This window comes from Plecotus auritus, assembly GCF_963455305.1.
Source record: "Plecotus auritus genome assembly, chromosome: 2".
NCBI lineage: Eukaryota > Metazoa > Chordata > Mammalia > Chiroptera > Vespertilionidae > Plecotus > Plecotus auritus.
The window spans coordinates 37,812,715-38,099,796 of NC_137771.1; the positions used below are offsets into that span (position 1 = coordinate 37,812,715).

Genomic DNA, 287,082 nt, shown 5'->3' on the forward strand with positions numbered 1-287,082 from the left:
TTAATTCTGCTTGGTTGGACACGTGTGGTCACCACACATCCTTCCCTGTCACACCCTATTGGCCCCAGAACACCTGGGACCAGGAAGAAAGGAGGGTAGGAGGGACCTGGGCCAACCAGGTGGGGTCACACTGTGGAGATGGGATCCAGAAAGAAGGGTGACCATTCCAATTACAGACTCTGCCCAATCCACGTATGGCAGGGGCGGGGAGTGGGGGAGGGGGGGCGGGCGGGGGCTGTTGTGATATACTTTTGGACAGTCTATGTCTCAACAAACCTTCAATGAGGACTGTTTTGTGTGGGAGCATGCTGGGCCCCGGTCATAGAGAAGGATCAGATATAGTCCAGCTCCTGAAAGGTTTCTAGATGGGTGGGGACAATGGCTCAGCAAACAAATAATTAAAAACCAGGTAATAATTGCTCTGAGAGGGGCCGAGTGGGCTCAGGGTAGAAGAAAGGACTAAGGAAGAGGCAAATTAGCTTTGTATAAAGAGCTCAGACCCTGGACTCAGACAGAGCTGAATTCTGATGACATCCTACCATTGTTCACTGACTTCTCTAAGTCCTGGTGACATATCTGTAAACCGGGTGATCACAGCCTTGTTCCAAGGATTGGACAGTCACATGTCTTTAGTACAATGCCCTATGGGAGGTCAGGTGGAAACCTGGATGGCTTCCTGGAGGAGGCAGTGCTGCAGGCGTCCTCAAACTACGGCCCGCGGGCCACATGAGGCCCGCTGAGGACATTTATCCGGCCAGCTGGGTGCCTCTGCCTGTCCTGCTTAGCAGCTGACTCGTCCCAGGTCCGCAGTGCGCATAGGAATTTGTTCATAGTTTTTTTTTTAAACTATAGTCCGGCCCTCCAACGGTCTGAGGGACAGTGAACTGGTCCCCTGTTTAAAAAGTTTGAAGACCCCTGGCTTAAAGGATGACTAGAAGCTGTCCAAACTACTCAGGCAGCAGGAGGGCATCTGACCATTTAGGAATGTTAACTGAAGATACTTTAGAATCAGTGCAGGCAACATGTTTTCTGAGAAGCCGGGTCCTGACCTCATGTTCTCTATAGCATGGTCCTGTCTGTCTGTCACCGCCATGAGGCTGTAAGTTGCTAGGCATCCACAGTGACTGTTGCTAATGGCACTCCGTGAGTATGTATCAGAGTAATTAAAGAATGGTTTTGCAGAGTGAGATATAGGAGAAAAGGATATAAAGAGAAGAAACAGAAGGCAACTAATATCTTAACCCCTACTTTCTGATCAGGTTTCATTCTCCCCAAAGACTGCTATGTATTTTATCCTCTCCTTTTTGCAGATAAGGAAATGAAAGCTCATAGAGGCCGAGTGACTTAGAGAGCAGGCAGCTGGAAAGTAGCAGCCCCAGGGCTCCGTGTCCCATTCATGGATCTGCAGGGCGCTTTCATCATCCTGGGCTAGCTCCAGTTGGCCTAAGGATATTTGGCTAGAGCCTCAGGACCCAAAGGGCAGCCCCTCCCCACCCATCCTCTACTCCATCCCAGCTGTGCAAACAGACTCCAGCTGGCAGGTTCCACAAAGGGCTGGGGGAGGGTCTGCAGGTCTGACAGGTCAGGGTGAGCTGGGCTTTCCTGAGAACAGCTCCCACCCCAAGGTGGCCTAGAATGCATCCTCCTACAGGCTCTGGAGAGGGGCTGAGAGCCCGGCTGGTGGACTCCAGGTGCTGTGATCTCAGCCAACAGGCTGACTTTAAAAGTCACTCCGCCCCACCTCCCTGTTCCAAAGTAACAGGGCCCCTCCCTGGTTAGCTGTGCACTGACTGGACTCAGTGCAAACCCCTGGGTCTTGCCGCAGGCCCCAGGAGTAGGTGGCATCAGAGGCCCTGTTCTTCCCATTGCATCATCACGCCACTGGGTGCCACGGGAGGGACAGAATGCTAGGGAACCCCACTGGCTGGCTCCCGCTGCCTGACTATGCCCTTTTTTTATCTATCCCCTCTCTGCCTCAGTTTTACCTTTCATGGAATCAGCTTCATCTCCCCCTTTCCTCCCACCAGAGCCCAGGCAAGGCCAGATGTTGTTATCCCAAGGGTGCTGTCACCAATGCTCAGCAATCCCAGGCAGGGAGTGAGGGCTAGAGAGAAGACCCCTGCAAAGAGCACTGTGCAGGGTGTCCACTGTCTGACACCCACATCACAACTTCTTCCTAGCCTGACACTGCAGAGTGTGAGTGCCCTTGATCTTGTTTCTGAAGGAAATCCACTTCTTGGAGGAAATGGGCATGAAGATTGATTCCTTCACACTAAGACAAACCAGGCTGCTGCACACATTCAGCTGTGGGAGGCACATGCACGTCACTCCACCCTTGGCTCTCACAAGCTGGCAGTCTTGCACACACACCCCAGAGAGTAGGGAGCCACCCTGCCCAAGGCTGACATGAGCATAAAGGGAAGCATAATCTTGTGTGTGGATCCCCACCACCCCTCCCCTGAGGGTGCCTGTAACTTCTCAATTTTAAGATCAGGCAGCTGGTGAGTCAGAGAAGCAGCATCCACAGGGGCACCTTCCTCAAGCAGCTCAAGAAACATACCTATCTCTCCTACAGGTGGAGTCCTGGGAGGCAGCCAGTCCAAGACACACCCTGGAATTCACAAAGATTTCCTCACCCACTTAATAGACATTCACCGCTCACCTTCTATGTGCTAGACCAGTGGTCGGCAAACTGTGGCTCGCGAGCCGCCGTTTGCCGCTCTGTTGACTAATGAGTTTGCCGACCACTGGGATAGAGGGTTAATCACAAGGAATTGAGAGTCTAGGTCAGTGGTCGGCAAACTCATTAGTCAACAGAGTGGCAAACCGTGGCTCGTGAGCCACAGTTTGCCAACCACTGTGCTAGACCTTTGGGATGGGGATGGGGTAGCAAAGGAACCAAAGAGTTTGGAGTCAGAAAACATTGGCCTGTTGTGTAATCTCTCATGTCAGACTAAGATGCAACAAACATTTCTTGTGTAGCATCTTGTGTTGGCCATATTCACAGAAGTGATTTTATTCAATTCAATTCTCTATATGATAGATGTAAAAATGGGAACCCAGAAAACATGAAATTTGTCCAGTGTGACAACTACTACCTCCATTTGCTCCTATGTAAAATGGGTTCATAGCAGTCCCCACCTCATAGGATTGTTATGAGGATAAATGAGTTAATTTATGTAAAGTTCTTAGAACAGTGCCTGGCATAAAGTAAGTGGTCAATAAATGTTACTCATAGTTGAAGTGCTTGCCCAAAATTCTGTCCATAGGAACAGCAGAAACTGAGTTCAAATAACTCAAACCTCATTTTTTTTCTCCTACCATACCAAGCCTCTTTTCCATTTGTTTTTTTTTTTTATAAATATCTACAACAGAGAGCTGGTGGGTATTAGCTCTATACTAAGGGCATTGATTGGGAAGTAGAGCAGCTCTGATGTGCAAAGCCCCCTGTAAACTGGCCTGCCCCCCTTCCTAGCCTCGTCTCCTCTCCTCCCTGTAGCAAAGGCTTTCCTTGGTCATGCTGAACAGTAACTACTTCTCTACAAAGCTGATCCTGGTTCTCCTGCTTACAGGTTTTTGTCTAGACTTAAGACTTTCATTCTGTTTCCAGACCACTGGAGTCCCAGGACTGCACCCAGGGGTCCTTCTGCTGAGATACATCTTCAGATCCATGTGATGTAAGAGAGATCAGCTGACTTTTAAGTCAGAGCTATGGCACCAAGTTCCAACCTGTCACTTAGGCTGTGTGACCTTGAAAAAGTTACTTAACCTCCCTGAACCCAAGTGTACTTATCTGAAAAGTGTGTGTAGTAATCCTCATATGGATTGTGTTAAATGAAAGACTGTGTAGTGAGTACTCTTCTCCTTCACGTTTTCAATTCACACAAACAAACTACAGTAAGAGGCACAGTTTTCTACATTTTCATCTTCTTTCATAAGCTTTGTTATGACCTTTTATAACCACTATAGGTGAAATTCAGTTTCAGAAGGCATAAACTTAGCACCAACCAAGATATTTTGTCATTTTGAATTTCATCTCAAAGTGGTTGATGACATGCTCAGAGTCTCAAATCCTAGAGCAATGACCCCTGAACTTTATTGAGAATTCTGCTCGATCTTGTCTTCAGCATGTAGCCACAACCCTCTCCCATCATCTTTCAAGGACCCTCTTCAAGTTGAATTACAACTGTGGTGTCATCCAGTGTGTATTGTGAGCTCTTTGGGGACAGAGTCTGATTTATCACAGAACCTAAGGAAGCATCCATTAAGTCTTGGAATGAATGGACCACCATGCATTTTGGCCATCCATCCTCCCAGCCATCCAATCATCCGCTCTGTCTTGTACAGGGAATTCTCCCTTCAAAGATGAGAGCCTCCACCTTCTTTGTCCTCTTGCATTCTTCCTTCTGGGATCCTTCTAGCCAGGTCCGTCACTCCCACTGAGATCCTCTGCCTTCCCATTGATTTCTAGTACACTGTCTTGTACTCCTATCCAAGCAGGGACTCACACCTTCATGCAGGTAGAAGTTAGGGCTGGCACCTCAGAAGGAACAATGTCCCATGGTCCTCAGCTGGAGGTCTTTAAGGACATCTGGATGAAACATCAGTTGCTCTCTCAGCCTTTCAAGCCCCAGGGTGCCAAATCTGAGCCTAGGCAGATAAGGAAGCTAGATTTTCATGTGCACATTTGGTGTAGGGGGGAGGGGAAGCTGAGGAAAGGCCGAATCTAACTTAGCCCAGAAAGCCTTTCTTATCTACAAGTTCTTTGAAGTTGGGAAGCTCTCAGAGACTGGCAGCCAAGTCCTCATCAGTTCTCAGCTGGAGAGGCTGGGCCCAGTCCTGGAGTCATTCTGGGTCTCAGATGCTCACAAGTCATTCATTCACTCTGTAGTGCCTCTGAGCCTAGCCAGTGCTAGGCTCTGTGCTAAAGGCCAAGGAGGCTGAGATGAATCAGACCCACATGCTTATTTGCAACCACAAAAGCTCTCAAATTGCTCTCTGCCCAAGAAGGGATGCAGACATGAAAACAGAGACAGTGTGCTGAGTGCTTACAATCTTGGGCTCTGGTCTGGAATTTGTGCCTGTATTTGCTGCCTAAATGCACTCTAATGTCTGAGCAGGCAATGGGGTCTCAAGTCCCTGTTCATACACTTCCCAAGATGGGGAAACCATTTCCCTTCTCCCTCCTTCCCCCACCTAGCAGCCTGTCACAGCACCCAACCATCTGGCTGGCAGGTTGTTTCCCTGGAGCTGAAATACCTGTCTCATGTGTTCCTCTTACTTGTCCTAACTTTGCCCCTGGGGCTGCCAGAACCGCTGGGGCTGCACCTGTCCCAAGATATCCCTGAAGAGAATTCAAGGCAATGTCAGCTTCCTGCAAAGCTCAGTTCCTAAAGATTGTTTTTGGTGCAAAAGGCCACTCTAGCAGCAGTGAGCACGAAACAAGACCATGTTGGGCTAGAGAGCAGAAGGCCAGAAACATGCCACATAAGAAATAATTCTCCTGAACCAGGCAGGAGCCAGGCTGGGACAAACCAGAGGCCACTGGAAGGGAGACTCAATGGGAGGTCCTGCTGGGCGCTGGGAGAAGAGAGGCTGCCTTAGAGACCTGGTTTTAGGGAGCACCCCAGCTACTGAGAAAGCCTTAATCCCCCCCTTAGGCCAACAGGGAAGATAAGACCAGTGAAAAAGAGAAAACAGAAAACAGGAGAAGCTTTCTAGCTCCCAGTCCAGGACCAATCCCAGCTCCCTCAGTTCCTCCTTCATAAAGCATCTATTCTCAGGCTGCTAAAGATCCTGCCTTAATATCTGGAGGACAAGGGTGGTACCTGGTTCATTTCTGTCCCATCCCAGACCCACCTGTCCCTGTGCCTGCTCAGGGCCTGCACCTGGCAAAGGCTCCATAAGTGTGCACTGAACAAAATATCACACAGGCAGGCATATGATTGTTGTAGCTGGCGCAGAAGCTGCGTGTCTAAGGAGTAGGAGTCAGCCAACTTCAGGGTCAGAAGACCCAGGTCTTAGCCCTGGCTTTACCATTGACTTAGTTTGCTCAAGGGTGACCTTGAGCAGGTCTTTTTTCTTCCAGGGGACTCAATTTCTCAATCTAGGAGGGCCACACAAGATAGCTCTAAGGCCTACTGAGCCATAAAACATCCCATGATGGTCCAGGAGGGCCCTCCACATTTATTTGGAACATTGCACTGGGGACACCTAAGAAGACCACCATCTCCTTTCTCCCAGGGCACCTCCATCCCCAACCAGCCTATTTCTGAGCCCTGGGAACCAAAGGAGGAATGTGTCCAACTGTAAGCTCAGCCAAATCAAGCCAAGTCACCTTTGCTATTTAAAACCTCTCTCTCTGCAGCAGTCTGGAAGCTGGGAGGAGAAGCAAATCCCTACTCATTTAGGAGTACACTTTGTGGTGGCTTTAAATTCCCCAGGATTAAGAGACCTCAGCACCAGCTTCCCACTGCCCTTTTCTCTAAATTCTCCCCTGAGGCCACTGGGCTGATTGGAATGTTCAGCCATGCTCAGCCCACCCCCTGGGTGACCAGGCAGGATAAGCACCCTCTCTGGGGACACTGCTAGCTGTTGTGCGTCCCAGAACGAATCCATGTTGACAATCCTGGCCCAGGCATTTATTTCCAAGGGGCCTGAATTCTGCAGCCCAGAAGGCCCGGATCCTCGAGGGGTCAGGGTAGCTGGGGATAGAGTCGGCCAAGACTGGAGCCAATTGAGGATGTCTGGTGGGGTCTATGATGCAAGCTCTTGAGCCCTCTCCTGTTCCAGCCAGAGGATAGTGTCATGCACCCCATCGTACAAATGGAGAAGTGAGGCATGGAGAGGGCACCGCACTCACTCAAAGTCGCACATCCCAGACTGACACTTGGGACGCTGAGATAAATTTGCATTCATTTAACAAACATTCATAGAAAACTGACTATGTCCCAGCCACTGTTCTAAGCACTTGATAAATATTATCTTTTTAATCCTCCTAAGAACCCTGAAGGTAGGTTTTATTATCTCTAATTTACAAGTGACAAGGCTGAAACTCCAAGAGAAGAAATCACAGAGCTAATGTGATGCATTTAGTTGAAGTCAGGTCTGTCCTATATCCCTTCTCTGCTCTGTGTTGTTCATTCAATTGGAAGAGAGAGCCGTCCAAGTACTGTGCAGTATCGGCAGTGGGGGATCCAGGCCAGAGAGCGCACAGGTCAACAGGCCAACTCTGAGGGCGACAGGCTCCCACACAGCTGGGAGATGTCCCCAACCACAGACCTTCCCTGCAGACTTGCCCCTGCCCCAGATGCACACCTCCAGAGAACCCCATTCACTTTGCCTTTCATGTGAATTGTGCCCCTGAGGTTGTGCATTGCAGCAGCAGCCCAGGCCTCGCCTGCACAGATGGCTGTCAGTCAGGCATGAGCCTCAGCCATTCGGCCAGGGCTGCTCAGAGGGGAGGTCTTGCCAGCCCCAGAGGTAACGTGCACCAGCTGCTGCTGCTGCCCCCACCAGTTCTGCAAGATCACATGGAAGGCAGCCTCCATCATATGTCTAGACAGACTGAGAACGGGGCTCGGCATCTTGGGAGAAGTTTCCTGAATTCCTTCCACCTTCGGGAATGGAAACTGAGCTAACAGGGAATTTGTTCTAATTATAAAGAAATAAGGAGAATTGAACAAGAGCTCCTCAAGGTTGAACTCCTCTGGAGGGCTCTTCCAACACTCTCCATTGTTCATCTCCAGTGAGAAAGCCCAGAGCATGGACTCTGTGGCATTTCCTAGCTGGGCTTTGGGCAGAGAGGGTGAAACTGGGGCCCTGCCCTGTGCATCAGGAGTGCCCACCCAGTGGAGCAGTAAACAGTGAACCCGTGAGATCAGTCCACGATGGCAAAGGTGCCGTCAGCAAGGAAGCTTGGGGTGGAGAATGGCTATGGGGCACAGGTGTCCTCCAGCCCAGCCTGGAGGTCAGGGGAGCCTCCAGACACAGTGCGCGTCGAGATCCTCTTCCGTCTCTCCTCCCACTGCAGGGCCCAGCTGACATGTCACCTCCTTCAGGAAATCTGATTCCTTCAGGACACTCTGATGGTCACCCAACCCTTCCATTCCACAAATACTGACTGAGGATGGGATGGTGAGCACGAGAGGTGAGTTGCACACTCCTGGAGTTTATGGCTGCTCCCTTCTGTAAGAAGTCTTTGCACACGTTTCACCCAGCAAACCACCTCAGAGGGGGTGTACCTGCGTGTGTATGCACATGCATGTGTTTTCTTGCTCTTCCCAAGTTTCTTTCAAAAAGTAGTCAAGCATTATGATTAAGAACCTAGCCTCTGGCATCAGACATACACATTAGAATCCCGAATTTGCTCCTGTGTAATCTTGAGCAAGCTACTTAGCCTCTTTGAGTCTCAGTTCTAGTGTCAAGTTGGTGCAATGATAGTAACTTGAGAAGGCTGTGTCAATTAAATAAAGTAATCCATGTTATTTGCTTAACCTAGCACTTGGCTGTTAGTCTTTATGAATAAGGAGAGTCTCTACTGCCAGACCTGATGGCCCACAGTGTGTCAAACAGTCCCTGTACCTAGAAGGCACTTTACAAATTCCTGGTGCTTGACTGCTCTTTGGCAGAGAATAGAGAGTAGATATATGTGGACTTAAATTTTTTTTTTATTGTGGTAAAATATACATAACAAAATATGCCATTTTAACCATTCTTCAGTGAATAATTCAATGGCATTAAATACATTCACAATATTGTGCAACCACTATTCATTTATAGAACTTTTATGTCATCCCAAACAGAAACTCTGTGCCCATTAAACAATAACCCTCCCCCCTTAAATCTCCCCCAAACCCCTGGTAACTACTATTCTACTTTCCGTCTCTACGCCCATCCCAGGCACTCCATATAAGTGGAATCACACAGTATTTGTCCTTTTCTTCTGACTTATTTCACTTAGCATACTGTTTTGAAGGTTCATCATGTTGTAGCATGTGTCAGAATTCTTTTCCTTTTTAAGGCTGAATAATACCATTGTATATACATATCACATTTTATTCATCCATTCATCTGTTGATGGATAGCTGATTGCTTCCACCTTTTGGTTATTATAAGTAGTGCTGCAATGAGCATAGGTATACAAGTGTTCAAGTTCCTGCTTCCGATTCTTTTGGGTATATTCTGACAAGTGGAATTGCTGGCTCATATAGTAATTCTACATTTAATTTTTTGAGGCACCGCCATACTGTTTCCCACAGCAGCTGACCATTTTACATTCCCAGCAGTGCCATATGGTCTTGACGTTGGAGTTAAAAGAGTGTAAGATGGACTCACAGGGTACCTGGCACCCTTCTGCAGACGCCTTCCCCAGAGCAATGGAAGCAGAGCGGTGACAAACTGGGGCAAGCCCAAAGGAGATGTTTAGAGTGTGGAGGAGACAGAAGCGACACTGAGGAGTGTGTGGTCTGGGGAGAGGGCCCTGGAGGTGTTATGGCTGCTTTGTGTATCCCCCATGCTGCCTGGGGGCAGAGTGAGCAGCCCCAGGATCACAGTGAGTCCAGGCAGGAGGATCCAGGGCGACTAGATTCATCACGATATGAGGAAAACTTTTAGAATATCAGAGCTTTCCAGCAATGTGAGTGGGAGCTCTCTGTCACTGAAGATGTGCAAGGAGCGAAAAATGTCCTTTTGAATGAAGCTAAAGGCCATTCGAGTTTGGACTGCATAGCCTCTCCGAGCCTGTAGAACAGTGTGTCCTGAAAGTTTGTGATTCAAAGATTCTGTGACTGGATTTCATCTGAGCCCATTTGCAGGCAAAGACTCTGTAACTTGCTATTACTGCCCATCCAGATGAATTCTACTCCAACTTCTCTGAGACCCCCTATTGGTATTGGCACAGACACTGCTCAGCCCAAGCAGGGGTGCGTTTCACTTCTATTTGCCAATGAGGATATTATGTGATGCCTTAAATTCCTGTGGCTCATGTCTACCTTTTCTATTAGAAATAATCCTGTGTGCATGTGAAGGGAGGCTGCAGGGAATGGCTTTGGAAATAGTGCGAAGTGTGAGGGAAAAGGGCTCCCCTGTCTGTCCTATAAGGGCCTCCAAAGTCTGCTGTCCCACTCCTACCCCCCAATGGCCCCTCCCAGCCTCTTGCCTGGGCACAGAGCTAACCTTGTCTCCTCTGTCCTTACTCAGCCTCCCTGCTCCAGCCATTCTCTGTCCTGCACTCTCTCTCTTTCCAACCACTCAGTGTACGCTCTTGGCTGAGCCTACTTCTTGGGATACTTCCTCTGATTCTCTCTACCTACACAAACGCTGCCATCTTTTTATGGTTCATCTAGGTTTCCCTTCCTATAGGAATCCCACAAAGATCTCCTCCCACAGGCTTTGCGTGCTGGGGCACCACTTAAGACAGATATTCATAGATGTTTCTTTATTAAGTGCCGACTCAGCCCCTGGACTGTTTTATAACCTGGGACACATCAATAAAGTCAGGCAACATCTCTGCTATCATTGAACTTCTGATGCAGCAGGAGACATGGAAAAAAAACACGGAATAAATACATACATAAAATCACTGTTAGAAGCATGGTTGCAAATACAATAAAACTGGGGGTATAATTGAGGCTACTTTAGACAGACGGTCAGGGGAGATCTCTCCAAGAAGTGAGAGTTGAGCCAAGGCCTGGATTATGAAAACTGCCAACCATAGGAGGATCTGGGAGGATAGGGTAGGGGGAGACACCCAGGGACATAGGAAGGCAAAGGTCTCTGAACGAGTTTGGTTTGTTCAAGGAGCACGAGGAAGGTGGTCACTGTGGCTGGAACATGGGAAACAAGGCAGAGAGAGTGGATGATGTGACAGTGGAGAGGCAGGCAGGGGAGACGATGCAAACCAAGGTGAGGCTTGCAGTGTGAAGCCATTTGAGGGTTTTTAGCACAGAAGTGATAGGATCTGATTTATGATGTACAAGATCACCCTACTGCACCATAGAGAATGGCTTATAATGGGAAAAGGTGCAAAGCAGGGAGACCAATTAGGAGCCTACTGAAGTAGACCAGGTAAGAGCGACAGTGACTTGGACCTGGGAGACAGCAGTGCAGATAGTAGAAAGGGTAAGTTTGAGATCTACTTTGGGGGTCCAACTACCTAAGGATGGGGAGAAGGAAGACCTGACAGAGAAGGTGACACTTCTCTGGGATGCAGAGAAAGATGAGGATTCCTCCAGATAAAGAGAAAAGAACATTGCAGGCAGTTTTGAAAAAAGATCCAGGGGCATTCAGTGGGTGGTGTTCTCAGTGCAATGGGCCAGAATAGCATGTACCAGTGAGTTTCCAGAGATGACCAATGAGAGGTGGGGTGGATAGGTACATAAAGGTCTTGAGCATCACGGGAAGGACTTAGCCTCTATTTCTTGCAGGTTACAGGAGACATTGAAGGTGCTAGCACCTAAGAGTTGTACTATATATGTTTACATAAGGGCCATCTGTAGGAGCCCAGTACTAGTAGCTGTGGAAAATGCTTTTACAGGTATTTCATGGGACCCTGTTGAAACAGCCTGATGTTTAACAGCTACAGATTATCCTCTCCCCAAGCCGAAGGCAACTCGGTGCCCAGGTGGAGCTCTGTTCTAGGATACAGTCTGTCTATGAGTTCTCTGGGCATCTAGATACCTGGGGACAGAGCCAGGTGGCTACAGGCTGGCAGACACACATCGGCTATGGATCCCAACCAACCTGCATTGACCTTATACCCCTTAGCAGGTCATGGCCAGCCTCAGCCACAGATAGGCTAGGCCCAATCCCATGTACCTGCTATACTGCAAACAGAAGCTTCTAGACACAATTCTTCATGGATTTTTATCACTCGCTTCTCCAAAATTTTAGAGAGAGACTGATGTGTTCACCCTAGTCATGGCTCAGTCTCTAAGAAGCTATTTGACTTTATGCACATACCTTGCTCTGGGCCTCAGTTTCTCCGTCTGGAAAGTAAAAGGATTGAACTTAGAGAATTGTTTTCTATCTCTGGAACCCTCCGACCTGGTTACTTTGCTCCCTTTCCACTAAGAACCCATTTGCCTTTCTGTGCTTCATGGAGGGGAACAAAGCCATAGTGTTTGGAAGGAGCCTGTTCCATGAACAGTCTCAGTAACCCAGTGCCCAGAGGCCCAGTCGGATTCCACTGACGAGAAAAACAGAATCCTGTAGGGATCTGCTCTGCCCCGTGCATTCTGAAAGCTCTTGCAAAGCCTGAATGCCCAGCGCACACACTAGAGAAAGCCGTGCTCCCTTTGAAACCTAAGAAAGTTGCAGGAGCAGCCACTTACCTGTCACATGTTTTTCATAATTTCCCTGGCACCTTCACTAGTCATTGAAGTGGGTGTTGGCGGGCAGCGGGGCGAGCTCCAGGTCTGATGCGAACGTGCAGGACCGCAGCTCCTACGGAGGAAGAGGATCAGAGCCGAGATTACATAGGGCCCCTCCTGAGGGTATCCAGCCACAGAGGTTTGCTCATGAATATCTGGGGGTCCTGCTGACCTCTAGCAAGCAAGCTGAGTTGCAGGAGGATAGAGCATATGAAAGACTGGAAAGTTGAGACAATGAGTATCTGAGGCCAGCCCTGTGTGGTGTAAGGAAGGGTAAAGAATTACAGAGGGGACAGAAGATACTGAGCGACTCAGTACTGAGGTCATGATTTTCCGTATAGTCAGGAATATCATACTCTATCCCTTCTCCCAACAGAGATCAATGTGTGCTGTGCCCTCACCAGGGTTACAGTGTAGTAGGACATGGTCCTTTCCTTCCAGAAATACAGACTAAGGGGCATAGGCATTGTGGTTCCAACTGTGCACACCCAGGAGAAGGGGAGATGAGTCTGGGCCCAGATGAGTACTAGGAAGGCTCCTTGGAGGTGGTGACATGCCAGGCACAACAGGAAAGACACAAAGGGCAATAAAAGGCTCTGGAGCACCAGTGCAAAGAGCTTGGACTTTGGACCAAATGGGCTTCCTTTCAAGCTGACTCTGAGGCTTTGCTTCTCATCAGTAGATGGGAAATGAGCTGTGGAGGAACCATGCCTGGTTCAAAGTGAGATCTCCTGACATGGTTGGTTGGGAGGGTAGAGGTAGGGATGAGAAAGAGTCTGCGAGAGTAAATCTCCAGTGTGGCTTCCTCCCCAGCTTTGCTTGGATCCCACTACCCCCATGGCCAAGGTTGGAGTAGGTAGGGTCTGGGCCAGCACCCAGGTCCTGGTGGCCTGTTCACCCTGAGCTTCCTGAGGCGCCAGCACACACAGCAGGCTTCTGCGAGCCCAGTGAATTTCCACAAGCCAGGAGGGCCCCACTCAAAGGCTCACACCTCTGGAACCTGAGATGTTGGCCAAGTTCAGGCCGTGGGAGGGGAAGGCAAGTGCTGCGTCGGCTGGATTTGATGGGGAAATGGGCCTCCAGGGTGGAAAAGAAAAATAAAGAGAAGGATTCCTGCTGTAGCTTGCTCGCACAGAGCTGCAGGTCTCAAACCTCCCCCTCCCAGCTCCCCGCCCCAGGTTTTTGCTGGAGAACTAGTTTCAGGATCTGACCTAGCAAGGACATGCTTCCACCAGGAAGCCTGCTTGGTTGCCCTGGTCCCTTCTGAGCTCTCACGCCTCTAACCCTGTGTGTCTAAGTGTGGTTTCACCCTCATATGCCAAGTACAGTAAGTCCTTGCTTAACACCATCAATAGGTTCTTAGAAACTGTGACTTTAAGTGAAACGATGTATAACAAGACCAATTTTACCATAAGCTAATTGATGTAAACAAGAGGTAAGTTCCCATATCCTATTTCTGTTCTCAGAAAACATCACCAAACTTCTAAATAGAGACCAAAAACATTCCTAATATTAAACATTGAAGTAAATATGAACTATACATAGATTTGAGAAAGATTAATAAAAACAAGTAAGAAGATTATTTTCTAACCCACTTACTCCAGTTCAGGGTCAAGAGTGGCCAGAGCCCATCCTGGCAGATCAGGGCACGAGGCAAGAGCCCACCCTGCACAGGAAACCCTTCCATCGAAGGGACACTCAACACACTCAGCCTAGCACAATTCAGACACACCAATTCCCCCAACGTGCATATTTTGGGGAAGAAACCAGGATACCAGGAGAAAATCCACACAGGCATGGGGAAAAGGTGTGAACTCCACACAGGCCATTTTTTTTTTTTTTCTAGCAATGTTACAATGGAACGACTTTAAAGGAAAAGGCGTTACTCAAGGACCTGCTGCATCGGCAGCTCTGTTCGGTACAGTGCATCTTTTGACTCAGATTGTAGCTTCCACCAGAAAAGGAAAAAAAAAAAGGAGGAGAAAACACACATTTACCGAGCCCTATACACCTGGTCCTGGCTGAGCACCTCTCATACATCATCTCACCGAAACCTTGCCATAGCCTCCAAGGTAAGGACCACTATCTCCATATTATAGATGAAGAAATGTAAGTTCCAGGATTGGAACCTTAATCTGCTGGAATCTGAAGCTTATGACGCACCTCTGTATCAAAGCGAGGTCCTCTGTGGAAAAATGTATACATTCTGTGGTGAAATAAGTTTGGAAAATGCTGCATGTTAAGCATTCCTCTTGAGGACCCCAACCCACAGTGGTATGTGCAAGGCTCTGAGAGGTCCTGCGGAGTAGGTTCCTAATCCACCTGGTCCAGCACTCCCCAGAGGACACCTCAGTCATGTGATAGCCGCTAACATCCCCCAAGCCCCTGTGCACTTTGGGATATGGTACCCAAAACAGAAAATCACCTAAGAACTTAAGGTGGGCCATTGGAACTGGATGTGAATGAGAGGGGGCAGGAAGAAGGACAGATGCAGTGTGGGTGGAGATGAGTGTGATGAGGGGTCTGGACAGGGAGGCAACAGCCCCAGCACAAAGCCAACGTCCTAAGTACCTGAACTGCAAACCTCTTCTTTGACCACAAAAATCTGTCTTTAAAGCCAGAAGCACAGAGTGATTCCAGTTATAATGTCAGGCACTGCAGGCCTGAGGCAGTAGTTGAAATGAATTCGTGTCTCTGTTGCCTAAGGAAACAGGCAAAATGCAGCAGGAGGGACTTCACTTATGCCATTAATAAAGGAGTCTAAGCAGTCCCCCATAAACCACACGCATTATCCCACACCCAGCCCTTTGCTCAGGTTCTCTGCCCTGAAGTGACCTCCTTTCTGCATATCTCCATCCTGCCAGCCTCCACTCTGCAATGTATCCATCAGGAAGACTGAAGACTCTGTGCTCCCTGCCTTCTCTGGAATCGGGATGTCTCGAGCCATTTCCCCTCCCAAAGATGATGCTACAGACTTAAGATACCAACATCAGAACCTGGGATCTGAGTATCAAGATTAAGTAAAGACAGCCGAGCTGGAGTGGCTCAGTGGTTGAACATTGACCTATGAACCTGGAGGTCACGGTTCGATTCCCGGTCAGAGCACATGCCCAGGTTGGGGGCTCAATCCCCAGTGTGGGGCGTGCAATGGATGATTCTCTCTTATCATTGCTGTTTCCATCTCTCTCTCCCTCTCCCTTCCTCTCTCCAAAAAAAAAAAAAAAAAATTAGGTAAAGACATGGTCCTGACAAATTCTGCCCAGGACTGAGCACACCTGAGTGGTATACACTGGTGTGCCACTGCACAGTGATAAATACTGCTGTGTCCACGTAGCCCCAAGGGGGGGGGGGCCTGGAAACTGTCAGGTGAGATACAGGTGAGGGAAAGAGGTGGTGGGGGCACTTAGAGATGGGAATGCAATCAAAGTCTTCACTTGTCTGGAGGGGTGCATCTCAAAATGTGGTCCCCAACCACCAGCAGCAGCAGCACCTGGGAACAAGTGAGAACTGTACACTTTGCATGCTGCCCCTCCCAGACCAACCGAGTCAGAAACATCGGTGGAGCCCAGTCAGGCATTTGAATAGGGCCTCCTGCTGATTCTGAAGCATGCTCGCGTTTGAGAACCACTGACCTGGAATTACTCCAGTTGTGATAATTGCTCCTCAGGAGAAACAGCCTTACTCTCCCCTGCTGTGGACAGTGGCTCAGAGAGGACATGCGCTCCATGCTGGGACTCACAGCGGATGAGCTGCAGAGCTGGGGCTCCCAACCCCAGTCCTTCCCAAGCTTCCTGGCAGGCAGTCGGGCAGAGCAGGGTGCCCGAGGTACTGAGAGAGCTGCTTGCCTCGGCCCCAGAGAAAGCCTTAATTGGCTCATTAATAGCTGTGATTAGAGAGAATGGAGAAGCCTTTATCTCTGAAGTGCCCAGCTGCGCTAGGAGCTCCTGCAGGGAGCTCGCTGTGGCTAATTAAAGCTGAGCTGTGTTTCCTGTCAAGAGCCCAGAGTGTTAAGGGCTTCAAGTGAGAAAAATTAAGCTTCCATTTCCATTCAGGGGTAATGGATAGAACCAGTAGAATGAAGATGAGAAGAAGGAGCCTTTTCAAGGGGCAGGGCCCCTGGCGGAGGCAGAGCTCTGGGTCTCTTCTGAAGGATGTGACCAAAGAGGTACTGCTGGCTTTCGGGGGAGGAGGGGCTCTCACATTCCCACAGGGGTGACCCTGGGTCTGACATTGTCTTCATTCTCATGTTTTATGATTTTTTAGCATTTCAGCCTGGCCTCTGACTGCACCTGCACAGGCGTGTGAAGTGGAAGTGATGAGGGAGGCCTAGCAGGGTAGAGAGGAAAACACACAGAGAAGCCCTGGCTCCTTCACTGACACTGACATTGCTGCCCCCTCCACATGCCCTCACCCAGGAAATGGGGTGATAATGACAATGCCACCTCCAGAGTGTAGCTGAGATGGAGAGACAGCCAATGGGATGGGCAGTGAAATCATTAGGGTGGACTCCTGGGTGGCACCCTGCCCACAATGGCTTCCATCAAGCCAGCAAGTGGTGGTGTATGTGGAAAGGAAACAGACCGAATTGTGCTCCCTGCCCTTACCGCCGGCCTTTCTTCCTCTTCCTGGAGCTGATGGAAATAGCCTGTGTCGTCCATCAACAGGAGCAACGTGAAACCCACGTCCTGAGCATATAGTCACACCAAGACACATACACACACATTACTTTATTAATTCTCACAGCCCATATTCACAGAGATTTACCCTCTAGAAAAAATGGGGGAAATGAGGCCAGAGAGACTCAAAGAAGTAAAGTCAAGAGCCTCCCATTCTCAAGTTTCAAGGCTGAGCCAGACTTGAAGCCCAGGCCTTGCTGACCCCACACTCTGATGCTGCCTCCCCCAAACCACAGATATCCATTCATCCTCATGTCAGCCCTGCTTCGTCAGGCAAGTGCTTCCTGCTGTGCTTACTGGAGTTCTACCCACCCTTCCAGGTGCTACTCAGTTACAGTCTGCTCAGTCATGTGCCGACCTCTTTCCAGGAGGTTGGTGCTTGCTATTTCTGTTGTAGTTGGAATTGGAGTAGTAGTGTGGATTGCAGTCTGCCTTCTATTGGAAAGGACAGCATGAGCCTGGGCCTGTCCCTCCAGAATGGGATCCTTGGGGAAACAGAGCCTACAGTTCACTCATCTCTGTGCTCCTCTACACCACCCAGCCACACAGCCTTGTTCAGAACCCTGCTCAAAGAGGGACAGAGAGCAGAGGTAGCTACTAAAGTGTGCCTTCTCCAGGTCTGTTTCCTCACTGGGTGGTGGGTTCAAGAAGGCCATGGTATAAACCCTACATAACCCACCTGCCCTATTGTCTCTTTGACTTCATATCTTATAATCCAGCAGCACTGGTCTCTTTGTTCTTCTTTTAAGACATCCGTCAGCCCTGCCTCAGGGCCTTTGCACATGCTGTCTTCCCCACCCAGAATGGTCTTTCTCCAGATTTCCGCATGGCTCTCTCCTTCACTCCTTTAGATCTTCTAGTATTTAAAATCATGCCACCCTCCTCCCTCAATACTCTCTGCCTCCTTATTCTGCTTTATTTGTCTCTATTGCATTTATCAGAATCATACATTTTGAAGAAATACTAAGCTTTCAGCTAGCTACCTCTGACTTATCTAGGGAGCTGGTTTAAAAATGCAGATACCTGGCTCCCAGGAGGCCAGCCAAATCAAGGGTAGGGACTATTTGCACTTTATAAAATCTCTCCAGGTGTTTCTGATGCACAGGCAGGGTTGGGACCTGCTGTGAAAAATTGCTGGAACAAACTAAAATCCCCCAGCCCTCTGCCTCAACTCTGGACTTTATTCTGTCCCTTGCCCCTTCCATCATTCCTCAAACTACAGGGAATTCTACTGCTCTTTGACCATAGTGTCCACGTTGTATTTCTGTTCAGTCTTTGCTCATACTCTCCTCTCTGCTCCACCCTCTCCAGGACTTCCAGCTCATTCTCCAAGGCCCTGCTGATGCCACCTTCTCTGAGAAGCCTGTCTGCCCCCTTCACACCCTGCCCAGGTCAGAGCCCCTAACTTCCTCCTCTATACTCAGAGGATCTCTGGTAAAGGATGCATCACACTATCTTGTCATTAACTTTTCCACTGTGTGTCCTTCTCTATAGACCATGACTTTGAATAAGGCAACCATGGAGTCAGATTGGTTGATATCTCTAGTGCCCAGCACAGGACTCAGCACACAGCTAGTGCTTCATAAACGCTGTGTGAGTGCATGCCCTAGCACATGCTGAGGTCCCCGGGCCCATGCATGGGTGTTTAGGCACATGCATGGTTGGCAACGTCAGAAGTTGTAAGGTGGTTATAATTTATAATTCAAACTGACCCACTGTTTTCCAAGTTCATCTTAGCATGGCTGACCACTGATTGTAGCTCAAGTTCTTAGGACAAGCAACCTCTGACCTCCTTATCATATCAATGAGCCACCCAGATTAGCTGGGCAGCCCCCGCTCCTGGAGGGCCTTGCTCTGTCCCAAGCAGAGCAAGGAATCCGCACCTTCTATGAAGGTTCTAGACACCAAATAGCTCTGGGAGGTCATTTGTTCATGGAGGACTTTCTCTTACCTCCCCAAGTCTGGCGACAGACACTCAGCCCAGCACATCACCTATATAAAGATATTTATCCTTATGGTGCTCCAAGCAGAAAGTAACACAGCAGTACCACACACACACACACACACACACACACACACACACACACACACACCAGGAAGCTCTATAGTTTGGCATAAACTACCAGAGATCATTGGATGCAGCCTTTTCACTCTTCAGATGATGGACAGGGCTAGAGAGATCAGACACTTGCTGAGGTCACTGGGCCCTTGCAGGACCCAGCCCCTTTTAGTGGGAGGTTCCTACCCTGCCATCCTTCCCCACCTCTCACCCCTCGCCTGCCAGAGAACAGCTGGACTTCCTCTTAACAAGAACCATGATTTATGTCGGCTGGGCCCAATTAGCGCCAAGCTCTCTCCGGCCGCCAAGTGCCCCGCCGGCCAGCAGCTGAGGGCTGTCTGGCAGGACATACTTGGATGATGAAGCCATGCTGCGTGCTAAGCTCAGCACAGGAAAGAGCAGCTCCACTTGGATGCCCACCAAAGGCTGCCAGGCTTGGCTCCTTCCCACGAGTTGGGCAACAAGGCTTTTCTGGCAGGGGGTAAGGGCAGTGCTTCCTGGGTAAGGGGGCGAGGCTGGCCTGGGAGAGCACCACTCCAGGGAAGAATGCCCTCTATGGCGGGGCCCAGAGAGTGTAGGCGGTAAGAGAGCCCTGAGCTGGGAGCCAGGAGACCTGGATGCAGACCCAGCTCCTCCACCAATTCCTTACTGGGTGACCCTGGGCACACTGTCTATCTTGCTTTCTGCGCCTCACTTCTCCCCTATAAAGTGGGGAAGGTTTCCTTGCCTGCCTCCAGAGACACATGAAGAACATTTGAGGTCTCAAAAACAGTACCCGCTCTCTTCAAGCCTCAGTTTCCTCATCCATAAAATGGGACAAGCATGGCAGCTCCCTCAGAGCTGGCATGGGGATGAATACGCAATACCTGGCAAGTGATGAGGGCCAACCTGCCATGACCTACCCCTCCCTCTTAGGATTGGTATCACAAAGAGGCAGTCATGCTACCTCTTTGATTCTTAGTTTTTTAATATGCCTTCTTCACATGAGATGGTATGATCATCAAATTCAGAAACTGAGTCTCAGAAAGTAGCTTGTGTGAGATGGTACAACTAAGAATTGATAGAATTGATTCCTGAATTTATATCTGTCCAACTCTGCAGTCCATGCTCCATCCACAGTACCAGTATCCACTCACCATCTACTGGAGTGTAGACCCTGCCTTTAGTGGTGGGTGTGCAGTTTAGAGCTAGCCTGCAGAGCTGATGTACCAACGGACACAGCTCCTGGTCACTCCTTTGGATCATCTCTCTTATGTTGATGGTAGTCCTTCTTTCTAGAAAGCAAGGGAGGGCTGGCCTGAATGCCCAGTGAGTGATGTGCAGGCCCTGAAGAGGTGACCACAGGCGCCAGGCTCTGTCTCCATAGGCTGTCCTAAGAGGCTCAGACTGGGGAAAAGAACACATAGATTTTAATATCGATTCTGCCGTTGACTTTCCACAAGACTTTGGACAAGTGCTTGAAATTTGGGGGCCTGGTTGTCCTTTCTAGAAAACGGAAGTGCCATGCCAACTGGCCAGCACCGTACCCTTCTCACAATAGGATTTTTTGCGCCTATAAACTTTCAGGCAGTAGGATGACTGACTCCTCTTGGCTTTGTGCTTCATTCTGCTTCTTCAACATCTCTCTTTTTTTAAAAAAGCAAACACTCCCTCTTCGTCTATTAATGTCTCTGGGACACCCAGCAGGGGATAAAGAATGCAGGGAAGATGGCCATGGAGCCCAGATCAATCTGCAGCTTTTCATCTCCACTCGGAGGAGGACAGGCCACGGCCCTGGCCAAGCCCTGCGAACATGAGAGCCTGCAACGCCCAGAGAAATAAGCACGCTTCGGAGTGAGATGGGAGCCAGCAGCGGTGAATAAGCTCAGAGGGACTCCAGGCATTTTTGGACCTTTATGCAGAGAATTCATCCATTTGGGGGAAGTTGTGGGTTGCTAGGTCCCAATCTGATCTCAATAAATAATGAGCTTCCCATGAAATGCTATAAGTTTCTGTCCCAAACCTGTCATCATCCCTTGCTGTCCTCTTTCCTTCCATGGAGCCAGGACCCAGGTCTCTTGGTTTATTCTAATCCACCACATGCACACACACCCCAGTGCTGAGTATGCAGACGGTGCTCAATAGAAGCTCCATTCATGATCCTCACCCTCAATGAACAGGGCTCCAAGTGGGCTCTGTAACGAGATGATCACCCGAAGCCAGTCCTGTTCTGAGTAGGTGGCAGGTGTCCACTTTGGCTAAACTCACATATGTTGCAGCCCATGAATTCTGGGAAAAACTGGTCAGCTCATATGTGATTCATCCCAGCCACAGAGCCTCTGTGTGTGACCTTAGATAAGTGACTCTGGTAGAATGTATGAACACTCAGAACAGGGACATCAGAAGACACCCTGATCCAATCAACTTATAAATGAATACATGTCTGTTTATTCATCTGCAGATGGGTGTCTTTCTGATCTCCCAACTGCTGGGCGTGGGGAACCCAGAGGAGCTGAGACAGAATGAAGAGATATATGAGAATGGAATGAACACTATTTTACAAAAATGTAGTCACTAGATGGGGGGTGGGGGAATAGTCAAAGACAGAAAACAAATGTAACCCTTGGTATTATTATAAAGACTGATAATGCTAAGATTTCCTCATTCCATAGAAATGTCTTACTTTCCTAGAATTTAATTTCACATTCATCATAGCCTCATCAAATAAACTTTATTATGCCCATTTTATAGATGGTAAAACTGAGGCAATAAACAATAAAGTGCCTTGTTCCAATACCTTGTTAACAAAAATCATTAAAAGTCTGTCCTATACTCATGGAATCAGAGAAAATCATCAATTTGATCAGTTTTATCCCAGAGTGAGGATGATATAAAAAGGGATTCTAAAAGATTAATTATGAAACATTAACTAAACTTCCTTCCAAAGTGCCTTCACGGGAGATGAAAAACCTTTGCCTTATAAAACTAACCTATGGCAGGTTTCCTCTGAAATACCTTTTGTTTTCTCTAATTTTACTTTAAGTGGCTTAGTCCTCAGGTTCTATTCTTAATTCTCCCCTTTTCTTATTTTATACACTCTTTTAAAGATCTCATTCACATCTGTGTCTTTATGTGTATCTCGCAACTGTCTATCTCTAGCATGGATTCTTCTCCCAGGAGTCACACCCGAATGTTCTATTGTGGACACCTGGCCTGACTATCCACACAGCACTCAAAACTAGACAGAGCAGTTTCTCTTCCTCAGGCAATACTGTTCTTTCTTTCACACACTATCATGGAACAAAGAAGTAAAGAAGGAAAAGAAAGAAAGAGGGAGGGAGGGAGGGAGGGAGGGAGGGAGGGAGGGAGGGAGGGAGGGAGGGAGGGAGGGAGGAAAAGAGGAAGGAAGGAAGGAAGGAAGGAAGGAAGGAAGGAAGGAAGGAAGGAAGGAAGGAAGGAAGGAGGAAGGGAAGGAGGGAGGGAGGGAGGGAGGGAGGAAGGAAGGGAGGGAGGGAGGGAGGGAGATGGGTAGTGCTGGAAGAGTCCTAAAACATTGTCTAGTCAACCCTTTGTTCTTAAGATGAACAAGCTGGCTAGATGGAATCACATCTCGGATTGGAAATCCTGGCTTCCTGATATCTGGTCAGGATCTTTGTAAGAGCAGTGACACAGAGCACTGAGAAATGACACGGGGAAGGCAGAGGGCCAGGGGGAAAGCTGTGCCTTTGCTTCAGCACACTCTCCACAATATGTGGTCACAGATTTGTCTGTTTACATGTCTGTCTTTGCAGCGTCAGCTCTGTGAGACCAGGGACCATGCCATGATCACTACTGTATTCCTACCAGTGAACATAGGGCCTGTGCCATTCATAGTGGCCACAACATAGAAAGTATCTAGGAATTAATTAAACTAAGAATACAACAGACCTCTATGTAAAAGAATATAACATCAGTAGAGGGCATACAAGATGATCTGAATAAGTAGAGAGAGATTCCTGCTCATGGATGGGCTGACTTAATATTAAAAACATGTCCCTTCTCTGAAATCAATATAAACTTTTAATAAAAGGCCAATCAAAATTCCAGTTGATTTTTTTTTGAGAACTCAATACCCTTACTCTAAAATATACATGGAGAATTACAAATGCATTTAACCTAAAAACTTTCAACGTTAAAAAAGAAAGATGAAGAAATGAGAAGTCACCTTTCCAGATACTGACATGCTACAAAACCACGGTCATAAACACGTTGTAGTACTGGCGCAAGAACAGAAGGACCGGTATGCCATTGGTATAGAACAGAGCTCAGAGACACATACACTCACATTCACACGTATGTTATGCTGGATAGTCTCTGCTTGCCCTTCCAGATCCTTTCTTCACTCTTCTCTATTCCACTCTTGTTCCAAGAGGCTACCCCCACCCCTGCATTGCTTAACCATACTCCCCTGCCCTGTGATTCCCAGCTGAGTTTGGCTATTCGGAGAAACTGGAGGGAGGTTGGAGAGGAAAGAAAGGTAGCGGGTAGTTATGCCCTAGCTCTCTCCCTGCAGGTTGCTCTAGCTTGGCCCAGCCTGCATTCCTCTTCTAAAGACCAGAGTATCAGCCAAAGCTTTCTGTGGGTTGTGATAGTCACTCCCTTCCCTTGCCCCTAAATGTTTGGGGAGTGCGGGATCAGGAGCGAAGGATAAGAGCTTCCCCACTATTGCTACCTGAGTGCCCACCCAACCTTGTTGGTTTCCTTAACCTACTACCCCTTCATTGAGCATTGAGCTCTCCTCAGTTATCCATTTGGGCCTGCATTCTGTTTTGTTTGTTTGTTTGTTTGTTTGTTTTTTGCTAGGCTCCTCATAGGTAGGTAGGTAGGTAAGTAGGTAGGTAAGTAGGTAGATCATATGTGCATAAACTTAGCATACAATAGAAGTGACTTGATAGATCAGATCATACAGATTGTTAAGTAAATTGTGTTTAGAAATTACCTTCCTCACATGTGGAAGAGGAAAACGGAATTCATTACTAAATACCACACACAGAGGTGATATTGTCTATACTTTATATTTTGTCTTTCACATTCATCCTTTTTCTAAAAGGATGAATGTGAAAGACAAAATATAAAGTTAATAGAATATGAAGGTTAATAGAAGAATGAAAAATATAAAGTTAATAAAAATGTAGAAGACTATCTTTTTGATTTAAAAATGGGAAAGAATTTTTCAACAAGTTTTAAAAAATACAAGCAATAAGAGAAAAAAAATGAATTTGATTCCATTATAAAAATAAGATTTCTGTTCAGTGAAGGGCACTATGGAGAAAATTAATAACTAAAAGGCAGGAGAGAAGACACTTGCGATGTCTAAACCAGGGGTCCTCAAATTACGGCCCGCGGGCCACATGCAGCCCACCGAGGACCTTTATCCGGCCTGCCTGGTGCCGCTGCCTGTCCTGCTTAGCAGCTGACTCATCCCAGGCCCGCAGTGCGCATAGGAATTTGTTCATAGTTGTTTTTTTTTAAGTATAGTCCGGCCCTCCAAAGGTCTGAGGGACAGTGAACTGACCCCCTGTTTACAAAGTTTGAAGACCCCTGGTCTAAACTGACAAAGACAGACATCTATAAGATACCAGGAGCTCCTGCAAATCAGCAAGAAAAAGAGAAAAGTAAAAAAAAAAAAAAAAAAGTGCACAAAGGATATACACACATAGGCAATTTTCAGAAGAGAAAACCCAAAGAAGACAAAATATATATTGTGCAGTGCCAGCACAGCCAATGGTTTGGTGAGCCTGAGGGAGGGCTGGCGAAGGATGAAGAAAAGACAGACAAAGAGAATAAGCTGGGTCTAGGTGGATCTTCTGTGCATGACTGAGACCACAGAACAGATCCAGACTGCAAGCTGATGCTTTATTTTATAGTCAGAGGTAAACAAGGTAATTTACAATGTTCTTGTAAGTTTCACTTGTTTTGGGCAGCACTTGCTGCACCTCCCACAGCCCATTAGCTACCCAGGAAAGATCTAGGGACCACTCACAAGACCAAGCTTAATTATGCTAAGAGGGCTGTGCCCTCTAAGCTGGGACTTGTTTGCGGCTTTGCCAGCAGGTCAGTCTGAGGCTTAACCCTATAACTGCTCCCTACATCTCGCCCTTCTTTTAATTTTAAGCTACTAATAATGGAAGTAAAACTTAAACATCAAGAACAAAGTTCTGACTATTAAAATAGTAACAAAACAATGCCAATGCAAACCCCAATAACAAAACAATGCCAATGTAAAACCCAGACATGGCTATTAATAAGACAATGCCAATGCAACACTACAATGATAGAGAAATCAAACTACAGTAACATTTTTCTACTAAATGAAAGTTTCTTTTGCTGGTTTACTCAAGAGTCCTCGGACTTGGCTGCGCAAGAGTTTGCAGAAGACTGGCAGTTAATCAATGCTAGCATGGCCAGAAACATGATTGAGAGAGTAGCTTCCACTTCTTGCTTTTCTGCCATCTGCTGGGCCTCAGTTGTTAACTTCTTCAGCTGGCCCCATGTTGGCACCTCGGTCTTTTGTATAGCCTTCATCATCTTCCTTTTCCACTTTGCTGTCATCGGGGCAACTATCAGTCTTTTGAATGATGGGACAAGGAGCTTCTCTGGGTCCATTGTGGTGATGTACGTAACACTCTGGCACCCAAATTGGCTGCGCTGCTCCTTCTGGAAAGATACAAACACAACCTCTTCCCCACATCATTACTGGATCTGGTCCAAGCCATTCTTTATTCTGCTTGTTTAGGGGGTAAAAGGAAAGGCTTATGAGCAACTGTAAGCTCTCCAAATGTTTGTATCAGACCCCCATTATCCCAAACCCGCCGGTGCTGTTCCCTTGCTTCCTCCAATCCTCACTCATATTTGGGAGGAAGTGCATCATCCGGAGGGCTCTCTCCCACAGGAGCTGTAGCCCCAGGGACTGGAGGAGGCGGCAGAGGCACCGATGGTAGAGTCGGAAGCCTTTGGCAACTTTCCCCCATCTGTCTTGATTCCCCTGCCACATTCCTCCACTCCCCTTCTGGAGTGGGCTCTAGGCAGTCCCAAATCAGGGACCACAGACTGAAAGTAGAGGCAGGCATTTCCTCTGGACCTTCAGCTACATAATGATCGTGAAGTTGTTTTCCTACCTTCTCCCATGCCTCTATATTTACCTTTTCTTCCTCAGAAAACCATGGGCAGGTTTTACTCACAAAATCCAAAAAATCGAAAAGCTGTTCATACCTTACAGAACAGCCCCTTGCTTGGAGCATAGCCTTAAGCATGGATACGCATACATTCTTTCCCTGCGATCCTGAATTTCCCATGTTTTACACCTAGCTGGTACTACATCCCTATCTTACTTACTGCGTGTGCATGCGTTGGGGCCTCCTTTCACCTGACAATTGCAGTTCCCTCACACTCCGGTCCGCATTGAGTGCCACTTGGGCCGAACTCAGCCCCTTGTTGGGTGCCATTTGTGCCATGCCAGCACAGCCAAAGGTTCGGTGAGCCTGAGGGAGGGCTGGTGAAGGATGAAGAAAAGACAGACAAAGAGAATAAGCTGGGTCTAGGTAGATCTTCTGTGCGTGACTGAGACCACAGAACAGATCCAGACTGCAAGCTGATGCTTTATTTTATAGACAGAGGTAAACAAGGTAATTTACAATGTTCTTGTAAGTTTCACTTGTTTTGGCAGCACTTGCTGCACCTCCCACAGCCCATTAGCTACCCAGGAAAGATCTAGGGAGCAATCACAAGATCAAGCTTAATTATGCTAAGAGGGCTGTGCCCTTTTAGCTGGGACTTGTTTGCGGCTTTGCCAGCAGGTCAGTCCGAGGCTTAACCCTATAACCGCTCCCTACAATATATGGAGAGTTGCTCAAAATCATTAGTAATCAGAGAAATTGTATAATAATTAATAATAATACAGAAATAAACTCTGTTTTTTGAATACTCACAACTGTAAACCTATTTGTGCTCCTCCCTGTATTTGCAGGGACATAGGATTCCCTATACCCCTCAGGCTGGCAGGATTGTGAGGTGGCAGAGCCAATTTGGAGAACATTCCCCATCACTTAGCCAAATTAAGTATGTGCATATTTTATAATTCAGCTCTTGAGTGACTGGGTATGCATCCCACAAAAAGCAAGCCCAGATTTATAAGAAAATATAAACAAGGATGTTCATTGTACCATTATTTGTGGAGTTAGTGAGTTGGAGGCATCCTGGAAGATTATCCCTCAGAGAGTGAACAGGTAAAATGAATGGGATACCACCATTGCATATTATGCAGCAGTCAGAAGAGATATAAATTGATTGTGAGAGCATACTTTTTGGTGCAAAAAGTAAGAACAGAATCAGATAAATAATACAGCATCACTTATATAAACTAAAAATACATGCATACAACACAATAACACATATTTGCAAGAATATATACAAACAAAAATACACATTAAATTACTAATAAGAAATAAAAAGGGGATATTACAGATCCATATGGTCATCTCAATAGATACAAAAATGCATGGTTGTGGAAAGTAACAATATACAAAATTTAATTGTATTTTACATACTTGCCAAGTACAGTCATAAATTGAAAAATGTTGAATGCTATTTATAAAAGCATCAGAAATTATGAAATGCTTTAGGGGGTAAATTTTACAAAAAATGTATAAATTATATACACTGAAAAACCTCAAAATATTGCTGGGGTGGGGGGTGAGTTAAGGAAAATCTAAAGAAAGATAAGCCATAATTATGGATCACACGACAATATTATTAAGTTGTAAATTCTTCCCTGATTGATTTGGAGATTCATTGCAATGTCAATCAAAATCTCAGCAGGATTTGTGAAAAAATGACAAATTTATTCTAAAATTTGTATAAAAATGCAAATGATTCAAGGCAGCCATATTTGAAAATAAAGAACAAAATTGGAAGACCTGCAGCCAGTTTCATGACTAATGATAAGGCTATAGCAATAGAGACAGGGTGGTGTTGCTGTAAATATAGATGTGTATATCAATGCTACAGAATATAGGTCCAAACATAGGTCTACACATAAATTACCAAAAATTTCTGATAAAGGTGCCAAGGTAATCCAATACACAATCTTTGCAGCAAATGATGCTGGGACAATGGATATCCATTTCCAAAAAAAAAAGGAAGCCCTTGATTCTTACCTCACACCTCATACAAAATTCAACTAGAAGTGGATTATTGGCCTAAGTGTTAAACCTAATACTATAACACTTCTAGAAGAAAAAAAGGAGAGACTATGGCCATGGGTTAGGCCAAGATTTCTTAACTAAGACACAAAGAGCCCAAATTCTAAAACAAAAGAAAAATGATAAATTGGATTTCTTCTAAATGAAAACATTTGCTCTTCAAGAGACACTGTTAAGAAAATGAAAATACAAGTCATGTATTTGCAAAACTATGTTTGACAAAAGAGTTGTAAACAGGATATTTAAAGAACTATCAAAACCCAGGAAAAAGCCAAACAGCCCAGTAGAAATGAGCAAAAGATCTGAACAAAGGCTTTACTAAAGAAGATATAGGAATGTCAAATAAGCATATGAAAAGAGGGTTAACATCATTAGTCACTGGAGAAATGCAAATGAAAACCACAATGAGATACCACTTCACATCCACAAAGGTGACTGAAATCAGCTCTTATCAGAGGGCTACACATCCACAGATTCAACAGTTACTGACAGAAAATATTCGAGAAAAGAAGTTACATATCTGCTGACATGTACTATGCAGTTAGGTCTATGCTGGTTGCATCTGTACCGAACATGTACAGACATTTTTCCTTGTCATCATTCCATAAACAATACAGCACAACAATAATCTTTTTAGCCTTTACATTGTATTTGATGTTATAAGTAATCTAAAGGTGATTTAAAGTATATGGGAGGCCTGACTGGGTAGCTCAGTTGGTTAGAGCATCGTCTTGATACATCAAGGTTGTGGGTTCGATCCCCAGTCAAGGCACATACAAGAGCCAATCAATGGATGCATATATGGGATGATGTGCATAGGTTATATGCAAATACTATGCTATTTCATATAAGGGACTTGAGCACTTGCAAATGTTGACATTTACAGGGATTCTGGAACTGATAGCCTGCAGGTACCAAGGGATGACTATAATTACAACAACAGACAAGAGCAAGTGATGAGGTCATAACTGGAACTCTCGTAACGCCCACACATCGCTAAATGCCTGACACCGGAGTGCTCCAGTGGTAGCAATTAGCCATAGCAGCTAGTGGTAACAGCTACAATGAATATGGTCTATGCACAGTGTTAAATGAAAAACTCTGGCAGTTTCTACCTTCCTCAAGCTTCTGTCTAACCAGTCTTTCCCTGGATGAAGTCCTTTGAAATCATTCTTAAGAACTCCTGTCCCTAGTCCTGAGCTAAGGCTCTGTGCGACAACTAGAAATGAGGATCCCTCCAGCTGCAGCGTGTCTGCAAAATCTCAAGGAGAAAGGTCTAGAACTCAACTTGGTTAGCATTGAAGCGGCTAGACCACATGCATGATCCGATGATCTGAGGGGGAAGAAAGAGATGGGACTGCCAAACACTCTGGGGAGATGAAGAAAAAGCTCAGAGGCGAAAGTTCGAGGCTGACTGGATCCCAAGGCCCCGGCTCTGTACCGAGGCAGTGTGGTCAGTGAAAGAGCACGATCTAGGGTCAGAAAGAGCTTAGTGGCTGGAAGATCCTGGATAAATCATGTCATCTGTCTTGTCTCTGATTGCTCACCTCGACTACCGCCCTCGTGCCCTTACTGGACCTCCTGAATTCCCCACTTGTCACCACAACAACCTCCACACCAGTGTCTCAACCATGTTGTTAAAATGCAAATCAGATTGTGTTATTCTTTTTTAAAACCTTCCGCTAGCTTCTCAGTAAAGCTGGAATTCCGACTCCTTACTTATTTCGACCTACAAAGTCTTACTTTCCCTCCCATCTCCCTGTTTGACCTCTTAGATTTTTCTTCCTGGTGTCCAATGTGTCTGGCTTTGCTGGCCTTTTGTTTCTGACACCAAGGTGGCTCCCCCCCTTGACTTTGCCCAGGCTGGCCCCTCTGCTGGAGTGCTCCTCCCCCTGCCTTCTCCTGGCAGACTCCTCATCATCCACCAGATACTCGTTATCACTTCCAAAATCTTCATTGGTATTGGTTACTTCTTTATTATGTTTCTTCATTAACCAGAAAGTAAGGTCTATGTGAGCAAAGACCCTACCTATCTCATTCACCAATTCTTTAGCACCAAGCATTGATTAGACTCTTGCTACATACGCCTTGCATGCATGCATGCATGAATGAATGAATGACTCCTCTCCTCCTCTGTACAGAAGTCACCGCCCCTACCACGTGCCACACACTGAAGAGGCACTTGCTAAGCATGAGCTTGCCTAGCAGGTGGCAGGCTCTCAAGCCACACTGCCTGGGTTCAGACCCTGGCTCCACCACTAATGGCTGTGTGACTCTGGACAAGGTTTTGGGCCTCAGTTTCCTCATCTATAAGATGAGGCTAATAATAGTACCTCCTTCATCCAGGGATTTGAGTTAACACATTTGACTGAAATAATCAAACAGTGCCAGACACACAATAAATGTTCAATAAAAGTCAGTAATGATTATATCCTGGGAAGAAGCAACTCTGTAAGAAAGGATTTCTCAATCTCAGTACAATGGGTATTTTGGGTTGGATAATTGTGGAAACTATCCTTTGCATGTAGGATGTTTAACAGTATCCCAGCCTCTACTCACTAGAGGCCAGTAACACCTTCCCAGTTTTGATAATCAAAAATATCTTTAGAGCCCTAACCAGTTTGGTTCAGAGGATAGAGCGTCGGCCTGTGGTCTGAAGGGTCCCAGGTTCAATTCCGGTCAAGGGCATGTACCTTGGTTGCGGGCACATCCCCAGTAGGAGGTGTGCAGGAGGCAGCTGATTAATGTTTCTCTCTCATCAATGTTTCTAACTCTCTATCCTTCTCCCTTCCTCTCTGTAAAATATCAATAAAATATATATTTTTTAAAATCTTTAGATATTGCCAAGTGCCCCTGTGGGGGCAGGGAGGGCAAATGGATCTCTTAGATTTTTCTTCCCGGTGTCCTATGTGTCTGGCTTTGCTGGACTTCTTGCTATAAGGCATGAACTTTTACCCCTAGCACTGCTATGAATTTGGAAGTTCACAGAGTTTAAACAACTTGCCCAAGGTCACAGGGGTACAAAGTGGGGAACAACAATTCAAAGTCCCATCTTCCTGGCCCCACAGCACATGCTCTTTTCTCCACGGCTTGCTGTGCTGAAGGCCCCAGCCCCCCTTCATTCACCCTGGTCGGCTCGCACACTCACAGATGCGTGCTAATTACACAGCAATGTAAAACATTATATGTGGTTTGTTATTTTATATCCAGGAACATGGTCCACAGCCTTCATTACAGAAAGCAGCTGTGTGTATACTTGGGGTCTAAGTGCTATTTAGTGGTCAGCTCCATGGGGTATTTTGTTTCAAGCATCACATTTCTTTTTTCCCTTTCCATACGTCTATTGGATCCTATGTAGAGGAATGGAGTCTCACACAGCTTGGCCTACAGTGAAAGGCAAAAGTCTCCTAAATGACAATCGTCCCACTGTCCTAATTAGATTAAGAGAAACAGCCCAATATGTGCCATATGCTGTATAAATGTGTCCCCCAGTGATTGAGTGTGTGTGGTTGTGTGTGTGTGCGCGCGCGTGTGTGCGTGTTCACCAGCCACGCCTAGTCTGACCCATTCAACCTGTAGTGCATTGCTAGTGGTGTCTTAAATGAAGCAAATAGTTTAGTAGAAAGAACTTGACCGTCTAAGCCTTCTAATTATCAGCTGTGTAGCTTGAATATATCATGTGTCCCCACTAAGACTCAGTTTCCTCATCTTTAAAATGGGGGTAAAAATATCAGTCTCACAGTGTTGCTGAGATCCTTTAGAGTTTAGATAAAGGGTCTGGCACATAATTGGTCTTCAGTACCCCCCAGTTCCTTTACTTGCCAAGGCCCTAACCATGACCCCCTCCCCAGCCTCCACTCCAGCTCTCTCTCAATATCACCTCTCTCTCTAGCCAGAAAGTTCTAGTCCCCCCTGCCCCACCTCTGTCCCTTCCCATTCATCATCCTCCTTACCGGGGATGCAAGCAAGGTTCTTTCCCTTGTTAAGTCCTACTTTTCCTTCAGGGCCTAATTCAAACCCCACTCCTCTCAGATGTCCTGACACTCCAACAATAATCGTTGTCCCCCACTTTGTACTCCAGCGCTCACTGACTCTCCTGGACTTTTATAATACTGTTACTCACCTGGCACTGAAATGCATTTTAGCTAGTCACCTGGATATTTTTTGTAGAAAAGTTGCAAGTAGCCAGTGGTCGGGACTATATTCCTTCATGCCTAACACACAACAGTGCATGTGGGGACCAATAAGCATTTGCAAGTTAACAGAATGTACATCATTGCTGTTACCTCACTGATGGTTGCGCACAGGATGTGAATACACCTCGTCTGGATCCTGCCATGTAGCCACCCTCAAGCAATACTGGCAATTTATGCAGAGCAGCTAAGATGTTATCCTCTGAACATCAAGATGAAGCTCTTTCCAAGGTCATGCAAGGCCCTTCCTGGTGCCAACTCATTTCTGAACTTCCCCAATAGTCCTTGAATTCTAGCTCTCCCCATCCTTTATAATTTCCCAAATATGCCAAACACGTACACTTTCGTGCCTTTACATGTGCTGTTTCCACTGTCTGAAATGACCTTGCTTTCCTCATTCTCCCTGTCCAACTACTGGCCCAACTCAAACATCACCTTCTTTGCAAAGATCTTTGCTGATCTCTTCTCTCCTTAACTTGACTTTCTTCTCTCCTAAGATTACTCTGCCTCTCCTCCCCCATCCTCCCCAAAGCACCCTATTTGTTTGCATCTCTGTCTCCATCACTGGGTTGCAAGATCCCTGAGGACAAAATCTGGGGCTGATTCCTCTGTGTTCTCCATTCCCTCACTGGGCTGGGCTATAGTAGACTTTTTGATTTTAATGACTCACCTTGTACAGCAACTCTAATACTTGATTGTGCTTCTATGATCATGCGTCCATTTCCCCACTCCTGTAAGGGAGTGCCCGTTTCTGAATTGTCTCAGTGTCTACCTTTTTTTCTAGTTCTTCCCATCACTCTAGACTCTCTTAAGACTGGGAACCTCTGCATGCTCCTGGACTCTATGTCTCCCTACTCTCCAAGGCAATCCTGCCCTTCAATCTAGGATTAACTTCCAACCATTAAAGCTGGGGTAGAGAAGACAGAGCCTGGGGGTGAGTGGGAGTCAGGCACAGCAGGGGTGGGAGTTGGAGCTGGAAGTCAGACCAGGCCAGGTCCATTTGAAAGCACTCGTGTGGTCAGAGGCTCAGGCAATGGCTAACCAAGAGGGCAGCCCTCAGGCCCAGAGCAAATCTTCCCCTTTGAGCCCACAGAACAGGAAAGCCCCTCATCGCCCTCCCCAAGAGGCGCCCTGAGGCGGGACCCTGGGCTCCTGGATCTGCTCAGGAGGCAGACTTTGTTGGTTTAGTTCCGCTACAAGGCTCTGCTCCTGCCTGAGCTGTTCCAGCCTACGGATTCCTGGTACCCATCTGATTGAACAACTTAATTAAAGTGCAATAAAAGGAAAGTGGGCCAGATGTGCCCAGGGAGAGGAGGCAGGCATCTGAGTCCACCGTCTGCCTTCTGAGCCCTGTGCCCTTCCCATCCTGCCTAGAGGCTACTGGGCAGGCGGGCCAGGGAACTCTGAACTCCAGAGTTGGGTATGGAAGACCCTTAAAGGTTATCCGCTCTGTGAGTTTGTTCATACTGATGATAGGGAAAGTGAGGCCCAGACAACAGAGCCCCCCGAGGCTGCTCAGTGAGACATTCGCAGAAGCATGATGAATCTCTAGGACTTCCGGACCATCCAGCGCTTCTCTCATGAACCAGGTGGGAGAAAAAGTTGTTTGAAAACACTAGACCCTTGTCCTTGGGGAGCACTCTCTCCTGGGCTCCAAACTTATTTGTTCTTTGTTAGTATCAGCTTTATGGAAATACAATTCACATACCCTTTTAAAGTGTACAATGTAATGGTTTTAATATATTCACAGAGTTGTGCAACCATTATGGCAATCAAGTTTGGAGTATTTCATTACTCCCCCAAAGAGATGCAGTATCCTTTAGCTACAGCCCCTCAATCTCCTCTTTCTTCCGACCCCTAAGGAACCACTAATCTACTCTCTGCCTCCATCTATTTGCCAATTCTGGACATTTCATATAATGTCCTTTTGTGACCGGCTTCTTATATTTAGCATAATGTTTTTGACATTGATCCATATTGTATCAGTACTTCATTCCTTTTCATGGTCAAATAATATTCTATCACATGAAGTATCAGTACTTCATTCCTTTTCATGGTCAAATAATATTCTATCACATGAAAAGGCCACATTGTGTATATTCATCAGTTGATGGACACTGGGTTGTTTCTCCCTTTAGCTATTTTGAATAATGCTACTATCAATATCTGTGCACAGTTTTTGTGTGTTATTTTCAATTCTCTTGAGTATGTCCCTAGAAGAGAAACCTGTTGGTTCTTGCATCTCATGAACAATTTCAGTAACAATACCAGTGGAAATCCTAAAGCATTATTGCACACGTTGCCTCGGAGAATACTGACAGGAAGCTGGATGGAGAGAGATGCAGAGAGGTTAATTATTTTGGCTCTTGTCACACAGCCATAGGATAGGGCCAAAAAGGAGATATAGTTGAAACTCATGACATTTAGCCAACAAAACTGGTATAATTTTAGGGGGGAAATCCCCGGAACATTTTAAAAATCACACACATATCCACACGTACTATCACTTTAATGATATGGATCAATTTTTAACTTGGTCCGGCCCTTTTCTGTCTGTCTGCCTGTGTGTCCTAATTCCCCATGGAGACCATCACACTCCCTCTCAGTGGAATTCAGTTCTCCCACTTCCCACCTCATGCCCCCACGCAGAGTGCTGGTCCTGAAGGAAGTTTGGGGGCCTGTGGGTGGAGGCTCTAACGGGCTCTTTGGTCACAGCTGCAGTTCTCAGAGCTCTGTGTGTGGGAAACAGGGAGCCGCACTGTTCTCCATACTGTCTGGTCACTCGGGCCTGCTCTGCGTCTGTCACCAGATGTGTGCGTGGCGGAGAGACTGAAGTTGCTCTGGACACCTAGCAGGCTGAACTACATGAAATTGTCAACATTTATTAATTTCTGATCTACAGAAATGCAAACTCATGTGGTTCAAACTGCTGGTCTCTGCTGTACCCCTGGGTTTCTGCCAGAGGCCCAGGTCTTGTGCCCTGGAAGTCTTTTTGTCCCTCTTCCCAGCTAGTCTTCCTCTCCTAACTTCCTAGAGCGCCATTCTCCAGTTACTCAATCTTGTGCCCCAAGGCATGAGTGGGGTAGTGGGAGAGCACTGGGCTGGGAGTCAGGAGACCCCTCCACTCCCTGCCGATCTCCCCAGAGGTTGCCCTGCTTGCAGACCTCTGCAGGCACCTGTGCTCTCCTACCTCTAGGCCTTTCACCAGGAAGAATTTGTGCACCTCCTTCACTCAGCTACTACCTGTGACTTATCCTTCAAGACCACTCCCAGAAGTCTTCCCTGAGCCTCTGGACTGTGTTAGGAGCCCTTTCTCTCTGTTTCCATTTGCTTGTGCTTCTGTCTCTCCTGGCACTCATCATTTATAGTTTAATCATTTGTGTGTCTGTCCCTGTCTGTCTCCCTCTCAAACCTGTGGGCTTCTGACAATTCTACCTAATTTATACTTCAGTCTCAGTTGTCAGGATAGGAAGAGTCAGCCAACTCTCATTTAACAGAACAGGGATGACTGTGACTCAGTTTTCACATTTGCTGGAAATGCCCAGAGGCTTGGGCAGAAAGGGGCTGGTTTTAAAGGCACTTTCTTTTTTTTTAATTTTTTTAAAAAATGTATCTTTGTTGATTTCAGAGAGGAAGGGAGAGGGAAAGAGAGATAGAAACATCAATGATGAGAGAGAATCATTGATTGGCCGCGTCCTGCACGTCCTCCAATGGGGATCAAGCCCGCAACCCAGGCATGTGCCCTTGACTGGAATTGAACCTGGGACCCTTCAGTCACAGGCTGATGCTCTATCCACTGAGCCAAACCAGCTAGGGCATAAGGACACTTTCAATTCTTACCTCCCAGGCCCCTCTCAGGGATCCGATGTGGGTCCAAAGATACTGATGGGACAGGGTTGTTTAATTGGAAATTTCCAAGGAATTTTGAGGAAGATTATTTTGCTTTTTTAATTCAGTTAGTGTTTGTAGAGCACCCACTCAGCGCATGCCAGAGTTAGTCAGAAAAGTGGTGGAATACAAAGTTGTACATACCAGCTTCCCTGATTCTTTTGAATGCTGCCTTACCAGCCAGCCTGCCCATCCTGACCCTCTCACTGTTCACTCCCCCCAGGATCTGCGCATCGGATGCATTGGGAGAGGCCGGTCCTCAAACCATCCCTGAGCCCAATCTGTGTGCATTTCAAAGTTTACCGCTGATGGTGGAGCGGGGCCTCGGCCCGGTCGCCCTCTGGCGGCCGCGTGCGGAAGCTACCCCCGGCAGGAACAGGAGAGGGAAAGGGGGAGGGATAGGGGAGGAGGAGGCGCGGGCAGGGGAGGAGAGGAAAAAGTTGCGCTGGGAAGTTTGGAAAGTTGGGAAGTGGCTGCTGCGGGCTTCGCCTCCCTCCGCGCGTGTGTGAGGGAGCGAGCGAGGGAGCAAGAGAAGAGAGAGCGAGCGCCTGCCATGCCCATCAGACCCCGCCTCGCTGCGCCGGGGCGCGGAGCACGCCCGGACTCCCTGCGGCCCGGCCCGGCCCGGCGCGGCCCCCCGCCCCCCGCGTCCCGCGCCGGGTCCTCCCCTCCCCCCGCCCCGGCGGCCCCAGCCCCCCGCCCGGCCCGGCTCCGCGCCGCTCTCCCGCCCTCCTCTCTCCCTCCCTCCCGGCCGCGGAGCAGCATGGCGGAGCCCGGGCAGCGGCCGCGCGGCCGTCCGCCGCCCCTCTGAGCCCGGCTCGGGGGCAGCTGGGCGCACAGATCAGACCCTCGCCCCCGCCGCGCTCGCTGCCGCACTTGTCCCACTGCGCGCCCCCGGAGCGCGGCGCACCCCTGGGACCTTGCGCACCCCAGGTCCGCAGCATAATCCCGGACCCCGCACGCCGGGACCCCAGTACCGCCCCAGGAGTCCCGCACGCCCTGGACCGCGACACAGCTCGGGACTTCCGCGCGCCCTGGACCCCCGCGCGCTCTCAGAACCCCGGGCTCGGCGGACGGGGCTGCGTGCCCTGGTGAGGGGCCCCGCCCCCGCCCCAGCGGGTACCCCTCTTCCAACTGACGGAGCCCCGCCCCCGAGAGACCCCCAGGTTCGGCAGGGACATCCAGCCACACCCCAGAGGGCTCCCAGCATCCCGCAGCGAGCCCCGCGCTCCAGAGGAACCTTGGTGCCCAGCTGGGGGCTCCCCGCCCCGCAGAGGGGGCGCCGCCCAGGAGGGTCCCCCGCGCCCCGCGGGCCCCGGCAGGATGCACGCCGCCCTGGCGGGGCCGCTGCTCGCCGCCCTCCTCGCCACCGCCCGCGCCCGCCCGCAACCCCTGGACGGAGGACAGTGTCGGCCGCCCGGATCGGTGAGCGAGCGCCTGCCCGGCCACTCTCGGGGCCTCCCGGGAACTGCAGCCCCGTGGGGACGATGGTTTGGGGTCCTGCCTTCCGCACCTACCTCCGCCCACCCGCTCCACCTCCGCCCGCCAGGTGCTGCCTCGGGCGCCCTTCCCGGCTTCTGCCGCCCCGGCTCCAGCTCCGCCAGGAGTCTGGATGGGCGCTCCCTCGCCGCTCCTCCAGCTCACACTGACGCTCTTGGGCTCTCCTCAACTTTTAGTCCTACTCCGATGGTTCCTCTGTGCCCCTTTGACTCACTACTTTCTTGCCTCTAACCTGTTTTTACCCTCCAGTTTTCTCTCTGCCCACTGTGACTCTGTTTCTACCAGTCCCTGCCGTCTTTCCTCTGATTTCCATCAAACCCTTCTCTCTCATTCACACGCTACCCCCTCTCAGCCTCCCTGGATCCCCTGCGCTCCACTCTGACCTAAGACAAACTTTTTCCCTAATGTAGTTTTCCACTTTTCTTTCCCTTCCCAACCCACACCCCAGCACCCACTCTTGCAAATGCCCTATTTCAGAGGACAGGAAAAGCAGTGCCAGGAAATAGATGTTGTCTTAATATTTCCTTGGGGTTGAGTAATTATTGGTTCTCCTCATTTTCCTTCCAAACCAAGGAATCTCGTGATTTCCCTCAGTATACCCCCTCAACGTGTAAATTAATACATTGAAAATAACCCTGAATTGGAGGCCAGGCAAGCAGGAGATGACTTTGTAGGGTCCTCACTCGCTGCCTTGTTAGAAAGGTAGTTGACCTTGGACAGGGTGCACCTCCATCGTCCTGACTCCTGCTGAAACCCGGAGCTCGGTGACCTGCAGGGCGCTCAGAGCCAGCCTGTATCTCCGGTATTCTGAGATTTACAATTGTTGGTTGTTAGTAAAGTAAGGTGCCATTTCCTCCACCCACCCTGAAACATACTCTTCACTGTGCTAAAATCAGGTAGAGAAATGTTGAGTTGACCTCAAGTTTGCAGGTGCCATGTGGACAGACAGTCCAGGGATTTTTCTGGTTGGAAAATGACTTGGCCTGTGAGAAATGACAATTGCTTTCTCATGCCCCTTAACCCCTGACCCTAAACTGGATCTGGAAAAATGACCCTTGTTTCCATGCCCCTTGGTGTTCACCCCTACACACACTCTTGTCAGAGCTTAGGTCACAGATGACAGAGAATAGGGTTGGAGACCAGGTGCACCTATTTAGGGGAGCAGCCCGCAAACACCCAGACTATGTACATTTCTTGGTACCGATTCTATGGCATCCTCCTCTCCCAGACCAGGGCCTGAGACTTCACTTAGCCTGTAGCTTTTAAAGCACTTTCTCATCTGTGGTTTCAGCTGGTGGAGCAGAGTAGCTGACACCCAGATCTGCCCTCCAAAAAGAAAACTGTATCCACCCTGATGAATGGGAAGTCGCTGTTTAAATAGGTGTGCTATTTTTAATAGGTGTTCTGCTTTCAAAGTGCTCTTGGCAAGTATCTTCTACTGGTTGGATTTCAGTTATATGACTTCCTCCCTTCTTACCAGAGCAGTACTCTTACTCCCCCTCTCCCCACCCTCCCCATGAAACACGCCACTGGTGAAGGTTTGCCTTGGCCCAAGCCTGAATGTTCTCAGGTGGTGTGGCAGACGTTGGCACAAACAGTGAAAGCTAATCATAACGAGAGCTTCCTTCATTGCCCCTTCCTCTGTGCCTGGCACTGCTCTTAGGACTCATTTAGATATATTGTATGTTTTTATTCTCCCATTGACCCCTGAGGTAGCTTATCTCACCCCCCGGCCCCCATTTACAGATGGGGAAACTGAGTCTGTGGAAGTGAAGCAGTGTGCTCAATATCATACAGCTAAGACAAAGCAAAGGATTTGTCTGTGGGTATTTCAGCTTCCAAGGCCCTTGCTCTTCCCCATGGCCCCATGTAGGTGTCTGCCTGCCATCCCCACCTCCTCCTGCCCCCTCTGTGTTAACCTTGGTTTACTCTGCTGCCACCAGCCTCACTGCCTTCCTTCTCCTCTCCTCCTGCAGCAAAGGGACCTCAACTCCTTTCTGTGGACTATTCGGCGTGACCCCCCGGCCTACTTGTTTGGCACCATCCACGTCCCCTACACCCGCGTCTGGGACTTCATCCCAGACAACTCCAAGGCAGCCTTCCAGGCCAGTGCCCGTGTCTACTTTGAGCTGGACCTGACGGACCCCTACACCATCACAGCGCTGGCCAGCTGCCAGCTGCTGCCCCACGGGGAGAACCTGCAGGACGTGCTGCCCCGCGAGCTCTACTGGCGCCTGAAGCGCCACCTGGACTACGTGAAACTGATGATGCCCTCGTGGATGACGCCTGCACAGAGGGGCAAGGGGCTCTATGCTGACTACCTGTTCAATGCCATCGCGGGCAACTGGGAGCGCAAGAGGCCCGTGTGGGTGATGCTGATGGTGAACTCTCTCACGGAGACTGACGTGCGTTCCCGGGGCGTGCCCGTGCTCGACCTCTACCTGGCCCAGCAGGCTGAGAAGATGAGGAAGAGCACAGGGGCTGTGGAGCGGGTGGAGGAGCAGTGCCATCCCCTCAATGGGCTCAACTTCTCCCAGGTAAGCATGCGGCCCCTGGCCCCTGAGCTGGGAGCCCCTGTGCCTCTTTGTCTTCTTCTCTGATTGTCTTCTTTCTCTGGCAGCCAGGACCTGCCATTCCCCCAAAGAGACAGGGTCTTTTGGACTGGGGAGCGGTTCTCCAGCTGCTTTTGGGGTGGTCTGAGGGAAAACTGGTATGTGCTGGATTTGGGTATGTGCCTGGCTGTCAATGAAGGATTCCTGCCACCCATATAACTAGGTACATTAAGAGTTCGGGTGTTGGCTTCCCTCTCAGTGGTGTTACCTGTCGGGGATATACACTCCCCACCGGCCGTGCTTGCCTGAGCAGAAAGAATTTCCCTGGGAGCATCAGAGTGATGAAAAACAAAAAGAGGGAGCTGAACGTTTGCCTTCGAGGCCCGGATCTCAGGATCAAGAGGCTGTCCTGAGGCTGCTGTGTGGGCACATCCAGGCAGCAGTGAGTAAACAGAGGACTTGAGAGGGAGGCCTGGTGCCTGGGCCTGGGGGCAGGGCAGGTGTGGTGAGTGGGCCTGGTGTCTATGGCTTGCTGTTGATGTGAAGCACTGTCGTCTTCCGGACCTTTGCGAAGCTCCAGGTGACCCTCGGACTGCCTCCTTAGGCTGGGAGAAAGCCAGCCAGGATAGTTTTGGGGTTAATAATTTCAGAGAAATGTGTTCACTTAAAGGTTGACAGTTCTGATTCCTGAACTTAGGAGTGGAGGCAGGGAGAAGGGACGAGCCCAGGAGGTTTAAAGTCTCAGGCTGCCAGAGACCTGATCCAGCAAAAAGTCATTAAAAGCCCTGTTTCCATGGGCAGAGGTCACTCGCCGCTCACTGGCCCCAAACTCAACTCGGAGGCCCTGGGAACAATGAGTTCACATCTGTGCCTTGAGAACAGGCTGTCTATCTGGGATGGGGGCTCACATCAGGGCTGGTGGCTTCTGCACAGAGGCCCCAGAATGGGGCTTGGGCCGATGCCCCAGTGAGGAGTGAGGCGTGAGGCGTGGCCCTGGGAGACGTGCTCCTCTGTGACGGAGACGTCCCATACATTGGCCAGGCTAGCAGCTACCACTGGGACCAGAGCTGCTTGCTGCTCCTGAGATGTTGCAAGCTCTTCACCAGGGAAACAGCGGCAGAAACTGATCCCCCTTCAGAGATCTCTGGCCTTTGTTTTTCCAGGGGAAATGCAATATTGTCCCCAGGGAGGTAAGAAGCCAGATTGATTTGCCGGCCAAATGAAAGGCGGGTTTGTCGGTCCTCCTGCTGGCTCTCCCATAATTGTGGAGTCCTTACCCAGAGGGCCCTGGTGGCAGGAATATTGGGGCAGTTAGTCACGCCCCGCAGGGTTCTGACTACGCCTGACTCCTTCTCCACGGGGGAAAATCCTGTGCATTCTCTGGCCCCGCGCTGATTCCTCTGAACATACCGGCTTTCTCCCTCTGAAGTGACTTTCCGCTGCCAGCCTCGTGAGCTGATATTATCTGTGTCGGGCTTCCCAGCGCTCACCGCCCCTCTCATTTTGGAGGAGGCAGGCTTGTGGGAGGCCCTTGTGTTCAGAGGCTTCATGTCTGGCCTCGATATCTTTTTTAGGCTGGGGAGGTGGGGGATCCACCATCATCTCAACACCCTCTTTGTACCAACTACAGAGGAATCCACCAGAGCTGAAGGGAGCACACCAACCCCCTGGTTAAACAGCCCCTGGCTTTAATCTGTCTCTCTTAAAACAACAAAACTATCTTTCTTCGGGGTCTGGAAACACTGCTGTTCAACCGAATGACGGCTTTGGTAGGTTGCAAACATTTGCTGGAAAGTGTGTGAGGTTATGTTTTAGGAAAAGTTCCTGAGAGCCATTCATCGGCCGGTGAGGAGCCCGCTGACAGTCTCCAAAGCCCATGTTTGAAGATCAAACGGACTCCAATCTCTGGTTTCACAAATGCGCCCACCCCATCTCCAGCCTGGGCCTGCTCTTAACGTAGTTCTTGGGTCCAGTTTGTCAAGAGGGCTGCAGGAAGCAAGTCCCAAACAAAAGGAAACAGGTCTCTTCTTGGTTCCCTAATCTCCACACCCTTCACCACCTGCCAGAGTGTCCGGCCCCCGCCAATTTGTCCTGTTATCATTTTGGAGTGAGGTGATGAAATCTCTCCTCCATCCCCATGAGCTGCTGTGGGCTAACTGGGAAGGGAGGGATTCCAGAGCTTGGGTGGATGGGGTTGTTAGGGATCCCCCACCCCAACGTCAGAAATGCAACAGCCTTCTCAGTAAAATTGTATGCGCGTGTGCACAGTTTGATATGAACATCTGTGATGCATTATTGTACCAAAATATCTGTTAAGTGCATCAGATTTTTATTTTTTCTTTCCTTTCAGCATTACTGTTATTGCAAAATATTTTTGGTGGTGGGGGGGAGCAATGAGAGAGGAAGGAGGGAAATAGAAGCCTTAAATGAGAGTGCCTTTTTATTAAGACCTGGGATTTTAGTTTTAATTTGAGTATTTTTCAAATTTTTATATTTTCTTCTGGGCCGAAATACCACATTTTTTTTTTTTTTTCCTGGCTCAGTGGAAAAAGGAAGCTTATGTTTTGGAACTCCATGGGTTGGGGAACCACTGAAAAAGTAGTGTCTTCCACCTTTGCACAGCTTGGAAGATTGGGCTCATTGGCCCTAGTCTGTGATTTTAATATAAACGGAGTGTGCGAGCCCCAACATCACCTTGAGTTTGCTGTGTGACCTTGGGCAAGTCAGTTTCCCTCTCTGGGCCTTGTTTTTCCCTTCTGTGAAATGAGACACCAGGATTAGGTCATCATCCAAGTCCCTTCCAGCCCTGACATTCCATGGGACGGCTATAATCAATTCCACGTGCCTGGCAATCTACAGGAAGCTCCGTATGCTTTTCCATTTTGTTGGATTCTCACAGCCCTGTGGTTTTCTAAGGTGGGCAGTCAGAAAGGTTGGGTGACTTGCCCAAGGTCACATGGCTAATAAGGAACAGAACCAGTCTGCCTGGCTGTCAATGAAGGATGCACGCTTCCTGCCACCCATATAACTAGGTACTTTGTATCCTCTTGTAATCCTTCCTTCAGTCCTTTCTTCCATTTCTTTCTCCCTTTTAGGACTTGAGGGCTTAAAAGTTTACTGCTTAGAAAATGTCTACCTATGGAGAAATGATTTCTTTTGGCCTTGGGGCTGAAGCAGGGATGGTGAAGGCAGGTCCTGTAACTGCTTCCCTGATGTGTTACAGACAGCTCGGCCGCGTGGGCTGAAAGGAGATTTGCCTCTAGATTTCAGTCCCTCCTCTGGCTTGAATGCCAACGATTTGTGTATAACTGGTTTTCCTGTCTGTCAAATGGGGCAGTTAGTGACCAGTTTTTCACAACAGAGCTGGTTTGGGGAGGACATGAGAAGACTCTACATGCGGGAGGTTATTGAGAGGGTGAAACGACTACCTAGATAGAGGGCAAGAGTCTGGGCCGGCTCTGGGACTGAGAAAGGAAGAGGAGGGAAGCCTCATCTCTGCCCTGTCAGCACCTTCTCCTAGCAGCCGTGTCCACTGCCCATCCTGTGTTGCACAGAGTAAAGCTGGAGTAATAAGGAGTGGTGCTGGCCCCTGCCCTCAGGGGCCTTTGGGTACCTGAACCTTGAGTCCAGATCTTGTGACAGTCTTGGGATCTGCAGATTTCAATCAGCTCCGTCAGCTGCCTCCAGGGACTGGTACCGGCTGCCACTCACTTGCTGGGCTGATTAGGAGACCTCCCTCTCCCTCTAGGGGGCCTCAGTCCCCGCCCCGCCCCACCAGTTGGTGAGGAGCTGCATGAGAGGCCCTCTAAGTCATGTGATTCTCTGAGGCATAATGAGAAAACGAGGACCCTGCCATTCTGTACTTTGTTTGTTTTAACAAATATGCGATGTCACCCATCCAGGGTGTGCAAAGCCTAAACACTTGGGCATGGCTGCTAAGGTTATCCATGATGTATGTAAAATCCCACAGCCCCTTCACTAGGGAGTTAGAAACCATAAAGTCACCATTTATTGAGCTCTGTCTCTGTACAGGGCTCTACCTTAGACCTTGTAAGTACATCATCTCTAAACCTCACAGAGATGTGACAAGACGTATCATCATCTCTCTTTCTCAGACAATAAATTGAGGCTTAAAAAGGTTAAGTCATTTGGCTATGATTACACAACCAGGCCAGGTGGACTCAGGGTCCAAACTTGGGTGTGTCTGATGCCAGAGTCCATGCTTCTTAGGCATGTGAGAGCTGACGTGATTTTGGTTTTTAATAGAGGGCATTATCTGGGGATGTGTTTGAGTGGTGAGAGATGGTCATATCTTGCTAAAAATATATAAAAAAAAATAGAGAGAGATAATTAAAAAGTGCTAGCACTGATTTTCTACTGGCTTACAAATTGGATCTACAGGTGATTCTAAAATTAGAGTTCTCAAAGACATTCCCAGCTTTCCAAGGGACCACTGTGAGGATGGCACCCCTAAGCAGGCACAGTTAAGTAAGGGAGAGTCTCCTTGGTTTCTAGTCAGAGCTCCTATATCTGCACCCTGCAGGCCCAACACATATTATTAGGTGCTCTATAAGTATTCAGAGAATGAATGAATGGTCAGAAACCATGATATGACTATCGCTGCTTCCCTTCCTTCCACCATGCAGCACTGTTGAATGAATGAATGAATGAATGAACGAATGGACTGCATAAGAATTTTCAGCTCATAGACAGACTTCTAAAATTTTAGAGTTGGAAGGGACCAGTTCTCAAGAATTCCAGGGAGCCCCCTCCTTGAACTTTAATAGCTCCATGCCTTCCTACAAGGACACAAAATATGAAAATCATCAAGGGGGTTGTTCAGATACAAAGTAGGCTCCAGCCCTGACCCCATTCTTACCTTCCCTGTGAGTCTGGGCTAGTCCTTTTCCCCTTCTGGGCTTACGTTGTCTTCTCTGTCCCACGTGAGTGTGGGCTGTATGATTCCCAGGGCTGGCCCAGTTCTCATTTCCGTAGTGCTCGTCTTTGGCCCCATATCTTGGAGACCCTGAGCCACCCTGAGATGTTGAGCCTGTGTTCTCCGCAGCTGGGAGGGACTGGCAGTCTCTGGCGGGCTGCTGCTGATACCTGCTTGCCCGGAAGCCTGCTGGTTCTGGTGGGTGATCCTGCTGTCTCCTGCTGCAGTTTGCAGAGCGGAGAGAGCCCAGCCTGTCGCAGCACAGTCTGCTGGACACCTGCCCAGCCCTGGAGCCTTTTCCTCCATTAGGACTCCTCTCCCTCACTTTCTCACTCATTTAACCAGAGTACCTTAGTATTAGACCAGTGCAATGCTGGGAGCAGAGACCTGGGAATAGCCTACTTTTTCCTGCAGAGAGTTCACTGACTAGCTAGGAAGAGTGAGTATCATTAGTCCTTGTAGACATCTGTGGAAACCGAGGACGGAGCACCTGTGCATCACGTTCTCCCGTGTCCTGGTTCTCCACACCTCATGGAGACCCTGTCCTCCCTTTCCCTTCCTGTCCCCATCTTTCAGAACCTGTCTCATTTTCCATTCTCCAAAAATGGCCATTCCCAAGTCCTCTGTCTTCTTTGAGCCTCCATGGCAGTTACAACAGCACTGACCAATGGTCCCTCTAGTCCACAGCCATAGTCCCTCCTGGTGGCTCCCCATCAAATCTATGTGCCCTCCGAGTAAGGGATCAGACACCTCCCCAAGGCAGCAGGGCACCCCTCAGACCATGCAGAGTCCTCTTCTCCCCAGAAGTCATCCGCAGAGTGAGAGTCCCTCAGTGTAGGTTGACCCAGTGTGCACAGTGTAACTCTAGCTCCTGGGCTGGGAAGCTGGCTTCCTCCGGCCCATCTCTACCCTGTGCTCTGTAGCCTGCCACCCCCATTGTGTCTCCCACACAGAGCCCTGTGGTTAGGAGCTTCTCAACAAATGCCTGGCACATGGCGTGGAAGTCCCTAACAGGAAGGGGGACCTATTAGCATCAACCCCTAAGTATGCATATTAGTTTCTTTCTGTGCCCAGAGAGCTGTTTGCAGAGCGCCCCTGCTGGCTTGGCAGGCTGTGTCCGCTCTCTCTGAACTGGTTAACTCAGACTTTAACATTTCATATATTGACACCATAGAGGAGTGGGGGGTGGGAACAAACACAGGAGCAGATGCGCAGGATGGCTTAGGTGCCTCTGTGGAAGGAGAGAGAAAGCGAGAGGTGACCAAGATGTCACGAAATATTCTAGTCTCAAAATTAGAAATTTACAGGATGAAATCTTTCAGAATTACAGAATCTCGGAATCCTAAGCTAGGACTCAGAGGCTCAGGGAAACTAAGAATGGTGAAATCTTAGAATGTTAGGCTTAGAGGCACTTTGGGATTCGAAGAATCTTCACATTATGAAATCCTAGCCTCTCAGCTTTGAAGAATTTTCAGCTCATAGACAGACTTCTAAAATTTTAGAGTTGGAAGGGACCAGTTCTCAAGAATTCCAAGAAGCCCGGTCCGAAAACCCATTGATCTCCTTCCCGGAACACACTTGCCAGCCAATGGCAGGCCCGAGACAGAAAGCCTGAGCGGTGAAGCATTTTGTGACGGAGATAAAAATGGGAGCATGCCTTTGTTAATAGTTCCCATTTGGACATCTCTGAAAGCCAGGAAGAGGTCGCCTGGTAATGCAGCTTTCCGAGGGAGGAAACTAAAGAATGCGACGTGCGCCACGGCCTGCCAGCCAAGCTGCCGACGTTCTTTCCCCCTCAAGTTTGCTTCTAAATATTATCCACTTCACTCCCTTTTATCTCCCATCACTGGCTCTCTGTCCGCCCACTTAATCCACAGGCAGCCGGTGGCCCAGCATTCAGCTCTGCTTGGCGGCTGCCAAGCTGTCTCGCCGAGCAGCTCCAGGATCCGCAGGCTTTTACATCTGTGCCCTGTAGCCGCTGGAACACAACGCTGTTGCCCCAAGCTTGGAAGCACTGTTGCTTGTGTCGGGCCCCTCCCTCTCTAGGAATTTCCTCCTTTTCTCTTCTGCTATTGGATCCTATGAGATTTTCAAGGCTCAGCTCAAAGCTGTACCTCCTCCAGGAAGTCCTCCCAAATGCTCCTAAATCCAATCTGCTTGAGAAGACTTGGTTCAAAGCGTTGCTTGATGCCCCAGCCACATCTATTCTTCCCCCTCTGGGAATTTTTTATGACATTTTATGACATTCTTTCAGCACTTAGGTATTTTAGTTTATATTACAGTGATTACTGAGGCAGTCTTTTCTTTCCTAATAGACCCAGATTTGAAACCTAGTTTAAAATATGCTTACAATTGACTACAAAATTAGACTGAAGGGGTTCCAGGTCTGAAGTTGGGGCTTTGTGGTGCATTCTGTGGTTGGGGTGTTGGCAGCTTTGGTTGTTAAAAACAGGCTGCACCTTGGCCTCCATATGCACAGAAAAGCCCTTCGACTTCCCACCGGAGCCGTGTAGCGAGCTCTGCGCTGACGTTGGCCCATTTGGTCGGGGCTCTGCAGCATCCAGAGGTCCCTATTGGAGTGCTCTCTCTCCAGCCTGGAACACTTGGTTGTTTGCTCTTCTTCATCACTTACTTGCAAACAAAGGCCTCTTTTTTATCCTCTTTACTCCCCAGAGCACACATGTGCCTCGCCGGGCTCACCCCACCCTCCCACTTTGTTTCCATTTTTAAATGTTTAACTTGACCCATTACTTGCTACTTTGGTTTGGGCTGTAGCGATGTGACCTGTCCCGGTTCCCCTCCCTCCCTGCCTCTCACACACAAACCTTGGTCATGCCTCCATTTGTTTGCTTATGCTGTTCCCTCTACCTTCCCAGTTTTTATTGCCTGGCTACTTACTCCTCTGAAGCAGCAAAAGTTCCTGAGGGCAGTCCACTTTAAAAGACTGGCCTCTTGCCTAGCCAGTTTGGCTCAGTGGATAGAGTGTTGGCCCACAGACTGAAGGGTCCCAGGTTTGATTCCTTGATTGCAGGCTCAATTCCGGGCCCTGGTAGGGTTGGGGTCGGGGGGAGCTGTGGGAAGCAACCAATCCATGTGTCTCTCTCACATCAATGTTTCTCTCTCTGTGTCTCTCCCCTCCCTTCGACTCTCTCTAAAAAAATCAATGGAAAATATATCCTCGGGTGAGGATTAATAAAAGTCAGGACTCTTCAAACAAATGCCATTTATAGTGCTTTATTCACAGTCACAAGATTGCACTTCCCCATGGGCTGGTGTTACCTGATCATACTAGTAACTCAGCAGTTTGAGTTTAGATATAATGATGAGATTGCCTTTTAGCATGGTGGGGGTTTTTCCTTAATTTTTTATCAAGGTATAATTGGCATAACATATTAGTTTCAGATGTATAATGCAATGATTGCATATTTGTATACATTGCAAAGTTGTATTGTGTTTTGAAAGGATCAGTGGGTATCTTAGTTTGCTTGACTGCCGAAACAAAATACCATAGACTGGCTTAAACAACAGAAATTTACTTTTTCACAATTCTGGAGGCTAGAAGTGTGCAATAGGGTACCAGCTTGGTTGGGTTCTGGTGAGAGCTCTATGGCTTGCAGACAGCTGTCTTTTCACTGTGTGCTCACATGGCCGGGTTGGGAAGGGTGGAGAGAGAGAGGTATAGAGCAGTGACCCACAGGTTGAGAACCGCTAGCAGGGTCACTTAAGACCATCGGAAAACACAGATATTTACATTACGATTCATTAACAGTAGCAAAATTACAGTTATGAAGTAGCAACAAAAATAATTGGTTGGGGGTCACCACAACATGAGGAACTGAATTAAAGGGTCACGGCATTAGAAAGGTTGAGAACCACTGGTATAGAGGTATGAGTTGAAACAGAGAGAGAGCAAACTCACTGGTTTCTGTTCTTATAAGGGCACTAATCCCATTACCAGGTCTCCACCTTCATGATCTCCTTAGACCTAATTACCTCACAGTCTCCATCTCCAAATAGCTTCATATTGGAGGTTAGGGCTTCAACATATGAATGGGCGGGGCACACACATTCAGTTCACAGCAGTAGATGAGATGTACCTGGGTCACACTGAATGCCTGAGTACCCTTGAGAAGAGCCTGAACGTCACCAGACAAGGTCCGTACAGGTCAGAGCCCTGAAGCCATCTCTGGATGACAGCCTGGGGCCTTAGGATTGTGCAGTCTCTGCAGTGGCACCTGATGCTGGAGTCTGATCCCCCTGGCTAGGCAAGGGGGCTTCCCTGGGGGACCCTGCAGGCTTTTAGATCAGTACGGACCACCATTCTCCTCCCCTACAGACAGTGCCAATATTCCCTGCTGACACCCTGTCACCTCTTTGCTTTGGGGTCTCCCTTTTCTTCCCATTGGGTCAAGAAGGGCCAGGGGAAACATTACAATTTACTTCTCATTTGCTCTTTCCTTCTGAGCCTGTGTTCTCTGCATAAAACTCCTACCCCATGTCCCTCATTCAGGGGGATATCCTGGTCTGATTCTACCTTTGAACCAAGAACTAGTCAAATAAGTTTACACAGCATGGTGCTGACTCAGCTGGGTGGGGGGTGCTTCCACAGCCCAGCACCCCTTCAGTGCCTGTAATCATGGCACTTACTGGAAGTGTAAGTAACCTTGGGCTAGTTACCTGACCTTTCCCTGCTTCAGTTTCCTCACTAGCCAATCTCATCTGATTGCTGTGAGGACTGATTAGTATACAGTAGTGCAGTGCCAAACACCTAGGAGACTCAGTAAACGCTAGTTCGTAGTTACCAGTGTGTTTTTAAATTAGCATCATTTTACTACAAGTGAAGGAATGTTTTTTCGTTCCTACTGTGTGTCAGACATTGGGCTATATGCTGGAGAAAGAACAGTGAACAAGATGATGCTCTTCCCAGGTGCTCTCTTTCTGGGTGGGGTGGGAATGGGCAGAGGTGCTTTGCATTGTGGCAGGATGAAGGCGGCCTGCGGGTAAAATAGTGTGTTGTGGGAGCACAGAAGACAGCACACTCCCCAGTCCTGGGGAGGTTTGGGAGGGCTTCCTGGAGGAAGCGCAGGTGAAGCTGAGAACTGAAGGAGTAAAACTTAGCAGGCAAATGCTGAGGGGTTCTAGGCCCAGGAGACTGGGGGTGTCTACACCCGAGCCAGGATTGGCGTGGTGCAGACTCTCTGAAGTTCAGCTTGGCACCGTGCATGGGCTGTGGCAAGCTGAGGCTGAATGAAACCACCTGCCTGCTGTCTGCACACCTCCGCCTCTGCCCAGCGGGCGCCGTTCTGGACAGAGCACAGAGTTGTGCCAGGCCCGTCTCCCCGCTGGTCTGCTTTGCTCAGGCCACGTGGCCGCTCTTCTGCCTCCCTGGATTGAACTGGATTTCACCAGCACCAGTGATCCTTCCTGAAAGAGCAGCGCGCCTTCCTGCCCACCCTTTGGCCAGGCTGGCGACCCCACTGGGACCTCGCAGGCGGGCCTGCAAGCTGGCACCTGGGGAAGTGCCCAGCTCCCATCTCCATGACCAGCCCTGCCCCAGGAAGGTACAGTGCAAAGATAGAAGGCAAGTCTTCCCCCAGCCCGCCACCTTGTCTGTTTAAAGGGCTTACCTGTTTCCTTCCTATTGAGGTTATTTAAAGTTTTCCAGCCAGTTTTGTCTCCTGGGGACTTAATGCCCCTTCTAGGCAGATGGCAAATTAAGCCTCAGGTCCCATTTGAAAGCCCTTTATAGAAAGGAAGATTCCGGTGGAAAAAGCCGTTTGGAAATCTCTCTGGCTCATCCTTGAGCCTTTGTTCACGAGGCTTCCCTTTCTTGAGCTGCTCAGCCCTGAGTTTGAGAAGAGACAAAAGCTTAATAGGCAATGATAATTCCACCCATCTGCATCTCGGTTTGCAATTTTCAGTCTTTCACATGCACTACTGTCCTTCCTCCCAACCCCCTTGGGGACACCCAGAAAGGACTATACCGGTTTCCCCCCACTACACCCCTTCCCCGCAGTGTTCAGACTCCCAGTGGTCCTGGTGGATTCTTCCTGCTGAGTGGCTACAGCATCTATTGGCTTGAGGGACATTTTTGAGCACCAGATGTCTGTGGGGACTGAGATGTGTCTTGAAGAGCAGATGGGCCATGGGGGAGTGGGGTATGTGAAGACCTTTTGGGTCCTCAGTGGTGATACTTGGTCATTGTGCTTGCCCTTGACTGGAATGACTAGTGGCCCAGGACTACACAATCCCCATGCCTGCTGGTGGTCTTGCAGGTGGTTCTACATTATTCTGCTCCATCATTATAGTTTTGTGGAGATGGTGGTGAGAAAGGCAAGTGGGGTTCCTGATGGGGTTGAAGAGGATTGGGGTCCCTGGATGTGGGAATGGGAAAGGCCTCGCCTGCAGGAAAGGAGACTGTTCAGCCAACGCGCCAGGCCGGGGACATGAGAGGGTGTGCCTGGCCCTCCCTCTACTAGGCCTATACCTTGCTTTCCCACGGGAGCCATTGTGAGGGCCTGTTATGTGTTAAGGGTTTATCATAGGAAATTCCTGAAACACTCCTGAAAGGTAAGTATTGTTTCCCCCATTTTGAGGAAATTGAGGCTGAGTACTTCGTGCAAAATGATGGAGCCAGGATTTCTACTTGGATCTTTTGATGCCTGATGAGAGAGATTGGACTGGAGTTTGAATTCCAAGCTTTACCAGGTTGGCTGGACGACTGCGGGTCTGTTTCTGCATCTGAAAAAGCGGGGCTCACCATAGTCTTTCCCCCCTGGTGTGTTGTGAGGAGTGAATGAGGTAATGCAAGCACACCATGTAGCTGGGTGCCTGGCAGCCGGTGGAAGGTGATGCATGGTGATTGTGGTGGTTGAAGTGAAGGTGATTTTAATTATTGTTATGGGCCCATTTTCACACAGTCTGTGCTTTGAGGTGAAGCCCATCCTGTAGAGATCCTTCAGTGTCTCACATGCTGAGCCTCCCCCTGAGCAGGGATGGTGATTGGCTGTCCTGATGGGAACCAGGTAGTCTGATACCTGGGAGTGTGGTCAGTTTTTTTCCCACCATCTGCAGAGTGTCATGTTGGATCCTCCTCATTCAGCTTCCCTGTGATCTCCCACTGCTACCTGGAGTGGGGACACATCAAAAAGAGGGATCAAGAAGTTTAGGCTGGAGACCTGGTTTGAGGCCCAGCTCTTCAGGGATTCCAGGGGTGGGCAAACTTTTTGACTCGAGGGCCACAATGGGTTCTTAAACTGGACCGGAGGGCCGGAACAAAAGCATGGATGGAGTGTTTGTGTGAACTAATATAAATTCAAAGTAAAGGAGTGGAGGGGAGAGCAAAAGAACCCTCCGCTCTTTCGGCTCCTGCGGGCCGTAGTTTGCCCACGGCTGTATAGACCATGATCTGGGGCAATTCTCTCTCTGAGGGTCCTTTCCCTCTACTGTGCAGGTGGCTGGATGTCAACGGCAGGGGCTCAGAGTTAGGGGAGAATCAAGGCTCAAGCCTGGGAAGGACTTCATTAGCTCTCAAGTGCTCTGTGCTCTCAGTACGTGGTGTGCAGGTGTGTTTCCTTTCCTGTTTTTCCCAGAGAGAAACACCCTGTAAAGACTTAGGGAATTAAATTTGTTATGATGCAACTGTTCGTCTCTGTTTGTTAACAAGTGTCATTGGGAATTGCACTGTGCCAGTCTTAGTTCCGGGTCAGGAATGTGGGGCTGGTGAGGAAGGGAGGGTTTGAGGAGACCTCAGTGGAAGGTGCTTCACAGCAGAGTGCTAAGAATAGGGGTGAGTCGCCATGGCCGGGTAGCTCAGTTCTTAGAGCATCGTCCCGATATGCCCAGGTTTTGGGATAAAGCCTGGGAGGGACTTTATTAGCTCTCAGGATACATACAAGAATCAATCAAGGAATGCTTACGTAAGTGGAACAATAAATCGATGTTTCTCTCTCCCTCCCCCCCCCTTTCTTTCTCTCTCTCTGCCTTCCTCTCTCTCTAAAATCAATTTAAAAAAAGGTCCTTTATATGCACTGCCCCACTTAATCCCCAGCACGATCTCTCAGGTACATACTATTATTCAGCCCCATTTTACAGGAGGAAACTGAGGCACAGATAGGTTAATTCACTCACCTGAGGTCACACAGTCAATGAGTGGAGGATCCAAATGCAAACCCAGGAAGTCTGGCTGCAGCGCCTGTGCTCTCAACCTCTGTATCTGATGAAAAGGGACTGAATCTGATAGTTAGGGGAGGAGGGGCATCTCTTTTTCTGAGACTGGAAGTATGAAAGGTTGGGAGGGCAGGGAGTTGATAGACTTCTGATGTTCCCTCCTGCAGAAGGCTGCCAGTATGGGAAGGAAAGAATGAGGTGGCCTGATTGCGAGGACTTCCGGCAAGAAGGATTGTGAGGAGAGAGGCTGTGTGGGGACTGAGAACAGAAGCTGATGTTGGCAGGTGAAGGGGTGGCACAGCAGCCTGAGGGCCCAACAGAAGTGGAGGCTATCAGTTTGTCACAGCACCAGCCTGGATGGCTGGGGTGCTTCCCCACAGAGCTCTCTATGGGGGTACAGGCATGGGGAAAGGTGACAGAGAGCCACTTCCAGCCCCCCAGCCCTGAGGAGTCTGTTCAGTTAGCCACAATAGCTGGACAGCATATCAGTTCCCACCTGTCTGTCATTGCTGAGCCCTGACCCTGAGACCCCACCCCAATGGTGGCTGGGGCTTTGCAGGGACTCGGCCGGTCCTCTGGAGGCCGAATGGAAGCTATACCAAGATGGATAGACTCTACCCTTGTTGTCCAGGAGTACTCTTTGCTGGTGAAGATGCTCAATTTCTATGCAATAGGAAGACCACCTCTCCTTACGAGAAGCAGGCTTGGCTAGGCATTCAGACCTATACTTATACTGTACTTGCAGTTTCATGTCACCTGAGCCCAGCACTGAGGGCCAAAGAGGTGTTCCTGGCTTCAGAAGGAGCACCGTGTATGGGGCGGTGACCACGGAGAGTACGGAATTGGGCCGCGTGGAGGAAGCCTCCTGAGCCACGTTAAGAAGTTTGGGCTTGATCCTGGGTGTATTGGGGGGCCCACTCCTGTGTTTTGTAATATAGTCATTCATCAAACTGGAGCCTCTCACCAGGCTTGCCTGGAAATCTCAAGCTTGGGCTGGAGGAAGGAGCTGCCCTATGAGGGAGGGTCTTTTTCGTCATCAGATGCAGGATGCTCTCACAGCTGCGCCAGAGGAGACAGACTCTCCACTTCCGGAACAGGAACTGGGGGGTAGGGGGTTCTCCTAAAAACTGGATCATAAAAGTGGTGGTGGGTGAATGACACCATCCCTAGTTAAATAATAGGGTGTCTCAAAAATGAATACACATTTTAATAGCTGATAACTGACCTTATTTTCACTCCTCTTCAGGTTTAACTGATTTGAAATAATGGGTGATGCCAGACTAAGTTTGAACAAAGAAAATTTATCCTAAAGTGCCGCTAGACTTTTTTTATGGGGCTACATAAAAGATAAAGCTTATGGTACAAAACTGGCAACAGTTGATGAACTGAGGGCACACAGATACCAAACAAAATGATTCTTGATGTTTGCTATTCCATTGCTTCATGTTATCAGCCGTGCCTAGACCAGATCAGTCATCAATTTGAAAACGCATTAACAAAACCCACACACACACAAAAAAAAACAACTATTCATTTCTGTAGATTCTTTTAAATTTTGAAAATGACTGTATGTTAATAAACACTGTCTTTATAATCATTCAAAGTGAGTATTCACTTTGGGGGGACACCCTGTATATTATAGGGCCTCTTGTAGGGAGCATGAGACCCTGATCACCATGTCTACTGAAGGATAGCATGTCCCTGCATTTCATGTGACCCATTTGATGGCAGATTTGGGGGATTCCACCTGTTCCAAGGGGGAGTGGGGTGAGATAGGTTGTTTCTGAGGGCTCCCGAAATGGAAGTGAGGGGTGGGAGTGTCTGTGGTCTGTAAATGGCCTGTAAATTATGCGAGCCTTGAATTAGAGTCAGCTGCATGAGCCCGGGCACGTCCCTCCCATCTCTGAGCCCCTTAGAGGGTGTGAGAGCACTTGGTAAACCAGAAACCACACCCCACTGCTGCGAAACCACTTTCTCAGCTAGCTCTGACCTTACTAGAAAAGGGCATTTTTTGTTTTATTGTCTTGTACATGTTTACATGTCTGCCTTCTCCATAGTCTGAAGTTCTTTGAGGGCAGGAACCTCATCTAATGAATCTGGGTTTGCCTAGGGCCTGGCTCCAAGTACATATGCAGGGATGCTGTGGGTTGCTGTGAAATTACCTACTGTATCTACACTTCATCGCCTGAGTCTCTGGGTGAGAAACAGAAAGTCCCCAACCGTACCTCTGCTCTGTTCCCAGGTTTCCAGATGTTTAGGCTTTATAGCAGTGGTTCTTTATAGTTGAGGCACCCAGGTGTTTGGCTTTGGTGGCTGTGACCATTGAGTGCCTTCTCTCTCGTCCTCAGACCGTCTCCCGGTGGAGCTGTGGTTTCCTGCTCATCCTTCATTCCCACAGGGGCCTCAAGGGCTTCCACTGGGCCCCCCTGAGGGTGGAACCCACTTCTCCTAGGAGTGAAGGCATCTTCCCAGCCCTCCTGCTGGACCCCTTCCTCACGCTTCTGTGTTTTTTTCCAGGGCACGGATCAGAGCTTCTGTTTGCTGGCCATTCCGTGATCCACACACAATATAAATGAAAGCTGCTAAAACCAATAAATTCAAACCATGTGTGGGCACTGGGGAAGAGCAGGGACGTCAGAGGGCCTGGTTGTGAGGTGGCGTCAGTGCTGACGGCCTTGGAGCTGATTTGTATATGAGAAAAGTAAATACCCAAAGTGGTAAACAGCCTTGGGTCTCTCATCATCGCTGGGATTCAAAGGCATTTAATAGGAACACCCACTCTCTGTCTCTTGTAAACAAAGTGAGATTCTCTGTGTGTGCTGACCTAAATTCCACATTTTCATCTTTGGGAGAGCCAGCCAGTCATTCTATTCGGGAGACCACAGGCAGTCTAGGCCGCTGGGCTGGGTTGCCTTCTTTCTGGTTTTGTCACTTTTGCTTTGCAAAGGGCTGCATCACTCCTCGGCCTCAGAGCAAATGGGATGGGTGGCCATTTTCACCCCTGTCCCAGTGAGGAACATGGATCCAGAGATGTAAATCAGTTTGCCCAAGATCACTCATCAGATCTGGGCTGAGCCCTTCTCTCCTCCTTTAGAATCCCCAGTTTTCCATTCCTCTTTCCGTGAATGGTACTTCTGTTCTCCCTGACTCAGAATCCCAGAGACATCCTCACCCACTCCTCCCTCATTTCCTCTCCCTTCCAACGTCTCCTGGAGCTGGGCCTTCCTCTGGGTCCCTGCTTTCGCAGATTATTCATCTTGTTTTATTTTATTCAGGCCATTCTTGTGTTCAGGAAAAAGCCCCAGGGAAAGAACCCGACCGTCATGGGTTTAGAGTTCTGGTTTCTCTGCTTGTCAGCTGTGTGGCTTCCAGTAAGTTCCTTCTCTGAGCTCTGCAGTTTTCACACGTGTAAAATGGGGGTGAAGTACCTACCTTCTTGGAGTGGTTGTGAGGATTAATGGAGGTTACATATGTGAAAATGTCCAGCCTCCTAGTTAAACATGGATTAACCCTTAAAATGGCATAAAACCAAATATACTGTGCACACACACACACACACACACACACGCACATGTAACACTGTGAAATCTGAGTCACGTCAGTAGGTTGTGTCAGTGTCAATGTCCTAGTTTCGATATGACTGTACTATAGTTATATAAGATGTCACCTATGGGGAAGCTGAGGGAAGAGTGTTCTTACAACTGCATTTAAATCCACAATTATCTCAAAATAAAAAGCTTAATTAGAAAAATTAATTAACCTTCCCAACACACTCATTCTTCTGTGCCGGTTGCAGGCGGGTACTGCTCTAGGTACTAGGCATGTGTCAGTGAACACAACAGAAAATAATTCCTGCTCACCCTGTCTTCAGATCTTTGCTCAAAGATGGTCTCCCCCTACAATGCCCTATTTAACTGCACATCACTCCTTCCTGTCCTTCCTCCATAGCACCTGTCACCAATTGACATTGCATCTACTTTACATATTTGGTTTATTGCCCTTTACGCCATCGCTAGAATGTCAATGTCATGAGAGTACAGATTTTTGTCTCTGTTATCTGTATCCTTAAGCACCTCGGACATGCCTGGCACATAGTAGGCATTCAGTTCATGTTTGTTGAATGACTGAGAGGTGACAGACAAGAAACAAGTCAGAGTTGGGTAAGTGCTGAAGGAAAACAACGCAGAAGGAGGGGTTGGTGAGCTTAGGCTTTATAGCAGTGGTTCTCAACCTGTGGGTCGAGAACCGCTAGCAGGGTCGCCTAAGACCATCGGAAAACACAGCTATTTACATTACAATTCATTAACAGTAGCAAAATTACAGTTATGAAGTAGCAACGAAAATAATTTTATGGTTGGGGGTCACCACAACATGAGGAACTGTATTAAAGGGTCGCGGCATTAGAAAGGTTGAGAACCACTGCTCTAGAGCAAGCTGAGATGAGATGAAAAAGGATTATGCCCCCCAGGAGGCTTACAGGTGGGTAACAGAGAGATGGGACAGGAATACAAACAGCATATGACAAGGAAGGATGGAGAGAGAAGTGAGCCAAGGCAAAGTGCTGGAGAAGGACCCTGAGAAGGGAGGGCTCACTTGCAGCCAAGGCATTTGGGACAGCCTCCATGGAGGAGGTGTTGGTTCTTGGCCTCAACATTCTGGGAAGATCTCAAGGCCTTTTCTGATCTGGCCCCGGCTCAACCTGCCAACTTCCTTTTCCATGGCTCCCCCAAGACATGCTACAGCTCTAATTAGGCTGCTCCCTGCAGGTAGTTCTGGACACCCTGGCTCTGCTCATCTCTGACCTTTGCCTGCAGTACCCTCTCTCCTTCCTCTTCTTTCTCTAACACCCATTTCCAATTCCAGATCCAGCCTGGCACTTCCTGCAGGAAGGCTTCCTTGGTTGCCCCAGTCCTTTGATCCGTCTTCTCTGAACATCTGTGTCATGTGTAATCTGTACTGCTCCACTTGACCCTTGGAAAAGAGTCTTATGTAGGATCAGCATCACTACGGGTGGGACTTGAACTTCCATCTAGAACAGGAGCTGGCTGCTAAGCCAAGGGCTTGGGTGCACAGGAGGTCCTCAACAGTGCTGGTGGCTGGATGGACTTAAGAGCAGTGAGGAAATGTGATTCTTCCTGAAAGAGGGCAAGATTTATTATTTTTGTCTTTGACCCAGTCTCCTCATTTTGAACCACTGGAAGTTCAGTTCGGGTAGAGCTGCCTTTACAGTGTTTCAGAGTGTGTTGTAAACAAAATAATGCTGTAAACAGAGTGGCCCACAAGTGCTCAACTTCAGGAATTGGCCTCAGGAGTTTGTCAGTATTCTAGTGTCGTGCTGGAGTCTGTGCTCACTCAGTACATCTTTAAAAATACTTGAAAATATCTCTGCAGCGTGTACTGCTGTATATTCACTCACTTAACAAATGTGTTTTTAAATAGATTTTTAAATTTTAGAATAATTTTTGATGTATAGAATCATTGAGAAGATGATCTAAAGAGTTCCCCATACCCAGTTCCCCCTATTTTGGCACTTATGTTAATGCTAGAGGCCCGCTGCATGAAATTCATGCAAGGGGCTTGGCCCTTGCAGTCCTGGCTGCCTCGGCCCTTGCAGCCCCCCGCACCCTCCAGCTTCATCCGGATGGTCGTTCTGCTGTTCAGCTATCTGGTCTAATTAGCATACTATGCTTTTATTGTTACAGATGGTACATTTGTCACAATGAATGAACCACATTGATCCATCATTATTAACTAAAATCCTTGCCTGGTTCAGCTTTCCTTTCCCCCCTCATGTCCCTTTTATGTTCCAGGACACCATAGTATATGTACTTGTCTCCTCTCCTTTGACTCCTCTTGGCTATGACCATTTTTCTGACTTTCCTTGGATTTGATAACCTTGGCATTGAGTCATCATCTGATCCTTGTCCCTCATTTGGGATTTTTCTGGTGTGTTCCTTATGGTTAGACTGGGGTTGTGTTTGGGGGAGGAAGATTGCAGATGAAGTACCATTCTCCTCATATTATATCAATGGCACCTGCTATCAACACGACTTATCGCTGTTGATATTAGCCGTGGTCACTGGCTGATGCACTGCTTATCACTTTCTCTACAGTAAAGTTACTCTTTTTCTCATCTTTCCAACTGTGCACTCTCTGGAAAGATGTCACTGTGAGCAGCCCACACCTAGGAGTGGGGAGGTTTGTTCTCCCTCCATCAGTGCACTTTGAATGCTCACTATGTGCCAGGCTATTACAGATGCTGAAAATAGAGTAGTGAGTGGGGCAGAAAAGATCCTTTTTCTGCGTGGAACTTTCATTCCAGGAGAGTTTAACAGTGAATAAACAAGTAAATAATTGTAAAGCATGATAAGGGGTATAAAGGGAGAAGGCAATAGGTTGGAGAGGGACCAGGGTGCTGGGGAGTGTGTGGGGGAGGGGCAGTTTTCAGGAGAAGGTGCCTTTCCAGCTGAATCCAGGGGGACGAGGGAGAGCCAGCCGTGCACACCTGGGAAAGCACATCCTGGACGGAGGAACACAGATGCCAAGGCCCTGAGGCCCATTGAAGGAACAGAAATGATATCGTGACTGGAGCCCTACGTGCACAGGACAGTGTCAGGAGGTGGAGCAGAGCGGAGGCAGGGTGAGATCTTGCTAGGCCTACAGCTAACAGGAAGGTATTTGGATTTTAATCTAACAGTGGAAGCCATTGGTTTAAAGTGGGGGAAGATCTGATTTGCTTCTATATATAAAAGATGGCTTTGGCTGTGGTGCAGACCGGGCTCCCCTGGGGACAAGAGCAGAGGAAACTAGGGGACCAGTGTGGATGCTGGTGGAATAGTCCAGGTGAAGGATGGCTTGGGCCTGGGAGGAGCAGGTGGAGGTGGGTTTTGGAGGTGGAGCTGACAAGATCTGATGAGATCAGAAACTGGTATGGCGCTTGCACATGGTGGTACCATTAAATGAAGTCAGGAGAGGCTGAGGTAGGAACAAGTTTAAAAGGTTAAAATGAGATACCGAGGCCTCACTACAAAAGCTTCACCAAAATCTCATTTGTTGGCACCACTCTGAGAAGCCCCTCTGGGACATCACACACAAGGGAAGGATCGGAATAGTGTTCTGTTTGTTGATTCAAGTATGCCATTAAGTAAGCATATATTGGTTGGTGTTGACTTATGTCTACAAAAAAGTCAGTCAACAAGTATTTATTGAACACCAACTATTGCCTAATGCTGTCTTAGGCATGAGCCAAGGTCTCTGTCTAGGTGGGTAAGGGACGGAGTGTGGGTAGCATGTTCATACATGTGCAGTTGGCCACAAGGAGAGAACTCATGTCCCCAGGGATGCCTAGAAGCATCATTGAGGGCTACCTGGAGGAGGTGGAAACAGTCATTTATTTGAAGGGCATTGAAGGCACTAGGCCATGTGGCCAGGATTTTTGTTAGAGAATTAGAAGGAGAAAGGGTTGGAGAGGTAAAATTATGGTCTGTAGACCAGTGTAGGGTCAGAATAGGTGCTCAAAAACTATTGCTGGATGAGTGAGTGATTGGAAAGTAAGTTGCTAACCACTGCCTAGGGGGGCTCTGATATAAGGAAGAAGAGGTCGGTGTCGCCTGTGGGCCATGAAGAACCACTGTGGAATAGAATCAGTGTCTCAGAAAAGTGGAAGGTCCCAAAGAAAGACTTGATTTTCTAGCCAGTATTTAATTTATTGTAATAATAACGGTACTGCTAATAATAGCAATAATTTCTATAACTACTTAATGAGCGTCCTTTTTGCTGGTAGTTCCATGCGTGGCCCCGTCTGTGTGTGATTAGAGGTTACTGGAGGAGCTAAGAGGGCTTTTTTATTTGGAGGTTTGGTTGTTTTCTTTCCTGGTTGGTCTCTGCTGATAGTCCATCTCCGTGTTGGCTCTTCAATCTGTTTGCGTTCCATGAGATGCCACAAAAGCACAGTCTTTGTCAAGGTAAATATGCCAAATCTTTATTATAATGTTTAATCACTTAGGGAGGTTTCACGCTGGGGTGGGGGTGGAGGGGTGGTGGGAATGGAAAGAAAGTCCAGATTGCTTTCATTAACTGCATTTTTCTTTCTGGGTGAATGAGAAGGCTTTGGTGGAAATCTGTCATTGAGGCTGTTTCCAGGAAAGAGTGAGAAAATCGATTGAGGTGGTTCTGGAGGTTCTGGAGTACCTATTGTGGGCATGGGGCCGGGTGCTGATACAATACGCTGGAAGAAGGCACCTCTCTTCCCTGTTAGAATGTGTGTCTGGGAGGCAGGGGCTTGGGGCTGGGCAGGTCTACCTGGGACAAGGTAGACCTCAGTAATTCTCATTGATTTGATGCACCTTTAACCTCATGGTAATTAATTGTTTTAAGGATTCAGATTGGTGAGAGCTCACTTCCAGCAGGACTCCCTAGCCTGGGTGTCATGGAAGACATGGTGTTTGATAGAGGCCTTTCTCCACTTAAACTGCATGTAGGCAGGCCAGCTTCCCATGGTTGTCTCATGTTTGTGAGGTGGTCTCTCTGCACTTGGTGGATGAGAGAGCTGGCACTCAGAGGGTTGAGGTATTCACTCATGCCCTAGCCAGTTTGCTCAGTAGTTAGAGCATCGCCCACAAGTTCGATTGTGGTCAAGGGCACATCCTCAGTTGTGGGCTTGAGGTGCCTGTGGGAAGCAACCAATTGATGTGTCTCTCTCCCATCCATGTTTTTCTCTCTGTCTCTCTTCTTCCTTTCCACTCTCTCTAGAAATCAATGGAAAAAAATATCCTTGGGTGAAGATGAACAAAACAACAACAGCAACAACAAAAAGATAAGGGAATAAAAGAGTTCACTCACACCTCCAGGAGAGCGGGCCATACCTGATTGATTCACCAGTCTGGCTCAGGGTCTGCCATGGTATTCCTATACATAGCAGGTTCTCAGTGCATATGCAGTGAATGAGGAATATTTTAGGAGTACATATGCTATGTTGGTGGCCTTCAGAAATGTGTAGGATGTGTAGCCACGATACAAACCCAGGCCTTTCATTTCCAACACCTGATTTCTTTTACTGTACTGCCCAATTTCATTATGGCAGAGATGGGGTATCAGATTAGATCACTGTTTAAAAATATTCACTCCCTGTCTCTCCTTCCCTAAGCCTGCAGTGATGTAGGGTTTGGCTATGTGACTTGCTTTGTCTTTTTGTTTTTTTATTCTCACCTGAGGATATGTTTATTTTTAATACTAGAAGCTCGGTGCATGAAATTCGTGCACTGGGCCAAGGGGTGGGGTGTCCCTCGGCCTGGCCTGTGTCCTCTCTCAGTCTGGGACCCCTTGGGGAATGTCCACCTGCCAGCTTAGGCCCACTCCCAGCAGGTGGACATCCCTCTCGTAGTTCAGGAGCCCTAACTCCTTACCACCCACCTGCTCACTCTTTACCGCTCGGCGTGCTGCTCCTTAGTGCTGCCACGGAGGTGGGAGAGGCTCCCGCCACCACCACTGTGCTCACCAGCCGTGAGCCTGGCTTCTGGCTGAGCAGCACTCTCCCTGTGGGAGCGCACTGACCACCAGGGGGCAGTTCCTGCATTGAGCGTCTGCCCCCTGGTGGTCAGTGCGTATCATAGTGCCCGGTCGTTTTGGTTGTTCCTCCGTAATGGTAGCTTAGGCTTTTATTATATAGATTATATAGATAGAGGAAGGGAAAGAGAGAAACATCAATGTGAGAGAGAGACATTGATGTGAGAGGGTAAAGAGGCTCTGAAGTGCCCCTGCCCAGCCCCCCAGAGCAGCGTGTGACCCCTAACTGTTGCTTCTGCCCTTGGGGCTCTTATATGCTGAGTGGTTGTGGTGATTCCAAGGGGTGTGGTGTCTTGGTGTGTGTATGTGTGTGTGCGTGTGTGTGTGCGCGTGTGCGTGCACTGGCATGTGCACATCGGGGTGTGATCCATGTTCCTCGAACCCAGGATGAATGACTTTGGATTAACCATTAGTTAGCATTAGCTTTACTCCTCCAGCTCTCAGACAAGTTAGAGTTATTGTCCCTTCTTGGCCACGCATGTCCACAGTCCTGACCTGGCAACTCTCTTGGGGGCTTGGGATCTCGGGGGTGGTGGAGGGAGTAAAACCACAGTGATTGTCATAGGAAGGAGCAGCCTGCAGTTTACCTTCCTGGCTCTCTAGAAAAAGATTTACTGAGCGAATTAGAATTGAAAATGAATATTCATGGGGAAATGTGCATCTGGGTCATGAACGCCCAGTTATCTCAAGGCAGGGATGTTATTTGTTTTGAATCAAGTATTAAGATGCTAATTTCAGCAGTTCTTATCGCTATGAAAGCAGGTAATGTAAGTGCCTCTACTAAGCAATACTTTCTTGCCTTGCTCCGGCAGCCATGGGAATCAGTCATCCAGGGTGGTGCCCACCGCTGCATCATGCATCATAATCATCAGCATTATTTTTTGTTCTTGAAAACCACATCGTACACTGTGAGATAACACACAGTGACACTTCATTTAGGCAACATCAGTTTAGAGTGAGCACTTCCACCAAAAGTGAATTATCTAGATAATAAAATCATAACTCTTAGGTATCACGGTGTTAGCTGACATGTGACTTTGGATGGGAAGTTTTTAAAAGTAGGTTTGTCACACACAACAGCAAACTCTTCAATGGGGCCATTCCAGTAGCCCTACATGCATGAAGAGGTGTGTACCAGGGGCTGCCTTTTCCCTCGATGATCCTAGACTGCTGTCATCCTCTAGTTTCTGGGAGTCTTGGTGACTGTCTCTCCATCTCCCCCGTCAGAGCCAGGCTGAAGGTTTGACTTCTCACCAGAGCCGGTGTCTTCTGCGACCTATTGGCTGCTTTTAATCTTTTGGGAGCGAGGAAGCCACAGAACCAGGTCTATTAAAAGCAAGTCCAGAGCTAAACTAAATCATTTCAGATGAAGACACCAAGGCTTTCTTCTAGGAGTCAAGTGCAGGAATGCAGGGCAGTGGCAATGTTGTCGTGTGAACATGTGTTCTGGATGGGAAGTTACCCGATATGGGACCTCTGGTAACATGGAGAATTAGTGTGTATGTGTGTGTGTTCAGGTTGATCCACATATACTCATAGGCCGTGGGGAGTGAGGCTTGGTAATTCTGTTAATTCCGTTTCTGAACTGCTCTCACTCGGCACCAGATCAGTGGATGAAAGCTTCCAGGAGGCCGACTGCAGCCAGCAAGGAGGAATCAGCCCACAGGCAGAGAAGTCCGCTGGTGGGACGGCTGCCTCCGGGGCCCTGCCTTCCCATCACTGCAGCTGCTCTAACGCAGGCCGGTGGCTAACTGCTCATTTAGCTCATGGTTGAGGGGATTTAAACATCTGCCTGGGTTTCAAATTTCTGAAATTTTGTTGGCGTTATTAAAGCCTAATCGATGGATACTAAACTGTCATAGTTGAAGTATGGACCTGACTGATTTTTACAATCTGTTCCTAAGATTGGGCAAAGCTGTTACCGAAAAGCCCTCTGCATGCCCACCGCATCCGGCAGTTCAGGTGAGCGGCTGCCGTGGACTGAGTGTTTGTGTCCTCCCCAAATTCACAGGCTGGAGGTTCTTAGCCCCAATGTGCTTAGAGAAGGGGCCTGTGGGAGGGAATCAGGGTTAGATGAGGCCATGAAGGTAGAGTCCTCGTGATGCGATTAGTGTCCTTATATAAAGAGACACCAGAGAGCTGGTGCTGGCTCTCTGCTGTGTGAGGACACAGCCCGAGGTGCCATCTGCAAGCCAGGAAGAGGGGCCTCGCCAGAGCCCAGCCTGGCTGGCACACTGACCTCGGACTTTAGCCTCCAGACTACGAGACAATACGTTTCCATTGTTCAAGCCCCCTCTATAATCTCTTGTTTTGGCAGCCCAGGCTGAGCTGCACCCCTTTTTCCAGGTGGGTTGCAGTCTCTCTACCCCCCTCACCGCCCCCCCCCGCCCCCCTAGCTTCTGTCATGTTCGTCAGGCAGTCTAGGAAGCACCACCTTCTGTCATTCACGCTGAAAGCCGAGTATCCTTGAGTCCCTCCCTGGCTCCTAAGGTGAGACCTGCATCTTACACCCCTAGACATGGGTGACATTCCCTTTTGGTGTGAGATGACAGCCGGGCCAGTGATGAGCCCAGCTGTGGGCATGAGGCAGGCTCCGCTCTGCATGTGTCCACATTGGAGACCGGCCTCGCGGGTTCCCGTGGCCTGGCTGATGCTTCCAGATATCAAAATGTGCAGGCCTGCCACTGCCCTCCTGTTCAATAGGCCTCTTTGTAAACTGCACCAAACAGTTGTTCAAGTGACATGGATCGCTTTGTGTGGCTGTGATGCTGAGTGTGGCCTAGGCTTCTTATTTGTTTGGGTTTGTTCCCCCTTTGTAAACAGCGAGGAGTGTCTGCCTGCAAAGTCGTCCTCTTGTCTTCTTGGCTGGACAGGAAAGGGAGAGGGAGGGCAATTCTTCCTCCCTTGCTCTATCCTTCACGGCACAGGGGCTGCTGCAAGTTTCTGGAACCTGTTTGAGTACCTCTGCTCTCTATGACCTGGAGTACTCGGTGGTTAAATGTGGGAGGGACTCACACTGATTCGGGCCAGCCCCAATCACAGCATGTCAGGAAGGAAGGTGCACCCCATTTCCCCGTGAACTAAAGTGGAAGGAGGATATGAATCACACCTAGATCACAGGTTCCTTATCAGAGGCCCTGCAGAAACAGATTCCCTCAGAGGTCAGTTTCTTTCCTGGGCTGGGGAGGGGGCAGGGCTAGGGTCAGCTGGGCAGCCATCCTCCAGACACAGGAGGGAGGGGGCAGTCAGATGTCAGATGTTACCCAGGAGAGGCCTCTGGCGGGTTCTCCCTCCACCCTGACATGCTCCATGAAAGTTCACTGGACTCTCTGGCCCTAAACGGGATTGTTTACCAGGAGAGGATGCTTAATTGCAAATCTGGATCTGTAACCTGGTCCTGGATGCTGCCAGATATTCCTATCACTTTGTAATGCCAGACGGGGTAGCCCTCAAGTTCCCAGGAGAGTCAGACTTGTGTCTTGTGGGAAACCCTCCCAGTCTCCCACCTGACAGGCCACCCCCCTCCCCAGGGACTCTGGGTTGAACTGGCCTTGATGCTGGAGTTGAACCCACTTGATCAAGTCCTGGAAGAAAAATCAAAGACCGAGGAAGAATCATGTGCAGTGCTGAAAGTCCCTGACTACATCTCGAAACAAAAAGGATTTATGTTTTGAGACCCAGTCAGATGGCTCAGTGCCCTGAATGGAGGGAAGCGGCCCTAAAGAGTGAGGTAGAACCTGGGGTGAGGAGAGGTGGGTCTGGTGTGCTGGGGGCAGCCCCTCCGTGGCTTGCGCGCACCTGGTGGATGTGTTGTCTTCCTCCCCTACGTGTCCATCACCTCATCTGCAACAGGAGAGAAGCCGGATGAAGTGACCAGTCCCAGCCTGGGCCCCAAGTTCCCGGGCCAAGTAGAAAGCACTTGTTGAAATCTCAAGGCTGCTCGATATTAAACATACAAGCAACCAAAGGACTGTTTTATTTATTGGAAGTAAAACGGCAAAGATAACGCAAATGGCAAGCTTTTAGCCCCTGAATACATCAGATCAGTATCCGAGGCTCAGACTGTTATCTCCTCCTGATCAGAAGCCTGGATTGGCACTCGGACAGAATCATTTGGGATAGGGATGCAATGTGTACCGTAAGGGAAAATATTTCAAAACATGACACTCAGCAGGCCTTGGGTGGGAAGGTCTTTGCTCAGTAAAAAGTTCGGAAACCATGTTTTCAGCATTTCATGATTTTTTAATGAAGGTTATGTCCTTCCCCCACTATGAGTGATCTTTTTGGACTATCCCGTCCCTAAAATTGCAGGGTGGCCAACGCTTCGGGTCTGGAAAGTGCTAAGCCAGCTCACGTGGAGCTCCAAGGTCCCTCCCCCCACCCCCACGCTCACGCAGGTAGGGATTCTGTGTGTAATGTAACCAGAACGCTCCCTTTTCATCTCCGTTAATTTCCAAATTGGCTCGTTAAATCCATACATTCCAGAGACTCGGTCCAACATTCCAGGGAACCTTTCCATGGACAATCAGAGCAGGAGTTCTCTTTGGCAGGGTTTCTTGAAGCAGAGGGAATGTGAAAAAAAATTACCAGAACAAATTATCTTCATCTTGCAAAGGGGACCTCGTGGTTACCTCAGCCCTCGTCCCTCTCCGACTCTCCCTCGGCCATGTTTGCTTCACAAAGCGTCTCAGTGAGTCCAGCTTTGGGCCTGGCCCAAGTTCACTTCCTCACGTGTTTGTTGAACTCCTACTGCAGACAAGACTAGCAGTCCCACCAGGGAGAAGCAGCACAGTAACCCCGGGTGTTCTTTTCTGCCCCAGTATTGTTGGGAGGAAACATGTAAATGTGTTTGAAACTTCAGAGTGCAGTTGCCAGGGGAGGTGTCTGTCTTGCTGCCAGATGGGTACAGAATGTGCCACACATGAGCAGGGCACCGGGAATTTTAGCTGGAATTAACCTCCCAAGAACTGAATGCAAATGAATAAATAACCCAAGTACTCAAAGGCCGGTTATCAGCTCAGTTTATCTCCACTGCTAAATGCCAGCTTCTTTTCTTGACTTACCTTTTCCATTCCTCTGACCTTCAGAGTTTTTCCCACATCCAGGCAGCTGAAGTTGCTGTCCCAGCCCTCCTTGCCCTTCTTTAAAGGAATGGCCTGCTCTTTTTTTTTTTTTTTTTTCTGAAGGGCTTTGGTGGGGAGATAACTTTCCTTTTCCCCAAAGAGCAGCTCCAGGCAGTGGAGAGTCGGAGGGATGGGTTCTGGTCCCCATCCTTCTGGTCTGCTTACCACCTGCAACCTGAAGATGGAGGTAGTAAAGGACAGCTAAGCCTCATCCAGATGTCACCTACTGTTTGTCATTATCTTCCACACCCAGTGAATGGGTGATGATGGCACTTCTCTGTGAGATGGTCCCTGCTCTCAGGAACCTGCTAATTCCTGTTTGGGAGCATGTCCATGCATATGAATGTTTACATCAGTTTATCTCACTTGGATGGACACAGACATATAATTAATTTAATTTAATTTAATTTAATTTAATTTAATTTAATTTAATTTTATTGTTTGAAGTATTACAAATAGTAGTACATGTGTCTCCTTTTTTTCCCCCATTGACCTCCCCCCAGCCTCCCCTATCCCCCAGTACATGCCTTTACCTGCCCCCCCCCCCCCAGTGTCTTGTATCCATTGGTTATGCTTATATGCATGCGTGCAAGTCCTTTGGTTGATCTCTTACAGCCCCTGCCCCCCATCCTCCTCTGCCTTCCCACTGTAGTTTGACAGTCTGTTCAATGCTTCTTTGCCTCTGTATCTATTTTTCCCCCATTTCTTTCCTTTAAAAAATCTTGCCTCTGCAGACTAGAAATAAACATATAATAACAAAAAATGTTTGAGTCCCAATTTCAGCGTCCAACAGTTCTGAGTCCCCGTTTCAATGTCAAACAGTTCCTTATGTGTACATGCCAGCAATGATATCTGGATGGTGGGCACATGGTGGCAATGCAGGTCCGACCCTCTCTGGTTTGGTCCTAGGCAACCTGCTGCGACGCACAGCTGCTGACTGCTAGCGTAGCAAGGCGTCGTCAGCGTCTCCCATCTCTGGACTGTTTCTCCTCTTGTCTTCGTGGTTGGAGCAGACCTGTCAATTCCTCTCTGTTGCAGGAATCCACATGGTCTTGGAATTGTTTTCTGAAAATATACAAACATATTCTCGACCAAAAGTTAATAAAGGAATTTTTTCTATATAATTGATTTGGGATCCTTTTTATTTTTGCCCAAACGATTTTCCTTTGTCTTATTTAGACACCATATGTGTTTTTCATGGGTGTCTTGCTGTTAGCATTGCAAATGAAAATTAATTTTGTAAAGTAAAAATTTTCTAGATGTAACATATAATTAATTTTAATTGAATGAATGAATAGGTACCAGAATTATAGAAATCTAGCTCCAACTCATCCTATCTAATAAAAGAGTAATATGCAAATTAAACACCACTCTGCTACACCCACAAGCCACACCCACCAGCCAATCAGGAGCAAGTATGCAAATTAATGCAACCAAGATGGCTGCGGCCACAGAGTGAGCAGGCGGCCTGGATTTCCCTGGCAATGGAGGAAGCCAAGCTTTCTGCACACCCTGGCAGGCCCAGGCCTCCACTCAAGGCTACAAAGTTTCAATTATAGAAGTGAAATAAATCCCAGATACCAGGGTCTCCGCTTGGGTTGCCAGGGGGCGTGGCCGGCCTGCAAACCACCACAGGCCCCTCGCCCAGGCCACTCCACGCCCCAAGGGAACTCCCAGCCTGTTCCGGGACCCCCTTCAGGGCAAACCAGCTGGCCCCCACCCGTGCACCAGGCCTCTATCCTATCTAATAATCCTATCTTATAAAAGGGTAATATGCAAATTGACCATCACTCCAACACACAAGATGGCTGTCCCCATGTGGACACAAGATGGCCGCCACAAGATGGCCAGCAGGGGAGGGTAGTTGGGAGGGACCAGGCCTGCAAGGGAGGGCAGTTGGGGGCAATCAAGCCTGCAGGGGAGGGCAGTTAGGAGTGACCAGGCTGGCAGAGGAGGGAAGTTGGAGGCGACCAGGCCTGCAGGGAAGGGCAGTTGGGGGGGACCCAGGCCTGCAGGGGAGGGCAGTTGGGGGGGACCCAGGCCTGCAGGGGAGAGCAGTTGGGGGGGACAGGCCTGCAGGGGAGGGCAGTTAGGGGCAAACAGGTTGGCAGGGGAGCAGTTAGGCATCAATCAGACTGGCAGGGGAGTGGTTAGGGGGTGATCAGGCTGGCAGCCAGAAGTGGTTAGGGGCAATCAGGAAGGCAGGCAGGTGAGCATTTGGGAGCCAGCAGTCCTGGATTGTGAGAGGGATGTCCGACTGCCCGTTTAGGCCTGATCCTACCGGGATCGGGCCTAAATGGGCAGTCGGACATCCCTCGAGGGGTCCCAGATTGGAGAAGGTGCAGGCTGGGCTGAGGGACACCTCCCCCCCGCCCCCGACTGTGCATGAATTTTGTGCACCGGGCCTCTAGTAGGTAAATAAGCAGCTAGGCCTACCTTGTTTCTCATCTGGGCAGCAGGCCCACCTTTGTGGTGCCTTTGTGTGATACAGAAGCAGACACCCATGAGTGCATGCAGTCCTGCGCTGGATACATGGCTTGTCTTGGGCAGGAGTCAGATTGCACCAGTGTGTGCAGTGGCCCTACTGGGAGGGGTGGGAGATGGAGAGGAACAGAGAAAAAGAGCACACTCTCTGAAGCGCCTGTGCTTCAGTCTTCTCACCTATCAAGTAGAGGTATAGGAATCTACTGCAAAGGCTGCTGTGAGGCCTACATGAATCACTACATGTAAAGGGTGTGGATCAGTGCCTGGCACGTAGTAAGTGCTTATTAAGTACCAGATCTTTACGTTGTTATTGTTATTGTGGGGGAGAGCCAAATGTCAGGATCTGAGGGTTTAGGGAACTCAGTGTCTAGAGGGGTGAAGGACTGGGAGGAGGGGAAGCTGAAGTAGCTGACTGGTGGGCTGTGGTCAGTGTGAGTTGAGTTTCTAAAACTGTAACTAACTCTCTGTAGCCCTCAGGTCTTATCTGGTGGGAGGGTTTCTACAGTGGTAGAGGCAGGAGGTCATAGGTGAAAAAGGGTGGTGAGCAGCTTTCTCCTAGTTCAGGTTCTGAGCAACAAACTCTCTCTCTCTCTCTGTCTCTCTCTCTCTCTCTCACTGATAACATGGAAGAAACAGGCATCCAGGAAATGGGCAATATCAGGTAGGGTGGTCCAGGGCCAACTAGGTAGGCCAGCGATTTATTAGGTTGCCTAGTAGGGAAACTGAGGCAGAGGCCTAATAGACACAAGCTGCCCAGAGTTATCCATAGGCATAACTGAAATCAGGTCTATGATGGGCAGACCATAAGCCCCTGCTACTGGCGTTCCTGATCAGGGGACTCTGGTCTGGTGCAACTTAGCCTGAGGCCCACAGGAACAGAGTGAGCAGTGAGCCTCGTTCTGGAAAGGAGGGAGGTGGAGGAGGGGACTGGAGATATCAGAGACTTAGGCAAGAGGGGTTTCATGGGGGCCTTGACTTGAGATGGGAGGATGGTCAAGACTTCGAGGGAGAAAGTCAAGTGCAGATTCAGGTGGGAGTGTGGGTGGTGAGATCCAGAGATAGGAATAAAGCCATGTGCCTGTAACAGAGCACTGGTGGCCTGTGCATGCAGAGGAGAAGCCTGGGATTGGACCAAGGAGAGAAGGCCAGGCAAGGGAGCCTTGAAGGCCAAGCCAGGGATGCAGAGCCACTGGCCACTTTTTGAGGAGACTGTTATAAAGAATCAGATGGTGGCATAGAGTCCACACTACTCCATATGTCTGTACTGCAGACAGTTGGGTTACAAAGGAGAAGCAGGACTCAGGTAGGGCGCTGGAAGGAGCATGAGATTGGGGGAGGAGATGATAAGAGGCGGTCAGAGCAGTGTTGTAATTGTCAGCAGCAGCCTGGAAAGTGCAGAGGCCTAGGTGGAGGCAGTAGGAGGGGTGTGGAAAGGAGATCCGAACCAGGAGAAATATCACGAAGGAGGAAGCCCTAGGGCCTGGTGGCTGATGAGGTACAGGACACATGTGTATGGGGTGGTGCCTGTTTAGGAGGGGAGATGAATTCAAAGGGCCCCAGTGGGCAGGCTGTCAGGAAGTGGGGCCCCAGAGAGGGGGTCTGGGCTGGAGAGGAGGATTCAGGAGGCCTCCGGGCAGGATTGAAGCCATGGTTGGGGAGGAGATAGAGCACAGAGAGAAAGAAAAGAGACCATTGATTACAGTTAGGATAGTCATCCTCAGGGCCAAGTGAAGGGAGAGGAGACGTAGCAGCACCAGAGGGGTCATAGTGGCCAGAGACGTGGGATGCAAACAGGAGAGCACAACTTCTCCCTGTGCCCAGATGCCAAGAGCTGCTGCGTCTTTGCCCAGGCTGGCCCTTTGCTGAAATCCATGTCCCCGTGCCTGCATGTGTGTCTGTACACAGCATGCATACACATGCATGCAAGCACCCAGCTCAACCCCACGACCTTTGGCAATTGTCAGCTCAAGTGGGCAGCTCCCAACCACCATTTTAGTTATTCCCTCCTCTCACCCGCATAGCCCCTGCTCCACCTTCCCCACAGCACTTAGCAGATGATGTGCGATTACCTGCAATATGGAAGATTCTCCCACCAGACTGTGAGCTTCCCAGGGCTGCTCTCTCCATGATGCTGCAGCCCGGGACAGAACTCCATGAACGGTGGCAACTGATGGAGGAGAATTTCTATGAAAGGGGAGGTGGGGCAGATAGAGGCCTGAAAAAGCACTGGGGCGTTCAGCTAGGGCCTTGGAGGCTGCAGCCTGTGTGGACGGTAGTAGGGGTGAAAGTGTGATCGAGAGAACACACCCCATGGTTCCACCTGCCGGGATCACTCATCTCCAAGTTGCCCGTCACCTGCTGTTCTCCTGTGCTCCGGTTGGATCCGGCTGTGACCCCCACCTGCCTTTCCTTGTAACTTGGTATCTTTTGTTTCTGCAACACTTTGAAGCTGTGACCTGAACCTCTCCTATAACTGGGCACACAGTAGGCCCTGGGGAAATGCTTGTTTGAATGAATCGTAGTCTCTGTAAAATGAGAACTTGAAAGAAGAGAAGCTGACCATCACTCGGGGAGAATGGAGCTCCAAGTGTCTGGTCTCTCAAGTCCCTGGAACGCCTCTGAGGGAGGCAGAGCCAGTCACTGGAAAGGCACTGGAGTGAGCGGCAGGCACCCAGCCTCAGCCACCGACCCCCGGCTGGGGAAGGGAGGGGAAAACTCTTTCTCGGTGCCTCCCGAAGCCAGCCTTGAAGCTGTATGCTTTCACACCCAGCATTTTGTCTCATGGACCCACAGAGCAAGTTCATATGCTGGTTCATATGCTGAATCCTTGTCTTCATTTTATTTAATAACACGGGGCAACTCACAGAGGTGAGGTGACCAGCTTAAGGTCACAGAGCTGGTAGGTCACAGGCTGCCCGACGGTGTGGTTCTTATGTGTCACTAAGACTGGTTTTGGCCCGAGTGCAGAGCCGCACTAGGCATCCAATGCCCGAGGCCCACAGCCCTGAGGCCTTCGGAAGAAGCAGGGTTTCCTTTTGTGTGGGAGGGGCAGGAAGGCAGAGCAGGCAGGAATGTCCTCTGTCCTGTTGGGCCCTATAATTCTAAGAGCAAAGGACCATGTGACTTGAATACACAGTATTTAGGGCCAAACTCTGTCTGGGATGCCTGGAAACATTTGACATGATGTCATGAAAAACTGTGAAAGTGTCTCTCCAAAGCTCCAAGGGAGGAATTCGGCCTTTGCACGTATGTATGTGTTTAATTTTCGGCTGTCCCGATTTCTCAGAAAGCCGTTGGTTCTTCCTCGGAGTCGGTCCAGGCCCCTCTGCTTCATCTGCACTAGAACAAGCTCTTATGCCCAGCTGGCTCCTTCGGTCCCATTTTTCTGGGGCGTTTGGGCTGTCCTCTGTGGCATTTTTCAGTCATGTGTTATCAGGAGCCAGGAAATTAAAACAAGGAAAGCATTCCCCGGCCCTGAGTGGCCTTTGAGCTGAGCTGGAGCCTTTTGGGGCGGGGGGCGCGAGCCAGGTGGAGTCCCTCTGTCACAGCAAATGAGTCTGTGAGAGGAGACCCAGCCCAGAGGAGAGACTGGACCTGCCCTTGGAAAGGTCACAGCATCCCCAGGCAGGAGACAAGTCACGTGGGAGAGCAGTTGTGTAAGAGCAGGGTAATTCCTCCTACTCGGAGCCCAGCACATACTGAATGAGTAGGGCTAGGTACAGACTGAAGGAGCCACGGGATGGCTCTGCTCTCCGCACTGTGCACCCTGCCCTTGAGGGGCTCACCACGTAGTGGGAGCGAGAGGCATGCACATGTCAGTTTAGAGTGGGTGACAGGTGCTAAGATAAAGGGGCGTGCTGCACCAAGGGCCTTGGGTGTCGGGGGAGGAGTCAAAGAGGGGGAGGAGTTTGAGTTAAGAAGAGAAGTTAAATGTCTTAGATACAAGGAACAACAGCCAGTGGGTGGGAGCAGAGGCCTGCAGCAGCCTGGCATGCTTCTGGTGCGAGGCAAGTGTTGGCTTGGCTGTCCTCCGCACCCTACCTAAGGGCTGCTGGGGGTCTTTGCCTGGCATCTCAGTAGAACCCAGCTGTCAGGATAGCCAGCAGAGGCTATAGGGAGGCCTAGATTAGTGGAGGCAGGAGTGAGTTGGGGAGGCTTCCTGGAGGAGGAGGTACGCCAGTGGCCTCGAGGAAGGAGAGAGTTAGGACAAGTAGGAAGGAAAGCAGGATAGGAGCCCCATAGGTGCACAGAGCCAGGGGCCGGATGGGAACATGACATGGTGAGGACCCCAGACTGAGGGGTGCCTTGCAGTGGCACTTGGCACATTGCCTGGCCTCTTCAGATGAGGCTGTAGCTCACTTCTCTGAGAAGAATTCCTGAGTCCAGAGAAGGCTCCTGCAGTGGGAGTGGCCTCTCCCTTGTCCCGTCACTGAAGATGCTGAGTGTGAGTCAGGGTGTCAGATGACCTGGCTCCTCTGGCTCAGGCAGTGTCCTTTACCACTGCATGCCTCAGTTTGATCACCTAGAGGACAAGAACATTGGAGGAGACCTCTGGCATTCTGTGATCACCTTGCCTGGTAACCTGGAGCAAGGCACGTCGCATCTGAGACTCGCTGCCCAGTGCTTAAAGTGGGGAGATTGAAACACCACTGCTCTGTCACCTCACTGAGCATTTGGGAGGACCGGGCAGATGTGCCAGTGAAATCACTCCAGAGACAACTTCAGACAGACTTGAGGGGTCAGGAGACATTGGGACTTTTCTTACTTGGTGCCCACCAGGGCCGTCTTTCCTACAGCCAGGTCCATCGCCTCCTCTGATGTGCTTCCCCATCCTCCCACCACGTTCCCTCGGCGCAGCCTGAGAAGCTCCACCCTACATCTGGAAGGACTTCCTCAGGTCACATGGCCTGGAGCCTGCCCGCCGCCCCTGCAGACACCCACACACCTGGCCCTGGAGCCCACTCACCTGGTGGGTGCGTCCACTCTGCTATGGGCCCAGGGTCCTGGTTCCAGTACTCTGAGCTCACCAAGGTTTATTTATTTATCATTTGTTTGGGGTGAAATAGGAGAGAATCAAATCCAATGTGCTGTTTTAGCTGCAGTTGGTGGAAAGAAAGGCGTGTCTGTTTCTCCCGAAAGAATCCCCTGCATTGTGGCCCTGGCCCCTTGGTTGGGTTTTGGTAGACAATGCCCTTCTTTCTCCCTGTACCCGCCAGCTCGCCCCCGCCTGCCCGCCCGCCTGTCTGCCCTTGGTCCATGGACCTGCCGCTGCCCGCTTGACTTGGCTGTTAGGAAGGAAGAGAAGGAGGCACCTGAGGCCTTGGCTGCTCTGTCCCCCGGCCTACCAGGCCCTGCAGGACTTCTGGGGCCACCAGACCCCTGTGGCCCCCAGAGCTCTCTCTTTGGAGCCTGATTCTATAGAAACATGTTGAGGGCCTGCCCTGTGCCAGGCACTGTGCCCACAGAAGTGAAGCTCTCCTCCCTCCTGGAGTGAGGCCCAGGGTTCAGGGTTCAGGTCTTAGGTACCTCTATTGTTTCCTCTAGCTAAATCTTCATTGTCATTTTGCAGACAGACTAATGGAGGCTCTAAAGGGCTGAGCAACTTGTCAAGTTCACACCGTGAGATATTGGTGGTGAGAGATTTTGGGGCCCGTCTTTCTTCCACTCTGTGTAGAGGCAAAGGTCAGTGAGTCAGCAGAGGCTGAGGGTGGTCAAGGCAGCCTCTGCAGGTGACTTCAGTGTTCCCTACCAGCTTGTCTCAGCCTCCTTTTCTCACGCCTCCTGTAACCGGGCTGAAGCCTTCATCGTGAACAGAATAGAATCAGAGTCGTACCCTGGCCCCTAGTGACCTGTTTCCTGTTTGCCTCTCCAGCTTCACCAAAAACGTCTCCTTTTCCTTGCCCTGGTCCAGTCTCATCCTGTTGTTGCTATTTCTTTAGCACACCACACTCACTTTTGTCTCAGGGCCTTTGCACTTCCAGCTTATCTGCCCAGAGCTCTTTTCTCCTGAGGCTGGCATGGCTGGTCCTTGACCAATAAGGGGTCCACTTGATTTAAATGGTCTCCTCTCACTCACACTCTTTAACTCCTTACCTTTCTCTCCTTTTCTTTATATTATGTGTCAATTCCTGAAATCATAGTATTTATATGCTTACGTGTTGTATTTCTGTCTCCCCGACTAGGATGTAAGCTCCTTGCCTGGCCCATTCTAGGAGCTTGGCAAATGTGTGTATTTTTTGAATGAATGAATGAAATCTGAAATGTCATGTCTTGATTTTCAGGGACTTTTCTCAGAATATTTTATTGTTTTCCCTAGTAAGTTTCTGGGACCTTGAGGATACAGATCTGAAGAACCATGGCCTAGAAAGTTACAGTAGACTGGTGGGAAGACACCAGCAGAATTAGCTCAAGAGGTTAGGTGACCAGGCTTCAGATCAAGCATATCGTGGGACCTTGGTCATTTTCCTTAGCTCTTTTTGCCTCGGTTTTCTCATCTGTGAAATGGGAATAATAATAGTACTTCCCACAAGAATTGTTTTGAGAAGTTAATAGGTAAAAAGCACTTAGAATAATACCTGGCCCATAGTAAGCATATATCAGTGTTACCCATGATTACTGTTATTATTATTATTTATTAGCTATTTTTACCATCATTATTAGTAGTAGAGCTGCAGTTATTATTCTAACTCAGCTCTGACATTTACAACCCATGTATCTTTATATTGGTCACGTAACCTCCCTAAGCCTCAGTTTTCTCTCCTGTGGTTATTGGTAGTATACTGGTCTCATAGATTTGTCATGGGGATGTATTGAAAAACTACACATTAAGTGCTTAGCAAAGTCATGGGAACTGAAGACCTATAGGCAGAAGAGAGAGACTCCGGAGGTGGGAGGGAGGGGTGAGGAGACTCCCAACAAGCCAAGTGCCAAGTAGAGAATTTGGAGTGAGATCTTTGAGCTGCGTTTCTTCTCTATCCTCCTCCTACAAATACAAATGTTGGCCCTTTTTTTAAAATCCAAGGAGTGGAGCCCGGCCATTGTGGCTCAGTGGTTGAGTGTCAACCTATGAACCAGGAAGTCATAGTTCGATTCCCAGTCAGGGCACATGCCCAGGTTTCAGGCTCGATCCCCAGAAGTGGGTGTGTAGGAGACAGCTGATCAATGATTCTCTCTCATCATTGATGTTTCTATCTCTTTCTCACCCTTCCTCTCTGAAATCAATAAAAATATATTTTTAAAAATTCAAGGAGTGGAAAGAAGCACATTTGGGGTTTAAGTCTGAAGGCCATACTTTATGCCCAACTCTTATCTCCTTGGCCTTGGGTCAGGGGCATCAGGAGGTGAAATGTCAATGGTCTGAGAGGTGTATTTACCACCTGGTACTCCAGGGACCACAGGTTGGCTTGGGTGACAGATTTGAAAGTTTGATGTTGGGCTTGACCCCTGTTATCTTTGATGATTCCATTTTGCTTATGAACCTTTAGCTGGTCTGTCTGCTACCCACGGGAGTTGTCCATAGGATCACAGGACCTTTATCCCCATTATCCCAATTCCCATCCCCATTATTTCATAGTCTTTGACCCCAAGATTGTAGAGCCTGTGCCTTCAAAATTTCAGAACTTCCTATCTCAATATCACAAAGCCCATGGCCTAAAATTCCAGAATTTTGGTTGCCTTGAATTTTAGAGCCATGTCAACAAAGCCCCAGAGCCTTTTCAGATGCTTATTTGACTTCAGATCCATGCTCTCTGGTCTGCTCTGTCCTTGCCTTTCTGTCCCTGGTAGAATCCTGGACTCAGGAATCAAGTCTGGTCCTGGGGATTCTGGTAGGCAGAGTAGAATCATCAACAAGCTGTGCACCTGGCTGAGCCTCGGTTTCCTCACCTCTAAGATCCAGATCACCAACAACCCAGCGGGGGCTTGGGAGGATGGAGGAGATAATGTGTTGGAAAGGGAAGTGCTGCACAGATGTGAGCCATTCCTATTTTAGTGCCTGTCAGCCCTGCTCAGTGTCAGCATCGTGACACTGGAAAATCCAGCTACGTGCCCTGCTTGTCTTGGCTTTCATTTGCTCCATGGGCCGGGTCCACCCTTTGCTGTTTGCCCAGATTTTTAACTCGGTCCACTTTCCGGCTCCTCCAGCCTTCTCGTCTGGTTTCACTGTTTACCGGCTTTCCTGTGCATTTTCCAGGAGCGCCCAAGTCCCAGTGAATCCCTCCCCTGCTTTCACCCCCTCCGTTTATGCCTCGATTATAGCACTCTGCAAAGCTGCTTTGTAGATAGGTCATATATGAGTGTGTTAATTATGTTATTATGCTCATTACCTCCTGTGCCCTGTCACTGTGAGTCTTTGGTGTCTAACACCATTGACTGACCTTGAGTGAGGCCTCTGGCCTTTTTGCATCTTAATTTCCTTACTGTTGACATGGGGAAAGTAACACGTACCTCAGAAAGTCACAGTGATCAACTGTGAACAGAATACTAGCCTTAAGCATTCAAAGCAGCTTGCACTTAGTCAGTGCTCATAAATATTAGGAGAAATGACAAAACAAGGTATGAAGAACAGAAGCTTTGAACATGGGTTCAAACCATACCTCTGCTTCATGGAAACTGTGTGGCTTTAGGCAGTCTGCTTAACTCTCCTGAGCCTCACCTTTCTCACCCTAAAAACCCTATACACTGGCATAACAGGATTACAGTAGGTTTGGTGCTAATATTAGTAAAGTGCATGGAAAAGAGCAGGTACCTTTTATTATTGTTTTTCTTTAGTTCCTTGTGGAAGAAACCTAGTCTTGGTTATCTTTGGGCTGTTGTCTATAGCACAAGTTAGTCTCTGAAGTCATTTGAATTAGCAAAAATGATAACGCTGATGGAAGGGACTACAAAGTAGTGAAAGGGGAAAACAGAGGGAGCAGAAGGGAGCACTCCCCAACTCACTTCCCAGCTTTATGAGGTCAGCATTACTCTGATACCAAAACCAGAAAAGACATTACAAGAAAGAAAACTATAGACAAATGATAGACAAATAAATTCAACACTGTCCTTGATAAACTCTCAGGATTAGAAGGAAACTTTCTTGATCTGATAAAGGACATCTACAAAAGACCTACAACTAACATCAAACATAATGGTGAAAATTAAATACTTTCCCCCTGAGATTGGGAACAAGACACATCCCCTACCTGATTTAAAAAAAAATTGTCTCCAGAATATACAGGGGTGGGCAAAGTAGGTTTACAGTGGTATGTGAAATAGCTTATTCTTGTATTATTGTTTATTAATTATTGTACTATTTTCCATATGAACAACTGTAAACCTACTTTTGCCCACTGCTGTATAAAAAGCCCTCAAAACTCAATAAGAAAACTAATGCAATTTTAAAATGAGCAAAAGATTTGAACATTTCTCAAAAGGATATATATGGATGGCAAATAAACACATTAAAAATGCTTAATATCTTTAGTCATTAGGAAAATGCAAAATAAGACCATCATGAGAATTGTAAGAATTGCTACATTATTAGAATTACTACAAGCAAAACTAACAATACCAAGTGTTGGCAAGATTATGGAGCAACTACCACTCTCAGTATTTCAGCTGGGAGTGCAAAGTGGAATAACCAGTCTGTAAAAACAGTTTTTCAGTTTATTATAAAGTTAAAAAAAAACATTTAATATACGTGAAAATCCCACTCCTACATACTTACCCATCTATATATATAAAGAGGTAATATGCAAATTGTCCGTTACAGTGTCACAGTAACGACCATTCAACAGGCTGCACATGCATGGAGCACTTCTGAGTCCCCTCCACCCCCATTCCTGCGGCAGCAGCTCCCTCCAGCTTCCCGTGGAAGCGACATGGCTCCCTCTCGCCTCCCACGGAATCAGCGCAGGTCCCTCCTGCCTCCTGCAGAAGTGGCGCGGCTCCCTCCCGCCAGCTCCCGCAGAAGCAGTGCGGCTCCCGTGGAAGCGGCAGGCAGCCTACTGCACGTGATATCACACGCTGGGCCACTAGTGTGAAATAAAAGCCTATTTTCACACAGAAACTGTACACAAATGTTTATGGTAGCTTTATTGTAATCACCAACACTGGAAACAACCCAAATGTCTCTACACTGGGAAATTGATAAATTGTGGTATGTTTGTACAGTGGAATACTGCTCTGCAAAGAAAAGGAAAAAAACTACTGATACTGACAACATGGATGAATCTCAAATGCACTATGTTAAGTGGAAGAAGTCAGACTCAAAAGCCCACATACTGCAGGTTCATTTATATGACATCTTTGGAAAGGCAAAACTAGAGAGTAGTCTCTCAGACTAGTTTCAGAGTGACTGCTACATGCCCATCCAATCCAAGGCTCATTCTAGAGGCTTGTCATCTCCCTGGAACAGTCAGCAGCCTCCTCATTGCTCTCTGCTTACCTACCTTCTGCCCCTGCACATGCTTCCCACAGATCAAAAACAGAAATTTACTCACTGGCCCTCCTTTCAGAGGCTCCCCATTGCCTGTGCTGGGAGGTCTGAATCCATCCCCTAGGCCACCACGACTTCCCCAGCCCCTCCTAAGTTCCAGGAATGCTGCACTACTTTGTATTTGCTGTCGAAATCAGACTTGCTCTACCTCCATGCCTTCATGGAGCTATTCCCTAATCCAAGAATTTCAGCACCCCTTTTTCTGTCTTCTCAACCTCCAAGGCTCCCCTGAGATACTCCCTCCTGGAGAGTCCCCCGAGATCAGAGCTGCATTCTTCCTCTTCTGTGTTCCAGAATCAGTTTGCTTGTTACGTCTCTGACTGTGGTGCCCACTGTGGTGCCCATGGCCGTCATCACAGTCAGAAAACTCCCCCTGCTCTGCTCCCCACCCCTCCCCGCTGAACTTTTGCAAGCATTACCCCTAGCAAATGGCTTGCACATCTTGCTCTGTCTGGCTTCTGCTTCCGGAAGAACATCTCATTGATTATTACTTTTTCTCCCGTTGGTCTTTACTTCTTCCTCCACTGGCTCTTAATTCATTTATTCATTCATTCAACAGACCCACCATTCACGGTGCCCACCATCTGCAGCTCAATGTCAGGGTTGCTGTCTTCCCTCTGCACCCACCTGGATCTAACTTATCTGCTTTTGCCCTCTGTCCAACACACACACACACACACACACACACACACACACACACACACACACACACACAGGAATTCCATGTCCTGTGGCCCCTTCATCCTGGGCTTATGCATTCCTGGGTCTTTCAGTGCCATCTCTTATTCTCTAGTTAGCTTCCTCCTTTCAGACCTTCCACAAATCTCAGGGGATGGCCCCTGGCTTGGTGACTGCTCACCACAATGCATGGCATGTACTAGGGTGCAGAAACTGCAAGCTGACAGTCTAAGTGACTTTCACATGACTGTTGTCAGGATTGATTAGAAGAGATAATGTGGGTAAAGTAACAAGCATGCGGCCTGGCAGGCAATAGGTGCATGGTAAATACACATGGTTGATTTCCAGTAAATTCCACTTGATGGCCTATCTTGTAGATTGGAGCTGACATTTGCTTCTAATGCATTCTGTGTTTTTTATTTTTTGTTGATGCAGCCCATGCATAGCTGGGAAAGAGAGAGACGGTGAAACCTTCTACATTGTGTTATTTCTTTCCAGAGACACAGGACACACATATGCATGCCTCGTGGGGTAGCACCACACCAGGATGGAGTCAGAGACCTAGTGCAAGCCTGGGCAGCTGGACCAACAGCTCGTTATGTGACCCTGTCCTCCTCTGGGCCTCAGTTTCACCAACTGTGATAGAGAATCAGGCTCTAAATCCCACAGTCTTTGCAGAACTAGATTCTGTGTTCTTGCCCAGAAGCCATATAAAAAAAAAACCTTGGGTATGTTTTTTTTTGAGATTATGCTCTTTCCTCTTCCCATCGCCTGTCTCCATGAAGGCTAAGCGTTTGTCATATGGACTTGGAATAACACAAAGTCATAAAGATGCTCAATAAACACTTCGTCACTTCATATTGATTGCACTTTGGTGCATTTACCTGTAGGGAACATAGTTATTTTTCACCCACATTTGAAATTTCTTGCCAAAAGTGGGGGAAGAAAATGAACATTTATTGCATGTTAGCTGTGTGCGAGTCCTAGTGTAGAGGTTTTGTGTGCATGTCCTCACTGAACTTTCAAAACCCCATTCTGGGGGAGCCAGTATTATTCTCATACTGGTTTTGACTGGGAAACCAAGACTCAGCGGGAAGAAGAAACTTTCCTAAAGACTTGGAACCACCCAATGACTGGATTTTGAACCCACTGCGCCCTGGCTCCAAAGCCTGTGCTCTTCTTTTGAGGTCAAGTGCCTCTGCATCTAGGCTTCCAAAACACACACACACAAAAACAAAAAACAAAAAAAAAACCTCTAAACTGTTTAGCAATGACAAGTCAGTGGATGCTTGGGCATAGAAAGTAAGAAGCATGTGCTCTTACATCAGCAGCCTAGTTTAAATCCCATCTGTGTCCCCTACTAGTCTGTGGTCTTGGGCAAGTTCTTCAACCTCTGCTTCCATTTTGTCTTCTGAAAAATGGGTATAATAATAGTATTTACTTCCTACACACATCAAATAAGTTAATATGCATAGAGAGCTTAAAGTAGTGCCTGCCCAGCACCTAGTAAATATGCAATAAGTGTTAGGAATTATTCTCCTTAATGTTATTATTATTGTTGTCATGGCCATTGTTATTTCAATCCAAGCCTGGGATCCGGCAGATTTCTGCAGGCTCTTCTGTTGTGGAGGACACTCAGTGGTAGCTAGGGATGTCCTTGTGGGGAGTGTCCCTGCAGCTGCTAGGCTGCAGTCCAGCCCATTCGCTCATAGAGAGGAACACACAGTGCCCGAGCCCTACTTAGCCTGGGAGATGGTAGTTTCCTGGAGTGTTTGCTTGCTGGCTGCTACAGCAGGATCCTAAACGTGTATAAACAAGCACCCCAACTTTGGAGACACTGCCTCCCCGTGCTCTGGGCCCTTCACCCAGCCCTGCCCGCTCCTAGCCCTGGCCCTCCTCTGTCTTACGGTCTTATGTGTTCTGGGCTGGTGAGCCCAGGAACTTCCCAGCTTGTGCTCCAGGAGAGCGAGGCTGGTGCTCCCTGTGGGAGGAGAACGTGACAACATGAAAGGCATCCCAGGAGCTCCTGGCATCCATGGGGCTAGACGTCATTTCAGAGCAGTTCTCCAACACCGGGGGGAGGGAATCTGACAGCATCACTGCCCTCCCCGGTAGTGTTCATTCATTCACTGGACAAACATTTCCTGAGCTCCAACGTGTTGCAAAACAACATTAATAAGTGTTAATTCGATAATGGTACACCACTGACTAACATTTATTGAACACACAAAATTCCAGGCATTGTTCTAAGAACTTCACAACTGTGGATTCACTTAATCACATTAAAACCCAGAGGGCCAGTTCTTGGATGATCCCTATTTTGTAAATGAGGAAACTGAGAGTCGAGGTAAGGGACTTGCCCAGGGTCACACAGCTGATGCAGGCAGAGAAGGGACTCAATCCAAGTAGCTGGGCTTCAGTGCTGCCACTTCTCAGCCTCTGAAGAGATGCAGGCAGGTCACGCAGTTCATCAGCGCCTTCTCATGCCTTCTCTCAGCCTCACGACAACCCTGCGAGGCAGGCAGGGTTATCAGCCTGGTATATGAATGTGAGGACCAGAGCTGTGAAACGGTATGGCCAGGTTCACACTGCAAGTCAGTGGCCAGATTAAATTAGAACTCAGGTTTCCTGGCTCTTCATACACTAATTTAGTGTTTTCTACACTGGGCTGCACGCACACACACGTGTGTTTGTGTGTGTGTGTGTGTGTGTGTGTGTGTGTGTGCGCGCGACGCGCCATGATTGCATGTGTGTGCATAGATATCTACACTGTGTTTGTGTGCTCACCAGCATGCATTTCTATGTACATACATGCGTGCATTTGTGTTTATAGGTGTGCGTGCATGCATGTGTGTGCATCTGTTTGGAGGGGTCAGGTGGATTGGGGAGGGTGCTGAGACACAATGTGGCTGGTGGAAGCTCTGAGGGATTCCAACTGAAAGACCTAGGTGTGCATCTGGCTCTACCACTGAGGTCCTGGGACCTTGACTAGGTCCCTTCCCTCTTCTTTCTGTGATAGGTGAGGGGTGGGCGAGGAGAGTCTCAGAGGAACTCTTCTTTTAGTTCGTTCTCTGCTGCTGGGAGCTCCAGTGAGCAGAGAGGAGGTGTGTGGAGAGCAAGATGTTTGGGACTGGGACAGAGAGCTGGGAGTGGGTACATGTGGGCAGACTGTCATTCATACGCCCGACTGCTCTGCTGGGCTGACGTCCAGGAATAGCTGTGGTGAGAACTACATTTTTAAAGTGGGTCTTAATGCTTTTCACTGCTGGAAAATATGCCATTATGGGCATTTTCCCCTCCAAATTCCTGGACTGCCATGCCCCCTCCCCAGCTCCGGCCCACACTGCTCACTTTATTTTCTCTCTGACTAAAGCCTGTCTATCTGGGTCCCCACACGCCGCCTCTGTCCCTGCTTCCACGCAGATGAGCAGGCTCACGTCTTGCTGCCATCTGCATCTGTGTGCCAGGAACATGTGATGGGGAGATGTGACCAGGTTCACGCTGGGTGGCCAGGGCCTGCCCAGGAAGCTAGCCTGGCAGATGTGGCAGAGCACAGACACAGGGCGTGGGAGGCTTCCGGGGCTGGCACTGCTGCTCTTCAGGTCACTAAGGGCATGTCATCGTTCTGGGAGACAGTGTTGACACAGAGGTTGGCATGTGGCCTCTATCAGATAGGCACGGTCAGCCACAGCTCAGTCCTTTACAAGGAATGGGAGCTGAGATAATAATAGTAATGAGAACAGTAATGAGATCGTAAATGAGGTGATAATAGTACCTGCCCCTAATAACCCTCAACACAACCCATTTAATTGCTTATCCTTTTTTTGTTTTGTTTCTGAGATACTCACAGGCTGATGGTGGGAGCTGCTCATGAAGGAGGGCGAGGGAGAGCCTGCTGCACCCATCGGCTAGGGGCTGGCAGGCACTGGGGAGCCAGGAGAGAGTTTCCAAAGTTGTTCCTTGAAGAATCAGAGTTGACAGGACAGGCATTGTGAGCAGAGGAGCAGAGAGTGTGGGCAGAGTCACTGGGGAAAGGGCATGGTGCTTGGGGCCAGAGGTAGCCTAATGCTGCTGGGATGAAGGGGCCTCGGGGATGCTGTGGGACAACAGGCTGGACAATCAGGTTGGGGCCAGATGGTGAAGGACCTTCCCTGACAAAGTTTTCACTGGGGCATCTAAGCCCTGCAAGGTTTTTAACTTTGCTTGGATCTCAGAGTGCCATGTGGAGGATGGACAGAGAGCAGAGGCTCGGGGCAGGCTGGAAGGGTCCCGGAGGCCTGGGCTCAGGCAGGCTCTGAGACACGGGAAGCTCTGCATAGATGTTTGAAGGACTACATCTTCAAGGCTCTCTGTGTGGTCACAGGGTCTTGGTCCTTGTCCTCCCCTCAGTGGTGTTACCCCAGGCTCTGAGGCTGGACAGCTCTTCCTGCCTCTGGGTCTGCTTCTTCCTCCTGACCCTGTGTCTGTCTGCCCGTCTCTCTCCCTCTCTCTCCCTCTCTCTCACACATGCACAAACACACACACTCTTACTCTTCTGTGGGATTCTGAACCCGTCAGAGTCAACCTCGTATCCCACCGCTTCCAGGAAGCCTTCTCAGATATCAAGGCTTCTAGGAGTGGGCCTTGTCCCCGGCTCCCTCACAGGCCCTGTTTGTCTGTTATAACTACTCTGTAGAGCAGCCAGGGCCATCTCTCCAGCGGTGTGCATCGCTTCCACCGCACAAGTCTCAAGTGCCGGGTGCTCCGTGCTCCAGTTGAGTGGAATCCAGCCTAACTCCACTGTTATACAGGCAGGAGCACAAGAATCTGCTAAAAATGTCTTTTCCCAGTGGTTCCAGAAGGAAGACAGACTGAGCACATGTCTCCGTGCACACCTCCCACCCCCGACCCTCCAGTTATGTGTAGCCCAGTTCTGGAGGCAGGAGGAGGGGTCAGATAGACAGGAGACTGACAGGTTTGTGGAAGGCCATGTTGCGGACAGATAGAGCTGGGACTAGAATAGTCCAGAGGTTTTGTGACTCTTTAGTCCTGAGTTCTCTCTCCCTTGTCCCCTCTGTCCTCGCCACACCTGTAGCCTGAACCCCACTCACCCCAAAGCGAGAAGGGTCCTGTGAGTGGACTGTTCATCCCTTCTGTTTAGTGTCTAGCCTCTTCCAGGCCTGAGTTCCCTTGCTCTCACCTAATTTCCCTCAGGCCTTGCTCTGTGGGCCTGCGCCCGAGGTTTGGTAGCTGTGATATGTAATTTAGGCCCCGTTTGCGGCTGGCAAAATATATAATGAGGAGTAGAGCTGGAGAATGATGATATTGTTGGAGACCGCTGTGGGAACGGGCTGGGATCTGGGGGTTTCCCATTTCCTCTTGGAACAAGGAAGTCGTGACAGATGTGTGCTTCCCCCCAGCCCCCAAAACAAAAAAAACCAAAACCCTTCACTGAGTCTGGGCCTTTGCTTCCTTTCCCTGGTGGCTGGGTTTGGGATGTTGCCCTCTGTCATCTACTGCAGATGGGGACAGCCTGGCTGAGGGACAGTGGCACCAGCAGGGCAGGAAGTGGAAAGACTGACCTTGAGAGAAGATGCTTTTGTGTAAATACTGGGTGTCTCCATCTTAAGGACCCCTGCTCCCTTATCAGGGATCTCTGAGCACCACTTGTCATGGAAACCTTGTCTGAAAAATTCTGTCCTTGTTAGAAAAATGAAAGTATTGGGGCCGGCCTCTCTGAGTCACTCTGGACAGTTCCTTCTTCCCAGCCTCAGTTTCCTCATCTGTAATAAGGATGATGATGATGATGATGGCAATGATGGTGGTGATGACAGTGATTATTTTTATTTATTCATCAATATGTTGTAAATGGTTTCCACCTTCTTATTCCTTACAGCATTCCAGTGTAGTGGGTACTATGATCATCTCTTTCTACAGATTAGAAATTATTACCTTGGTGAGATCACACAGCTCATAAATGGAAGAAACAAAATACCTTTGACAACAAGGAGGATTTTTCAGGGCTCCTTTCCAAGTCTAAAATAGAATGGCAATCTAATTTTTTTTCATTTCTTATCTTTTTTTTTTTCATGCTTTCTCCTTTGTCTGCCCCCTCCTTAACTGGAGACACCCTTTCATACAAGTTCTACCCATTCTTAAAGACAGCTCTTCCACAGCGTCCCCCAACTTCCCCAGGCCTGGGAGGGTTCCTCATCAGCACCTGGGTGCCCACATTGTCTGTCTGTCCTTTGCCCCTCTACCTGCCCATCCTGATCTCTTTTCCTTTTGTGTTTTCATCCTAGCATATAAGGGCTCGTAGCTGGGAGGGGGCAGGATTTTGCCTACCTCTCTCTCTCTCCTCTGCCCTGGTGCCAGGCTGGTCTTAGACTAGAGTTGTTTGATCCACATTCTTTGTGAGTCTGTTAGTGATGAAGCATCCAGTTCAGGATGGCAGCCCAGGTCAGCCAGTCTTCTCTCTGGTCCTTGGTCTACCAGAGCACCAAGCCTCTGCATTCAGCCAGGTCTGTGGTTAAGAATGGCTCTCTCCTCCCTGACTTCATCTGAGAGAAAGAGAGACCCCATAGTTCCTAAGCCCCTCCTGGGTGCTTCCCCACAGATTCTCCATTTACTCTCCTAACAGCCCTGCGAGGCAGCAGTTCTTAGCCCCATTTTTTCATTTGAGGCTCAGAGAAGGGAAGACACTTGTCCGAGATGGCTAGTGAGTGGGCAAAGTGGATTTGCGCATGGGTCTGCCTGCCCGTAAAGTTGATGTAAAGTTGATGTTCTTTCCTCCTGTGGCTTTATTTCCCAGATTGAACTTCACAAGACAAGGGGGGACCGTGGGGATGCCTCTTCCGCGCATGAGAATCATTGAGGTGATTCAGTGTAGGTACCTGAATATTGGTATTTCTAGGCCACTCCAGTGATATAAGCAGCTAGTGGGATGTGCTATTTGAAATTAGCACTAACCCAGAAAACTCGGGTCTTTCAGTCCCTGTTGAGATGTAACGTTTGTCTGTGTAACCATGCCTCACTTGCTCATTAAGCACTCATTCATTGCTTTTCTTTCTTTCTTTTTTTTTTTTTTTTGAGGCTACTTAAATACCCTGCCAGTAATGAGGGACTACCCTAATTCTACTACCTACTTTGTGCAGTGGGGCTGTCTTCACGGTGGTCCATTTCTGAGCACCTGTCTTGGGTGGGGTCAGACCTGCCCCCAGCCCCAGAAGCTCTATTGCAGCGAAGTGAGAGATGAAACCCATCATTGCATTGCTGTGATGGCAGGTGTGAAAGCCCATGCTGTGTGAGGTTAAGTTAGAATCTTTTGAATTCAAATCCAACTCCATTATTTGATAGCTGTTTGACCTTAGGCAAGTCACTTAACTCTCTGAGCTTTTGTTCCCTCATCTGTAAAATGTGAGTGAAGGTAGTGCCTCCCCAACAGGGATGGGATGAGGATTAGGTAAGTTGCATCCTACACTCAGCACAGCACCTGGCAAAGAGGGGAGCCTCAATACGCAGCAGGTCTCCTTACCATTGTTCTATACTATGTTAGAGGAGGTTTACAAGTAGCAGAGACTGATGACCTGTCGGGGGGATGGCTTCTTTCGGGAGGTGCCACCACAGCTGCCTCCTGAAGGATAAGGTAGAATTTGGCAAGTGGATAAGGAGAGAAGGGTGTTGGCAGGGTTGGACAAGTTGTCTGGAGGCCCCTTTCATTGTGAGCTGTATCTTCTGCTGCTTCTAACTCAGACTCTGCTTTCTGTTTTGAGAAGAGAGGAGCAAGCTCATTCCAGTGCCATCTTGAAGGTTCTTTAGGATGCAGGAGATGCCTCATTGTGACTCTTATTGGAATTCCAGGTGATCAGGTTCCTCTCTTACAGCCTCACCCGGAGCCCTGTATCAGGCCCTGAACTGCTTCTACCCCTACCTACCTTGGAAATGTGGCCGATGACGAAAAGGGAACATGGGTCCCGTTTGTGGTTCCATCAACTTTGGAAGCAGATCATGGGAATTTTCTGAATCTGGGCCCCCAGCCAGAAGGCATTTATAATCAGACATGGAGCAATCATTAGAGCAGAAACAATAAATTACAACAGCACGAGAGAACTCCCCAAAGCTGCTCACGCAAGTGGGAATGTAATGCTTGCAGGCTTGGGGCCCTCCCGCCCCTCACTCAGGCAGCCAGGGGCCCCTGTGCCCCACAACCATCAGGCCGTGTCCCCAGACATCTCTGAGTGAGTGGGCTGCGGCAGCACTGCCTGACCCAGGCACACTCTATGGACTGAGGGAGGAGGGCATCGGATCGGGGAAGGGTCTTCCACTAAAGCACCTGGAGAGGTGTGGGGTGAGCCTAGCATGGTGGAAAGAACCAGAGATTTGAGGATCAGAAGACCTATTGCAGGCTTCAAGCTGAAAGGACCACGGCAAGTCATTGCCTTTCTCCAGGACTCAATTTCTTTGTGAAATGGGAATAATTGTATTTCCCATCTCACAGGATCGTTGTGAAGATGAACATATTAAACAGAGTCAAAAGCTTGGCACATACTAAACTTCATAACGTCAGTCCTCCCCCACCTTCCTTCTACCCTTTGTCTGTGCTGTCCAATAGAGCAGTCATTAGCCATCTGTGACTATTTAAATTTAATTTAAACTCAATTAAATTAAAATTTCAGTTTCCTAGTTGCACCAGCACATTTCAAGGGCTCTGTAACCACACGTGCTGAGTGGCCGCTGTACTGGCAGCACAGGTCCACAGCATGCCCGTCATTGCAGAACGTTCTCTTGGGCAGCATAGGCCCCTGATTCAGCTGCTACCTGGGAGAAGTGTGGCCCAGCAGACACTCAGTGGGCCAAGCCATGTTTGCACTCCACGTATACTGTCCATGTAGGTCATGGACACGCAGAGGTCTTAGAACTGGGGCCAGGATTTATAAGGATCCAATAAGTATGAGCTAGCTAGGGACATGCTGATTACGCCTAAATTTCTATTTCTAGCCCTGAGCTCTAGACAAGTATCTCCAACTATTTACTCAGCAACTCTTCTTGGATGTCTGTCAGGAATCTTAGAACTCTGCATGTCAGGTACCCCTCCTGCACCTCCCAAGCTGCTCCTCTCCAAGGCTTCGTGTTGGCGAATGGCTCCGGCCAAAATCCCAGGAGCCATCTATGATTCCTCTCTTTTCCTCTCCACCCCCAGATCCAAGCCATCAGAAAGTCCCAGCTGGGCCACTTCACTCTAAATTCTGAATCTGCCTCTTGCCACCATCCCCATTGCCACTGTCTTCACCCAAGCCCCTGTGTGAGTTGCAGGAGCCTCCCAATGGGTGTCCTTACTTCAGTGCTGTTCGCTCCTACAGGAGCCAAAGGAATCCTTATGGTCCAGAGCATATCGCTGCCCTTCTGGCCCTGCCATGCCTACTTCCCTCCACATGTAGAAGAAGTGCAGAGGCTTCTCCTTTCTCCAGGGCCTTGTGGTCTCCCACTGACTTCAGCACATTCCAGCCTCTCGGGATGCTTTGCTGTTCCTCAGAAGAGCAGATCTCCTTCCCAATTCAGGCTCCTTGCCCTCACTCTCCCCCTGGATCATTACATGCTGGTTTCCTCCTTTTGTTAAGGCCTTGAGTCAAATATCACATTCCCAGAGAAGCACAATCTTAGAAAGTAGCATCCCTGTCACTCTGTATCCCTTTATTCTCCTTTATTTTCCTCATGATAGTTGTCACTACTTGACCTTTGGGTTATCTCTTGCCACACAACAAACTGTCCCAGATTTAGTTGTTTAACAGTCCCTTTATTATGCTCATGACCTGTGGGTCAGGGATTTGTCAGGGAGCAGCTGGGCCATTCTACTATTCATAGCATCCTGTGAGATCACTCAGGGTATTCAGCTGGCAACTGGGCTGGTGTGGAGGGCTCAGGCAGGTTCCCCTCTCAAAGGCAGGTACCACAGAAATCTGGGCTCCACTGGGTGCTCACCTTCTCGCTCCATGTATTCTCAGGAGCTCTCCACGTGGTGTCCCCAGAAGCACAGTTGCATTTCTCACATGGTAGCACCGAACTCAAAGAGTGAGTGTTCAAGAGACCAGAGTGGAAACTGCCAGTGCCCTTGACCTGGGCACAGCATCACTTTCACCCTATGGCTTAGTCAAAGCCATCACAGAACCCACTGGGATTCAAGGAGTGGAGACCAACATCCGACTTGGTGGCCACTTTCAGTTTGCTGCATTGACATTCTAGCCTCTATTCACCTCAGTTTCCTATATCCTGTGTCATTTCCAAGAATACGGACTCTGTGAGCATTGAGACCTTCTCTGTCTCATTCACTCCTTTATGTCCAGCACCTAAAACAGTGCCTGGCACATAGTAGGTATCGGAATGATGGATGGATGGTTATGTGTAAAACAAGCCACTTCTCTTGTGCAGGTTTTGATTTCTTATTTGAAAAATGGAGATGATCCTTCTTGCCCTGCCTTCTTTTTGGAGGGACTTTAGAGAGCCTCCAGCTCAGCCCTGAAGATATGGCCAGACCTTTGTCTTCCCCAGTGGCAGCCACACCCACCTTTGTTTCCTCCACCTGGACAGGTGTGCTGAGAAGACCCTTGGGGTGTGGTCTCTGGAAGACCTGAGTCAACAGATGGAAAATCTGGTCCCAGCTCTGCTCCCAAGCTGCTGTGAGACCCTATTGTGTCCTTTTTCCACTCCGGGCCTCAGGTTTTCTATCTGTAAAGTGAGGAGCTTGACCCTAGATCACATCCTAACCACCTGGGGCCCTGGAGAGGAGAGCTGCCAGGAGGAAGAGACCACCTGGACCACTCGTAGCCTCAAGATGCTTTTTGGGGTGTGTGTGTGTGTGTGTGTGTGTGTGTGTGTGTGTGTGTTCCTGAGAATAAGGCACTCTGGAAGGGGGACCAAGGGATGACTGGACATTAGTTTTTATCTGTATGCTGCCAACTTACAAGCAAAGGTGTACATGCGTATCCTGTCACATAGCTGGTTCAGGATCTCTGTCTACCAGAGACCCTGCGGAGGGGGTGGGACAATGCAGTCCTGGTTAACAACATCCGAAGCTGTGGCTCCCTTTCTTTGCGACCTCCCAAACTGCCAGTGGCTGTGTTCTGTTTCAGAATGTGGACCCAGAAGCTTGCTGGAATCAGCCAGGAGCTCAGTGATGATCCAAAGGGATCAAGGTGAAGTTACCTAGAGAAATCCCCACACCCCTCAGGAAGGGGCTGCGCACTGAGCACCTGCCTGCCCCAGTCTCTGGGGCTCAGACTTTGTCAGAGCCCAGCTTCCCTCATAAATCACCTGGCCTTCTGGTCTTTCTCTTCTTTAGTGTCTTCTGTCAGACACCAAAAGCCATTCAGGAAATTGAACCCTAAACCTCCACTGACCAGGATCCACCTTCTGGGAGGGGCGAGGGGAATGTCAAGATGTGATTTCCGGGGAACTGGGAGGGTATGCAGTTCAACCAGTCCCCACTCCACACCTGAGTACCTACCTGACTGGGTGCTGGGATATCAGAATTGAGGAAGCATTGGTCCCACTGAGCATGGCAGCATCATAATCAATGAATATGAGGAGAGATAAAGGTGGCATAGTGTGAGCCACCTACACTATACCCAGCTATTTTCCTACAGGAGTCAGTGCAGTGGGAGCCTGGGAGAGGGCTTTTGACTCAGAGGAACTGAAGGATGAGACAGTTTTGAAAAGCAGCAGGAAGAGTATACAAATAGAATGAGCAGCAGGTGCTTCTCAAACTTAACTGTGCCCATGCATCACCTGGGGATCTTCTCAAAATGCAGATTCTAACTCAGAAAGTCTGAGGTGGACCCAAGAGTCAGCCTGTCTGACCAGCTCCCAGGTGCTGCTGATGCTGCCAGTCCATGGATCACCCTCTATGTTGCAAGGGCTGAACCATCTCCAAGTGCTCACCTATCCACGAAGACTGACTCCCTTGCAGGGAAGAGGAACAAACACACTCTTCAAGCCAAGATCTTTCTTGCAATTTCTTTCCATTTCATTCAGCGTCTAGACAGAGGTCAGGGCAAGGAGAATGTCTCCCTGTTCTGGAAGAACCAGAAGCTCAGATAGGCCTGGGGCTTGCCCACTCCTGGCGATGCCTACCCGGTGTTCTTTGGGAGGGCTTTCTCCCATCGGCAGCATCTTCTTCTTGGCACCCTGAGCCAGCATCTTTAATAGGCACCTCTTCTCGTAGGTGGCCCTGCATTTTTCCTAATGGGGAGGCCTCTCCTGATAAAGGAGCAGTATCCTTTGTGGCAATTGGGGCATTGGCTTGCTCCTCCCCTGGCGCCCCCTTGGCCTAGAAGGGCATGGCTCTCCAGAGGGAGTGGCTCAGGAGGAGGGAAGCCTGTCCTCACGCCCACAGTGGCTCTGCAGTGCTTGGCACTGCCACGCTCACACTCCCTGGGATGGTTTTGGGCTTGTTAACTTGGAAAAGAGAAGGTGCTGGAACAGTGGATGTTTGTGGATGGATTTATAGGCCTCGTATTTACCCACATTGCCAGGGAAACGGGACTACAGGACTGAGTCACTCAGAGTAGGAAGGCAGCACCTGGCGCCTCTGAAGATGGTCGGAGCCCACCCAGCCCTCAGGGCCACCGTCCCTTGCACCAGGCCTTTGCCCTCGCCTTAGCTCATGTTGACCCCCTTCTGAGCATGGCCTTCTAGCTTCTTGCAGTTCTCAATCTCAGCCCTCCCAGGCCATCCAAGGCCCTTCGAGGGGACTCCCCCCATCCCGCCTTCACCTCCATCTCTCCATTCTGTGAACTCGGCCTGCGTCATACAATCCCCACCAGTGCGTACTTGGGCTGCATGAACTTGTTTGTGGGTAGATCCTGGTTTCCATCCACTTCTTGAACCTGAACTAGGATTTATACTGTATCTGTGTCTCTCAGGCAAATCCACAGTTGGCACTTAGAAAAGGTTGTTAAGATGTGCCCCCGTGTGAAGCATGGGGGCTGGAGGAGGGGCGATGGGCTGAGAGGTTTGCACCAGCCTGTGACCCGCATGCCCCAGGGAATTCTCCTCAGTCTCCTTCCTCTATGAAAATGCTTGAAAGATATGTCTAACCTCCATCCTCCCATCTTCCCCAACCCCTCTGTGCACATGGCCACTGGGTAGCAATGGCTGCGCCTCTCAACCGGAAAGGTCCTGCCACCCAGCTCTTAGCATGGCCGGCAGCATCTGAGGCCGAATCTGAGGCAGTCTGGATGGTGTACCAGGGGACAGTTATGGAACAGCAGCCTGGCTGGGGCTGCTGGAACCCACCATTCTGCACAGCAGCAGAGCCCTGACAAATCAAGTAGGGTTGAGGCCAAGCACCCCTTCCTGGGAGTCAGAGCCCCTTGGTAGAAACTTGTGCTCCTCTCCAGTGGCTCAAGGCACCATGACGTGGCCAGGGCAGACTTGCAGAAGGGAGAGCAGATGCACTCTTGCACCGTGCTGCTGAGTGGCATGCAATGTTGCCTCCCCGGTGTCATCTTGGGCCTGGGAGCTTTTCCCTGCAGTGTAGCCAATTGAGAGGGCAGAGACCCAGCCTCCTCGTTAGTCCCTCTTCTATGCACCAAGGCAAACTCAGATTTGGGGGACATCTCTATAAGATAGGGTAATAACACGTTTCATATAACTGGATTCAAGATTAGAAAAATTATGCTTGCCAACAGTTTAGCATGTGCTTGGCATGTAGTAAATGCTCAAAAAAGTATTAACTTCATCTCTCACTGCCTCCCTCCTGCCCCCCGGCCAGAAAAGACCCTATACCATAGAATAAACTGAATGGCTGAGATTTTCTGTGCCCTCTGAGATGGAGTCTAAACTAAGCCAGGTCGCAAGGCTCCAGCATCCTTTGCAGTATGTACAATGGAGATAATAATGGTAACGACCTCTCTGAGCTGTGTTCAGTGAGCATTAAATGAAAGAATTTATATAAATAGAACTTGGTAAGTTATTAGCTCTCGGTAAATGTTAGTTCCTGCTGCCACTTAAGTACAGATATTGTTTCCGTTCACTCGGGGACTGGTGCTTAAATCACATGAAGTGAAATATTAACCAGAATTATTCCTAGTATAAAATATAAAATTTTTTCTTTTAAATCCCTGTTCCTTCTCATTCTTTCTCAATTTAACTTCCTGATGCCGTTTTAGTTCTTCACCACTTACAAAAGTAAAAGAGGCTGTGTGAGGTGTTAATATGTCTTTACAGGCTATTTTCAATACTACCCTCGGGAAATGTGGAAGGAGACCAGAGAATGGGATAGGGTCGTTTTGGGGGAAAGTGACAAGAAGGAACTAGAGGTAGGACTAATAAAAACTAGAATCATGAGATGTTTCTGTCCCATCTTCTTATGATGTAAAGAAGCTGACATTTCTGGGCTGGGTTTCAAAAAGGACAGATCGGTTGGCTAGAAATATCAGGGGAATGATTCAGTTACTTTCTGGCCTGGATGATCTCTCAGGAATGGACACCAGCTGGGGTCACTCCCTGACACCTCTGGCCCAAATAGAACCTGAGCCCTGTCTCTGGTCACAGGAGAGCCTTGCCCTTTTCGCACCTGCAGGTCTTAGTCACTAAAGCAGCATGACTCACAAAGTGGGGCTGGCTCCCGGCACCCTCCCCCCACCAGCTCTGAGCTCTGGTCCTTGCCACAGCGGCCCAGGAGAACCTTCTTTCAAGGAGCAGCTGTGAAAGCTGAACAGTGCGAGGAGGTTCGGAGCGGATGTATTCTATAGGTTTTCCCTTCCATTCCTCTTCCTAACTGAAGGCAAATTTACTGCTTTGAAAATGCCACACCATTTGTCCGGCAGCCATCTGGGGTTCCAGTAGCACCCACTCCTACTGGGGGTCAAGCAGGAGAAGGTGGAAATTGGGGGAAGGATGGAAGGGATAGAGGCATCAGTCCCGGTGGACGGGATTACCTTTTCTCATGAGATGCCACCCAGGCACTCCTCCTCCCGCACTCAGGGAGAACTGGCGTGGCTGGTTCCTTAGCGGACTGTGGTCCAGTGCAGCAGTCCACATGCTGGACGGCGGTGTCACTTGGGGTGAAGAGCCTCTCAGCTCACAAAACACTGCTGTGTTGTATTCTGCTTTGATCCTGTGTCACAGTCACTGGGGACGAGTAAGCAGAGTGGGTGTCACTGGGGCCCCTTTTCACCTGTGGGAACCTAGGCGGGGCTCTGGTGTAGGGAGGCCACCCACTGGGAGTAAGCCCTGGCTTCAGCCAAGGACTGAGTGATTCCCACCTGGCCCTAGACCAGGCCCCGAACCTGGTCACCCACTCAGTTCTGCTCCTGGCCTCTAATGGAGTCCCGCCTAAGGCCTCTTGGTTCTGTCACCCTCCATACAGATAGCAAGCAGCTGCTCTGCTCCTAGCACCAGGGTAGGCCACCTGCAGCCTGGGCCAGCCCACATTGCTGATTATCCAGGGAGCAAGAAGAATGTAGATGCTGATCACCTCACTGGCTAAATGGAAACCTGAAGGGCTGCAGCGGAAAGTGTGTGGCTTTACAGATGGACAGGCCTGTGTATAAACCCCAGCTCTGCCACCTATTAGCTGTGTGGCCTTGGGCAGCTTACCTAGCCTCTCTGAACATGTTTCCTTACTGTCACCTGGTGATCACAGGACTTACTTTTCTATTGAGAAATGGATTAGAGATATTTGTACAGAATCTAGCTTATAGTAGTAGGTACTCAGTAAATATCAGCTCCTTTAACTTTCATAGTCATTTATTGAGCAACTACTATGAAATGGATGTGAGGTCCTTTATTAGATGCTAAGGATACAAATGTGACAGGCAGTGTCAGAATTTCTAGCAGATTTCCTTGCACACAGTAGATACTTTGCAAATAAAAGATCAGGGGGCCATGGTCAGTTTTGCTCAGTGGTTAGAGCATCGTTTCCTCAGACTGAAGGGTCTTGGGTTCAATTTTGGTCAAGGGCACATACCTCAGTTGCAGTCTTGATCCCTGGCCCCAGTCGGGCCCTGTGCATGAGGCAACCAATAGATGTGTCTCTCTCACATTGATGTTTCTCTCCCTCCCTTCCACTCTCTCTGAAAATCAATGAAAAAGTATTCTTGGGTGAGGATTAACAACAACAAAATAAGGTCATGGGGCCAAAGAGCATTTCAGAGACAGTTGGCTTTGCTGAGCCCCATACTGTTAGGGTCTCCAAGCATCTTTGCAACATACAAAAAGAAAAATCCAGAGAGTTAAAATGGAGCAGAGGTACCACTGTGTCGGTGGACAGGGGAGATGGAGCCCCCGGCACTGAGACTCAATCTGGGGCACCTGGAGGTAGACAGTGACTCTGTGTTTTCTCCCTTGTGACGAAGGCAGTGTGTGTCAGACTAGAGAGTGCTGGGAGCTGGGAGGAGTCCAGGAAGGACTTAGGAAGCTTCTGCTCAGCCTGCCAGCCCCACCACGGGCTTGTTTTCCTAGAATGCCTGCCCTAGTATCAGAGGGAATGTGCATTTTTACATCATCTCCAGCCCAGAAATGCCTCCACGTCTGGAAATTCACAGGTCAGCCCGTTCCAACCATTGGACCATCCTGACCTGTCATACCTGGGGGTTCTGAAGACAGGGAGAGACGCCACCAAGGGAGAGGTTTCACAAGCTCCAAGCACAGAGGAAATGCTGAGGTCTAGTTTGAGAAGCACTGAGTGAGCGTGCGGTTGGCCAAGTGCGGTGCAGTGTGCTGAGGATGCAAACCTCAAAGGCATTGCTAGATCCTGTAATAAAATGAGCAGTCCCCGTAGACAGGGCGGGCTCTGCAGTGGAAGGAGCACTGTACTTGGAGTCCGAGAGGGTGGGTTAGAGTTCTACGTGCACCACTGGTTCTGGGTGGCCTTGGGAAAGCTCCATTCCTTTGCTGGGCCATCATAAAAGAGATAGAACAGAGGACTACAGATAACCTACAGATTCTCAAAACACGGTGGCTATATAGTCGAGCTTTGAGCTTTGGCTACCAGAGTCTTAGCTGCTTCCAGAAACAGGACTCCAAAAATCAAGGTTTACTCTCTTCAGAGCAACCCTGAGGAATGCTTTCCATTTTAAAATTGACTTCCAAAGAGGCAGCCTCAGGCCCAGAGCAGGGCAGGTAGGCAGGTTCCAGGGGAGCCACTCTACTTCCCCAGGGCCACCTTGAACCTTGAATGAGCAGCACTTTTGGATAAAAATGCTCTGACTTAGAGTCATGTGGTCTAGGTCAGCGGTTGCCAACCTTTCGGGCCTCCGCAGACCACCTATTGGTGACCACTGGTATAGGTGATGCATCATTCCGAAGACAGAGGGGTCTAGTGTCTTAAACATATATACCCTGGACCTCTGATTTTCTGGGGATGAGGCCTAGGGATAGAAAGTCCAGAGACCTAGGGTTGACTGGCTGTGTGACCTTGCACATATCACTTCCCCTCTGTGAGCCTCATTGCCTTCACTGTGCAGAACAGTGATAGCACGTGCCTCTTCCTACCTCCTAGAGATGCAGAGTTCTTACTAAGTGCCCGGTACTAGGCATGCATTAACTCTTCTTGTTCTCAGGTAAACCCTTTGATACAGGCACCATGGTCATTCCCATTTTACCACAAAAATACCAAACTCATATCCAAGGAGAAAGTAGCAGGCCAGTCTCAGAGGTTTTTGAGCTTCCTGTGAAAGGACTTCAGGAAGCTGAGGCCTGTTTGGTCCTAGGTGCCTTTGCATTCCTTCATCTCCCACTGCCGAAGGAAACATTCTTCCTACAGGTTCTTGACCCCACCTTGGAGCCTCTTCAGCACCTCTTTACCAGTTTAAATCCTCCTGTCCTTCCTGGCCCGGCACCAGAACCCCCTTCTCCAGGGAAGTCCTTCTTGATATATCTCCTTCTGAGCTCCCCTAGTTCTTAAGAGTCATGTGCATATGGTGATGCATGCTATGCACTCAGTATGCCATATTAGAAGGACTAATTGCATGAGCTGACCTGCAGGAGTGACCCAGCTCGGGCACCATGGCTGACTCAGAGATGTGAGTTCTGTTCCTTGAGTGGTATCCTCTCTAGAGTTCTTTCCCTGTGCACTGTCCCACTAGAAGGCCCTTAGGACCTGCCTAGTCCAGCCCAGTCCTCTCATTTTATAGATGAGGAGCCTGAGGCCCATACAGAGGCCCTGGTTTCCCTGAGCTCACGTGGCAGGTAAGGGCAGAGTGTACCAGCAGCCCCACTGCTCTCCCTGACTCTCCTGGGAGGGGGTTAAAGAAGCTCCTCTCTGCCTGCAGATGCCTCCCCAGGACAGGACTGAAGCCTCAGGAGCCTTTGCTCTTTGGCTCACCGTAGATTTCTGGAGCTCCCTGTGGCAGAGAGACTTTTCGGTCTCCTGGGTAGCTCGCTGTGGAGTAGGCCGCCTGCACGCCGTCCATTCCTCACCCCACCAGCCAGCCATGCACTCCTTCATTCTCATTCATCTGTTTATTTATCTACTTCATTTTCCCTTGTTTATTTAATCATTTATTTACTCTTTTATTTACTGGCCCACTTATTTGTTTATTGCCTCATTCATTTAGCAAGTAAACACAGAGCACGAGGTGGGAGAGACTGATAATCAAACAGTGGGCTCCAAGGAGACACCCCAGCAGAAGTGGCATCCACACGTTCCTCCCCAATGAGAGAGGAGGACGAAGTGTCCCTTAGGTCCTGCTGAGGTTCTCTGGGGCCACTTAGACCTGAGCTACTAAACCCCTCTGCCCCCGCCAGCCTGGGCAGGAGGAGCGCGAGCTCCGCATCTCTTCACTCCTCGCCCTGATTCTGGCTGTGGTCACTGGCTTCCCCCGGGCTGCGTGGGGGTGCAGGAGGCAAGGAGTCTGGCTGGGTGTGAAGAGCTTGATCTTCTCTTTCCAGCCCCATCTTGTTTCTGGCCAGTCTTTCAGATGATTATCAGAGGCACGTGCTTCCACGTGGCCTCCTCCACCACTGCTTGTCTGCCACAGAGGAAAGGAAGAAAGGAAGGGGAGGGAGAGGGAAGGGGAGGGAGAGGGGATTAGTAAAGTCAACAGAAATGTCTTTACCCTGTATGATAGCAGAGCCACTGTGTTTAGAATCAGGCAGACCTGGATTCTAATTCTGGTTTGCCCCTTACAGCTAGGTGACCTTGACCATGTCCCTCGGCCTGTTTGCTTCTCTGTAAAACATGATCGCAGTTAACCTATAGGATCCACTCTGAAACACCATAGATTCTCAAAATACTGATGTTGTGTTATGCAGCCACTTGCTACGTGATTGTCGAGCTCTTCCTGTGTGTTAGACTGCCTAAGAGCTCCTGGGATCCAGATCAATAAAGCATTCACTGCCCAGCCCAAAGACAGACAGGTGGCCCTGTGCTTTCCGTGCAGTGTGATGGAGCCTGGGTCTGAGGTCCACTGGGGGCACTCTGAGAGCCCCAGAAGGTGCGAGAGAGGTGGTGAGTTCTAGCTGGCACTTGAAAGTTGTGTAAGTCGGAGGTTTTCTCTGAGTCCAAGCAGCACCTGACTGTTAAGACTTCATTCTGACTCTCAGTTCTTCCAACTGCCAAATGGGAAGAAGAATAAGTGTTGTGGGAATAAGGCAGGACAATGCATGTTAACAGGCTTTGGAATGGTACAGAGCTACTCTTCACCGTGTATGTCACAGGTTATAACAGGAATCCAGGAGGCCTGGCCCAGGAAAAGACTAGGAGGGAGGCAGTAGCACTGGTTCCTAACCCATTAGAGCTTGGGAAGAATGTCCCATGAGTGATGGAGGCAGCAGCTTCTCTCGCCACATTGTCCTGCTGCACCCCACCCTCCCCCACATGTGAGAGAGTGGATTTTCATTGTGGCAGGAAAGATAGGCTAGAATCTCAGAGGAACATCCTGGACATACACATCTAGCATCTCAGGTTCACCATCTAGTGGTTTCTGGAATTCCAGCTTTATCTGAACTGCCAGCCCCAGTGCCCCTGCCTCCTGGAAGCCCTCCATGACTCTCCCCAACCCCTTCTTAGAGCTCCTCACAGAGGCTCTTGCTCTAGTAATCTCACCTGGGCCATGCACTATTTTAGGATTCCCCCCTTTTTCCTTTTCAGGAAAAGGGCATGCCTGGGAAGCATTGTCGCTGGGTCTTCTGTGTGGCCCACAGTGTGCTTATCACGGGAGCGGGCCCAGGGCCTGTAGGGCTCTCCTTCACCTCCATGGCCCACAGTCTTCCGGTTGGTCTGCTGCTTACTAGAGTCAGTCTGCGACACCTGGCTTTTGGGTGTGACCCCTGGCTCTGCTCTATAGGAGCTGAGAGGTGATCTGGTCAAATTAATCTCAGAGAGCTTGTTTCATCATTTGTAAAATAAGAAAATAGTGTGCTCTTTATAAAACCTTTTTAAGTGCAAACATTAAACTGTGTAAAGTGCTTCAGCCAGTGCCTGAGGCACAGTAGTGGTTTTCAAGGTGTGGCTCTTACTGTCAGGGCTGGAATATGGGCAAGGGAGAGGATTGAAAAGTGAGAATGGAGAGGAGAATGAAAGGGAAGTGGGTTTGACTAGGAGAATAGAAGAGGACAGATGGGCGGGCACTAAAGGAGGGGATGAAAAGCCCCTCAATCTGCCCCTTCCTGATTCCAGCCCCAAGTCCTGCTGTTTCCCTAAGATGCTGTGCTCCAGCCATATGGAATTTTTTCCATTTGTGTAGTTTTCCACTTCTATTCTCTCGGCCATTGCTGCTCACCCTGTGTGAGGTGTCATTTTGCTCTTCCACCTGTAAGACTCTGTAAAGTGCTCCGTCCTCCTGAGCGTTCTCCTTGACTGACCTTCTCCCTAGACGTTAGCTCCTCCAGCCTGCATGCCTCTCCCAGCGCTCTCTGCTGCTGCCCTCTGTCATAGCACTCATCACAAGGCTGCTCTGTTTGCATAGCTCTTCCCCCCACTACCACCATTAGATTGTGAGCCCCTTGAGGTGGTGGGGGGGGGAACCTCGGGGGAGGAGTTTGATTCATCTTTGTGGCTCCAGCACTCAGTGACTGTTTGAATGATTAATGCACAAATAAATGAATGAATGAGTGAATGAATGAATGGCTGTGAAGCAGGGAGGCTTATTTAAGGGCCTGTCCTCAGTGATTTCATCTCCCTCTATCGCTTACTGCCCCCCCCCCCCCCGCCACCACCACCAAAAGTCTGCTGCCCCTTTGAGTGAGGGGCAGGAGCGCCAGGCCAGCATCTGGGGATCCCTTCACCACCCTCGTTTCCTTCAGGGCTGTCTGCGGCCTCCTCAGGAACCCCAGGTCCTTGCAGACAGACCTACAGAGACAGCTTCCCTCTCCCACCCTGCACACCCCCAAAAGCAAACACAGCCGCTGCCAGAGAGCCACAGGGGCTTGCAATGAAAAACAGGTGTCTCCCAGAGACCTGTCAGCCACGGCTGCGAGACAGCTGGGGGTCACCACCTCAGGGGCAGGGGAGGGGTGGGGGCACAGCAGGGCTCACCCCGAGTGTTCAGCTCCCAGGGCCTGGAATCGGGTACAGCAGCCCCTCGTGCCCTGTTACAGGAGACTGTGACTGACAGGACACCCCACCCCCAGCCAGAGGAGCCAGGGTGCTCTGGTTCTGACTGGGCCCTCACTGGGGCCAGCCCTCAGAGAACAACTGGACAAAGGCCTAGCCCTCGTTCCTGCCCCCCTGTCTCTGACTTCAGCTCCGCTCTGAGGAGTGGAAGAGCCTGAGTGTTCTAATCACCTGGCTTTCTTTCCTCTTTAGCCCCTTTCAGGCTGTGTGAGCTCAGGTATCTTATTTTTCCTCTTGGGGGTCTTACTTTACTCATCTGTAAAATGGGCCAATAAAGATTTTCTCAATGGGTTGTGAGATGGGACTGGGTGAGGCAGCTTGTAGGTTTATGTGTGTAAATGACCCAGCATAGGGCCTGGGGTATATTCCACATTCATTAAATGTGAGCCCCTGTGTCTCTGACTCTGGAATACATCACCGAGGGACTGTATGTGACCTTGAGTTGGTATTTTCAATTGTCAGGGACCTTTAAGAAGGGCCTATAGTCTCCACCTGCTCCCCGACCTCCTGAGACCCAGTTCTAGGGAGATGTTTCTAGTCTCCTACACAGGTCACCCTGTCTCTTGTTCCCCCCAACTTTTATGTGTAGGGTTCCTCTGCCTGGAATGCCTTTCCCCAGTTGTCTCACTCTTTTCAGCTGCAGACATGCCTACTGTGTACCTACTATGTGACAGGCACTATTGTAAGTACTGGGAAGACCTGGGTGAGCAAGTCCTGCCTGCCCCTCCTGCTCCCTGGCGCCCCTATTTGCTGCTACATCTGCCTTGTGAAATTTACCTCCTTGTATGGAGGGGGCTGTTTTTGTGTCTGTCTCCCCATGACAGAGCTCTGAGAGGGCAGGGACCATGTCTAACCGTTACCAGTGGGGAGCTCTCCTGGTCTCCACCAGTTGCTTGTGGGAGTGGGCTTCTTGCAATGTCCCAAGAAAAAGAATTTTCTGATACCTGCACAGGAGGATGAGATATTGCAGAAAGCTTTATTTCTGTGGAATGACACCGCTGAGTTTAAGGTCCCATTTTCCTCCATCCCACCATAGAAGAAGTCCCATTTTGCTTTCAGCAGATCTAGGATCAAGGCCATTGCCAAGAGTTTCTTTTCCATGTTGGGATGCAGTCCAATCCAGCATCAGGCCAGCTTGGTTTGTGTTACCTGCTGCCGCTCATCAGTCCATTCCATGTGGGATCCGCCGTGCCACAGGGCTATGGAAGGAACACGGGCAGGAGCAAAGCCGGAGGAACCAGAGAGCCGAGAGAGAGCAAACTCCTTTGTTCGGGAGATTATGTATTCTCAAATTTTCATGCATTTGTAGTGGCCCCGCCCCTTCTGGCCGCTGATCTCTGTTCCCAGGTCTGACTAGCAGCAAGCACCTTCCCAAGGCCACCCTGACTCACTGTGCATGCGCCCATCTCCCCCTTTGTCCAGTCCCTCCCCGCAGTAATCTGCAGGGAATGGAGAGTGTAAAGCTCAGCTGCCTGGTGAAGCTGCCCAGAGGACATGCCTACGATGCCTGGCCTTCCTTTTGCTCCTTTCCTATTACTAATAACCAGCTAATTGCAACAGTAACATAACCAGGTCAGTACCCACAGCACTAGGCACAGAGGGCCGCATCTGTGTGATGCACCATGGCCCCCCAGCATTAAGCCCTGGGACCCTCTAGAAGGGTGATTCCATCTCCATCGCCCGTTTCAGACTCTGTTGTCTGGGCGTCTGCAACAGTGCCAATGCACAGGCTTTTTTCTCCGCGGGGGGCTGGGCCCAGACACTTTGGTGATGGAAGGAGAGAGGCCCAGTGGGTGCCGGAGTTGTCTTCTGTATTTGTATTGGAAGCCGGCTCCTTGCATACCAGCACTCAGCCCTGATTTCAATTATCCCATTGCACACTGCTGCTAAAATTGCCCATGGGCAAATGAGCTGGCTCGGGCCCCTTCCTTCATTAATTCCAACAGTCCGTCACACTGGCCCAGCTCCGTGGCCTTCCCCAGGAGGCCTGCCCTCCCCTGGCAGGCTCAGCAGAATCTGTCCAGGTCACCAGGACAGGAATCTGAAAGAGCTGAGGGGTGGAAATTCCCTAAGAGAAACATTGTGTGAGAGAGGTTTCAGGTCAGATCCCACCCTCTTCCTGATGCTCTGGTGTCTGCCTCACGCTTGCATTCTTGAGGCTGGTTCTGTCCTTCGAGGGCTAGGCGAGGCGTCCTTTTGCCAAGGTGACTGAAAAGGAAGGTGTTTGTGGTCTCTGGCCTGACCTTCAGGGACAGCATTGGGGTTCAGAGCTCACAGCCTCGTCTGTCGGGTGCTGGAAGTTTTTTTTTGAAGGTGAGTGATCTCCCTCATTTCCAGTTATCCAGACCCTGCCATGGGGATGTCTGGAAACACTGGGATATCTACAGAGAATCGAGAAGCCGGAACAGTTAGGAGGTCCAACGCTTTACCCAACGTAGGTGGCCACGCAGGGCTGTGGCTGTGACACAGGATCTGGAGACAGGGCTGGGTTCTGCAGTGAGATGTCTCAGTTGCTGAGCTTGCACAAATTGATCAACCATACCTAGTTTCCTCATCTATAAAACGCCAGCAGTAATACCCCTCGTGAGTGTTTATGTGAATATTAAAATAGATAACATTTGCCTGTGTAGGCACACAGTAGGTTCTTTCCCCTCCTCTCCATAAGTCCCTTTATTGTTGATTGCCTTTCTGATGTTTTTGATTGAAAAAGACATGTTTGCTCTGCTCCTGAAGCTGGGGATGAGACAGGTAGGAAAGGCAGGGAGAAGGGAAGTGCGGATTCTACACTTCAATAGGAGTTCACATTTATGAACCAGAGTCTGTGCTGGGGCCTCAAGGGACAAAAAAGTAGCCACCTCAAGTATCATCTATCAAAGCCTAGCGAGGAAGGGTGGGCACCTGATCTAAGGAAGAAGGGCAGAATAAGACGCCAGGGGAGCCACCAGCTGGCTCTGCCAGAACCAAAGGCTTCTTATCGAGTGTCTTTCTGCCATTACAAATGGTATCATTGAGGTCACTCCCTGCTGTCCCGCTCCCAGTGAGGTGACCCCTGGAAGCCACAGCAGCTAACTCCAGCCAGACCCTGTGTCCAGCCCAGGGCAGGTGGCGAAAAGGCTGTGCCCTCCCCAGGATCACAGATGCTGCAGAGAGAGGGGGTCTGTGTCTTGCAGAGGTGGGGAGTGAGACAGGGGCTACGAGGATCTAAAAGCACCAGGGCTCAGCGTGGAAAAGGCACTTGGGGAGGAGGCAGGCGCTTTCCCCAAATATCAGAGGGAAAAGACTATTTCACAGAAGACCAAGCCAGGCCTGATGCGGAAACAGAACTGGCGATGTGGAAAGGACTTTCTCAGAGTCCAGCTGCCCAGCCAGTCGGGGAATTAGTCCGCAGCCTGCTGCAGAGGGGTGTGCCCATGAGATTGGCATGCTGCCTGGGCAGCCTGGGCTTTTCCCAGCCTGTAGGCCACAGACAGGTCACTTCCTCCCTGAGACCCCCAGGTCTTCTTCCATGGCCGTGGGGAGAGTAGTGGCTAAGGAGTATGAAATGCATCCTCACCGGCCCCTAGGACATGGCAGGCCTGGGAGGAGGGAGTTCTGCCATACAGGGCCGGGCACATAGGGGCCACCTTGAAGGGCCCCCGCAGCCTGAGGTGACCACGAGGCCCCATGTCCATCTCCCCAGGCTTGGGCTGCCATGCCAGCACTCCCAGCATATGTAAATACCCGCCCAATGAGTTGGAGCTCCACTACTCCAGGAAATGTTGTTACAAATTGCTTTTCCACCAGAGCACATACTGGATTTTCCATGCCACCTCCAGCACATTTTCGGGAAATCCCAGGTGGTGACGATGGGGGCTGAGACCCTCCAGAAAGGCCAAGGCCCCGGCAAACCAAAAGACGGCTGGGTTTTATTTAATCATAAGTGCACATACGCCTCAACCTTTGAATACTGGGAAGGAAAAAAAAAAAAGACCAGGAAACCAAAAAAACACACACATCGCTTTGCTTTGGAGGGTAATTACTCTGAATTCAGTTAAACCAACTTGCTCTAGCTAACTAGATTAGTTTACATCTTGTGGTAGAAAAAGAAATACAAATTACTTAGATTGCAATAAACCATGTTTTTCTAACTAAATAGATTAGTTTATATCTTGTGGCAAGAAACAAGAAAGAGAACGGTTCAAAAATTCCTGGTGCTCGCTCCTGCCCACTCACTCATCCAGGGAGGCGTGTGTTCTGTGTGGCCTCTGGCCCCTGACCCCCTGCTTTCCTTATCCCCCTCCTCCAAGAGATGTAAAGACTTGAGACTGGGGAAAAGAAAAACAAAACCACCTCAGCCCAGCTGCTTTGATGAGGAGGCCAGAGTGCTGTCGGTTGCATGATCCACACCGATTCTGTCCTCTTTCACAAGCATGTGCCTGCTGCCTGCCTGCCTGCCTGCCTACTATGCGCAGGGCATGGGGTGGGTGCTGAATGGGGCAGGCCAGCTCCCTCAGTGAAAGACCCACGTGGTCACACAGGGCCCCATTGATTCAGTGTTCTGCTATCACCACTGTGAAATTCTTCATCATTTCATTCTGTAGTGGGCCCTACAAATGATGCAGCTGGTCCTGGAGGAAAGATGAGAGATAGAGGAGGTAAGGGAAGTACATGGCTCTCATAAGAACCCCTGATCTCTTCCTGAGGCAGGGGCCATGTTGGACCCATGTCCAGGACCTCACCCATGTGTGGCTGGTACATTGTTCTGACTGATTCCAAAAGATTCAATGACTTGGGTATTCTTTGACTTTCCCCCCCTTAAGAATAAAAGGCACTTGCTCCCCAGTGTCTGTGTCTTTCTATGCTAACATGGCACTGGGAAGAAGGTAACTGGGACCAGCAGTTTCTGAAGAGAGTCATCTTGGTGGGCATCCCACCCAAGCCTGTCCAGAGGGCATCTCCAAAGGTCATGTCAGTGGAGAAAACCATCAGAATGCCACCCTGGTCCAGGCTGGGAAATCGGTGGATTTTGTGCGGCTGGCCTGGCTCTGAACCAGCATGGGTTGGAGCAAGGGCCAGAGAGGCTTGAAGGAGTGAGAGCTGCAGGCAGGATAGAGGGCAAAGAGGGACAGAGGAGGTGGTGAGAGACTGGTTATGGGAAACAGGGGGAGGCCTGGAGCCCAATAGCAGGAGCCAGGAGAGACCGAGCAACATTAGCTTATCTACTGGCAGCAGCAGGCCTGGCGGCACAGCATCTGAGCCCCATTTACAGATGAGGAGGCTGAGGATGAGAACTCTGTGACTCGCCTGAGTTCACCCAGTTGGTGATCTGCTTCCAAAGTTTTCTCATTCTCCTCTTAAAATCATACGAATATGTATTATTACAGAGTACACAATCTTTACGAAAGACATAAACAAAAAATTATAAAATTCCACCCTCTGGCGGAATAACATGTTGACATTTGATGTAGGTCGATCCAGACATTTCCCCATGCAAATCCATGTCTATGTAGGTGCATGTAGAGGAATGCATATTTATAAAAATGGGCTCGTCACTGTACACACCGCCCTTTATTCAGTTCACAGTCACTCGTGAGAAGCTTTCCACTGCAGTGAAAATGTGTCCATGGTATCAGTTCTAGTGGTCACAGAGCACAGTTCATTCTCAAGTCTCCATAGTCACGTGGTAGAGAGCACTTATCAATGCAACTTTCCAAGGAGAAAGGAAAAGAAATCCAGAAAATGTGTAGTGAAAGAGGCAGCAAAAAACCCTAACCAGTCCCTCTTTCCTTATACCTCAGCATAATAAAAAAGCATCAGGCTCAAAGTCAGGTTCAAATCCTGGCTTCCCTTCATATTTATGGGGCAATCTCAAGCCCTGATTTACGTCTGGGCCTCAGTTTCCTCATCTATTAAGTAGAAAGGATACAGGGAATGTGAAGGGTGGTTGGTTGGGTATATGACACCATATATAATGCTGTTTAACAAATAATTTTGGAAATTATATTATTTTCTATTCTTATCATTTTCTTTGCGAGGTGGGCCTACCCATTCTTGGTAAAATATCCCTTTTATTCAATGGTGGCTGAGGAGAGCTTAGCGATCAGAATCCGCTGACCACAGAACTCCCTTATAAAAAGCTGTGTTAGTGGCCCAGCCAACGAATGAACAGATCCCTCAGCATGAAAGAAAGTGTTTCCAGTAAGTATGAAAGTATATTTGCCAAGGCAGCCTGGGCCCTGCAGCCCCAGCTGCTGGAAGTTATGGCATCCCTGCCTGAATAGCCACGTTTTTGTGCCTGGAACATGTGTATTATTGGAGTCAGACTCCCCCCTCCTTCTCCCCAGATCAGCGAGGCCAGTGCTCACATGGTCTGCCTGTCATCTGCAAGCAGGAGACTTCCAAGCCTATTCCAGGGACAGGCCCTGATTGTCCGTGGAAGGGGCTGAACCTGGGCAGGAACTGTGTGTGTTTCTAGGGCACATCGCGCCTATTACCAGAGGAGGACAGACAGCACTAGGGATTGACATTGGCAGGACCCCACTAAGCTCTGGATGGATGCCCTCGAGAGCCGGCCAAGGGACCTGCTTTTTCCCCCCTGCATTATTAAGCTGTCTTTTGCTTTTAATGTTCCAGGACTTGTCATAGTATAAGCCATCCTGCTAAGATTCTGGACCCCTTCTCCTTTGAACTTCAGGGGCAGTTGTTAAGAAATCCCGCTTTCCCTGTGGGGTGGTTGACAGTCCCCAGCCAGGCTACCACCAAACCGGGGTTGCAGCCTAGCAGGTCTAGAGTGGGAGTCCATGTTCATGGGGAGGTTGGATGGAGCCTTACCTGCTCAAACCCTGTCAGGGTAGAATAGAGCTGAGAGCAGGGGAAGAAGGTCATGTTCAAGACTGAGATTTTGAAAAAGAGAGAGAGAGAGAGTCTGTGATCAGAATCTCTGGGTCCTCAGAAAGGCAATAATTAGTGCACCACGGCAAGGGGCGTGGGGCTTGGCTCTAGATGACCCGGGTCCAGTCCAGCTCAACCACTGTTGACCTTTAGCAAGTTCCTTCACCTCTCTGAGCCTAAGTTCCCTCGTTTGTATATGGGGAAAATAATAGTGACCACCTCATAGGCTTGTTTTCAAGATGAAATGAGTGATGGGCTTCTTTGATGAGTCATGCAACCACTGAGCCCAGTGCCTGGTGCATGGCAAACACCACAGATGTAGCTATTATTACTTCTCATTCACGGGCCTTAGTGCTGCAAGTGGAGCATCAGAGTGGGGAGTGCTCAGAGCTGGTGTCCGGAAACCTGGCTTCTGATCCCAGCTCTGCCAGGGGCCTGTGATATAACCTTAGTCAAGTCTGTACCACTCTCTGAGCCATCCTTAACTCATTTCTGGGCACAGAAAATCTAGATGTGGCAGTAGAGCTGTGAAGGCCTCTAAACTCAGTCAAAACTCAAAGTTCCTGGGTCTGAGTGGCATGCACAGAGACAGGGGCTGGTAAGGCAGGGTGATAGCCAGTAGGTAAGCCTTCCCCAGAACTAAAGCCTTTTCCTGCACCCATCTCTTTCCCTGTGAAATTGGTTCAGTGTTGGAGATGTATGTATGTATGTATGTATGTATGTATGTCGGTATGTTCTTACACACGCAAACCAGAGAGACCGAGGCTTGGCAGGACTGGGGGGAGGAGAGGTAAAGAAAGAAGAGCAGGAGAAAAGGGAGAGGGAGAGAGGGGGTGAGAGATTGACATGCAGAGAGAGAAAAAGAAAATAGAGCCACAGAGTGGGAGACCTGGAGTCAGCCCTAAAGGAGGCAAAAGGGCAGATATCCATCTGAGGTGAAAGTGCAGCCACAGGAGGCTGGGTGACCCGGTAGATGTGGAGTACCAGCTCATTTCTGCTGCCTGGGATGAGGATGTGGTCACACTGACTCCCCAGAGAAAGCCAACCAGAAACAGGCCCAAAGAGGGAGGCTGAGTCAGGGGACTCTTCAGACAGCTTCCTGTTCAGACACCTAGCTTAGCACCCCTTCCCCAGCCCCAGCGGCCAATGCTCTGGCCAGGCCTGCTTCTCCTTCTCCTTCTCTGGGAAGTTTGTTCTCTTTGTTCCTCCCACCATAGTGTCTCCAAGACTTGAATCCTTTGAGAAAAATGAAGGGGTGGAGTTTAAAATTAGCAACCATTTATTGAAACCCTCCAGGCATGCCAGGCACTTATACATGTGTTGCCTCACTTAATTTGATCTCCAAGCACCCCTTGTTATTTATGCTCCAGTTCCCTCCCTTCCCTCTTGACGTGAGCTCCTGGAGGGCATGCTCCGTCTTTGTGTCCTCCAAGCCCCAGGCTTCAGCTTCAGACTGTTGACTGGTTTCTGTTTATTAAATTATGTTGAATTAAATCTAATTAATCTAAAGGAAAGCTTACTGAAATTTAATTTATGTGATTTGCTGCACTAGGAGTCAGTTATATTGGGAGAGCGGAGGGAGGAATTAATCGTTTGAAAACAGAGTACATAATATCAGGAGGGCAATGCTTAACTCCAGTGGAAGAATGGCACTAGTGGGATTTCTGGCCTGGAGGCAGATTTATGGTGGGGGATGTTTGGGGCATTTGGCAGAGGGAAGGGCAATGATGAGTATGGGGAGAGAGTAGAGTCCTCCAGTGGGTTGTGGATTGACATGCCTTTCTGGGACTCTCCTCCCTCCTGTGCTGGGTTGTCTTGGAGGAGAGAGAGGGGATGACATATCCTAGGCACTTGGTTAGAGGACTTTGGGGGCAGTAGCATTTTTCTGCTCCATTGTTGTAACCACAGTAACACGGTTTCCTACAGGGATTGGGGATTACTCCAATAAGAGTTTGCCCAGAATTGGGAAAGGACTCAGTACCTCAGTGTCTCCACCTACAGAATACACTCCTCTGCCAGGTGTCCCCAATGTGAACCCTGCTAACTACACCACCCTTATTTCCTCCTGCCCCTTTCCCTCCCACCCAGGCTTCATACACTCCTCGCTGCTTCTCCCACATCCTGTGCTTCCCCCATTCTAGCCTGTGGTCACCCTGTCCCATCTATTTTAATGGCCTCCCTGACCTTGACCCATTAGCACAACCTGCCTCCCCATTCTTTAAGGTCAGACTCAGATTCCTCCTCCTACAGGAAACCTTCCTTCCTCTCCCCAATGCAACTACCCATCTCCCTTCATTGCCTTGTTGCAGCTCCTTCTGCATGCTTCATGCTAGTTTACGCTCAAGTTGGGTTTTGGAGAAATATATCTATTTATCCCCTTCCCCAGTGTGAGCTCCTGAGGAAGCTCAGAGTCATGGGTTCATCCCATGGGCCCTGGCCCAGAGATTGTGTGCAGTGTGTATGGACAAGTGAGAGCAACCTGGGGATGCAGACAGATTCTGTAGCCTGGCCTGCTGGAACCTCAGGGACAGTGGGGGTTAATTAGCGGTACATGTGATTAATAATATTTACTAGGTGTTAAGTTTTTAGCCTAATGTGGGATTTAGCAGCCATTCTCATTTATAGTAATGGGAGGCAAGTGTGACCCTGGGGGATTTGGGGAGGGAACTCCCTCCACCTGCCTTTAGACCAGTTTCAGAACCCCTCCCCCACCAAACTCCAACTGCCCTGGCCAGGAAACCCTGTGAAGATGGACCTTCGGCTTCTAATAATCTTCTTGGGCTCTCAAGTCCTGATTCACCCCAGGTAGCTCCTGGTCCTCCCTCCCTCCATCACTCCCCATAGAATCCTTATCCCATCACTGTGCTGGACTCTGTGCTGGGCACTGGGGACACAGACATGAAGCTGACATAGCTCCTTCACCCCAAGGAGCCCATTACACATTACACATTACACATTTCTGCCCTGAGGATGATCACCAGCCCTTTTTGTTGCCCAGTACTATGTGGCTGGGCCACCAATGAATGCAGCTCAGTTGAGGGGTAAGAGAGCCACAGCCAGGTCTCAGGCAAGAGCAGAGCATAGGGAATGTGCAGAAGCCACAGGTGTGGGGTGTGCAGAAGTCCCCAAATGATACGATGCACACCCGCGGAGGGCATTCTCCCACAGCCATTCCTAGGCTAGAAGCTGAGATGGACAAATCAATAGGCAACACTACACACAGTGGGTGCTGTGACTGGAGGAAACGCAGGAGCTGTGGGAAGTAGCAGCGGCATCTCACCCAGCCTAGGAAGCTTTCTTCAAGAAGCTGATCTCGAGCTGTGTTGTGAAACTGGAAGAGAAGAGGGAAATGACATTTGAGGCAGAGGGAACAATATACACCAAAGCCCAGAGGCATGGAAAAAATTTGGCACGTTTGAGAGACCATGATGAATTTGTGGCTGCTAGCAACATGTGGCTATTTAAATTTAAATTTATTAAAATTAGACAGAATTAAAATTCAATTTCTCAGTTGCCCTGGCCACATTTCAAGTGCTCAGCAGTCAGCATGGTTAGTGGTGCAGATAGATTACAGAATTTACATCCTCAGAGGAAGTTGGATTACCCAGCACTGGACCTAGAGTGGAGAGGGGCTGGGATCCACAGCGAAGAGCCTGCAGGGTCGCTAGAGTCAGACTGCAGAGGGCCAAGACTGACCTTGAGGAACTCTGGGCTCCTTCCTGGAGGAGAGAAGGTGCCAGCTCTTTCCTGGACCTCCATTTGCTGGAACAAAGAGGCTGCTCATTCATTCCACAGCCATTTCATGATGTCATATTCTGTGCCTCCTATACCGGGTTTACAAGAGAAAAACATACCTGAGAACCTGGCTCTGGAGAAGGAGCAGAAGCTGCCTCACTAATGTCAAGGCTGGGAGATTACAAGGGTCCTTCAAGAAAGCAGTACGCGGAATGCCTGTCCGTCACACCACACCCACCCCAGTAAACATTTGTTAAGGACTGGCCAGAGCCAGCACAGGAAGATGCAGCTTGTAGGAGGCTTGGTCTAAGTTGTCTGGCAGTTCATGAACAACAAATCCCAGGGCCAGTGTGGGGAGCTGGTGCAGAGAAGGGTGTGTTGGGGAGTAAGAGTGGGTGGAGGCAATCAGGAGGGAGGAGGCTTAGCATGGGAGAGTGGCTCCCTATGCCTAGAGTGTCCTGTGCCTCCTTGCCCCACAATCTCTCTCTTCCATGCCCAGCTCCAAGGTCACCTCCTCCCTGAAGTCTTCCCTGATTGGTCAAGGAGTCCCAACTATCCCTTCTCCTGAATTTTCACATGGCACTTGTCCCACAAGCTGCCGACATGTCCATTTCCCTAACTCAACTCTAGGTGTTTTGAGGGCCCAGGTCTTCCCCTGGCCCAGGTCTTCCCCATGTACCCCTCTCTTCCCCATGAGTCTGCCCACATGGTTATCTCTCTGCACTGGAATACCTCTGTCTCCACCATTAGACTAGCAACTGCTTGAGTCAGGGACTGTCTCATTCAGCTCCCTAAATATCTGAATGAATGAAGCAAGAAGAGCGGAGGACTTGCAGGCAGACAGAACCAGGAAGGGGCCTGGAAGGGCTGAGGGAGCCAGAGGAGCTGGCCAGATAGCAAGGCCCCCGCTCCCTGCTGCTGAGCAGTGCTGGTTAGCAGGATCTTCTCTCCAGTCGGACCTGAGCAGATGCCCCTAGTAGGGGACACCCTGTGTGCCTCTCATGGGCTCCAGATTGCCTCTGTGCGATGGCCCCTCTCCTCCCTGCTGATTGACTGCTGCAGAGAAGATAATGGCAGATCCCTTTATTTCTTGGGCCGGCCTCTAGGCAGAAGGGCTTGTTCAAAGTGCCACTTGGTGACTCGTGCAAATTGTTCCTGACAGCCCCGCAGAAGGCCAGGCCATCTGCCTTGCCCTTTCTCTGGGTGGAAGGGGCTGCGAGGAGAGATATTAGGTTTCCACTTCAGTCAATACTTTGATGTTCAAAGCTGTTTAATATTCATTAAAGCAGCCCTTCAGTTGTAATTGCGGTCATTACCCTCCCTTTTATGATTGTCTGTAAATGTTATGGGACAGACGGGCACAGCGATCCTAATGACAGAGGGTTTTGATGATGGATAAAAGGTTGAATAGGACCCCTTCAAATCCGTCTCCTTACTCTGTGGTGCCCACTCCCACCCCTTTCTGCTTTCTTTCTCTCTTGAAAGATGGTGTTTGGGTTGAGGGAGCAGGATGGCTCCAGTAGGGTCATGGTTAGTTAATTTTACAGAGACAAAAATGCTGTCGGGTAGTCTCAGACTGAACCCAAACTCACACACACACCTAACCCCAGCCACAGCCTCAGCCTTGACCCTGGCCATAGTTGAGCTCTTAGCACAAAGAAAGCGAGGTTTTCCCAGCCTCCACTTAGAGAGCACGGACTACTGGCCAGGTTCGGGCCTTTGAGATCGCAGTGCTTTTGTTCCGCGGAAGAGTGGAGGCCACCTTTGGGAAAATGCCCAGACTTAGGAATCAGATGTGTGTTCAATCTCAGGCTCCGCCACTTTTGAGCTGTGTGATTTGGGCAGGTCCTGAATCTCTCCAGTGTTCAGTTTCTTCATCTATTAAGAATTAGGAGTTGTAATACCTCCTAGCAGAGCTGCTGTGAAGACCCCATTAAATAACAGGTGTGCGGTGCCTGGCAAGTGGCACGTGCTCAGCTAATGCCAGTTCACAGTGTTAGCACCGGTCCCTGAACCTCTGTGAGAACAGGCTGGCCCCGTGCTAAGACTAGGTCTGCGGGGAGAGAGGGGCATTTGGGACTGACCAGGCCCTATAATTTGAAGAGCAGGTGCCTTATGCCTGCCTCTCCAGCCTTCTGTTCCAACTGTCCCCTCATGCCCTTCTTTTGAAATTCCCGGTGTCACAGGTTGAGGTCTCTGGGAAGCAGATTCTGAGACAGTTTATTAAGGATTCCCTTGGGATTGACGCATTTGTCTGGCAAAGGGGTTGGAGAGGAAGCATACTGGCACAGAGATGCAGGTGTGAACACCTTTCCATGGGGAAGCTTGGGACTCTATACACCTGTCCCAGTCCATCACTGGGTGAGGAATGCTCCTAGAAGGGCAGGATCTTGACCTACGGCTGAGGCAGGCCCCGAGTGGCTGGCAATGGAAGGCTGCATTCTGAAAGCAGCACTGCCAGCAGCTGGGGCCACGAGTCCTTCACTGGAACAGGATCCTCCATGGCCAGGACTCGTCATTGTTCCCAAGTTCCTTCCTTGAAATACAGCATCTACCCACCACACCCACACACACATAGCTCACAAACATACATAACACACACACACAGGACCCCTGCACAAACACACAGGGCTTTATCTTTTCTTTCTTCAGAATTCTGTAATATTACCTCCTCCAGAAAGCCTTCCTTGATTCCCACCCCCACCCCCACCCCCCATTAGAACAAATTGCATCTCTCACCGCTCCTGAGATACATGGGTAGAATGCCAGGAAAGAGGATTTTCTCTTACCAGATAGCAGAGTATTTTGTAACTAGCCTTGAGCGTTATGGGATGGGTCTCAGTGGTGTCCAGGTGACCTTGGCACAACCTTGACTGAGGGGACCAAAGCCCTGGAAAGGGCTGGACCAGAAGTGCTGGCAGGCCCTTTCTGCCCTCCTGGTCTGTGATGCCTCCAGGCCACACTGATGACCTGCTTCTGCAGGTGCGCATGAGCGCCTTAGCCAGCAGAGCTGGGCCTTCTCCTCTGTAGGAGACCCTTGCGGGCACTGATTGGCCGACTCCATTGCATGCCACGCTCCGAGGGGGAAGGTGGAAGAAAACTCAGCCCTGCGTACCAGGAAGCCTGGCCTGGAGTGGAAGTTAGACGGAAACAGGACTGTAGCTCAGTGGGACAAGTTCAGCAGCAGAGACCAGTGCAGCATCCCCCATCCAGTGTGGGTCAGTGGGTGCTTGCTAATGAACAAGTGCATGGTCAGGACTTTCTCTAACAGCAAAAGGATGAAAGTACATGGTGAAGGTGGTGAAAACTTGCTGGATGAATGAATGAACAAATGAATGGACTAGCAATTGAAGAAATCTGCAACAGAGTAGAGCAGATCCCCAATCCCTTATCCAAAACCCTAGAAGCCACATTTGTTTCAGAATTCTATTTTTTTTTATTTTAGAGCATAAAATATGGTATATATCTAGCTACCATTTAACATTCCTCTGGGGCACCCATAATCATATGCATTAATAGCGGTGCAGCAAAACATGCTTATTCACAAAAGTGGGACAGATCAAGGCTCATTGGTTGACAACATTATGGTTTTGTAGATATTTAATTAAACATTTAATAATTTTGCATTAAAAAAAAAAGACTTGAGCCTCATGTAGGTTCAGGTCAGGTTACCAAAGACCTGTGCTTCTTCAGAGTTCCTTGGATTCAAGAACTGCCAGCAAGGAGTGAGGGCTGTATTTCCAAGGCTGGTTCTGGGCTCAGAAGTCCCCTTGAAGATGCAGAACACCTACCTCACCATGACCCAGGTCCATCCAAGTCTAGAGCAGCATTCCCCAGCCTGAGGGGTGGAGGGGCCCAGAGAGGGCAAGCTCAGCCCGCGGGCAGCATGCAGCCAGGCCAGGCTCCTCACGCCCGCCCAATTTCTGTGGACCCACAGGCTGAGCTTCTATGCCCACTCTTCCCACGGGGTCTTTGGGAAGCAGGTCCTGGCACCTGAGATGTCTTCCATCCCCACCTCCTCACCAGGGTCCCCGCTTGCGTTCCAGGGGGACGTTTAGGCAGTGCAGACCATGGCATTGAGGACCAGGCCGGAAACAGCCATGCCCAGGGTTGCACTCAGGGAAACCTGGCCTGCCTCCACAGCCCCCATCTCTGCCTCCCCTTAACCGCCCTCCTGTCTGTAACCCCAGAGCCCCAAGCTCCCCATCCTCTCTTCCCTCTGGGCCTTGGGCCAAGCCTCCCCCAGCTTCCCTCTGCCAGCCCGTGAATGTCCCTTTGTGCAGCAGCCCTGATGCGAGGTCCTTCCTGGGGAGGTGTTATTTTAATATATGAAGGGTAGTCATTCCATTTCATAAAGATAGCTTGTTTGGAGGGGCCGGCAGGGGCCCAGGAGTGATCGCACTTGACAGATGCAGGGACGGCCTGCGGTTTGGGGCTGGAGATCATAACATGCCCCTCTGCAGCCCAGAGCTGGGCGCCATGCCCCAACAGCCATGGCGGGAGTGAGTCTTGCTGCCTGGGCTGGAGCACCAGGTAGCTTGTCCCCTCCATGGGTGGGGCAAGTCCCAGTGATGGGGGTGATGGGCAGGCTCCGGGAGAAAGGCAAACACTGATACTGGTAGGCAGGGCTGGTAGGTGGGGGGAGTCTGGGTTCATCTCCAGCTCCATCCCTGCCCCACACTCCCCTGAAGTGGAACCTGAAGAAGTCCTTGCCCTCTGGGTTCCCCTCAGCAGAGAAGAGCACCCCAGGGCTTTCTGACACTGTCATTGCAAGAGACTTTTACTCCAGCCTCCCCTGAGGGAACTGCTGAAAATAAATGAAGAGCGAACTCCGGCTCCTGGCACCTTGGGCCCTGCAGCCAAGCCAGGGTGATGGACGGGGTGACAAAGTCTAAACGAGGCTGGTTCCAGGACAGCTCTGGTTTGCTGCTGAGCAACACACCTGGTCTTGGGGGAGCGAGGCATGGAGGCTGCCTTGCCAGCCCCTCTCCTCAACAAGGAGCCTTTCTCTCGCTATGGCGGGAGGGGCCAGGGCTGGGCAGTCCCAGGGCACCCACTGCCAGGCAGTGAGGTTATTGAGCTTGAAAATGTGTGTGCTTCCCTCTGCTCAACAGAGCAACCCACAGCTCTCTGCAGCGCTCACGCATAGTGACCAGATACAGGCTGTGCTTTATGGTAACTTCAAGGAGAAGCGGTTGTTGGGCTTAGAGTGGTGAGTGGATGGCATGAGACCATCTGCTCGCCCCTGGACTCATCCTTTGTTGGGTGTGGGGCTCAAGCTGTGATGAGGACTGTGCATTGGAGCGCAGATCTCCCTCTCCTGGGAATTCCCTGGAGAGTGTCCCATCTACATGCCTGGGATGGAACAAGAGCTACAGGGGAATGCAGCTCTAGATTTAGATGGACCTGGGTTCTGGTCCTGGTTTTGTCCTGAGAGCTCTTTGAGTATCTGCCAGTCTCCAGGAGGCAAGACAATTCTGAGCAAGAACAAGGTGGTGGATGGAAGGCAGGCGGTCAGGAGCCTTGTTCCAGTCCTTCCATTGACTCACCTCTTTTCCCTGAGGCCTTCTTACCAGGTATTCTTGTTCTTCGTGGTCATGCCTTGGCCATCGCCCCAAGCTAGAGTCACATCTGAACCACGTCTGTGCCCTTAGCACACGTCACCGGGCATGCATCCAGGCAGTGCTCCAAATTCTTTGCAGCTCACTGCCACATCCACATGCTTTACTCCCTGCCCTGTTCTTTCTCTTACTGGAAATGTCCTCCTTCACAACTAGAACTCTTACTACTGTGTGTGAGTGCAATGACTCTGGGTCTGATAAAGCAGAACATAAGTATACCCCCAACCTGGGATCTCCACTCCCCAGTGGAAAATAAACACATATATTCACCAAAAATATTACAAGAACATTCTCAACACCACTATTCACAACAGCTAATAATGGAAACGATCCTGTGCCCATCAATAGTAGAATGCTGAATAAGTGATGGTATATTCTCACAATGAATATGATATCGCAGTGAGAATGGACGAATCAGTGTCATGCAATAATATAAACAATCACGAACAAAATATTGAAGGTGTTTTTTTCAAGAGACGCCAAATACAAAGAACATCCCTGTACAATTCCATTTATATAAAGTTTAAAAATGGGAGAAGTTAATCAATGGCTTTAGAAGTTAGGATGGCGGTTATGGGCAAATGTGACTGAGAACGATCTGCGTACTGACTCGTTTAATGTCACCGTCCAGCTGTTACTTATGACATCTGCGATTTTTATGTATTGTTTATGTCAGTAAAACGTTTTAAAAAGTGACAGATTTAAGAAAGAAACCACAAATAATAAATAAACAGAGGCTGAGCTTGCCCTAACCCTGAAACTAAGCTGGGTTACTTGAGGACAGTGTAGCAGCCCTGCCTGTTTTTGAAGTTCACCACATTCTACCTTCCCTTCCTGCAAAAGCCACTTGTCGGAGAAGGCGGCCAGCATTCCTCATTGCTCTTTCTGCATACTCAGGTGCTCCTTGTCTGCGGGGCAAAACTGGTCACATGTCTCTTGCAAAACCAGCATGACACCGAACTTCAAATACTCCAAGTGTCTGGTGCCCGCAGTGCCTAGTTCCTAAGGGAGGGAATTCCCCACATCCCACAGGCACTGTGCTGTGGTCCCAGTATCCCATGACAAAGGGCGCAGTCCCTTCCTCCCGCAGTGGTCAAGTATGTCAAATGATCTACTACTACAACAGTAACAGCTGCTCACCTGCCTGGCTTTTCCTGGTTCCTGAAGTACTTCCCACACATTTCTCAGTTAATCTTTACCACAGCCCCAAGAGCCCGTGCTACAGATGCTAACATTCAAACTCGGATGTGAACGACCCAGGAGCACACAGCTAGCAGATGGTGGGGCTGGATCTGGAGCTGAGGTCTCCGACCCCAGAGTCATGCTATGCAGGAATGCTCATCTGGTCCAGGTGGCCTTTGAAGTTTACACAGGGCTTCACATTTTCCACAGTGTCACTCTTATCCTCAAGATTGGTCAGCCCTCCACTCCTTGAGGCAGAATGAGCAGGGATCCTTGCTCCCTTTTTTCAGATGAGAACAGTGAGGCCCAAAGAGGGGAGGTGTCATGACCAGTGGCTCACACTCCATCCCAGTGGTGGAGCAGGGATTCAAACTTCAGAGCTTGGAATCCTGCCTTCCCAGCTGGAGACATGACAGAAACCCCCTCTTCTTCTGCCTCACCAGCCCTGGCACTTAGACACGTTAGGTGCTCAGAAAATACCTGTAGCCAAACCTTTAAACACCAGCCAGCCTGTCTGGCAAGCTTCTTGACCGTGAGGCTCTCCGTGGTGCAGTTTGTGCCCAGAGCCTTTCCCTTCATGTGAAGTTCGCCAGGTGATGTAGCCAGTGATGGGGGAGGGGTGGTGGGGGGGGGCCGTTTGGAAGCTTTCTTCCATTGTTTCATCCTGTCCCTGTGGCTGTATGGAAGGACAACTGCGAGTGACATGCCCTTCATGGAATTCATTCTGTGCCTGCTTCCAGGACCACCCTGGAGATCACAGGACCACGAGTCCTCTCACTCACAGCTGGGATAAATAAGGCCCAGCAGTAGCCCAAGGGCCCTGCTCCTGGCCCTCCATCCCCTTGCCCTGGTCTCCTCCTTGGGCTTGGGGAAGGATGAAGGCCGGGGGTGAGAACTGGAGAAGAGAGTGGTGAATAACAGGCGTTTCTAAAATCCCACCCACCACATCAGTGCTCTGCACAGCTGAGGAAAGGAAGTGCAGAGGAAATAAAAGAAAGGCAGGCTCCCTCCTGTAGATAGGCTCAAGGGGCCTGCATACCCAGCCTCTGTACACTCTGTCCCCTCTGCCTGGAAGCCTCGATCCCCTGACAGCCTTCCTGACCCTGGTCTCTCATATCTGTTCCCTGGTCCTGCCCTGTTGTGCTATGTTGCTACCAGGTGCTCTGTATTGTGGGCCTGTTGTCTGTCCCCCTTAGAATGTAAGCTCTGTGAGGACAAGGGACTGTGTCGTGTTCACTGTTGTGAGAATGGCTAGAATTGTTGAGCATCTGCTATGTGTCAGGCACTATTCAAAGCATTTTACTAGTATATGATTATTTAATCCTCCCAAACCCAATGAGGTCAGCACCATTATATCTTCGTTATACAGATATGGAACTTGAGGCACAGAGAAGTTAAGTAATTTGCCCGGTGTCACACTGCTAAATGTCAGAGCCAGGATGTGGACCCAGCAGTTTGGCCCTCAATTATAGAGTCTCAATATTCTTCCCATGTGTGTCCACAAGACCCCCACCCCATCCTGCTGTCACTCTATTTCCAGCATACAGAACAGTACACTACATATACTAAACACTCATGCATAGTATTTGAATTATTGAAGAAAAGAAAGAATGTGAATGGATAGTTGAATAAGTGAATGAATACAGGCTGAGAGTATAAGTTCAAGGAGGATCACGATTAACTCTCAGAGGGTGAATGCACAGCAGTTTTTGGGGGAGGGTTGGGGTATGAGGCACCTGTCCTCTACTATGAAAATAGGGCCAGGCCTGGAAGACCATTGTCACCCCCAAATCACTTTTAGCGACCCCATCACCAAAGCTAGGATCCTGGGGCAGCCAGACCAGTTGAGCCCTCACAGAACCCGAGTTCCTCCTTCTGATGAATCCAGGCTGTTCACAAGCATTGCGAGCCCCTGCTCCGTCATCACACTGTGGACAGGGGCTTTCTCAGGCCTGTTCACCTTTAGTCCTTGGAATAACCCTGGGAAGGTCACAACTGCCCATTTACTCAGCAAGTGTGTGTTTAGTGACTTCTTTGCACAGTGTACACAGTGACAAATTAAACATGGAGCTTACACTCAAACTATCAACAAGCTATGCAGGGCAAAATGTGAGAGGAGGAGGAGGTGGAAAAGGAAATGGACACCAGCTTGGAGAAGGGCAGGTACGAATTGAGCTTTTCTGAAAAGATGACACCTAGGACATTAAGTTCAGTGAGGCTGAATTACTTGCCCTGTAGCACCCAGCCAGGAAGTAATGGAGTGAGAATACCCCAACTCTGACTTCTGCATGCTGGCCATTCCCTCTGGCTGTTCCTCCCGGGAGTCCCTGGAAAAGCGCTTTGTCCCTGGGAAAGCTGGGAGTTGGAATGAGGACAATTCCTAGAAAACAAATCTTTTTTAGGTATTTGAAAATTGTATATATGATCAATTGAATCAAATTGGGAAACAAAAAATAGCAAGTCAGTTACTGTATCCACTCCTCTTGGTAACTCTGTCGAGATGACACGTGTCCACCGGCTGAGGAGCCATCTGGCTGGACGACATTCCATAGGGACTCCATGAAATGAGTTCTGTCCCCGACCTCACCGTGGTCTGTGCAGGGTGCCCGAACCCCTGGCACCTTTTATGTAGTTCCATGGTGAGCATAAACCTGTCCCTACCAGCTTACCTTTTTCCCCTCCCTATTCCTCCGGATGCCCTCATAAAATTTAAAAGCTTTGCCTGTCAGACTGCACTTCCCAGGCCCTGAAACTGAAGACTTGGTTCATACCCGCTGTTTCATTGCACTGGCCCTGCAGGAGCCACGGATGGCCCACATTCCGATTATGGCCTCTGTTCCCTCCAGACGAGGCAATACCTCGTGCAGCTGTTATCGCCTCCTTGCCGTGCACTCATTGATAAATCCGGAGGTCACTTTTCAGCTCTTATCTCACTCAACCTATCAGCGCACCTTCCTTCCTGAAACACTCTCCAGAACGTTACCCTCTCTTGGCTCTCCTTCCTCCCAGGATGCTCCTTCTCAACCTCCTCGGCTGGTTCCTCATCTCCCTGACCTGACTTTGGAGTGGGGGAGGGGTCCCAGGGCTCAATTCTCAGCACTCTTCTCTACCTTATCTGCTCATCCCCATTTTTATTTCTACACTGAGGTCTACATTTATAGCTTCAGCTCACATTTTCCATTCATGTGAAGTCCCTGAATTCATTTATCCCACCAGCTGATAGAATCTTCACTTGGATGGCAAACACACAGCTCAAACTTAACAGCGTTAGAACCAAACAGTTGATTTCTCCCTCCACTGGTCCCAGTCCTGGTTCTCATCCAGGCTTCTCAGCTCAGCAGATGGCAGCTCCATTCTGCCCATTGTTGAGGCCGAAAGCTTGAGAGTTGTCTTGAATGCTTCCTTTCTCTCATACCCTACATCCAGTCAACCAGCATTTGTGTCTTCTCTACATTCTAAATATATCCGGATCCCCCTCCTTCTCACCACCTCTCCCACTCAGTACCACAGCCGGAGTCACCATCCACAGTTGTATATGATAAGTAACCTCCTAAGGTCCCCTCCTGTTGCCCCTTTCTCAGCCCTGGAGTCTACACTGCCCGCAGCAGCCCCTCTTTATCCCCCTCACTGTGGCTGCATCCTCACAACCGTGGCCGCGGTGCCGAGGACCTTGTCCTGGGCTCCAGCTCTGCTGGAGTTACTTCACTATGTTCAGCCACAGCTGCTGATATTATTACCACTAACAATAGTCATTGTGGTTAACCACTAACATAGGTAGCAGACGGTGCAATTTACAGAGTGACACCATGCTTGCATTGGCGGCCACAGCAGGTTGGTGAGGTAGGCAGGGCATCTTGTACAGGTGAGGTAAAGGAGACACAGGCAGAGATATTCAGCAACTTAGACAATGCTTTCCAGGTAGTAAGAAGCTTAGAGACCAGACAGAGCTAAATAAGTGAATTTACAGAGGCCTTCCCCCAGGTCAGACACTGCACCAGGTGGGTTCACAAGTTTTAACCACTTAATCTTCACCACAGCTTTAAGGTGTGACTGTCATCTGCTCCATTGCAATCCTCCCACTGAATCCATGCAGCTGCCGACCTTTGACCTAGTATCTAGGCCTCTCAGTGTCTTATCTTGATCGACTGCTGATAACATCTGCCTTACCTTCCCTGCTGTTTGTAACAGGTCACCTCCACCCCTGGCATTTTAAGATTCAGGTATCCACTGCTGATGTGACTTAAGCCACACATTGTGCTTGGTAGTTCCTCACACTCTCCATCCTTTATTCTGCCCCACTTGTACCCAGTTAACAGATAAGGAAAACTGAGGCCTAGAAAAGTGACATGAGATGACCAGATTCTCAGCCCCTGCATGACAGGGCTGGGATCTAAGCTAGGGCTCCTGGCTTTACATTCTGGGAAGCTTCCTCCCATACTTCCACTCCAATGCCAAGGAGGATTGTGGGTCTTGGGAGGATTACCATCCCCTAGCCAGACAGTCGTCCTACAGCTGTTCACTGGGTTCTTGTGTGTGCAGTGTTGAGCCCACGTGTTCAGTGATGGAGAGACGGTCTCCACTGTCTAGTGGGAGATGCAGTCATCACATGAATTCTCCAGAGAATGAAATACCAAGGGTGCTGAGCACAACCAAGAAGCAGAGGGGCCTGGAGTGGGGGGTTAGGGGAAGGTTGCAATACCTCAGGGACCAAACCCAGAACAACATTAATGGTGGTGACAGCAAAGCTCAAACTTCTGTGGTTTCACAGCTGCAGTGTGAGTATCGTGGTGGATCAAGGAAATGCTTGGGGACTCAGGCGGACAGAGCCTCTTCCCTGGACAGGGACACCAGGCAGCTTTTGTGGGAAGAGTCAGCAGGAATCACTCAGAGGAGGGTGTTAGGGCCAGGCCTGCAAGTGGCCTTGTGTTCCATTGGCCAGAGCCAGTTGCATTGCCTTGTCCCCTGTAAGGGAGGCTGGAGAAGCCGTCTAGCCGGGTGCCAGGAAGGGAGGACCTGGGTTTGGTGAGCAGGTGGCCCCATTTGGAGGTAATCAATGCAGCTTCCCTAAAAAAGTGCCATTTCCAAAGAGACCCGGTGACCAGGCTCAGCCTCTGTCCAGGCAGCACCCAGACCAGGGGGTGGATGGAGCAGCCCAAGTCCTACTCTCCGTGGTCCCAAGGGATACAACGCCTACAGATGAGAATGGCACCTTCAGGCCCCAAGCGAGGGCTGCTTCCAGCCAGAAAGGCCCTCACTCTATTGTCAGCCTGTCCAAGGGCTCTCTCCAGAGAGAACCCAGATGATCCTCTCTGAGAGCGTCAGGGCTGCTTGCCTGCTAGAAGCTGCCTTTCAGACCCGTCAGGCTAAAGATTTTAACCCGAGATTTAAAAGGACCAGAGATCAAAAGCAGATGCTCCTGGAAGACACTTCAGCCTGCCCAGCCGTCTGGGGACACGGCTACGGAGGAGAAGACAATTCATCACGGAACCATGCGAGCCCCCGTTCAATAATAAACAGATGTATTATGGGGGGAAAAGAAAGGGATGGGTGTCAGCCCCTTGATTCATTTGTCTCCCTCTCAAAATCACCGCCATCCCGGGCTCCGGAGGGCAGGCGCGGGCGCTTTGAAGCGGAGACATCATGTCAGGGAAATGGAAACATTTCACGTTGTAAATCCTTGGGGTTGTCAGAGAAACCCTAATGAGAGGGGAAGCTTCTGGGGGTGGTGGGGAGCACCCAGGACTGGTTTGGGGGAGAAACTAAAAGGCTATTCTGGGAGACAAGAACCTGGCCCCCTCCCCTCCTGCTTGACCCTTTTGGCACCGTTCTCCAGCCCTGAGATGAAGCAGACCTGTTTCCCCAGGGTGCTCCTGTCTGGGTGATACCACCGATACCACCGTTTTGGCCCTTCTTGCCCTTGGCAAGATCCACCTGCTTTGCTCAGGTTAAGACTGTTTTATTGACTTTATCCTGTAATCACCACCCCCACCCCCTGGACTTTCACAGCTTTCACTTAGATGAAGCATCTGAAAACATTTTGAAAGCCATAGATTTAAGTGTGATTGTCTCCTAAGACAGGGTATCTCTTGTTCTCTATTTAGGGGAAACTGAGTCATGACTCACAAACCCCACCCCGCTCAAAGCTGCTCACAGACTGAGAGAGCTAGTAAGTCTCAAAGTTAAGATCTGGACTAATCAATGCTGTGTTTGGAATCCGAGTTCTGCCACTTAGAGCTGTGTGACCCAACCAAGCCACTTAACCTCTCTGAGCCTCAGTTTTCATGTTGCAAAATGGGAATAGTAGGAATAGGAACTGCTGCTCACCTCTGATTGTTGGGAGGATTGAGTAAATATGTGTAATGTGCTTGACTCATTCAGTAAATTGTTCCTGTTAATTCTTCCAGATCTGCCTCCAAGGTAGATCCACATGAGGGTGTGGATTATTGACGCACTTCACATTTGATTAAACTGAAGCTTCAAGGGGGAAAGACTTAGCCAACTTCACATAGGGAGCTAGAAGCCAGCCCCTGTGAGCTCGCCCTCACTGCTTTCTCCACCCCACCCCACTCCCACTTCCATGTTCTCAAAACTGGGACCTGGTGTGATGATGAAGTTGTGGAGGTACAGAAGGCTGCAGACAGGGGATTGGTTAGAAGCCAATTAGAGATGAAGAGGTCCAGACCAAAGCCTTGGGAATGTAGAGGAGAAAAACCATTTGAACATATATAAGGTAAAATCCCACTAGACCATATTTCTGCCTAATTCACCAGTTTGCCCCCAGCTCCTAACACATGCCTAGCAGTCAGTAAGCAGATAATACCTCTTTTTTTTAATTGTTGAAGGAATGGAAGAATGAATGAATGAATGATTAAAAGAGGCAGAAGGAAGACTCACAAATGACTTCCAGGTGTCTGGCTTGGCATATTCACTGAACTAGGGAGCACAGAAAAAAGAGCAAAACTCAGGGAGTGATTTACAGTAGAATCAGATAACTTTTAAACTTCCTTTGTGTGCAAGATCCAAAGGCTATAAATTCAATTCTGTTCAATCAAATAGACTTTCACTAACACCAGTAGGTGTCCAACAATGAGGAGAGGTAGAGAGGGACAATAAGCAAACCCAGGGGATCCACAGCTATGTGGGATGGCCAAGGGTAAAGTTCAGCCATCCCGGCACTCGCATGTGCGGTAGACAGAGAGCAAGCTGAGCTTAGAGAACAGGACCTCCCTGGGGGCTGGGTTGATCACAGAGGGCTTTCTGGAGGAGGTGGGACTTGAACTGATGGGTTAGATGATGCATTGGGTTTGAGAGAGGATAGAGGCACCGTAGAGCAAAGGTTTGAACTTGAGGATGGGTCCTGGGTGTGAAGGAACTAGTCTAGTAAAGGACCTGGCATTGAGCATGCAACAATGAACTTCTAAGTTCCTTTATCTCATTTCCTATATTCTTGACCAGTAACTACAAAATAATGATTCTCTTCGGCCATATGCCTGAAGGTTGAAGGCATTCCAAACCCATAAGTATTATTTCCAAAACCAACTGATGCATGAAACTAGACTTTGATTAAATATTACAACCAGCACTTGGTAATGGAGCATGAGACTGTCATTTATCAGCAAGAAATGTGGACATAATTCATTAAGCCCCTTTGAGCTCTCTCTGAGCTGAGCACTCGGGACAGAGGGGCCTGGAGAGGTTATGTTTTGTTTTGGCTGGTTGTGGGACTTGTTTCCAAACTGCTCCTGAAAACCATTAACTCTCCAGGAGGCCCCAGGCTGCTGCCCTCCAAGTGTCCTGGCCACTGAGCCACTTGGAAGGTCTCCATTTATCACCACAGACTCCCTGCCTTTTCCCTTCATGCCAGAGATTTGGGGGGAGGTGTGTATGGAAGCTTCTCCTGCTTCATTAAACCGCTGACCCCTCCCACAGCTACAGGACCTGTGTGTGTGGAGAGACTAATCATCCATTCATTCAATAGTGCTTGATAGCTACCAAGTGGCGGACACCATAATGGGCACTAGGGATACTCTGAACAATAAAACACAGCTCTTGCTTTCAAGGAGTCCACAGCCCAAAGCGGGTCAGCAAGTATGTAGACAATACACAGTGATACCAACCAGAAGAGTGAAGGAGACACCTAGCCTTGGGAGTCAGGGAGGCCTTCCTAAAGGAGGTAAGAGCTAAGCTGAGGCCCAACGCTGTAGGAGTTAGTTAAATGAGGGGGACAGAGAAGAGTGCTTTAGATATAGGAAACAGCATGTGCAAAGCCCTGGCGGTGATAGAAAGCATGGCACCTTTGGAAGAGTGAAACAATTTTGGTATGAATAAGACTTTGAGAATGAAGCAAGAGGTCGTAGGAGCTGTGACTGGAGAGTTAAGCTGGATCAGGTCCAGGAAGTCCTTGAATTTTATTTTGGGGATTTAGAGTGGCCTGGAGAGTGGGAAGCCTTGCTGTGATCAGCTTTGTGGCTTTAAAAGATGACACTGGCTGCTGTGTAGTGCATGGACAGTAGGGGGGCAGGGAGTGGATGCCATCAGAGATTGGGATGAATGAGATGTCTTTCACCCTGAGTCTCTGTGGACCTCCAGTAGGTGTGTAGGTGAGGGAGGTTAGAGTCAGGATAGGTAGGGTTTGCTGCAGCAATGAGCAATCCTAAAACTCTGAGCAGCTGCAGACAACAAAGGTATATTTCTCATCTCTGTTGCATGATTGTCACAAATAAGGTGGCAGGGAGTGGACGCCATCAGAGAGATTTGGATGAATGAGATGTCTTTCACACCGAGTCTCTGGGGACCTCCGAGCAGCCGCTATCTGCCGCATGGAGAGAGAACAAGAACAGGCCAATCTCATCCTGGCTGTAAAGCTTCCATCGAGAAGTGGCGAACAACATTTCCATTCATTTTTCATTGGCCAAAGCAGTGACCACTTCTGTTTTCAAAGTGGGTAGGAAAGAGCCTCTCCGCTCTGGGAAGACCGGAGAACCAGACCTATTTATGGACATGAAGCGGGTGGCTCTGCAGCTTTCCCATTACATAAGCATCACAAACATGGGTCTGCTGCTTTTAGAATTTATTTCCATGTACCTGGTTACATTTCACCCTCCCACCAGCCCTGGGAGGTGGCTTGGTCCCTTCCAAGCCACCAGGCTCAGCTTCCTAAAATCACCATGGAGAGAGAAGTAAGGGTTCAGGAACTTCAGAGCCCCTGGGAAAGTTGGGGTGGGCGTAGACCTCCCAAATGCTTTGTGCCTATTTTTTAACTTTCACTAAAATAAGAAATAAAAGCAATTTGGTAAATAAAGAGAAAGCCAATGGCATTTACACATCTAAGTGAGACATCATGGAGACCGAAACAGGGCTTTGCGTTTGCCACCCTCTGTCAGAGACTGAGCAGCTGCCTCCCGGTAGTTGGAACAAAATGATTGCAAATGTGTTTTGCTTTGGTGCAGACATTACATGTGCCCTAGGGCCTTTTATTTATTCTGGAGCTGGTTAACCAGCCAATATCTTGCTTCTATGACACAGACGAGGGCGTTAGGCTCCTGGTTCCTCCAGGATCTCAGAGCAGCAGCCTCAGATCGAGGCCCATGCTTATTCTCTCTCTGTCTCCTCCACTCTGTCTTCTCTCAGCCTTCCTCTTCTACTCCCTACCCACTAGCTTTCTCCCTCTTGTTGCCAGTAGGTCTGAGTTTCAGTGGATCTGCACATCAAGCTTGAAATACCAGCATTTTGACTTAGAGAACTGAGGCAGTGTGAAAGCAAGGGCTCTGGGAGAGCCTGACTTGGGATTAAATTTCAACTCTGCTGCCTAACCAGGGTGTGGCCTTGGACTAGTTGTCACTCTGAACCTCCATTTCCTTGTCTGCCATCTGGGGCAGGGCAGAGAGCAGGGATGCTGTGAGGAGGAAGTGAGTGAAGATGTGGGAAGCCAGGCACTGTGTCTTAGAAAGTGAAAGCACCTAGAGTAACAGTCATTGTCACAGCACACTCGGGGAAAGATGCTGGGTCACTGAGGGACTTCCCCGAGGTCATACTGTTAGCACCTAGTGGAGCAGGACCTGCCATGTGACCTGGGAGTGAGCAGCTTCTGCTCCGAGACTCTCCTCTTGATCCCTGGGTCCCTGACCCCCGTGGGTACTGCTTACCTGCCCCCTTCCTGACAGTCACCTCTGCTTTGCCCCCCAGGGGCCTCAGTTGTTCCTCACTGCCATCTTCCTCACTGAAAAGAAATGTCCCCAGAACTACCCACTAGGGCTATTTCCACGGGGCCTGACGTGGAGGTCTGTGCGAGTTCCCACACCCTCATGTTGATTGCACAGTGTGTAGTGCTCACAGAGCTTGTCCCTGCTGCAGCCAACACTGGGACCCAGGATCTCAGACTGCTTCTCCTCGTGGAGGCGCTCTCTGTCTGGCACACAGGGTGACTGTCACACAGGCAGACTGTGCATGTCAAGGTCAAGGTTAGCAGACTGCACCATCTGAACCAAACATCAGACATGCCAGCCTTTTAAAAGCTCGGTCCCTCCTCTTTAGTCCCTGGGAGGAGGGTCGACTACTGGAGGGAGCTGAGAACAAAGACCCCCCCCCCCCAAGAATTGCAGGAGTGCAGCAGAGAGCTGGTGAGGGCTGAGCCAGGGGGGGTGCCATAGGGTGGAAGAGGGGGTGAGGAGACTGACTTGGCAGCAGAATGGACGAGATGGTTCTGGCGGGCACGCAGGCACACATGGGCGGTCACCACAGTGACGTCCCTACGTGTGGTAGCAGCCGCAGGGGATGCGAGGCGGGACATGCTTCTGCCTTTGGAACCCGGTGTTTGCTGGTGTTTACATAGGGAGTGGAATTAATTAAATGCCGCGGGGCCTCCTCGGTTGCTGAAAATAAACCCAGCCAGGCCCCCAGCAGCGTGCCCGCCTGCCTGCCTCACTGTTGTGGAGCAGGCGTCTGTGGGATCTCTCCAGGCTTCACAGGGCAGGAGGCGTCCATGGCTCACACGCCCGGGATTAATGTGTCTGCCACTCTCTCCCCACAGGCAGGATGTCAGAGCCAGATGTGGCTTTGAGCCCTGTGTGACTCCCCACGGGTGTGCAGACACATGGGCACATTCAGACAGCCAGAAGCACACAGAAACACACGTAGATCAATGCAAATAAGCACAGGACCATTGGAACACACACACACTCACACAAGCACACACGCGGACATGGACATACATGGACACAAAGACAAATGCCAGGAGCACACACGGACACGTAGGTGTTTGTGGGGACATAGAGCATGGTCTATGTCACATATATTCAGTTAAACCTGGCACGTGTGCCATTCAGGACCCATGGCACAAGGTCACCCACCCACAGACTCATTGGGACATGCTTGGATGTGGCTTCACAATCAGAAAGCCTCAGTGTGCCTGTGGATGTACCTTTTGCTAGAAGTGTGACCTTGGGTTTGTCTCTCATGCCTCTGTTTCCTCAGCTATCAAGTGGGATAATAATAGTACCAACCTCGTGGTATCATGAGGCTAAAAACGAGAAAGTGAGTGTAAAGCTCTCAGCAGAGCTCCTGGTGCCTACGAAGAGCTCTCAGAACACTGGCTGGTCTCATTCTCTCTTAGCGCCCTCCCAGTCCTGGGCTCACATGGACACGTGGGACACAAATACGTTCAGATACACCTGGGCCAGATGACACAGGATCGAGGGACTTCAGATCCTACACATCCGGGCTCCCAAACAAACCCACCTTGCCCTGACCATGTGTGGCCCTGTACTCACACGTTCCCTTCTTCACCAGCACCATCAAGACCCACGCTGGTTGCAGGTACATGACCAAACCATGCAGAGCGGAGGCTAATTGAAGGTCTTGTTGGCCAAGAAGGCACAAGCTGTGAGGTGTGGTTTCAAACACACACACCCTCCCATGGCTCCCCCTGATCTGCAGGCCAAGATTCAATCTCCTGAGCCTGAACTTCATGGACCTTTGTGCTCTCTCGTCTTCCCATTGCATCCCCCCTTTCCTCTAAGGGGGCTCCCAAGAAACAGTGCCTCTCAAGTTCTAAACAATTGAGAAATGAAATGGAATATGGGGGCCAAATACTATCTTTATTGCTGAGAAAGTGCATGTTGGAGCTCCTAGCTTATTGTGAAAGGCAAAGAAGCCTTCTAACTGGGTCCCAGAATGGGGCAGCACAGTTCCAGACAGCGCTGGAGGGGGACAGGTGCCCCCGGTGGAAGGGCAGTGAACTTGTGTACATGCTGTTCCCCATGTCCCTTCCCCAGGCCCTGCTCCCGCTCTGCCCTCCACAGCCCCGGTTTTGACCTTGCATCCGTTTTCCCTGTTGTGTAACAGTGGCTGAACACAACCCTGATCATCTCACAGGGTCTGTACTTATTGTTTAACAACTTAAAAATAAAACCTGCACTTAAAAGGACTTTCCCATCTTTAAGGAGGCTTCTCTTCTACATGCTGAGGGGTTAGGGGGGAGGGAGACAACCAGACAGGGAATAGATGCTGATGCCTGAAGAAGTAAAAAAGTGAAAGAACAGGGTTTGGCCTGGAGCCTGGGGTGCCTCCCATGGTTCTTTATCCACGTCTCAGTCTTAGCCTCCACCCACATTAACCTTCTGGACTGTGGGTTGGTCTCCCACTCCCATGCCTGGTCTTCTTGAGCTCCCTGCAAAATTATAGCTAGCGTTTGAATTGGCTATCTCTCTTTAAAGCTAGTTACAACATGTAAATTTATTGTAGACAGAAAAGTGCATTCTGTCTATAAAAATCACTCTGAAATAATTATGACATTATTGCTTTCCATCTATTTCCAGTGGGTATACATTGGACCCTTGAAAGACACGAGTTTGAACTGTGCGTGTCCACTTACATGCTGGGGGGTTTTCAATTGACCTGCGCAGTTCAAACCCCCGTTGTTCAGGGGTCAACTCTGTGGTTGGGAATCCTGGTTTGTGGAGGGCTGACCGTAGTTATACTCGGACTTAAGACTTGTTCAGGGGTCCACTGTATATCTCTATGTCTGTGTATTTTTTAATAAGATTGACATAAGGCCACATACTATTATTTTTTTATCATAATGCTTGCTATACATCGCATTCTCATCACTGGCCTCTACATGACCTTATTTTGTTTCTTGTTTTTGTTTTATTTATAAATAATGTAATAAACAACTATGGACATACCACTCAACCCCAAAGCTAAAATTACTACTAGTCACTCACAACAACTTATATGCTCCTTCTCTCCTGGCCCATCTTCCCAGAGATAACTCACACTAACTAAATGTTTTTATTTCTCATTGCTTTAATTTAAAAAAGATATCTATATCATATATATACTATTTATTGTTTGATTTTCCTTTAAAAAAAAGCTCATTAAAGGGGGAAAGATGCTGTGCATATACTTTTAAGACTTGCTTCTTCACTCAGCATCACCCCTGACGCTGCCCCTATCAGCAGCTCACCTGTATGATGCTGTGTGTCCGTGTCACTGCCCTGTGATGCTGCGCTGTGTGAATTCACCTCAGTTTAATCTCTTCTTCTCTCTGTGCACATTTAGTTATTTCATTATAACCTACTCACTTAAAGCATTTTACAAAGATGTTCTTAATAGCTGCATAGTGCTTTCTTATGGAAGACTGTATCTTTTTATCATTTCTCTGTTATTGACTTTTAGATCATGTGTCACTTTATAAATGATGCTACCACACACTGCCCTTCACATGCCTCCCGAGTGTGTTTCTTAGGGAGAGTTCTGAGCTATGAAACTGCTAGCTCCGAAAGCATGCGCGTGTGTAAGGGTTTTGATAGGGATGGCAGAATATGCTCCAGAAAGTTTCTAATAATCCCTGTCCTCACAGCACATGCCAACACAGAGTACCATCATTTATTGGAAATAGGGGAGTAGGAAGGAAGGGAGGGCCACAGATGTATCTGTGTCTTTCCAAGGGCCCCAAGCCTTTGTCATCTGAAACTGGACATCCACTGAGAGTGGAGCGCTGCCCCGGAGGCCACCTGCCCCTGCTCTGCTGCTTTCCCCTTCCCTCTCGTTCAGCCACACCGCTCTCCATTCACTCTCCTGCCCCACCCACCCCCATTGCTACAAGTGCACATAGCTGATTTCTTCCACTCTTTTGGGCCTCCACTTAAATCTCAACGGACTTCTCTTCAGATGTCTGATGCAATGCCCCTTGCCTGTCACCAACATTATTAGCTTTCCCCAATGTGATCCCTTTATGATACCTACCACAATTTGTAACATATACGGGGGAGAGGGAGTAGGTTTATAGCTGTGAGTATGGGAAACACGAACTTCATTCTTAAATTGTTAGTTATTAATTACTGTGTTATTTTTCATATGAGCAACTGTAAGCCTACTTTTGCTCACCCTGTATTTGCCTCCCTTCCCCTACCTGACTGGGATCGTAATGGGACCATAGGCCGTGTGTGATTCACCCACTACTAGATACACAGCGCCTGGCTTAGTGCCTAACACACAGAACTGAACAGACACTTGTTCCTGAAGGAATGATAGATGAATGAACGACCTCGCATGTAGCCCAGTGCCGCGCATAGTTGGTGCTTCCTGTGTGCATATTTAATGAGTAAGTAGAAAATGACCCAGTGCCACCGCCTACGCGCTCTGGATCGAGGCAGCACTCACTGACCCCCAGGACCCTCCCGCCTTGTTGAGGGCCGGGGGCCAGTACCTGGGCCAGGGGTGTTTCTGGCATGTGTGCATGTGGGCTTCTGGGAAACAGGACTGTGGCTTCCTGCTGCATGGACCTGTGTCTTCCTCTCCAGCTCTGAATCCTGGAGATACAGGCACACCCATCCCCATCGCCCCTCCATGCAGTTAGCCCGTCTCCACACGGTGACCCCTTGACCTTCTGACTTAATGACTGAATGCTCCAGAGATAGGAGAGTTTGTGCCGGGGGTCAGAGTCAGGAGTAGTTAGGGTTCCAAGGTGGCCTGGGCTAGGGTCCCCTCACTGGATCTCTGCCTTGTGCTCTCACACATAGCAATAATGACATCACATTCTTCTGAGTGAGGATTCGCATGGCTCCCCGAGAGGCATTCTATTTGATTTTTTTTTTCAGCATCCTTAACATCTCAGGGCTATTTTTCCCCTGAGGTATAGGGAGGGCACCTGGCTTGTCCAAGGTCCACAGCTACTGAGGGACAAAACCAGGCTTGTCTGACCGCAGGCTCCTCTTCATGACTGTGCCTATAGGAGTGGTGAGTGGATGGACTCAAGTCAGCTGACCTCTGGGAGGCAGAGCCCCTGTTCCGCTGGGTGGAGCCTCGTTTCCTTTCGTGTCCACCAGTTGTAGAAAAGCTCTGTCTTGGATTTGATCTGAGACATTATTCTTTCCCATTTCGCTGCATAACTATATCCTATGTGTCAATGCAATGCACAGCACGGTAGGAGGGTCAGTGGGAACCACGAACATGAACAGACCTCAGTGTTTGGAGGCCAGGACCATAGTAGTCTGTGACTGGTGCACATCTCAGCTGGGTACCCTGAGGAAGTATAGAGACCTCCCTGGGGATGGAATCAGTCATACTGAAGAGAAAACGTGGCTGTAGCTTAGCTATAAACATCAGGTTTAATGGGTAGCATTTCAGGTTGCATGCGAGCGTGCATGTGTGAGGGAGAGCGAATCCCCGTGGCTACCACCATAGGAAAACGTCCGGTTTCGTGGGCTCAGGAAGAAGTCTCAGTGGAGTGTTAACCTGCTTTTAACAACTTGGAGCAGAGGCTGTTTCCTGTCTGGGAGGAGCTGATCTCCATTTAACACCTAAGGCTCAGCCCACCCTAGAGATACATTTTAAACCTTTCAGTCAGCCGTGAGCCACTCAGCACTGACCTTCCCTCATTGTGCAGAACCCTGGGTGACAGCTGAACGTGTCACCAGAACCCTTCAGGACCTGCAAGTCAGTATGCGCAGATGTGTAAGGAGACACAAGACTGAGGAACTCCTGGGTTCAGAAGCAGCGGGTGGAGAGACAAGAATAACCACTTCTCACTTCTGAACCTCAGTCTTTTCATCTCTAAAATGGAGGGGTGAGGGGGACGGAGCTTAATCTCTAATGTCCCTTCCAGCTCTGTTTTCAATTACTCCATGCATCACTGGACTGCAGACCACCTGGCAAGCATAAGTATTGCCATGGTCTCTCATTAACCCTCAGTGTCTCTGTCTACTCTTATGTTTTCTGCAAAAGACCTTTAGGAGCTGTGCTTACTGTGTGGGGTGATGAGAGCTATAGGACAGGACATTTATTCCAACTTGTGGTTGGGAAAACCAAGGTTCTGCACTAGACCACACAGTTCCTTGAACATGGCTGGGCTTGGTGCCAGGCCAGTTGACCATTCCTGCATTCTACTCTCTGCCAGTGGGTACCAATCTGAAGCATCCAAAAGGCAGGTGCCAGCTGAGAGGATCTGTGGTTCTTGTCTCAGACGGGCCTAGCATCCACCAAGCCTGTGAGGTTCTCGGTTAAGTGCATAAGGATTTGCAAACAGCATAGCCCCCTCCACCTCCTTATCTGCTGGTAAATGCCTTTTGTCTTTTAAAATCCAATTCACAAGTCTGCTTCCTCCTACCTCCTTTGACGGAAGGAGCTGCTGAGTTGCTCACTCATTACTGACTTTGCCTGGTAGAAATTCATCATGGGACCCGCTGCTCCAGCACTAGACAAGGGCTCTCTGGGCAGGTTTCCAGTTTTACAAGCTATGCACTCTGTCCTGGCCTCTGATAGCCAGGCAGTCTTCTTTCTGCACAAGGCCACGGCCTGGCCATGGCCTGCTCAGAGGCATGTGACAGTGAGTTCTCCCATCACACATCTCCCCCTTAGTATCAGCATCCTCTTATAGCCCCTGTTCTTAGGTAAAAAGCCAGGTTTTGCCTTTAAAAGGAAAAAAGGCAAAGACCAACTTTATTTAGTGTCAAAATGGCTCCCAAGCCCACTGCCCTTAGCATTTATTCCTGACCACATCAAATAATGTTCCAGGCAACATTCTCGCCCCCGGACCTGGCACACAGTAGGTGTTTGCTGTGGCAGTCTCTCAGGCTCCCCTGGGCCACAGGGGCCCTGCATTGTTCAAAACCCATTCAGACCTCTCCATAGTTCTCCGCTGGGAGTGGGAAATCAGTCCCATAGTCTAGACAGGAAAATCTGGTGGTGTAGACACATCTGGAAGGCAGTGCTGTGTTTCGAATCACATCCGACACTCTGCTTCCTTGTTCTGGCCCTGTGGGCTTGCTCCGTGCAGCACCGTCCCCTCGCCCCAGCCACACGCTGACTGCGGCCCCGGCTCCCTTCGGTTGTAAAGAGTGTGTGTGTTTGCAGCTCTTTAGATAGTGAGCCAGAAATGAATGTGTCCACTCAGTAAATCTGGTGGAAAATAGCAAATAAAGACTGTGGGCCTGGCAACAGCATCACAGACACTTCAGGAAAGCTCCCTTTGTGACATTTGGGCAAGCCACATACCGCCCTCTTCCCCTCCTGGGTCCTGGGTTCACGCGTGGGAGGCACCCGGTCTGACAGGCACAGGAGCCCTGAGGGGCCCCATGGGGAGCAGCCTCCCAGCCTGGATGCCTCACACCCCTAGCCCTTCACGCCCTTCCTGTGACCTTCATTTCTTCAGTCTTCAGGCAACTTGAGGGTTTCTCTATCCCCTGAGGGAGCCAGATTCTCCCCAAGACTCTCCTTCCCTTTATATATAAAACTAGCTTCTAAGGATCAGTCTGCATAGGACTTCTTCTGTGATTCCTTCCTGGGCCCTTCAAAACCTCACTAAAAGGCCTCCACTCTCCACTGGGCCCTCAGGGCTCTGCTGCCCTTGAACAAGCTGCCTTACCTCTCAGAGCCTCAATTTCTTCTGTGTACAAGGATGCTATGTCCCACCCACCTTGTGGAGTTGCTGAGAAACAAGTGGAGTGAAGACTATACAAGGCTGCGGTGTTACAACATGAGTGCCAGAGAGTAGTCAGGTGTGGGCAGCCTGGGCAGCCACAGGGCCAACTGGCTGCAAATGCTGCCAGGGCTCCTGGGATGCATGTTAGGGGCAGAACACAAAGCAAGCATGGTTCCTTCTGAGAGCAGTCCATAGGGCAGGCTCCTGGGAAAGGCACAGCTGGGTTGGTGGGTGGGACCTGGTCAGCACATAGGAATAATAGCTGTGGGCCGTCACCCCCTTTGGTACCTCTCATGCCATTTGATGCTCAGCTTTTCATAACTAAGAATGAGAGTGAATGCTTATATGGCACAGTGTGCCAGGCTCTGTCTTAAGTGCTTTAAAAATATCAACACATTAAACTCATCAAAACCCTATAAGGGAGACAGTTGATATTATCCCCAATTTACAAACAAATAGAAGCACCCAGAGTTCAAGTAACTTGCTAATCACCAGCTAGTAAGTGAATCTGGGCAGTCTGGTGACTGAGTCAGATATTAATGCTAGGCCACGTGGCTTTCCCAAGATTATGCAGCCCTTCTCTGACTCTCTCACTTCACTCTTCCCTTTGCATTACCCCTCTCTCACCTTACTTTCCATTCCCTCACCCCACTCACCTCTGCTCAGCTGCCTCCTGGAGCACATGGAGGTGGAAGCAAGTACCTGGGCTGGGAGTTGGGACTCTTGGGTTCTAGTTCTGTCTGCCATGCTCCTAGTGGGACCTTGGGCCCGTCATTCATCTCTTCACCCATGCGTCCATCCATTCCTTCATCCGTTATTCTTCCCAAATCTCCCTGTGGTGGCAGGGGAGGGTGGCAGCCAGTGCCTATGAGGCCAAGGGATGCAGTGGCTGGTCAAGCTCATCTGGAATGACAACAGCCTGAGTCATGTCCCACCCAGACAGGGAGTGGAAAGTCACCCCAGGAGACCAGACGTGGGTCCTGGAAACTAAACTAGCTAGAAAATATGTGACAAATTTAGACATGAGCAGATGGAGAGAGGGTTCCCCAGAGAGGATGGGAACAGCACTATTGTGACTCCCTGTGGACTGCTCTCCCAGTGGTGACTGAAGCTCCAGGGTGCACTGGCTGACACACCTGGTGTGTCACAGGTGTAAGAGCCGCCTTCTCTTCTAGGAGTCTACAGTACAATGGGTCGTGAGTAGAACTTGTTCCCACAGGGGCAAGTGTGGAATGACTCCCGTCCCAGTTGTCCCCAGGAGCAGAGCAGTGCACAAAGGCACAGGCCCCTGTTGGCCCTCTTGGTCCCTCCCCGCCTCAGAGAAGCCCCTGATCCTTGCAGAGGCCTTGTTGCCTTTGATTGTACCAAGATCCAGGACTTGCTGGTGACAAGAGCTAAGGACTTCCAGGGAGCCCGGAGGAAATGGGTGAATGAGGTAAAGAAAGGGCATGGAATGGAGGTCCGAGGACCAGTGCCCTTGCACAGGCTCTGCCACTAACCTGCCAGGGCCCATGGGGAGCCCCCACCTTTCTTTCCCCATCTGTGAAGCAGCGATTGAGGGGGCAGGACCAGCCCCTCTAACACATCTTCCCACCTGCCCTATCTCCCCTCCTGAGTCCTGCAGGAGGAGGCCATCAAGGGTGAAAGGGTCACACCGTGGGAGGCCTGCACATTCATTCAGGGCTCCAAGGTGCTCAATGGGGGTGGGGAGAGCTTTTCTTTTCTTTTTCTTCTTAAACAACAATGTAATTTTCTTGGAAGTGAATGTATTTCCTCTGCTGACTCCAAGCCATTTTGCCTCTTATCAGATTTCAAACCTGATCCAGGTCTGGTCCTGGTTAAAGTGTGTGTGTGGGGGGGGGCGGGGGAGGGGGCAGGGGGAAGGGCGGGTAGGGAGGAGCCCTTCTGATCAGCAGGTGTGCAGAGCTTCCCAGGTCCTTCCAATTTCACCCCCACCCCCAGTCCTGCCCAGCCCTGTAGCTTCAGCTCTGGTGACTCTCAGCTTCTTACCATTGGTGCATCCTTGGGCAAGCGACCGTGCCTCCGTTTCCTCAACTGTAAAATGGAAATAATAGTACCACCTCATAGACTTGCTTGTGAGGATGAAAAGAGTAGACACAGGTAAAGCACTTAGGACCCTGCCTGGCATTTAGAAAACTGGTGAGTGTATCTGCCATTATTCCTATGATTGCGATTATGATCGTACTGTGTGCTCTAACCCTGAGGAACATCGCCCTGCTGCCCTGATACTTCCTGAAATTCAGTGCCTCCACGTCATTCCTAGGCTGTTCCCTCTGCCTAGAAAACCGTACTCATCCTTCAAGGTCCAGTTCAGGCTGACCCGTCGTCTCTGGCACACTTAATGGACCATTGATCATGCCCTGACTGTGCTTCCTGTTGCACTTGGATCACACTTAGAGCACATCATGCTGTCTGCTGCCTTCTCCCCTCACAGGTCTGTCTCCCCACCAGACTGAGAGGCTTGAGGAACTGTACGTGATTCACCTATCTCTGTGTCCCTAACACAAACACAGGCCTGGGGCAGGGGGTGGGAGCAGTGTTCGTCTCTCCGTAAGTGGTGCTGGGAGACAGGAGGGGGACACGGCCCAGGAGGTTCCACGGCAGGTGATGATAACCACACTGCGGGACAGGCACGGGGGTACTCACGAGAGGGTTCCTTCTGACTGAGGCTGGTGGGGGGGAGGAGGGCTGAGCTCGGAATCTGAGGGAGAGGTGAGGCTATAAATTTTCAGTTATTTATGAAAATGCTTTAAAGGTGTAAGTTGTTCTACAGATACCGGCACAGAATTCCCATCGGCGGGCTGGGCATCAACAGCTCAGATCACAGTGTGGCTTCTGGCGTAGTCAGTGTGGGATGCTTTGGCAAACTACTATAGACTGGGTGGCTTATAAACAACAGAAATGTATTTCTCACAGTTCCGGAAGTCCAGGACCAGATTCAGGTGAGGGCCTGGCAGATTCCGGTGAGGGCCTGGTTCATACACAGCACTCATCCTTCTGTGTCCTCACGTGATGAAAGGGACAGGGGGGTGCTCAGGGGTCTCTTTTATAAGGTCACTAATCCCATTCATGTGGGCTCTGCCCTCATGACCTAGACACCTACAAAAGGCCCCACCTCCAAACAGCACCACTTCAGGGATTAGGTTTCAACATGAATTTGGGGAACATAAACATTCAACCCATTCAGTGTCTGTCTATTGATTAGACCCTGACTGATACAGTAGGGCCCCCAGTTTCTTGTTGGTATGATGGAGTAGGTCTGAAAAAAACCTCTGCCTTCATACCCCTGCCCTCCTTCCCTGGAACAACCTCTGGGGGCCAGTTCTAGTTGCCTTGTGGCCTCCAAGTGCTCTTTGCTTTGCCCTGATTTTTCAAACCATATGTGACTGGGAGGGAATGTGCTTCTGATTCAGCTCCCCTGTGCTCAAGGCAACGTGATTCTGCGTGATATCTGATGGCCTTCAAGCCTCAGAAATATGTTCCTCAAGCTTTCTTTCCCTGCCCTCTACCCGCCTTCTCCCTTGACAAAGAGGAAGCAGCCTTTGCCAAGAATTAGTCAACTGCATGGCCCCAAGACTTGGCAACATGCTTCCTGCCACCCCTTGCTAGGTATCTGAGCCTAGGAGGCTGGGAACGATCAGAATGGAGACCAGGCACGCACCATCACACGTTACTTTCTCTTGGAGACCAAGGTGGTGCACACCTGCCTAAACAGATGGATGTGCCTGTCCTGGTGGTTATGATGAGCACACTGTCCAGGGCATGATGGGCCTGTGGCTCTAACTCATGTGTTTATGTTCAACAAGCCTGGAGAGTTTTCCTTTTCTTTTTCCTCCCATCCAATCATTATCTGCCCACCACTTAGTAAACTTTATTATTGAGAACTAACTAAATTCTAGGCAACGGAGATAGGAATATGGATAAAACAGCTCCTGTCCTCAAGTGGGGAGGAACTGACACTTTAAGAGATAGCCCCATGCTGTGGGGCCCTTTTGGGGAAGCACAGATGTAAGATGAACCTAGCTCATTTGGGGGAAGGAGAGGAGGGAAGAGGAAGAAGGACCAATCAGAGAATCTTCAGAGGAGCATTGAACCATTCCCTGACTATTGTTGTGATGCTCACGGACAAGGTCCAGAGCAAAGCCTCGGGGGGAAGGGGTGGCTGAGACTGAGACTCCCGTTTCCCAATGAATGAGGACAGACATCTCTATTCTTACAAAAATGACTGAGGACACCTGCCACGCTGGGGAAGGTGAGGCCTCATGGTTCAAGGTCCCCAGAGGTTTCTAGGCTGATGGCAGCCGAGCAGAGTAACGTCCCCAAGTTGGACCATGCTTTCGAGTTGAAAAAGCCGAGTCCCACCTATGCTCTCATTCAGTTCTCCTTCCCTCTGTTCTTCTTTCCTTCCTTCAGACGTGTTCACCGAGCACCAGTGACCAAGCTGGGAACAGTCATGTGCAAGGTCAACCGGCCTTGGCGTCCTGAAGCATCTGGCTCAGGGATTCATGTCTAAAAAATGACACTCTCCTCTAGATGGCAAATGCCAATGGGCCTGGGTACCGCTGAGTTTCCCACGTTGAAGTTTCCTGTAAAATAGCTTCCTTTCCGCATCTCACATTAGGAAGGAATTCGAGAGAAAAGAACAAGGGGATGGTGTCTTCTCGGTAAGCCAGGTCACCTCCTACCCCCGTCCGATAAAAGCATTTCCTCTTCCTGCCCTTGAGGTACTGAAGGAAGTCCAAACCCCACTCCCAGCCTCCAAAGTTGGAGCCTCCTAAGCGCTTGCCCCTGATCAAGTATCACTTGCAGTGGTTCATCTCCAGGAGTTTTGTTATTGATTCCAGCCACATTTGCTACACTCGTGTTGGTTGCTCCTATTTAAAAACGTTGGCCTTTTGGAGTAGTTCACGTTGGCCTTTTTTAGCCCACGTCTCATTGTTTCCCACATATTTCCAGTGAATGAAGAGATTAGTGAGCGCATCGGTATTTTTTTTTTTTTTTTTTTTTTTTACAAAGGACGAAAGTTAAACATCCTGTTCTGACTGCAGAGAAATTGTAAGGTTTCTGGAATCCATTAAAACCCAGAATGTCACAGGAAAGTTATTCCAGAGCCTGCAAACACACAATTTTACACTTCTGATGTCCATTGGGCATGTTTGCCTGTCCTTGGAAGAGATCACCATTTTCTGTCTTCACTCCCTCCCTCCTTCTCTCCTCCTTTCCAGAAAAAATGGAAGGAAGCCAATGTATGTAATGCTAAGTACTTCACAAACATTATCTTATTTAATCCTCCTCCCAGGCCCCTCTGAAGCTCAGACAGGCTGGCGAACTTGACCCAGGTCACCTTGCTAGGAAGCACCAGATGCTGCCTTCTTCTTGTTGCATCCTCATTGCTTTGCTCTCTTTCTACCACCAGCTACTCCTAGTTTCACATCCAGATGCCACACCATTTTCTCCCCAACTTTGTAGAAAAAGGTAGATATGGAGCCTGGCTGTGGGTGCAAGCGGGAGAAGGACTGACATCTTCGCCTTCCCTCTCTGCTAAAGACCATGTTTTCTCATTTGTTAGCGGATGTGCCACTGCGCACAGTACAGCCAAGAATGATTTCAGAGCATCTGGGTCCACAATCCAAGGCAGCTCTGCAAATGCAGTTGTCATTACACATTTTACTTCCTTGCGGAGACAGGCAGGTGGCTCTGATGTCTGACTGTAGAGCTGAGTGTAGGGAAATCTCTTACCAGCTGGTGAGGGGCAGATTGGCTATGACAGGGCCTGAGGATGAGGGTCTAGCTGGCTGCAGCTTTGCAGTCAAATATGGGCCTTTGAAATCCACTAATAGCCCATTCCTGGACGTAGAGGCCCCCGGGGCCTTTCAGCCTGCCTTCATTTGGGCGCTTGTTAGAAAGTCAGGGAATAACAGGCTTGGACGGGAAGGGTGAGGTGGAGAGGGTCCGCTGAATTGCATCACAGGCATAGCCAAGTTCTAAAGCACAGGAGGAACACAGCCAAGGGGCCTCCTGGCTTAGCCTTCACCTTCATCACAGCACATGCCTTGGGAGTTTTCCAAGATTCTCCTGGACTAGGAAAGGTTGGGGAGGTCTGTGCTGGTGATAATGGGGTTGGCAAACAGGGAGTGCTGTCCTGGCCGGGCCACTCACCAGTTCAGAAGCCTCGAAGAGATGGGACCAATGTCTCTCTCCCAGAGTGTGAGCCCTTGTCTTCAGGAAACAGGCAGGATGTACCCCCTCTTGCCTCCTCAGGGCCACTGGAGAGAAACAGTCAAAACTTCTAGAGTCGAATTATATCTCTTGAGACATCCCTCATCTCCTAAGAATTAAAAGCCCCCTATTGGGACTTACACAGAGACGTGTTCTCTTTGCTCTGACAATCTGACCGGCCCTGAGCTAAGTGGCCTGCCCGCGTCTACCTCTCTCAGACTGGGACCTTCGAGGGCCAGAGCACCTCAGATGTCACTGTTGGAACTTGGATCTGCCCCTGGTCTCTGATGGCTTCTATGTCCAGGCTGATCGCCTGCAGGCCTGGGAGCCCCTAGCACGTGGACTGGGCTAACCTTCCTGTTGCTCATGGGCTGTGCACCCAGTCAGTGCAGACCTGTGATGATCAACAATCGTCATAGTAACTATCGTCATGGTAACAATAACCTGTGCGCTGTGCTAGGCCCTTTCCGTTCACACCTCATGTCACCTGTATCCTTGCAGCATTTCTTAGTATTTCCCTTTACAGGAATAAGGAAACCTGTTTAGGTAATATATTGTTAGCAAGAGGAATGTTGAGATCGGAGCTCAAGGCCCGACTGACTCCCAGGCTGCTGTGTCCCTCCACTGCCCAGAAGTGTCTGCCTCTCTCACTGATTTGCATGTTTAACTCAAAGCTTGGGTCTGGCCAGGATTATGACCACAATTCCCAGAAAGTGAGACGAGCCCAGGATGCAAGGTTGGGAGGGTCATTAGAAACCTAACGGTCACGTCACAAATGAGAAAATGAGGCTCAGATAAAGAATTTAAACTTGGAAGGGATTGTTGCGGTCACCTAAGCTAGACAAGGTGTCATCCTGGTTCTGCCAGGAACCAATGACCATCTCTGGAACCTGTCCCCACCCCTGCGGCACTGAAGGTTGAAATTGATGCTTGCCAGGGCTTAGATCCCATTGGACCATGAGACCGTCATTTTACTAATAAGGGGTCCAGAGGAGGAAAGGAAGGTGCCTGCTGTCACTCAGGAACTCAGGACTCATCACAGCTCCGTGTCATTTGTAGCAAAGATTCAGCTCTGGGTCCATTCCCCACACATGTGAGCCCTGGGCTACTGTATGAGGCATTCTTTCTAGGTGCCCAGCCCTGTGCCAGGCGACAGGGGGCAGTGGTTAAGAGACAAAGGAAGGAGGAATCAGGCTGTTCTGCTGGCTCAACTCAGCAGGTCACCAGTCTGGCTGCCTGCAGCAGGGTAAGGTGAGCAGCTTAGCTGGCCCGCGGTGGGACGTGGGCCTCCATGGAAAGACTTCTTGGAGAAAGGAGACTTAAGCTGAGCCTTTGGGAGTTTGAAGAAGAGTTTGAGAAAGGCAAGAATGAAGGAATAGAAGTAGTGATGTGAGCCTGTCCAAATCACCCAGCATTGAGCTCTCTAGGACAATGAAAGGCACGGGATGTCAAGATCAGGGGCCTTTTGTTCTCTGTCAGAGCCCTGCACTGAGCCGGCCCATGGCAGGCGTTCACGGACATGTCCTCTGACCAGCAGGATTCACATCTCCGATCCACTCTGTCCCCCGCTGGGCCTCAGCTCCCTGTGCTGCATTTCCACATCTGTCAACAGGCCGGGGTTGTGGTGAGGGCTGAGTGAGCTCATGAGCGCCTGAGGGTTTGGTTAACTGTGAAGAGCTGCTCGGTGAGAGGAGTGATCGTTATCATACCAAGTGGGATGAAGGGATGAGATCAGCCCTGAGATAGAGGTGCCAGGGCTAGAAGGTACTGAGGACTTCATCCTCCAGGGGGCAGCTGGGCGGAGTCTTCTTCCATTGGGGCAGGTGGAAATGGGGAACGGGCCACTGAGGTCCAGGGGTGTAACCCCTGCTTCTCTTACCAAAGTGGGCAGCAGCGGCCAAGGAAGGCCCCCACCTGGGCTCTGCCTGAGGGCCTGCTGGTGCATGCAGAAGCCTCCCCTGACCCCAGGGCCAGGCCAGAAAGGGGCCGCTGCAAAAAGACTTAGGAATTCCACATCCAGAGTTTTACAAGTCAAAACCAAGGCAGGCAATGCTCGGGGCTCGTGAGCTACTCTCAGACACGGTTGTTGAAATGGAGGGTAGGGGCAGAGGGGTGTTGGGGGTTGATTCTGGATGCAGGGGCCGGGGTCCAGCTGGAGCTCAGATGGGCCAGTTGGGCCCCATGGGCTGTAACCACTGGACCGCAGCACTGGCAGGCAGAGGACATCCAGAGGTGGGAGGGTAGGCCAGATGGAGAAGAGAGAGCAGGAGGAGGAAGAAGAAAAGAAGGATGGGGAACACGAGGGTCAGGCCCACAAAGCCAGGTGCTGGCATGAAGCGTAGTGCCAGCTGTAGGATAGGCAGCCCGTGTCTTGAAAAAATGGCAAACTCCATCCTAGCCGGTTTGGCTCAGTGGATAGAGCATCAGACTGTAGACTGAAGGGTCCCGGGTTCGATTCCGGTTATAGGCTTCTCCCCGGCCCAGGCCCTGATCAGGGCATGTGTAGGAGGCAACCAATTGATGTGTTTCTCTCACATCAGTGTTTCCTTCTGTCTTTCCCTCTCTCTTCATCTCTCTCTAAAAATCAATGTAAAAATATCCCCGGGTGAGGATTAAAGAAAGAAATGGCAAACTCCCAGCAGAAGCTCCTCTGCTCCTCTCCAAGCTGAGCAGTGGCCATTGCTTGCTTGGCTGTCTTTGGCTTAGGGAGCACACAGGGCCACCGCCCTGACCAAGCCACCACAATCCCCAAGCCAAGGCAGGAGCTCCCTACTGCTCCCAGACCCCCTTCCAGCTACCCCCAAGCCACCAGCCTGAGGCCCTTCTCGGGGTGCCTGCAGGCTTAGCCACTCCAGGGGGCAAAAGCGAGCCCCTTCTGCCCGGCGGGCTTCTACAAGAGGCCGCAGCCCTGCTGCTCACTGGGTGCGGGTGAGGCAGAATGGAAACGCAGTCTCCAGGGACAGGGTGGTCACGTTCAGATCTGACTGCACTTACAGGCTGTGTGGACTTGAGGTCGCTTCCCTCTGCTCAGGCTTACCCTCATCGTCTAACATGGGATGATAAACCCTACTACGCAGGTCATTAAGTGTATTACATAAGATACAAAGTGCTTGGCACAGTGCTTAGCACAGAGACACTGTTAGCAGGAGTTACCATGTGTGGAGCATTTACTGTGTGCCAAAAACAGTTCTCAGAGAAGCAAAGGACAGTCCCCTTGTCCAGGGACAGACCACTGACATAAGACAGGGTCTCAGGGAGCGTTCTCTGTCTCCCTCAACTCCTTTATTCATTGTCGGAGGCCTTCTCTGTGCAGGCCCCACTGGGCCCTGGATCAGACCCAGTGACCAAGGTGGGGTGACTTGGAGAGACAAACAGGTGAGCAGTTAGGCCTCAGGCAGAGTCTTCAGGAGGAATTTGAGGGATCAGAGGTAGGTACTGAGAAGGGGACCTTAAGCTTCCCCAAGGAGGGCATTTGGCCCTGCAGAAGGGTAGGTAGGAGGGTACACACAGTATGGCAGGGCTAGGATGTGGTGAGAGCCCAAGTTCACAGGACCAGAGCCAGGCAGGGCACCTGCGAAGTCTGCAGGCTAAGATGAGCACTCAGGCAGCAACCTCTGGGAGTGGCTTCAGGAAGGAGGCAGGCTGAGGACAGAAAGAGGTCCCTGATTAGGGAGCACCTACTAAGGGCCCAGGGCTGAGGAAGGAGAGGCCACTTCAGGAAAATCCTTGCCTTGCACCAAGACTGACCAATTAGATGCGGAAGGTGCCTTTATAACAGTCGAGTCCAAAGCACCAGAGGATACAGATGAAGAAGGCCATACCACTGTGATCACCCAGCAAGTTGCTGGAGTTTGCCAAAATTGTCCAAAAATCTCCTATTTGGGGCCATCTCCAGCCGTGAGGAGCTCTGAGTGACAGCGCCTCCTGCACATCAACAGCCTCTAGTATTTTTCCCTTTTACTTCTCCTAACCAGGCGCACAGCTCCCCGCCTACCTCTTTCTCTGCCCACGGGGCCCAGGCCTCATCATTTATCAAGATAAAATCCATCCAAGTCTCTGGGAAGGAAGAGGATAAAAAGAGTTCGTGGGGTAATAAATCTCCTTTACCATAGGTGGTGAGCAAGGAATTCATCCCAGACTGTGCTCTTGAAAAATGAGAGGCCATGTGTGGACAGTGTGCAGCCCGGGCATGGGGGCGGGTATGCTGGAGAGGGAGGGGGCCCTTAGTGTCGCTCAGAACCTCAAACGTCACTTCTGGGAAGACTCCGCAGCTTTTGAGCACGTGCTGTGAGGGGAGCCTGGGCTGTCAGCGGCAGGGCTGAGCCTAGAACCAAGGATGGGAATCTCAGCCCGATCCAAGCTGCCTTCCCAAGTTGTGGGAGAGGCTCTCTAAGCCCAAAATGACATTTGACAACTAATTGCATTCATCTGCTAAGTCCTTTCATCATTCATGCACTCATTCACTTTTACTTCACTCTCTTAGGCATCCATCGCTATTATTTAACTGAGCACCTACTGTGTGCCAAGCACCAAGCCTGCAGCAGGGCAGCAGAGGCGGGGAGCCTGGGTCCATAGCAAGCATGGGGGGCAGAAAGACCCACAGAGCAGGGGCGGGAGCACTCCAGAGAGAGTGTGGAGGGGATGTGTGTGTGGAAGCGGGCAGGGATCCTGCCTCATCTTCTCTCTCCTCCTGGCAGAGAACGCACCAGCCTCCTGTTCCAAGGGGAGGAAACATTTGGCTGTCTTGGCACCACACACCCAGGCTGATCAGCATTTCAGGGGCCTTTCTTTGTTTGAGTCCAGCCTCACAGAAAGTAGCTTGTCCATCCTGCAGGGAGAGTGGCTTCTCTTCCCCCACCTCTCTTCTTTATGATTGTTTAGTGAAAACAGCATGAGCACGGCTGGGAAGTTGTCCATCAAATGAGTAAATAAAGCATAGTATATCTGTGCGATGGAACAATAGGTGGCAATTGGAATGAATGACCTACATGTGTCAACATGGGTAAGTCTCACATAATGGATAGAAAGGCCAATCATAGAACAATGTGTGCAGTCTTCTACCACTTATGCAAATTTAAAAAATAGAATAATATTCCATATTGTTTATGCACACATACGCATGTAATAGAGGAATAAAAATGCGGACAAAAAGGGTGCACCCCAGCCTCAGAAGTGATGACCTCTGAAGGGGACCGAAGTGAGGCAGTCAAGGGGAGGGCAAGGAGACTTCTGATGCTATAATTTCATTTATTTTAAAAATATGTGAAGCAAATATTATAAAGATCAATGTTAAATCTCAGTGGCAAGTACCTAGGTATTTGTTCGATTTCTCTGTACTTTTCTGTTTGTTTAAAATACTTCAAGTAAAGATGTTTAAACAAAACCCAGACAGTCTGACTCAAAAACCCACATGGGCCACAAGTCTGAGGTCCTCTGGAGGGCCAGCCCTGTGCAAGGTGCTCTACTGACCCTTTTTACATTTAATCTCCCATCTTTCCAAGGAGGAGGCTGATTACCCTTGTTTCACAAATGAGGAAACAGGCTCAGAGGTGGCAAGCAACTTGCCCAAAGTCACACAGCTAATTAGGTGGAAGATCTGAACTTCAGACTGTGGGGTACCCCAAAAGCCATGCTCTCTCCTCTCAGCACCTACACAAGCTGCCTTTCTCAATAAATCATTATAAACTCAATAAAATAAACAACAAACAAAATGAAAACCAGCTCAGGGGTGAGAGGTCAGAACCTGACCTTGAATCTTGCCTCTTGCTGTGACCTTTGGTGAATTACTTTCCCTCTCTGAGCTTCACTTACCCTCGCTGCAAAATGCAAATTGTGATGTGGCTACCCTAGTAGGGCCTAAGGCACTCTTTCCTGCGTGGTTCACACTACTTATTAAAGTGTGGCTCCTGACACTCAGAGCCGAGACCCTCGCCACTAAACAGTAGAGGACTATGGTTTATTCCAGGCAGTGAGCTAAGAGATTCGGTTTCACTGGCTGAATAAAACATTTCTGCTCTGGTTGCATCTTGACTGTATAACCTCAAAGGAAGGAAATCTTAATTCAGACGCCCAAGGCATTATCCCCAATATTTTCCTTCCCTGCTCAAAACCTAACCGAATCTCTGCAGTGGAGAGATCAGAGGAAGGAAGAGAGACAACCTGGGAAAGCCTCCTGAGAGAATCCGAGAGCCCACGAGGCAGTCACACACCTTCATGTGGCCCCTTCCAGGATCTCTGGGTTGTAGCATGATTAATCTTGCTAACTCTGCAGGTGGTACGCGTGTGCTAAGAGTTTGAAATACATTTTCCTAGTTTCATACCCAAGAGCCTCCATTTTGCAGAGGCTGAGAAATGTGTCTTGCCAGAAAGGACATAGCTGGTAAGTGGCCGTGTCTTTCGGAGTCCAGAGCCCTGCGTTACATCATACTCCTGTGGAAGGGAGGCCAGAATGAGGCCAGAGGGAGAAGGAAACAGTAATGCAATCACTGAGGAGCTAGGCTCGGTCCTGCAGGTATGGGAGCATGGCAGGGTTTAGGCAGGGAGAGACAGGCTCATGCTGGTGGTTTAGAACAAATTGCAGCCTATAGAACAAATTGCAGGGCTCCAGGCGGGATGCAGGGAGCCAGGTAGGAGGCTGTTACAGATATTCAGGCAAGAGGAGCTTGGGCTTGGGCAGGGCCAGGGACTGTTGAGAGGAAACAAACTTTCAGAGCTATTTAGAACTTTATAAATGTTGGAAGGATGGATGGATGGGTAAATGGATGGACTGACAGTGGGATTTGGAAGGAGAGATGAGGAATCAAGGATGACTTCCAGAATTACCCATATTAACTAAATTGCTCTGCAAGCAGGCCCTGAGTGACGCTCCCTGCACAACTGTCTAGTTCTGAAATATGTGACAGGTTAGAGGTCAGACGTTACGGGAAATCCCACCAAAGTTATCCCCAATCCTGGGGCTCCAAGTACAAGAGATGCTGGGTAGTGGGAGGTAGGGTTGTCCAAACACAGATGCTGCTGGAGGTGGGACCCAATATGTACCAGCAAATATTGATCCTGCCCCTTTGCCCAAATCAGGCCACCGCCGGACAATGCCAGGGCACACTGGTGGGTCTGGGCCCTAGGCTGCAGCCCAAGGAATGTGGATTTCACAGGAATTTGTTTGCTCATCCCCCAGAGCTTGACATTTCCCGGCTTGACCACTCCCCAGTGAGTGGACCTGGGTCCCAGCACCAACCGAGCCCCAATTCAGGGTATTTGCACAGGGGCCACTCTGCTTGGCCACTTTCATTAGGAAAGGCTTTGCTCTGCAAGGCCTGTTTCCAGGGCACATGGCAGGCTTTCCACCACCCCGCCCCCCATCTGCCCCGCCAGGTTCTGGCTGCTTTTGAGACATCCTGGAAGTGAAACTCTTAAACATCAAAGAGGGTATGAGAACTCAGCCTGGCCTTTGGAGAGGTGTTAGTCCCCATCTCCCCCATTTTAGAGATGGCCAAGAAAAATACTCTTGGAGTCACTCAGCTTTGGGCCGGGTATTACGGTTGTTAAGAGCTTTTGAGTCAAAGACGCTTGGGAAAGTGAAATTGGACAAATTACCCAGCCCGTCTCCTCATCTGCAGAGGGAAGATTACAATAGTACCGCCTCCTCCTCCAAGATTAAGTGAGATAATGTGCAACAAGCCCCCGGAGCCTGGCTGGTTCTGGGTTAGCAGAAATGGATCAGCTCAGCGGGAGCTGAGAGCAGTGCAGCGTGCTTGGAGAGTTTACTGGTTCCCGGAAAGTTCTGGCCAGACCTGTCCGGCAGTGGTGGCCCTGGTGGGCTGTGGGGAGGCTCAGATTCTTGGCACTGTGTGGCCACGTGGGGCCTGTTTTTGGCTCTCTCCAGCTTGCACCATTCAAAGGGGATCGTGAAAATGAATCCTGGGTCGGGAGGTGGGGGGAGACAGAAACTCAATTCTGTTCATGGTGGGTTAGATGACTTCGGGCTGGAATGTCTAGCCCGAACAAAGACACTCTTCGAGTCCTTAGGAGAGGGGCTCTTTGGGGCAGGCAGCCCCGAGGCCTCCCCAAGCAGCTCTGCCCTGAGCCTCTCTTCGCCTCGTCTGTCTCAGGATTTCTAGGGAGCCCAGCTGCGCCAGGGGCCATGTTGTGGCTTGTGGTGTTTGGGTTTGGGGTGTATTTTGGACAGTTTCTATCTTTCTGTTTTGCTTTCCCAGCTCAGCCCCAGTGCAGAGCTCAGAATGGCTCCTGGCGGCTTCCCTGGCTTTGGTTTATGCTGCCTTCTGGCTGTTCCTTTCTCATTTCAAGGATCTATTATGTTAATTGTGTCAATTAAGAGCATACATTCTGGAGTCACGTGGCCTGGGCTCACATCCCACCTCTGTCACATACTAGTATTAGCTGAGTTATCTTGGGATATTCACATGACTTCTCTGAGCCTCAGCTCCCTTTCCAATAAAATGTTTCCTTATCAATAAAATAGTTCCTGCCTTGTAGGGTCAATGGAAGATCCAGGAAAGGGATGCAGGTGGGGTGATGTGCTCTTGTCTAGTATTTAGTAAGTCAGCACCTGTCTCACATACACACACACACTCAATTCTCACCATGGCCTGGGACGTTGAGATCATCACTCCCATTAGGGTTGGGGATACTGAGTGCCACTGCCTAAAAGTCACTCCCCTAGCAAGTGGCAGAAGGACTTGAACAGAAGCCTCTGACTCCAGAAAACTGACAACTTTTCAGCTTACGTTTAACTCAAAAGAAAGCCTAGGCTTCTTTCTGAACGTAATGGTAAAAAATAAACCTCTCTCTTCCCTCTCCCTCTCCCTCTCCCTCTCCCTTTTTCTTTCCCTCTCCTTCTTCCTCTTCCTCTTCCTCTCCCTCTCCCTCTTCCTCTCTCTCTCCCTCTCCTTCTCCCTCTCTCTTTGTCTCTCCCTTCCTTCCTCCCTATTTCCTTCTCTCTCATCTCTTCCTCCCCCTCTTTTTCTGTCTCTCTCTCATCTCTCCATCTGTTCCCCTCCCTTCCTGCCCCACCCCATGCCCTGCTCTGTAACTAACCTGCACCTCTGCAGGCCCAGGAACATTCCTGTGAATCTGCTTAGGCTGAGGGACATGGTTATCACCCCAAGAGGCCTCAGTGTTTCAGAGGCCAGGTTCCCATTCCAAGGATTTATTAGTCATTATTTTTTAGGTGCTGACAAGCTACTTCAGTTCTGAGGACTGGGGTGGGTGGTGGAGTGTGCAGTAGCAAGGAGAGTAAGTAAAGAACTCCAGGCAGCCTGAGACGGAGAAAGGGATCTGTCAGCCAGTTAGTCCTCGAGCTCAGGCCCCTTCTGCCATCCCTGGTAGACCGTCCACACAGAGGATATGGAATATGGAATGGGCCAGAGGAGACTGAGAGGGGTCAGGGATCAACCTGCAGGATTTCTTCCTTCCCTCCTTCCCCCTCCTACAGTTCCTCATTTATTCAGTCAACCAACACTCACTCCCCTCCTGGTCTGAGCCAGTTCGCAGCTCAGGCACAGGGACAGGGAGATGATAGCATGGCAGGAAGCAGCTTGGTCTGGAGCATGAGAGAGACCTGGTGTGGCATCTCAGCTCTGCTGCATCCATACGGTGTGCCCACAGGATGTAGGGGGCACAGCAGGAGAGGGGCAGAGTGAGGAAGTGGCCCAGGGAGACATTCCCTAAGGAGGGGAAGATAAGCGGGGCTGAGGGCTGAGTAGATGTGGGCCAGGGGTGGGGGACCAGAGGCAGAGAGACCCTTGCGAGGTGAGAGGGGTGGGCCTATGGGTGACGTGCAGCCTTCACTAGGCTGGTTGAGTAGGAGGCCCCATGGGCCCAGCCTCAGTCTCCCCTCCTGTGTTCTGTCCTGATGGGGCTGTTTCTGTCCTCCACACACTGCTGTCTGTGCAGCTGCCCTCATCCACCTGCAAGGCGCCCTTCTCCTCTGGAAAGAGCTCTGTCCTGGGAGGAAAGCCTGGCCACAACCCCCACCCCACTTTCTGTGGGATCGGGACAGCCTCCGTTTGCCTTAGAGGGTGTTCCTCCAGAAGCCGACCTGAGTGAAGGTTTTGAGTACAAGTTGTTTTTGGAGACTTGAACCCAGAGGGTGGGAGAGGTGAGCTGGGCAGAGAGAGCTCCCTGTGCTGGGACCTGGAAAAGGTGTAGAACACACACCTCAAACCCTGCACTGTGAGGCAGGGAGCTGAGGTCTCCACACCCCAGTTCCTGTGGGCGCTGGTCCAGAGGGGAGCCTGCCTTTGCAGCACTCATCTGCTCAGGCCAGTGCGACCTGGTGGTCAGAGGGGGCCTCAGGCAAAGAAATGCAGGTGCCAAGAAGTTGGAAATGGGCCAGGAGTGTTTCAGAGAGAGGGTTGGGAGGGGCATGGACAGTGTCTGCCACAGGCACATCTTGGACGTTCGTCTGTCTCTGTGAACCTGATTCTGGATTGTAATTGTCCATTCCCTCTCCCCAACCAGCTCCCTTGGCAGTATCATTCGTCACGGCACAGGGCTCATCAGCAAATGTTCAGCGGTTGGGTGGATCCTAACCCCCTGCCTTTCCAAGGCTGGAAGAGGCCTTCGGGGTCATTTTGGTCAATCTTCCATGTGATGTTTAAGGGCCTTTCCTCCATGTCCAGCAGCAGCTTGTCCACCACTGCTGCCAGCGAGCTCAGCACCGCTGGGGACAGCCCGCTGCCTGCATCAGGAGTCAGCTCAGCCTGCGAGAAAGGCCTTCGTGCAGTCATGTGTGCCCCGAGCCTGTGTCCAGGCTTTGTCCCTGCCCTGGCCAGGGCGTCTGGGCCAGCTCCTGGGAGAAGTCTGCAGCTCCCTCTGGGGACTGTGGCTGGTGGCAGAGTCCCCCGCGAGCCACACTTCCTAGGCTGTGCCCCAATGGCACTGTTGTCTGTGTCCAGCCACCTCCCTGCTGAGGGTGCGAAATAGATTTTCTGCCGTATAAATAAGTAGCTCAAAGACCCACGGCGGGGAATTTGATCTGGGGTGAACGCCTCGGTGTTGCAATTCTCCTGTGAGTCTGTGGGCCAGTGCTGGCTGGGTCTGCAGCTTCTTCTGGAAGGAACAGGCCTGTGAAACCCCAGGTTGTGCCAAATATCCCATCAGGGGATTCCGCTTTTGGCTGCAGGGGGTGGGGACGGAGCAAGAAGGCGGTTGTGTAACCCCTGGTGCTGACCTCAGCTGTCACAAAGGCAAAAGCACCCAGTGGGGGCCAAGTTTGCCTTCGGGGGCCGGGCCTGCCCTGTCCTCCCTCCCATCCCCCATCACCCCCTTACCCAACAAACCCACCTCATAAGCCCACACATGGTTCAACAAAACAGCCAAGACTCACAAAGCCGGCCGCCAAGCCAGGTGCCAGGCATTGGAGATGCAACTTCTGTCATCTCCGAATGCCCAGGACAGCTATCTGGGGCTTTGAGAGGTGCCCACTGGTCAGTAGGGAAGAATCAGAACTGAGAGTCAGAAGACCTGGGTTCAAGTGTCACCTTGGGAAATCTTGGGTAAACCGCTATCTTAGCTCGGGCTGCCATCACAAATTTCGCAGACTGGGGGCTTCAACAATGGGCATTTGTGCATGGCCCTGGAGGCTGGGAGTCCGAGGTCAGGTGCCAGCAGGGTTGGCTTCCTCCGAGACCTCTCTCCCAGGCTTGCAGACAGCAGCCCTCTCCTGCCTCTGTGCACAGCCGTCTCTCTGTGCACACATGTGGTGCCCCTCTGTGATTCCTATCTCCCTTCTAATGAAGACAACAGTCAAGCTGGATTAGGGCCCACCCTAAAGGCCTCATTTTAACTTAACTACTTCCAAGGCCTATCACCAAATACATTCACATCTGATGATCTGATGAACTGGGGTTAGAGTTTTTTGGTTTTTAAAAAATTTTTATTGATTGATTGACATAGGGAGAGAAACATAGATGAGAGAACATGAATCTGCTGCCTCCCACAAGCCCCCCCACCAGGAACAGAACTGGCAACCTTTCTGTGCACAGATGACCAACTGAGTCACACCAGCCAGGACTAGAGTTTTAACATATGAAATTGAGGGACACGATTCAGCCCATAACAACCACCTCCGGCTCTGCCCCTCGAATTTCTCATCTGTAACCTGGGCTGGGAGGCTGCTGTAGACCTCAGTTTAGGCAACATGCACAAGCTTGTAATGGCCACACACAGGTGAGAAGGGCTGCTAACTGTGGACCCAAACGGACAAAGACAGCTGGGGCATTTCAGGACGCTGTGGCCACGGGGGAGTGTTTCAGGGCATGTGATTACCTGGCGGATAGACAAACTCTCCCTTTTCCTTTTCTCTGGGGAGCACATGGGCCTGCTGTGTCTGGTATCCTTTTCCATCATTTGATCCTGCAGAGGAAGTGTGGGCAGCTGACATCACCCTTGGTAGGGGCCGGTGGCCTGGGCTCACTTTCCCTGCCCCTCCAGGTCACTGTGCTGGCCTTTGGGGAGTATGTGTGGCCCCTCAGTGTTCTCATCTGTGTCATGGGAGGGAGAGAATTTAACTAGAAGACCTCTACGTTGTGGAACTCTGGGTGCTGACTGCAGCTGTAACAAAGGCAGACCACAGGCTAGGAGCCAGGTTTGCTTTCAGGGGCCAGGCTTGCCTGACTCTTCTCTGATATTATGACTGTGACTCTATATTCTTGGGTCCTCTTGGGCCTGTGACCAGGGTCCAGTCCTGCCCACTTGGAATAGCCTGAGCCCTGATCCTGGCCACAGACAGGCTGTGAGGAGTGTGGCCTAGTGCACACCACTCCCATTATAGGAATTACACCTAGATTTTGGGATAATACGTGATTCCCCTTATCCTCAGCACTCCATCTCCCATTAAGGGGTTGATTTATGAAACATTTCAGGTCAAGCCCTCATCAGAGAAAAGCTAGCCTCCTCCACCACCACCCCCAAATTGTGTTTCTGTGGTGTGAAGGTGGTGGGCCTGGGCAGGGGTGGTCCCCCTCCCCTGTCTTGCTTCCTTTGGGTACAGCAGTTGGTAGGGGAGGAGGAAGGTGGGACAGTGCAGCCTTGAGAGATATGTCACTCAAAAGAGTTTATCCCAAGCCCAGGGCCCTCAGGTAGCTGGAATTTATGGTATCAGCCCCGCCCCGTGTCATTAATAAAGGAAAATTAGCCCTCTCTGGGTGAGGACATTTTTCACTGGAGTCTGAGAGCTGTAATGAGGCGCTATCAAAGCCCCAACGTGCCATATGAATTTTATATGCCCTGTTTCCTACAAGTTCTGAACAGCTCGGCCGATTTATAAGGTAATGATTTTTCCATCCATAATTTCTTTCGTATGATTTTTGTAATGCGGCTATTTCCCCCTCTGGCTGGGCTGTGCACAGCCTCGTCGGTGGATTAAGGCAGGGCGGGAGGGAGAACTTTCTACCGAAGCCCAGATGAGCATGCAAAGGCCACCGGCGCTGCGGTGGATGGGAGGGCATCCTGAGCTCTGTCCTGCATGGGCTGCTGGCTCCTGGCAGCCACCTTGGGCAAGTCCGGGCCTTAGTTTCCCCATCTTTCCTGTGAGAGGGCACTGTTTAGATCTGTCTACATAGGAATGTCAAGAACGAGTCCCCTTGTGGCAACGCCACACTTATTTTATGCATCAGGCACTGTGCTGGGTATTGCAGGATGAATGAAATCCGGGCCCTCCCTCCAAGAGAAGGTCTGTGGAAGACGCACGTTTTGAGAACACAGCGGCGACCTGTCCTTTCTGAGGGAACCAGGGGAGGCTTCCTGGGGAAGGTGTTTGCAGAGCACCACGTAGGAGGAGTCATTTTGCCTGGCCAGGAAGGACCCATTCCAGGCTTTGTCAGTTGAGGTGATGTTCCCTTCAACCCCAGCTGGTGCTTTGGCAGTGGGCCCAGCTTCCCTGAGTCAGACTCCAGAGAAGGCACTGGCTTCAGGAAAAGCCCTTTCTCTCTGCCTTCCCAAGGCCAATGCCTCTCTCCAGATGCTCCGGCGGGGAGGGGTTGGAGCAGACACACCTGGGAGGAGCCCTGCACACCCATAAATCTGCCCCTTCTCCGCCTTTGATGTGGACACTCCTGTCTCCTAGGATCACTGCCTGGGAGGTAGCTGTTGCACCGAGGGTCAGAGGGCAGCCAGCCCTCATTTTTGAGTGGATGTGTGTGCTTCAACCTAACCTGGCCTGCATTATGTTAAGTCAGAATGTCTTCTAGGATGTGAATCACGCCCGGGCTCGGCAGGCACTGCAGCCCCATATGGCCACCCATTGTCCGTGCACCAGCTCAACATGGTTTGAACTACAGAAATCCGAGTGAGCCGCAGATGCTTGGTCTGCAAGACCTGATGAGCCCCTACAGGGATTTTTTTTCTCTTTTTTTCCCCCTGAATTGACCAGATGTACTAGTGTTCCTGAGACCCAGCCTCCATATTTCACGTGCCTCACTGTCTCACCCAACCTCCCAGGTACCGTAGAGAGGGGCAGTTATCAGGCCTTTCAGCAGGTGCGAGACCAGGCCTGCACCATTGCATTTCCTGCTGTGGTCTTGCAGCAAATTGGAGAAACAGGATCAGAACTTGGGCCTTCTGCTTTCAAGGCAGGCACACATCATTTCTACCAAGTCAGTTTCTTCTCACGGCCCAGGTGCAAGCTGAGCCATTTCTCAGATTAGCTTGACTGGACGGGCAGTGGGCAAGCGTCAGCAGACACAGAAAGAATGGGGTGGGAACGATGATGGAGCAGCTCTTGGCATCCCTCGTTCTCACTTCTCCGAAGTTGGTACGTTTCCCTTGGAAAGAAAAGCCACTTTGACTTTCCTGTAATAAAGTTTTCTAATTAACTGGAGGGGGAAGCATGCTGAATGTATTAACCACATCTTAGCTGAATATTGCTTTTTTTTTTTTTAAGCTTCTGCACTGAGGGGCTTTAGGGGTCTTTTTACAGCAGATGTTAAAGTATTGCCATAGAACCAGGCACGGGATGTTCACGTGCCTGCCACTCACCCAGACACCCTTGGCAAATGCCTATGAGCATAGATTCACTGCCTCTACCCCTGGATGTGCACAGCCTGGAGAGAGGAGGCCCACTATGTGAGTCTGGGAGGATGCTTCGTTCATTTGGCAAGCATCCATTAAGCCCCTACTGTGTGCCAGGCATTATTCTGGGGATTTCAACTTGAATAAAACATTTTCATTTCCTGGAAAGAACATATTAAACACAGTTTTTAATGAGAATTAAACACTTTAAAAGAAAATTACTCAGATTATAAAAATATATTCCTCACTACAAAAAACAACAACAACAATTTCTCAGCAGCCACAGGCCATATACTTGATATCCAAAGCCCCTCAAGACAGACTTTAAACATCCATTGATCCAATACATTTGCTACACCTACTCCTAGAAAAAGACAGATTATTATGATGATGATTATCACTGTTATTAATATCAGGCTCTGGAATAAGACTTCTTGGTCCATATCCCAGCTCTGCCATTTACTAGCTGATTGACCATGGTCAAATTAATTTACCTCTCCTGTGCCTTGGTCTCCCAGTATGAGAGAGAAAAATAATACTGCCTGTATCATAGATTGTTTAGCAGAGATCATGCCTATAAAGCTCTTAACCCAGTGCCAGACACGTAGTAAAAGCAGAATCATTGCTTGCTGTTGTTGTTATTATCCTAAATCAGTGGTTCTCAACCTTTCTAATGCCGCGACCCTTTAATACAGTTCCTCATGTTGTGGTGACCCCCAACCATAAAATTATTTTCGTTGCTACTTCATAACTGTAATTTTGCTACTGTTATGAATCGTAATGTAAATATCTGTGTTTTCCGATGGTCTTAGGCGACCCTGCTAGCGGTTCTCAACCTGTGGGTTGTGACAGTAGCAAAATTACAGTTATGAAGTAGCAACAAAAATAATTTTATGGTTGGGGGTCACCACAGCATGAGGAACTGTATTAAAGGGTCGTGGCATTAGAAAGGTTGAGAACCACTGTGAGGAAGCTGGGGCTTAGGGAGGTAAAATGTGTTAGGGTAGGATTAGGCCAGAGTCTAAGATCCTCAGCAAGATCCTAGGCTGCTCTCAAGCACAGGCACACCAATGGGCCAGGCCCTGCCCCTGACACGCCACAGAAAGGCCAGCCCCACTGGAAAGGGAGGAAGGGACAGGCAGCAGGGTTGGAACACAGTGGAACAAAGCTGGTCACAGTGCGCACCTGGTCAGTGTCTGGAAATTGATGGATGGGGACAAAGATGCTGAGCGGATGACTGGACAGGATGGAATCCTCCCCTGTGTCTCCACCCATATTGGAAGGTGTCGCCTGTTGGTGACTGGAGGGGGGCTCTCCTGCCCTGAGGGAGAGATCTGGCCAGGTGCACCTCTGTATTGCTCAATGAGCCAAAATTCTTGCATTGTAGGACCCAAGCAACCTGAGAGTCTGATTCTAAGTGTCTGAGTCGAGGAATTTGAGCTTCTGTGAGGGTCCAACTGTGCAATACAACGAGTCCCTGGGCTTTGCTCGTGCTGTTTTCACTGCCTGGAATTTCTTTATCCCTGAATCCTGTCTATTGAAATATTATCCTTGTAGGCCTTGTAGGAACAGATGTCCCAGAATCCATCATCCACCCTCGACGCTCACATTGCTCTATGCTTTTGTCTCCTGTGAAGCACTCAGTTCAACCTGCCTCACTCCAGGAGCAGAGTCTCTGCCCATCTCTTACAGTATGGTGGCAACTCTGGGTTCTAAGCTCTCAGCACTGGGCCAGGCCCAGTAAATGTTGGTTGAACTGATGTGGATTTGAGTTGGGCAGTGTCTGGACAGTGAGAGAAACACGTCACAATGACATGAGCAGAAGACACAAAAGATGGACTTCTCCCACCTCCCAGCTGGGCTACCAGCCAGCCCTGGACTGGTCCCAAGTCATACTGACCTTCTCTAAGAAGGTGACCCCCAAGAGCCACCCTCTAGGCCCACCGCTGAGTGGGTGTGGGCACACATGACTCCTGTGGGCTCTGGGAGAAAGAGGCTCATTCAAAGGGTGGCCTATAAAACCTCTTAGCTTGCACTCAGAGGCTTATATCACCCTTAAAAGTGTGGTCAGCATAGTGTTATTGCACTGCGGCTACAGGGGACGGTGACATGATTTACTTCAGTAATTAACTGGTTGCTGCACCCAAACTCTAAGCAAACACAGTGCACTTGGCTGAAATTACCTGCTTCCGAGCTCCCACTTTTCCTTATGGGGTTCAAAGGCATTCCAGGCGTTAGGGCTAACGTCGGCCTCTATTGGGGCTTTCTTCTCAGGCTATGGCCCTGGGGCTGGGAGCCCATCTAGAGAGATTGGACAGCCCTGGCCATTCAATTTCCAAAAAGACCCATTCTGAGCTGGCATCTCAGGAGAAGGAGGTCAACGACCTTGTGTTTGGTTCCCTCCATTTTTCAGGTCCCACATACACCTCATCTGTCTTCTCCTACAAGGGGTCTAACTGTCAGCAATCTTTGACTTAGTTGCTAATTTCTTCTTCTTAAAACAATTTTACTTGAATTTCAGGGCATCCCTCTTTCTTCTCCCTTTGCCTAGCTGGCTATGCCTTTGCAGTGTCCTCTCTGGCTCGCCTCGTGTCCTGACTTCTAAACATGGAGAGCTCCGGGTTGCATCCACACACCCCTTCCCTTCTCCATCATAACTTGTTTTTCAAGGCATCTCCCAAACTTCTATTTCCGTCCTGGATTTCTCTATAAATCCCAAACTCCTGTGTCCACTTGCCTCCCAATGTCTCTCTGTGTCTAGCAGGTACCTCAACATTAGCACACCCCAAAACAGACTTGGGGCCTCCCACTAACCCCCAAACCTGCTCCTCATCTCAGGAAATGGAGCCCACATTCCGGCAGGTGCTCCAGCCCAAACAACTGGCCTTTTCCCCTCCTATCTGTGTCCATTTCATCCCCACATCCTGTGGGCTGTACGTCATGCTGGATCCAAGGCATCCACGCTCACCATCTCTCCTCTATCTCCCTAGCCCAAAGCCCGCTCTAACTCCCCATTAGGGAGGAAGCCTGTCTCCTGGGCTCCCTGCTTCCCCCTGGCCCCCTGGTATTCCACTTCCCACACAGAAGTCAAGGTTAGCTTCTAAAATACATGTCGTCGTCCCTGGCTTAGAGCCCTCCAAAAGAGCCAGTGTCCTCATGGTGGCCTAAGGCCCTTCGTGATGATCCCCCCCATCCCATCCCCATCCCCACCCTGTCACCACCATGACCTTACCTAACATCCTCTCTTCCTCCCACTCCTTTCACTGCACTGCAGGCCCTGCCTCATGTTGGAGATGTCCTCTATCTGGAATGTTCTTCTATACCTCCCCCCCAACCACCGTGCCTGCTCTCACACCCCCTTCAGATCTGTGCTCTAATATCCCCATTCCGGTGAAGCCTTCCCTGACCTCACTAAATAAAATAGCACCCCATCCGCACCCTCCGATCTTCCTTACCCCGACTGCATCTCTCCTAGTGGTTGCCATCCCCCAGGACACAGTATATTTACTCGGTTATTAGCCCCTGTCTCTTCCACTAGAGCATCACTGCAACACGTGAGAGAGTTTGTTTGTTTGCTGTCTTATCCCTGGAATCTACAACCACTTCTGAATGGAGTAGACACATTCATGTGACTGAATCCCTCCGCTAACCATTTAAGAGGGGGCGTAGAGGAGGAAAACGAAGCTCAGACACGTAAACCACTTGCCCAGGGCCCACAGCAAGCGCATAGCCACGCTGGCTGCCTATGTGTCCTATCAGGACACACCTTTTCCTTCCTGGAGTTTGTTTTTCCAAACGGTGTCACCTGAAAGCTTTCCGTGGTGACTGGGCTGAGGGAGAGGAAGGGACGATGTGTAAGACTAGTCCCCTCCCTCTGGACAGTCACAGCCCCAATGGGGGACCAGGCAGAGTCAGAAAAGCAGGACCGGAGGTTGAGCGATCTCCTGGGAGAGCAGTCAGCTTACAGAGGCAGCCTGGGGGTGTGAGTGGAGCACCCCTGAGGAGGCTTTTCCTGACAGGTGAGCCCAGCTATAACCCCCTAAGCCCTAGGGGTGGCCGTACAAGGTCAGGGGTGGTCAGAGCCCCTGTCTTTTATCCCAGTGTGCCCTACCAATAATGCAATTTCCACATGAGTGTAGAAGGAAAAAGGTTGGAAAGAGAACCTAATATCAAAGAGCTGCATTGTGCCAGGCACTTTCTACAGGCTTTTTGTGTAATTTTCACAACAACCCACTGTGTTATCAAACGAGGCAGAGGAGAGGCGTGTGTTGGGGGTTCGGGGTTGGGGGGAGGGGAGTGAGGGTTGAGACCCTGCAGGATCTGTCCAGGAAGACTGACTCAGCTCAGGTCTGTAGCTCTGGGGAACCCCTTCCCCTCCGCCTCATCCCTCCCCAAGCCCAGATAATTGCCCCTGGCCCAGGCCTCCCTTGGCTGCTCTGTCCACACTTTCCCTCCAAGCTGTGGGCTCCTCCAGACAGGGACCCTCCTGAGCGACAGCTCCCCTCCGTCCCTGCAGCCAAAACCTCTCAGAGAGCCTGGCAGGCTGATAACCTTCTGTGATGCTGAGCAAGTGAGGGACTGAATGAGTCCAGGAAGATGGGATAGGTTGTGGGACTTTTACTGACCCAGTAGGTGACAGTTCTTGGATTCCGATGCCAGGCTGGGCACCCCTGCAGTGTCCGGGCAAGCAGGGCATCTTGTCTTGTTGCTGTGACATCTGGTTTGTGTGTGTTGGACTGGGGAGGGGCTGGGCCTACCTTAGGAGAGGAGATGGGTGAGAGTCAGACGGCTGTGGGATGAGCAGAGAGCCCCAAAAGCTCATCTGTCAAATCCAGGATGGTTGTTTTACTGTCACGTGGTGCGGAGCCGGGGAGGCTTTCTGGATGGGGGAGGTGGGATGGGGAAGTGGTCCGCTGTCGCAGCACTCGAGGAAGAGCCCCACCCTCACAGCAGAGCAATGATTTTTTTCTCTGCTCTGTGATCCTGGAGAAATGTCATCGAGCCCCAAGTTGATTTCTCCTCCCTGGGCCCCCATTCAGGCAGAAGCTCGGGACTGCCAACAGGGAGTTTGGAGCTCGTAACTCAACTGTGGGCAGGGCCGGGGGCCTGATTCCAATTAAAGATGTCAAATGTATTTATGGATTATGCAATCAACAGGTATGCAGCCGCCGCGATAGCCGACGGGGCCACCCTGAAGATAGGCCTGTAATTAATTAATCCCAGTGGGTCTGCCAAGTTCTGTTTCAAACGTGAGTGATCTGGGCGATGCTGGGGACCAAGTCTGGGGCCTTGCTTCAGGGAGGCCCAAGGTGCTGGGCCTGTAGGGTGTGTCTGAGCAGAGAAAAGAATGTTAGACTCGGGACCTAGATTTGAATGATGGCTATACCACTTACAAGCTTGACTGGTGTAACCTTGAACATGTCACTAAAACTCTCTGAGTCTCAGTCTCCACTTCCGAAAATGGAGAGGATGTGTTGAGGACTAATTGAGACCATCCTCATCCCCAAAGTGATAGCACCCATATGTAGAAAAAAGATCAACCGCACCCTACAAGGATGCTCTGCTCTGCAAAGCACAGCCTGGTCCTGAAACATATCAGAGCCACACTTAGATCATCTGGGAAATGGACTTGCCAACCCTGCCTCTGCTCTCTTTCTTCCCCTTATGCTCTTATGAGCTGAGACTCAGACAAGATGATCAAGTCGTTCACTCAGCAAATTTAAATTCTACTCGGGTCCTGAGCTGCACCCCAGGGCCCAGAACTGAATCTGAGGAGGTAAACCCCTCCAGGAGCTCTCAGTTCACAGGTGCCCACACCAACCAGATTTACAGCTAAGGTGAGGACAGTGAGAGCCACAAGCTCAGCCGGGGATGGAGTGCCGACTCTGTGCTCCACAGCGCCCACATGCGGCTCAGCGTCCTCACCTTTATTCTACCAGGTAGGCAGGGGCTCGCTCCTAGCTGCGCAGAGCCTCAGCAGGATTCAGTAGTGCAACAGATGTTCAGCACATGGCCTTTGACTCTGCTCAGTAAGTCGTCCCGTTGCCGGCAGTTGTGGTAATGAGGTGGGGTGGGGGTAGGGGAGACACTGTCAGCATTACCCAGTCACCAAGCACTTCATTCAGGAGCCAGGCCTACTCTAGACCTGTCGGCTCTGAATGTCCTTAGTTCGCTCTTCCTTCCCTTCCTCTCAAAGATAGGACTTGCATTTCATAAAATGCCCTCTGGCTGTAGGCTGGAGCCTGGATTGTAGGAATCCAGGGAGGCTAGTCCAGGTGGAGGATGTGGAGGTCCAGAGGCAGGTGGTGTCGGCTTAGGAAAGAGAAATCTGTGGTGTCTGGGACTTAAGAGGCAGGTTCAGCCTGACTGGGAGGCTGTTTAGGTGTGAGTGTATGTGTACTAGTATGTGTGTGTGAGTGCATGTAGTGTGAGTGTGTGTGTTATTGTATGCGAGTATGAGCATACTTGCATCTGCATGAACATGTGAGAGGGCATATGTGTGCACGCATGCATGTGAGTGTGTGCCTGTGTGTGCACCTGTGTGTGGTGGGGATCCAGGGCCGGGATGAAAGGAGGGGTCAGGCGTCTGCACGTGAAGTGGGGACTGCCCAGAGTAGAGTTGATCCCATGTGTCCCCTGCCAGCTGGGGCATGGCTGTTTCTGTCAGAGTCCTATTCTTTACGCAGCAGGCTCTGCTTTTGGAATAGACCCTGTGGTGGAGTGGTGGCCGCTCAGGTAACACCTGTTACACTGTGCAGCACGTCCTGCCATCAGAGCACTTCACATCTGTGATCTCACTTACCCCCACTGCCTGTTCCCACACTGTTCTGTGGGGCCTGAAGCCTGGGGTGGCTCACTAGGCAGAGGGTGAGGCAGGAATACTGGGCTGACAGACCTGCCCAGGCAGCAGGCTGTGTGCACTTCTAACCATAGCCCCTGGTTTGAGACCCCCTTTTCCTTTTGGGTGTCATTGTGGGCCAGTCTTGGCTCTCTGACGGAGTCACTCGTTCCTCTCCTCCTTGCCCACTTGCTCAGGGCCCCAACATGCTGAATCTGCTGCATGGCCCTTCGGTTAGTCCCTTGTCCTCTGAACCTGCCTCTGTCTGCTGGTTGTGGGGTTGCAACCGCACCCAGGGTCTGTGGTTTGCACTGCGTCTCTTTAAAAGTGCCGCCAAAGGATTTAGTCTTCCCCAGGAAGTAGCTTGGTGAAGAATATCTGAGCTGTCAGCTGTAACTGACCCTAGAAAGCATCATTCAACACCCTTGTGTTACCGAACAGGAAACAGGAGATTCAGAGATGTGAGTGAACTGCCCAAGGACACTCAGCCAGCTGCAGGCCAACGCAGAGATTCAGATAACCCGCAGGAACCCCAGAGGTAGTCTGCAGCCTGTGACTTAGGGGAGAGGACTCCCTCCAGAGATGGGGTGCTCTATGCTGGACGAGGCCCTCAGAGGCCTCAGCCTTCCCTACATTTGTCCATCATCCAAGCAGGACATTTACATTCTTTCTTGCTAGGATATCTCCAGGTCTCTAGGAGAATAACTTCTAGAAAGATTAGCCTGGCTCAGAATCCTGCTGTGGATGACTGACAAGGGGTGGGGAGGGAAGACCGTGGTCAAGTCTTATTGCAAACAAATTGCACCCTCTCCTCCTCTCTCACTCTGCTTTCTCCTGGTGCTGCTTTCACTGAAGCTGATTGTCTTCCTGAAATCCAACCCCAATTTCTGAAATTAGCCCTCATTTAAGCAAAGTCAGGGGCTCTGCTGCCTGCCCTGGCCTGCCTGGGCGGGTGAATGTCCTATCTTGAGCGGCTAAGTGGGTTCTGTTGAAGAGCGTGACCTTGCCATTGGACTGCTTGAATGCCAGTCCCAGTTCTACCCCCTCACTCTGTGACTGGAGCACATTATCTAACCACTCTGTGCCTCGGTTTCCTCATGGGATGAATTGGGGGACATAATCGTATCTGCCTCATAGGGTAGCTGTAAGGACTAAATGGAGAAACCCATGGAAGGGGCCTAGAAAAGGCCTGGCGCATAGTGGGCAACATGATTCCTGCTTCCTGCTCATTTGCTCACAGGCAATTGCCCTCTGGGATTATTTTCAACTCATGGCTCTTAGAGCTCTCAGCTGGACCCGAGGCATGGAAGGTGCATCCCAAGAAACCCAGCTTGCCTCTCTCCTGGCTCTGCAAGGCCTGATGATACAGGTGATACAAGTCAGCCAGGTGCTGGACTTGGATTCATTCACAAGGAGGCTCTTAGAGACTTTGGCCAGAGCCATAATGAGGAAGAAGACAGAGTGACATGGGAAGGAGAAGGGAGGTGGGAAGTGGGGACTAACAGGATGGTAAGCTGTGAAGAAGAAGGTGGGGTGCAGGGCCGAAGGAAGATGTGTGGTTCCTTTAAGAGATTTGAAACAGGCCTGGTCACTCTTGAATCCCAGATATCTTTCTGGGCCAGGAACCCATTCTTAGCAAGATGTCCTAATGTGGGAAAAATGCAAACCCATCCCCTCTTGGTGCTGAAGTTATGACATTTGCTTCTAAGGAGTCCACCCACTATACCGCTGGGTCTGGCTGGGGACTTCCAGGCCCAGCAGGGGACAGAGATGGATCCCACCACTGATGTTTCTCTCATAATTCCAGCCCTGGCCTCATGAGCCCCAAACCTCTCCCCTGTGGTGTGAACTTTCACAGGGTTTTAGGCTTCATCTGGATAACAAAAGGGATAGCAAATTTTGGTTCAGCTTAATGAACACTCCATCTACTGGGCAGCTGCTCTATGCTAGGCTCTGGGGACCCAGAAATGACTAAGGAGAGATCCCTGCCCTTGGATTGCTCACAGATAAGAATAATCACATGTAATAGATACCTACTATGTACACTTTGCCAAATAAAGATAAGCACATGGCAACATTTAATTCCACATAGACTGTTGTTTTGCCATTGTACAGAAGAAGAAAATGAGGCTCTGAGAAGTTGAATAACTTGCCCAATGTCACACTATTAAGAAGGCAAGATTCACAACCAGTGTGGCCTGCAACAGTCCAATGGAAGGAACCAGTGTTCTCCCACCAACATGCACAGCACATTCACTCGCTTATTGGGAGATGAATCAACCTGTGGATTAAGTATAGCCATTTGTCTGATGAGGAAACTAAGATTCAAAAATTGGAAGTAGCTTGCCCAAGGTCATCTGACAATGAAGTAACATGTGAATCCAGGTCTATGATTTCTTGTATTTGTAGTTATTTTCTTAGTAGATTCCCTGGGGATTATAATTAACATCTTAATTAATGTCAACTTAATTACAATAACATATAAAACTGTTTCTACAAAGCTTCTTTTCTTCCTCCGCCTTTTTTGTGTAGCTCTCTTACAAATCATATTCTTATGTATCATAAAGCCCATCAACAGATTTGAAGTCATTGGTTTATACAGTTGCCTTTTAAATCAGTAGAAAAAAAGAGTTACAAACCAAAATAATTATTTATACTGTCTCATATATTCATCTTGATTTTGTCATGTGGATTCAAGTTACTGTCTAATGTCCTCTCAGTTCAGCCTGAAGGACTCCCTTTAGAATTTCTTATAGGGAAGGTCTACTGGCAACAAATTCTCTTGGTTTTTTGTTATCTGAGAATGCCTTAATTTCTTCTTTATTTTTAAAGGATAGTTTTACTGGATATAGAAATCTTAATTGAAATTCTGTTCCTTTCTGTATGTCATCCAACTACCTTTTGGCCTCTATGATTCTGATGAGAAGTCAATTATTAATTTTATTCAGAAATGTACTGAGTCATTTCTTTCTTGCTCTTTCAAGGTTCTCTCTGTTTTCAACAATTTGATTATGATATGTCTAAGTTTGAATCTCTTTGAATTTATCCTACTTGGAATTCATTGAACTTCTTGGATGTGTAAATTAATGGTTTTATCAAATTTGGGAAGTTTACAGCTATTATTTCTTCAATATTCTCTTTGCCCATTTCTCTGTCTTCTTTTCTATAATTCTCATTATGAATATGTTCATACACTTAATGGTTTCCTACAGATCTCTGTTCATTTTTCTTCATTTTTTCTTTCTGTTTTCAGACTGAGTAATCTCATTGACCTATCTTCAAGTTTGCAGATTCTTTCTTCTGCCTGCTCAGAGCTGCCATTGAGCCACTCCAGTGAATTTTTATTTCATTTATTGTACTTTTTATCTATGCAATATTTGAAGTCAATTGGTTCCTTTAAAAATACTTTCTATGTCTTTTGATAGTCTATGCCTGGTGAGACACCATTCTTATATTTTCCTTTAGTTCTTTAGACATAATTTCCTTAATTCTTTGAACATATTTAAAATAGATGATTTAAAGTCCTTGTCTACTAGTAAGTACAACTTATGGACTTCCTCCAGGACACTTTCTATATTGATTGCTTTGCTTTTTCTGTTTATGGGCCATATTTTCTTGTTTCTATGCATGTCTTATCTTTTTTTTTTTTTTTTTTTTGAAACTGGGTATTTAAAAATCATACAATGTGACAACTCTAGAAATCAGATTCTGCCTCTTACTCAGGTCAGGCTATGTTGTCTCTACTTGTTGTTATTACTGTTTGCTTAGTGACTTCCCTGCACTAATACTCTAACTACTCTAATGTGTGTATTCTTTGTCATGTGTGGCCATTAAAGTCTCACCTCAGTTCATTTAATGGTCAGCTACTGATCTATTGTTTGCCCCAACTGTTATACACTGCCTCAGGCTGCTTAAACAATTGCCTCTGATTGGTTTTCAACAAACACCCCTGGGGAAATGACTGTTAGCACTAAAGAACTCCAAGTTAGGTCAAATGCAGACAGCCTTGATAAAGTCTTCCAAGGGATCACCAGACAGGTCATAGTATGACCAGGGATCTCCAGACAGGTCATAGAATGACCAGGGAAAACCAGACAGGTCATAGAATGATAGCTCTCTAGGAATGAGACTTTAAAGGAGCTTCCATCCCATTTTGTACCTGCAACCTTGGGCAAACTACGGCCCGCAGGCCAGATCCGGTTGTTCTATCCGGTTCTCTTGCTCTCCCCTCCGCTCCTTTACTTTGAATTTATATTAGTTCACACAAACACTCCATCCATGCTTTTGTTCCGGCCCTCCGGTCCAGTTTAAGAACCCATTGTGGCCCTCGAGTCAAAAAGTTTGCCCACCCCTGTTAGTGGCTGCCAGGCTGCTGATTTTTACTGTGATTGCAGGTGTTGGTTTTCAAGGCTACCATTAAGGGAGTTGGGGATGGGAATAGGGAAGGTTAAAATAACACAACATTTGCTATTCTTACTGAAGCTAAGCTGTTGTTTTTGTTTGTTTGTTTGTTTAAATAAATGCTCTTTAGATTGCTGCAAGTCTTTTGTTAATTTCCAGAGTTCTGAAAAAAATTGATTCTGACTATTCTTTTCACAGTGTTCTTATTGCTTTTAAGAAGGAGGGAAATTTTGGAAGTCCTTACTCCACCAAGTGGCTCACTGATGGACAATGTTTTGCACTTTTTCCTGGAGGCAAAATATGTGGCATGAGGGGAAAGTTGTATTTAGGAGAGTACAAAAAAGCAATATTCTGAAAATCTGTTAGGTCCCAAAAGGCATGGTTATTATAATAAGGGTCATATGAGTCCTCAGAAGGGGATGATCAAGGTAGACTGAAGTACAGGTAAATGTTACTGGAGGAGGTAAGATCCTGGTTTTCTATGACTGCAAAGGGGGAAGGTTCCTTCACCCATCCCAGCATCTTCTGTCACCTGACAACTCTTTAGGATCTTGGTTGTCTGAACCCAACCAAATGCCACTGTTCCATCTGGGTGAGTCATTTGTTTTTAAATTTTAGCCTCTCTTCTAGGCTGTACTTTTTGACCAGAAGCCAGGTAGGACCTGAGACTTTATCTTGAAACCTCACACCATGGTTCCTCAGCTGTGATGTGTCCTTTCCCTGCTGACCTCGGCTCAGGAAGAGGTAAATTGGGACTCAGATCAGGACTTCCAATCTTGGAACCTCTCTGCCACCATCTCCCACAGTGCCAGGCATTCCACCATCATCACTAAATCACTGCCGTGCACAGACATTTGTACTAAAAAAATTCAGATTCCTGAAATGCAAGTTCCAGGGGGTTACTAGTCTGGAAGTCATACCTGGTAGATTCTGCCACTTACCATATGTATGCCCTAAGAACTTGATCTATATGATCCTAATTTCTAAACCTGTAAAACAAGGGGGATGACCTTAAAGAATGTTTTGAGACTGGAAGCCTATGACTGTGACAGTTAGGTAGGGCTCCTTTTTTAAAGAAGTCACCAAGTCTTAACAGATTTTCAAAGCAGGGCTAGATGCCTCTCTGGGTTCCCATGAGTGCCAATGCCTCCCTCTGTCCCACACAGATAACCCCAAATGGTTCATGACTGTTTTCAGTTGTGTCTCCCCAACCACCCAATATAACAAGGGCAAGGAATCTCCTAGGTTCATCTACATGCACCAGCACCCAGCACCAGGCCAGTATATAGCAGGTGCTCAAATAATAGTACCCACTACCAAGTTCTTGGGACTTGCTAGAGACTCTCACTACAACCCATCAACATGAAGCCTTAATATATGTGCAGAAGACTATGAAAGGGAGAAAGGGAAGGATTATAGCCCTTTAAAGTTTACAAATGTTTTTATACTTACTAGTCACTCACTAACAAGTATTTATTAAGTCCCTACTAGTGTTGTGCATTAAAAAAAAAAAAGAAAGAAAAAGGATTGCTATTGTTACCCCATTTTGTAGATTTGAAAACCAAGGTTCGGGGAGATGAGGTGCCTCCTCTACAGTCATGGTAAATGTCAGTCTGACTGGATGCAAGATTGGGGCTCCCAGTCTCTGCTCCCACCTCCAGCATCTTCTTTTAGCATCTGACTCACCTAACCCAGTACAGGCAGATGCCAAGGATCATAAAATGTGAGCTTCAGAGGACAGGAGTTTTTTTACTGTATCCTAGAATAGCACCTAGCACATAGTAGGTATGCAATAACTATTGGTCTGATCAAACGAATGAATCTTCTAAAATTCAGGTAGAAGATGAGTGCTGAGTCTCTGAAAGTGACCTGCCATGAGGAGAAAAGAACCACGTGTCTTGAACACCTCAGTGTGCCAGGCATGTCCCACACTCTGCTCACATTGTCCCCACAGCAGCCCTGTAGGGTGGGAACTATACCCCAAGGCCAAGGGGAAGGAACCAACTTGCCCAAGGTCACCTAACCCGTTACATAGCCAGCTGAGGACTGGAACCCAGGTTTGTGTAGTGCCGGGCCAGGTTCTTCCCATTTTCCACAGCTTTGGAAATGTTCTCAGGACCAGCTAATTCACTCTCCTCACTTTATAGAGAGAGGGAGTGAGTGATTGCCTTGGCACACAGCCGCTCAGCCACTGAGCTGCCACTCTTGGCACTCAAAAATTGCCCAGAGCACACATCCTGTGAGGCTGAAAGCTCCAGCAAAGCTCCCTGGGAGCTGACAAATGTCTCGAGAACCCAGAGGTGTGCACACAGGCCTGCAAACACACAAAGACGCTCATGCTGCGCCCACCACAGCAAAGGAGCCCCAGGCTCCGCTGAGTGTATTTTAAATCCATTCTTACTCCCCAGAAAGTCTGTTTTTGTTATTCACGCTGACCTTTTAAACTCCACGCAGTCCTGCATTTTTCCCGAGGCCTCGGTAGGACCTATTAATAATTCCGCTCTCCCACCGAGGCTCTGGGCTGCAGCCTGCTCTCTTACGTGCTATAAAAGCCAGTCCCCTCCGCCCCCCCTTGCTGGCGAGTTCGCCCTCCTCTCCAGACAATTAGAGGGGAAAGCACAGGCATCCCCCAGGCTTGGGGAGAAGAGGCCATGTGCACGTCTGCGCTCTTCAAAGGTGAGGACAGGTGGTCCAGTGCGACCAAGGACAGGATCAGGGCACTCGATGGCCCCGGGAATGTGGCTGAGTCAGGCCCCCTGCCTCCGGCCGCTTTCTCCTCTCTCTGAGCAAACATCTCTGCAAATAAATCTCCTCTTTCTTCCTTTCTCTCTCTCTGCTGGGTAACTGCTTCAGTTTCATTAAAGTCTCTGGAAACATTCTTCAGGCTCAGCCGAGATATATAATACGGAGAACAGAGATTTGCTTCATAACCCACAAACTATTAAAAATATTAGTGTCCCCCAGAGAGTCTCTCTCAAAGATTCCTTCTCCCTCTCTGCCTCCCTTAGCCCCTGGCGCACAGTGCCAACAATAATGCCGGCGGGCTGAGCTGAGACATTTCCTTGAAAGAAAATAAAGAAGAGATAACAGGCCCCAGAGAAACCTCGCTTTGTGCCTGAATAATATCTGTCATCCTATACGTCTAGCTAGAGCTTTGTACTTCTCAAAGCCCCTTTCACCACCACTATCTTGTCTGATCCTCAAAGATGTGCAAAGTGGGGTCATGTCCCTTTTGTTGGGAGGGGAAACTGAGGCCCTGGAAAAGGGATGTGATAGGGCTTTGGGGCAGAGCTGGGACTGAACCCAGCTACTTCTGATTGCCAGCCTGGAGGGTTTTCTCCTTCAAGTGGTTGTATTAAGTCCCTTCATTTCTCAGTAGCAGATGCCTGGTGTATGTGAAACCCTGGAGCTCTCTCTGTTCCAACTGTCCCCTCAGGGACTAGTCTTAGATGTCACTGCAGGTGATCTGCCTTTCGTTTGTTTATCTGAGATGTGCTGAGGCCTTCCTCTGGGCCAGGCCCATCCTTCTGTCTGGGAATAAGGCCAGGGTGTTCTGCTGTCCTGAAGGAGGTCCTGTCCAGTGAGAGGGCCATCTGAGGGCAGGACAGTGAGACCCTGGAAGATCCTTCTGAGTGCCAGGAGCACTGGGGGACTCCTGACCAGGCAGGAAAGGGCCTCAGGAGTGATGGGCAGGAGTTAGGCAGAGGAGTGGAAGAGAGAAGCAAGTTCAAGGCCAAAGGCCAGAGAGGGCCTGACATTTTGGAGAAGCAGCCAGGTCATAACCATGGATGAGCAGTGACAAAAGGCCAGGAGAGCCAGGGGCCCGGATGCTGGGTAACAACCTGCCTTTGTCCTAAGGACTTTTTGTCATCAGTGTTTTCCAGGAGTGTCTTGAGGGTTGTGCATGGATTTATCCATGGAATACTCATTGACTGTGCCATGGGGGCTTGTGTTTTGATTTGTATCTTAGAACTGATGGAGAAGGAAGTAAATGGGTACAAGGATGTGGGAAGGAGGACCAGAGTGGTGACCTGAACTCGAGAGTGAGGTAGAAAGGAGTGGTGGTTTGAAAAGTTGGGAGATGGGCTTGAGGACCAGGAGGGTGGAGACCAGGGCATCTATTCCTGCAGGCTGGTTAGAATTATAAGCCCTATGTGACAGCTGGGGAAACTAAGGCACAGAGGAGTGATCTGCCAGCATTCCTCTACGGGTCTGAGTCTGTGCGAGAATGAGTTTCAGTCCCTGTTCCCTGGAGCTCCTGAGTTTCTCTCACTTCCCTCCCATTCTGCCCAATCTCAGCCCCTCGGAGGGCTCCTGCAAAACTGCCAAGAGGCTTCTCCTCGAGGCCATCTAGGGCTCTGTGGGCAGCCTGGGTCTGAGACGCCAGCACATTCTTTGTGTTTTGCCTGGGATATTTAAAATTAGCTTCTTAGAAGAATTTGAAAAGCCAAGTATGCCTGTCCAAGCATAAGGGACAGGCTGACAGGCCCTCTCTGGGCCACCGTGGGCCTGTCATCCTCCTCTCAGGCCTCCTGTCCTAGGTAGGCATCAGATGAAACCATCATCTTCCATAGTCCCCACCAGCACTAATGGCATGTTGATAGCATGTCACAGACAAGAAGACAGGCACAGAAGAAGGCAGCCCACCGTAGCTGAGGGGTGGCCATGAAGGTGCTGGGCTCTGGCCCTGCCTTGCTGCCTCTGCTGTGAGAACACTCCAGGCCACACCTGTCTTGTGAGGGGCCGCAATGCCCTGATCTTTCAGGTCCTCACTTTCTAGGACACAAGTTCTTGATGAGGAAACTCACTTTGTTACTGGGGTAAATCCAGTCCATGTGGAATAGGAGGAACCATAGGCAGCTTCTGGGAGAGGCCTGAGGATAGGACCTCCTCTGGGAGCCCACATCCTGTCAAGGGGCCACCTGCTGAAGGGGCTTGCACCTCTGGCCTCTACAAGCTCATCCCAAAGAGAACCATTCTACGAGTGTGCTTTTTATTGGTTTTGTGACCTGAGGCTACATGTCCCCTCAAAGGCTGCAGCCGGTGGCCTTAATGCGCCTCGCACTCACAATGACCCTCTCGCACAGGGGGTGAGAGGACAGGAGGGACAGCGATTTGGCCATCCCTCCTGCCTGCATTGCCCCTCCTTTGCTGTGGGGGCCAAATTACAGGTTAAGAGACCCCCACCAGCCGGGCTTGGTGGGGAGGATTTTCAGTCCAGGGACCCGTTTGTGAGGAAGAGGGAAATTTGGAAGACTTCAGAATTCCAGGGGACCAGCCAGCAAGGGGGAAAATGCTGCCCCACTGGGGTGAGGCCCACGGTGGGAGCTGAGCCTTGGAGAAAGGAGGGGGAGGATTTATTATGTGGGATCTCTACATTGCGTGGCCCTGAGCGGTTAACAGAAAGAAAGCAAGGCTCTAGCCCACGGTCCCTGGCCTGAGGTCCCTGCACCTGTGATCCTGCCAGGACCCCCCACCTCCTATGGCCCAGCATCCAGCTCTCTTGACCAGCCTTTGAAGAGGCTGTCTTGTCCTGAGGTGGTAACAGCCCCAGCTTGAGTCAATCACTTGTTTTAATGCCTCCTATTAAAATAGGAGGGATCGCACTGTGAGCCAAAGTGTTGGTGGGTGTTCCCTGCTGGGGCTCTGCGCCCATCTGAGCAGTGCTAAGTAGCTGTTGGGATGATTTTCCCTGTAGGCCCCTTCCCAGTTTGCCCGTGTTTTCTCAGAGCTGGGAGGCCTGAGCTCACTACAACCAGGCAAGGCAGGGGCCTCTGGGATCTGAGGAGAGCTTCTCTCAGGCTCCGGACCCTCCAGGAACTCTTGGGCATTCTCCACCCCACCCTTCCTGGGCAATTTAAGGGCCACAAATACAGAGCAGAGCCCACAGGCCACACAGACAGAGGAGGTGACAAGGCATTCGAACCCAGGGGCCTGGCTGCGGAGCACATGCAGATGCTCTAAACGCACCTGTTGGTTTGAAAAACCAAACTACCTCCTTGCATATGTCCTTGGTCATTCATGTTTCTGAGAGTCCTGGGCTTGGGCTCCTCCACCACATGCCCACTATTCTCAGGGGCTGGGGCCTGCCTCTGGGGAGCCTGCTGAGTGGATGGTGTGAAGGGGGCGAGGAAGCCCAGGTGGACCCTGAGCAGCCCCAGCAAGGGCCCTGGAGCCCCCTCCCCCTTCTCATCCCACAGTCACACACCGGACTCCCCTGATCCCGCATGGATCTTGGACCCACGAGACAGCAGGGCAAGGAGGCCACAAGGTATCTTTGCCCAGGGCCTCCCAGCGTGTAGTGGGCCATAACAGAAACAGAACTAGGGACCCCAGTGGCTTCCTGAACACCACCTTCCACTGGAATGTCTTCCTCAGAGCAACCCTTCCTCCAGGGGAGTGTCTTTCCACTCTCTGCATGTTGAACATCATGGCTCCTAACTCAACATGAACATCTCAGACCCTCTTTCACTTATTCAACATAAATATATATTTTGAAATAAATTACATATGTAAAATACACTAGATATCATGAGTTAAATATGCTTTATATTAAATAAAATGATATATGTAATGAGTTATACCATAGCCAAAAGCTATTGTACAACCAGGCAAGACAGATAGGTGTTTCTCCTTCAACCACAATTAAGTCTGGGCTTAGCGCCAACCCCACCCTTATGTCCAGGCCCATGTGTGATGGAGGGAGCCCACCGTTGGTCACTCTAAGCCGGATGGGCTGCTTTATTTTCAGAGCACAGGCAACCTTCCACCCAGCCCCCAGCAAGAGTCTGACACCCCAGCGTCCCCACTGAGAATCACTGCTGATGAGCTAACAAGTGTGTCCTGAGCGTCTACCATCTGCCAGGCACCCAGCATGTGTTCATGAGCACGCAGACCTGGTCTCTATTCTGTGGAACCTCTGACCTATGCCCATGAACAGATGAGGAGTCCAAGACCCAGTGAAGGATGGGCACTTGTCCAGTGCCACACAGCAAGGTAGTGGTGGAGGCAGAACAAGAAACAGGCTCCTGACTCCCAGCTAAGGTCCCACAAACCGTTATAGCCTCAGAAAGCGTTGGAGCTGCTGGGCACTCAGCAGCTTCCTCCCACTTAGTGCCCCCCCTCCTCCAGGGCTCCCTGCACCTGTAGGAATTCCTCTCATAGGAGGTAAGAGAGGGTGCCTTCTGCAAGGATGGATCGTGTTCACAGACATGAGAGTCTTTCTGTGCACCTACTCTGCGCCAGGCTGGGTGCTGGGCGCTGTGACTGGAGCCCTGTGTTCTTGCCCTTGCAGAGTTTAGCATCCAATCCCAGAGATCCAAGAATTCTTCAGTGCAAACCCATAAAGAATGGCTGCTCAATTTTGGTGGAGAAGAGGTGGGAGAATCTCCCAGGGGGAAGGAAGAGCTTACGCACAAGCATGGAGGTGTGAAAGAGAACCGTGTCCTAGGGGACTCCTGATTAGGTCACTGCCTTTTGGATCAGTACTGTGGGAGAATAAGAGGGGAGTCTTAAAAACAGTGGGCTCAAGCATGAAGGTAAGGGGCAGTGGGAGCCACAGTGGCCTTTGGAGCAAGGCAAGTGTGGGCAGAATTTTGCTGTGGGAAGGTCATTGTAGCACCGGGGCTGTTGATGACTGTGGCTTTCTCTCCTCTGTGCCTCACTTTCTGCATTTCCACGACAGCTATTGTGAGAATTCATGAGAACTCAGCTTTGGAAGTGCTTTGGGAATACCAGTGGGGTCAGCCTTTATTCCTGCTCATGTTGGTCTTTGAAACCAAGACGTCCAGTCCCTGCTCCACCCAGAGCCTGCCCTGTGTCCTTGGAAAAGTCACCCCTCTCCCTGAGTCTGAGATCCCCCAGGGCTGGCCATCCATCTCCCTCACAGGGGCTTGTGACTGGGGTGAAGACACAGCAATCCCAGGGCTGTGCCTCCTCCTGTGGGCAGCTTGTAAATGCATGTGTGTTTGCATATGTGTGTGTGAATTGATATGTGTATGTGCATGTGTGCATGTGAGTGTACGTGTGTGTGTGTGCATGCATGTGTATGTGTGCGAAGGGGTATTGTCTGGCTCTGTGCAGTGCGAGCTGAGCTCCCTGGGCCTTTTACAGACTGTTTATGATGTGCCACTGCGGTAACTGCCCGTGATTAGCTGCTCCACAGGCTCCGGGGCCTGGGAACAATGGAACAAAGTGGAAGGAAAGAAACTATTAAAGGTCCAGGAGCCTCCAATGTCACCCTCAGTAATTCATCCTGTCACTTGCACCTGTGCTGTACTTCTTAGTTTCAGGGACCTCTCTCCCACATAGCCCTTCTCTGCCTGTGTTCAGTGCTTCCAGCAAGTGTGAGGAGCGAGGGAACAGGGCATGGACATGGCAGGCACACAGGAGTTGAAGTGCCACTTCCTCCGCCTCCTGGGTGGACTGTATGCCTGGGCACCTTACTGCACTTCTGTGGGCCTCGGCTTCCTCATCTGTGAAATGGGGAGGGCACCCTCATCCACCCATATAGTCATGTGATAACCACAAAGTGGGTGTCAGGAGGTGGTCATTGAGGAACAATTGAATTGTGGAACATTGAGGGGAGCTGATAGCTCTCAATGCTGAAGGCTCCCCACCCCCAGCCCTGCCTCTGCAGTGCTGACAGGAATGGCACTGGCATACCTGTGCTGCCTAAAGAGGCAGGCCTGCGGGCAGGTGAAAAAGGAGAGAGGGAAGAGGAATAGGAACAATGCGTGGCCATGGGCTGACCAGGTCCTGGAGCCCTTGTTTCCCAGTTACAGCAAACCTGGTGGGGCTGCCCACTCCCTCCCACACCCAGCAGGGAGGTCCTAGCCCAAGCCCTGTGCATGTCAGTCCCTGTGCCAGTGATTCCCACGTGTGTCACTGACCCTTACAGTGATCCTAGGAGGTAGCTTATAACAGCCTCCACTTTGCAGACAAGGAAATACAGGCGCAGGAAGGAAGATGTTGCCAACATCCCTCCCAGGGCCAGCAGCAGGGACTAGGCCCCCGGACAGGACACTCCCACTTCCCTGGGGAGGAGGGGTGGTATGGAGCCCAGGGAGCTGCTCACATTAGCAGACACCTACAATCCTCAGAGGGAGCAGTGTGCCACGTCAGTCAAACCCAGTGGAACCCTCTTGCCAGTGGGGGGGGGGGTGGTCCTGGAGCCCCTCAAACATCACATCTTACATAGCTTCCCAGCAGAAGGTGCTCTGACAGGAACTCACAGGCTTCAGTTCTAGGCCTGCCCCACCTCATGAGAGCCCAGAGGGTTAGACTAGGACCATGGTCGGCAAACCCTGGCTCGCGAGCCACCTGCGGCTCTTTGGCCCCTTGAGTGTGGCTCTTCCACAAAATACCACGGCCTGGGCGAGTCTATTTTGAAGAAGTGGCGTTAGAAGAAGTTTAAGTTTAAAAAATTTGGCTCTCAAAAGAAATTTCAATCGTTGTACTGTTGATATTTGGCTCTGTTGACTAATGAGTTTGCCGACCACTGGACTAGGAGACCTGCAGGCCACTGCTGCCTTCACACTGCTCTTCGTGGCAAAGCCTCCTCTGCCCTGTCCAGAGGTCCTGCGGGGCTGGAGGCCTGTTTCCCACTAGCCCAGCCTCAGGCTGCAGCGAGGCTTCCCTCTCTCCTCCCGGACAAGCAGTGGCCCTGCTCCCGCCAGCATACTCCCACTCTCAAGAGCCAGGCCTGCCTCCCGGAGCGCCCTTCCCTGAAGCCTTGGATGTCATTGCAGGGGGAACGCAAGCAGAGGCCTGTGCTCCAGGGCAGGGAAATCAGGAGGGGCCTCCCAGGCTCTCCCCTGCCCCCAAAGTCTCCAGCCCCAGGCAGTGACCCTGGCACGACCCTGCTGGGGCAGCGAGGCCCTGGTTCCCACCTGGAAGTGAAGTCGGAGGACGGGATTTTCAGAGCATTTGCTCCAAAAATGTGCTGACACTACACCAACATGGCAGGCTTTCTGCCGCCTGCCATGAGTGCTCAGTGCTCCTGCCTTCCAGGCCTGCACCGGTCTGGTGATGACCGGTGTCCCAGGGCGAACGCCAGCAGCCCAGGGGACACAGGAGTGACACTAGACCTCATCACACCATTGGCTGGGCCAGGCCAGCCCCCTCTTACACTCAGCTCCCAAAAGCTTTGCCAGCATCACGCCCCTCAGTCACGTTCCTTCAGGTGAAGGGGAACAGCCCTGGGATAAGGAGCAGGTGATACCCTGGAGGGACTCCGGGAGGACCAAGTGTCCCAGGCCAGGCTCTGGAATCACGGGTGTCCCCAGGTCCTGTGCCCAGGGCGAGCTTCCCTGGAACTGTCCAAGATGAGATGCTGACAGCACAGCCCCTGGCAACATCGTCAGGGTAGCTTGTCCACCACCAGCCCCAGCCCCGACCCTCACATGGCACAGGACAGCGAGGCCAGCCTCACAGCAAGGGAACCTGGGCCAGGTGGACTGACTCCAGGACCTATGGGGTGGTCCAGGATGGTGCTCCCTGTGTGACATGCTCAGGGGGACATAGCCTGCTCCCACAGGACCACCTGGATCAGGGGTAAATAGTGCTCACAAGAGTGTCTTAGCATTGGTGTCCTGACCCTCGGCTGTTGTAAAGGCCGCTTGGGAAGGGGTACTGCTACGATAACCACACAGCGTGTTTGCTATTCACTGCCTATGTGCCTCAGTTTTCTCATCTTCAAAATGGTGCTGCTAATAATAGCACCCCTCTTGTAAGTTTGTTAAGGGGATTAAAAGACTTAAAAATGAAAAGCATAGTATGTACATTATTCCTAACTTTGTCAGCAACCCTGCAAGAAAGACATTCCCATTTTACGGATGAGGAAATACCCTGGAGAGAGCCAGGGACCAGCCCAAGCTTATTGAGTGAGTAGCATTGGATTCCACAGCCAGATTCTCTGCCTGGGCCCCGCCCCACTGCCTGTGATGAGGAAGCTCAGTGCTGGGTGTACTGAAAGGGGCCTTTTGAGCCCCAGATAGCTGAGGTGGGGGCTGTACTCCACACCAGAACAGAAAAACTTAAGCAACAGCCTCGTTTCTGGGATTCGTGGATGCCCAGAGGAGGAAGGTGGAGAGACCTCTCCCCGGAGTGAGCCCACTGTGGGAGGGAAGAAGGGGCCCGGGACAATGCATGGTAGATGGGTCAGGCCTAGGGATGAGCAGGATCGCCACTGGAGGAGTGAGTGTGTGTGTGTGTGTGTGTGTGTGTGTGTGTGTGACTATATGGACTGTGAGCGTGACTAAGTGTGTGCCTGGGGATCTGGACCCATCTAGATATGTGTCTACATTAGACACTGCAGGAGCTCAGTGGTGTGCGAGTGAGTGTGCACATGCACATGAATGTGCGCGTCTGTGTGGGAAGGTTTGAGAGAGAGAGCATTACCCAGTGCTCCGGGTTGGACAGGGAGGTTAATTACATTTTCTGGTTGGCTGAGAGTTAATCAGCAGCACCTCATTGTTCCAACGCTTGTAGAATGTTTTCCTTCTCCAATGACTGCATCTGCTTTTGAAGAGGGATGATGACAGCCTGGAGGGTGTACAGAGAGAGTGGCCAGGGCTGAGGGGTCTGGAATCCGTGCTGGTGCTGAGAGAACTGGCTCTCCAGGCGGACGTCCACCTGGAGAAGGGCTGACCCAAAGGAATGGTTCCTGCCCCGAACCTCCGCAGCCCTTGTAGGATCCCAGCGCACAGACAAGTGCCGGCAGGCTGACCCGAGATGGCGGGCAGGGGCCAGTTCTGTGAAAGCACTTTCTGGAAGTTGGAGTGGTGGTGGGGCTGCTCAGGAGCTTGGCACAGCCCCCAGTGCCTGCCAGCCAAGGACAGGCCAGGATGCCTGCAGGCCTGGGGAACAAGCGGGTTCCTTCCAGTCCTGAGACCTGGAGCTGCGATTCCTGTTCCCAAAGCCAAGTCCTGGGGCTGAGTCAGGCTCCTCCAGGCCCCGCGACCCTGCAACAGCACTGGGGTTTCTTAGACCCATTTTTCAGATGCCTGGCTTACTGCCTCCAATAAGCACCTGTGTGTGAGAGTGACGCCCTGGAGCTACTCACACACAGAGGGCCCTGTACTCCTCAGCGCCTTTCTGCAGGAGGGGAGCCATGGGCGAGGGGAAGGAGTGCCAAGCAGGGAGGGCACCACCACACACAACACAGCATAACATAGCACCAACACCTGGGGCAGGGGCACAAAGACCCCGGAGGAAGGAGAGAGCACGCTGAGATCAAAACTTCCCAACCACCTTTGTGACCTCAGCAAGTTGTTTGGCCTCCCTGAGCCTAAGTTTTGTCCTTTTTCAAACACAACTATTCATAATTACCATAGGATTTGAGAGAAGACTAAATGAGATTTTGTATATGTGTGCACAGAGTTCTCGGTATGTAATAAATGGCATCTATTGACTTATTGTTACTCCTACATGAGAGGGAAGGTGAGACTGGTGGGCAAGAACTAGGCCCAGCAGCCAGGGCCCCCACCTTGCCCATCTCTGCTGGCCTCTCTGAGGGTTCCTGGTCCCCCTTCCCTGCAGGGCCTCTTTCCTGGTGCCACAGCAAGTTCGGAGAACTCCTCTTGGGAGCAGACAGATCCACAGGCACATCCTTAAGGTCTGTCCAAGCATGTGCTCCTGTGCTGTGTGACCTTGGGCAGGCCCCCGCCCCTCTCTGAGCTCTGTCTGTCAAGTGAGCAATTGACCTGCTAGGATGTAGGCACCATCCCTTATCCCCAGGTACCACCTCCCTGCTGCTGTAAGAACAGACTCCCAGGGGACCAGGGAAGAGGTCGGTAATAAAATACCACAGGTTCATTCATTCATTCCTTCTTTCATGTGACAACTATTTACTAAGCACATTTTATGTGCTGAGGCTGGAGAGATATTAGTGAACCAAACAAACATCACTGCCCTTACAGAGTGTCTTACCATCTAGTGGGAGGAGATGTGATAAACGAGTAACTAACATGATGTGTTAGAAGGTGGTGATTGGAGAAAAGTACAGCATAGTAAATGGAGATGGGAGTGCCCATGGGAAGCGGAGTTACCATCTTAAGTCAGGGGGTCCGAGTGGACCTCACCCAGAAAGTGAGGCTTCGTGGAGGGGCCTCGACCTCAGGTGCTCCCTCCTGTGCGTTCTCAGGGCCTGTCCCTCCTGTTAGAATTTACCCCCATCTCTGGTCTGCTTCCTGGAGGAGAGCAGCTATGTCTCATCTCACCTCTGCTTCCCCAGAGCCCAGCTGGCTGGACCCACGTGGATGATAGGGATCCTGAGTCTAAAGCATTGACCCACATGGGTCTGGAGCAGCAGCCTTGAGCCTGGGGTCAGGGCCTTGTCACCCTTGTTCCCCTTGGCGGGAAATTCTTCCTGGCACCACCTACCCTCCCAGGGAATATCAGCCCATCCAGCCCTAGACCCTGCACTGACATACCTGGGCGACAGACCCTGCTATGTTCATCGCCCAGCACTGCGTCCACGCCAGGCCCAGAATTCCATCTGCTGCCAAATTCCAGGACTGGAAATAATGAGGCGAATTGTCCCTCGCCGCTGATTGACTTTCAAGTCGCTCTGCTAAACTGGGTGCAGTTGAAGTTTTAGCAAGTCTCCCGGGGACCCCAGGCGGCTTCAGTTTCAGCCTTGTAAAGAACTGTTAAGATCCAATCAAAATAAATAAAATCAGATCCAGGAAAGCGATGTGTTTGTGACTGCAGACGAAACACTCAGGATATTCATGCTGAAGCCCGGCACCCCGTTTTCTCGGGGATGCCTTACACCAGACTGGCATGGACTCGTGATCTCACCAGCATCTGCCAGGAGGCCCGGGCCATGAGCCTCCTGCCCCTGTGCGACCAGAGAGGAGAGTGCAGACAGCCGGGCTGGAGCCCAGGCTGTGTCTTGGAGGAGAGTCCCACACCATGGCCACAGGGGAGAAGCCCACCCTGCAGGTTTGCAGGGCCTTGCAGGCCTGCCACATCCCTAGTTTTAGGGAAATGCAGGCCCTAGAAACACAGGGTCTAACCTTGGAATCAGAAATTCCAAATGGTGAGATGCCAAAGCCATCGAGTGCAAGAGATGGACTTGTTTAGTGCTAAGGTCAGAGGTCAAGTCAGGGGATGTTCAATCCCAGCTCTCAGAATCACCACGCTGGATAACCCAGAGAATCTCTTGTGACATGCTCTCAGCCCAGCCCCTTGCTCTTCTGGACACACTGGTGAGCAAATAAAGGCCAGGACAAGGTTGAAGAGAGGTGCTCTCCTGTGTCCCTGCTGAGCGGCCGCTTCCTGCTCAGCCAGCCACCCCACCACTGGTTCCACATACGCCCCCTCCCTTTGGCCGTAAGGACATCCTGTGTTGGATGCTTTAGCTGGAATTTTTGATCAAGCCCTGGAAGAAGAATCAAAGGTATTTGAGAGAGAAAGCCCGTGCAATGCCAAGAATCACCTCCCCATCTCTAGGATTCGGGGCGATCAGCCGGGGCGCCGCACAGGCTTAATGCAGTTAGACGAGTGTCAGAGGAACCTTGAGATATTGTGAACAAGGTCCTCCTGTTAGCGATGGAAAAGCAGGTCCCCAGAAGGAGAAGAAATCATGCAGGGTCACTCCGGGGAACCTGTCAGAGGCGGGGTTAGGAGCCAGGCCTCTGGTCCCTGCTCCACGCGCGGGCCACCAGCCCCTTCCAAGAGCTGCATTCATCATTGACTGGTTGGCGCCATGTTTCTCTTCGCCAAGCTCCACCCAGTCCAAGCCAGGGGGTCAGATGAGGCCTCCCTCCGTCCTGCTGGTGCCAGGCCATGCTTGCAGGCAGGCCGGCCTGGGGCAGAGCCCGTCCTTCCCGGCTTGGCTGCCCCCACACGCGGAGCGCTGAAAGGCCCCCTTGTACAGCGGCCCTGCCTCCCGGCCGCAGCGCACAGCCCTGTTCTCTTACCTCATAAACGGCTAATTTGTTACATATTTTCTGACGCTGTAAATGGGAGAACAAAGACCTTTTCTCTCTCATATTTTTGTTCAATTATGTTTGTGGGGGAACCTGATCCCCTTCAAAGGGGGGCTGAGGAGCTGAGGGGGAGCCTCCCAGGCTTGCTAACCTCCCAGGGCCCGTCTCTGGCTGCTTATGCCTGGGTGTGACCAAGAGGGAAGGTGGCAGGGGGCCCCCTTTGTGTCCTGGGAAGGCACTGGGCCCTCATCTCCAGAGGGACAGAGGCCCGTCTTGGAAGCAGGTTGGCTCTTCCAACGGGAGATGCAGCTTCCCGGAGGAGATGTTAGGACAGGACAAGGAGAGGCCTTTCCACAGTCACATCTGTGCCCACTATGGCAGGGCCTGCGGGCAGGGGATGAGCTCCCTGCCACTCACCCACAGCCCCTCTCCCTGTATCTGCGACACGGGCCCTCAGGAGAAACACCTCAGCAGGAAGCCCTGGACTGCACAGTTTCTGGGGCCCCTTCCATGCCCAGCTCTGGCCCACATCAGGGCTTCCATAGTGCCCCCTCCATCTACTTGTGAAAAGCACATCTCCTGGTTATGAACACGGGCTCTCCTAATCGCAGATGCTCACACAAGGAGACAAACATGGACTGGAGCTGAGGAGGGCCCCCTGAGAGGTGAGCTTCCAGGTGGGCAGGATGGATGTGTGGGTGTGGACCAGTGGGAGCCAGCAAGGACACCTGCCCCTGACCTGGCAGGGCCCTGGTGGCAAGTCCAGGCAGGGCAGTGGAATGCCAGCGTGGGCCTGAGGCCCCGTAAGAAGATTGCAGGCAGGCAAGAGACTGGAGCAGTCCTCTGCCCATGGTGGATCCTAGAAGCCGACTAGCCCTTTAACCAGCACTTTTGGAGATCTCTTTCTGCTCCCATCAGCTCCCGCTCGGCCTGCCCTCCCAGTCCGACATGCAGAGCAAGGAGGCCTCGGATAGCCCTGAGAATTTCCCATCTGCAGTGTAAGCAGATCTGTGCTCATCCAGAATGTGTCTAACTTCTCTGTGTTCTTTTCCCAAGACCCCAGGCTCAGATTTCAGTTCCACATTCTTTTGCCTCAGGTCTAAAAACATTTTCCCTGCCTGTGGTGGGGGTAAAGAAGGGATGGGGGCATAGGAGACGCAAGCTACCCGAGTAGAGTAGACAGATGCCTCATTCCTGCCTTAGTCTGCATCCCCAGCTTACTGTGTGGCCGTGGGCGCGTTCCTGCGGTCTCTGGGCCTCAGCGTCCTCTAAGGACTCTCCCGGGCCTGATGTTCTCTTGGCAGAGTCAGTCTCCACCGCTCCCATCCTGCCGCCAGGAAGTGTCTCCTATGACTTTGAACAGGCAAAAAGCGGGAGACGTTGGGACTGCTTTTAGTTTTGTCTCTGAGGTCAAGTTCTATCCAGCTGCCTCCTTTGATGTCCTCCTGCAAGAGCATCCAACCCCTGGCTCTCAAGGCCATGGGTCCTGTGCCAGGCCCACGCAGTCTTCTTTTCTTCCTCCCATTCTGGACCTGCTCCTCCTCTGTCCAGCTGCTCCCCTGAGTGGGGTGCAAGTCTTCCCGAAGTGGAGGAAAAGAGGGTGAGGGCCCAACCGTGAAATTCAGGGTAGGGAGAAAGGGCAGTGTGTGCAAGGAGAGACCCTCAGAGCCCTGAGTTAGAGGGTTCTAGAACATCCAAGCCAGGAAGGATTTGGCATTGGAACCGGCCTTCACTTCCTGCATACATCCCCAAGGCCACCAGGCCCAGGTGGGGTCTCGCCACCTCTCCTGGCCTGGAGAGGGCTAACACTGTCTCCTGCCTGTAGTCTCTGCTCCCTCATCCTTTCTGCACTGCACACAGCAGCCAGAGGGCAGCTTCTGAACCGAAAGCCTGGCTGGTCAGTCCCTGCTTCATAATGTCAGTGGCTCCCGTGGTCCCTCAGATAAGTCTGAACTCTGGATCCCACCTCTGTTCCTGGCTCCAGTCCCATCTCATGCCCTCCACCAGCGACACTCTGCCCTACAGCCCACGGGAGTCATTGTGTTTCCCAGAACTTGCCAGCTTCTCCCAGCCTTTGCACGGGCGTCGACACTCCCTGGAATTCCTTTTCTTGCTCTTCAGCATGGTCCTACCAGGCGACCCAGTACAATCACCTCCTCCAGGAATCCTGTACGTGGTCCTCCCCGGCAGCATGGGTCTGTCCTTCCTCTGTGTCCATCCCTGAGCCCAGCTCTCATGAGTGATAAGTGACATGAGTGATGTTAGCATCTTGTTGCAAGTCTTCCTTGAGTACCTCCTCCCTTGCTCCACTCACTCCTGACCTTGAACTCCTTGAGAATAGAAATGGTGTGCATTTGGTTCCGTGGCCCCAGCACCCAACACAGGGCCTGGAACTGCTCCATATTGAACACTGAGGAGTGAATGAGAACCCAATCCACACACGCTGGCTCCTCAGAGCCACCACCGCTGCTTAGGGAACAGATATTTTTTAAAATTCCCTGAGGAAGGAGGGTACAATGTTTTTAGAATGCCAGCTCACTAGGCAGGGAAGAGAAATATTATTCTCCCACTTGGCAGGTGGGTGAACTGAGGCCCAGAAAGCAGAAGGGCCAGTCCCATGTTCTCATAGCAGCATATCACCAAAGGTCCAGACCAGGAACTTCACACCGCTTGCGTGTAGCAGGGCCTGGATTTGAACCTGGGCCAGATCCCTGCCGTTTCTGTTGCTATGCACAACTCAGTTCTGAAGCACTGGTAGCCTGCGGTTCAGCAGACAAACGATGTCACTCACCAACATGGAGTGCTCATGCTCACGGAGCCAGCCCCTCGCTTCCCACTCAGGCCACCTGGAGGTGCGTGCTCCCATCCCATCCTCCTGGCTGCCGCCCAGGACCCAGGCAGAGCGGAGGTCCCCACACTGCTGCGGGGCCTGAGACTCCCCCTGCCACCCTGCAAATTGGTAATTGCTGTGTGGTCAGACCAGAAGGAATTAGACAAGCCCTCTAGGAATTTCATACTGGTTTTGCAAATGAAAATGGAGACTTGCCTTTTGAAGTCTAGGCAGCTGTGTCAGCAGGCAGGTCTGAGACAGCAGGAAAAATAAAACTACACTCCTTCAACCAATGGGTGCAGCCACTTCATATAATAACGATGATGATGGTAACCAGGGCCACTGCCCACCAATCGCCTACCGTGTAGACATCCCTCCGTAGGTCTCTCAGTCTGCTCATCCGTTGGACCCCATCTATTTCAGTCTCCACTGGGGGTTAGCCTGCTGTCCGGATTAGAGAGGGGCCAAGTCCATCTTCTGGACCTGTTCCTGGCCTGACTCTTGACACCTCTTGAAACACGCCACCTACTTCCATGTCCCTCTACCTATATGCATCCCTCTCAACTCCACTCATCTTGCACAGCCCAGCTTAAAGCCTGATTTCATCACTGACTCCCAGACTGCATTTGAACCGCCCCTCAAAGACCCCAACACCCCTGGGGTTTTTTTTCCATTTAGCAGTAACGTAACACTTGGTTTTATATTCACCTGTTTCTCTGTCCAACTCCTCCACCACCTTGAAGTTCCTCAAAGCTTTATAACTGAGAAGAGGTCAGCCCAGGTGATTATTCTCTGGGACATTCTGATATGATTTGTCCTTTATTTCTCCTGCCCAATGTGTAATCAATTTAGATGATCAGAGATGGTTCCTGGGGAGCAAAAGCAATTCATATAGGTGTCAAATAGTTGACACCCGGGGCAGGGAGGGCTCAGGGCACTAAGTCTGGGCAGAGCTAACACCCTAGGCCACGGAGCCCCAACAATGGGAGAGCATGGGATGTCACTTCCTTCTCTGAGCCTTGGTTTTCCTGTCTGCAAAATGGAGTCAGGGATGTTGGCCTCACAGGGCTGCTATAAAGAATAAATGAGCTTCCATTGCAAAGTGCCTGGAACCATAGACTGTTTAAATCATGAGATGATGGGATGTCACTGCTAAATGTTGGGCTCAAAGCATGATTTCCAGAGCTGAGGGGGTCTCACATCCTCGATTTTCAGGGGCATCCTGTGGCCTGCAGAGTGGATCTCACAACTGGACTGGATCAGAGCCTGCAGCACCAGAATCTGGGGCTGCAGCCTTCCTCAGGCTTACCTGTCCCTGGAACAGAAAACCAAGGGGCTCCTCCAACAGGGCAAACTCCACGTAAAACCCTTTCCTAGAGACCCAGCTTCTGGGCCTGCCCCTCCCACCCAGACCCAGCCCAGCTATCAGCCTCCTATCCAGCAGAATGCTAATCTCCTCATGTGGGTGGCTCTGGATTTATGAGCATTTCCTGGCATGACTTGAAGGACAGAAGAGGAAAGCTGGGATCTTTAAGGGTGGTCTTTGGGTGGAGAAATGAGGCATTCAGGGAAAAGAAGGAAAGAAAGCTAGTGAGTCAGCCTCCACTGCCCGCCCAGGAAAGCACAGAGGGCCCAGCCAGCCCACACTGCAGGGCAGATGAAGGATGTGGCCAGCACCACCGGCTCCAACGGGTGGGCGTCCACGGAGCGGGGAACGTCTGTGCTAGAGGCCAAGTCAATGGTTCTTCGGGTCGTGGCTGAAGGTTGGGGATAGGCTGTGGCGAGGGGAAGGGAGAAGCGTGCTCGGTTCCTCCTCCTTAGGAGGAAGACAGAGCTGCCTTCATCTTCAGGCTGATCTCCTGGCTTCACTCTTGCCTCCCTGATTCCACATCGACACAGCCACCAGGGAAGGCCTCTGCTCACACTCTCCCGGGCTTCCCGCTCACTCGGGGTGCAGGCAAAGGCCTTCAAGCCCACTGGCCCCATGGGATGTGCCCCCACTACCCACCCCGCCAAACTCTCTGACTGTGCCATGGAAATCCCCCGCTGCCTCTCCATATAGACCCTCTGCTGTCCCTGCTCTGAGCCCTGAACTGATGTGACATCACCTGGGCTCCCTTATCCCAAGTCCAATGGGAAGCACTGGCAGGAGAAGAAGGCAATTAGGACATATCATGCCCCCACCAGCCCCTTTCCACCTGCAGGCCGCTGTGGTCCAGGCCAGGGAGCGGGAGCGACGCTGCCTTCTGAAGGCGATGACTCTGGTCAGGTTCAGGTTCCTGACCACCCACCCCTTTCCCTTGAAGGCTTACAGGCAGGAAAGCTTCCTGCTGCTGCTACTCCTCATGCTCCTCCATCTCCTGTCCACAAATCTTGTGAATATTCCCATCATTCAACACGCTTCAATGACCCTTTCAGCTGAAGCTCCTTCACTGGAACTCACGTCACTGGCAATGCGCCATTTTCTGTTGGGTTCCTGCCTGAGACAGACCTCATCTACCAGTTCCCCTTCCCCCACTTCTCTCCTGCCACACTGCCTCCTTTCTGCTCCCCATGCCCATCAGGCCCGCGCTGCCTCCGTGCCTTTGCACGTGCTGTTTCCTCTGCCCAGAATACTCTTCTCTCAGATACCCATAGGACCACCTCTGTCATCTCCATCAGATCCCTTCTCAAATGTCACTTCTCACTGTGCCTTTCCTGGACATCATATCTAAGATGTCAACCCCCCCAACACACACACACACTTTCTGTACTCCTTGCCTTAGCAATGGTCATTCTCTAACATAGATGTTTTACTAGTTGTTTTTGTTTATTGCCAGCTTCCTCCAACAAATAAAAGCTCCTTTATGGCAGGGAACTTTATTTGTTGTGATTACTGCTCTGCCTCCGGGGCCTGGAACAATATCGGGTACCTAAGTGCTCAATAAACATTTGCTCAGTGACGTGTGATTTGATCCTTTTCGTGGGTGGGTAAAACAAGGCCTGGGGAAGAATAGCGACTTGCCCAGGGCTTCCTGGTGGTGATTCAGATGGTGACTAGATCCTCGCTCTGCCTCCCAGTCCAGAGCCAGTCCAAGCTCCAGGAAACCTGTGTTTACTTGGATGCCCGCTGCTTAGTAGCACAGTATCCGGAGACAGGATTCTGTGCCGTGGGCCTGGGGGACTCAGATACTGAGCAGGAAGCAGGGAAGTTGTCAGCACTGCTTTGGTGCTGCCGATGGGGCAAGGAGAATAAATAAATAAAGCTCAGCCAGAGCCTGGTGGGCTCTGACCTTTGAGGAAATGTCCCCCCAGCTGGGGAAGGCTTCCTGCCAGGTAGACTGCCCTCCTCCCAACCCAGGGCGCTGACAGACTGAGTGGCCCAGGATCCAGTGGGCTCAGCGCTCCCGCTCTGTACCCTAGAGGCACTGAGTCCCCACAGGGAGCTGCTTGGGATGAGATTTGGAAAGGGTGGTTGATTCAGCTTTCATTCATTCATTTATTCAAATTCATTCTAAAATATTGTTTAAGCCTTTACTATGTAGGTCAGGCACTGTGCTCTTGGCTGGAAAAACAGCACAAGGACAAATGATTTGCCTGTCCTTCAAGTGTCCCCTTGGAGCAGGAAGGATGAGCATGGATGGCAATGAAGCAGGAAGTGTCAGGTGCTTTGGGGGCATTAGACAGGAGCTGCCCAGTGCATGGCCCGGGGAAGTGCTCTGAGGAAGGAGCCTCTGCAGCAGGTGAACCAGAGGGTGGAAGAGGGTTCCAGGAAGAAAAGCTTGGCACAAATGAGGGTCTGAAAGAATGAAAACAGTGTGTGTGTGTTGGGGGAGGGGTGGATGTTCCAGGCAGGGTTACCTTGGCAAAGATGATCTCTTTCCTCTCTTCCTATGTCAGCTCTAACCAGGTCTCAGAGCTAAGGTTCTAGCACCCCTTCTGCTTCCCAGCTCACTGTTCAGAATTTGGGCCTCCCACACTGGCCGCCACTTTCTGTTTATGTCTGTTCTTCCCACCAATGGTGGGGTGAAGGTGGCTTGGTGGGTGGTGCCTAAGGGGATCAGAAAGAACCCACGGCCTGTCAGCTGGACCTGTGTTTGAATCCCTGCTCCAGTTCTCCAATGTGAGACCTTATGCAGGTGACTTTACCATCTCAAGGCCTCGGTTTCCTCGTCTGTCACATGGGAATAATAATCCCTTTTCCAGAAGGATTATGGGGTGGATGTTTTCTCAATATCCTTATAATGGCTCATGGAACCTGGCATGCTAATCAACTGACCTCATCACCCATTGCTCACCTCATTATTTACTGAGTCCCAGCCACCCAGGCCTCTGCTCCTCCTCACATATGCACTTGTCCTTTGCACCTGCTGTTCCCCCTTCCCTCATCACTCCCCACCCCTTTTCTGCCTCATTTTCTCCATGTAATACACTCTATTTGTCAGGATTCCCATAGAAACAGAACTAATAGGATGGATAGATACATAGATACTTAAATACATATTTATTTTAAGGAAGTGGCTCACATTGTGGAAGCTGGCAAGTCTAAAATCTGCAGGGCAGGTTGGAAACTCAGGGAAAAGGAGTTCAAGTCCAAAGGCAGTCTGTAGGCAGAATTCCCTTCCTTGAGGGAAGTTGGTCTTTTTCTATTAAGACCTTCAATTTATTAGATGAAGCCCTCCCTTATTCAATTATTATGGAGCATAATCTGCTTTACTCAAAGTCTACTGGTTTAAAATGTTAACCTTACCTAAAAAGTATCTTCACAGAAACATCTAGAACAATGTTTGACCAAATATCTGAGTACCATGGCCTAGCCAAGTTGACAAAACTGACATCACAAGTCCACCCTTGTCAACGTGGCAACCATATCCTTAAACCATACTTAATCTCCCAAAAAAAAAGACAATAGGAAGGTCATAATTCCACCTGACCTGATGTCATGATCCTGTGTATAACCGAAAGGCACTCATGCCTTCCCCAGAATGCTGTTTACTCTTCTTCTTGATGTCCCATAACTTACGTATATGTGATGTAGAGTCAACAGTACTTAAATACTATGCTATAAAGTCAATATATCTGACATTACATGATGGGGGAGAAGAACAGAAAAAGAAAACAAAGAAGAAAACAAAAAATGTTACATACACATTCTTCACAAAATAAGGAAGAAATAGTCCTGACAACAAGGTCCTTGTTCCTGTAACCAGTCACATGGTCAGAGCTGGTACTTAAAACCCCATTCTTCCCTTATCATTTCCATATTCCCTCTGCCTCCCGAAAGCACCTCAGCTGGTTGTGGTTCTGGACCTAGCAAGCTAATCCAAGCCTTGATTCCTGAGGGTTCTGGGCCATCCATAGTCCTGCCTGGATTGTGTTGTAGTTTTCACTGATGCTCGTTAGGGCAGGGTGTGGTGATATTGAGATGTCCTAAGAGACCTGCTGTGCTCACACACCCTTCCTTACCTCCATTGAGAGTAGCAATCCAGCTCCCTCAGTAGTCAGGACCAGTCACAAGCCAGCACAGTGACTCCCTTCTCTGCCTGTTGATCCAGAGGCATGAGGAGCCCGTGGCCAGGGGGCAGACTTAACTTCCAGTTCAGTGGAATCATTGCTATGTCTCTAACATTCAAAATATTAACATTTTGCTTTTCCCTTTTTTATTCTCCATGTCCCCCCAGCAGGTGAGCTGGATGAGGCAGGCTTTGGTCTGTTTTGTCCTTAGGTCCCCAGCATCTAGAGCCGGGCCTGGCACATGGCAGGTGCTCGGTAAACATCGCTGAGTAGGTGGGGCCTTTGCTGTGACTTCCCTTTGAGAAGTGCTCATCGCCCACCTCGCACCCCAGCCTGAGAGCCCAGCCTGTCCAAAGGAGCCCCAGGTCCCAACATACTCCTGACAAAGGGCCCTGCTGCCTCCTCTCTAAAGGACGTAGCTGAGCCGTCAAGTGAACACAAGGCCTCAGTGTTCACCATCTCAGCCCTTTCAGGACTGTTTACTAGACTAATCTGGAACAATAAACCCGTCCGCACCCTCCTGGCGCCTGCCTCACTCCATCCTAGGCCCGTGTTTGAAGATGTGTTTAAATTCCGGGCTACATTCAGCAGACGCCGCAGGCCAGCTCCCGGCCGGCGAGCACTGGCAAGGGGGGCCAGCGGGATACTCAGGGGATCTTGGTGGCAGAGCCTTTGCACACAGACGTCCAGGGGGAGCGAGGCGGCTCTAGCCTTCACCTGGTGTTTGTTATTCCATGTCAAAGCCTTATCATAAACATTATCCTAGAGTGGGCCACCGAGGCTCCGGGCGAGGAGGGGATGTTATGCTAAAGTGTCCGGGAGCAGAAGGCACCAAGGCCCGGGAGCCTGAGAGCAGGGCAGGCTCGGGAATTCAGGGTGAATGGGATGGAGGCAAGGTGGTGCTTCTACACAGGGCCTCGAGCCCCACTTAACCACCCTCTACTGGCGCAGCCAGTTGGCAAATCTGTCTCTAAAATGAGCTCCACGTGGGTGGAAACCACGCCCAATTAATCCACCAATCCCAGATCCCTGCAGAGAATCAGCAGAAGGTAAATGTTTGTTCAATGGATGAATGAGTGTAGCTTCCCTGTGTCTATTAGAAGCACCAAGAATGCTCAGGATGGAGCACATTTTACTTTGAAGTCCTGGTCGTGGGGACCTGTTCTGGAGCCAGATAGACATGACTTCAAATCCTAGCTCTTCTTTTACAAGCTATGTGGCCTTGGGCCTGTCCTTCCCCTCTGCTTCTTTGGTGTCCTGTTTGTAATAGGGACACTATCACTGCTGGCAGTCTCCCACAGAGAGCAGAGGGTGGCTCTGGTGAGCAGTGGTAAACCAAGAGGACAGTCCTCGGTAGACTGCCAACGTGCAAGTCCGCATCCCGCGCCCCTTCCACCCCACCTCCCAGTTTTGTCACCATTGATGAGTTAATGTCTCCTTGTTATTTGTTTGGGTTTTTAAAAATCTATAGGGCTAATACTAGACCTACCTCAGAATTATGATCAAGATTAACTAAATTAATATGAGTTTAAAGGGTTCCTGACACATAGTAAGTGCTCAGTAAACATAGTGATCCTAGTAATGACTTGGTGAGGATTGCTTCAGAAATGGTAAAGGATGGATCTAAGGTGGGAGGTTTTGGAGAAAGGGCCCAGGACTCAGGGTCAGCCTCCTTCTACCTGAAGCAGTTCCTGAATGTCTGCATTTCAACAGTGAACAGAAGGGCAGGCTTCCTACCCTTGCAGAGCTCTCAGTCTAGACAAGCAGAGCGCAGGGCATGATCTGAAGAGGACACTTCAGTGGGATAAGTGCCAAGACCAAGGGAAGCACCAATCCTCACCCAGAGGTAGGGGAGTCTCTAGATGACAGGCTTAGGTTTCAGTCCCAGCCCACCATACTCAGCTAGATGCCTCTCAGTGATCTGGCCTCAGTTTTCTATCGGTAAACTAATAATAAATACTTCCTGGCCATTTCTGGCTATTCCACAAGGCTCCAGAAAGAACATGGGTGTGGCCGTGTGTGCAGGATGAACGTGGACTGTGCCAGTGGACAGCCCCAGAGGTCCAAAGGACTACATAGCATCCTGGGCTGGGTGTCAGGGGACTGGGGTGTGAGCCCACTCCACCCCAGCTCACATTGTGGCCTTGGGTGAGCCCCATCCTGCCTACTTTGGGCTCCTATCTCCTCTTCTTCTCTATGTGTTGAGGGCACAGGATGATCAGTGGTTCTCAAACTGGGCTCCAGGATACCCATGAGTTCCATGGAGAAGCTTTGGGAGTCCCTGCTGCAGGGGACATTGAAATAGCAGGACTTCAGGCTCCAGCCTGCCTCCCTTATGTCAATCAGGGAAGTTTCTACAGTATTTTTATCTGCTCCACATTTTGAATTCCAAGTAAGATTCCTCTGGAAAAAATAACAACAAAGAAGGGATCCCACGGCTAAAAAAGGTTTGGAAAACCACTGGACCTGATGACTTCCAAGGTCCCGTCCAGCTCCAATCAAGAAAAGTTAAGGTCTAACTATGTTTTTCCAAGTGTCATTTAGCCAGCACTTTCTACTGCCAGAATTGAACTTAGCACCCTGCAGATTGTAAGTGCTTCATTCACTAGAGTACCTCCAGGCTCCATGAGGGCCGCGTGACTGAGGAAATGACTTCGTGTGGCTAAGAAGGTCCAAGGGAGCCATTTCTCCTCCAGGCGTGTCTTCTGGGTGCCTGAGCAGATGACCTCATCACAAGCCAAGTGGTGCTCAGCCAGGCCTACCCTGAGAAGCATTGGGCAGGTGTGTGCAGCAACAGGGTGTGGTCACAGGAGGTCTGTGTGTCTCAACCCCCAGAGGAGGAAAGCAGAGCGTTCCAGCTTGACACGGATGCTTTCATCCAAGGCATGTGCCATGTGGGAGGAAGGGCCTGTTGCCTTAGCAATGTCCTCAGCAACAGGTCCACTGCCTCCTGTGATCCATCCCCAGCCACCATGCTGCCATCAACACGCTGCACCAGGTGGCCGCAGATCGGATTTCAGGGGTAGTGGCCAGAGCCTGGAGAAGGCCCAGAGGTGGGGTGGTGGGGTCTGACCTCATCTCCAGCCAGCTCATTAGGGGGAGCAGTCTGGACTGCTGCATCCAAGCTCAGTCTAGCTCTCCTCGCCGCCAGAAACAAATGTGGGAGGAGATGGGTGGAGCTGATCTCACAAGCACAGCTTGGCCCCATTGCCTATGACAGTATTTTGGGCAGATTTTGTGTACCTATTGCATGAGCTTTTCTGACTGGAACCATGTGGTCATACCACTTGGTGGGAACTTCTGCCATGTGGTCGTGGTGTGCCCCAAGTGCAGACAGGGTGCCAACATTCTAGGGGCTAGTCTGAGGGATTGCCAAGCAGCCTTGAACTATGAAGTGACCACAGAAGCTATCAAAGTGCTAAGGAAAGCGTGGGGTAGTATGCTGTCTTTCCCAGGTCCCATGCTGAGTATTACAAATATAAAATGTGTAAGGGGTACTTCCTGTCTTCAAGAAGCTCATAGCCTATTGGGAGAGACAGCATTACATTCTAATGTTCACGCTGTAGTGGAGGGAAACACGGAGGGAAGTGTCGCCACAACTGTGCTGTGTGGCGATGGCGGGGAGCGTTTGCTCAGCTATCTGGGCCCAGTTGCAAGTGGGCTCTGCTGGGCTTGCTTGCATGTCTGGAAGCTGGCTGGATGTTGGCTGGGTGAGGATGGTCTTGGTGGGACAACTGAAGCAGTGTGGCTCTGCCGTCCATGTCTCATCCCCCCGCAGGCTAGCCTGGGTGCCTTTGGGGCAATAGTGGCGGTGCAAGAGGCAGAAGAAGCACATTAGAGCTTTTCAGGCCGCTACTTGAACTAGTTACTAACATCCCAGAATCAGAATGGGAGGGAGCTACTGAGTTCCAGGGACAAGGGCATAGATACAAGGAGACCTTGGGAGTCCCATGGAAGGCTCAGAGAAGTTTAATGGAGGAGATATCTGAGCTGAGCCTATATGGCCAAGATTTGTAAGTGGAGAATGGAGATGGAATGCACAGGAAATAGCATGTACAAGGCACAGAGAGGCATGTACAAGGTACATAGTTGAGCACTTGAGGACACAAAGGCTGGGTCAGAAACACGGTCATTGACCACAGCAGGGTCCAGGTCACTGCCTTGCATACTCTCTTGAAGAGCTAGGTCTTTATGTGAGGGCAGGAGACACCCAGGAAAGTTTTGAGCAAAAAAGAGGAGAACATCAGATTTGTGTTTTTAAAAGATGATGGTGGCTAGATAGGACAGGAGGGGTCTGTAGGGACAGCATGGGAGTGGCTAGAGCAGTGGACCCAGTGAGAGATGCCTGGGCCTGAATTGGTGTGGATCAAGAGGCTGGGGGACTATCATCCAACACAGTGTACAAACAGAATAAGCAGGGCCTGCGGACTGACGGGCCAGGTAGCCCAAGACCACCTCCCGATGTTTTGCACAGGACTTACAACAAGTTTTTCCCTATATCTGTGCTAAATAATTCAAGGTCCGGCTCTTCCTATTTGTTGGCCAAGGGAGTCTGGCATACAGTCACTGTGTGAAACTGGGCAAGTCTCTTCCCCTCATGGGCCTCCATTTCTCATCTAAAAGGGGACCTTTAAGATCATGTCTCAGGGCTCTCAGACCTCAGGTGGGCCATGTTCCATTAGATCCCTGGTCCTCAAACACCAGGAGCCATTGGGCTGTGAAGAAGTTCCAGGGAGCCTATTAAAACCCACATCCTGGCTCCACCTTAGATTCCAATTCCAGGGGTGGGAGCTGGGCATCTGATAGTAGCACTCCAAGTGGTCCCGATGCCTGGCTGGTCTGCCTGAGTGACAGCAGTGTCCCCAGGGCCCAGCATAGAGGCTCTTGAGGAAACATGTGTGAATGTGTCTGACCTGGGAGGCATGGGTCAGCCCTGGGGGCCCACCTCCTAGGCCTTTCCTGGTGTGAGGATGGCTTCTGGAACAGATGGCATTTGGATTAGGCCTTGACATCTAAGCTTGTTTGGGTCATTTGTTTGTTTGCTTTGTTTGGAGGGTGCTCCCGATTACAAAGTGAGTCTGTGCTCATTCCAGAACTTTCCTAAACACAGGAAAAGAAGAGCCCAAAGGAAAACTTACCCATCATTCCAAAACCCAGACACAATTAGGGTTCTCATTTTGTCACATCCTATCTAATAAAAGAGTAATATGCAAATTGACTGTACCTCCGCTACACCCACAAGCCACGCCCACCAGCCAATCAGGAGTGGGTATGCAAATTAACCCAACCAAGATGGCTGCTGCTACGGAGCAAGCAAAAAGCTTGGGTTTCCCCGGCAATGGAGGAAACCAAGCTTCACGCACAACCTGGCCAACCGTGGACTCCACTCAAGGCTACAAAGTTTCAATTATAGAAGATAAATAAATCCCAACAAAAATGGCTGCGGCCACAGAACGAACAGGAGGCTTGGGTTTCCCCAGCGATGGAGGAAGCCAAGCTTTCCACCCACCCTGGCCTGCTCTGGCCTCCGCTCAAAGCTACAAAGTTTCAATTATAAAAGATAAATAAATCCCAGATACCAGGGCCTCCGCTTGGGTCACTGGGGGGTGTGGCCAGCCTGCAAACCACCACAGGCCCCTCGCCCAGGCCACCCCATGCCCCAAGGGAACCCCCCCCCCCGATCCAGGATACCCTTCAGGGCAAACCAACCGGCCCCCACCCATGCACCAGGCCTCTATCCTATCTAATAAAAGAGTAATATGCAAATTGACCATCACTCCAACACATAAGATGGCTGCCCCATGTGGACACAAGATGGCCGCCACAAGATGGCCAGCAGGGGAGGGCAGTTGGGAGGGACCAGGTCTGCAAGGGAGGGAAGTTGTGGGCCAGCAGGGGGAGGGTAGTTGGGAGGGACCAGTCCTGTAAGGGAGGGCAGTTGGGAGTGACCAAGCCTGCAGGGGAGGGCAGTTAGGAGTGACCAGGCTGGCAGAGGAGGGAAGTTGGGGGTTACTGGGCCTGCAGGGAAGGGCAGTTGGGGGGGACCCAGGCCTGCAGGGGAGGGCAGTTAGGGGTGACCAGGCCTGCAGGGGTGGGCAGTTAGGGGTGACCAGGCCTGCAGGTGAGGGCAGTTAGGGGCAATCAGGCTGGCAGGGGAGGGCAGTTAGGCATCAATCAGGCTGGCAGGGGAATGGTTAGGGGGTGATCAGGCTGGCAGGCAGAAGCAGTTAGGGGCAATCAGGAAGGCAGGCAGGCGAGCAGTTGGGAGCCAGCAGTCCTGGATTGTGAGAGGGATGTCCGACTGCCCATTTAGGCCCAATCCCGGTAGGATCAGGCCTAAACAGGCAGTCAGACATCCCTTGAGGGGTCCCAGATTGGAGAGGGTACAGGCTGGGCTGAGGGACACACACCCCCGTGCACGAATTTCGTGCACCAGGCCTCTAGTCATTAGATAAGATGTTAATACTCAACCCTGGTCAGTGTGAAGCAGTTGGTTGAGCATCATCCCATGCATCGAGAGGTCGCCAATTTGATTCCTGATCAGGGCACATGCCCAGGTTGCAGGCAGCTCAATCTTGGTGGGGTGCATGCAGGAGGTGGCAGATCTCTCTCTTTCTCTCTCACTCTCTCTTTCTCTCTCTCTCCCTCCCTCCCTCCCTCTCACTTTCTCTTCCCCTCTCTCTAGAATCAATTTTTAAAAAACCATTTTTTTAAAAACAATGTTAATATTCTTCGCAGGAGTGGGAACGGTGTGGGCAGAAGGCTGGGGACGGGAATAGGCTGCACGTGTTCAGAGGCCAGTGACTAAGGAGCGGGAAATGTGGAAACGCTCAGACTGCGCCAGCTGGTGCCGGCCCCACACACCTTCTCTGTTTCAGGGCCTGTTGCTCCGAAGTCCAGAGGGAGGTGTCGGGGACCTCAGCCAGGTCCCTGAGCACAGCGCTTATTTCTCTTTCTTCCCTCTGCCCAGGTGCTGTTTGCCCTAAACCAGACCCTGCTGCAGCACGAGAGCGTGCGGGCTGGGAGCCTGCAGGCGCCCTACACCACGGAGGACCTCATCAAGCACTACAACTGCGGGGACCTCAATGCCGTCATCTTCAACCATGACACGTCACAGGTGAGGCTCCCCTCCTCCAGCCCAGACAGCCTCTGCGTCACTAGTTCCCAAGGCCAGGCCCATGTGAACCCACCTGGCATTTATTAGATGCCTACTGTGTGCCAAACACAATCTTCTCTCCAACCATGGTAAGCAGGAGCTGTTGGGATCCCATTCTACAGATGGGGAAATTGAGGCTCAGAGAGGGGAAGAGACTTGCCCAAGGCCACAACACTCATTATTTGTTGGGTTATCAATTTATGAAGAGCAGTATTTGAGCCTGATGTGTGTAGACCCTAGAAGCTTAGCCTGGAAGAACAGGGCATCCAGTTCAGCATCTAGTGAAATTAAAGCCCAGGGAGAGAAAGCCCACAGTTACTCAGACTCAGAGCTTGGCCTGGAGTCTAGCCTAGAGCGTTCTGCCTTGTTTTAAAGCCTAGAGGAAAAACCACCCACAGGCTGGGCAGACAGTGGGTGGGACCCCAAGAGGCTAAGCCTGACTCTACCAGGAAGAGGGTGAGAGTTTGCATTGGAGGCACAGACGGAGCCTAGGCTGTGTCATTCTGCACGTGCACCACCCCACTGGAGCCAGAGCTCCTGAGAGCAAGGGTGTGGTGCTCATCTCTTGGTCCCAGTGCCAGCACAGGGCCTGGCACAAGCGTGCATTAGTGAGCAACTGGTGCATGAGCGAATGTAGTAAGACACACGTTGTGCATGGTTTGCTGTACAGAAGGAAGGAGAAAGGATCCAGAGACCTGGCCACAGGAGACTCAGATTCTGAGAGCTCTGACTATCGTGGTGAAGAAGGAGGCAGGAGAGAACTCTGGCACCACAAGGCTCATAGGCATTCCACCAGCCATTCGCTTTGTGACAGAGCCCTGCCCTGCGTCCTCCATTAGGGAGAAGCTGGTGAGCCCTGAGCAGACAGAACTGTGTTGCAGATGCGACCTGGTCACCACTTGAGATGTCCAGGCCATGGTGTGGCTGGGCTGGGGGAAGGGGCATGCAGGACAGAGCCTCGCCGGGCTGTGGCTGACACTAAGCTGAGGGAGGGGGGAATGGTGTGGCCTTCGGAGATGGCAAGCTCAGATTTCCTGTGATCTGTCTCTGGCGGGTGAGCTGTCTATGTCATGTTAGGGATTAAGTAAGATCAGTTTTGGAAAATGCATAGCACAGTGCACGGCACAGAAGAAGTTGCAACTAAATGTCAGCTTTGTACGACTAACCTGGGGCATGGAGCTGTGATGGCAGAGGCCACAGTAAGGGTGGCTTAGGGCAGGGGCAGAGATGGAGATGATGAAGAGATGGCCTTCAGAGCCGTCAGAGAACCAGGAAGGCCTCCTCTGCTTCCTGACCAAGAGTGTGCATGTGCAGAAAAGTGAATCTCCATTCATTCCTTAGGAAGCTAAAGAACATTTAACAAGGACAAGAATCAGAAACTTGAACGTCAAAGCTGCAAAGGAGTTGGGTGAGGCACCCACGTTCCCTGGGCTGCCAGTGGCTGCCAACATTCTCTGCCTGTTTCATGCTGATGGGCCTTTGCTCAATGCCAAGGGTGGGTCCTGTGGGTCCTGGGTTTGAGCCTGGGTGGGGATGAGAGCAAATTAATGATGTCATTAGACTTTTTGGCAGCCTTAAATCTTCTGTGACAAATTTAAGTGCAGGACACATGGTAAGATTTTAAAGAGGACACATCAGGTCCCCAGGGCCCTAGAGTGATGGGTCTGAGATGGGGTGGTGAGAAGATGGGCTAGGGCTGTGGGTGTGACCTCAGTGTGGGCTCCCCTGACCCACGACCAGGACTGGGTCAAGTCTTACAGATGAGTGCTGTCTTCATGATCAGAAGCCCCAATGGCCTCATCCCTTTTCTTCACCCCATTCATCCAACAGACACCTTCTGAGAACTCCCACTGGTCCAACCCTGTATCGAACTAGGGGGCCCTAGAGCATCCTCAGACTGGGTCTGCTGCCATGGATGGAGCTTGCAGCCCAGTGGGGAGTCAGACTTGCCCATGAGAACACTGTGGGATCTGTGTCTGAGAGGGTGCCGAGGGGTTGGGGAGCCACAGGAGGCACCTCACAGAGTGAACATGTCTTGGTTTTTTCCAGGACATTCCAGGTTCATGGTTAGGGCAGACTGCCCCATGCCTGGTAGTTATCCTGACTCTTAATTATATATGAGCTTTCACTCTCAAAAGTGTCTGAGTATGGACAATAAAAATATTACCATCATGTTACCAATTTCTAAACCGAGTCTGAGAGGCCAAGTCACTTGCTAGTTATAGAGCCGCCCAGCTGGAAAGTGGCAGAAGAGGGATCCAGCCCAAGTCTTGGCTGTCTGACTTCCGGACCCATATTCATATCACCATAACTCTACTGCCTCTCAGCTCATTCAACCATCCATTCATTCACTGTATGAACAAATATTTGTGTGTTGGTACAACAGTGTCTTACATTCTTTCCCATGTTCAAGGAATGAAGAGAAGCCTGAGAAGGCCATGCTTCCAGAAATAACCCCTCTGGGTCCCAGCTCTCTGTATTCCCCTCCAGCGGAAGCCTGCAGGGTTGCCTTTCTTATGGCTGCAGCAAATCTAAGTGTGGCCTGTGCTGTCCGGGCTGCCAATCATCCCTTCCACTGTAGGGGATGTAGTAAGAACTCCATTTCTTCATTTATCCATTTGCCCAAAAGCCCGTGGGCACCAGCCTATCAGACACTGGCATGGCTGCTACCTACAATTCTGTAGGAGACACCAGCCATAGCACTGTCCTGCTCAGCCTAGAACAACAAGCCAGGCCTTTCTGGCAAAGCAGCCCCTCCCCTCTCACCCTGGGGAGCACACTGGTCCTTGGCCAGCAGATATCAGAGACAGATGTTCGAACTTCTCCAAGTCCCTTGGGGCTCAGCCTCCATTGACGCCTTCATTTTCCTCAGAAAGAGTGTTGACAACTCGTCAGTGGCTCTAGAAGCCATGTGGCTGGGCCGCATGATTCTTCTGGGGGCTAAAACCTGCAGGAAATTAGTCTTCTGGTGCCAGACTCTCCATCTAGTTAGTCCATCAGTCAGCTGGGCCTCGTGGCCTGTGCTTTAGGCCTGGATTGGTGAAGACAGAGAAATGGAAGAAGAGACACCAGGAGGAAGACATGCCGTGAGCAGCAATGTGGATATTGACAGGTGTGGGGAAAGAGAAGGTCTGTTCTCTTCCCTCCATGGCCATGGCTTCCTCTAAGTCACACCAACATGTTGCAGGCCATGGTGCAGGACATCTGGACCCACCACCCAAATGGAAAGACAACATGCCGGGAAGGGAAGAATGCAGGAGAAGGCCATGTGGTCAGGAAGGACAGCACAGCTCTATGTTCAAAGTTCCAAAACCTTCTTCTGGATGCCTCTTCTATTCAAGGCATTGATAAAGGCTCTGCCCCTGAACTCAAGTTGCTCTCTGCCTAGTTCAAGAGCATGTCTGTGATGCTGGCCCCAGGTCACGTGGACAGTGGGCCCAGAGCTGAGAAATCGGTATAGTTCCAGGCCAGGTTGCTAAGCAAGCCACCACTATGGGAGGAAGCCATGTCTTGGAACTGAAGTTTCTAAGAAGGATGGAGGAGTTTGGTTATGTCCCGGGAAGTGGTGCAGCTGGGGATGGAGAGATAGGCAACAAGGCTCAGGCATTGGGAAAACCCAAGTTAGGACCTCTGCTATCATCTCTGCAGGATGGAGTGGGCTGAATGTGGCTCATGAGAGCAGCCATCATCTCATGTAACCCCCCAAAAAATATTGTCAGCCCCATCTTACAACTGAGGAAACTAAGGCTCAGGAAAGTTAAGTAACTTGGCCAAAGTCACATAGTGTCAGAACAGGGCCTGAAGCCCATACCCTATGGCCTTTCTGCTACACCATGCAGCTCAGCTGTCCATCCACACCTGCTTGCTGAACAAAATTTCCTGGATGTGCCAGTGCTAGACTGCCGAAAGGGAGGGCAGTGAAGCAGCTGAGCTCTGGCCACCTCCCGGGACCTCAACGCCTGGAAGCTGAGGTTCAACAAGCAGACACGGAAGGGTACACGTGGGAGGGCAGCAGTCTGGGCTCTCTTCTTGGCTCAGCCTCTTCGCTAGCTGTGTGTCTTTGCACGTGTCTCTGGACCTTTCCATTCTTGCTTTCTTCACTTATAAAACTGGAATAACCACACTCATCTCAAAGGGTTTGGAACTGATGAAAAACATATAGCCCACTGCGGGGACATAAGAAAGGTAAGTTGCTCGCCCACCTAGGCTGTGTGTGTGTTTGAAGCCCACCTTGCTCCAGAAAGAACTAAAGGCAGCCTCTGTCTTACCTTTACAGCTCCCCAACTTTATCAACACCACACTCCCGCCACACGAGCAGGTGACAGCCCAGGAGATCGACAGCTACTTCCGCCAGGAGCTCATCTACAAGCGGAATGAGCGCATGGGGAAGAGGGTCATGGCACTTCTTCAGGAGAACGAAGACAAGATCTGTTTCTTTGCCTTCGGAGCAGGTTTGGACCAGAGTGGGGAAGGGATTATTTGCAGAATTCCTAAGGGCTGGGAGATTTGCTAAACCCTTTTCTGACCTCTGCTTCATAAAGGGAAAAGCTGAGGCCCGCAATGGGGCAGGGAAAGCTACAACGTGCTCAGCAGACCTGGCACCCAACGTGGTTCTCATGCTTCTAGTCAATAGTTTTTTCATTATAGTCCCCGTGGGCAAAGGGGGTGGCCCAGGCCAAGGCCAGGACAGCTCCTGTGGCCCCTTCATGTCCCAGGAGGCCATCTTGGGAGCCCAGAACTGAGCCAGCTCCCACTACCCAGCCCAGCCTTGGACCCCCCTCCTCCAGCAGAGCCAGGGCCATGTGACCCAGTGGGCAGAGGTGGGCTCTGATATGCCCCAGACCTGCCTCCAGATCTCAGCCCCAACTCCATCCAGGCTGCATGACCTCTGGGTGATAATTTCTCAGAGGCTCAAGTCCTCCTCTGAGTTATAGCAATAACTATTCAATGAATTGAAAATATCTGTCTTGGAGAAGAGTTGTAGAAATTAGTGACAACATTTAAATAGCCTGCCATATAGTAAGAACTCACAATGGTGGCTACCATTATCATGATCATTATCATGATCATCATCATGACAATTACGACAAGATTTATTATCCCAATGTGGACCATGACCTTGATGCTTCTCCTGGGGGCTCTGGCCTCTTTGTACAAAATGAAGTCCCAATGTCCAGATGCAGGGTTTGCTCAGCGTCTCTCCCTGTTCCTTCCCCCCATCCCTCTTCTTCTCCAAATTCTTTCTTCCTGTCTCTGTGCTGGCACTGCTGATGACAGTGATGTCCATTGGGACCAGGATATTGCATTTGCCTCCTTTAGTAGTCAGCTTTTGCTCCAGAGCTACAACAAACATGTATTTTTTCATGTTACCACCATTTGGGTTGATGAAATTCACCTCCTGTTTCATGAGAATTAAGCAAGAGGCCTGGTGAGCACTCACAGCCACTGCCCTCTCACCCCTCCCTTCACTGGACCGTTTCCCACACAGGGTCTGCCTGGGTCAGGCTGAGTTAGACCAAGTTGAGCAGTTGGTCTAACCTGGAAGGATCCTGATTATGCTATGGGACATGTCCACTGTTTGAGGTCTGCCTTCCCCCTGCCTCCTGCTCCTGCCATTCAACCCCATATACTTGAAGGGCAAGAGCTAGGGTTCATTTGTCTGTGCCTGTGTTCCCTCCTCTGCAGCCCTCAGCACATGGATGAGGAGAGGCACATGGATGGCCTCAGACACAGGACCTCTGGGGCAGCCTCTTTAAGGCCACGAACTCTGTCTGGGTGCCTCTGTAGTTCCGTCTCAGGCCTTCCCATATCATTGGGCCCTGGGGACCTAAGTCAGTCTGACTCTTGTTATCCATCCTCTGCCCCATCCTCAAAGAAGGCACAGGGCCCCCAAGGCTGCGGAAGGAAGGAAGGGAGGGTCTATGCCACTGGAGATATGCCTATCCACTCCGTACCTGTGTGTCTGCTCATGCATAGGTCTCCCAGAACCAGTTTCACTGGGTGTCCCAGGAAATAGCTTGGGAAACAGAAACATAATTTTAAGACACCCACCCAACGCTAGCCCAGCCTTGCCAGGTGTCTGAGCAGGGCCCCTGCTGTGTTTCTGCCACAGGCTCGCCTCAGAAGCCAGTGAAGGAAGGCCCTGAAGGCTCCAGGCTCAGGTGCACTGGGGAGGGGCCATGCAAGCTAAGAAAGGCAGTGGGTAGTGGCACTGGTGCCTGCCCCTCCCACCCAGTGCCTATCTCCCCCCCCCCCACTCCCCACACCCCACCCAGTGCCTATCCAGACCTTTCCAGTGCTGATAGCAGACTGACCCCTCCTCTGTGCTGCTCCACAGGGGAAGTTGGGGCAAAGGGTCAGGGCTTTGGAGTCAGGATGCCTGGGTGTAAAGTGTGGCTCTACTACCGTCCTCTAAGTGAGCCTGGGAAAGTTATCTCACCTCCAAGGGCCTCAGCCTCTCCTTTGTAAAATGGGGATAATACGCCCGTCTCATCAGATTATGTTGGATACACTCATTTTAGATCACCGGGCTAAAACTCTGTGCCAGGGTGGAGGGATTCTTATAATAAAGCCCCTACTGTGTGTCAGCCATCAGTCTATCCTCTTGGATTACATTGCCTTTGATCTTCACAGTAACACCACAAGATGGGTTTTAATACACACATTTTCCAGATGAAAACCAAGGCCCGGAAAGGGTGAGTGTCTTCCACAAGGCCGTGCAGGCAGACCCCTGGATCCTGGCCTCTTGGGTACGGGTCCTGGCCATTTCTCCTGTGCAGGTGCCCTTGCCTGGATACTTTCAGAAATACTGACCATTTTGTGGGGAGATTGTCTTTTTAGCTAGTGCACCTCACAAAAGAATACTCTCCTCATGTCTGCAATGTTTCTATTTGGCCTTTTCTGGAGGCCTGCAGAAGAATCCTTCAGCAGGTTCAGGGGTGATTGGGGGGCAGACATGTGTGCAAACTCGGAGCAGGCCTGGGTGATGTTTGGGGGCCTGGATGGAAGCCCTGCCTCTCGGGGAGGTAGCCGTGACGAGTGTGCAAATCACTGTTCTGGAAGGAACCAGGCTGCTGCTGTGGAGGAGTGAGCCAGCCCAGGGGAGGGGAGGTCAGATTCCTGACTGCCAGGATCCTGCAGAGGGACAAGCTGACCCTGAAGGGCCCCCGAAGATCTTAGGTGGGTTTTTGGATTTCCTCTGATCTTCAAATAACTGAGAAAAATAAGTACAAGTTGGAGAATTTTTTATTAGCTAAGTTTATGCAATTTGCTGGCTTATCTTTTAGTCTGAAATGAACTTTTTTTCTACTGTGTTTGAAGTTTAACTATTCTTTTGAAAAAATAATGGTGATATAAGACAAATGGGGCTTTTCAAGTTCTTACTTGGCAAAATAAAAAGTTGGTAACTATATTATTCCACCCACCTTCTCTACAGATAGGAGAGAACTGAGCATATTTAACACATGCTGGAAAGACTAGAGTTAGAGGGAGGGTAGTACAGGAGAGAGAGTGGGAACAAATTACTGGCCCAGGGCTCTTAGGAGGCAGGAAGGGCATGACCAAAGCTCAGACAGAGGGTGTGGCCTTCAGTAGAGGAGGCCATCCTCCCCCTGTAATCAAAAGCAAGGAGGGAGCAGGCCAGCAGGCTAGAAGGCAAGAGAGGTCTCAACTGATGGCTTCTCATAAGAGCTCCACTCTGTAAAGTAAAATGTGAAGTAATCTGCAGGGAAAAGGCAGGAAGATGGGAGATTCTTGGTGTGAAGAGAAGAGAACATTTGCCACAAATTCAAGAGAGATTGGCCACAACAACTGACATGGACCGGAAGTTAAATAGATTTCATAGCATGGGCCAACTGTGATTGATTGGTAGTGGCTACCTGGAGTGGGAGGATGTAAAGATTGATAATACACATCAGAGCTCAGCAGAGAAGAGGCCCTGATTGATTAGTGATGCCTGCTGTGGATCAGGATTAGGGCATATGCCTGTCACATACCTGCTCTGTCTGCCAAGAACACAGATGATGCTGACTGGCAATGAGGACCCGTGAACCTGCAGTAATCTCAAGACACAGGTTGTAAGCTTTCCTACAGCAATACTGAACAGCTGGGGTGAAAATGAGGATGCTGCCCTCCAGGCCACTTCCTAAATTTATCCTAGTACCCCCTGCTCAGTGAGCCTCCCACTGTATATGAACTACTCCAGGGCAGGCACACACCTCCTCAGAATTGCCAACACCTAGGAATGTTCTATAAAGACATCCAGGACCAAATCACCCAAAATCGAGTTCATTCCATTCAGTCACATTGCATCTCCTGGACCCCAGGCCTTGGGGTGTCGGGGCAGGGGTGTCTCAGTCCCAGGCAGTAGACAAAAATGGCAATTTTGTCCTTAGCTCCAGGGAACTGGGCTTTCTCAGGACGTGTTTACTTGTGCAACCATCCTGCAGCCTGGAACAGAATGAGTAATGTCAGAACTGGCAGAGCTGGACTGGAGACATAGCCAGACTCAAGGGAGACCTCTAGGGTCATTCATGTCAAACTCTGAGAGCCAGAGGTTACCACAGGTTATCGCACATCCTATAACCCTCATGTGCTAAAATCTGAAAGTAATTCTAACTTCTGACATGGCAAAGTCCTTTGACCCAAGCATCCTATTGTTTTAGGATCATATGGTTCTCATATCCCATCGTCTATCATCATAGCATTCTAACATTCTGGCCTAGTTTGCTTCAATCCCTCTTGGATTCCTTTGGAGGAGTATGGAGCTAAGAGCTTTCCAAGACCTGGAACTTCCTTCGTGTCGGGCTACTGGCACATGCCCCCACAGGAAGCAGAGGTCCTGGCGGAAAGCAGCATAATAGGCAGGCCGTGTGAGCTCAAGAGACAGAGGGGCTGTAGCTGCTACCCCGAGCACCCCCACAGCCAGCACGCCCAGTCTCCAGGCCGACGCCAGACAGGGTGAGGGCTAGCATCCCTTCTAGCCCCAACATTCAGCAATTCCACACGTACCTTACAGAGGTTTCAGTGAAAGGAGGCAGAGTGAGTGAGAGAAGGCTTCCTGGAGGAGGTGAGACCACTTGAAGTTTCCTGGATGCAGGTCCAGCTACTTCTGAGTTCTTTCATCATCCCGTAGTCCTCAGGACAAGACTCGCACCTACTTCCTTCCCCCCTTGCTCTTTACTCCGTGGCCTCAGGAACAGAAGGAAGCCCTTCAGAGCTCATGATTGGATACAGAAGAGCAGTCATGGCCCATGTAGGGTCCTTTCAACCTTAGAAACAAACAGGCAGCACACTCCAGCTGCTTTCTCCCCTCTCAGGCAAACGCCCCTGGCCAGCCACGCTCCCCATGCTGGAGTGCAGAGCCACAGTGTCTGGAAGTGTCTCAGAATTTCCGCATGCTTCTCAGGACCCTGTGCCCCACCATGTGCACATCTGGCAGATGGCACACCTACTCTGGGCTGCAGTCCTTGTCCAGAGTCACTGTTCCCGTGCAGGGCATCCAACCAGCCAGAGGAACATCCCATCTGCTAGTTTGTCCCTAACAGGAGCCAGCCCTGGCCTCTGGAACAGGGGAGAGTCTAGAAGGACAGAGGTCCCCATGCCAGGCTTGAGCTCCAAGGCTGTGTCGTCAGTGAGCAGGATGGGTGAAATGCCAGCCGTAGGTCCAGCACTCTATCTAGCCAGTGTGGGCAAGGCAGGAGGGAAGAGCATGTCCTAGATTGAGAGCATGGGCTTCAGAACCAGGGGAAGCACTTAGAGGAAGCAGCCTGGGCGGCCTGGCTTCTCTGGGCTGCAGATTTCCCCTCTGTGACATGAGCCCAGGAATCATGGGCTGGTGCTGGTGCAGCTCAGAGCCTGGGCAGCACCATCTCTCGGTGAATGTGAGCTCTGTGTTGTTATTATTTCAGGGTCCTGGCCCCTCCGAGCCCACATTCCTCCAAAGACAGGACCCACACAGGAGAAAGCAGGGCCATCCCAGGGAGGAGCAGAAGGGCTCTGTGACCTTTGAGGACTCAGCTGGGAGACTTACAGGGAAACCCCACTGGTCTCAGTTCCAAGTGACAGGGAGGCTCAGGTGTGGGTAGGCTCCATCCCTGTCCACATCACTGGCCGACAGGGAGCTCTCCTGGAGTCCTGGGTGCTGTGATTCTAGAAAGGGAGCCTCTGGCTCTTGTAGGGTGTTACCATGCCCAAGGTGAGCCCTAGACTGGGCACTGCCCCCTGCAGGTCACATGCCTGTCTTGTGGGAAGTCCCAGTAAAGGCTCCTGGAGAAAGGAGAAAGCAGTGCTGTCTCCAGCCCTCAGAGTGAGTCAAAACCCCCAGGGCCTGTGTCCTCACCTCTAAACCCAATGCTGATTGAAGGAGTATCTGGTCCAAAGGAAAGGGGTATTTCAGAGGAACCAAGAGTGTTGGGTTGGAGGGTGGACTTGTGGGGAGGGGCATACTTTTAAGAGGAAGTGCATAATTAGGACAGGTCCTGAAGGGAACCCCCAATCTAGGCAACTGCCAGCTGGGTGTCAAAAGCCCAGAAGCAGCTCCAGCCCCAAGAGGGAGCCCGCCTTGTGCCCTTTTTTAAAGAAATATGTTTTCATTTATTTCAGAGAGAGCAAGGGAGAGAAAGAAACATTGATGTGAGAGGGCAACATTGATCAACTGCCTCCGGCATGTCCCCTACTGGGGATCAAGCCTGCAACCCGGGCATGTGCCCTGACAGGGAATCGACTCTGTGACCTCCTGGTGCATGGGACAACGCTCAACCAACTGAGCCACCCTGGTTGAGCAAGGAGTGCCCTTTAGATCAGCAGTTCTCAACCTTCCTAATGCCGCGACCCTTTAATACAGGTCCTCATGTTGTGGTGACCCCCAACCATAAAATTATTTTCGTTGCTACTTCATAACTGTAATTTTGCTACTGTTATGAATTGTAATGTAAATATCTGTGTTTTCCGATGGTCTTAGGCCTGTGGTCGGCAAACTACGGCTTGTGAGCCACATGCGGCTCTTTGGCCCCTGGAGTGTGGCTCTTCCACAAAATACCACGGCCTGGGCGAGTCTGTTTTGAAAAAGTGGCGTTAGAAGAAGTTTAAGTTTAAAAAATTTGGCTCTCAAAAGAAATTTCAATCGTTGTACTGTTGATATTTGGCTCTGTTGACTAATGAGTTTGCCGACCACTGTCTTAGGCGATCCTGCTAGCGGTTCTCAACCTGTGGGTCGCGACCCACAGGTTGAGAACTGCTGCTGTAGAGCCTAAGACCATCGGAAAACACAGATATTTACATTACAATTCATAACAGTAGCAAAATTACATTTATGAAGTAGCAACGAAAATAATTTTATGGTTGGGGGTCACCACAACATGAGGAACTGTATTAAAGGGTCGCGGCATTAGGAAGGTTGAGAACCACTGCTTTAGATGGGCACAACCTGTGTGAGCGCAGGCAAACCCTGCTCTGCCCTTTCTGCCTAAGTGACACTGAAACAGTCTGCTGGCTTCAGTGGGACTGTTGTGAGCTCAGTGAGAAAATGAATCAAAGTGTTTGGTACAATCTAAGTGCTGGGAAAATGGTAGGGGGGTTGCTTTCTCAGTATCCATCTTTGCATCATTAAGGACAGAACTGCTCTGCCAGCTGAAGTCTCAGGACTCTTCCATTTGTGATACCCTGACTTCTAACAGTCCCCAGTGAGGATCAAACAGTAAAGGAGGCAGAATTGGGTGCCACCCAGCCAGCCCCAGCTCCCTGTAGGGTGTTTGAATCCCCTCTGCACTGGCCTGACAAGCACTCATTGACTCTCTGCTTGCACACCCCCAGAGACGGGCACTCACTCCCTGCAGAGCTGGATAGTTGCCTGGGGGAGTGTTCTTTGGAACCTGCTAAAACCTACCTCCTTGGTTTACCCTGCCTCAATTCAGAATGCCACCACTCATACCTCCTGCCCCAACCCTTGCCATTACCCACCTCCTCTTTCACGTTCTGCTCTAACAACCCAGAACCACTGTTGGTGGCCAGCGCACTCCACACGCTTTTACTTTTGTGCCCATGCACGTGCAATGCCCAATGTCGGGAAGGCCTTTCCTTCTTCCCTTCCATTGACTCACCTGCAGTCCCTCCTCGCTGATCCCCTGGTCTGGGTCCCGCCCCTTTCTATTCAGCCACACAGGGTCCCTCCCTCCTTGCATGGCTCATGCTACCTGTCTCCTCTCCACCCTGTGATCGCCTCAGAGTGGGGACATGTGTCTCAGGCCCTGGCACAAGACTGAGTGCAGGAGGTGTCCTTTTGGTCCAAGTCCACACCCTACCCTGCGCTGGCCCAGAGAAGGAGCAAGGAAGCTCTGCTAGATGAGAAGCCCACTGGGCCCCCCCTGCCCCCCGTTGCCCGTCCTTCCCCTGGTCCCTCCATTCAGCCCTCCTGTCACACTTCCTCACGAAAACAAACACCCCTGTCGCTTGACATCCGGCTGCTGCTCCTGGCAGCTAGATTAGCATTTGAAAGTTTCCTTTGCATTAATTTCAGACGGAACATAAATATGGGCTCGGGATCCCTCTTCCAGGAGGAGAAAACTGGAAACCCAGTGGACTCACGGGAGAGAAAACATGTGTGCTGGCCGAGGGGAGCCCGTGTTACTTTGGAGCTTTTGTGGGAACATCTGGTCCTCCCCTCCACCCGGCCCCCCAACAACTGTCTTGAAATTACCCTGTTAATTGGCAGGTTGTTCTTGCTGAGCGCTCACACACTTTCCCTCCAATCTGGTGAACCTTGGAAGGTACACATGTTTCTGACAATTTCCTGCCCCCAACACATGAACTCAGGATCCTTTGCAGCCGCCAGTACTTCAGAACAGTGTGCAGGAATGTGCGGTGAGTGAGGACATACATCGCTGCGCCTCTTACCAGCTGTGTGACCTGGGCAAGTGCTGTCCCCTCATAAACTGGGGACCTCGAAGGCTGCCATGAGGATGGAATGAAACAATGTTGGAAAAGCCTCGTGTACCCAGGGGGCTCACTAAGTAGCAGTTTGTGTTCAGGTCATCCGATGATGAAATCATAGAGGTGGGAGGACCTCTGGACCATTTGGGGAAATGGAGGCACATAGCAGACAATGAAGCTGCCCAAGGTCACACAACCAGATGGCTCTTGAGCCAGGTTTTCTGTCCTAACCCAGCAATAGGATTCTTCTCTCTGTCCCACCCTGCTTTTCTGTGCTGGAGGGTAAACTGGGGCTGTTGGGCGGTGCCCAGCCTGTGCTCACTGAGCCTTGTGCTCCGGCACAGGCCTGCTTGGGCCTGGGAAAAGAGGAGCCCTTTTCTCTGCACTAAAACCTGGTGGAACTGTGCCCGCTCAGAGCAGGACACCTTCCCGTTGAATACCCTTTACGTGGCAGTCTGGCTTGCAGAGTCAATAAGGAGACACCAAAGCAGCCCCACATTCTCAAGACCTTTACTCTTCCCCCAGGCCTTTGCTGCTTGCATGTCTCTCTGAATCCCATCCTGGGAGTCCTGGCTACCAGGGCCCCTCCTCTAGGAAGCCATCCTGATGTCCTCAGTGGGTTAGTCTCTCCTCCACCGTGCTCCTTGTTTCCATTTCGGGGTTCTCTCTCTCCTCTTTCAGCCTTTGTCTCTGTCTCTTTGTATCTCACGTCCCCATCCTTGCCTCTTTCTATCTTTTACTCTGTGTCTGGGTGTCTCTCCTTTGCCTTCTCTCCCACCATTGTCTGTGTCGCTGTCTGTCTCTCATTGCCTGGGCCTGGGCCCCCCTCTTCTCCTCTCCACTGTCTTTCTCTGCCTGGAGCTCCTTGTGTCCCTGTGAGTGTCTCTGTCCCCTCCCTGCCTCTCGGTGTGTCTCCCCCACTGTCTGTGGCTCTGTGGGCCCCATCCCCCACTGTCCTCCTTCTCTTCCCTCCTTTCCTCATCCACGTGGCCTCCGCAGATGAAATGAAACGTGCCTTCCTGCAGAGAGCTGGCCAGAGCACAGCTGTCAGTGCTGGCAGGAGCTGCTGAGCGGTGGCCAGGAGACCCGGGAGCCTGGGCAAGCCATGCAGGCTAACCCCCAACACCGGGGCCCCTTTGGAAACTGTCCACACCTTCCTGCAGGTTCCAGGGTGGGTGTGGCACCGGTCTCAGGACTTCTGGTCTTGGAGGCAAGCCTAGGCCCTGTCTGCCAGCCCTTGGGGACAACATGCACTGGGCCAGGGGCAGGTTCAGAAGCCAAGCTCTTGGGATTGGTGGAATCTGCATGAACAACACCAAAGGACCAGCCCAGGCTACAAGCGGAGGGGAGGGGATCATGAGCTCAGGCCTCCAGGGGATTGGATGAGATCATGGAAAGGATATGGAGTAGCAGTTTTTGTCACTCATTCATTCAACAATCATGAAGCCGCCACTGTGAGCCAGACTTGGGCTCAGCCCTGGGTCAAAGATGAATCAGGTAGGTCCCCTGTCCTTGCACAGTCTCCCACCCAGCAGCTTGTTGGGAACATGCTCTGACAGAGGCAGCTCTGGGTATGGGAAGAGCATCCCAGCTGCAGTGAGGATGGTGGCCTGGCAGGGATAAAGGCAGGTGGTGTGGGCAGTGATTTCAGTCCAGCATGGTTAGGCGGTAAAATCGGGGGGATTCTGATGACTGAATGGATGGGGATGAGGAGGAAGAGAAAGGAGTCAAGACAGGGCCCATCTGATTGTGTTGGCTCTGGGGATGTTAGGTGCAGATTCCAGCAGGCCATGGACAGATGGGTCTGAGCAGGGGCTGCAGTTCTAGAGGTCAGCACTGCATGGTAACTGACACCCTATGGTGGATGATTTGCCCACAAACTGTGCGTAGCGTGAAAAGAAAAGAGGGCCATGGACAGGGTTCCCAGGGTCCCCATATTTATCGGGCAGGAGAAAGAGGACCCCCACCGAGAGGACAAACAGGGAGCAGTGAGAGGAGCGTGGACCAGGGCAGAACGGAGTTGTGTGGTCCTGTGAAACCAAGTCCTAAAGAGTGGGATGGGACTGGGGTGGTGGGAGTGAATGGCTTGCATGTGTGGTCCTGGGGCACAGCCTGCATGGGAAGGGGACCTCCTGGAGCTGTGCAAGGAGCAGCCTCATGCCCAGCCAGCGTGGCTCAGTGGTTGAGTATCGACCTATGATCCAGGAGATCGGGGTTCGATTCCAGGTCAGGGCACATGCCTGGGTTGTGGCTCAATCCCCAGTTTGGAGCATGCAGAAATCAGCTGACCAATGATTCTCTCTCATCATTGATGTTTCTCTCTCTCCCTCTCCCTTCCTCTCTGAAATCAATAAAAATATTACTTTTTAAAAGAAAGGAGCAGCCTCGTGCAGGGAGGGGGGGGACAAGAGGGAGAAGGTGAGAGTGAAGGTGGCATACAGAAGGAGGGGATGGCAATTTGAAAACATCCTTTCTGATTGCTTCCAACTTCTCCAAGTATCTAAAGTCTTCTATTTGGGGTCTTACGCTGCACAATTAGGACCTGAAATGGCTGTGGTGGAGGGAATAGATGGGGTACCGACTGGACACTGAAAAGTTACCGGGAATGCCCCGAGTCCGGTGGGCATCCTGTAAGGCCTGGCCCCTGCTAGTGCCCCTGCGCCAGCCCCAGGGATGATGCTTTAGGAGCAGCCGCAAGGCCCTCAGTGAAGACTCACTGCTGCCCCTGTGCAGCTTGAGGCGGCTGTTTTCCCTGGTGGCGCTGAAATCCTCTGGGTGGACCACTGTTGGGCCTAGAAGCCTGGTCTTTAAACTGGTCTCCATGGAGGCAGGGAAGGGATTGGCTTTGCTGCCAAGTGTGGATTCCAAGAGCTGCTAGCAAGGAGTTCCTGCAACCCATGCCCTGGAGGCTGCACGCCCCATCCCCCTTCCCACCCAGGCCTGCTCTGGGACAAGCAAGAATGGGGATGAGCCTGTGGCCTCAGCCAGGGGCCAGCCCAGCCCATCCATTGGGAGTGCACGCTGGGCTCTTCAGAAGGGCATTCTCTCCTCTGCCTCATTAGGCTTTAGAGCTGCCCAGGTGGCCAGAGGGAGCTGTGGCCAGAGGGGGATGTGCCTATGTGACACTCAGGAAGACAGGCTGGGCTCAGAGAAGCCACTTGCTCAGGATTAGAGTGGAGACTCACAGCTTTGGCAGGAACCTGGGTCTCTGTCCTCAACAGCACTGGGTCAGGACCGGAGCCTGGGAGGGCCTGTCGTACCTGCTTTGTCCGAGTGTCTTCTGCAGCTGGCTTCCCAGAAGCCTCAGGGTGAGTGTAGGGGATCCCAGCCCAGTGTTCTTGGGCAGTGGTCCAGAGGTGGCTTTCAGGGACTGTGGCGGGCTGGCAAGAGAGACTTCTGGGTGGGGAAATTGCTGGTGAGTGTAGGGCTAGCTGGTGAAGGACACAGGGGTCCTCAAATTACGGCCCGCGGGCCACATGCGGCCCGCCGAGGACATTTATCCGGCCCACCGGGTGCCACTGCCTGTCCTGCTTAGCAGCCGACTCGTCCCGGGCCCACAGTGCGCATAGGAATTTGTTCATAGTTTGTTTTTTTTTAAACTATAGTCCAGCCCTCCAACGGTCTGAGGGACAGTGAACCGGCCCCCTGTTTAAAAAGTGTGAGGACCCCTGGTACAGGCTCACCCTCTACTCCAGCCACGGTGCAGCCCCAGCCTGGCTTTCTCTGTGCTGGAGTCTCTCCTTTCCCCAGCAGCCCGTCCACCCTCTGTGCTCAGCCCTCCCTGGGGCTGTCAACATGCTGACCTCCCGGCTTCCTACCTGTCACCACCCGTCACAGGCAATTACTGTAACCGTGCAGGGATTTCCCCCAGGTTCCGGGATGAATGGTGAGCAGAAGGGAGCTGCCTGTGGGCACATAGGTGGGGCGCCAGGGGCCACCACCACTCTGCCCACACTGACCAGGTTGGGGAGACTGAAGCCCAGGGAGCAAGAGGGGCTCAACAGGGTGCAAACTTCCAGCAGCCACTGTCTCCACAGCCCCTCGGCCTCCCGAGAGTCCTCTCTAACCTTCCTAACTGGAACCTCATTGTGTTCTCAGACCTCAGGCCTGCATCCCACCGAAGAAGGGTGGTACCTGTTCAGCTGGGCTGCGGGTTATGTGATTTAGACCTGTATTCTCAGTGTCTAGCACAGGCTGGCCTCAGAGCAAGTGCCTCATAAATGTACCCCCCGCCAATGGAGTGCTGTAGACTGCCCCTACCTGCACAGTCCAGACTGGGTCAGCTTCATGGTATGAGGCACAGCGATGCCACGAGACACACTGAGCCTTCACTGCATGCCAGCACTGTTCCTGCGGTCCCCACAGCTACTCTGGAGGTTGCTATCACAATCATGCCCACTTTACAGAGGGGAGGACTGAGGCACAAGAAGGTACCACCAGAGCCAGGATTTGGACCCAGGCAGGTGGCATCAGGACACCTTCCCGACATGCCGTACTGCTCGGAACCTCGGCTTTGGTGTAAGTCACTGGTGTCTTGGCATACAGCTGAGCCCACTTGTCTCTTGTGTTCCAGGTCACTTTCTGGGGAACAACACAGTCATTGACGTCCTCCGGCAGGCAGGGCTGGAGGTGGAGCACACACCCGCCGGGCAGACCATCCACAGGTAAGCACCAGGATGTCTGCACCATGGGGCTGGCTGGCCTGCTGCTGGAGGTCCACGGGCCAGGACTGACCGTGGGCTGCATGGCGGGCTGCTCCCTGCCTCCGTGCTCAGGCCCTCTGGTGAGATAGGGCCTTGTAGGCACTGGCCTTGACCAGGCACCTAAGAGGAGAAGCTAGGCTGGAGGTGGGGAGACTGGACAGGAGGCTGGAGCACAGTCTTGGCAGGAGGGAAGAGTGGCAGGCCTGCCAGAGGTGGTGGGATGGGAGGAGGGTTAAATTTTGAGAGTTGTTCAGGATTTGGAGACTGGTGATCAGGTGGGACAGAAGGGCTCTGTAGGATGCCTGGGTGGCTGCCTAGAGGACTTGGGGGATGCTGGGGTTCTGAACTGAGATGGGCCATGGTCAGGGTGAGCAGTGGCTTAGCCTCTTTCCGGTGTCCCAGCCCCACCTGCACCTGGTCCTCAGCTTCCCCTGACCATACTTTTCCCAGTGCTGCCTCTTGGCCATGCCCATCGCCTCGACTGTCTTGCTAGAGCACACCACTCCACTCACAGAGCCACATAATGGCATCCTCTCTTCCTGTGGGGGGTCCCTCCCAGTAGCTGTCCAAAGGCTGAGGTCAGCTGGGTCCCTGTGTGGCCCATAGTGCCAGCACCAGGCATGGAACCAGAGAGGTGTCAGCATGCTGGGCAGCTCCGGGGTCAATCACAGGATCCTCGAACTCAGGGGTCCCATGAAGCCCATGCTCCACCCAGCCTTTATGAAAGAACCCTCCTCACCAGCCCACAAAGGTGACCATAGTGTGATTTGGGCCCCTGTCCCTGACGTTACAAGACCCAGAGTCCAAAAGAAGCCTGAACGATCATAGTTAATATTTGTAGTAGCTCACTATGTACCAGGCTCTAAGCGTTTCTAACACACTGAATCCTCATGACAGTCACGTGTGGTAGGAACTACGAGTATCCTCATCTTAAAACTGAGGAACCTGCCAAAACCGGTTTGGCTCAATGGATAGAGCGTCGGCCTGCGGACTGAAGGGTCCCAGGTTCGATTCCGGTCAAGGGCATGTAACTTGGTTGCGGGCACATCCCCAGTGGGAGGTGTGCAGGAGGCAGCTGATCGATGTTTCTCTCTCATCGATGTTTCTAACTCTCTGTCCCTCTTCCTTCCTCTCTGTAAAAAATCAATAAAATATATATATAAAAAAAAATACGTTTAAAACTGAGGAACCTGAGGCCCAGAGAGGTGAAGTCACCTCAGAAGGGTACACAGCTCAAGTAAATGGCAGTCTAGGGCCTCCCTAAGCTCCTAACCACCCCCGGTGTCTGATTTGGGGGTCAAGGTGGACTACAAACTTTCTGGGCTCCTTCCTCTTCTCATCTTCTGAGCCAGCCTGACAAGACTGCTCTTCCTGAACATTTAAGCACAATACAGTCAGATGGTGCTAAGCTGGGCAGGCATGTGTTGAGGGGTAAGGGACAAGGCTGCCTTGGGGACAGAGTATTCTTCAAGCTCCCCCTTCACCTTGAAGCTCATTGTATCTGAGTTCAGGGTAGGGATGGGTGGAGGAGGGTGCAGGCTGGAGAGGCCGCCTCGGCTCCTATTCATCTAGATCCCAGGCATTAGAGGAGGGTCCCCTTCTCCTCTCCCCACCCCCGACTCCCCACCCCAGACCCAGCTCCTAGGGCTCTCAGCCTGGTCTCTGAGTGCAGACTGAAATCCTGCGGGTGGAGTGAAGGAGCAGGGCTGCTGTGGAGGCCCCAACAATAAAAGCCATCATGGCCACAGGTGCTTCCTGGAGCCATCTTTTTGTCTGCCTGTTTTGAATTATGTCCCCAGCATCTGCGGCATCTCCTGGACCCTGGGAATCTGGAGTTGCCGTGGGGGCTGGGGGTGGACAGACTGAGCTGATGGCCTTCTCTCCCTCACCCACTGTGCACACGGGAGTGCCATGAGGGTACAGGCTGCTCGCTACCCTGGGGGCCACCTAATCTTTGCAGTTCCTGAGACCGTGGCCAACTTTCTCCCAGAGACAGATGGCCTCTTGGGATTCTATTTGGGCTATAGACAGGGGAGAATAAAACCAGAGGTGCAGAGGATGCGCCCAGGCTAAGGGGTGTCTGTGTACACCTCTGTAGGAATGTGAATTACTCATACCCAGGTGGATGCGTTAGCGCCCGCTACAGCCAGGCTCATTTGCTTGATGGCCAGCATCACAGAGAGGCTTGTTATGTGCCAGGCATGTGACCATCCTCATGAAGTGAGTAGCATTTCCACTCCCATTTTTCAGCTGACTGCTGCTTGAGACAGTTGTGTCACCTGTCCTTAGTCACACAGCCTGTAAGTGGCAGAACCAGGATGTGCACCCATGTCTGTCAATCTCCACTTTGAGCTCTCTTCTGCTTAACACTGTCCTGCCCCCCTGAAAAGGTGCTCAGGGAGGTGTGTTAAATGCATGAATGGGTAGTTGGCTGAATGACACAAGCAACAATGTTGATATTTAATTAATAATATTTTAAATATATTTTTATTGATTTCAGAGAGAAAGGGAGAGGGAGAGAGAGATAGAAACATCAATGATGAGAGAGAATCATTGATTGGCTGCCTCCTACATGCCCCATGCTGGGCACCAAGCCCTCAACCTGGGTACGTGCCCTGACCGGTAATGGAACCATGACCTCCTGGTTCATAGATTGATGCTCAACCACTGAGCCACGCTGGCCAGGCTAATTAATAATGTTAATTACCTAACTGTTTCAGCTGCTTGCTATTTGCCAGTCACCTACATAATCCTAATGGGGATATTACAGGTACAGGCTGTAATATCCACATTTTACAGAGCAGGAGACTGAGGCACAGCAAAGTTAGGTAACTCACACCAAAGTTCCTCATCCCGAACTTGCTGAATAAATGAGACCCAGAGTCAGGGACATGGCTCACTCCCTCACCTCCTAGTAGTCTGAGCTCAGACAGCACCCGGCAGTGACCAGACCACTTTCCCCGTCCAGCACCCCGCCCCAACCCCCTCCGCTGTCTCTGCTTGGTCTCCCCAGCAGTCATCACCATCTGACATCCTCTATGTATGACTCTCCACTTTCTGCTTCAGATTGTGACTCTACTGGTAAGAGGGCAGGACTTTGTTTAGGTCACTGCTTCTGCCCAATTCCTAGAAAAGTACAAGGTAGATGCTCAATATATATTGGATCAATAAATGAAAGAATGAGTCAAAGCTCCGTCTCTCAGCCCCAGACACTGGTTGTCCTTGGTTATCCTCACCGGCCCAGGAGGCGCACGCTAGCATCTTCTCTTGCCACAACAGCTCTCCCATTGATTTGCATCCCTTGTCACATGTGAATGACACGCTGCAACATGTGAGCTTCATGAGCTGTCGCCCTTTCCAGCCCTGCCGCCAGGAGCCCTGCACCCCCATCCGAGAGGACCTCAGCGAGCCCGGCCCCCGTGACCCCTGCTGCTGCCGTCCCCGCAGCACCCTCGGTGACCCCCACCTCCCCGCCTGAGGAGGAGGACCCAGCCCTATCCCCACACCTCCTGCTCCCCGACAGCCTCAGCCAGCTGGAGGAGTTTGGGCGGCAGAACAAGTGGCACAAGAGGCAGAATAAACAGCAGCGGCCGCGGCAGTTCAATGACCTCTGGGTCCGCATCGAGGACAGGTGAGCTGGGGAGGGGCAGGTCTGCTGGGGGCTGGGCATCTCTCCGGGCAGCCTCATGCCCCTCGGAGCCAGGCACACTGTCACCCACAAGCCCTGCTTGGGGAGCCCAGCAGGTGAGTGCGCAGCAGAAACCTTAGCATTGGCTTGTCCCCATCCCCAAAGGACCCTGCTGTTCATCTTTCAGGCTGATAGAGCACACGCATGTCTCACTTTTCATTGTTATCCTCAGAATGAGAGCAAGTGTAATTTTCTTCATTTTAAAGGTGAGGGACTAGAAGCTTCCTTCAAGTGCCATGGACAAAAGTCTGCTTTGCCTTTGATTGTCTGAACCTGGTGTGCAGAGCGGGCTCCATGGGAGTCAGGGGAAAATGGAACAGGCTGGCTACAGCCAAGGCCATGAGATCCCTGTGCCTGCAGTCTCAGTGGCTGACACCCTGGCAGGGAGGCTGCAAGAGAGAGATGGCAGAGGACATCTGGCACCCTGAGGCTGTGGGCTCCGTCTCAGCAGGGGATGGGGAGTTCGTGATAAACCTCTTTAAAAATGGGCAGGACGCCAAAACCTGTTTGGCTCAGTGGATAGAGCGTCGGCCTGCGGACTGAAGGGTCCCGGGTTCGATTCCGGTCAAGGGCACGTACATTGGTTGCGGGCACACCCCAGTGGGGGGTGTGCAGGAGGCAGCTGATCGATGTTTCTCTCTCATCGATGTTTCTAGCTCTCTATCCCTCTCCCTTCCTCTCTGTAAAATATCAATAAAATATATTTAAAAAAAATAAAAATGGGCAGGTGCAGAATCCCTCTACTCTATTGATACCTCCCTATCCTCTGCCTGTGTGCCCCTGCCCCCACCCTGCACCACATCTGCCTGGCTGTCACCAAAGCTCCTCCTGTCTTCCCACCTCCTCCTGCAGGCTCAGTACAGTGCAGTCTCCCTAGATTCCACTTTGGGGCAAGAATCTTTGTATTTGGTGATCAGCATCCCCAGGGCACCCAGATGTCCCAGGGAGTGACCATCAGTGAGAGGCAGAGATCTTCTCTCTGTGGGACCCGTGCACTGGGCATCGTGCCTCCGCAGTGGGCCCTCGGAGACGAGGAGTCTCCATCTGGACCTCCTCAGAGTCCCCAGAAAGAATCACCCTGGGCCCTTGTTAAACAAATTCGCAGACCCCCCAAATCAGCACATGCAGGGGCCTGGGGAGCCGCGTGGTGAATGTGCACTGGAGGTTCTTCTGAGCAGCTTTGGAAAATGCAGACCCCATTCGGCATTTACAGATGTTAAACCAAGGCCCAGGGCGGGGGCTTGGCGGGGTCACCCAGAAATCAGGAGCTGCCTCCTGCGCAATTCAGGCATGATCTTCCTGCAGCCAGGTCTGAGTCATAGACATGAAGTCGACATAGTCCAGTCCACTCTCTTAAAGTGCGGGGTGTGCACGATCTTAAAGAGACTTCCAGCAAACAAGAGTCGAGTCCATTGTTCCTTTGGCTGTGTGTTGGCTTAAAGCGCCTGACTTGGGTTCCTGGGAAATGTACTCTGCAGAGCCCTCGCCAGCCCGGCCTGCCTGGGCAGAGGCACTGCTGCAGCTGTATTGGCTGCAACACATTCGACTCACGTGCCCAGCATGGGCCCAGCATGACCGCCCCCTTCAGACCTGGAGCGAGGGCATAGGGTTGCTGAGCTGCTTCCTGCAGCCTGGAGAGGCCCCGGCAACCCCTAAAGTGCTTTGATCCAGCGGGTCCCGCAGCCCTGATCAACCTGCCCAGTGACCAGGAGACCCAGCCAGTGGTGGGTCCAGCCCCCAAGGTGACAGGAGGCTGGGCTGTCAGCTCCAGCATGAGACCCCCAGCCCCTAACCATGTCTGAAAGGTAAATTTGGGCAAATGACTCCAAAACAGTTTCCTTTTCACAACACGTAGCTCTGAAACACAGAGGCTGGTTTCAGGAGAAGAAAACAGCTTTTCTTTGGAAAGGGAGCCTTCCCGGTCCCAACAGGTAAACTATGGTTGGGTAACTTTCTCCCATCTGGTTGGGTTGGAGAAGGAAGTTTCCACCGACAGGCAGCCTGTTTGTTGAAAGTTTCCCTGCTTCTTAGGGAGCAGGCCTGGGCTCCAGGGCGGCCTGGTGCAGGCACAGCTTCTGTGGCTCCCAGGTCCCACTCTGTCCTCTTCAGGTTCCCCAGTTCTCCAAGAGGAGGCTGAGGAGAGCTCTCTGGGAGACTAGGGCCCATTTATAGTCCTTCTAACCAAATTATTTTCTTTGGGACTTTAATTCCATTCAGTTTTCTCATTTTCTTCCCCCTAAATCCAACTAGAGCCATTCCCTCCTCCCATCCCCTCCCCTCCAACCCCTCCTCTCCACCCCCTCCTCTTCATCCCCTCCTCTCTGTCCAGCTCACCTTCCACCAGGGATCCTGCAACAGGGTCCTAACAGGCCTCCTGGTCCTAGCACATCGCTGCTCCTCAGCTTCAGATTCCTTGTAGCTCCCACCACCACCAGGTTAACTTCCTGCAGTTCTGCCCAGAGGCAGTGCCTGTCACCCCTTTCCTGCTTACCCACTGCCCCTCCTCCCAAGGGATAGAGGGCCCTTTTTGTGCCAGGCTTTGGGTTGCCTCTCAATGGACTGTGCCAAGCCCCCAGCTCTGCCTTTGTACTTGCCTCTCTCTCGGCTGGGGTGGGTGCCAGTGGACATTTGTGAGCTCCTGCTCTGTGCCAGGCACTTAATTCACCATGTCCCTCAGTCCTCTCAGGAGCCCTTATTTGACGAATAAGAAAACTGAGGCTCAGCGAGGTCAGGTAACTTGCCCAAGACCACACAGCAAGTCAGGTGTGGAGTCAGAACCCACATGCGGGTCTGTCTAATGCTAAGGGTCACAGTCATTCGCCCACCATGAAGACGCCCCTGCCACCCTCACCTGGCGAGCGTCTCCCTATCCTCACTGAAGTCTCCCTTCCTGCCCTAGCTTTCCCTGCTGCCCCCTCCCCTGCGTTCCTGCAGCGCCTGTGGGTGTCTGATCCTGAAGTAGTCGCACAGACTGCAATTTCTGGATTGCGTTTCTAGGCTGGGAGCCCCTGAGGGCCAGATCTGGGTTGGACTTCTGTGCGTCCCTGGAGGCCTCACTGAGGGTGTGTTGAGGGAGAGGAGGGCGAGAGCAAGGGTAGGGGCTGCAAGCGCCTGGGCAGGATACCACCTGGAGCAGGCTGGCCTCCCCCTGCCCCTCATTACCCGAGATGTAAACACATGGGAGGAAGTTTAGAGAAGCAGCGGCCCGTGGCAGGATGATTTATGGGGACCCGTGGAAAGGGCCGAGCCTGTGTCCGCAGATGGCTGCACACCAGTGGCAGAGGGCTCCAATTCTGAGAGCCGGGCAGGGCAGCAGGGCAGGGCCGTCCCCGTGCTGGCCTTGAGCAGAGCACCGCCCAATGAGCTAGGACCTGTGGCAGTTTCTCCTTTTGTGCTGTTGGGGCCTTGACTGGTCTTTGAAGGCCATGCAGAGCTCTGTGGTTCTCCGAGTCCACAGGGTGTGTGTATTGTTGGCAGGAGGAGGTTGGAGGTTTGGATGAACAAGGGAGCAGGGTGCTGGGCCACCAGGATTGGAAGGACAGTCATGAGGGGGCAGGTGCTGCAAGAGCTGGGCACGGCCTGAAGCAAGAGGAGGGCGTCAGTATGTGATGGATACAGAGCATTGTGGGTGCCACCATGTAGAGGCAGGGGGTGCAGAACAGGGGTCATTGCCTTCTGGCCCTCAGCTTCCCCTGAAGTTTGAGCTGAGACCAGGGCTCCAACCCCTGGGCTCCAGGCGGGCTCTGTGCCCCTCCTGCCAGCCAGCCCTTCCTGCCTGAAGCCCTCCAGCTTTGCTTTCTCCTAGCACAGCCCGGACCTCTCCCTGGGCAGGGTGGTCAGCTGGAGGCCAGGAACCTGTCTATTAGAGGTAGAAGATGCCCCCTGAGAAATGGGGAGTAGCTCCCTCAGTGAGTAAAAGCACAGACAAATTCAAGTAGAACAGGATTCTAAGCCCTGCGCCTCATACTTGCTTTGAGGCTTAGAGGGTCAACGAGATGGTGCTTATACCAGTTGTCTCCAGGGTTGGTGGCCAGTGGTGAGCCTTTGACACTCAGCATCTTGTCTAAGATGCCCCCCTCACAGCAGGAGCTACTCATGGGCCTTCGGCACATCGAAGACTCACAGCCTTAAATGAGCCACTGGGCTGGTGCTGCACAATATCTGCCCTCCACCCCACTGAGCAGGAGCTCATTGGCCTCAGACGGATGCCCAGCCCTGTGTTAAGTGCTGGTGGGGACCAGAGTAGTAAGAGGCTCAGGCCATGGCTGGGCAGGGACAACTCCCCACTATGTTGCAACTGAAAGAGCCCTGAAGCCACAGTCCATCTGCCTGTGCTGCCTGCGAAGGGAATCAGTCACTGAGGGCTGGGGGGTCAGGGCCCTGAGCGTCAGAAGTGACCCTGGAGTCTGAGGGGAGGTGAAGGGACTTCCTACAGAAAATCACATGGCCAAAGGAGTGGAGGCTGCCGTAGACCTGAGATGCCAGGATGCTGAGCCGCAGGCAAATGCCAAATTTTTTTTTTAATTTTCAATTACAGTTGACATTCAGTGTCACTTTATATTAGTTTCAGGTGTACCGCATAGTGGTTAGACAATTAAATAATTTACTAAGTGATCCCTCAATAATTCTAGTATCCACCTGGCACTATACATAGTTATTACAATACTAGAGGCCCAGCGTGCAACTGAAATCCTGCGAGGAAGCACCCCGCCTCTCGCCATGTGAGGAGGCACCCCGCAGGGGGCCGGGACCCGCACCTGACTTGGCAGCGCCAGCCACTGCGAGAATCAGACCGAACCGCACCATGGGGGGCCAGGATCTGCACCTGACTCGCAGCATCCCCTGGCCCCCCTGCCTGTGTCCACTCCAGGGCCGCCCAAGCCACCGCACCAGCTCAGGCAGGCCCCCCTATCTCTGTCTCCATCTCCACTCCGGGCCACACCTGGAGGTTGTGCAACCTCCTCCTGTCCAATCGTAACCCATTTTGGCGTCCTGGCCTAATTTGCATATTACCTCTTTATATATATATATATAGATAGATAGATTATTGACTATATATTCCCTATGCTGTACTTTACATCCCCGTGACTATTTTGTAACTACCAGTTAGTACTTCTTAATCCCTTCACCTTTTTCACCCCGCCCACCTCCCATCTGGCACCCTTCCGTTTGTTCTCTGTATCTATGAGTCTGTTTCTGTTTTGTTTGTTCATTTATTTTGTTCTTTAAATTTCACATATCAGTGAAATCAGACGATATTTATCTTTCTCTGTCTGACTTACTTCACTTATCATAATACCCGAGGTCCATCCATGTTGTTGTAAATGGTAAAATTTTGTTCTTTTTTACGGCCGAGTAATATTCCATTTTATATATGTACCACTCTTCTTTACCTACTTGGGTTGCTTCCACATCTTGGCTATCGTACATAATGCTGCAATGAACATAGGGGTGCCTGATTTTAGAACTAGTGTTTTGGATTTCTTCAAATATATATCCAGAATTGGAATTGCTGGGTCATAAGGTGGTTCTATTTCTAATATTTTAAGGAACCTCCATTCTGTTTTCCACAGTGGCTGCACTAATCTGCATTCCCAGCAACAGTGCACGAGAGTTCCGTTTTTTCCACATCCTCACCAGCACTTGTTGTTTGTTGACTTATTGATGATAGCCATTCTGACAGGTGTGAGGTGATATATCATGTGGTTTTCATCATTTCTCTGACCATTGGTGACGTTGAACGTATTTTCATCTGTCTATGGGCCATCTGCATGTTCTCTTTCGAGAAGTGTCTATTCAGGTCCTCTGCCCATTTTTTAATTGGATTGTTTAATTTTTTTGGTGTCGAGTTATATAAGTTCTTTATAAATTTTAGGTATTAACCTCTTATCAGATGTATCATTGGCAATATATTCTCCCATTCAGTGGGTTGCTTTTCATTTTGTTGATGGTTTCCTTTGCTGTGTAAAACCTTTTTAGTTTGATGTAGTCCCATTTGTTTGTTCTTTCTTTTGTTTCCCTTACCTGAGGAGATATGTCAGAAAAAAAATATGACCAAAAGGAAGGTCAGAGAGTTTACTGCCCAGGTTTTCTATAGTCACTTACGTTTCTGCCTGTGTCTGGCGTGCTTGGCCCAGAGAGGCCAGGCCCGGGCTGGAACCACAGTGAGGTCTCCTCCGCAGGATCACACTGAGACCTCCACCCCCAGCATCAGGGCCCTCTAGCATCAGGGCCACTTGGCACCAGGCCCCCCAGCACCAGGGCCCCCTGGCACCAGGCTCTGCTGTCCCAGGCTCCATCTCCCCTTGTCTCCTTAGAGCCTGCTCAGAAGCCACCCAGGACACAACCCAGCAGCCCCTTGTGTTGGCAAGAAAGCCACAGCCCCAAGATTCCCAGAACTCAGCCTGGATGGCTGTTGGAGACCCTCTGATGCCAAGATTGCCACCTACTCCAGGAAGCCCTATGAAGGAGCCTTGGGAGACAGACAGCTGACACTGTCTCAAGCACCAGCCTGCTTTTCTGTGCTTCATACTTTGGACTTCTCCCTTCTGGCTTCTGCTGCTAGAAAACACTTAAAAGTCCAAGGGGTCGCCCCTGCTCCTTCTTTGTACACCTGGGGAAACTGAGGCCTGGAGGACAGGACTTGCCCAGAGTCACGCGGCAAGCAGGAACATAGGGCAGGCTAAAAGGGGCTGCTGCCTTCCCCTCAGGCAGAGGGTCCTTCCCCACTCCAGAGGCCCCTCGGCTCAGAGCAGACTGGGCCCCTCGGTGCCAGCCGTCTGCAGAGCCTGGGAACACTCAGAGTGTTTGGTTTGGCTTTGAGGCCACTTTGCCATGAGACACTTTTCCCAGCATGGGTCGGGGTGGGGAGTGAAGGGGATCTGGACTGGGGAATAAGCTCTGTGAGCAAGGTAGGTGGGGCATTTGGAGGGGCTTTCTGCCCCCGCCTGCCGCCTCCCCCCATTTCCCTGGGACTCCTTCCAACCAATAAACCCCACTCCACTCTGGATCCAGTGGGAAGAGGGGTGGTTGCATCTTTAGTTTTCAAAGTGTAAAAGCAAAAGCCTTCGGGTGCTTTGTGAGACAGTTTTCATAACTCCTACTGGGTCTTCCTTCTGTGGCCTTTGGGGCTGCTGTGGCCAGTCTGGGCTCCCACCGCTACTCCGGTACCCCACATGGCACCCTAGGCTCCTCTCCTGAGGCCAGCCCTCCTCGCCTTCCTGCTGCTCAGGCTGAAAGGACGGGGCAGCAGCGGGGAGGAACTTTCATGGCCTTTTGTGTTGTATGCAGGGATGGGGGTCTTTTCCTTAGAAAAGAAAGGGAGGGAAGGGGCTGAGGCAGTGATCCTGCTGGGCATGGGTTTTCAAGGTCTCAGCAGGAAGCAGCACACTTCACCCCTGGGCCCTCCCATCACACACTTGCTTATTTGCACAGTGAGATCGGCACCCAGGCCGGGTCAGGCTGGACAGCAGATTGCCCAGGACACATCTGTGTCCTAACCTACTTCCGGCTCAGTTTCTGCATCTTGGAAATGGGAATGATAACAAAGGCACACACCCAGCATCCAGCACAGTGTCTGCCAGCATGTGGGAAGTGCTCTATGAATGGAGGATGTTATTAGTAGGGGAGACACATGCAAGCATATTAATACTGATGACAAAAATAGCCAATACCATGTAGCACCATGTGCCTGGCATCATTCAAAGCTCTTTACAGAAACCCATCCAAACCTTGTGTGCCCTGTAGGTACCTGTGACATAATGTGATCAATGAGAAATGTACAAGATTTTATGGGAGCCTGAATGCTCCCAGGGGGCATTGAGGCTGCAGGTCAAAGAGGCTCCTAGGCGAGGGGACATTGAGTCAGCATTCAAAGGGGAGTAGCATTCGAAGGGGAGTGGGAAACTGGCCACAGAACATTAGATGTGCCTGGAGAGGGTTGGTGTGTGCTGGGAGGTGAGGTCAGCTGGCCCCAGACCATGACCATTCTCCGATGGCCTGAGGCATGGGATGGGGGGCACAACAGGCCAGATGTTGTGGGTTATAAGGGGCACTCAAAGCACATGGTCTGCCCCCTCCCTCCTGTTCCAGGAGCACGTCCCTCTGTCCCCTGTGCATGGCAAGAATGTGCTCCCTCCTCTCCTGAGAACCTTCTGCAAGGACCTGGCCCTTGTGGTCGGAGCATGGCCAGTGGCAGAGTAGAAGGAGAGTAAAGATTTGGCTTTGAGCAAAAGTCTAGACCCCATTCCCAGAGCAGAGATCCCAGCCCACGTAGGGGCAGGGCTGTGCTTGGTGACCCCAGGCTGCCCTGCCCACCAGCCCCAGGCTGAGGCTGAGCCAGGCTGTGTCAGAGGCATCCAGCCACATGGCGGTGGGGCAGGGCTGTGGCCGCGATGCTTACAGATCTTGTCCAGGTGACTGTGGCTAACTGTTGGGAGCTTGTACCCAGCACATGGAAACTCTGGCCAGGGTGGGGTGCGGGACTTCCAGGAGACCCCCGGGGGTGAGCAGCCTGTCTGGGAGGGAGTGTGAGAAAGTGGAGCAGTGTCTTCGATGGAGGAGGCTACCCACAGAGAAAGATCCCCATCCCTGCACACAACACAAACGTGTCCCAGAGAGGGGCAAGCTTCCTGCCCACCCCACACATACTGTGTGTCCCCTGCCCTGTGTCCTAGAGCAAGTTGCTTAACCCCTTTGTGCCTTAGTTTCTTCAGAAGTAAACTGGGATAAGAGTTGTACCTGCCTGTGGGGTTGTCGTGAGAAGCACTATATGCTAAGGGCTTCACACAGAGCCGGCATGGGCCCTACGCTGTGAGCACCTCTCCCTCCTGCTGGGAGCTGCCTCAGCCATGTGCAGGCTGGACTTGCTGCTTTCATGGGGGACTGCAGAGTCACCTTTTCAGGGAGGCCTTCCTGGCCCTGCACTGGAGCGGCCCTCTGTGCCCCACTGCCCCTGCTGTCCCCTCACATCCTTGCCCCTCTGCTGTTTGGGGCTTGTTGGATCCTTGGCCTGCATGTCCATCTGCCTCCTCCAGCCCAGGGTCCATAGGGCAAATGTGCCCATAGCTTCTAGGGCCAGCCCTTTCCTTTATCCCTGAGCCTCCCCTCACCTTTTCCCCCTCTTCCCCTGCCCCTGTCCCTCTATTCATAATTTTCCATCTCTCTTTCTAGGACTTGAACTGTGACCTGGTCCTGCACCCCGCCTGACCCCCATCCTACCCTTCACTTCCCAATGGCACCAATTCCTTCCGTTCTTAATCTTTTCTCTCTGTCTCACTCTGTCTCCCTGTCTCTCTCCCTCCCTCTCTTTCACATAAGCTTTCTCGAGCCAAGATCCTTAACCATTACCTCCAAAACAGGATTCTGTTTTTATAAGTTCATGAAGGACTGCACCTTTCTTTTTTTTTTTTAAATATATTTTATTGATATTTCACAGAGAGGAAGGGAGAGGGATAGAGAGCTAGAAACATCGATGAGAGAGAAACATCGATCAGCTGCCTCCTGCACACCTCCCACTGAGGATGTGCCCACAACCAAGGTACATGCCCTTGACCGGAATCGAACCCTGGACCTTTCAGTCCGCAGGCCGACGCTCTATCCACTGAGCCAAACCGGTTTCAGCTGGACTGCACCTTTCACTCAAACTCCCTGTGATTATGCTGACCTCAGGGTTCCTGCCCCGTGGAGGTGCTGCCTCCACTTCCTCAGTGACCTGGTCACCTCATAGCCCCCATGAGCCTGTTTTCTCCTCTGGTGAAGGGGGTGATGCGAGCCACTGTGAAGATTTGTTCAAAGGACCAGAGATACTCTCAATAAATGGCTGCTGGGATAAGGGGGTGGGGGAGGGGTGATTTGTGTGTTTTGTGGGAGGGCAATAAGAGGGCGGGGCATCTGTATACAGAGGTGTGGAGGCTGATGGCCCCACTATGACCCCAGCTACACTTCAATTACACTTTATTTCTCCATAACACTTCAATTCCCTCTGCCTGGGACTCAGTTCTCTTGAGTGGGCACACGAACCCTGTGGCTCCCAGTGCCTAGCCCACCTCTTCCCCCACCCCCCCGGAGCCTGGCACAGGAGGGTGCGTGCAGCCTCAGGAGCTCAGCCAGCCTGCTGTTTGGCTCTGGGCTGCTCACTTCCCCTGTTTTCTTCTCCATTTTATAAAGTCAGATCTGAACCTAGGGCCACAGCCTGGGATGGGGCTGCTGAGCGGTCACTCAGAGTTCCTTGTGTCTTCTCCTTCCAGCACCACCGCCTCGCCACCCCCGCTGCCCCTCCAGCCCACGCACAGTTCCAGCTCCGGGACCGCCAGGCCCCTCTTCCAGCTCTCCGACCAGCTCCAGCCACAGGAAGAGCCAGGGTCCGCCAGTAGCTCAGTGCCTGCCCACTCACAGCCGGCCCTGGGCCTCCTCCCTGCCGTCGTCGCTGCCAGCTTTGCAGCCCCCTTCCTGCTGCACACCCTCGGGCCCTCCTGACCTCGGCTGCCAGTGCAGAGAAGCCAGAGAAACTGCAGGAGGGTCTGTGGCCACACCCCACTGCCCCTGCCACCCCCCTCCCAGGGGTGCCTGACACCTCATGGGCAGTCCAGTCGGGATCCGTTAGAACCCTAGAGCTTTATTGTACCCGAGTTACATCTTCTTTTTTGTAGAAGGATCTTAATTTCCCATAGTGCTATGGGGCTCTTTTGTAAAATATTTGTCCATATTAAAAAAGAAAAATGTATTTATTCCACTGATAAAACTATTTTTATGTGGCCTATATCAGTAACCCCTTAATTAGCCCCAACGCCAACCCAGGCAGTGAAGCCAGGCTGTCAGGACATCTGCGACCTCACGCGGACCATGGCTGTGCAGTGCCTGCTCCTGGACCAGCAGAAGCCTCCCGTGTCTGGGTTTGGCTTCTCCCACCATGGGGACCTCAGAGGGAGGGGCAGGCAGACAAGCTTAGCTTTTGTGAAGCTGGATTTGGGAGCCAGAGATGTGAATGCTGATGGTCCTTCCCTTCCGTGGATGCATCCTAGGGCTGGGAAGATACTTTTGGAAAGAGAATGCTGCTATTTTGTAAACCCTGGGTGTCTGTGAACGGGCCTCCGGAGCTCTTGGTAAGTGTTCTGACCAAAGCACTGGGTGGAGGAAGAATGTCGGTGCTGAGGGAGGTGGTTTCCCAGGCCCATGTGCCTGATGGTTGAACTAAGATCCAAAGAGAGGAAACTGGTTGCCCAAGGTCACACAGCAAGTGGGGGATCCAGGATGTGAATCCAGACCTCTCTGCTCTGATAGCATTAATCCAGCTTGGGTTACAGGAGATGCTACTGAAGTCACGGCCAAATGGAATGAGCTGGACCGACGGACAGGAGTCGGCACAGAGGGCAGTTTTAGGGACAGGGCTCTAGGAGTCACATGGTAATAATAATTGTAACGAGAGCCACCATTTGTCCAAAGCCTACCATGTGGCAGGCACTTTGCACGCTCACTTTATCGCTGATCCCCATACCAGTTCTATGAGATGCAGCTATCCCCATTTCACAGGGGAGGAAACTGAGCCCCCAAAAGAGGTAAAGGGACTTGCTCAAGGTCACCCAGCCAGGACATGGCCCCAAAGTAATGTGATTGGAAAGTGATGCTTATCTCCTGGATCATATTCTGCCACGTTCTCTCTACATAGGGAAGCTCCAAGGGCCAGCACAAGCTTCTTACTCCGCCAAAGAGACTGTTTGGCCACAGTTACTCATGTTGGTCACTCTTGCCAAAGGGCTCTTTGTGTGTGCCACGTGTCCCAGGCCCAGACTTGTCTAATCCTGAAGCCAATTAGAGGCTTTTCTGCCAAATCAGAGGCTAGGGAATGGGGGGCAGCTGTGGGAAGCGTGGGGAGACAGGCAGCCAGTCAAACAGGGACAGTCAAGCCACTCTGCCTCAGAGGGACAGACCTAGCTCCTCTGCCCCCAAGACGGTGGCCGAGAAGGCAGAGGACCCTGTCCGGCTGCCTTCCAGTCCTGGGCCCTCATAGGACTGGTGGCTCATCAATTACAGGGCCCGGGCACCGGAGAGCAGAAAGAACCCCTCATCTGACCTCTAACTGTAAGAGTAATAATCAGGCCGGGGAGGGAGCATTTCCCAAAAACTGCCCAGCTGGATATCTGCTGAATCCCAGACCAGTGTTCTCCAGCGTCACTGCACCAGGCATTTCCCTGGCAGTCCTGGTAGTGACTGACTAACCCCAGTCCCAGCTGGGCAGCTGTCTCCCTTCTGAGGTAGTAGGGTCCAGGGCAGCTCATTGGATGGTCAGAGGTCCCACTGGCATCTTGGCAGGCCTCTGAATTCTTTTCAGCTCAGCCCTGGATGGATGTGTTTGAGCCTGAGACCTGGCAGGAGCCCTGAGCTCTACTTCAGAGGGTCCAGCCAGCCCCATGGGCACCATGCTGTAAACTGAACTTGACCCCAGCCAGGGTTTATCCTTGGCAGAAATGTGACTTCCTATTTCTGAGCGGGAAGGGGCTTAGCTGAGTTATAAAGCAGGCTCAGAGGCCTGGGGGACATCAAACACTTCGTGCGGAGCACTATTTGGATGAGATAAGTGTAAAGGAATTAGAAACACACAGGCCAGATTTCCCTCTGCTCGGGGCAGAGTGTGGCATGCGATGTATTGAGATGGAACTTGAGGTTAATTAAAGATGAAGCATTTGGGTAAACAGTCCAGGCACCTGACTACGTGCCCAGATCTGTGCCAGGCAAGGGGCCAGAGGTAAATTAATGCAGTGTGTGATTATCAAGCACACGCAGTGCCAGTCTCCATGTTGGGCCCTAATCTCGCCACCTTCCTGACCTAGAGGAACTCAGCATTGAGAGGGACACGTAGCACAGTCCTGGGCTCCTAAAGGAACATCGAGGTTATCCTATCCATCCCCTAACCAGGCAGATTCAGCCCTAGTCTTCCCCAGATCCCTCCTTGGTGCCATTCGGGGGATTCCAAACTCTCCCTCAGATAAGCACTCAAGCGTTTAAAGAAAGATGGATGTGCCAACTGGTTAGGTGGACGTGTGCCGCCCGGACAGCCAGAGCCAGCATGGGTCAGACATCTGCAGCCGAAGTGCGCTGATCTCTGAGGACCACCCACTGGCCAGGGTTTGAAATGAACTGAGCTTGCTGTTTATATCCCAGAAGACCTGAGGCACATTTATGGAAATTGAATGGCTGGGGTGCGTGAATTCTCTCATTCTGGGCCAGAGAGCCTTCATTCCATCAGCAGCCAATCACACACTTGGAAATGATCTATCCACCACTGCTGACATTTTTCCCAGCATGTGCTATGTGCTCAGCCTCATAAAATGCCCCTTTTGTTCTGAGAGCATCGTGTACACGTCTTAGGGCTTTCACATTGGCCTTGAGGCAGGCAGAGATGATGGACGGGCTGAGACCCAGCAGGTTCCGTGACCTGCCTAAGGCTAGGCAATAGGTCAGTGGTGGCCCAGATCCCCTGTCTCTCAGGAAACCTGACTGAATGACCCAGGAGTTTTCTGGGGCTGGTCAGCATGGCCATGCTGCGAGTCTTCCAGGCTGTCTGACACCCCGCAGCAGGGGTAGGTCGGGACCAAAGGTGCATGAGTCAGGCTGCCAGGAGCTGCACGGGGCCGTCGAGGGCCCCTCCACCTCTGAGAGTCAAAGATCTGGAGTCCAGGCAGCACGGACACCTGTACTGACCGGCAAGGTCGCCTTTGTCCTGAAAGACCATTAGTGAGTTTTCCTGACATTGAATGCTCCATCTTCTATGTCTTGGCCTCAGCCAGACTTGGGCAAACCTAGAGGCTCGGGGTTCTGTCCTACCTGCCCAGCCTCCAGTCTGGTGCCATTGACAACAGATCCCAAGGAAAGGTTCTCCATCAAAGGAAAGCTTATGACAAACACCGTGAAGGGTAAGAGACGTTCTGCCTGGGAGTGGCAGCTCTGATGGTTTCTGTGCAGAGAACAGAATTGGAGCTGGCTATAATGTTTCAATGGCCATGGGAGAAGAACCAAATCCTCAGCCTGGCATTCTAGACTCTCCATGATCTGGCCCTGCTGCTTGCCAGCCGCATCTCTCATCTCTCCCACTCTGCGCCTGACCAGACCAAACCATATTTGTCATTTCTAGGACAGATAGGACGCTTCACACATGCCGCTTGCTAGGCCTGGGAACTCCCTTCTCTTACCCTAACTGCTCAATTTTTGAGGATCAACTCAAATGACACCTCCTCCAAGAAGCCCCCTGTGATTCCTTTGTGCTTTCTAGCATCTAACACAACATCCACTGAGACTGTCTAATTGCATGTGTGCTTGCTTATTAGACTGTGAGCTCCACGCTGGCAAGAGTCATGTAAACTCATATCTATATCTTCATCTGACAGAAAGATGGCACTCAACAGCTGTGCAGAAAGGGAAGGAGAGAGAAAGGAATGAAGGAAGGAAAGAAGGAGAGAGGCCGATGTTAGGTTTGCTAGTGGAACAGTTTCTACAAAGCCAAAGTTGTGTGAGAATGGACAGGTGCCTCTGCAGGTGAGTTTCTGTCAGGAGAGATGTGTGAGCAGGGGCAGTAGGCACCCTGGCTGGAGAGATATGGCAGAGAGTTGAAGTCTTGGCAAGGGACTAAGGCAGATGACATCGAGAGTCCCTCCTGGCTCTGTAATGTTCAGGTTCTTTGAACATTGTGATTTTTCCAAAACTTCATCTAAGTAGCCAAAAAAATCACCCGGCTGGCTGCCTAAACCAATAAGGTTCAGGAATCAGTCCAGCCGCGTGCCACAGTTCTCCAAGAGCCCAGCCAGCCTGACGGAATTGGCAGGCTTGCCGGCTGTCCTGGGGCAGGGGGACTTCTGGGCCCTGGAGGAGGGCTGAACTGGAACCCAGGACCCTGGCTCCAACCCGGAGCTTATTGCCTTCCTGCCCCAACCCTTGGGGAGGGAAGGGGTCATGAGAGCCCATTGAGCGTCACCTTGCCCTGCCCCAGGAGCATCAGCTTCCCCCACCCTTTCTCTGACTGTAGCACTTCCTTCCCAGAGATACTCTGGAGAGTCCTTCACTTTGCTGGGTGACCTTGGGCAAGTCCCTGCCCCTCTCTGAGCATCCATTTCCTCATCTGTCAAACAGAGACCTTGTTTCCTGCCTGAGGTGTTCTGGAGGGATGGGCAAATGCTGTGTGCAATCTTGGGGCTCCATGAAGGTGAGGCGCCACTCCTCTCCAGGATCAATGCTCGGCTTTCCTCCCAGGACCCGCAGTCCACTATGGGCTTGGGAGCATGCAGCGGGCAGGAGAGGTGGCAGAGTAGCTTCAAAGGGCCCTTCCATCCAGAGTCCCACTAGGGGGGAAGTGCGCTTTGAATGGGGCCTGAGTCTAAGAAGTTTCCAGTGGGGCTTTCAGATACCTTGGGCCCCTGTAGCTGGGGTGGCAGGGCCTGGCTCTTGGCCAAGGGAGATTCTGGCCCAGAACAGAGGCAGCCAGAGCCCCAGCCCCCAGGCCTGGGCCTCAGAGGGATCGCAGAAGGTCCCCACCGGACTCGCACTGTGTGACACACGCTTCAGACCTTAATGTATTTGAAAGTATTCGTGATGCTGTTCTTTCTATCACCTCTCCCCTGCACCTCTGTGAATTATCATGAAGAGTTCTTTAAGAATATAATAGAAGACAAAGAAAGATGCTATTAATGTTATTTTGCCAAAAATATTTTTGTAGCATAATATATTAATAAAAGACATTATGAATTCAGCAGAATGCATCTCTGTGTGCTGACGGATCCCTCCTCCTGCCAGAGAACATTGGGGGAAATTGCCTTTGTTTGTAGGGCCAAGGCCCGAGGCAGTGGCGTGGAGGGACTAGGATGGGCCCATTTTCCATGCAAAACTCAAGCTGGTTCTGGGAGGGTGGTTTGGGCAGCGGTCCAATGGCTCGAGAGGCCTCATGCCAAGGGATCCGGATAGCCCTTTCCAGCAAGAATGAGCTGCCCACAGACCTCAAACCTGAGGTTCACCCTCGGAGCCTCCCCTTCTCTCACTCGTTCACTCTCCAAGACCTACTGATTCTTCGTTATTCACCCTTTCTCCTCTCTCCATCCCAGTGCTCCAGCCCAGACCTCCTCACCTTCCTCTGAGCCACTCACTGCCACCCACAGCTGTGTCCCCTCCAGTCCACTCTCCCCTCCGCAGCCTGAGTGAGCTCTCTAAACTGCAAAATGACCGCATACCTTCCCTGCTTTTAACACACTCGTGAGGGGGCACCAGCATCTCTGAGAAGCCAGGCAATGTGCCCTCCAAGGGACTTGGGGGGACAGGGGCAGGTCACTGAGAGGTTGGTGGGGAGAGGTGTCTGCTTCTGGAACCGCAGAGCCTTCACCAGAGGCAGGTCACTGGCCGTGCTTAGTGAACTCTTGCTGGCTCCTTCTAAGAGCAATGTGGGCTGCGCATGGTGGGCTCACCCCTCAGGTAAGGTAATAATGCAACTGGAAGCTAACATTTATTGAACATTTATTATGTATCAGACAATGTTCTAAGCATTTGTAAGTCTTCAGTCATTTCATCCTCACACCTCCTCTTGCTATCTCTATCGTACAGATGAAGTAGCCGAGACACAGGGAGGGTCAGTAACTTGACCAGATTACACAGCTTGTAAATGCTGGAGCCAAGATTGGAATCTAAGCAGTCAAGCTCCAAACCGATTCTCTTAACTTCAGCTCAGCGATGCTGTGCTGTTCCATGCGGGCTGTGGCTGGTGAGGGCAGGGAGGCATCCCCATCCCCTTTCACAGGCCGGTGGGTGAGGTCAGGACCCATCTGAGGCCCAAGACAGAGCCTCTCCCGTGTCCTGAAGCCTGCCCAGACCTCTGTCCCATCCACCAGCTCCTAATTCAGGGAGCGTGGGGAGCCCCACTATGACGGACTCAGTGGTGTGAGGACTCCTGCTGTGGCCTCTCACACACCAGCTGCTATCAGGAAGGGGGCTTCTGTCACACACCCACCCTCCTGCAGGCTCAGTGGCAGAGTGAGACCTAGTCCTTCTTTGGGGTAAGTAGTCATCAGCTTAAATGCCCCCTGGAGAAGCTATTGCCCAGGAATGGGGTCTCAGACACGATGGAATAGGTGGCTGAGGGGACCAGGGACTCCTCAGAGTCCCTGATACACTCCTCTGCACATGGCAGTGGGTGGCAAGGGGGAGACTCAAGTGTCTACCTCGGTACCTGGAACACTCAAGTGTCCTTACTTCCCAACCTGGGAGCCCCGGTCCCCCCTCCTACCTTTGCTCTGAGCTGGCTCCGCTGAAGTACCCTTCTGGGGAGAAACCAGATGCCCCGTCTGATATTATTAGATCATTAGATTCAGGGGGACCCCATCTTGGCCCCAAATCTCTGTGGGGCTGTCCCTGACAGGAGGCTTCCTGTATAGCTACCAAGCTCCAAGCTCCAAGCTGGGCCCATAAGGGAAGCTAAAGGGAGGTGGGGAAGGGCTTCCCAGAACCCAGACCCACTGCCAAGAAAGTAGTGAGCGTCCCAACATGGGAGGTGAGTAACAGGGGAACTCTCAATGGAGGAGGGATACCCTCCGAGGGCAGAGGCAGGCTGATCTCTCCCATCTCTATGCCCTCTGATCTCTCTGGACCTCAGTCCCATATCTACATGAAAGGAGGTGGGACAAATTGTATGCATTAAATTCCTTTGGAAAACAGCACCATCTTTGTGTGGAAGACTGCTCCATGGGACTTGAGGTAGGAAAAAAAAGACCTTCTCCCTCCTCAGAGGAGCTGGAGGGCAAATACCTTTATGATCAGGGTGAGAAGTTTTGTCATTTCTTTTGCAAGCAAAAGAAAGAAGTGAGGAGCTAAGATGGAGAGACACTGAGGGAGTTGTGGACAATGCCTGCTCCTCCGGACAGGGGAAGTGGGGGCGGGGACCTGCAGTCAATAATCATTTTCTGGGTGTTGTGGGAGGCCTCACTCCATCAGCTCTCCCAGTTGCCAATAACCTCCATTGCTTGGGGTAATTTGGAACAAGGGGCAACCATGAAAGGGGCTGATTTTTCTTTTTAATCCACACTGAGGGTATGTTTTATCGGTTTTTTGTGTGTGTTTTTTTAGGAGAGAGGAAGGGATAGAGAAAGAGAAAGAAAGGTCAATGTGAGCAGCAAATATCAATCGGTTGTCTCCCAAACTTGCTCTGACCAGAGATCAAGCCCTCAACCTAGGTATGTGCCCTGACTGGAATCGAACCTGCAACCTTTTGGAGTATGAGACGATGCGCCAACCAACTGAGCCACTCGGCCAGGGCTGAGGGAATTTTCGTGGCCAAGTTCACATGGTGTGAAGCAGAGGTGTCGAATTCAATGACAGGACAAGATCGCAAGAGTGTAAGTCCCAGGGCATCAGGAGCTCTGGGAGGGCTTGGACCCCAGCCCCGGAGCTGGGTGTCCGAGATGATCTCAGTCAAGTATGTTGGAGCAGCATGCCCTGGCCGTCTGAGCTGCAGGTGGACAGAGATACGCTAATACCCGCCGGCCTTGGGCTTCCTTGAGCTAAGGGACCCAGGAGCTCAGAGCTCAGAGTCTGCAGGAAGCCCTCCCACCTCGTCATTACCTTCCAGGGCCGCCCCAGCCGAGGAAACACCCAGGCCTGATGAGGGGCAGGATCCGGGCTGGGGCAGGCTGGGTGGGGTGAGGGTGGGGGGCCTCCAGCTGCTGCTGTCGGCAGCCAGCAAGCCAGCCAGACAGGGCTGGCCACTGTTACAGCATCATAAAAAGAAATTATTTTCAGAAAATATTCATAATACCCTGTTTTATGTCAGTTCTGGGCTTGCAAAACACTTCCTGTGTTTTCTTTTTTTTTGTATTTTCCACTTCTTCCTCCCCATCAGTCACGAAAGAGGAATGATAAAGTTTCCAACCTGAAGACACAAGCCCCCAGGCAAGGGCTGGAGCCTCCCAGGTTTCCCAGAAGGTTCTCTGCTCCTTCTCACCACCTCCACTTCCCTGAGCCTCTGGAAGGGTGGGCGGGGCTGCGCAGGAAGGGAGCAGAGGGCTTGGGGAAAGGGTGCAGGGGGCCATAGATGGAAGAGAAAGAAAATACACAGCAAGTTGGAGTGGGGATCCAGAAAAGGGGAGAGGGATCAACACGGAGATAGACAAAGGCAGATGGAGAGACAGGCAGAGACTTTCTGGGGAGAGGTAAAGAGAAGAATGAAAGAGAGTAGTGGGAAGAGGCCTAAGTGGAGAGAAAGAAAAACACAGACCAGATGGTCAGGACCAAGGGGAGTGAGAACACAGCGGTGTCTGTTGAGAGCATGGACCCGGCATGGATTCACTGAGCAGGTTGTGGCCTGGGATGAGTGACCAAGATGGGTGGGTCTCTAGGGACAGGTCTGGGAGCAAGCAGTGTCCTCCTCCCGGGGGATCTTGAAAACATGAGCTGCTTCCCAGGCTTGCCTGGCTCCCCAAATTCAGTAGAGCAGCCCCTCACCTTTCCTCCCTCACACAAAGGTTCTCCAGGCTCAGCCAGGTCAAAAGCTGGTGGTCAGGGGTCCTCAGCCTCATTTTCCTCATCTTTTTAATGGGGACAATCAAAATACTTCCGGTAAGGTTGCAATAGGTTTTAATAAGATAGTGAATGTAAAATTCCTGGACATCAGGGTCCAACACACATGTTGGTGGTTGTAGCCACGTGCTGGAGGCCGGTGAGTATTTTAGCGCAGCCAGGCGCAGCCGTCAAGGCCAAGGCGATGCGGTTGGAGTGGAGGGCAGCGGCAGGCCTGGACCCCTTCGTTGTGCACATGCAGAAGTTGGTACTTATCAGGAAGGCAATGGGAGCCCCTGAGGTCAACTAGGTGACCCTGAGCACATCACTCAAGTTCTCTGTTCCTCAGTCGCCCTGGGATTACATGAAGTGACCCATGCTGGTGCTGAGAGCGCCGTCTGCAGTGCGGAAGTCAGGCCGTGCTGGCGTTATGGTATCTGATGGGCCTGATTTCTCAAATCACCCTGGCTACCCCATGCAGGAGTGTGAAGGTGCACCCTGGACTAGGGCAGGAAGGGAGGAGGTGCCAAGGAGTGGGGAGGCTGGCTTCAGGGGCCTTATTTTCACACTTCGGAGTCTGTGCTGAGAGGTTGAGGGAGGGGAGATGTGCCCACTGTCACAGGGATCTGAGCAGTGTGTCCCCGGGCACCTGACTGAGGAGGCCTCACTGACTTTGACCTTGAGGGTGTGGGGAAGGTAGCAGGGGAGGCTGGCTCTGCAGTGGGCCAGAGTTACGTGTGAGGGCTGTGGCCTACCCGCTGAGGCACCTGGACGTTGCCCTGCTGGCAGCAGGGAGCCACGGGCAGCTTTAGGATGGAGTCTTCCTCCTGCTGAGTCTCTGTTCCCACCAGCACAAGGGGAGAGGATGCCCGGCCCATGGAGCACCATGCGGACTTAGGGGGAAGAGGGTGGGCCTGTGCTCTGCAGACCCTGAGTGCCCTGAGGCCTCTGCACGGTGATGAGGATGATGAAGATGAAGGGGCCCAGCTCCCTGCTCCCCTGCTCCCAGCGACACGACACGTGAAGTTACATGATCCCAGGACTTTCCTGTGATGACGGTTGGGAGTGGGCGGGCATGGGCAGCACCACTGGGAGTGCCCTGACAGCAGGTGACGGCAAAGTTCTCCTTCCCACCCCCTCGGGGCGCCCCCCTGAGCCAGACCCACAGCCTCTCTCCCCTCCTTCTCAGCAGGAGTTTGGACTTAGCTGCCCTCGGTGGGTAGTGCTGCTCAGGCTGTGACCTCAGGCTCCAAACAGGTGACTTGAAGGAGAGAGGCTTGATGTGGGAGCTGGAGAGGGCTCCGCCCCTCATGGAACAGATAGGGGACCATCAAGGGGAAACTGTCCCCAGGCATCTTGGCACCTGTCAGAAGAGGCAGAGCCCTGTTTCCTGACTCAATGGCACCTCTTCTGGCCTCATCTCACCTGGATACAGGGCATTGGACCAGAGAGTCCAGTTCCCCTCAGCTTCCAAAACCCTCCACAAACCCGAGTGGGCAGGGAGCCAAGCCCTATGTTCAGAGTTGGGCATGTGTAGATTTGTTCAAAAAAATTAATTTATTCAACAAAATATTACTGTGCCCTACACTGAGCTCCCAACTAGAGAACTGAACCCTCCCCTTTCCTCCCCAAGCCTGCTGCTTCATGGGGAGGCGGGCAGCAGTACAGTGTGCAGTAGCTCCTGTGAGGGTCCGGGCCTTCCTCCAGGAGTTGGAGTTGACAGGAAAGCACACTTGCCTCCTCCTTCCCGTCCCTCTCCTTGGTCCCACTGCCCAGGCCCTCTGCAGTTCGCCTGGCCCATCTCTCCAGCCACCTGTCTCCTTCAACCTCCCACAACTCATGCTCCAGCCACATAGAGCCATGGGGGAGAGGGGTTAGCTTTCATGCATTTGTTGGGAGGGGGGCATGATCCTGGATGAGGGATGCAAAGAGTCCCATACAGAGAATAAGCCTCCATCCTGCACAATTTTTGCATGTCCCTATACCGGCCCCCATTTACTGACTCCAACTATCAACCCCCACTATCCCTTCCAGAGCCAATTTCCCCTGCTCCCTATTTTTACCTGAAAATTCTCTTTCTGTTCTTCAAGGCCTAGTTTAACGCTGCTCCTCGTCGAAGCTGCCCTGGTCCCCCAGCCTCACACTTTGCACCTCTTCTGAAGTCATGGCCACACTTCATGTGTATGTTGCCTTAGATTATGGTTTCCTTACGTCTTGTGTGTGGCGTGCTGTTGAGTTGGTTCTGACTCCTGGCGAGCCTATGGTGAGTGATGCCCACAGTGTCCCGTCCTCAGCAGCCCCACCCAGCCCCTGCAAACTCATGCCTATGGCTTCTTTGTAGGGTCTGACCATCTCATATTTGGTCCCCCTCTTTCCCTGCTGCCTCCTATTTTTCCCAGCATTATTGTCTTTTCCAGAGAACCCTGCCTTCTCAAGATGAGCTTGAAGTAGGACACAGACAGTTTTGTCCTTTTCGCCTCCAGCGATGCTTCAGGCTTAGTTTGCGCTAGGACCCACTCATTCCTCTTTCTGGGAGTCCAGGGTCTCTGTAGAGCTCCCCTCCAACTCCATATTTCAAATAAATGTATTTTTTATCAGGCTCCTTCACTTTTCAAGGTTCGCACCCATACATAGTAACTGGGAATGTGTCTTATCACCCTTAAAAACATAAAAAAGGCAAAGCCCGTGTATGCAGAGACCAGGTCTTACTCATCTTTGCATCTCCTGAGGGAACTAATATCTAGTTTATTAACTTTATGTCTGAAGACTAAGCATTGTCCAAGATTAGGATTAAATTTTATTCCTCTGCACCCTAGCCAGTTTGGTTCAGTGGATAGAGCGTCGGCCTGCAGACTGAAGGGTCTCAGGTTCGATTCCAGTCAAGGGCATATGCCTGGGTTTAGGCTCAATCCCCAGTACAGGGTGTGCAGAGCAGTCCCCAGTACGGAGCATGCAGAGGGCAGCCAATCAATGATTCTCTCTCATCATTGATGTTTCTATCTCTCTCTCCCTTCCTCTCTAAAATCAATAAAAATATTTATTTTTAATTTTTATTCCTCTGGGTACAATACAGGTCTGAGCCTTCCCTCTTACATGCATCATTTCTAAGATAAAACCTCCAAATCTATGTTTTTCAACAGGGGTAGGACCACCACCCACTGGGTGTTTTGGAAATCTGGGGAAGCGGGGGAATTAGCTTTCATATACATTTGTTGGGAGGGGGACATGATCATGGGTGAGGGATGTAAAGAGTCCCACACAGAGAATAAGCCTCCATCCTGCACAATTTTTGCATGTCTTGCCAGACATTCATTAGGGGAGAAAAGCATTTGTAATTATCTGAGCCTAGACCCTTTTATGTAAACACAAAGTTGTGGATTGTTGTTGTTGTTTTTTTTGCAAAGTGTCAATACACACTGCATCGTACAGGAATGCAATTGCCATGTTCATTGAAAGAAGAATGTACTTTGTTTTGTGCCAAACTTTACCAAGAGCTGTTCACTGCTGCCGAGAGCCACCTGCAGTCAACGCTGCCTGTGTATTTAGGGCACAAGGGCAGCATGCCTGTGCCCCTCTGCAGTTTTGCTGCTACGTTCACAGTGACTCCGCAGATAGATGCCAGCTTTTCACTAGTGCATGACGTTGCTGGTATTGTTATACCCAAGCATTGTCACACAAAACTGTATGTTGTTCGATCATCAACTATTTCCTTTTTCTTTCTCTTTTTCCATATAGTTAGGGCATTACAATAAAGTTTTAAAATCATATACGTAAGTCTGTTATAGTATCCATAAATTTCATTTCAGCCCAGAAAGGGGCATTATTACATATTTGTAATAAGATGGAACATTGAACCTGAAAGGGTTGAGAGCCCCTACTCTATATGTTTCTCTCAATTATGAGATATGAAAAGTCCTGAGATGTTGTGCCAGTCCCTATGATCTGCAGCAAAAATCCTTTTATCCTGTTTTCTATCCCAGCCTTTTCTGCATGATTTTCCAAAAGAGAGCAGGACCTTTCAAGGGACAGGGAGGTCGTGTGATACACTGTAAAGAGCAACAGGACTAAGCCCAAGGCTATCTTTGACTATATCCTGGTTGTCTTTCCTTAGGCCTGCCACTTAGCCCTCAGTCTTACCAGCCTCGTCTGGGAAATGGGGGTAAGGATAACTTCGTTTATGGGTTGTAATAGTGATTAACTGAGGCAATGGATCGAAAATGCTTCCTATCTGTGAGGTCAACATCAATGCGCATATTGTTGTTAATAAAAAAGCATGTGCCTTAAGAATAAGAAGGAGGAGGAGGAGGAGGAGGAGGAGCATGTGCCTTGAATTTCATAATCCCCTAACTGTCACTCAGGGTCCCCAAACAGTGTAAGTGGAAAATTATGGCTAACTTGAGCCTCAAACTGGGCTCCAGTCCTGCTTTGCTACCGACTGCATGAATAACACTAGGCCAATGACATCTCCTTTCTGAGAGTCAGTTTCCCATTTGAGAAAAATGTGGGAATTAGAGCAAATGATCTTTAAAGGATCCTCCCTCTAGCTTTGATAGGCTGGAATGTCAAGGTCCTTCTCTACACTCCAACCTCTTAACTCAGCTACCCCTCCAAAAAGTTAGTTTGCATCAAATGCTAAAGCTCACCAACTTACTGCTGCCTTGAGCCTCAGAAGCTGGATTGTCTTTTAAAGGGGACACTTAACTTCTCCGGGACCTGATGAGAAGCTCCCGCTCTGTGATAGAAGCACTTTGAACACGTTCAAGCAGAAGCCAAGAGGCACACCCAGGGTAGGTGGTTGGTTGTGGTGTGGAGAACAGGCTGAGGGGTGTGTGGGATGGGAGGCAGGAGGAGCAGCCTGGGGAGTGTGGGATGTGGGCAGGATGGGTAAGAGGAGCCCCCAGGAGGATTTTCCTGAAGAGGTGGGTATATACTTCCCACAGCTATGTAAATGTCAGGTAGGGAGGCCTCAGAGAGACCTGCTAGAGGAGGCACCGGGGGCCAGGCAAAGGACATTAACTAGGAGGGGTCTTAGCGGGCTTGGGCTGAGGGAAGTAAGTGACCTAGAACAGAACTTGGAAATCCAGACTGTGGATTTTAAGTTTGATCAATGACTGTCGCTAAAAGTCTTTTATTTGAGAAGATGGAAAATATCTTGCCTCTCTGGGATATTGAGGCTCATAAGGAATGCAGGGATGGTAGCTGGGCCAGGGAATTCAGGAGGCACAGAGGGCTGAGCCAACTCTCACAGCGGGCCTGGGTGCGTCTGCCAGAGCAGGAAAGAGCAACAAACACAGGCAGGACAGATCCGGACCAGGCATGAAGCCCTGGCTGAAGGACCACTCATCTGCACGCTGGACCTCGATGCCCTCATGGGCCGCCTGCCGATGGCCACACAGGGTGCCAGCTCAGACCCTCATTAGAACTAATGATCCACCACCCCTCCAGTGCTCCTGGTCCCATGCTTCAAGGGAGCCTGGCCAATGAGAAGAGGTGCTTGCCTGCTGTGGTTTATGCTCCATGGGGCCGTTCCCTCCTTCTCAGAGACAGCTGCCCAGCCTGCTGCTCTGGCTCCAATATAGCATTTCCCTTTCAGCTTTTGAATTTCAAAGCAAACCTGAGGCTGACTGCAAACAGATGGATGGGGTCATAAAAATCCCCCAAGCAGGGAGCAAAGAGGCTCATGGTTGTAAAAGAGAGGCTCCTTTGGAAGAACGCATTCCTGCACCCATGCTGGGCTTCTGCCTCTCTGGGCACCTCCTTGCTCTTTGCTGCAAATACACCAAACATGTCTTCTTCGCCTTCACTTTCTTCTATCTGAATTCTACCCAGCTTCCAGGGCTCAGCCCCAGCCCTGGATTTTCCAGTCAGCCTTCTGTGACTTTCTTGCCCAGGCCTTCCATCTCCCCACCCACCCAGCCACCAGACTGCTCTCGCTTTTGAGCTCCTGGGGTACTAATTACCTGTTCCCCTTCATGGGTGTCTACAACATATATCTTACCTCTCAAAATAGATTCTAGGCTTAAGATCAGAAAACACCTTCCCCTTCATGACTAAAGCAGTGTTGGACGCCAAGTAGATGCTAAATCAATGCTAACTGGATGCTTTTCATAAAAATGCAACTTTATATCGCTTAAATAATAGACAGGGAGTGGATGGAATCCATATTACTTCTAAGCAGCTGCCGTGGGGATTGGTTATTATGCAACACAGGAAGCGCCATTCTATGGAGCAATGGGGGATCCATTTCCAAGGTCCACTCCAAACAGGAAGTGACTTCACTCAAAGGAATGCTCTATTGTGTCCATAGAGTGCAGAAGAGCTCTTGGCAGAGGAAACAGAGAGAACAAAGAGAGCAGGCTGGGGAGTAAAATGAGTGGTAGAACACGTGCAGGGTTTGGAATCAGGGAGATGGGGGTCGAGTCCCAGTTCTGCTATTCACAAGTTATCTGACCCTGTGCGAGAGATCAACCTCAGTTTTGCTGTCTATAAATGGGAATGACAATAATACCTATCCTGCAAGATTGCTGTGAGCTGTAAATGAGATAACGATGCTCAAGATACGCTAAGCGTTTTATCAAGAAGAGCACTGTAGGCAGGGGGATGCCGGGAGGGAGCCACCCCTGGATTAGCCGAAGCCGGACACCAGTCTGCACTGGGGGAAGTGGGGACTCCGCAGGGATGCACAGAGCACTGCTCCATTTATTGAGGGCTTGCCCTGTGCCACCAGGCATATAAAGAGCAACTCAATCTGCACAACATCCTTGAGACTAAAGACTGTTGTCACGGCTTCACATCGAAGAAACTGAGATTCTGAGACGTTAGATGATTTGCCCGTGGTCATTAGCCAGTGCCAAACTCCAGAACCTGCACACTTACCCACTTTTCTATACTTAAGGTAAAAGTTGAGCACTTGAGGCAACGGAATTAAAGTGTAACACAATGTTACTTGGAACTTTTCCTGGTGTCTGCAAGTCATAACCGAGGCCCCAGAGCTAAAGACAATGTGTCCTAATTCGGAAGAAGGAAGCCAGACCACCCCTGCAGGACTTGCTGAGGGAGAGCTGAGCTGGCTCTGCACCCATATACCACCCCTCCCCAACCAACCAGCCTGTGGGGAGGACGGAGGCCAGAGGATCCTTGGGGGAGGGGGAGGAGAGGGGAAGCAATGAGGAATAGACTATCAGAGCAGGAGCAGTGGGAGAGTTGGAAGATGCCAACTATGGGGGGCGGGAATGCTTTGCCACATTGGGGAGAAAATCAGAGGCTCTGGGGAAAAAAAAAAAAACCCTCTACGTTCTCAACTGGAGAAAGAGCCAGCATTTGGACAGCTGCCACAGTGAGAGCACTGCTGTCCTCCTTGCCTGCATCTCACCTCCCACCCAGCCTTGCAGGAGCCATGAGCAGCCTCCAGCGAGGGGAGGAGGTAACAGGGCTTACCCTGAGCTGGGCAGGGGAAACAACCCCTTTGAATTTGATGAGAAATGTGGATTTCTTTTTATCAGATGAGAGGTTTTAATGCATGACAAGGAGACTCTTCTAATTCCTGATAGTAACAGGGAAAGCTATTGGATCTACAAAATAGGTCATCCAGGGATGCGGAGGGCCCAGATTAGTCAGTTGGCAGGAATGGTTGGAAAACTGAATTAATGCTGGGTCTTCTTTGTACCCTCTGAATCCAAGCAGATCAATCAGAAGGTTACATTTGGAAACCAGGCCAGTGGAGTCAGCCATCTCAGCAGCATTAGCTAGGACACGGTGAAAAAGAACCCAAAGTAGACCATCTGCCCTCGATGCCCTGGTCGCTGTTCTTACCAGTTCATTTATAAGGAGTCTGGGGGGCCGTCGCAGAAGTCACTGTTGTGGAGCTTCAGACCCATCCCATCTGTTTATGATTTGTTAACATGGTAAGCGCTGCATAATTCTCATGCCAGGGTTTGGCTCAAACACTCCCAACACAAAAGTCCAAGATTTTATGGCATGGACATGCCTGTGCTGGGTAGACCATTAGTGTCCAGATCCTGGAGTGGGGAGAGAGCCAAGTCGTCACATGGAAAAGGCCGGTTACCGCCATCCATCGTCACCCACTCTCTTAGGACCCTTGTTTTCCAGGTGTTTCCATGCAGGTGGCTGGCACTGAGAGGTCAGAGCTCCTGGCCCTGTTTTACAGACACAGACACTGAGGTTTGGAAAGATGAGGGGCCCTTCCTGGGACCTCACAGCTAGGAAGTGGATGCAAGAATGAGATTTAAGGCCCACAAGACTCTACATCTGTGCTTTTTCTACTCTCGAAGCCAGAGGCTGCCCCAGCCCCAGCCCCTGCCTTCTGGAGCCGAGGACTCTGCCTGTCCAGATGTACTCACTGCCAGCCCCAGCCTGACTCCATGTTTCAGAGGAGCCTCCGGGATGGCCAGGCAGGTCCTCCTTCTGCTGAGACCCCCCATCACACTGCGCTACCTGCCCACTTCCAGCTCACCTCAGTCTGACATATATAATCGCATTTATATGCAGCCAGGTCTTTTAATGGCTCTCTCAGTGCAGGCCTCTTCTCTGTCCACACACACTGTCTCAGTGACCTCGCCAGTCACATGGCTCTCAATACTCCGTGATGAGTCTCAAAGCCACATACCAGCCCAGACTCTACCCTGGCATCCAGCTGCCACCAGGACCTCTGCACCTGGACATCAGAAAGTATCTCCATATTCAAAACTTGGTCCCTCAGAGCAGACACCATGGAGTCAATTTGATTGTTCTCCCCTCACTTCCTACATCTTTTCCATCCTGTTACTTCTACCATCAGGATGTACGCAAGCATGGACCACTCTCACCCCCAGCTGCTACTACCCTGGGCTGGACCACCCTCATCTCTCCAGCCTCCCTGTTGCTACACACCCCAGGCTACACTTCCTAAGATCACGTAATACGTGTAACTGTAAAGATCATGGCAGTCCCCCGCTCAGAAGCCCCCATGCTTCCCCCTCAGATTTAGAAGGAAGTCCCCATTGCTGACTGTGGCCCAGCCCTATCCCAGTGCCTCTGATGTCACCCCCCACCCTCTTCTTCTTGCTTACTCCCTGCCAACCATATTGGTCTCATCATTCCTTGAGCATCCCTAGTATCTTTAAGTGTTAGGATTTCACACTTTCTGTTCTTCCTGCCCAGAATGCTCTTCCCCTAGATTTTGCTACTTCCTCTCACCCTCGTCACATCTTTCCTTAAATGTCACCTTCTCAGAGGCCTTCCCTGGTCATCCCATATAAAATACTGCCTCGGGACTCTCTTCCCCGGTACCCTGTATTAGTTTTCTCCGTGTCACTATGGACTACCTGACATTGTATTTAGATGTCTTTCTGTGCCTGATGTCCACACTTACCTGCAGCACCAGCACTGGAACAGAAGCTCCTCATGGCTCCTGCCTTCGCTGCACAGTCGCGACTGCTCCATCTCCACTGACTGGCTCGGAGCCCACTCTCAAAAGATATTTGTGGTACAAATGTTGAAAAGTTCTGTTTGCGGTGAAATTATGGCTACATATTTTAACAGGATGTGCATAATTACAGGCAATGTGAAGGTCTGGCCCCCAAGCCCTAACTCGGGGACTGACCCATTGGTCAGCCTCAGAGGCGTGCTGTGTTGGTCCCGGCTGGGTGCCAAGGACCGCAGTTAAATAATACTTGATCCTCAGAATATGCCTTGAATCGGAAGTAAAGATCTTTCTGGGCCCGTGTGAAACCCTCAGATGAAAGCTCCCTCAGCTTCCAGCTACCTAAAGCACTTGCATCGCACCTACTCCACTCTCTCCTCATTCCCCCTTGCTCCTCTGGAGGCTCTGCCTCACCCCATCCAAGCTGCTCCTGGGCCCAGAATGCAGAGCCACTTCCCTCCCACCTTCACAGAAATTCTTTTTCTTTTCTCTCAATAGTTCCCTCTCAACCAGATCATGAGCACCATTGCTGAAGCCTGTTTAAATCGTTTGCATCTTAAAAATAAAATCCTTTCCTTGACCCAACACCCCCTTCCAGATAATTTACCTTCACCCTTCTATTGTAGTCAGATTTCTTAGCTAGTAACAGAAACAAGCTCTTGCTGATTTAAAAAAATGATTAAATGAATATTAAAACCTATGTCCACAAAAGAACCTGTACACAAAGGTTCATAGTAGCCAAAAAGTGGACATAACTTTAATATCCACCAACAGGGGAGAAGCTGAACTCATGGTGGTATGTTAAGTAAAGCAGAACACTAAGCAGCAAAAAGGAATGGACTACTGATAACACTCATCAACATGGATAAGTATGAAAAACATCAAGCTGAAGGAAAGAAGCCAGACACAAAAATATTGATTGAATTTATATGAAACTCTAGAACAGATAAAATTGATCTATAGACATAAACTAATAAGTGGTTCCTTGGGAGCAGGGGTGGTGGAGCACAGAGGCACAAGGAAACCTTCTGGGTGATGAACGTGTTCTATGTATTGATGAGAATAGTGTTTACACAGGCACATACCTTGTCAAAACTCATTGGACGGTACCTCAAGTTCATTCTGAGTACGTAGACTGTACCTAACATTGATTTTCAAGGTTACATATATGTACCTAGATAGAAAGATAGCGGTAGATATATATTGACTAGAGGCCTGGTGCACGAAATTCGTGCCCGGGGGTTGGGGGGCGGGGGGGAGTGTCCCTCAGCCCAGCCTGCACCCTCTCCAATCTGGGACCCCTCAAGGGATGTCCGACTGCCATTTAAGCCCGATCACAGTGGGATCAGGCCTAAACGGGCAGTCAGACATCCCTCTCACAATCCAGGACTGCTGGCTCCCAACTGCTCGCCTGCCTGCCTTCCTGATTGCCCCTAACCACTTCTGCCTGCCAGCCTGATCACCACCTAACCACTCCCCTGCCAGCCTGATTGATACCTAACAGCTCCCCTGCCAGCCTGTTTTCCCCTAACTGCCCTCCCCTGCAGGCCTGGTCACCCCTAACTGCCCTCCCCTGCAGGCCTGCTCACCCTTAACTGCCCTCCCCTGCCGGCTTGATCGCCCCCAACTGCCCTCCCTTGCAGGCCCGGTCCCTCCCAAATGCCCTCCCTTGCTGGCCATCTTGTGGTGGCCATCTTGTGTCCACATGGGGGCAGGATCTTTGACCACATGGGGGCAGCCATCTTGTGTGTTGGAGTGATGGTCAATCTGCATATTACTCTTTTATTAGATAGGATAGAGGCCTGGTGCATGGGTGAGGGCCAGCTGGTTTGCCCTGAAGGGTGTCCTGGATCAGGGTGGGGGTTTCCTTGGGGCATGGGGTAGCCTGGACGAGGGGCTTGTGGTGGTTTGCAGGCCGGCCATGCCCCCTGGTGACCCAAGCAGAGGCCCTGGTATCTGGGGTTTATTTATCTTCTACAATTGAAACTTTGTAGCCTGGAGTGGAGCCAAGCCTTCTGCTTGCTCCATGGCAGCAGCCATTTCTGTTGGGATTTATGTATCTTCTGTAATTGAAACTTTGTAGCCTTAAGCGGAGGCCTGGGCTGGCCAGGGTGTGTGGAAAGCTTGGCTTCCTCCATCATGGGGGCAACCCTAGACTCCTGCTCTTTCCAGCTCCGTGGCTGCCGCCATTTCTGTTTGGATTTATGTATCTCCTATCATTGAAACTTTGTAGCCTTGAGTGGAGGCCTAGGCCGGCAAGGGCAGGTGAAAAGCTTGGCTTCCTCTGTTGCCGGGGAAACCTAAGCCTCCTTCCTGCTCTCTGTGGCTGAAGGTAATCTTGGTTGGATTTATTTGCATATTCGCTCCTGATTGGCTGGTGGGTGTGGCTGGTGGGCGTGGCTTGTGGGTGTAGCAGGGTGATGGTTAATTTGCATATTACTCTTTTATTAGATAGGATAATATGGATGGATAGATAAATAGATAGATAGATAATTTGGTTGGCTTACAGATTGCCAGGAAGATGGAGAGATCAGTTTGTGTATGCCTCTATAACCACCACCATCACTGGCCTTTCTTTTGGTGGCAGGGTGAGGCCCATTCACACCACCATCACCAGCCCTGCTGGCCCAGGCACTCTTCTTTTTACAACTGGCATTGCTCTCAGAAAGCATCCCTCCATGCCCTTCCTCTTGTGCTTCACTAATCCCTGATTTCAAGTGATGCTTCTGATTGGTTGGCCCTGTTTAATGCTCATCCCAGCTAAAGGCGAGCGGGGAAGACAAGTATCTGGCACCTTTCTCATATCTAGTGGGAGGAGAGCTCTGCCTTTCAGCAAGATTCATAGATAGGGAATTCCCCAAACATAGGGATGTGAAGCAGTTACTGGGCAACCAAAAGGAATGACAGGTGTCTACACCTACACCTCCCACAAACTTCCCAAAAGAGCTGTCTACACCAGCTACCTCGGTTCCACTTCCCACACGCTCTTCTCCCACTGCAATCTGGCTTATACAGCCCCCATCACCCTCCCAAACAGGACTTGTTGCTAAAGTCACCATCAGCCTCCCCATCGCTAAAAATAACATTCCTCGTTGCTATTGCTCACTCCCTCCTTCTTTAAACACCCTCTTCTACAGGCTTCAGTGCTACAACCTTCCCCTGACTTTTCCTCTACCCTTCCTGCTTTGTCTGCTTTGCAAGATCATCCTCCTTCTTAGCCTTTAAATGCTGGAGTTCCTCAACACTCAGACTAAGAGCCTCTTCTCTCCTCCATTCTGATCTCATGGATGGCGACGCACACTTATCTCTCTGGCCCAGACCTCTTCTCCAAGGTTCAGATCTATTAGGTATCTCTAAGGCAACAAGCCAACCCCTTTCCTTCAATTCTGATCTAACTAAAAGAAAGGCATGTGATTCAAATAGGTGCAGATAAAATTAGCAGCTTTAGTACTGGTGAATCTGGATTGAAAATTCTGCTGAAATATCTAGCCACAATCCTTCCTAAAACTTACCCCAAAACAAGTCCTTGGAGCGATCCACCCAACTGAGCAAACACAATTCTGCAGAATCATATCTTTATAGCCACTGAGCCACAATATTGGGAGCAAAGAGAGTCCGACCTCCAGATAACCTCAAGAAGAAGGTGGGACCCTACCCCCATGGGGTCTCCACATGAAAGAGCAGAGTAGAACCTTCCATTCCTATAGACAGGCTGAGTCCAACAAGAGAAGTTGGCAGTCACACCTGGTCGGGTTTATTTTATTTTATTTTATTTTATTTTATTTTATTTGTTTTTATAATCCTCACCTGAGGATATTTTTCCATTGATTTTTAGAGAGAGAGGGAAAGACAGAGAGAAATATCTATGAGAGAGAAACACATCAATTGTTTACCTCCTGCACACGCCCTGACCAGGGCCCAGGCCAGGGAGGAGCCTGCAATCGTGGTACATGCCCTTGACCAGAATTGAACCCAAGACCCTTTGGTCTGCAGGCTGACTCTCTATGCACTGAGCCTAACCAGCTAGGGCACACATGGTCATTTTAATCTCACTATAAGATAAGTCACCTTCCTTCTTTATGAGGGAGGCGGAAGCTTCTCTTCCTGACTCTTCTGAAAGGGTGGGAGTCCCTATTCCTTGCATGGAGGCAGGAACATCAGGAAGAGAGAACAGTTGTCCCTACTTTTCCAAAATCAAAATCATTATTTCCCTCCCATACTTGGTCATCTTCCATGATGCACAGTCTCAACAGGTGCCAATGTCGGGAGTTTAGCAGTAAGTATCATCTTTCTCACTGACTATGTTTTATCAACTCTACCCCTCAACATTTCAACATATGTATTCCCCTCCATTTCTATGGCCACTACCTACTGAAGCAACTCAATTCATTATCTCATAGCTTCTCAACAACCCCTCAGTTTCCACACTTGAACCAGAGTGATCTCCAAAAGCAACTCTGAGCATGACCCCTACCTTACATTACACCCTACAGCCCCTTTCCACTCTCTTAGGATAAAGACCAAAATATCTGGTGTGAATAAGGTGCTGTATGGACATAACCTGTTTCCTCTCCAGCACTGTCTTCCTCTCTCTGGTTTGACCTTGATTCTCCATCCTGTTTCTTCTCACTACAGCCCTCTGTGTGTGTTCTTTCTGCCCAGAATGCCCTCTTCCTCCTCTCTCACTTCACTACTTTCAAATCTCACCTCCAGTAGCTTCCCTTGGGTGATTGCCTCTGACAATTCTCCCCTCCCTCCAAAACCAGGCTGCCTCCTTAATCATGGCCCTCAAGGGTCCTCAATTCTTTCTTCAGGGCCCATCTCAAGTGTGCCAATATTTACTCATGTGTAGGTTAAGTAATGTTGGCCACTCTGACACTTCATGTGCAACATGACCTTGAGAATAAGCTGCTCAGTCCACCATTTTATCTCCACTATCTACCACAGTAACAGGGCTGGGGTGGACCTTGGTAAATGCTTGTTGAGCGAATGAATAAGCCCTCAGCTTATTCCATTTGTTCCAGACCAAGCACAAGCACATGCTGGGGCACCTCTCTTTCCCCTTTCTCTCTTTCTGTGTTATCTGTTCTCTCTCTCTCTCTCTCTCTCTCTCTCTCTCTCTCTCTCTCTCTCTCTCTTTCTCTTTCTCTCTCTCTCTTTCCCTTCCTCTCTCCCTTCCTCCCGGCTTTCCTTCTCTCCAGTCCACTATTCCTCTTTTTTTTTTTTCTTCTCTCCCTTCCTTTCTTCCTAGAGTCCTGACAGCTTTGCCAAAATTCCTCAGCCCAAAACTTTTACAGCCACAGCGCCACCTAGAGTCCATCCGTGAGATGGACCAACCCTAGAGCAGTTGACCGCTGTCCAGCCCAGCCTTACTCTGCCTTGGCCAACTCTACCCTGCGTCTGGGCACACGTCTGAGTCCTCAGACCTCATTTTCCTGGCCTTGAGACATCACCGTTTCTCCAACACCCAAGTTCCTAGTGGAGACTTTAAGATGGAAAATTACAGCATACAGGAGAGCTATGGATGTGGTTCAAAGTGGTATCTTTCCCTAACATTTGATCTCACTGTCTTTCCCTTCCTCTCTCCAGCTCTGTTTCTCTCTATTCAACATTAGCTATACTTTTAATTCATATCACAATACTGCAAAGAGTTCATGAACAACAATATTTAAGGGCCCAGGCAGGGTTCTCCTACCAGAGGAACTTGTAGCACCACCGAGGAAACAATGTGGGTGAAAGCAAGATTTTTTACTTGTTCTCAGCTTCCATTTCTCCTTCTCTAGAAATACAGGCTTTCATCTGGAAGTTTGGACCAGGTTCCTTAAAATTTGTTCCAGTAATTTTATCATCTGTACAGAGCTCCGTGCATCATTGTGTGTAATAACAAACATGTAGAAACAACCTACCTGCACAACAATGAAGGCTGGCTGCATAAATTATACTACAGCACATCCTCTTCTCTGAAGTCTAAAGCCCTAAAAATGATGCATATCAATACTTTACCCTAATGTGAGCATATACTTGTAAGCTATTTGGGGGTAGAAAAATAGGTTACAACTTGTGTATCATCTCAACTATGTAAAATAAAGGTCCATGTAGGCAAGATTATAACAGAGGACTCAAATATTCTTAGTGGTTGTGCTAGGAAATTTCTATATGGTTTTTTAAAACTTTTTTCTCTACTTCCTAAAATCTTTTAAAAGAGCTTGGGTTTTTGTTTATGATAGAGTACTAGAATAAACCCCAAAATTATCAGAATAATCCAAGAGAAAGGAAAAATGGGGAAAAATAGAATAAATGTAAATAAAAATGGTTCTCTGAATAGTCTATAAAACTCATCAGCACTGGCCACGTGGCTCAGTGTTGGAGCATCTCCTGCACATCAAAAGTTGGTGGGTTTGATTCCCACCACCCAGTCAGAGCACATACCCAGGTTGCAGGTTGAATCCCAGTCAGGGCGCATACAGGAGGCAACAGATCGATGTTTCTCTCTCCCCTCCTCTCTCTAAAATCAATTTTTAAATTTACTAGAAAAAAAAGAAAGAAAGAGAGAGAGAGAGAGAGAGAGAGAGAGAGAGAGAGAGAGAGAGAGAGAAGAAAGAAACTCCTCATCAGAGACTGTGGAGTCTTCTGGATTATTTCTTCCCCACAGACAGAGGGTTCTGAGGTCCCCTGAGATCCACCAGGTTTAAGGTTGAGAAACATGAGCCATTGCCATGGGTTCAGCCAGTATCTCCCAGTGCTTGGCAGCAGGAAACAACATATTTCAGCCATGTGCCGCCATAGAGCATCGGGTGTATTAGGGGAGCAAAGTAGACACAGGAGACAATAGGGTGGAAGCTGCTATCCCAGGAAAAATTCCAAGTGGGTCAAAGATTTTAATGTAACGTTAAAAGTATTATAAGAAGCATAGAAAGAGAATGATTTTTTATTTTTATTGAATCTATTGGGTAACTGATTAAATAAAATTATATAGGTTTCAGGTGTACAATTCTATAATACATCACCATATATTGTACTGTGTCTTCACCACCCAAAATCAAGTCACCTTCCATCACCATTTATCCCTCCTTTACCCTCTTCTACCCTCCCCACCCCCTTTTCCTTCTGCTAATCACCACATTATTGTCTGTGAGGTGTGTTTTTTTTCTTAATCCCTTCACCTTTTTCACCCAACCCCCCAACCCTATTCTGCTCTGACAGCTGTCAGTCTTTTCTCTGTATCTATGAGTCTGTTTCTATTTTGTTTGTTAGTTTATTTTGTTCATTAGTTTCCATAAGATACTTGTTTTTCTCTGACTGGCTAATTTCAGAGAAGGAGAATGATTTTATAATCTCATAACAAGAATGACTTTTTAAATGTGACAAAACTGAGAAGCCACAAATAAAGGAAATCAATAAATTTGGCTATACAAAAATATAAATTGTATTCATGGCAACAATACTCAATAGACATATCAATAGGATTTTTAGGAACTACACAAACTCTCAAGTTTATATGGAAAAGTTAACATGCAAAAATGTTTATAATATAATATTGAAGGGCAAATAAAGAACTGGAAAAAATACTTTCAACTCAACTCATATCACAGGCAAAAGTAAATGTCCTTTAAAATATAAGTCCTGAAAATCAATTATAGAGATCAACACTCTACTGCCCTCCAAAAAGAGCAAAGGATATAAAACAAATAATTTCTAGAATAGGAAATATATAGATAGCTCTTAAACATATGAAAAGATATTCATAATTTTAATTTAAAAAAGGCAAATTAAGACTTCCCTAAGATTTTTTTTTCACCTACCAGACTGGTCTTGATCAAAAAGTTTGATAACATACTCTGTTGGCAAAGATAAATGAAAGCCAAATGCCCACACTGCTGGGGGAGGGTTTGATGTCAATTGGTTCAGTTCCCTTGATGGCAGTTTGGCAACATCAGAGTCCATCTGCACGTCCCCTGTGTCCCAGCAGCTCCACCCGTAGGAGTTCATTCTGTAGATGCAATTATACACATGTATGAACATACAGGAATTAATCGTAGCATTGTTTGTAATGGTAAAGAACTAGAAACAAACTAAATGGCAATAAATAGAGGATGTTTAAACATACTGGGATATATTCAATGTATCTTCTGTGATGGGAAAGAGTAAGAACCTATATATATAAAAGCCAAGCGACTGGAACACCAGAACAACTGTAACAACCGGTCACTATGATGCACACTGCAGCAGCCAACCAGTCCTATCAGGGCCCCAATAGGACCCCCCAATCTCCCGTGGCCCTGCCCCCCTGCTGACCCTGCTCCCGACTGGCCCCCCAACCTCCCATGGCTGCCCCACTGGCCCCACCTTCAATCACCCCCCTCATCAGGGATGGGGCTGGCTGACCTTCCATGTCTCTTCCCCCTGTCAGCCCAGCCCCAATAGGCCCCCATTGGGGCAGGCTGGCCGGACCCCACCTATGAACAAATTCGTGCACTGGGCCTCTAGTGTTTTTATAAGATATTATGGAATGCAAGATAGATTGTTAGGCTAAAAAGGTGAGGTGCAAAACAGCATAGTGTGCTCTCATGCATGTTTTTTAAAGGAGTGGGAGAAGACCATGTATGCACATTCACTTGCAAATGCATAAATATCTCTGCAAAGGGATGTAGGAAACTGGCCACTGGGGCCTCTGGGTGGAGGTGGCTGGGTGGAGACAAGGTGGGAAAGAGACTTTTCATTGTATATCATTTTGTAACTCCTAAAGTAGGAGTCATGGGAATGCATTACATTTTTTAAATCTACATATGATTCTGCCTTTGGGAAGACACAAAAACTGGCCATTTAGGGACATCTTATAACACAAGTACCCCCAATTCCTTTTGGGGGAATGTCTAAATAGCTTGAAGTAGATATTTGGTCATGTAAATTGTCAAATGTGGTTGTGGTGAGTGCTGCATCTCTATAGATTTTATTTTCCTTTTTTAAAAACAAAAAAAGAGAGAGATAAATATTGTATTGCTTGGTACAAGTTAGACTTCATTGTGCTTATGTGTGTGCGCATTCTTATTTAATAACAGTTCTAGATGGTTTAAGCTGAGAACCTAGAAAGGTGTACAGGCCCACACTGCTGGGAGACGGTTGTACAACCCATGGTAACCATTAACTGGACTGGGTTGTGTGTACCTCATCCTCGCTCAGTTATGGATGTGCTCCCAGGCTATAAAGCTAAATGACACAGACTGTGGGGAACGTGCTGGTTGATGTTCAGTTGTTGCTTTCTGATGCGATTGTCATTGGGTCACTTAGAACTAGGCCTCGTCTTTGTGAAGATAGGGAAGTGGACATTTTTATTGTCTACCCTCCAGGCAGCCGTTCATCCTGATATTGGCAGGAGTGGCCCCTACACTTGGAATGACAGAAAACTCCTTCTCATCAGGCCTTCTGGTGGCTGGTCCAAAATTCTAAGGCAGACATCTTCGGGGGATCCCTGGCGAGGGCAGGGATGGGTGGGTGTGAGCTAGCCCCCCCGCCCCCTGCAGAGATGGACTGGGAGGTAGGCAGGGAATGCTTTGAATGTGATCTCAGAATGGATTTAGACTTGGGCTCTAAGGGAAGCCACAAATAGCAGAGATTATGTTACTCTCTAATCCCCTCCTCCCCACCCCCCACCCCGCCATTGTCCCTAAACCTTCCAATCAAAAGTTATAGACAACTTCTACTTTGCTTGAGAAATTAAGGGAAGGTTAGGACAGTGTGGTGGAGGGGAGAGCAGTGTCCCACATCACGTTGGAGTGCTGGGGGCCCGCAGCACAACGCCCTGATCTCCATGAGGCCCAAACATAAGAGCTGGAGTCACCGCACCAGGACTCACCTGCCCCCTTGGTGCCCGCATCCTGGTCTCAAATGCTCTTCTCCACTAAAAAGAATCATATGCTTCAGAGGACAGGTGGTTGGTCCTGGAGAGAGAAAAAAAAAGTTTGGATGGTTATGCGGCATCCTGCTGTTGCTAGAAAGCAAGAAGCAATGTTGCTTTAAAGGATATCAGTGTGACATTAAACAAACATGGGGGGTGGGAGTAGCTTAAAGTGCCTTCCACTGGCAAAGTCCTGATCACCTGGACATCAAAAAGAAGGCAGACAAGGAGGGAGAGAGGAAGATACATGATTTATTAAAACAAAGTAAGTTAATGAAAGGCTGATAATGACACTTTAAAAAGTCAATATAAAGTATACAAAAAGGAGGTTGTAATGAAAAGGTAAGTATAATAGGATCTATAAGATCTATTCATTTTTCTTATTTTAATACATTGGAGCATGTTTGGGTATGGATATTTTATTTTTTCTAGTAATTTATGTCTTTATAAAGCATTGTCATTTATCTGTTTCTGGAAAGAAAATCACAGGAAACTATGTGTAAGCCAAGAAGTTATAGCAAAGGTAGGAACTGTGTTGAGAACCCAAACAGCTGGTCTTGCTAACAAACAAGTAGGAGACAAGCTCCACAGGGAGCTAGCCCACAGCACAGTAGATCCAATAACCAAGCAGATGGATTCGCTGAATAGCTCAGAGAGGAGAAAAAACAGGCAGACCCAATCCCTCATTTCCTATTAAACCTCTAGATGTCCTCACTGATCATAAGATAATAAAAAGGATCTCGAAGTCCTAAATAATTCTCACAGCCAGATCCATACATCACAATGACGGGACAATGGGTGATGGGACACTGACCCAGTGAAATGTGCAACGTATCACATTTGGGGAGAGACACCAGGTTGCAATAAAACTGAGTCCTGTGTGAAAGAAAGGCCCAGATTTGCAAATTTTACTGGTGTAACAAGGAAAGATTAAGCCAAAAAGAGGCAGCCCGGTCTGTTGACCAGTGCCTCTTGTTCAAAGCCCTTGGGAGAAGCAACCATGTTTCATTTCCAATCAAGAATCAAATGATTGGTCTGAGTCAATATTACTTTTCTTTTCAATTTGGAAAGTTTTTGCAACCCTGGCTAGGTATCAAAATACATATCGAAGAAACTAAGGAGGTATAAAAATTATGTATAGAAATAATAAAGGAATAAATGAACCATGGAACTAGTGCTTTTAGGATAAGTATAAATGTGAACATAGCAAGAAGTTTAAATAACTCTGTTTTGTATACATTTTATCTGTTTGTTTTATGAGTTTAGAGGACTCAAAGTATATTACATAATTTGTAATTGCAGCTTCAACTATGCAAAGCAATGCACTTAAGCTTATAATGTTTAACTATTTAAGATGTTTAATGTATTTTAAAATATTTTTAAGTACCAATAGTAGAGAGTCCTTCTCTGCCAGCCCAGATTCCCCTTAGTCATTGTTTTAGTTATCTAAAGCTACACTGAGTGGCCAGATTATTATGATCTCTGAACGCATAATAATCTAGCCAGGGGTCCTCAAACTTTTTAAACGGGGGGCCAGTTCACTGTCCCTCAGACCATTGGAGGGCCGGACTATAGTTTAAAAAAAAAACTATGAACAAATTCCTATGCGCACTGCGGGCCCAGGACAAGTCGGCTGCTAAGCAGGACAGGCAGCGGCACCCGGTGGGCTGGATAAATGTCCTTGGCGGGCCACATGTGGCCCGTGGGCCGTAGTTTGAGGACCCCTGATAGCCACTCAGTGTATATCCTATATAATAAAAGGCTAATATGCAAACTGTCCCCTGGACCAGGAGTTCAACCAGCAGGCAGGCTGGCCAACCGTCCATGTCCCCTCCCCCTGGCCAGGCTGGCCGGACCCCACCCATGCACGCCCCACCCATGCACGAATTCATGCACTGGGCCTCTAATATATATATATATATATATATATATATATATATATATATATATATATATGTATATATATGTATATATACACACACATACACATATATACATATACACACACACATACAGTGAGTGGCCAGATTATTATGCGTTCAGGAATCATAATAATCTGGCCACTCAGTGTATGTGCAAACTATTTCCAAATTTGGTGGCTTAACCCAGCAACCATTTTATTATATCTCTCAACTTTGCCTCAGGAATTGGCAGGGCATGGCAGGGCAATTCTTTCTCTCCATAGGGGGTTGCCTGGGATCACTCTGTAGTTTTCAGCCACTGACTGGGCTGGGATGCCTAGTGTGAGGGTGGGGTTGGCTGCTGAGCTGGACTCAGCAGGGCTTCATCCACGAGGTCTGAGGGTCTCCCTGGGTGATCTCTCTGTAGGATAGTCAGGCTTATTATATGGCTGGTCAAGGTCCCAGAGACCAGGCAGAACCAACCTGTCTCTTTAAAGGCAGGTCTGCACTGGCGTAGTGTCACTTGTGCCATACTCCATTGACCAAGCAGTCACAGGCCACACCACCTTTAAGGAGAAGAGACACAGACCCACCTCTCCGAAGAAGCAGGACCAAAGAACTTGTAGCCATTTTGAATCTGCCTCAGTAATTAAATGACCTTTTCTGGGAGATTGTGAAACAGCTGAGTTAGAAGAATAGCATGTGGTTTGATGTAGGAGAACTATCGTGTAAGTTGCTGATGGGTGCTAACACTGAGTATTTTACTGGGGCTTACTATGTGCCGGGCAATGTTATAAGTACTTTACAATTTTTTTAGTTACCAGATCTTTGTGGTAACCCTGTGCAGAATGTTCTATTATTATCTCCAGTTTATAGATTTATAGGTTGAGTAATTTTACCAAGATCATATGGCCCATAGCAGTAAGACTAAAGTTCTAATCCAGGCTACACCCTGTATTCAAAAGAACCCAAACAGGAAAATCTAAAGATGTCAATAGATGTAGAGAAGGAGGAGCCTTTAACCCTAGAGGGACCTGGAGGGGTCTCGGCTGGGCAGTGCCCACATTTGTGTGTAGAGCATAAAATTGGGGAGAGTGAAGGCCTGGAGACCAGTGAGGGGACTTGTGCCCTAACCTGGATATAATAAGTCCTGAGTGAGGGCTGAGATTTAGAGAAGTGGAGGGGGAGGAGGATTGGGGAGTGATTAAGGAGGACGGTGGGCAGAATCTTGGAACCTTTGGTGTGAAGGAGAGAGTGGAGACAGGACTAGCCTCGGGGACAGAAGTCCCCACAGTCATAGGCAGAGCCTGCAGCAGACACTGTCAGAAAGATGGTGACAAAACCCTCCCCTTGCACCTTCCCCTGTTGGAGGGACAGCAGGGCCCTTTCCTAGACTCTCATACGCTTTTGTGGGACTTGGGAGAGCTGGGAGTGGGTGGGAGATGGGGAAGGCAGCAGGGGAGGATCCTCATGGGATATTCCCCTGAGAGATGACTCACGGGAGCCTGGGCGGCTCAGGCCGGGTCAAGACAGCCTAACAATGGAGTTGATGCTGGGTTGCCAAGCCTGGGAGAAGACCTGTATCCTTGATCATCTTGGGGGCACTGAGCTAAGAATGAGACTGGAGTGAGCAGGGTGAGCCTGCATGAAGGTGTGGTTTTCTAGCACAGCCAACTTTCTTCCTGCCTTCCAGCCTCCATACCAACATACACTACGTGGTTTTCTTTCTTAAAGTAGCCATTCTGGCCATTTAAGGCCCAACACCAACGTGGTATGCCACTGATTAAAAGCAGAGGCTTTAAAGTCAAATAGACCTAGGTTCAAATCATAGGTCCAGAATTTACTAGCTAGGACTTGGGGTAAACCACTTAACCTCCTGAGCCTCAGATCACTCATGTATCAACTTCATACCATTATTGTGCAGATTCTTTGTGATAATGTACATCATCACATACTTAGCACCGTGTCTAGTGCCCAGTCATTACTTAATAATTAGTAGGAAAAATGTCCTACCTTTGTTTTCACAGCCCACACTGGCCTTTCGCACCACCCCATTTTGTATCTAGCAATGGAGTGACGTCCCTGGTGACATTTATGTTTCTTGGATTGACTCAGCATCTTTGCACTCCTCTTCAGAGGAGAGTTAAGCAGCTCACAGTCCTGGACTGTGGTTTATGCTCCCCCGTCCTCTCCGCGGGCACAGGCTTATACTGGTTGGGTGCCTGTAAGAGTGCAATAAAGACTGATTGGGCTAAATGGCCAATTTATGGCTTCTCTTTGAACAGGCCTTAGATGATTACCTTTTATGAGGCTTACACATCAGACTTAAGATGTAAAACAGAAGCTCAGGTTAAGAGGCAAATAATGGGATATTTTATGTGCTGTTCTGGAGCAAAAGTCCACAGCTTTATTGTGGTGGCTATAAAAGAACATGACTGGAAAAGCCTTGATTGAGAAACCCACAGTGGAAAGAGCTGGGTCAAGAGACAGGAAACCGAGGTTCCCACCCTGCCCTGCACCTTCCAGACAGGTGCCTGCCTTGTCTGACCTCATGGGCAAAATGAGGGACCCCAAGGGCCTTCCCAGTCCTAACCGTTCACGTCTCCTGAGTCCACAAGTCTAGGTGCCCTCCCTCCTCAGTATTTCATGAGTCCAAAATGTTGAGACTCTCCAACCCTATTGTTCTAATGCCCTACAATTCTATAATCCTAAAACTTGGAAGTTTTAGCTTATATTATCTTAAGATGCTATCGTAAAGTATGCTGGTTAACAGCACAGGCCTGGCGTCTAGAGACCTGGGATTCACATTTCAACTTACTGCTTACCATAACGTGATTGTAGACATATCGTTTCCTAAGAATCTCAGCTTTCTCACCTAAGCAGTGGGGTGAAACAGTAGCCATGTGCTGATATTGCAGAGGGGATTAGAGACACAGCTCCCAAAAGCATCACTATGGTTTCCCCACACAGGGAAAGCTCTCAGGGAACATTAGTTATCATTACTGTTCTAAAGTTCCATGCACACAATATCTCAAGAATCTAAAATCATCTGAGCCTAAGAGGATACTACCTTGTGATTCTAAGAGTCTGAGACTCTTCAGATGTCAACTATGAGTCTAAATTCCCAGGGACTAGGACTCCTCATCACCGGGTTCCAGGAGGAGGGCGGTCAGCATAGCTATGGCCACCAGATGGCAGACTCGAGTTGCCAGTCCCTCCTAACCCTGCTGGGCCAGAGCTCAGATATGGGACTAGCCCCCAAGTTTCTCTGGGGCTCTTCTTTAGAAGTTCCTTTCTCTGATGGGATCAGAGAGAAAGAGGAGGGAGGGGAAATTGCAATTACTATGTTTTCCTTATCAATCCAAAGATCAACAATGCAAGAATGAAAGGGGACTGGAGCAGGAAGGTGATTTTATTGCCCAGTGAGCTTAATATAGTACCATATAAGCACTTGATGGCTGCAGCCTGGGAAGGCATAAATGGAGCCCTCAGACCATATCCCAGGGCATCAGCATGTTCCCCATTTCTCACCACGATTACCCACTGCCTGCCCGTGCCCCAGCTCAAGACACCCATTCGTCTGAGAGAGCAGGAATTACATCACCACGTTTACAGACAAGGAAGCACAGGATCTAAGAGGTCTAGGATTTGTCTCGGGTTCTTCCGTGGTGAGGCCAGGATTCAGATGGAGAACCTTCCAGAATCTGTACTGTATTCATAATGAGTTGATACTGGCAGCAGCTGATACAGCCGTGCCCTGGAGAAGAGAACCAGTGCCCTGGGGAAGAGAACCAGGCCATAGACGGGATGGGGGACGCAGGTGGGGGCAGACTCCTCCCCGCCTCACGTTGGAGCATTCACTCTCCAAGTGCCCTTGTGCGTCCGTGCTGGGCACCTGCCCCGAACTCTCTCTACTGTGATCCTTTCAACAACCCTTTGGGGACCACATTAACAAATGCCGCCCTGAGGGCTCAGATTGGTGAAGGGACCTGTTCAAATTTCCCGAGAGATACGGAGCCAGGAGTCAACCCGCGGTATTCCTAGGCCAGACCTCCCGTTTTCTCTTCCCATCGCAGACGCTGCCCGCTGCCCGAGCCCTGGACGACCTTGCGTGGCGCGCCTGGGTCTGGCCCGCAAGCTCCTTCCTCCTCCGGGCCAGGGGCAGTTGGGACACAAGGAGGAGGCCTTGGCAGCCCTGACGCGGCCCTGGCAGGGGAGGCCAGCGGGCGCCCTGGCCAATATTGACTTTGGTAAACACCATTTTGCACCGAGCGCGGGGCGAGGGCGGGTGCGCCCTGACCCGCGGGGCGGAGGCAGCGGCTCCGCATTTAGACGAGGCCATTAGCGGCGATCGATGGCTGCGCCGAGAGCTCTGGCCGCTGGGCGCTCCCAAATGAAGGTTAAGTTTGCTCTGCGCCCTAGCGCGGCCGGCCATGCGCCCGCATAATGGCCCCGGCCCTGGCGGCCCCGCGCCTAGGTTAGCGAGGCCAAGTGCCGCCCTGGCGACGGGGAGGAGGGCGGCTGGGCGGGCAGACTGGGCGGGCGGCTGTGGGATGTGTTTGGGCCCAGTGCATGGCACCCTCGTCAGACTGCGCGTCCCCGCTGGGCTCCTGTGCACTCCTGGTGGGTATTGTGCGCCGTGCTGGGCCTTCGCTCCCCACGGCTCTGCTTGAATGCATGTGCCCTGGCCGGGCGTGAGAGAGCTGGGTGTGCACCTCACCCTTTACACACCGAGTGGGCCACAGCGGGCAGCCTGGTTCACTGGGACCAGCCATCTGGGAAGCAGGCGCCCAGTGCAGTTCGGGCTCCGCTGTTGCCCTGTCTCCTGGGCAAGTGCCTTCCCCCACAGCCTCAGACTCATCCCTGGAACTAACAAGGGGAGCTGGTCCTGGACAGGCAGGGATGTTCACACTGTGTTTGTGGGTAGCCTGACAGTGTGAGGACACACGTGGGCTGGCTGCATGGACACAGGTGTGGCTGTGCCCACGGTGTGACTATGACATGTGCCCCGTGGCGTGCCGGCAGCGGGTCTGAGTAGTTCCTTGCTGGGAATCCCCTGGGTGGTTGGGGAGCTCTGTGGCCCAGGCAGCTGGGCACCTCACAGGCCCCAGCAGGATGCCTGGCTGTTTTCCTCATCAACGCCCCCCTCACAGAACAGCTGTCCTCTTGAACATTGATGAATGGCAGGGAATGCCCAGCACTACAATGGTATCCCATTCATTATCACACGGGGTCTTTTCTCTGCTTGTTACAAATGAGGAAACTGAGGCTCGGAAAGGGGGAGCAGCTTGCCCCAAGCCATAGATCTCAGCAAGTGGAGGAAATAGTATTCAAAGGGTGCTGTCCCTGCTGCACCTGCTGCTGCTGCCTCTGCTAGTAGCAACTCTGGGGCAGGTGTCCTAAAATGCCAGATCCTGGCAGGTAGGGAGTGAGGGAAATGCTATGTGCACTCATCTGGATGGGTAGGGAATATATTTTTGTCTCCTTCAAGATCCTATTTATTTCTCACGTTGCCGCTGAGAAAGTGAGGCTCAGAGAAGGAAAAGAAGTTGCCTCAGCTCATTCAGCAAATTAGCATCAGAGCAGGGATGAAACCCCTGATAGGCTGGGTCTCAGCAGGGCGCTGCCTCCCGGCCCTGGCTGCCTGTGGTGCCTGTGCCACAGGAGGGGGCGCTTGTTCTGGAGGCAGCCATCAGCATGAGCGTGACAGGGTCCCAGGGGTGGAGGGGGTAGGAGGTGGAGGGGAAATGCAAGCTCTCATCATGTACTGACATTATCTGTTCTTGTCTGTTTCTCCTTTCAGCATCACAGTGCCTGGCATAGAGCCTGGCATCTAGTAAGTGCTCATTGAAATTAGAATGAAGGAGTGAAGGGCTTGGTGGGGGCAGGAGTGCTCAGGGGAGACTTCCTGCAGGAGGAGGGGCTGGAGCCAGGCCCATTGGTCCCAGTTTCCCCTTCTTCCGCAGTGTAGTGGGAGGGACAGGGGAAGGGGAAGGGGGACGATGGAGGAGAGCGCGCCAGAGGGGGGAACAGCTTGAACACATTCTTCCCAGCTGAGGGGGCTGGGAATGACTTTTCAGCTGAACTGCGACCTCTGAGCCACATATCCTCTTTGAACTTCAGGCAGCCCCCAGCCCTGTCACTCCCCATCTGAGCAGGTCAAAAAGTGAAACCCAAGCCCTACCCTAGAGCTTTCCACAGTGAACCCCAGGCCCGGCCCCTTGCCGGGGTTTGTTTGTGCTGGACTAGCTGAATCTCACAGCCAGACCTGCCCTCCCTGCTCTGCGCTGGTGGCCTCCTCTACCTGAGGGCCTGGTGGCTTCCCTTCCAGCCTGGGCAGGGGCCCCACACTGTGGGCAGAACTTGGACTCCAGAGCTGGGCTGGAATCCTGCTCCCACACTCCATGCAGGGGGAAGTTTGGAGAACTTGGAAGTTTCTTCACCTCTTTGGGCCTCAGTTTCTCTGCACATTGGGGGACCCACCAGGTGGATCACTGTAAGAATGCAGTTCTCACACAAAGTTCATAGCTCATAGAAGATGCTTAATGAATGTTAGCTGTCTTTTCTCACCTCAGAACGTGGCCCAGAGGAAGAAATGTGTACACTGGTTGCACTCCCATGTGCCAGCATCACCCTCTCCTCTCACACCCAGCCCTGGCACAGCAGGTGGTTTGCCCAAGTTTTACTTATGAGAAAACGAGGGCTTAGAGGAAGCTGTGCAAGAGCAATGATGTCGCTCGTGAGCAACAGAGCCAAGGTCCAGATGAAGGGCCATCTGGCCTTCAGGTTCACAGCAGCAGTTTGCAGTGGGAACCTAGCATGGCTCCTGGAGTGGCCATCCCAGCTTTAACCGGGTGCCACCCCTTCTTCCAGCAAGGACAAAGCGTGTGGCCTCTGGCCCTCACTGTCCCTCGAACTTCTTTAGTCAGCTTTCTCGCTGGACGTCCAGAGGGTTCCATGATGCACGAGCTAAACCCAGAGCCCATTCCTGAGCATCTAACAGGGGCTGGCACCAGAAGGTTTGTTGAGTGACTAAATGAATGAATTCCCAACACCTATTTACTATCTCACAGTCCAGAGACCAGAAATCCAGGTGGGTGCATCTGGGTCCTCTGCTCAGGGTGTCACAAGGCTGCAATCCAGGTGTCAGCCTGCTGGGGTCTTATGGGGAGGCTCTGGAAGAATGTGCCTCCAAATTCAGTCAGGTAGTGGGCTACATCCAGTTCCTTGAAGCTATGGCCCAAGGGCCCTATCTCCTTGCTGACATCGACTCCTGAAGGTCATAACATTCCTCTTCATGTAGTCTCCCCCATTCTCTAAGCCAGCAACGTCGAGTCAATTCCTTCTCATGCTCCCAATACCTTTAACCTGATTCGCTGCATTTCTCTGACTTCCCCTCTGCCCCAGCTGGAGAAAAACTGCTAAGGGCTCGTGGGATTACAGTGGGTCCACCCAGCTAATCCGGGATAGCTTCCCTTAGATCCCAATATCAACTGGACCACACCACTTAGTGTAGTCTCATCAGATTCACAAGTTCCAGGATTAGGGCAGGACAGCTCTGGAAAGCCATTTCAGAAAGTCTGCCTACTGTAATGGGAGGCTTTGCAGAAGTGGGAGTTCTAGGGATGCTCCCCAGGAAGAGGGGACTAGGATAGAGAGGGACTTCCTCTGGAGGCCTTGAACACCCAGAAAGCACTGCGGGGCATTGGGTAGCCAGAGGGAATGGACATGGACAGGGAGGCAGGGTCTATGGCAGGGGGCAGGACTGGCAGAGGAGAAACAGGAAAGAAATGCTAACAAGCGAAAGCAACCTTACATCTGTAGAGAAGTTCAAGTTTGCTTTGCTCCCTTGTGGTGGCTCACAAAAGATACTCAGAAAATATGTGTGGAATCGAACGGGCTATGCTGCTCAGCTCATATAGAGTGGGTTGGACTGAGAGTCATTGGATGGGATTGCACAGGTTGAGTTGGCTTGTTTGGATTGAGAGAGTTGGCCGAGGCTGGGTTGGGATGGGTTGCATGAAGTTTTGATGGGCTGAGGTGGGGAGAGGTTGGTTGGAGCTGGGTTCAGTTGGACCACATTGATTAAAGTCAGGCTAGATTGAACAGACTTGGATGGGCTGGATTGGTTTGGGGTAGGCTGGACTGAGTTGAGGATAGGTTAGGTTGGGGAATAGCCAGTATTTAGTTGCAGAAACAGAATCTATCTGGGTAGTTTAAGCAGAAATAACTGTATGAATGGGTATTTAATGGCTTACAGAATAGTTGGAGAGCTGAAGAAACAGATCGCAGGCTGCATCCTCAGGACCAACTCCAAAAGCTGTGCTGCAGAAGGGGACCACCAAGGCAGCTGCGCCTTCTGCAACCATCAGGAAGCCAGCTGCCAAATCAGGAAGCCGGCAGCCAAGCTTCTAGCTCCAGAAACATGTTCCTCTGTCCACACCAGCTCAATGCACACCTCACTATGAACGCACAGACAGGTTCTGGCTTCAGAAAAGAAATGTGATGAAGAAATTCTTTGGATAGATAATACAAGAGTGAAAAAAAGCGTTAATACTTATTGAAGCTGGGTGATTGGGGACATAAGGGCACACCAGACTGTTCTCTCTACTTTTGCATGTTTGTTTTTGCAAGTAATGTTTTGCATGGATAGCTCATTCCCTGACTTTCTGTCCATTTAATTAACTTCTGAATGAATTGCCTTGCATGAGGGCATGGCATTTGGTGAAACCAATATCACATCAAAACTAACTACAGGGAAGTCTGGGAAATAGTTTTTAGCTTTCAGCCTTTGTAGGATAAAAAGCTGAAGGAGTGGGGAATAGAGACAGAACGAGCCAGTCCCCAGTCTCTCCAACCACTGAGCTGGGTGGGGTTGGAATGAGTTGGGATGGACAATGTTGGCCTGGGTTGGGTGAAAAGGGGTTGGGATTGGTTGGATTGGGTTGAGTTGGAAGGTTTGAGATGTGTGTGGTTGGTCTGGACTGAGCTGGACTGGGTGGTATTGGCAAGCGTTGGATTGGGATGGGTGATTTGTGCTGGGACCCTCTATGGGGCAGATACTTGGACATGGGGGTCAAACTGTTTGATTCCAGTGTTGACGGTCTTTCTCAGTCAGAGCCAGGAAAGGAGAGCTTGAAGGATGACAACAGTGCTGAGAGTCATTGCTCCCTTAGTGGGCTTCCTCTGCACCGCCTGGGGCTGGGCCTATGTCCCCTCACCCCAGCCAGCCCGGCCCCCAGGTTTAGGGCATTTCAGTGTTCAGCTCAACCTCCTCTGCTCTCTTTAAAATGAAACCTATTAGAGCAAGAGGCTTTGGAAATAAGTTCCACGCAGAGAAACTTGCAAGATGTGTTGTCTCGAGGCAAAACCAAACTCAAAGTCAGGATATCAGAGCCATATGGTTTCCTCCTACATTTCTAATGGGAGGAGCTGTGGATTTTATGGAATTTGGGACCAGTTCCGGAGTCCCACAGGTGCTATGTTCACTGAGCCAAGGAAAACGGGTGCTGGCAAGCACACATGTTTACACACAGCAATGCACATGAGCACAAAGCTTTCCAGTCTGCAATATATTTTCAGTTTATATACGTTCTCTCAGAACTGTACTGTGAAGCAGGAGTCATTATGTAATATTCCAAATGGAGTCACTCATGCTCAGAGAGGCTACGTGGCTTGCCCAAAGACACACAGCAGCGCTAAGATTCATGGTTTTGTTGTTGCTGCTGTTTTGTTTTTGTTGCATGAACATTGTCTACCTCCTTCGCTTGGCTTGCAGAATCCAGCTTCCATGAGGTTTGCCATTTTGCTCATCTTGTTTGTGGTTGTAGCCCCAGCATCTAGAACAGTCCTAGCCCATAGTAGGTGTTCAACATACAGTTACTCGATTCACATATGCAGTTACTAAATAAATGAGGAAAGAAACCCAAGCCTCAGAAACCCATGTTCTTTTCACAGTGATACACATGTCCATACACGGCCCTGGTGGCCTGGGTCCCTTGCCCCCTGGGGTTGCCTGGATCAGGTCATAGGTTCATGCACTTCCTCTGTGACTCAGTATTAAGGGAAGAGAGGTCTCTGAACTTAAACTTCCAAACGTGCCTGGCACAGTCCTGACACAAACCAGTGTCACCCCCTTCATCATCTCCCTACACTCAGACTCTGTTTGGTGGTATAGTGCAGAGGGGACTTCCACTTGGAAGGCCTTGCCCTTCCAGGACAGGACAGGATGGGGTCCCACACTTTGTCTCAGCCTGAGAGTCTTCCTGCTCACCCTGTTCGGCACAGGGTCCCCTTCAGTTTGCACACACAGCCCTCCCACAGAGGGGTCACTGTCCCCATTTTCCACACCAGAAAACTGAGGCTCCTAGAGAGGAAGTAACTGAACTTCCCAAGGTCGCTTAGCTAGTGAGCACAAAGCCTGGATCAGAATCTAAGTCTTGTGACACGAAGGCCCATGGGCACTAGTGACAGCAACCCCCAGGCCACCCCTGAGGCAGTAAATCTCTCCTTCACCCCTGGGCTCTGTGAAGGGCAGGGCCATGTCGGCTCTTCCCTGCATCCTACCTCTGCTCTCGGCCCGGGTCAGCACAGGTGGGGGTGGGGGATACACATTTCTTGCCGCCTCTGACTGATATTGATGGACAGAGTGACTATTGTAAATGCTACAGTGTTGTGTAATCAGTAGGAAAATGTGACTCTGTCCCCAGAGATGCCAATGGCATTTTGGAGAAAATCCTATCCTTGAACAGCATTAGGGCCTGTTCAGTTGAAATGTCTGGGTGACAAGGACAGGCTGGGGGTCTGATACACAGGGCCCGGGCAGGTACCTTGCTGCTCCAGGCCCTGCCTGGGAGAGTAGGGGCTGCAAGACTGCACACCGTGTGAGTGTACATGGGATCAGGATAGCATGGGTGCCAGAGCTCTAGAGCCACACTGTGGGCTCAGATCTCAAATCTGTCACTTAGTCTCTGTTCTCATTTCCTCTGCTGTGAAGTGGGGATGGGTAAAGTGCTCAGTTCGTGTCTGTCATGAGGATTCGGTGAGAAGATGCAGGAAAGCGGCTAGCACCTCTCACAGAGTTTGGCCCAGGATGGGGTTCCACACTTTGTCTCAGCCCAGTCTTCCTGCTCACCCTGTTCAGCACAGGGTCCCCTTCAGTTTGCACACACAACTGAAGGGGACCCTGATACACAATATAGATTTGTTGAGTGAATGAATGGATGAATAAATGAATGTGCATGAATGCATGGAGGAAGGAGCAGAGAACAGCAGAAAGAGAATAGCCTTTCGAGCCAGGAGACCAACTCGGAGCCATGCCTATCATTTACTAGCTGAGTGACCTTGGGCAAGTCACTTAACCTCTCTGAGCCTCAGTTAATAATAGCAATAAGCCCTGCCTCTGGGGTTGTTGTGAGGATTAAACGAAAGTGCAGGGTGGAACTCCTCTGTCAATGGCAGGGCTCTGTGCAAATGTTAGTTCTAATTATTCTCCACAATTATGACTGCTCCGCTGGAGGCATGTGTGCGAGTGAGAGTAGGGGAAGGGCTGTGCGTGAGGGTGGGCCTGTGACCAGGCTGTGTGTGCGTGTGTATTGTGTGTGGATGTGTTTGGAGAACTGGGGCCATTAGAAAAACCATCATCCCTCTAAGTTGTTCTTTCTTTTGCTAAACTCAACCTGCCAGGCTGACATCGGAAGCAGGAATTAGTGGGAAGTCTGGGGGGACAGGATTAGTGGCTGAACTTTCTATTCCTGGAGACCCTCTTTTCTCAGGAGGTCAAAGCAATTTCCATATATTATCCTGCTGGCAGCTTGGGAAGGTCAGGGAATCAGCAGACACATGACACGCATTCCTCAGATGGAGAAACCAAGGCAGGAAGGGCAGCCACTGAGGCCACTCCTGCCCTGAGCCTGTTGGAACCACCATCTGAAGGACTCTGCAGCTACCAGGGCCAGCCCCAGCCACACCAACTGGCAAAGGTTCATTCATTTGGGTGCTTTTTGCGGTCCCCCTTTATCCCTGTTCCCAGCCCAGGGCTGTATGTTTTTCAGGGGGAGCATTAGAGCAGAATCCCAAGTCCCTGCCATGTTACATACAACCATTGGAAGGTCTTACCTCCACTTTTCCGTCTCTGGCCAGCTGTTCTCCCAACTCCCTTCTAGCAGTGCTTCAAGTTTAGTCCACTTCTTCCAGGAAGCCTGCCAGATGACCCCATCTGGCAGATGGAGAAGTTCTTCTTCTTTGACCCACTGGGGTGAAAGGACTAGGGAAAGAAGCTTGAAGGCCTAGCCACATTGCATCTCATGTTGAGGCCAAGGCCAGGAAATGAAACTGATCAAAATAAGATTGATCCAGACAGGTGTGCTGGTAAATGTGGAGCTGGTAAGACTTGGAGCCTCAGGAGATGTTCTCGGTCAGAGCAGTGATTCTCCAAGTATGGTCCCTGGACCAGCAGCATCAGCAGCACCTGGGAATCAGAAGCCCCAGGGGTCAGGGGCAACAATCCGTTTTTAGCAAGCCCTCCAGGTGAGGGAGTCTGGTGCTCCAGAAGTTGGAGAACCACTGGGCTCAGACTGCTCACCACCTGCACCAGCACCCAGCACCTCTTCCCAGCCAGATCTCAGGAAGCTCTGCCTTCAGCACATTGGTTTTGGTTCACCCGAGGAGGGCTCCTGCCCCAGAACCCCAGTCTTGCAGAGGGTGGGGGTTACAGCTCCACAGTCCTTTCCCTTCTTATAAGCCTTTCGCTCCAACTATGTCCCCTGCCCTCAGCCCTTCTGTGTCATCACTAAGTGCCCTTGAGACCCCGCTATACAAAGCGCATCCCTGTGTCACCTCATGTCACCCTTTCAGCAGTTAATCAGCCCTCTCCTGCACAATCGCAAACTGAGGCAGAGGAATCTGGCAAGAAGGTTTCGGTGGCTCGGCGAGCTAGTCCAGGAGCAGGGTGCGTCTCTGGCCACGAGCGCAAGGGGGCGCCATGGGCCCACAGCGAGCGGGTGCCGCGGGACCCACAAACAGCAACAGACCTTCGCGATCCGCACTCCTGCTCGCCGCCGTTCCCAGGCTTCGCAGAGCGCTGGGAGGTAACTGGGGTTCCAAGGCGTCCGGGAGGGGTGAAGGGGAGTTGAGCAGCGTCAATCCAAAGACCAGACAACTAGCTGCCTCTCCCCGCTGTGTGACCTCAATGACATGCCTGACCTCTCTGAGCTTCACCTATAACATAGAAATATAAAACCCTACCCCGCCACCACTCCAACCCAACCCGCCAAAGGCTCCTGAAACCACAAATTTAGATCGCTGATTCAGGCTAGCATGCAAAGTGTAAAGCCTCATTCACACGTGCGGAATTCGCACCTTTCTCCTTCCCCTTGGACTCTGCATCTCCGAGGAGGCATGCACGGTATGGATGCGCAAACGAAAGCTCAGAAAAGTCACTCTTTTGGGGGTCCTGTGGCTCATCCAGTCAGACAAACTGATCACTAAAAGCCAAGCACCAGACTCTGTCCCTTCCTCATCCCGCGGCCTCAGCTCCAGGCAGGCACTCCCCGTGGCAGGATACAAGGAGAGCCGCCTGGAATATTCGCAGAAACCGGAATGCTCAGGAGGCCAAGATAATAGAAACCCAAGGACCCAAATGCTGGGGCCCATGCGGCCAGGGCCTGCTCAGCACAAGGCCAAGGGGAGCTCAGACCAAGTTCTGGTCCTAATTCCTAACCCGGTCGCGACCAGCCATCCCGGGCATCCAGGGTCGCAGAGCGCGCTGGAATGTGTAATTGCTGGGGGCGCTCTGGAGGCGGATGGCTCACCCCACTCCCTGGGCCCGGGGCTCTCCGCCTTGCGCGCCCTTCCCCCAGGCGCTCAGCCCCAGCTGTGCCAGCAAAGCCCCTTTGCTGGGGCTGGATAGCGGGGATCAGGCGGGGGAGGGGTGTCCTGCCCGCGGCCTCCGCTGTGGCTGTTTGCACACATGTAATTAGCTCTAATTATCCCGGGCTTTCAGTTTCTGGACTCCGGGCCTGGGAGCTGCGCCCCGGGTGAATGTGCCGGAGGAGCCACTGCTCCGCTGAACGAGGCCTCTCCCCGGGGCCTGGAAGCTCTATCCCCGTTCACAGCACCCTGTGTCCTATGTCTGTATTTGCCCAACTGTCTACACGGCCACCACATGCTGGCTTGGGGACATCTTTGTGGGTCCTCGGTTATGTGTCTACACTGGCCGCTGGGAAGTTTCGGAGAACCAGGCACCTATGAGGAGAGGAGGGGTCGCGGGGCGGGGGAAGGAGGAGGATGAACTGGGTGTCAGCTGCAAAGGAAGGAAGCGCTAGCACCCGGCTCTCCCGTCTGCGCAAGCAAGTCCTACATAAACGTGAGCCCGGAGCAGCGGCTGAGGCCGAAAATCCCTGGGATTTCTGATATAACCACCAAACCGAGGTGTCTTAGACGGAGCTCTGTCTCCTCAGACCCCGAACCATTTCGACCCTCAGCCACCAGCGCTCCTCTCCTGCAGGTGGCACAGCCAGGGCTCAGAGAGGTTAGGGCGCTCACCCTGGGCGGCACAGCAGCCCAGGGGCGCCACTCTCGGCGCAGGATTCGGAATTCGGGCTTCGCTCCAAAACAGAACGTGTGCGTGCGGGGACCTGGGAGAGAACGCCTCCTGGTCCCCCTCGCACTGTCTGGTCTCAAATCCCTAGCCCTGGCGACCCTGGTCCTGCGTACTCAGTCCATCTCGCGCCACATCCTTCCAGCCCTTTCCCTGAGGCCAGTTCAGCCTTGTCTACGCTGAATGGAACCAGAGCGCAGAGGAGAGCAAGCTCAGCCCCAGGGGCCTTAATTGGAGGTGGAGGGATCTGCTGCCCAGAAGCAGGATTGCTCAGCACACTCACTCTGCCCTTAGGCTGAGTCCCTCCCTTAGCCTTCCTGGGCTCTCTGTGCCTGTCTGTCTCGCCCTAGCATCTCTCTCCCCGTTCCTTGCCCTCTGATCCTGTTTACTCATTCCCCATGTCTCCCTGGGCCTTTTGTCTCTGTCTCTCATCGGATCTCTGCCTGCGGAGAACACCCCTGCCGCCCCCGCAAAGGAACACACACCAGCAGAATCCGCCTTTTCAATAAAAAACGCCAAGTGGGAAACAGAGTGAATTAAAAAGCATTAACTTAAAAACAATCCATGTGTCTGCAAATGTGTTCCAAATGGCAGCCCTTCGGCAGGGGTGGCAGGGGCGGGAGCGTGTTGGCCACATGTTCTGGAGCCTCAGACACAATGTGTAGGGGGCTCAGCACCTCGCTATGGACCCCTCCCACTAGCCACCTGGGATGGCAGGGTCTTGGGAGGGATCTTAGTCTATACTTACTTTTGCGGACCCACACCTGATTCCATAGACCCTTTCCCCTGTTCTGGCATCTGCTGGTCCCCCAGTACCTCCAAACCTTCTTATGCTGACCCCAACTCTCCTTCTGCATCAGCCCTTACCGCCCCCCGCGCCCCGCCCCTCCCCCCCCACACACAGATTTCACTCTCTCCCTCCGCCACCCCCCAGTCTTCTACCCCATACTTCTTCCGGCCCTGCCCTGCCCCACCTCCATTCTGCCCTCCTGCCCCAGACCACCCAGCAGCCCTGGCTCCCGGAGAAATGGTTAGAACAAAGCTTTCCTTGGCCGGAAGAGACTCTCCAGGGAGCTGCATGCAGAAAGGCGCTCCCAGTCCTGTACCTACAACTGCTCTGTCCTGCCAGATGCCAATCAGAAATTGTGTCTCTGGAGACAGAGGGTAGTAGAAGCAGGCTGCTGTCCTTTGAAGCCCCTCATCAGGAGGAAACTCTTCCCCCACCCCCCCAAAAAAGTTCACCCTGCTGCCTCCCTTATCATTTTCAGCAACTCTCTTTTGCCCCTATCCCTGGAAGTGGAAGGATTGGAGCACATCAGGTCATAATTAAAGATGGGACTGAGCTGCTGCCCAGATTGCTACTGTCCCTCAGTGTCTTCTCAACTGGGAAGGAAATCCTGAGTCCAAACCAGACGGGAGGACGATCTGGGTTCTTAGCCTTCTCTGATAATGATAATGACTTACGATTAGAAGAATAATAGTAGCAATAATCATAGCAGCTAACACTTATTGAGCTCCAGCTGTATGCTCTCCCTGTGTAACTCACAGAAATCACTAATAGCTATATGACTTCGAGCAGTGGCTTGCCCTACCCGGGCCTCAGTTTCCCTATCTGCCACAGGAGTGGGACCTTCCAGTTTAAACAGGAAGTCTGAAACATCTGTGTTTAAATCAAAATCTGGACAAGTTGTATTTGTTGTTACAGTTTCTCTCTGCTTAATGACGACATAAAGAAGCCAGCCAGTAAAAAGTGACTTCTGAGTTATCCTATGTTCCTGAAACAACAAAACCAAAAAACCACCACCTTAAAAAGTCCTAATGGTCCTCACCCAATCAAATTCTTCTTCCTCCTCATACTCAGCAGTGAGCCATTTAATTGTATTTTTTATGATAAAAGTGTTCTGTGTTCATTATACAAGGGAGCCTTTCAAAATTCACCTGGCTACCACTATCTCACAGGCCTCACCCAACGGCTTAGCAAATTCAGGGAGAGCTGGATCTGAGCACTTATGCAAAGCTCCCTGGGGATTCCAAGAGAATTCTGATTTGCATATGTTGTCTGATATCAGAGATTCAGATATCTCATATCTCCTCAAAGGACCATATCTAGTTCTTATATGTGGTCTTGATCTCAGATTCTGATTGAGAATAGCCAAGATTGTGTTCCAAGAATTTGTTTCTATAGATTTAAGCAACAGCTCTGTCTCTGAGTGTGCCCTCCTATACCTGTTCCAAGGAGCCTGTGAAGGTGTATCTACTTGCATTCATATTAGTCTAGGTATGCGTCTGTGTGCACACATGTGCAAGTATGTGTTTCCTTGTGTATGTGAGGGGGGATGTAGGTCTCAGGCCATCTCTGGGTATTTGCGTGAGTGGATGTGCTGGCTGAGGGCCTGTATCTCTCTGTGCATTTGTGTGTCTCCGAGGGTGGGTGCCTGTACCGCTGGGCTAATTTTTGTGGCCGTGTCTTTGTGTCACATTTATCTAAGTGAAGGGATATTTGTGCTTGTATGTGGATATGTCCTGTGTGACTGCGTTGATGAGCCTGCCATTTTCTGAGGCCTCCAACAGGGCAGGAGTTTCTATGGAGAAGGAGCCCCATCCGGGCCCCTGAAGTGCCAGTTGAGCCGCCTCCAGGCTGCAGAGCTAGCAGTCAGAACCCTCCTCCTGGTTGGAGAAGAGGGAGGACAGATTTTGAGCATAAACACAAATCTCTGTGCTGAGCATTCTAATTCTGCAAGTCAAGTAGACAGCCCGGGCAGCTGCCTGCTAATTAGCCACCCTGGGGACAAAATTGCCCGTGTTGGAGTGGATAATGTGTCTGCCTGTTTCCGTGGGATCCTTGACCAACTGAATGCCCCCCACCTCCCTGCCACCCTCTCCCATGGGCCTGTCTCCCTGCATCCCCAGCTCAGAAAGACAGTACAGCATTTGCATGCCTTCGTTCTAATACATCAGCTTTTTCAAATAGGCCAACTGCTAAGCAAATGTCATTTGGACTGAAGCTTGGGAGGCTCTAAATGAGGTAAATGGTCCATTTGAATAGATGAAGACAGATCCCATGCTGGATGGAGATGGGCTCATGAAGTTCCCCAAACAGCAAGGACAGAGTCCTTGTCCCCTCATCTCCAGGCAAACTGTGCTCTCAGGGACTGGGGTTCCTGCACAGCAGAGCACAAATCCTCAGATACCTGGAGTCAAGGATCTTGGCCTTGATGGATCCCCAGTCCCAGAGAGCCTCTGAGGCCCTCTGCCCAGTTCCCTTGTAGCTTCTAGGGGCTGGTGGGAGCAGGACCCCAGCCAGCCCATAGGTTGAGCTGATGGGCAGCTGCCCACTGTGGTTTGAGTCATGCCCTTCCCATGCTTGTATACACACATGTGTACACATGCTACACATGAATACACTTACACTTGCAGTCTGAACCCACGACTTTAACCTGTGCTAGGCTCTCAGGTACACGAAGGTCTAGACACAGAGGCATGCACAGAAGTATGTAAACCCCCTACCATCATTGTTCTGTTTTAACTTATAAATAGACATTAATATAGCACACAGGTTCATAAGCAGACCCAGATATGAACTATACAAATATCACATATAGATTTTGATATGGATCGAATGTTTGTGTCTCCCTAACCTCCAAATTCCTATGTTGAAACCCTATCCCTCAATGTGATGGGATTAGGACTTGGAGACTTTGGTAGGTAATTAGGTAAGATGAGGCCATGAGGGTGGAGTCTGCATGATGGGATTAATGTCCTTATAAGAAGAAGAGAGACCAGAGCTCTCTTCCTCTGCCCTGAAGGACACAGGAAAAAGATAGCCATTTACAAGCCAGGAATAGGGCACACACCAAAAACCAAATCCACTAGCACCTTGACCTTAGACTTCCCAGCCCTCCAGGGCTTTGAGAAATAAACATCTGTTGTTTAAGCCACCTAGTCTATGCTATTTTGTTATAGCAGCCCAAGCAGACTAATACAGATATAAACTAGGAATTTTACTTGCACACATTTGCAAATAGAAATTTACATATCAATAAAAAATTATTGACACACTTCTAAGGAGAGAGAATAATGTGTGTGTCACGCCTACCACTACTACTGCTTATCACTTATGAATTTCTGGGCTAAGTGTTTCAGACTTCACCTTACTTTATTCTCAAGATAACCCCAAGAGGGAGACATTTATTAGCTCCTTTTTATCAAGGACATTAAATCTTGAATAAGGTGCTCTGGGTTGGTTGCACAATTGCTATGTGGTAGAGTCAGGATTTGAAGCCAGGCCTCCTGACTCCCATGTACATGCTCTATAGGGATGATAAATGATCTAGCACTTGGGGAAAGGGAACCTCACCAGGGTCAGAAAAAGCAATCCTGCCATGTCCACAAGGCCAAAGCTTCCATTTCCCGGGGCCTAGGGGCCACCTGACTTGTTCAGCCTCACACTTTATAACTCAATTATCATAATTGGGGACAGCTGTCTCCCAGAGCACAGAGAGCAAGGCTCGTCTTCCCAGGCAACAGGTTCACAGGCATCCCTGAAACGCGTTGAAGAATTGGCTTGTGATTTTTGTTCAAAATAATGACCATGATAAGAGTGATGTGTAAACTGATTTTATTTTTTCATTATTGATTTCAGAGAGGAAGGGAGAAGGAGAGAGAGACAGAAACATCAATGATGAGATTGAGAGAGAATCATTGATCGGTTGCCTCCTGCACGCCCCCTACTGGGGATTGAGCCGGCAACCTGGGCATGTGCCCTTGACCAGAATTGAACCCAGGACCCTTCAGTCTGCAGGCTAACACTCTATCCACTGAGCCAAACCAGCTAGGGCCATAAGCTGATTTTAATATATGCCTGGCTTAAATGACAGGCTCAGCTCCAGGCTTGGCATTTTCTGACAATACAAGATTATTTTATTCTCAGTTCAAAGTCACTTCTCAGATTATTACAGCTACATGTTTTAATTAATAATGACATTATTTAATGGTGCATTTGGACTCAGTCTCTAACCAAGTCCACTCCCACACACAGATTCTCTCATTTACAGTTTAACAGGGCCTGGGACATGTTCTGGCTGCACAGACCCCGCCCATCTCTCCTGGGCTCCAGGTCCATCCCTCCTGAAGCCCCTCGTGCCTTCCAGAGCTGTCCTGAGTCTCCGTCAACCCTGGGCTAGAGCAGCCTCACAGACAAGTCACACTCCTTCAGCCTTGGCCCAGCACCCTGGCTGGCTCCCCAGAAGAAAAATGAAGGTCCTCCTGACAGGCAAGCATAAATATTTTCTTTCCCAGCCTGGTTCAGATGGGGATATTTGCTGTTAATAAAGTGGCAGCCGGCTATCTGGGAGTGTCTGAACGTGGCCTTCCCTGGCAGGGAGTGTGTCATCCATCTCTGTCTTCACCCATCAGATGACAAGACTTCGCTGGCCTCCTTCTTTTTTCAATGTGCCTCAGATGGCAGAAAGCAGGCAGGGAGTGTTGGGGCACAGCAGTCTTGCCTCCTATCTTTGAGGGGCTGGGAGGGGCAGCCTCAGTCTGCTGTTCTTGGCAAGCACGCCTATCAGCACTGTGGCCATCAGGTGCCCAGCAAAGCTATTTATTTAAGCCCCACATCAGACGCTGAGACTTTATTTATGGAGACAGAAAGGGGAGTGTTGGAGCGAGCTGGGTCTTCCCACTTTGAAAGGTGCTCAGTTCAGAAAGGGCAACACGACGTAATGGGAAATTGTGCTTTTCTTTGAGGCATGTGGCCTGGAAATGGAGCTGCAAGGCCCGGAAAGGTTTTGAAATAACATTTCGGGATGGAGCCTTCCCTGCCCCCACCTGGAAATAGGTGTTGGGATGGAAAACAGGGCACCTCTCCTCGCCACTCGTCACCAGCCAGGGCTGTTTGAAATGAAAACAAAAATTCTTCCTTAAAAGAAAATGTGTTTTCCAAAGTACTGTGAATTCGCTTCTTGACTTCCAAGTCCGAGAAATGCTGTGTGAAGGCTCGATTCACAGGACTCACAGCTCGGAGCTGTGGAGGCGGCTCTGGGAACCGGGGAGGGACTGAGTGGGGGTAAATAGCACCAGCCTGCAGGCTGTTGGGGTGGCTCTGGCAGATCTTGCATTTGATCAACAAACACTTGATGAGTGCTAGGCCTCTGGGTAATAAAAAGATACAAAGATTTCAGGTCACCTAGGACTGGTTCAAAGTTCTGGGAAAGTTATTCAACCTTCCTGGATTTTGGTTTCCCTACAGGTAAAATGGGGACAGATTTCAAAGGGTCGCTGTAAGACTTCCACTGAAGTCTGCACATGGAAGAGCCCACCGGAGCACTCCACTCCTGCTCCACGCTTGCAGACGTGCTGGATGCTGTTGAAGGAGTGCACAGAGGTTTCCTGCAGCCTGTAGCATGGGCAGAGCTCCTCCGTGTGGCACTCAGTACCTCCTGGGATCGGAGCCAACCAATCTGTCACCCAGTGTCAGGATTCTCCTGCTGAAATCAGGCTGCCAGCAATCAGGCGGTCCCTCAGTTCATGACACGCTGCTGCCATCCCCATATGCTTATCCCTGCTGCTTCACACATCCACCACACCTTGAAATAGTCCCCTCCCTGCTCATTGCACCTTCGGACTGAATGCTGTGTCTTCAGGGATAACTGCAACTACCACTTGTTGTATGCCATGCGGCAGATGCTTCTTGTACCGTGTATTATTTTAGATCTTTACCTTAGAGTCAGGAATGGCAGAATCAAGAGAAAGGAAAGAAGTGAACAGTAAAGAGTTTCCAGAGGGGGATGATATGGTCATACCTATCAGAGAGGAAGGATCCCTCTGGGCCAAAGAGGAGACTGGGCTGAGGGTTAAGGAAGAGGCTGGCAGTCACAAGGAGGCTGGGGTTCAGGAAGAAGCTGAGGGACAGGGAAAAGGCTGGGGGTCAGAGAGGAGGCTGGAAGTCAGGAGGAGGCTGGGGGTCAGAGAGGAGGCTGAGGGTTAAGAGGAGGCTGGGGGTCAGAGAGAAGGCTGGGGGTCAGGAGGAGGCTGGGGGTCAGGGAGGAGGGCATCACAGTGTCCAGGCAAGAAAAACAGTGGTAGTGGCTTTTAGATGGGCATGGCAGGATTGTTTTTTCTGACCCTGGAGAGGTTCCCTTTCCCCAAGTGCTAGATCATTTATCATCCCTACAGAGCATGTACATGGGAGTCAGGAGGCCTGGGTTCAAATCCTGACTCTACCACATATCAATTGTGCAACCAACCCAGAGCACCTTATTCAAGATTTAATTTCCTTGATAAAATGAGTTGGCTTCATGTATGCATTTAATACATATTTTATGGGCACCTATTCATTCAATACATGTTTCATGGGTACCTACCATTCAGGACCTATTTTGTAGGCAGGCTCTCTTCTAGCTGCTGGGATGCAGTAGTGCAATATAAAATCCATGCCCTCCTGGAGTTTGCATCCTAGTGGGAGAAACAAATAAGAAAATGAATAAGAAAAATATACAGTGTAGATAAGGATACACACTATAAAGAAAAATCAAAGCAAAGGAAGGGATTTAGAAAGAAGAGTCAGGGATAAAATTATAGACAAAGAGGCCACAGAAGGCCTCAGGGCAACTTTGGAGGAAAGCCCTGAAGGAAGGGAGAAGCCAGCCCTGCTGAGGTCTGGGCGCACCAGAGGGAACGAAGAGCAGAGTGCCACGGGACAGGAACACGGAGGATGCTGGAGGAGGCCCCCAAGGGAGAGGAGAGGAGAGGAGGGCAGAGATGAACAGGGGGCTGGATTATAAAGGGCCACATATGCCCCAGCAAATATTCCTTAAGGCACCGTGAAGTCAGGGGCCCTGGTGGCGTGCCTTGGGTGAGCCCCCTTGCCCTCTGAGCCTGATTTCTCATGGTGGAGGGTACTCATGGGGTTGGGGGTGTTTGTGAGAGCTTTGAGGAGGTGCTGAGAAAAAATTAGAATCTGCAGGCCCTGAGATTCTACACATTAAAGTCTTCAACCCTTTCTAAGACTGAATTTCAGTTCTGGAGGTACTGAAAGTGGCAATAGGGGTGACCTTGGGGTGCAGAAGGCCCAGCTTCCTAGCCTCGGAGCCTCTCTGTCCCCAGGGAAGTAGGAGAGAGGCTGGCTCTGGGCAACTCTGGCTTCCAGGCCTTGTGTCCGTAAACACTGGGTCATGTGGAACAGATGCTTTCCCTTGTAACTGATTAATCTTCATCCATCATTCCTTCATACCTTCCTTTATTCTCCCTAATTTTCACTTATATATTTATTCCCTCCCTCATTCTGTTTGCTTATTCCTGTCTTCACTCATTCCTCACTTATTCACTTCTTTGCTGACTCATTTTCCTCTCTTGTAGGATTTATCACAAGAGTAACTAAATAGGTAATGGATTGTTCAACTCTCTGTGTGAGCCTGACTTCTCAGCTAAAACGTAAGAGCCTGAGGACAAAAATCACATCTTATTCACAGCTGTAACATCAGCATCTGGCCGCATGGCTGGCCCACAGTGCATGTTCTGTAATAAATTCTGTATCCATTCATTCATTGCACACTCATTCATTCCTTCAGATGTTTGTCAAACCTCGCATGTGCCAAAATCTGGGCCTGGCACATTTTAGAAGAGGGATAGAAAAGAAGAAAATACAGAGATATATTATCTGAGCCCACATCATCCATCTGATTCCATTCATCCCTTCACTTATTCATTCTTCAATGAACATTCATTCATGTACTTATGACAAAATCCT

General features: G+C 50.5%; 1 protein-coding gene and 1 long non-coding RNA gene across 2 annotated transcripts; one reads left to right on the forward strand and one right to left on the reverse strand.

Annotated features, from left to right (window-relative positions):
- Positions 1–24,910: 24,910 nt before the first annotated feature.
- LOC308242505 lies at positions 24,911–38,307 on the reverse strand. Its single transcript, XR_013959975.1, has 3 exons — positions 37,923–38,307; positions 26,460–26,616; positions 24,911–25,848 (listed from the first exon to the last, which is right to left on the reverse strand). It is a non-coding gene; the product is annotated as an uncharacterized lncRNA (long non-coding RNA).
- On the forward strand, positions 37,546–233,731 carry TRABD2B (TraB domain containing 2B). Its single transcript, XM_080656965.1, has 7 exons — positions 37,546–37,830; positions 39,882–40,442; positions 201,493–201,639; positions 205,955–206,129; positions 219,179–219,269; positions 222,670–222,939; positions 233,244–233,731. The coding sequence occupies exons 1-7, from the start codon at positions 37,729–37,731 to the stop codon at positions 233,470–233,472; spliced, it is 1,575 nt and encodes a 524-aa protein (XP_080513091.1). The 5' UTR covers positions 37,546–37,728; the 3' UTR covers positions 233,473–233,731.
- Positions 233,732–287,082: the final 53,351 nt, after the last annotated feature.

Coding starts and splice junctions, on each gene's coding strand:
- TRABD2B (XM_080656965.1), top strand. CDS start 37,729: ATGCACGCCGCCCTGGCGGGGCCGCTGCTCGCCGCCCTCCTCGCCACC. Junction 37,831..39,881: donor AGTGTCGGCCGCCCGGATCG/GTGAGCGAGCGC, acceptor CTCCTCCTGCAG/CAAAGGGACCTCAACTCCTT. Junction 201,640..205,954: donor TCAACCATGACACGTCACAG/GTGAGGCTCCCC, acceptor TTACCTTTACAG/CTCCCCAACTTTATCAACAC.